General features: G+C 41.8%; 8 protein-coding genes across 13 annotated transcripts; 4 read left to right on the top strand and 4 right to left on the bottom strand.

Moving 5' to 3' along the window:
• Positions 1-9,993: 9,993 nt before the first annotated feature.
• On the bottom strand, positions 9,994-73,606 carry cubn (cubilin (intrinsic factor-cobalamin receptor)). The gene is made up of 67 exons (XM_074621961.1): positions 73,375-73,606; positions 72,717-72,846; positions 69,629-69,721; positions 69,360-69,398; positions 69,166-69,267; positions 68,483-68,586; positions 67,706-67,832; positions 65,852-66,020; positions 65,000-65,131; positions 63,999-64,094; positions 63,128-63,252; positions 62,701-62,893; positions 62,328-62,446; positions 60,517-60,751; positions 59,966-60,147; positions 58,951-59,113; positions 58,121-58,311; positions 56,407-56,563; positions 56,069-56,244; positions 55,095-55,260; positions 54,406-54,631; positions 54,108-54,238; positions 52,600-52,789; positions 51,200-51,360; positions 50,547-50,728; positions 49,419-49,575; positions 47,448-47,635; positions 46,325-46,484; positions 44,782-44,963; positions 43,590-43,758; positions 43,171-43,352; positions 40,377-40,533; positions 40,149-40,265; positions 39,303-39,416; positions 39,052-39,180; positions 38,780-38,912; positions 38,223-38,428; positions 37,827-38,008; positions 36,662-36,854; positions 35,530-35,727; positions 34,354-34,500; positions 33,207-33,397; positions 32,900-33,068; positions 31,905-32,079; positions 31,296-31,474; positions 30,809-31,018; positions 29,506-29,646; positions 29,179-29,363; positions 28,743-28,914; positions 28,199-28,402; positions 27,898-28,047; positions 27,692-27,813; positions 26,596-26,821; positions 24,789-24,976; positions 22,814-22,970; positions 22,392-22,541; positions 22,118-22,303; positions 21,708-21,837; positions 20,753-20,970; positions 18,337-18,536; positions 17,904-18,066; positions 17,220-17,428; positions 16,762-16,906; positions 15,982-16,163; positions 14,316-14,481; positions 11,872-12,107; positions 9,994-10,307 (listed from the first exon to the last, which is right to left on the bottom strand). Exons 1-67 carry the CDS (start codon positions 73,494-73,496, stop codon positions 10,200-10,202), a joined length of 10,887 nt encoding a protein of 3,628 aa, XP_074478062.1. The 5' UTR covers positions 73,497-73,606; the 3' UTR covers positions 9,994-10,199.
• A 6,223-nt stretch (positions 73,607-79,829) lies between these two features.
• Positions 79,830-84,348, top strand: neurod6a (neuronal differentiation 6a). 4 transcript variants are annotated; one of them, XM_074622107.1, is made up of 3 exons: positions 79,831-82,355; positions 82,392-82,456; positions 82,597-84,347. In XM_074622107.1, the coding sequence occupies exon 3, from the start codon at positions 82,603-82,605 to the stop codon at positions 83,554-83,556; it is 954 nt and encodes a 317-aa protein (XP_074478208.1). In that variant the 5' UTR covers positions 79,831-82,355; positions 82,392-82,456; positions 82,597-82,602; the 3' UTR covers positions 83,557-84,347. The 4 variants fall into 4 exon arrangements, with proteins under 4 accessions (XP_074478205.1, XP_074478208.1, XP_074478207.1 ...); XM_074622106.1 differs by having other exon boundaries at positions 82,389-82,456; XM_074622103.1 differs by having other exon boundaries at positions 82,386-82,456.
• A 10,051-nt stretch (positions 84,349-94,399) lies between these two features.
• On the top strand, positions 94,400-128,327 carry itprid1 (ITPR interacting domain containing 1). Its single transcript, XM_074621962.1, has 17 exons — positions 94,400-94,511; positions 94,595-94,708; positions 95,882-96,027; positions 96,906-96,943; positions 99,516-99,569; positions 100,985-101,033; positions 107,200-107,277; positions 107,464-107,666; positions 108,664-109,181; positions 111,183-111,243; positions 112,564-112,676; positions 113,897-116,227; positions 119,466-119,593; positions 120,320-120,431; positions 120,878-121,462; positions 125,685-125,735; positions 126,897-128,327. The coding sequence occupies exons 2-16, from the start codon at positions 94,706-94,708 to the stop codon at positions 125,730-125,732; spliced, it is 4,467 nt and encodes a 1,488-aa protein (XP_074478063.1). The 5' UTR covers positions 94,400-94,511; positions 94,595-94,705; the 3' UTR covers positions 125,733-125,735; positions 126,897-128,327.
• Positions 128,328-128,811: 484 nt separating this feature from the next.
• ppp1r17 (protein phosphatase 1 regulatory subunit 17) lies at positions 128,812-133,679 on the top strand. The gene is made up of 4 exons (XM_074622257.1): positions 128,812-129,324; positions 129,868-129,958; positions 131,078-131,245; positions 133,301-133,679. The coding sequence occupies exons 2-4, from the start codon at positions 129,889-129,891 to the stop codon at positions 133,369-133,371; spliced, it is 309 nt and encodes a 102-aa protein (XP_074478358.1). The 5' UTR covers positions 128,812-129,324; positions 129,868-129,888; the 3' UTR covers positions 133,372-133,679.
• A 7,778-nt stretch (positions 133,680-141,457) lies between these two features.
• Positions 141,458-161,071, bottom strand: LOC141760103 (uncharacterized). Its single transcript, XM_074622753.1, has 5 exons — positions 160,903-161,071; positions 159,370-159,660; positions 143,355-143,684; positions 143,075-143,157; positions 141,458-142,953 (listed from the first exon to the last, which is right to left on the bottom strand). The coding sequence occupies exons 1-5, from the start codon at positions 161,069-161,071 to the stop codon at positions 142,792-142,794; spliced, it is 1,035 nt and encodes a 344-aa protein (XP_074478854.1). The 3' UTR covers positions 141,458-142,791.
• Positions 144,680-156,905, bottom strand: LOC141760062 (scavenger receptor cysteine-rich type 1 protein M130-like). Its single transcript, XM_074622707.1, has 10 exons — positions 156,815-156,905; positions 156,403-156,696; positions 153,944-154,255; positions 153,689-153,850; positions 150,340-150,498; positions 149,057-149,368; positions 148,676-148,963; positions 146,216-146,527; positions 145,838-146,122; positions 144,680-144,801 (listed from the first exon to the last, which is right to left on the bottom strand). Exons 1-10 carry the CDS (start codon positions 156,903-156,905, stop codon positions 144,680-144,682), a joined length of 2,337 nt encoding a protein of 778 aa, XP_074478808.1.
• A 28,182-nt stretch (positions 161,072-189,253) lies between the features above and the next one.
• Positions 189,254-218,340, bottom strand: pde1ca (phosphodiesterase 1C, calmodulin-dependent a). Of its 3 annotated transcripts, XM_074621963.1 has the most exons (17): positions 217,745-218,333; positions 214,543-214,593; positions 212,489-212,648; positions 211,482-211,595; positions 209,792-209,974; positions 206,868-206,934; positions 206,221-206,337; positions 203,787-203,927; positions 202,838-202,938; positions 202,596-202,724; positions 200,982-201,083; positions 199,921-200,041; positions 196,056-196,137; positions 194,246-194,366; positions 193,950-194,113; positions 192,115-192,411; positions 189,254-190,393 (listed from the first exon to the last, which is right to left on the bottom strand). In XM_074621963.1, the coding sequence occupies exons 1-17, from the start codon at positions 217,827-217,829 to the stop codon at positions 190,233-190,235; spliced, it is 2,196 nt and encodes a 731-aa protein (XP_074478064.1). In that variant the 5' UTR covers positions 217,830-218,333; the 3' UTR covers positions 189,254-190,232. The 3 variants fall into 3 exon arrangements, with proteins under 3 accessions (XP_074478064.1, XP_074478066.1, XP_074478065.1); XM_074621965.1 differs by lacking the exon at positions 192,115-192,411 and having other exon boundaries at positions 217,745-218,340; XM_074621964.1 differs by lacking the exon at positions 202,596-202,724.
• A 1,644-nt stretch (positions 218,341-219,984) lies between these two features.
• LOC141760102 (uncharacterized) lies at positions 219,985-227,526 on the top strand. The gene is made up of 5 exons (XM_074622752.1): positions 219,985-220,336; positions 223,024-223,132; positions 226,009-226,128; positions 226,362-226,440; positions 227,435-227,526. Exons 1-5 carry the CDS (start codon positions 220,236-220,238, stop codon positions 227,524-227,526), a joined length of 501 nt encoding a protein of 166 aa, XP_074478853.1. The 5' UTR covers positions 219,985-220,235.
• The last annotated feature ends 21,747 nt before the right edge of the window (positions 227,527-249,273 follow it).

Raw genomic sequence — 249,273 nt, 5'->3', positions numbered from 1 at the left:
GCTGATGATCACGGTTGGTAGAAGGTCGGAGGGGTTAATGATTTCAACTCAGGTGTGGATGTTATTGTAATGGAGTTTGTGGGTAACCCATTTTACTTGATAGTAAAAGATAACCACCAGTCTGGGAGTACAAAATATAAATAATCTTAATTTCATGAAGTACATTCAAATATTAAAAACATGTATAGTGTACTGCTATGGCTGGGTAGTAGGGTACAGGGCAGCCGGGCGCTAACTACACAAGGCAAGTTACACTAAAAACCCAATAACTAGGCTATGAGTTGAAATGCACACAGCAAACAGGGCAGATTATACTGCAAAACACTAGAATGCACACAATACTCTGCAACCGGAAAATCTACCCACTTCCACACACCTTAAGACAGTTCAGGTCGTAGACATGCCACAGTGCCATCCCCATACACCCTTTCTACTCCCCCACAGCTCTGTCCCTTACACACGGGCTAACATTAATGGAACTGTGATGATTGCAATGACCCCTGCCACAAGACTCTACGACAAACGGTTCATGAGTTATGAAAGGGGGCATGGCTAACATCTTAAGGCAGTGCTATGAGTCTATATTGACATGTAAATGTCCTCAGGTCTAGACCCTTATCATGCCTGAGAAATTTGGGGTAGATCGGACTGTGTACAGTGGAGTTACAACAACTTCCTGTTTCATGGCGAATGGTTCAAAATGGCCACCACGCCACGCCACGCCACGCCACGCCACGTTATTTAGTGAAAACTCACCATTTGATTAACTTTTCATCTTTAAGGTCTTAAGATGGTCCTGACCAAATTTCAAGTCGATCTGATTAAATCTGTAGGAGGAGTTCGTTAAAGTACACGGCCTAAAAAACGCTAAAAATGGGCGAAAATTGCATATTAAATTCAAAATGGCTGACTTCCTGTTGAGTTTTGGGCATACCTCCAAGAGGCTTTTTTGTGCATCTCCACATGTTACATCTGTCTGCCAAATTTCATACATGTAGGTGAATTCAGAGCGAGGAGTTCAATTTTTCCAACTTTTTCAAAATAAACGTCCATCTTCATAGGAAACTACTTGGTTAGGTTTAGGAAGATTGTGTGTTTTGTGACCCACCCATCCACCCCGACCTCCTCCCTATACGTGGCGTTTTGTCTCTTTATACTTCCTGGTTCATCATTACGTGGATTAATTGATTTTGTGGGGTATGTACAAATGACAGTGCATTACTTTTCAAAGGTTTAGCTACAAACTATGTATGAGACTAGCCTGTAAACTTAATGTTAACCTTAATATTGATATGGCACAAGCTGATGCACTAAATGGATTATGGGAACACCTTTGCAGAATAACTTCTGACATTTGTGAAACTCACATGACTGATCAGCTGTTTCTGTTGTCTTCTTGGATATATATTTATATTGTCCTCTTCTTCTGGAAAGCAAGAAACACGACCAATATTAGCTGACATGAAAGAACTGTTGACACAAATCCTGAAAACCTTTCTCCATTTTTATCTAGCAGATGTTTAGATGGCCAAGGACTTGTTTTACTTCTTCTACTCTGTTTGCTGGCAGATAACAGCCATGTGTAGCCTATAGCGCCAACTTCTGACAAACTACGCTTTGCGTGGCCGAGTTTATTCACCCCAAACCAGTTGATGGAAATGCGCCTAATTTCTGTTTTTGCGATTTCAAAAGTTTGCTTAAAATTTCCTTGAAAGTTGAATGGAAACACGAGGACTGTTGGTTTTACCTTTAAAGGGCCCATATTGTAAAAAGTGAGATTTTTATGTATTTTATATTATAAAGCACGTTTAAGTGCTGTATAAATATGTAGAAATACACACAGCCCCGTATTCAGAAACTGTGCAATTGAAACAAGCCGTTAGGATTTCTGTCCATTTGTGATGTCACAAATCTACAATATTTAGACCATTTCACAGTTTTAAATGTAAACATACTAAATGTGTCTCAGTTTATTTCCTGTTGCAGTGGATGTGAATGACATCAGCTGACAGGATGTAAACTTGGACCTAAGCTGTTTCCGAGCAATGCAATTCCGTTGCCATTCCGTTGAAATGCGCTAAAACGGAGCGTTTTAAGACAGAGCTTGAATACAGGTATATTCAGACAGACAGGATGAGAAAAATAATGTGTTTTTTGAAAATTAAAGCATGTAAACATGTTCTAGTAGAAACACAAAATACAAGTATGAACCTGAAAATGAGCATGATATGTCCCCTTTAAGGTATCGTCTAATGGCTTGTACATACTGTGTGTATGCTGTTGTGTTTTTAGGATGCTCGATCTTCATATTTGTTGGTAAAAATAGATCAGATAGGTATCGGTACATAACCGGGTTCTGTTTAGACTGTACAAGTACAGTTGGTTTGCAGAACACGACAAATCTCTATCTGAATATGTGTGTATGTGTGTGTGTGTTCAGCTGTCCATACCCTGATGGACATGCACAGACATCAGTGCTGACATACAATTAGTGTCCCACTCCTCCATATTTAGCTTCAGAGAGTGTGAGCAGTGAGAACAGTGTGGATGGGCATATATATCCGTTTGTCAGATAACAACAACACACACAGCTGGAACAACAGACGACACACTCACTGAGAGCTGTCACAGCGTGTCCCACCGCCACGACCAGTCTATCTCATACAACGCCATTGTTAGAAAATGAAACACTGCTCTCCCTAAAAGCTTTAATTAGAGAGGTTGCTGTTGCCATAGCAACATTACCCACTCCAAATATGTAGCCCTACACGGTTGGTAGACGGAGCAGAGAGAAGGCATGCCTACATGTACCAGAGAGATTTCCTCAGACTAGAATGACTGTAGACATGTAACGGTGTTACTATAAGATCACATCCCTGGATTCTAGTTCCTCCATTTGGGTTTTTCTGGCATGACGTTGATTGCATTTCATTCATTTATACAATCAACTAAGGAGGGATCCCACAAATATCTAATTTAATATATAATTTAGCTTTTTTTTTTTATCAGAGAACAGCATTCATTGAGCTGTAGGACACTGGAGACCATTTATTGCATATTGGACAGCGGGTCAGGTAGTCTCAGACTTGATGACTCACAACTTCTTCACAGTGACTTAAGCCCAGAAATAAACTCATCTCCTCAGTGGTTTGAATGGGCCCACTCTGTTGATGCAGCAGTGGTACCAATTATTTTTTCAGATGCTGATATAGCAGAATGTAGGAATATGTGATCTAATGAGGGCCCGAGCACCGACAACGTCGGGCCAGCGAAGGCCCTATTGAAGCTGTGGGAATTCTTCTTTTTCTTTTTCTTAAAATGAATCGCCTTTTTGAGGACCTTAACATGCTGAAATAGTTGTTAAACTTGGCACACTTATCAGATACGGTGAAAAATTTGATATTTTAAGGGTCTCGGTACTTGGGTGTTGCAAAATGGCTCAGCGCCCCCTAGAAAGTTGGAAAAATGTAGCCCCTCGCACCGGTTTCACCTACATGTATGACCTTTGGCAAACAGATGTAACATATGGAGACGCACAAAAAAGCCTCTTGGAGGTATGCCCAAAACTCAACAGGAAGTCAGCCATTTTGAATTTAATGTGCGATTTTCGCCCATTTTTAGCGTTTTATAGGCTGCGTGCTTTAACGAACTCCTCCTACAGATTTAATCAGATCGACTTGAAATTTAGTCAAAAAGCTATCCAAATGGTGAGTTTTCACTGAGCGACCCGACCGTGGTGTGGTGGCCATTTTGAGCCATTCGCCATGAAACAGGAAGTTGTTGTAACTTCAGCATACTTTGTTAAATCTGCTCCAAATTTCTCAGCCATGATGCTGGTCCAGGCCAGAGGTCATTTTCCTGTCAATATAGACTCATAGGTCCGCCCCAAGACGTTAGCCACGCCCTCTTTCATAACTCGTGAACCGTTTGTCGTAGAGTCTTGCGTCATTGCTTTGTGTTATGTTAGGTTAGTTTTTACATCACATTGTTTATGTAAACACATGAAAAATGGAGCGTGAATACAGAGTTTTGGTGGTTTGGAGTTTGAGTGAGAAAACAGTTTTGAAAGATGTGGTCGTTGAATGCTTTTTGTGTGACAGTGACGAAAAATGATCGAGAGTTTAGTCCAAATTGTCTTCTGCTGTGCTAATTGTGTGAAGACTTTTGAAAAAAGTGAACCCAGTATTGAAAAATGTGTCACTAATTGTAAAAAGTCCCTCTAATTCTATACTATTTCTACTACTATTACTGCTCTGCATGGCTAATCTGTGCAAAACGTGCTTAATAACAGTGTGTTCTGTCAGTCTGTTCTATGTACTGAATAGTGGATGTGTTCACTGTGCCGCTGCCTCTTCTGTTGTTCTGCAGGACTGTCTACTACTGTCTTGTGCATGCTGATCATGTTGCTTTGGTTGTAATTATATTGTAAGACAAAGTGTTTCTCTCTTGTTTGCATTTCTTCGTTGGTCTTTGCCCGTAGTAGACTGTAGTTGAAAACATTAACAGAGATGTTGATTATGTGTGTCATCCTTATGAATAAATAAAAAAAATGTAATCGAGTTTCCATCATTTTGTTTGTTTACTTAATTTGCAGACCTTCATAAAATGAAGCTTTTTGATTTTTCGGAAACAGCAATTTCACCATCAGGTCCACTCAGCAGCTTTCAAGCATGTCATGATGAAGACATATGGTCCAGTCTGGGACTGAACGCTTTATTCAGGTGTTGAGATGCTTTAAATGATCTTCTGGTGAACATGATCAACACAATCCGATCTAAAGACACCATCAGAGCTGAGTAACAGTCATGTTCATCATTATCCTCGTTCTCATCCTCAACACACCAGTAGTGCCGTTAGGCTGGCACTCCGTTTCCATAGCAACCGCTGAAGTGAAGTGGAGTGTCTTAGCTGCTCCAGTCTAAAGATAGAGCCCTTATGAACACACCAGTTGGGCATTTTCAACAAAGACAGAGGATGAATGGCAGTAGATGCGGCACACACTGAGATATACAGAGAGGGCGATTATCTCAGGCAGGTTCCACACTCAACAGTCCAAATCATGTTTTACATGATGATCCAGATCTAACTCTAGTAACTACCTCACTCGATGCACAATACATTCATATTGCCAATATCAAAATAAGGATGAGGGATGAAGGGTTGTGGGAAGAGGGTTGAGGGGTGATGGATGAAGGGATGAGGAAAGGAATCAGGGTCGTGGAAGAATGGATTGAGAAGAGCGATGATGAGCCGGTGTCGGCTAAAAGAGGTGGACGGAACCGGGGGGAGTGGAGCTCTGATGTTGGCGAGCTCAGAGCCCCCAGCGGTTCCTGTATTCAAACGAGAGAGAAAGAAGGGTGTGAGAAAAGAATGGAAAAAAGGGGTTTGGGGGGGAGGGATGTGAAAAGTGAGTTAAAGGGGAAGTGAGCGGATCAAGTCCATGGGTCCATGTATACTTCCTGTCAGCTGATGTCATTCACATACACTGCAACTGGAAATAAACTGGGGTTGGGTCCGATATTCCACTAACACATACTATTTAAACAGTATGCGATTTTTTTTTATAAGTCAGAAACCTTAGTATGAAACCAATAGTACGCATATTGCATACTATTTCTGGTGAAATATTACAGTATGCAACGCTGGACACTACGGCAACGTAAATATCCCACAATGCAATGTGGTAGTGACTAGGGATGCACCACTTTTTTTCGGACCGAGTACAAGTACAAGTTCTTACATTTAGGTACTCGCTGATACCGAGTACCGATACGAGTACTTCTCTGTGCCAAAAGACCCTCGTTAACAGCCAGCTGGAGGGTGTGAGTGACACATGGCAGGCTGGGGAGTCCCGCATACGAGGCGGTGCGCCGCGACCGGCTCTAGGTCAGCTTGGAAAGGCTCGGGGCGAGGTGGCTCGCGGCCGCAGCTCTACAGCGATTCCCGCCCGGATCTTGCCGCACCTCGCCGCCAGATCAGGAGGTGGAGGTGCAGCAGAACGGGGCCTAGTAAACGGGGAAGGAGCGTGTGCAGGTGGGGGCTAAAGGGCGGGATAATGGGACAGGGAAGACGCAACGGGTGGCTGGGCATGAAGCCAGGGAAGACTGGACTGGACGAGGAATGATGGACGATGTTGTCCCGCGATGGCTGGGTGGCAGCTTTGGAATGAGGACATTCGGAGACCTCAATCAATCATCGGACCGATCGAGGTCTGAGGGGGTGAGAACCAGCTCGTAGTCTATGGCGAGGTAAGCGATCTGTTAGATAACTTGAGTAACTTAGCGTTTCAGTCTGGACGTATACAAACTATCAGATATGAAAACTGAGCAGATCAGGTGTGTACTTTGTGCAGAAATGGGACATGTTTGAGGCGTGGTCTTTGTTCTAGAACTTAGTTATAAAACTGAATTTATGGTAAATGATGTCCTTAGAGATTGCCGGGGAGACGGACGTGAGGAATACCCTGCTCAGCCTGCTGCCCCCTCGACCCGCCCTGGATAGGAGATTGATAATGGATGGATGGATTTAGAGTCCGCTACAATATATTTTCCACTCTGCAGCTCATCTTACCAGTGATTAATGGTACTTAAACTGAGTTATAGTAGTTTTGTAGGATTCTGATTCTCCATTAGATTTTATTCAGATGTAATGATCACTGTGTGTTCTGTAAGCATTCAGTGAACCCCAGAATACTATAAGAAACAGCAATAAGACGACTTTGAAGAGATGACTTCACTCCCCCTGCCTCATGACCACGCCACATTCTTCACTGTGTCTCTAATGAATGGAAATGTATGGAGCATCTGCGCTGGCGTTGGTGGGCCTAATGTAGGCCGCCTGTCTCTCTGAAGAGGCCTCCATAATCATAACATAACATCCACAGCCTCCCACCTACACACATTCTGTCCTGGGGAGGAATGATGAGCCACAACACAACAAAGCAAATAAGATATTACATGAGAGATACACACAGACAATGGCCGGTATACAGTCGTCCTTTGTCATGAAAATTAAGAAGAAATATTCTTTGAAACAAGGAAAGTCCGTAGTTGAAGTGAAAACACCAGCTCACCATGTCTGTAAGACCTGTTAATGTGAATACCTACCTGTGTGTCAGATGCAAACAATTCTTACAGATAGTCCACCTATATACTTGCTTTTTCTGGGGCTTTTTGACTGTTTGACGTGTTCCTCATCAGCAGATGACATTTGTTCTGTTACCATGAAATTGTAAATGTTTCATTCCATTTTTCTGAGCGCTTCTAGGACTTCTCATCCACGATGAAGAAAACAAAGATAAATTAAAGCTGCGAGCAGTGATGAATGGGCCCTCGCTCCTTCCTGCGCGTCGGGGGTACAGGTGGGACGCCGATCGACGCGGCCAGTCACAATGAAACCGGAACTCTGATGAGCGCAATGACGCCTGCCACAAGACTCTACGACAAACGGTTCACGAGTTATGAAAGGGGGCGTGGCTAATGTGTATGGAGCGGAGATAACAATACCATTGAAACAGGAACTCCCTGCTGAGTGATATGACACCTCCCACAAGACTCTACGACAAACGGTTCATGAGTTATGAAAGGGAGCGTGGCTAACGTCTTGGGGCGGGGCTATGAGTCTATTTTCGCATGTACATGTCCTCAAGACTAGACCCTCATCATGCCTGAGAAATTTGGGGCAGATCGGACTATGTACAGTGGACTTACAACAACTTCCTGTTTTATGGCGAATGGCTCAAAATGGCCGCCACGCCACGGTCAGGCCGTTCAGTGAAAACTCGCCATTTGAATAACTCTTCATCTTTAAGGTCTTAAAATGGTCCTGACCAAATTTCAAGTCTTTCTGATTAAATCTGTAGGAGTTCGTTAAAGTACACGGCCTATAAAACGCTAAAAACGGGCGAAAATCACACATTGAATTAAAAATACTTCCAGTTGAGTTTTGGGCATACCTCCAAGAGGCTTTTCTGTGCATCTCCACATGTTACATCTGTCTGCCAGATTTCATACATGTAGGTGAAAAAGAAGCGAGGGTCTCAATTTTTCCAAATTTCTAGGGGGCGCTATCGAGCCACTTTGCAACAGCCAAGCCCGAGACCCTTAAAATATCAATTTTTTCACCGCGTCTGATACGTGTGCCAAGTTTAACAACTTTTTGAGCATGTTAAGGCCGTCAAAAAGACGATTCATTTGAGAGAAAAAGAATACATTCCTACAGTTTCAATAGGGTCCTCGCTGGCCTGACGTTGTCGGTTTTCGGGCCCTAACAAACCAAAGTCCAACCAAACCAAGTAACCTGGGGAGAAGAGAGACTGAGCAGGTGTCAGCCATCACTCCTAATGAGGCCTAAGAGCCATCTCACTATAGTGTAACGTTTTTGGTAGGTGAAAGTACCCAAAAGTACAAGAAGAATGTGCGTTTAATGTATTTAACCCTCATCCTACCAGGTGAGCTCAATCAAGCTGACGACCCTCCAGTATATATATATATATATATATACATATATATATGTATATATATATATATATATACACATACATATATATATACACTGTATACTGTATATCTGAGATACCATCAAAGCCAACAGAGGGCACTGTTTGTCTTTGAGTGTGTTTTCATGTGTGTGTTTCCAACTGTAGATGATGTGTGTGTGTGTGTGTGTGTGTGTGTGTGTGTGTCCATAACTTATGACAATGCAATATACACCGATCAGCCATAACATTAGGTCAGCACGGGGCACCCTGACCGGTCTGCTGCTAAGCAGCCCCGTACTTAACAAACTGCTCCTCACTGTGTGTTCTGACAGCTTTCTATCAGAACCAGCATTAACTTTTTCAGCAGTTTGAACTCCAGTAGCTCTTCTATTGGATCAGACAACACGGGCCAGCCTTCACTCCCCACGTGCATCAACGAGCCTCAGGTCTGACCCTGTCGCCGGTTCACTGGTTTTCCTTCCTTGGACCACTTTTGGTAGGTCCTGACCATTGCAGACCGGGAACATCCCACAAGAGCTGCAGTTCTGGAGATGCTCTGACCCGGTCGTCTAGACAGCTCTATTTGGCCTTTGTCAAAGACGCTCACATCCTTACGCTCGCCCATTTTTTATGCTTCCAACACAAAGTTCAAAATGTTCACTTGCTGTCTAATATATCCCCCCCCCCCACTGCCAGGTGCCATTGTAACGAGATAATCAATGTTATTCACTTCACCTGTCGGTGGTCTTAAAGGTCCCATATCATGCTCATTTTCAGGTTCATACTTGTATTTTTGGTTTCTACTAGAACATGTTTACATGCTGTAATGTTAAAAAAAAAAACATTATTTTCCTCGTACCGTCTGTCTGAATATGCCTGTATTCACCCTGTCTTAAACGCTCCGTTTTAGTGCATTTCAACGAAATTGGAACGGAATTGTGTTGCTAGGCAACAGTTTGGGTCCATGTTTACTTCCTGTCAGCTGATGACATTACACTGCAACAGGAGATAAACTGGGACACATTTAGAATGTTTATGTTTAAAACCGTGTAATGGTCTAAATATTGTATATTTGTGACATCACAAATGGACAGAAATCCTAACGGCTTGTTTCAAACGCACAATTTCTGAATACGGGCTGTGTGTATTTCTCCGTATATAGAACGTTTTGTTTAACAGTATTAATAAAGCACTTAAACCTGCTTTATAATGTAAAAAACAAGAAAATCTCACTTTTTACAATATGGGACCTTTTAATGTTACGACTGATCGGTGTATAGAAGGTTTCTTCTTGCATTGTGCCACAATGGAACGGATATGTGTTGAATCGCTGTGAGACTTGTAGTCCATTCATTGGTTTGTTTAACATGCAGTAGGACACGTCATGAAGGCTCATTCTGAGGCCTTTATGTTATCTTCTGAAAGTGTGTGGCAGCAGCAGGTCAGTAGCACTCTGGTTTAAAATGAATAGAATAAAATTAAACTGAACATCTGAAATGACAAATCATGTATTTGTTGTCAGCAAATATTTATTATTCACATTATTCACATTATTATTATTACATCGGTTTGTTTACAAAAACGCATAGAAAGGTGTTTACCTTTAAAATGTGATTAGGAAATTAGTCAGCAACTGTGTGTGCGTGTGTGTGTGTGTGTGTGTGTGTGTGTGTGTGTGTGCGTGTGTGTGTGTGTGTGTGTGTGTGTGTGTGTGTGTCTCTCAGCTGCTCCAAGTGAGTCTGAACCCTGAAGGCAGGGTGGCGTACTGGGCTCGGAAAACCACGTAGACTTGATGGGAGGAGGCCGTGAACGGAGCGATGTTGGTTTGCTGAACAAACGACACACAGAGGACAAACTATCATTCACAGTCCTTCATTTACACACATATGTATATACAGTATATCAATTATATATATATAGTATATGGCTGAGAAATACACAGGAGAGCACAGTATCTCACTCATATCTCTAATATGTGGATTGATAATCAACATTTTTATCCAGAAATCTCTCACACTGACTCGTCGTGACTCGCTCCATGTTTTTGTTGAGCTGACATCATCAGGCTATTTAACTGATACCTCCTCACATATAGACGTCTTCATGCAGGATCAGAACACACTTCTCTTCTACCAATATTCCAAGTTCAGCAGCAGAAAACACTTTGTTTTGCATTTCTTTCCCAGACTTGTGCAACTCACGTCAAATCAGCCCTGAAATGGGATGTCGTTTAGCAGCATGTTGATTGGGCTGTGCTGTTACACACTGTATCAGAGTCAGGTTCCACCAGCTTGGCTGTGTGCTCATTAAAGGGAACTGGAGTGATGTTGGGCTCATTTACATCTAGAGTCTTAAAACACCTCATTAAGTTTAAAAAGTGTTTTTATCTGCCGCTGACAGGCTTCGTAAATATCCCTCTAAGTCCTCGGACACACCAGAAACGTTAGGAGAGCTTGGCGGCAGCATAGGATGTTGGCTGCGTGATTCACGCGTCGGGCGTTCACACCAGCTGCGTGTCTGCTGCATGTCTGCTGCGTTTCTGCAGCTGCTGCTGTCAGCCCTTTCTTTCTACATAGAGTTTGCCTTTTAATGGCCATTTCATTTAATTATAAATAACAATTATATTTATTTTAAACAGAGAAAGGTTAAGAAACGTTTGGTAATTTGTAAATAATAGTAATAATCCACAATTAAAACTCTATTCTATATTCATTCATGGAGCTCTCCAAGTACCTGCATGTTCTAGAACACTGTCCGGCACATATTTCAGAATAAACGCCTTGTGTTAACAAATGAAGGAATTCTGCGTACAGAAAAAAACGCTCGAGGGCTTTTATTTTGAAATGAAAGCAGGAAGTGTTGATTTAAATGCCATACTTCACAATTCATGGAGCTCTCTAAGTCACTGCATGTTCCACAGCACTGACTGCTCATATTTCAGAATAAAAGCCTTGTGTTAACAAATGAAGGAATTCTGTCCGCAGAAAAAATGCTTGAGGGCTTTTATTTTGAAACGAAAGTAGGGAGTGTTGATTTAAAAATAAATCTTTACTTTTTTTTCATCTCCGTAACATATTTTACAGATAGACATCGAAACTGTAGTAATCTTGCTGATAGGATGTTAATATACAGTCAATAGATCACTTTCACTGTCTGTTGTTGCTGTGAGACGCGCGTGGCACGTGTCAAAAATAGGCGAGACCTCTATTCTCTAGAAGAAACGCAGCTGAGACACGCGGGCAGTGTGGCTGCTCTAACCTGTTAACACGGACGTCGAAATAAAAGACAACAGGTAACGCAGCCGCCACGCGGTGCTGACGTTCCTGGTGTGTCTGGGCTGTTAGTTTGCATTCCAGGTGAAACAGTGACTGCTTCTATCTCGGATTACGTACCACTCCACAGTAAGGTCCAACAGGTGGTGACGAGGCGTCTGGGCCATTATACAACTTCAAGAAGTTGTTCTGGCAATCTCCAGGGTCGTCAATGCTGATCTGGGCAAAGGTGATGGTCACCACACGACCTCTGGGTGCCGTGATGCCCCATTCACAGTTGGTACCGTTGGGATAGGTGCCTGGGTAGTTGGGACTGGAGAATGAGCCATGGTCTCCATACAGAGTACCACCACAACCTGGTACACAAACATATTAAACAGAGATGCTTCAGCTGAGAGGAAAACCGGGGAAGCAAACAGGAAGACATGTGCTCCCAGGCAGTAGTGTTATTACAAGCAGTGATAAGCATGAAAAAAAACAGCAGCACATAAAGATACACCAGATACAACCTAGAGAATAACAGCCCTGCCATCCAACTTCCGCAGACAGAACCTGGACTCATCACTGAACATGGCGATTCCCCCACATGTTCAGGTTCCATTGTCTGTGTTGTCGACACCAGCGCAAACGGGCTTGACGGTGAAGGGCAGTCATTGCAGGCTTCCTGGTAGCCTTATGAGCTCTGAGATTGGCTGTGTGCATTCTGTTCCTGACCGTCTGATCAGAGATCTGTATGCCATAACGTCCTGCAAACCTTGCCTGCAAATCTCTAGAAAGATAGCCTATGGTGCCTTCAGTGCTGTAAGGGTGATGAACCGGTTTTCTTGGGGTGTCTTCCTGGGACGCCCAATTCGCGGTCCGTCTTTGACATCACCGGTTTCACGGAACTTGGCCTTTAATTTGGAAACGGTACCAGGGCTGACTCCAAATAATGCTGCAACTTGGTTTAGCGGAACACCAGCTTCAACTTTTCCTATCGCACGGGCCTTATCCAGATTAGACAAATGTGGCATGTCGATGCTTGGAGCAGACACCAAATGATCACTTTAGTAGAGCGCAGCACCCAGCAGGCCCCATGTACACAGGTGCTCAAAACAAGAGTCAATACCAACAGGTATTGTTTACCATTGGCAGAGAATTTTGGCAAATTTCCCTTGGGCGCTACCCGCATAATCAGCTGTGCTGCTCATCCCACAAATGCATGATCCTTACAAGTTGGACATCATTGTGAAGGTCAATAAACAGGCTTTCCAACGATGTAAAATATAATGCCAATTAGCATTGTAACAACAGAGAAATAATCCACCAAATACAAATTTCCAAACCTTTTTTTTTCCAAGTTTACATGCATTTGTCTTTTTACCTTTTTAAACATTACCTGTGTCGGCTACAATGAGCTAGAAATGATGAATTTAGCATGTTTTGTAAGTTAACTGAACAGTCAGTTTGTAGCTTCCATTCACAATGACTGGTAGAATGTCTCTGTGTTGCTCATAGTGTTAACGCAGCATTAGACTACAGACTGACAGCGTTTCAAACTGAAAGACATTGGGGGATTGCAAGCAGACAGGGTCTACTGAAAGACTGATCTAGTGTGTTTGGAGCTTCGCTCATACATTTTGGCTTCTGTTGCTTCAATTTTGACAATTCATAAAAATAAAAAAAGTTTAAAAAAAAAGGTCTCTTGCAGGTTATTTTATGGAATTGCATTACTAAATTGCTTAAATGCCCATAAACTTAAAACAGAAACAGAGGTCAGGTATTCAGGGAGATCCACAGAGAGAATCTGTTTTTTTTCTAAACAAAATGGGATTTCTCTGTTTTGTATGTATGAGAGCTTTGGATGTCCAACATGAAATCCATTGTGTTTTTACCATAGACTGTATTGAAGAAGTGGATATAGTCACCGTGACATCACCCATTGGTTTGTGGACTGGTGGACTGGTTTTGGCCGTCGCCATCTTGGAGAGGGTAGAGCCAATCGCAACCGAACGCTGAATAAAACATTTTTAGGCGCAAATGCGCTAAAGACTAAAACACGGACAACTCCCAGACCGGACAACGCCGTGGTAGCGACCTGTCAATCAGAAGGTAGCCACCACGCTCTAAAGCATCCCCTGCTTTATGGTCTATTTGACTCTAAATGGGACCATAGTTTACTAAATGATCATCATTCTGTATTGAAGAAGACTTGAAACTAGCGATTGAGACCATAAACTCATGTTTACAATGTTTACTGAGGTAATAAATCAAGAGAGAAGGAGGCTCATTTTCTCATAGACTTCTATACAATCAGAGGAGTCGCCCCCTGCTGGCTGGTAGAAAGAATGCAAGTTGAAGGCACTTCAGCGTTGGCTTTACTGTTCAGGTTGGCTTTCAGCTTCTCACCAACTGCAGAAATAACACACCGTGGAGGGACCGGACCCATTGAGAAAACAGATTTCAGACGTATTACTTGGTGACAGCAGCTGCTCTGGTGTCCGGTTGTCATGGGAACCTGTAAGCTCTCGATGTTTCATAGAACCTGCTTTGAAATCATGTGTATAAAACAGTTGAGCTCTGACCGTTAGCGGAGGATGTCCACGTGGCCTCGAAGCCAGCACGGACGAATGAGGCGTCACTCTTGAAGCGTAAGTAGAGCAGGTTGGATCGTGGGAAGACGGGGCTGGGCAACGTGCTGCCGCAGAACCGACCAATCAGCTGGGAGTCCGCTGTGCTGCCATTACGGATCTGAGAGACAACAGATAGATCCCTCATGAAGACTTGCTGTATGGTCAAAGGTACACGGACTTAGTAGAAGTAGATAGTACTACTACATAATACTACATAGTACTACATAGTAGTGGATATAGAAACAAGAAATAAGCATACAGGATATGATCACCTGAAACTAAGAATAGTTATGTTTATGTTATCTTGGAATGAGCCGTGAAACCTCTGTTGGTCTGGAGGAGCTGAAACGTCTCCTGAACATTCACTGATATTCTCAGAGCTAAACTAACTCTGTCTTCCGCTCCACTAGCTCACTAGTCCACTCTCTCTCTCTCTCTCTCTCTCTCTCTCTCTCTCTCTCGCTTCACCACTCACTTCCCGCACACACACACTCTGGTTCTGGTATTGTCTAAATCACCTACGCTGCTCTGACAACAGCTCTAGAGAGGGACATTCAGGTTTTCGTGTCAGCCACCATAGTTGTCCTACACCAGGAGTCAGCAACCTTTACTATCAAAAGAGCCATTTTAGGCAAAACAAAAAAAAAAGAAATCTGTCTGGAGCCACAAAACATTTGATCATTGTGATGAAGGTAACACAGTTTATAGTCTAAGTATATAGTATATAAGTGCAAATGTACTACGGAGTATTAGGGCCACATTAAGGGGGGAAAAAATCAAAGATTTACAGAACAAAGTCGTAATATTACGAGAATAAGGTCATAAATTAACGAGAAAAAAGTCGTAAAATTCTGAGAATAAAGTCAGAACTTTATAAGAAAAAAAGAAAATAACACGTAAAAATACTACTTTCTAATATTATGACTTTATTCTCATAATATTATGACTTTATTCTCATAATATTATGACTTTATTCTAATAATATTATGAACTTTGTTCTAATAATATTATGACTTTATTCTAATAATATTATGAACTTTGTTCTAATAATATTATGACTTTATTCTAATAATATTATGAACTTTGTTCTAATAATATTATGACTTTATTCTAATAATATTATGAACTTTATTCTCATAATATTATGACTTTATTCTAATAATATTATGAACTTTGTTCTCATAATATTATGAACTTTGTTCTCATAATATTATGACTTTATTCTCCAAATCTCAGATTTTTTATTTTTCCTCAATGTGGCCCTAATACTCCGTCGTACCGTCATACCATAGACCTTCATCAATGATAAATAAAAATGAAAATATAAACAACAAACAGTTATTCATTTCCATTTTTAAAAATCCACAGGGAGCCACCAGAGAGGAGCTAAAGAGCCGCATATGGCTCCGGAGCCACAGGTTGCTGACCCCTGTCCTACACGCTGAGCACACAGGAGAGGTTTCAACCTGCAACCTCACTGCTAGATGCCACTAAATCCTACACACCGGCCCGTTGAACAACACTTTGATTATTGCATATGCGATCATACATGGGCCATATTTTAAGATGATATGACAAATATATATATTTGAAATAAATATGTGTCTGGTTGTTTTACCTCCAGGTAGTCAAATTGACATTGGCTGTGGCTCTCCACATTGAAGCTGTTAAAGAAGAAGGAGATGTAGTTGTTGGGTGGTGCCTTCAGGATGATGGTGCAGTCCACGTTGTGGGGGTAGAGGTCAGGCCAGCCCGGGCTCTTCAGGTAGCCATATTCCTGTTCGTAGGTTCGGCTACAGCCTGGAAATCACCACCGGCACAGTCAGAGCATTTATCTGGAACCGAGTTCCCTCAGTACACAAACCCCCCCCCTCTATTTCAAAACCAGCTGAGCAGTTTCCATTGGGACCATTACTTCAGGAAAAGGAGTCAATGAAAACTGTACAACAGTGTATTGTGTGGATTATCCAGAGAAACATGGACACTGTTTTTGGAGAGACATGTTGACTTTTATCAAATGAGATGCATTCAGCTCCACCGTACTGGGATGAAGCCAGAAATCTCACAACCTGGAACATTAAATAAAGACTATATGCATGGATCGAACCATCCGAACATGTTTTATTTTCTGTAATTTGGGTGACCTAACCTTTCAAAACAGATAGCACTGATAAGTAGTTGATAAGTGTCGGTCAGTGAAGCGGAGCTGACTGGTGGGAAGGTGTTACTGGTACATATGGGTCAAGGTTTCCAGACATTAATCTACATTCTCTTCTTTGCACACACACACATTTCGAGCCACAGACTGTTAAAGGAAACTAAGTAACAGTGCCTCTACTTGAGCAGGATATCTTGCTTTCGTTTGTCGTCTAGCTTCTAGTTTTCTACCGATACGTACTGGCGATCTGATAGGTGACGCTCAGGCCATTTCCTGCCATGAAGGTGTCAGATCTGAAGTCCATGAGGATTGTTCTGCCGTAGCTGTAGAAGTCTGGTGGATGGTCATCTGATGCACAGAACTTATGTGACTGCCCGTAGTCTCCCTGGAAACACAAGAATCACCTCATTCAGAATAAATGCGACAATACCGTAGCTGTGCAGGAGCTGATACATCCCATAATCCCTCCCCTCTCTCCACTGATCGAGAGTGCCGTCACTCCCAACATGTTCAAAGCAACTCTGGTTTGTTCTGGCTGATTGAAAGCCGTCACCGAGACACTATTAACTCCATCTGCTCAATGGGTCCTGTCCGCACGTCAGTATCCATCAGGAAGTGAACAGGACTTCAACCCTAACCCTTCACCGTACCAGGGGCTGAGCTGATCTCTGAGCCTCCTCACTCATGTTAACACTCACCACAGGCCAGTCCTTCATCTCCAGGTAGTTTCTGGGGCAGCTCTGGCTGGGCTGGAGGACAAAGGTCTGGACCGACACCCGGATGGTTTCCTGGGCTGGAGCATCCAGGATCCAGCGGCAGGACGTGTAAGGAGGATAGGCATTGGGGAAGGAAGGGGATGTCAGGGTCTGGACGGCGGTCGTGGCGTTCACAGTGCCACCGCAGTACACTGAGGGAAGGCAGACACATTGAGAGGGTTGGGAAATGCACGGAATGATTCACCAGTTTCCAGCGACTTAGTGCAGAATGCATGATTTGTATGTGCGACCAACAGCTCTATAGCTCACTCTGTCTGTCAGTCGGTCGGTCCACAAAAACACCCACCCTTTGGTGACCACAGATTTTGCCCTAGGAGGCTGGAATTAGGCGTGGACGTCAAGTGTATGGGTGTGAAGGTGTGTGTTTCTGTTCATTCAGTGGCCTATAACTCCTAAACAGATTCATGTACCATGGCCAAACTCATGAACCATGGACTCCCAATGAGGAAGCTGCAGACGGGTATTCGAACGCAATCATTTCGGGGATTAAGCATTGGTTTTAATGGAGCAAGATGGTGTCGTACAGTTCAAATCTTTTCAGATAAAAATGAACTGTAAAGTCAAGCAGAGTGCAGTGCAGTACAGAGAGAGTAGAAAGGGTCTTACGTGGCACAGCTCTGTAGGTAGCGTTGAAGCCTCGTTTCTCTATTGAGCTATCGGTGACAAGGTGAATAGTCAGGAAGTTTCCGCTCGATACAAAATAAGAAGGGATGAGGTTTCCGCAAAATGTCCCAACCAGAGGGAAGTTAATGTTGTCTCCATCATACACCTGTCAGAGATACACAAACATTAGGACAGGAACAAAACAGAGTCATAGTATTATTACCAACCTGGTGTTGTCCTACAGTAGGACTTTGTGCATCAACAACGTAGTACTCTCACTAGTTCACACCAGCAACATACACATAGAAGCATCATGCACATCAACTGAAGTTATGATCAGAATGGACATCATTTCTTGTGAATTGTTGCAACGTAACAGAACAGAACAATGTCGATGGTCAGTAAGTAATGAAAGAAAAGTTAAGGGCTTCTCTACTTTGACACGGTCGAAGCGGCAAGAAGAGGAGCTCTCGAGGTCAAAGGTGTCGAAGGTCAGGTTGACAGCCCTGTTGACCGGCATCTCAATGGTCCACAGGCAGTCCATCCTGGGCTCATAGCGCCCATCCAGGTTTGTATCCGGAGAACCAAACATGCCCATGGGCATGGACAGGTAGCCACCACATCCCTGAGCGGGACCTGCAGGCGGTTCAGAAACAAACACTTAGCCAACACCTACCAAAAATCTGATTGTCTGACAGGTTCAACGGGTTGATGTGCAAATCCACAGAATCACAAATATTCACAGTAGATGAATTAATGTTTATGGATATATAAATGTTAACATTACTATGGACGCAACACCTTTAATGCCCGATTCAGACTACACGATATCAGCCCGATTATAGTCCGACACGGCTGTCGTAGGGGATCGGGAACTCCCCGGTGACTCCCCGGTGACGTCTGAACTCGCGCATGACTATGGAATACGACGTGCCATGATTGGTCGTGGTCATACGTGTAGTCTTGCCAGTCACCCGATCAAGACACTGCAAGAGTTCATGGCGCTGTGATCGTTAGATCTGACATGGTGACCATCGTCAAAGACAAAAATATTGTGTAGTCTGATCCCAGCATAAGAGACTGGACACGAGCACCTGGGACACAACGTCCCACGGGGTATATTGATCCAGACATGTAATCAGTCCAGATGGACATAAACTAACACAAGCACATGGATGGATCCTATTCATGGACGATGAGCGAGCTGTCACTCACACACTGCTCCCTCACCAACACAGGTCATTCAGGGGTCCAACTGATCGGGGATCAGATAAATGGTGCAGCAGCTCGGTGCGCCTTCTGTATAATCAATTGTATGTGTCGAAATAGCTGGAGTCATTTTGACCTGAGGCTCTAATGAGACAGAGGCCCTGTTCAGACCTGGTATTAACATGCGTCCTCAGTGATCCGATCACAAGTGGACAGCTCTAAGTACAGGTGTGAACACACTCAAGACGCATTGAGGACGCATTGAGATCGGATCTTTCAGACCACATTCAGAGGTGGTCTGGGCCACATATGACCACATTCTTTTAGCAGTGTGTACGTGAATGCGTCCTGGCCACATTAAGGACCGCCTACTCATCTGATGTCCAGCTGGGATCCGCGGGATCACCGCGCCCCTCAGGTGAATAGACGGACAGACATGGGCGCTTGTCAGCACTGAAACGGCCTCTGTGCTCTACTGTATGTAGACTAGACACGTGAAGTGCATTACTGTCGTACTGTCGGTGTTTTTGTTCGGCTGCTTTGTGCGGAGCTGACACTCGACCGTTTATTTTGATGTTAATACAATGTACCAGAATTAACGAATATGTAGGATATTACTACTGACATTCATGTAATATTACGTCACAACGGCTGCTGTATTAGCCATGTGTTTACTACGTGTTTATTTGCATATGGGGTGGGGAAGTGAGATCGGATCACAAGTGGCCACTGAAGACACATGTGGAGACGCATTCTAATGCCAGGTGTGAACAGACGCACTTAAAGCTGTCCACTTGTGATCCGATCACTGAGGACGCATGTTACTACCAGTTGTGGACAGGGCCAGAGTCTCTCTGAGTAAGGGGCATACCCACAGCCTCCTTACTGATTTCGGTACCGTTGGCTGACGGATGCATTTACACCTAGTAAACATCCAGCTGGGATGCATCTCAAACCACCTCTGGAGGTAGTTCATCTTGCATGCTTTTACCCCGTGCTTTATTGAGGACAGATGTTAACCGATGCAGGAAGAGATGACAGTAAGTGTAAATGGTTTAGTTTGGGACGATGCATCACAAAAGTGCGATATCGAATGAAATCATAGGTACCTTATGGTAGGTCCTGTCTGTATATCTGTTTTATGGGGGTGGTGGATATAGTCGGCGTCTTATTTCATGTTTTATTGCGTGCATGAGCTTTCTTTCAAATGGAAATAGCTCCTCAATCATCACAAACTCACATAATACCCCTTTCACACCGAGGATTCATCCAGGGTTGAACCAGCGTTGATTGTGTGTCTGAAAGGGTTAACCCTCGTTTACTGACTCGGCTTCGCGACCCAGGTCAAGAGGTGGGTCGGACCAGGGTCGGATCAGGGTCACACGAGGGTCAGACCAGGGTCAAACAGTCGTGAAAACAACTGTCACAGGTCGCTGTAGCTCAAACAAGCGGTGCGACGTATGGCAGCAGGAATGTTTTCAGACACACCGGAGGTGAACGATGGACGATTAATTAATTATTTAATTTAGCGACCGGGACGGGGAGGGACAACGTAGTGTAGTGAACATAAGAAGGCTACAGAATGAGAGAGACATCCGCTGTTATGTTGCACGGAAACGCACCGTTTCCGCTGACCAACCTACCGAGGATCTCACTATAAACGGCCCTCCAGCCAATCCCATTCACCGAGGCGTCGGTCCTGAACACGATGAACAGCTGGTTGGTGGAGGAGCGCAGATCGGGTGGGAGCACTCTACCACAGAACTTCCCCAGCAAGGGCGCCAAGGTGTCCTGTCCATCATACACTGCCACGTAGTCATAGCGACAGGAAGACGACACCTCCAGGTGGAAGGTGTTGAACCTGCGGAGAGAGCCATTGTCATGTCAGTAGCTATTTTTGGCAATATTTCATTGCACTGAAAGGAATTTTTGTTTGACAAAAAATTTAAAAAAATTCCTCTCTCTGTGAAAAGCTATGTGTGAAATATGTTTGAGAAGGTTCTCAGTCATCCAGGTCATGGTATCCGAGTAAGGGTTAAATCAGCAGCAACTAGACTTGGTTTAGATTCTTGAAGACGTTTCACTTCTCATCCAAGAAGCTCCTTCAGTTCTGGCTGAATGGTAGGGGAACCCAGGAATTGAACCTCCATGGGGTGGTTTGAAAGAGTGAAGAGGCCATCTATGCCAAAGTAGAGGAGCCATCACTCAACAGAGGAGGAGGCCTAAGGCTATGACCAATCTTCCACCTACAACGCTGTCCTGGCATCCCTGCCCAGGAGATCAAACAACCATTCACACTTGACCGCACCGGACAGTCATTCATACCTGGCATCGACTGACCCTAACGACCCATAACTATAGTCGCCACACCTAGGAGCACCAACGTACTGAGTGGTTTCTATTTTGCTGCTAACGACCCCACAGAGGTTAAATTCCTGGGTTCCCCTACCATTCAGACAGAACTGAAGGAGCTTCTCGGATGAGAAGTGAAACATCTTCAAGAATCTAAACCAAATCCAGTTGCTGCTGATTTAACCCTTACTCGGGGTATGTGTGAAATACACTTTCAGTTTCCCGCTGGAGTCCTGCAAGCCTTACTTGAGATCCAACACTGTGTCTGGCCGGGCCATGATGTGGTAGGTACAGTTGATGTTGTGGTGGTAGTTGGTCTCGGAGAGTGCTGGACTGCTCAATGAACCCATAGTACTGTTGAAGAATCCACCACATGCTGTAGACACACACACACACACACACTGACTTTGTTACTGTGACTTGTATTGGACAATTACTGCATAAGCAGTGCAGTGGTTTTCCCCTGACCTTGACCTCACTACATGGCTGGTCCTGTACTGTAGCAGGGTCACACTTGGGGCTCGCTGCAGTTGTTAGATTCTGTGAAGCAGTCCTTCAACTTGGACAACAAACTTTTGACAGTTGTCTTTGTCCAAAGTCTCTGTTGATGGCTTAATTTGCTCATATCGGAATTATTTCTCCCCTTGGTTACTTACGGATGGCTCTGTATTGTGCCATGAAGCCACCGTCGGTGATCACAGAGTCCGAGTAGAAGTGGAGTAACATGGGGCCAAAGCTGGAGAAGGGCCCCGGGATGTTGCTGCCACACAGAGTGGCCACAGCAGAGCCACCGGTAGCCCAGCTGTAGATCTTCAGCCCGTCGTACTGACATGTGGAGTGTGCTGGACAACAGACAGACACATACCCGTCAAATAACATCGAGCACAAGACATTTATTTACAAACATGAGAATGCTATCGCTACACTTGCCTTCTATTTGGAAGGTCTGGAAGGTGAGGATGACCACGGTCTGCTCTCCAGCGTCTATGGTGTAGTTGCAGTTGGAGTAGTTGGGGTAGTCGGCTGGATAATTGGGAGAAACCACGCGGCCGCTGGAAGCTGTGAAGTTTGCGCCGCACCCTGATAAACAGAAGACATCAGAACCGGCCACCTCATACCTCATCTAAGTTAAGACAGATGTCCTCTGAAAGCTGGGATTCAAGCTACTCCTCACTGTGACGACAATACAGATGAATCTGAAACTGGAAAGGACCTTCACTGCTGTAGGTAAAACATCTTCTACACTCTCATCTAAGAGGAGATGACTTGTGAACAAACACAGTTACCTCACATTCAGATTCAGGATGGTCTTTATCAACAGCAGGAAGCAGTCTTGGCTGCCTGGTTCTTACTGGTGCTGAAGGAGGCTGAAAAGCCTCTGCCAGGAGCTTCGGTGGCCTGGAATCGGCTTGTGATGATGTTATATGGAGCGATGATGGGGCCCGGGGCCACTGAGCCACAGCCTGTTGACAGCAGAGCCTCAGGATTTTGGGTCTGACCTGACCACACCTGCAGGAAAAAATGCATAGTGATTCAGAAACATACTGAACACAACTGAAAGATTTATTTGACAACTTTGCGCAAAGTACAATCAGAGGTCTGGATTTTATAGGACTAAAATATCCAATCATAATGTACACATCATGTTATGCTTGAGGAAACTGCCTAGTTTGACTGTGACACCTTTACACTAGGGATGCACCGATACCGATACCAGTATCGGGTATCGGGTCCGATACTGTGCTCGTACTCGTACTCATACTTGCAAAACGGCTCCAATACAACGACACCGATACCACTTTGCGGTGGTCCTCAGCCGGCGAGCACCGGCCCTCACTTTCAATGCGCCACAGGGTTTTGCTTGCACCCTCTGACGTTAGACTGCGTTAGACTCCTTGGTCCGTGTTTCAAGTAGGGTCGGGTGGGTCTTCCAACATCGTCGCAGACCCCTGGCGCCTTTTACGTGGGCCGAGCCCCGATCTTGCGGCAGGACGCAGTTGGGGCGCACTGAGGACAGTTCGCACCGGGAGCAGGGTGCCGTCCCCGGCAGAGAGAGAGGGCGCAGCGAGCCCTTTGTCCACGGTGCGGCGAGGTCCGGACGGGGAGCGCTGTAAAGCTGCATCCGCGAGCCACCTTTGCCCCGAGCCTTTCCAAGCCGGCCTAGAGCTGGTCGCGGCGCACCGCATTGTAGGCGGGACTCCCCAGCCTGCCGTGTGTCGCTCACACCCTCCAGCTGGCTGTTAACGAGGGACTTTTGGGACAGAGAAGTACTCGTAATGGTACTCGGTATCGGCGAGTAGGGATGTCACGATACCAGAAATCTAGTAGTCGATACCAATACCAGTGAATTTAAACGATTCTCGATACCAATTCGATACCACGGTAAAAAAAAAAAAAAAAAAAAAATCCCATGTAATTGAACACGCACTCCTTTATTAAAACATTTGAACATTACAAAAAACTGAGGCATGTAGCCTTTAAGTCAAAAATAAAAAGAAACGTCTATTAACATTGCAAAAGAGAACAGTGGCATGTAGCCTTCAAGTATTTAAAAGAAACAATATTGTCTGGATGTCTGTCTTTGAGGTGCTTTGCTAAATTGGAAGTATTTCCTCCTTTGTAAAGAAAAGTACGACGGCACCGTTACTGCACCGCATACTGGTTTTTGCGAATCTTTTATTACTCCTTGTAAATCTGCCTCGAACGCAAAGTACTTCCATACCCGACTCTTGCTATTTGTTTTCTCAACGAGTTGAGGCGGAGGTAGCGCTGCAGCAGCTGCCATCTTCCACGTCACGTGTTGTTGTTTTTTTCCGTACTGTTACGGCGTTCTTCTTCCTTCATTTCACGGCAGATGAGAACATTTGTAAGCGTATACTGCCCTCATTAGATCCGGAAGAATCGCATCTCCAGTACCTCCGCTCCGGTACCAAATGACCATTACAGGCAGAAGAAAACGAAGTACCGTCACATTTTTAGAATTTTGGTACCGAGTTGGTGCCGAAGTATCGGTTCTCGTGACATCCCTATCGGCGAGTACCCAAATATAAGTACTTGTACTCGGTCTGAAAAAAAGTTGTATCGGTGCATCCCTAGTTTCTACTAACTCCATCTACTGTAGTAATACACTGACTATGGAGAAGTAGCTCATACAAACCCCCTGAGAAACCCCTGAACTATCCCTTTAAGCTAATGTTGGCAGTGTAGCATTACTTTCTCTATAAAGCAGCTGGTGGGAGCATCATAAAGAAACGGCAGTCTGTATTTCTTCTCTTACTAACACATCCTTTTTTGTGACACGTTTCCGCTGAAGTTCAGTGCTGGTACCTTGACGTAGCTGCTCTGGCAGGTCCCACTGCTGACTGGAATCTCGAAATTACTGTTGAAGCTCATCTCCAGGTGGTTCCCTTCATGGGCAATGATCCGCCAGGAACACTCCACATTGGCTGGGAAGTTCTGGGGATAGTTTGGAGACTTGATTGTTCCCGAATCAGCATGGATCACCCCTCCACAGCCTGGCCGGAAAACAATAATTTGACTTTATACAGCGCATGTATTAATGATCGTACAAATAATATGAAGGAAAGATTGAGAACACTGATACAAAGCAGACTGTAAAACCAAAAGTCAACGTTGACTTATCTTTGTTTCCTAAACCTAACAAAGTAGTTCTGTTTTAAACGGTTTCAAACTGTTTAAAACTGCGACCGTAATCCAGGATAAAAACAAGCTTCCCTCGAAACGTAATTGGGAATGCAGTTTAGTTGTATGGGAACATAATTTTGTAGGAGACGGGGTTGTTTTGATGCATATCTGTACTCCTCTTTGTACTTCTATCACCAGGGGCAAACTGAGATTGAAAGCCAGGGACTTTGAAATGGAGAGGCAGTTTTTGGGCAGTAATTTTATCAATATTTGAGTGAATCGTCTGATTCAGATTGTATTGATAATTAGACGACGCCAACGAGTTCACTCAAATATTGGTAACATTACTATATATATAAAACATATGCATATATTTTTTGCTAGAGCGAAACTCCGATGTCCGAGTGAAAGTGAACGCAGCAAGAGACGCTCCCAGCTGCCGCTCGCCACGGCAGCGTTCTGTGCAGCCTCTCCCGGTCCCGGCCTCAACACAACGGCTGCTGATGACTTTTTCCTGCTAAATGTGTGTGTAGGGTTCCAACTCCCATTAGTAGAAATATGGAACGGCTGCAGATGGATAGTGGCCGGTTGGTTTGTTTAGTAGTAATAGTAACTTGTGTTTGTCTGAGGGACAGATTGACCCTGACTAAACTCAAATATTTGCTGAGCCAATCAGATTTCAACAAAAACAATTTGGAGGGGGGCACTCATATCCCCCCCTCAATATTGAAAGTATTAGATTGGTCCAGTCAGCGCTGTCAGACTGGTCTGCTGCGAGGGCCAGGCTGGCCCATGCTGGGGTTGCACATTTAAACTTGATAAAACGCAATAAAGATCTTTATTAAAAACAAAATTAAAAAAAAGAAAGACCGGCCCACTGGTAATATTCCTGAGCTTCCTGATGGCCAGTCCGCCCTGTCTACCACAGCTAATCACAGGCGTAGCATGTTAATGTTGAGAGTGTATCCAGGGCTCAGCAACCTTTACTATCAAAAGAGCCATTTTAGGCAAAAAAAAAAAAAAGAAATCTGTCTGGAGCCGCAAAACATTTGCAGTGAGGTAGGGGCCACATTGAGGGAAAAAATGTACATCTTAATGAAAAAAAATCATAATATTACGAGAATAAAGTCATAACTTCACAAGAAAAAATTCATAATATAACGAGAATAAGTCAGAACTTTACGAGAAAAAAAGAAAATAACACGTAAAATTACTACTAATATACTACTATACATATATATACTAATATTATGACTTTATTCTCGAAATCTCAGATTTATTTTTTTTCCTCGATGTGACCCTAATACTCTGTCATACCGTCGTACCATAGATCTACAACAATGATGAATACAAATTAAAAAGTAAACAGAAAAACAGTTATTGATTTCCACAATGTTTTTAAAAAATCCACAGGGAGCCACTGGAGAGGAGCTAAAGAGCCGCATGTGGCTCCGGAGCCGCAGGTTGCAGACCCCTGGTGTAAACCCACCTGAGGAATCAGCAGACCAGGAGGCCATGAAGCCTCCTCTGGACACACTATGGTCAGCCAGGAACACCACAGCCAGCTTGTTGGATCCTGACTGGATGGTTCCTGGGGAGGTGGTCCCACAGTACTGGCCGATAACGGGGGAGCCGGGGGATCCTCCATTGAAGATGGTGACAGAGTCCCAGCCACATTGAGAGTGGGGCTCCAGGTTGAAGTAGCTGAAGGTTAGCTGCAGTAAGAAACCGAGAAAATGTTCAGTTCCTCGGGTTTAACAAACCTCAGCGATATCTGAACAATAAACAGCAGCACACTGATTCTATTTCACAGGAGTCGTTCAATGCTGACCAGCTCAAGCTAATACTGGGAAGTCAACAGTGGCCGTCTGATACTGGGAAGCTCCCATTAGCCAAAATTAGAGGATTGTGACTACAGGACCATTGACAGTGTCAATCTGCCTCTGCAGTGTAGACCTCCCACAACCACAAACCATTTTAGGCTGGAATAACAGCGTCTGACTGCCAGTGTGCATTACCAAGCCATTACATAATAATAATAATAATAATAATAATATAAAACGCAGGTGTCGCCCCTCTACTGGTCTCCTCCAAACACACGCATGTGTTCGCCTACTGAGGTTAAATGTAGCTGGCCAACCAGGATGCGCCTATCGAAAACGTGTGTCCCCACAGTATATAAGGCGGCATGCAGCGCTGTCCGTATCCTATCCTCACAGTCACATGGTATTGATCTTTGCCCATTATGTTGGCTTTTTAAAAGTTTTCTTTATTTATTTATTTATTTATTTTTTATCTATTTTTTTTTTTTTTTTTTTTTTTATCTATTTATTTATTTTTTATTTTATTTAAATTTTTTTTATCCATATTTCGTTTTATTTTATTTTGTTATGGGGAACTGGGAGAAAAAAATTTGAAAAATAAATAAATAAATAACTTCTCAACTGGCCGGGCATTGGCCATGCTGCCTCAGGCTCACAAATTTACGTTACGCTACGTTACATCTGAATCCTTTTTGTCCTTCAGTGTAAATCCCTTCCATTCTTTGAGTTCAGCCCATTCACCAGGCCGTGGTGCAGACTCACCGTAATAGTGTGGCCCGCTGGGGCCTCTAGTAGCCAAGCACAGCGACTGGGGCTGGGGTAGATGTTGGGGTAGCTAGGACTGGATAACACCCCCCCTTCACCTGTCTGCCAGCCTCCACACTCTGCAAAGAGAGAATGATCCATATAAGGACTTTGATGGTAACATCACAACTGCTGGATTAGACAATGGCATACTTAAGTCTTACCAGAGAACAAGTACTTGGCCTTGAAGCCCAGGTCTCCCTGGGAGGCGTCAGTCCTGAAATGGACATAGAGCTCTGGGGTAAAGACCACAATGGGAAGGTTGGGGGTGGTCTGCCCACAAAACTTGGCCAACAGATCCCCATCTGAGTCACCTGAGGGGAGGGAGTAGAACGTTTAGCAAAAGCAACACATCAAGACAGATATAATCCATACATCTCTTTCTTCTCTCCTCCCACCTCTGGACTCAAGTGATCTCCAGGAGGGTGGCGAGTGATGAACTCAGCTGTCAATGTCTTTTCTCACCTAAGCGGAACTGGAGGTAGTCTGACACACAGGTCTGGTGGTTCTCCATGTGCAGGTCTTCTATCAGCACCACAATAGAGGAGTTGATGTGCCGTGGGTTCTGGATCAGCCACTCACAGTTGAGGTTGTTGCTGTAGTTGGACACCAGGTACCCAGGAGAAGTGAAGTTCCCGCCCGCTTGGTTGTTCAGGACTCCACCGCACTCTGACGTGGGAGCACAAAGAGAGGCACGCACACAACTTGTCTTGAAACATCTGTCCGTATCACACAGACAACAGCAGCACAAACAGCATCCTCCAAAGTAACCACACCTTTTAGTAAAGTTTCAACAAAAACTGAACATTAGAATATTTATGTATTAAACTGCATTAAGTGTACCTCAGAACTCAGAGTCCACTACTCTTTAACTATTACTATTATATACTACACTATACTACTATATTACACATATCCTTAAGCACTGACCACATGGCGAGGTATTTTTTATATTATCATAAATATATCATACTGGAGGTAGTAGTCCAGGTTTGGAGTATTATCTAACCTGCAGGCTCCTCAGAGGAGTAGGAAGCCATGAAGCCACCGTTGGACACTGAGGCGTCGGTGCGGAACACAACGGTCATGGTGTTGCCGGAGGAGCGCACCTGTGTGCCGGCTGGTACCGTACCACAGAATCTCTGCAGGCGAGGGGCATCGGCCGCCAAGCCGTTCAGTACCTAGAGAAGACACAGAGGTTATCACAGAGACACGGAGGTATCGGGTCTTCCTCTGGAGTTCTGCTGTAAATGTCGGTATGACACAAAGAGGGTTTAACAGTGATTGGAACTGACTCATCAGTAATGTAATTAATTTGCTGGGTGACGAGCATGAAAACATTAATTGTGAATTCCCGTGGTGACCGACTACATCGTTGTTTAATATGAGAATGTAAATGAGGACAGTGAAGAAAGATGAGGACATATTGGTAGAAAAGGACTCACGTCAACGTAGTCAAATGTACAGGAAACACCAGAATCCTCCAGCCGCAGGTCATTGATGGTGAGCGTGACCCGGCGGTTTGGTGACACCACAAGCTCCCAGCGACACACCCGGCTGTGTGGGTACAGGTTGGGGTAATTGGGGGAGGAGATGGTTCCTGAGGGAGCGTTCAGCTCTCCTCCACAGACTGCCGTAGGAGGAGAGGAAATGTAAAACAAAAGAGAGACATTCAACATGACAAATGAATAATTTATTTATCTCTGTGAGCGTAAAGTAAAAAATATACTCAACTTTGAGACAGCAAATATTGGGCCGTTAAATGTTTGTACCTTCAACGCTGGCTTCAAACATCAGACTGAAGCCAGCTGCATTTACGCTGGTGTCGCTCACAAACTTCACGTAGGCAAAACTGTCAGATGTGTCCATGGAAGCCGGAAGGCTACTGCCGCAGTGTTTGCCCAGTAGGCGCCCTACACACACACAATACAACAAAGGGCATGTATGTGATAGAGGGTACATGACGTACCTCTGCAGTCCTTTCTCCCTCTATTTCTGTCTGTTTCATTTCATTCTCATGAAGAAATATAAACATATGCTGGGAAATAAATGCACACTCTGATGTGAGTGCTACTTAAAACTCACTGGTAGACGCGTTACGCCCGTTACACACAGGGATCGTCGAGAGTGTGTGGCGGCTGCGTGGCGTGGTGGCTGCGTTATTCACGCGTCGGGTGTTCACACCAGCTGCGTTTCTGCTGCTGCTGCTGTCAGCCCTTTCTTTCTACATAGAGTTTGCCTTTTAATGGCCATTTCATTTCATTATAAATATAATTTATATTTATTTTAGACAGAGAAAGGTTAAGAAACGTGTGGTCATTTTTAAATAATAGTAATAATCAACAGTTAAAACTCCGTACTTTATTCATTCATGGAGCTCTCCAAGTCACTGCATGTTTTACAACACTGTCCGGCACATATTTCAGAATAAAAGCCTCGTGTTAACAAATGAAGGAATTCTTTCCACAGAAAAAAATGCTTGAGGGCTTTTATTTTTAAATTAAAGCAGGAAGTGTCGATTTAAAAATAAGTCTTTACTTTTTTTTCATGTCCGTAACATATTCTACAGATAGACACCGAAACTGTAGTAATCTTGCTGGTATGATGTCAATATACTGTCAATAGATCACCTTCACTGTCTGTTGTTGCTGTGAAATACACGGCATGCGTCAAAAATAGGCGAGCCCTCTATTCTCTAGAAGAGACGCAGCTGAGATGCGCTGACGTGCGTGACTTGCGCGTCTCACGCTGACAGTGTGGCTGCTCTACCTGTTAACACGGACGCCGAAATAAAAAACAACAGGTAACGCAGCCGCCACGCGCTCCTGACGTTCCTGGTGTGTCTGAGACTTTAGGGTGAATGGGGAGTGAACCTCAATGACTCACTTCATTTGGAGTGTTTGGGCTTTCAATGCACCGATTACACTATCTTTAGCATTTTAATGACACACACAGGTGGTGTCTTTGAGAAGCAACTGTAAAAACTCAGTTCCTATCCAATCATGTTGGTTTATTCATGAATTGTGCACTCTGGTGGTGGCTCTGAGGTCATGAAAAGAGTAGCTGTATTCTCACCTGAGGCATTGTACTCTCTGATTTCCACATAGTCAGCAGAGCATCCTGAAGAGGTCTGCAGGCTGAAGTCTCCGTAGCTGAGGGTGAGGTAGTGCCCCGTGGGCCCCTCCAGGTACCACTCACAGCTGGAGCTGTCAGGGTAGTTGGATCCTGGGAAGCCAGGGCTGCGGATGGTACCGCTCTGACCTATGTAGGTACCTCCACATGTTGCTGTGAGGGGTTTGGAGGTAGTGCCATTAGTGTTAGTGTTAGAACAAGTTTTACAAATCCTGATCACCAAAAGTCACTTTCACTGCATCCGGACAGTACAACCTCCAACCTGTAGTCAAACCTCCTACAGTATGTAGGATTAGAGACGTTTCCTCTATTTTTGACACCACTATACCACAAACAGAAACATTCCTGATTTGTGCCTGTTAGGTCTGAGCCAACTACTTCATAATTAGAACTGGATCCATATCCAAATCCAAGCCCTGGACTTGCCTACCTATGGAGTACTTTGCCTTGAAGCCTCTGTGCGTGACGCTGGTGTCGGTACGAAACCTGAGCAGCATGGAGGAACCTGTCGAATGTTGGGTAGGCGGTCGGGTGTTGCCACAGAGGCGGGAAATTAAGCCGGCGTCGGAAGCTGAGCCGTCACGCAGCTCCAGGTAGTCATACGCACAGCTGAGAAATACATGAATGGATACCTGAAAACATGTCTAGTGAAGGTCATCACCACCAAAGCATGCTAGAAGAAAACAAAATATGAACAAATCTTCAAATAAAAATGATCATCATCTTCTCAATAAAAGATGTATGGAGCTAATTTAGTGCCAAAGCTAATGACCCCACGAGCCAGAGAGTTGTCAAGTTGTCACATGAATTAAGTAAAGGTTATTTGTGAGAACATATTTTTGAGCTGATATCAAAATGATGATCATTTTATTTTAGAGGTTGAGGAGTTGATTTCACCGCATCTCAACTCAATGATATGAAACTTTAGAAAAGAAAAGCACAGCAGATGAAAGAGGCAGTTCCGTTTCCAAATACTGAATACACTAAAGAAATGTCAAAATAACCAAACGACATCCTGAAGAGAAAGCAGCAGCTGTACCTGGCTGTGGTCTCGATGTAGAAATCACCCTCAAAGTCTATTTGAACAGCCTCTCCATTGGGCACGGTTATGACCCAGATACAGTCGATGTTCTGGGGGTAGTTCTGAGGATAGTTGGGTGAAGTGATGTAGCCTGGAGGATCGTTATCGTTCAGCTCAATGAAGCCTCCGCACGCTGCAGAAGGAGAGAAAGAATAACACCGTATCGGACCATTATGCAATAGACCAGCGTTAACTCAGTGCATGTCCAGACCCTCCGATCCTTGATAGCAAATACATAAATTCATGAAGCCAATTAAATTAACGAAGTGTGTTAGTTAAACTGAAAGGTTTTTAAAGTAATATCCCTGGTATAGACACAAGCTTATGATGTAAATTGAACCTTGTAACTTTAGACGTAGTTTGACTCACCGGATGTACTGTGGGTATCAGCCTGCCATTGGCCACCTATCTCATGAACCATTCTCCTGCCCTTCCACTATCTATCTATTTTACAAGTAACCGTCGCTGCATCCTGGGTTTAGAGCCACCCAAGAGATTGTGATTGGTTTAAAGAAATACAAACAAGCCAGAGCGTTTTATTCCCCTATAGCAGAACGACAATGTGTGGAATGAAATTAAATTAAATTCAATGAAAGAGGAAAAGTCCATCTTTTGATTGAGCCCCCCCTATGAACTAGCTCTAAGACAGGGATTTTCAAAATCTGACCCTCAAGGAGAGGAGGATCTGGGGATCTAAGGGTTAGGGTTAGGGCTAACCCTAACTCAACGCCAACCGTAACCCTATTTAAGGATGACCCGCTCTACCCCCCTGAGCTACAGCCTCAGTCTCAGTCTATCACACTGTCAATATCTGGGCTTTTCCATTCAACACCCTGAACTGTAACTATCAATTCCAATATTAATACTGTTTGTAATTCCTGATAAAGTCATTCTATGACCCTTCTGTAGGAACAGCGACCGGCGAAGACAGAAGAAAAGAGTGGTGGTTATACCCTGACTGTGGGCTTCAAAGGTCAGCTTGAAGCCACCGCCCTCATTGTTGGCATCAGATGCAAAGTGAATAAAGAGGTGGTTGTCGGTAGTCTGGATGAGGGGTGGAACACTTGTACCACAGAGACGTCCCCCCAGTAGTGGAGATGAACCATCTGGACCGTTCCTGAGCTATGGAGACACAGTGGATCCAATTATGTGTTCATAGTACCGACAACTGGACAACCTGGAACCAACTGAAAATCTACAGGTGGATGTGGTTTTGAACTATTATATAATATGCAGTTTTGCTATCTATATGTTGTTTACCTCCAGGTAGTCTCCTGTGCTGCATCCAGTTCCATAGCCTTGAATCTGGAAGGGGCTCTGGAAGGCGACAGAGACCCTGAAGCCAGGTGTCACCATCACATGCCAGCTACAGTCCAGACCCGGCAGGTAGTTCTGGGGGTAGCGGGGACTGCTCAGCACGCCTCTGTCTGCATGCAGGAGGCCACCACAACCTGAAAAGACAAGTATTACGGTTAGTATTCTTGGAGAGAAGTGGCAGACAACAACTGACCAACAACTTTCTCCAGTTAAATGAGAGTGAAGCTGTAATCACTCCCTATTTACCAGAAGTGGGACCGAGTAATTTTTTTGCAAGTCACAAGTAAGTCTCCAGTCTGCTCTCAAGTCCCAACTTCAAGTTTTCGAGTCCTAAACGAGTCATAATGTGCTCTTCACCAAATGTAATGCCAGTTGTGTCTCAGTCTGTAATTTTCGACCCACATGTTTTTCATACCGTAATTCATTATTTTTGTTGACTACTGCAAAGTTTTTGTACGCGAACCAAATTATCTTTGGTATCATTTTTATTCCAACTGGCTCTCAGTAACGTAACGTAAGTTCTCCACGGTTCTCTTCCTTCAACTCGATTGGATGCTGTCGGATTGATCAAAGTGGATCCGGGGAAATAAATATCGACTTGCTGGGAATGAACAGCTTTAACATTAGTTCAGCCAGGAAATGAAGGGAAATAAATTGATTCGTGGCCACTTTCTAAATAACATACTTCTTAATCTTCTGGTTTTTGGGAGGGTTTCAACTATTTTCAAGTCAAAAGGCTCAAGTCTAAGTGAAGTCGCCAGTCGTTGGTGTTACAGTCTAAGTTGAGTTCCTTTTTTGAAGTTGTCAAGTCTAAAGTCATCAAAGTTGTGACTCGAGTTTGACTCGAGTCTCATTTATACTGTAACTGTTTGCATGTGCACAAACAGGGCTGAAAGATAAGACACTTCTAACGGACAAGTTGAGATTTATAAAAACAGTCTGTCTGGAGTTGTTTGTTCAGAATACTGAGTAACAAATATATCTATCCATCCATCCATCCATCCATCCATCATCTGTAACCGCTTATCCTATGCGGGGTCGCGGGAGTAATAAATATCTGAAGTTTATTCATTTGTTTCTGGTGTATGACCTCTGGAGTAGGAGGCGTTAAAGCCTCGGCCGCTGACGCTGCTGTCTGAGGAGAAGTGGATGAACATGGAGTCTCCCGTTGAGTGGAGAGAAGCTGGAAGGTCCCGACCACACACATTGGCCAGCACGGGGGATAAACTGCTCCCACCTGAGAACACACACACACACACACACACACACACACACACACACACACACACACACACACACACACACACACACAGAAGGGAATCAGACGATGACCAGAGGAGCAAACAGACCTAAAATATACTGGCGACTCTTCATTCATGGTTTATTTAATAGGGACCAATACAATGTACATAGACAACTTAAAAACAGCTATCTGATGCCAGTATCATAGTGCTTATAGCGGATGCTAATTTGTAACACCTGTCCCTAGAAGGGCTTTTTGTGAAAATAAGAGATTAAAACAGGAATGGGTACAGGAAAAATAAATAAATACAGTAAAGCACACATTTAAAAACAATACATGAAAAACTAGACATTAGTACAGGATTGTTGCTGAATTAAACAGGATTTGGTTGCTCTCTTAAAGGTGGTAAAGTTTGCAGCAGATTCTAAGTGATCAGATAGCGAGTTCCAAGACTTCGCTCCTTTCACAGAAAAAGCTGTCTGAGCAAAAGATGTCCTGCAGAATTGAACTTTACAGTTGCCACTTGAAGCTGCTCTGGTGGATCTGCTACAGCTCTGTAGTCTCATGATGTATTTACAGAAAGGCAGAGGAGCAAGTCTGTTCAAACATTTAAACACAAGCTTTACATAATGAAAATCAATAACGTTTGCAAAACTTAACATCTTGTATTCAGGTTTGGTTCATGGTCTGTCATGGTGATGGGTTTTATTATCAAAGGCTTGGGGATGAGATTGTCAGCAACCAAACATTGCCTAGTGTTGTCTGTGTGTGTGCTTACCAAGCCCCCAGGAAGAGCGCCAGGCTTTGAAGCAAGTTTTACATAGTGGCTAAACGGTGGAATAACAAGTTCCGTCTATCATCTTCTCAGGCCTTTAAAAGCTCCTTCAGAGCCACACAAAGAATTAGTTTTCACAGGCTGATTTTGATGTGTAAAATCAGTGGAGCTGCTCTGTTAATACCAGATAAACAGCTACCTACAGTGTCTCATCACTGTCTTTTGTCCTGTGGGGTGTCATGGCTTACCGTCTCTGATGACAAGGCTGTCAAAGTAGCAGTTGGGGTAGTCCTCAATGTCCAGGTACAACAGGTTTAACTCTACGGTTGAGTCTGGAGAACGGATCAACCAGGTACACTCCTGGTTAGGAGCGTAGTTTTCAGGCCAGCCAGGAGAAAAGAGGAAGCCGGGAGTCTCTCCTGTCATTAGCACTCCTCCACATGCACCTGACACACAAACACACACACAGAAAAAACAACACATTCAGATGGTGCACATGCTCCACTGAAAAAGTATGACCATGCAATCATACTTGTAGAACATCCATCCAGATGTTAACAGAAAATAAGTCATAAAGACACAGTTGAGTAACGGACTGTCCCTTTGGTTCAGTGAATTGGTTCTATCTCGCACAGGCTCCGCCTTCGACTGGACTCTATGGGTAATACTCTCCTCCAGGCACGCATCCGCCCACTGAATTTTGCATTAATGTAGCCGGCCAATCATGACATGCCTAACCGAATACGTGCTGACCCCACAGTATATAAGGCAGCGTCCCTCGCTGTTAGCCCTTTCCTCTTCAGCGATTTGCCCGCTGAATGCTCATCTCCACGAATGGAGTCGCCGCATCAAGAACCTCGCCAGTATCCGTAGTGCCCCGGCCTCATCGCTGGAGTGGGTCTTCTCCACGCCTGTTTCCAGTGCCTCTGTGCGGACCACGCAGAACAGGGTGTTCTGCAACCTCCGGCCTGTCTGGCCTGCCGGTCGATTCTCAAGATTCAACGTCAGCAGTGGTGGAATCACTTCTGACGCTGCAACGTGACGCTCCGCTGTGATGATAGGACCCGCAGTCTGATATTATTGTCGTCAAAGTGTTAACGCACGGCCCCCCCTCAGGCGCACCGAACAGCTGTTCTTGTGCTTCGGTGATGGTGTGGCCAGTAAAGCCCTTTCTAAGAAACTTTGTGAGTGCATCTCCCAAGCCTATAGGCAGGCGGGAAGAAATTTGTCCTCGCAGAACACTGGAGTTGCTGGTCTACTGCTTCCTGGATCGGTTACTTTGTTTGTGTTATTGGGGGGGGCGGCTGTGGCTCAGAGGTAGAACATTTAAATGAAATTTCACATAAGAAAAGATACCAGATTGTCTGTATTATCACTGACCTGGTGCGATGGTGGGTGGTGGTCCAGAGTCCTGGACAGCGGTCCATTCCACGAGGAAACCTCGTCCTCCCACCACTGAATCTGACGTGAACTGTAGGGTGACGGTGCTTCCTGAACTTCTCAGGGGAGGGGGCAGGGCCAGACCACAGAATGTCCCAATGGGGTAGTAATGAACACTGGGGCCGTCAAATATCTGAAGGGCAAAATGGACGAGGTGGTATCATATCACTGTGTTCTTTCTCCTCTAATGTAACCTGTCCACTGATGACTGTCACAGTGAATTTGACAACCATCACATTGCTGAGTTTGTAGAAGGACTGTTTGTAACTAACTACCATGAGCGCTCGCGTGTGGCTACGCTGTTCAGACTCAGACTCCAACACAAACTACACGGAAGCACCAAAACCGCAAAGTTGTATCTAGTGAAGCCCGTCTGTTAAACAGTGTTGGCCGCGGTCGGAGGACGCGGGGGAGACCGTAGCAGGCTTCAGTCCTATATAAATACTGTGAAAGTATCAAAACGCCAAGTCCACAGGGAAATACACACAGCCCGTATTCAGAAACTCTGCATTTGAAACAAGCTGTCAGGATTTCTGTTCATGTGTGATGTCACAAATATACAATATTTAGACCCTTTACGCAGTTTTAAACATAAACTTTCTAAATGTGTCCCAGTTTATTCCTGGTTGCAGTGGATGTGAATGACATCAGCTGACAGGAAGTAGAATTCCGTCGAAATGTGCTAAAACGGAGCATTTAAGACAGAGGGTAAATACAGGTGTATTCATGCCGACAGTATGAGGAAAATAATTTTTTTTTTTAACGTTACAGCATGTAAACATGTTCTAGTAGAAACACAAAATACAAGTCTGAACCTGAAAATGAGCACGATATGGGACCTTTAAATGAGTGGAGCTGACTACAGACTGATGTTTCATTATTTAAATGTTGTATATCTCAGCAACTGAAACACCTTTGGTTGGCACCGTGATATGCAATCAATGATCAGATGCACCGGGATCCATTTTAAAGCAACCGATGGATCAACATGACTCAATAGCAACGAAGCAATATGTTAAACAACACAATGCATTTCAACACACACTTAGTTGTAATAGGTCAAATCAAGGATACAAATGTGATTTCACAGCACACACGACCTTACTTTGAGGTGGTCGTAGCCACAGTCAAGCAGGTCCTCTATGTCCATGTCCAAAAAGCGGATCTGGACGTAGCTGTCTCCGTCCACAGTTATGGTCCAGCGGTAGTGGGCGTTGTAGGGGTACGTTCTGGGATACAGTGGGGATGCGATCTGACCAGACTCCCCCACCACATCGTTACCATACACTGAGAAACAGTGAGGAAGTCAGAGTTAGATTTCTCAGTCAGTCTGAACACAACTCAGGTTACATCAGTAAGATATTTCTGGGACTAACGACAAAGAGAGAAAGAAGATGCGCTAGAGCCTTCGTTAGTGGCATGGTACGGTGGTCAGTGCTATTTCATTCTTTCTGATCACCGGCGGTGTGTAATGTTTGGATATCCAAATATTGATACTCACAGTGTGCGAAGGTGGCTCTGAATCCGGCTCCACTGATCTGCGCGTCTGAGACGAACTTAACCCACAGGATGTGACCGGTCACGGAGGTGTAGTTGGAGGGCAGCGAGCTTCCACAGAAGCGACCGACCAGAACTCCGGTGGAGTTCCCCTCTCGGATTTCCAGGTAGTCGTTATTACAGCCATAGTCTCCCTGCAGGTGAAAGACACTGAACCAAACACAAGAAGACTGTTACTGATACTGAATAAGTCTTCTCTGAATACCAAACATCAGCCATAGAAATATTATAGGTCGTATGAAACTATAAACTATGACTTTAACTCTAAAGTGCCCAAACAGGTAACGTTCATGTCATGTTCATAAGTTAGGCTATGGAACAAACAGACTTATTTGAACCCAAACCACAATCTTTTCCTCAGCCTAACCCAGTGGTTTCATGATCACTTGTCACGACCAGAAGTACAGAACTTCGGTCATATTATCTGCTGAAGATGGGATACTGTTGAAACCATGAGTTTAGATTATAACTTCACAATCACTATCGCTCAGATGGACTAACATGAATGAGAGCTGCAGACGGTTCCCTGGTGAGCTTCTGATGGTCCACACACACTCCACATTGGGCGGATAAGCATCCGGATAGTTGGGACTGTTAAACGCACCGCTCTCCATCACCAGGTCTCCTCCACAACCTGAGCAGCAGCAGAAGAGGTGACAAGAATGAGTTTTTTCTGGAGGTCCCGTCAGGATCAGAAATACATGCATGAAACCAGAATGATGTTGAATTAATGTGTTTTAGGTGCAACTGTGAGCAGTACTGGTGTGTCTTACTGGAGGTGGATGCCGTGTAGGTGGCTCTGAACCCTTTTCTGGAGACGGAGCTGTCCGTGACGAAGTTGACCACCAAGGAGTTACTGAAGGATGTCACTGGGTGAGGGATTTCAAAGCCGCAGTAGCGCCCTGACAAAATAGGACATTTTGAATTTAAGGCGACACACATTTTTAACACACCAGATTATTGTTGACACGGTGAAAATAATGTAGCTCAGCACACAGTGCAGGTTTACAACCCCCCTAAATACCTATAGAAGGGGCCTGGTAGTTGTCTCCATCCAGGATCTCCACGGCATCATGGGAGCAGTTGGAGTTAATCATCTCTAACTCAAAGTCAGTGAATGACAGGGTGACATGGTTGACTGGCCACAAAAAAACACAAGTGAGAGGTGAGAACAAGGGTCAGCAACCTTTACTATCAAAAGAGCCATTTGAGGAAAAAAAAGAAAAAGAAAATCTGTCTGGAGCCGGAAATCATGTGATCATTGTGATGAAGGTAACACAGTTTATAGTCTAAGTATATAGTATATAAGTCTAATGCAGTGAGGGCCAAGTGCAAATGTACTACGGAGTATTAGGGCCACATTGAGGAAAAAAAATCAGAGATTTCCAGAATAAAGTCGTGATATTACGAGAAAAAAAGTCGTAAAATTAGGAAAATAAAGTCATAACTTTACGAGAAAAAAAGAAAATAGCATGTAACATTATTACTTTATAATATTATGACTTTATTGTAATAATATTACGGCTTCCTTTTCTCTTAAACTTCTCTTTATTCTTGTAAAATGACTTTATTCTTGAAATCTGAGATTTATTTTTTTTCTTCAATATGGCCCTAATACTAGAACCGTCGTACCATATACCTTAGACATTAGACAACAATTATAAATAAAAATGAAAATGTTAACAAAAAAAACAGTTATTCATTTCCATTTTTAAAAATCCACAGGGAGCCACTGGAGAGGGGCTAAAAAGCCGCATGTGGCTCCGAAGCCGCAGGTTGCAGACTCGTGGGTTAGAAGAACAAAACATTTTGTTTCATGACACCTCGTATACAACAATACCGATTTCTAGTCTTGACTAACACGACTCACATGGTTCCTGTGCTCTGATGATCCAGCTACAGTTCTGATTGGGTGGGTACGCTGCCGGGTACCGTGGCGAGGCAATGGCCCCCCCGTTATCGTCGCTTATGATGGTTGAACCACAAGCTGTTGAAAACAAACAAACACAATGACATGGTCAGGGTATAGGTTGTAGTCTGCATTTGGAATAGCATACATGTTCTGGTGTTAGAAACAGAGAGGTTAAAGGAGGCCCACCCTGAGAGAAGCGAGCGCTGAAGCCGCGGTGGCTGCGACTGGAGTCGGACCTAAAGCGGACGTAGATGGTGTTCTGGGTGGAGGTGACGGAGGGAGGAAGAACGGTGCCGCACACTTGGGCAAGCAGAGCAGAAGACATGGATGGTCCATCATGGATCTACAGAGGGACAGACATATAGGTTCAGTAAAGCTATGGAGCTTTAAATACTAAGCACAGGCACTGCAGCATAAATCAATGGTCAACGGACTACATCTATAAAGCATGTTTCTACCTTAACAGACACACAAACACACACACACACACACACACTGAAGGCAGTGGTAGGCAACTGTTTAAGTTCCTATGATTACAGCTTAGTCATCATGCAGGCGGGGAGTGGGGAGGGGGACAGGACTTTGAGATGGAGAGGCACGCCTGCAGTCATTTTAACACTAATACAGTTTTTGTGGTACGGTAATGGTGTAGGTTGACATGTGGACAGTAGGGATATTTTGGGTGGACAGAATTGTTTTTAAAGGGACTGTTTGTAACTTCTTATACGTATAAATCATTGTGGGTCGGTGTCCCATGCGTGCTAGCGCGTGGCTACACTGTTCAGACAAGACTCCAACACAAACTACACGGAAGCACCAAAACCGCAAAGTTGTATCTAGTGAAGCCCGTCTGTTAAACAGTGTTGGCCGCGGTCGAAGGCACTCTCAAGTGCATGCGTGCTCACTCCACACTGCAGAAGAGTTAGTTTAGCTCTGAGAATATCTAGTGAACGTTTGTGCAGAAATAACTGCTGCAGCTCCTCCAGACCAACAGAGGTTTCCCGTGTCTTGTGAAGTGACGGGGCTCCGCAGCGAGAAACGTTATCGTCTCCGACCAAAACTCCGGTGTCTCCCCTGTTCCCTCCGGCCGCAGTCGGGAGGCTGAGGCAGGAAAAGCCAACACTAGGATCAGCATTGATTCATGAAGAGACCTTCGTCTGGTCAGCTAACATTACTGCCAAGCAGCTGAACTATAGAGTGATATTGTGGTTTTAGCTGACGTGTGTCGCCTCACTGTTTTGAGCGATGCTCGTTCATGTCTATGTAGAGCGAGCACAAGCGCGAGCAACAGGACGCTGACTTTTGTTGACTTAACGGCCACAGGTGTCGCTGTTAACAAGCAATTTCTGATTCTTACAAACAGTCCCTTTAAGAAATCTGTATTATTGCAGCCAATCACAACCCATCAGCTATTAATCAGAAATATTAATATGACCCAGAAGTAGCTAACAACACAACACTACAGCAGATAGGTAAGGTATAAAGTAAACAACAGTAACGTCCCCACTAGCGACCGTACTGCCCCGTACTGTGCACCACTGGAAGTATTGAAATCTTTACTGAAGAGTAAAAGCTCTCATTCAGCAGTAAAATATTCCCTGTCAGTGTTTTACTATTATACGTGGATACCTGGAGATACGTGGTTTTCACTAGACAGGATAACTACAGCTGTCAGATAATTCACTGTTTTTGTGTTCTTGTTTTATTATCTCATTGAATTTCTGTGTTCTTGTTTTATTATCTCATCGCAAGGATAATGATGTTCTCATGTTGTAACGTTGTCCACCAACTAACTAGCTAACTATTTTAAAGTCTTTACATTGGTTACCTGTTCGTTTTCGTATTGATTTTTAAATAATTTTATTAGTTTATAAGGCACTACGTGGCCTTGCACCAGACTACCTTGCAGAAATGCTTTTGGTTTATGAACCTGGAAGGCCCCTCAGATCCTCCGGTTCTTCTCTTTTAGTCGTTCCGCAAAGCAGAACAAAAACATTTGGTGATGCTGCTTTCAGCCTTTATGCTCCCAGCTACTAGAACAACCTTCCAGAGGAACTGAGAGGAGCTGAAAATATTGATATTTTTAAACGTTAACTAAAAAACCCATCTATTTAGTCTGGCTTTTATGTAGTGTTTTATAATTTTATGGTTTTATTGTTTATACTTATTTTATTTATCGTCATCATTATAGTGTTTATTTTACTATATTTTGTTTAATCAACATTTTATTGCTGATCATTATCTCTTTTATTCCATTTGATTATATTAAAATGTCATTATTTTAATACAATCTGCTTATTTTGTGTAGTTTCATAATTTTGATTTATTTATTTGTATTGTTATTTTTATTTCCTTGTATTTGATTTATTACTTATTCAATGAACTTTTATATTGGTTGTTTTGGTGTGCATTAGTCTTAAATCCATTTTTAACATTCTACATTGTTGTCAATCGTCTGTCCAGCACTTTGAATTGCATTTGACTTGTTTGAAAGGTGCTATATGAATAAAGTTTGATTGATTGATTGATTGATAATGTTAGTTAGCCAACCTTAACTTTAGCTGAGAGTTCAAACCACATCTTCCAAACAACGTGTCCCTCTTTAGAACTAAAAATGTAATATCGGTGTTCTCTCGGTATTACTGCAGAATTGCTTCAAAGTCGGCGAGACGAGAACACTTTGAAACGGCTCCCGGTATATATAGTAAGTCTGCCGTAGCTGCAGTCATCGTGCTGCAGCAAGTGCGCATGTGCAAGACTTTCGCAATTTGCGGGTTACCTTCTAGACGGAATAAAGGCTACTGTTAGAGGAGGAATCGTGAAGTCTCATGGTGTTATCCAGGTAATGCAAGCACAGTAAGTCACTTGCTTCACTGGGCAGGCTGTATCAATTCTACTGTATGTTGATGACAGTATTCAACCTCTATCAGTGATTCGAGCTGGAACTAACCCACACGAGTCACTCATATCAGTCACTCACAGCCACGTGGTCCCAGGAGCAGTGGGAGTGATATTCAATGTCCATGTCGGAGAAGTTGAAGAAGACACGGTGGTTTGGGTCCACACTGATGATCCAGGAGCAGTCCACGTTTTCGGGATAGCTGCTGGGATACAAAGGAGAGTGGATCTCCCCTGATGGAGCGGTGACTGGGCCTCCACAGCCTGCAGGAACAAGGACAGTTGATCAGAGAGCTGTTGCTGGAGGGAAACTACAGCTTGTCTCTGGTGTACCATGTTTTCTCAGGCTGGTTTCCATGTGTTTCATGTATGTATCATAAAAAATAAAATGTCAATCTACATTCACAAATCTTTCCCCCATACACACTCTGTAATATTGGGTGCCATGGTACAGTGGCACAGAGGTGGCATATGGGCCTGCACTCGGCGATGTCCACCCACCTCCCTGGACTTCAGCCCAGCTTGCGTTGAAACCTCGACCGCTGACGTAGGCATCCGACTTGAAGCGCACTGTGATCAGGTTGCCAGTGCTGGAGACACGCATGGGGCTGGATGTGGTGCTGCAAAGCTTGGCCAGCTGAGGGGCCAACAGGTCTGGGCCTCCGTACACCTGAGGACAGGTCAAAGGCGAGGGTCAAAAGACCTGTTCACTGTTTCATTAACCTTAAGTAATGAAAATAATATCATGTTTTGTCTAGTCAGCGGAATGCACTAAAAATGAATTCTCTCAATTCAACAAATGGATTAAAAAGGTCAAAAGCACCTTGTCAGGAAACTCCTATTTGAATATCATTCATTCTAGCCCCTTGCTCTACGTTCAACAATAACTAGTTTGTTAGTATTTCCTTTATTATTACTTCTCTGTGCCAAAAGACCCTCGTTAACAGCCAGATGGAGGGTGTGAGCGACACACGACAGGCTGGGGAGTCCCGCATACGAGGTGGTGCGCCACGACCGGCTCTAAGTCGGCTTGGAAAGGATCGGGGACAAGTTTTGTGAGTACGAGCACGAGTACATGAGCACAGTATCGGACCCGATACCGATACTTGTATCGGTAATGGAGCATCCCTAATAAATTGTAAACGGTTTCCTGAAGGGGAGTGATTTCGGTTTCCTTGCTTGAATTGTAGACCACAGCTCTGCGTTCATCACTGTACTTATTCTCTCTATGTGATATAAATAAAGTTGCTTTAATAAAAATACCAAAAAAAAGCATATACTCAGTGGCTGCAATGAGCCCAGTGCATTGTGGGTGTTGAAGGTTTTCTACCTTCTACCGATATGAAAAGGATGTGCTCCTTCGTACTGCAGACAGCCTAGTTTAGTGAAATACTTCTGTCATTGATTTCCTGATTAAAATCAACAAAACACAATTCATTACATTATTTAATTTGCTGTTAGGCTCACTAAAATATGCTCATTATCTTGAACGTATATCGGTTGGACTTTAGCGAATGTCAGAACTCTTTCAGGACCTGAACCAGGAGTTGACTAAATGTTGAAATGATCTTAACTCATCAAATGAAGTTCTACTTGAAGAAGACTCACTGTACTGCATGTTCATACCATCTAGAGTAGTGTCTCTATCAGCTAAGCCCTTGTTCAGTAGCAGGCAGATAGGTCCAGGTCTTACTTCCAGCACATCGTAGCTGCAGTCTGGGTGGAACTCCACGTCGAACTCCTGGATAGTGAGGGTGATGCTGCTGCCAGCTGACGTGGTGATGTACCAGATACACTCCCTGTTTTCTGGATACCTGTTGGGGTAACCTGGGCTGTTGAAGGAGCCACTGGAACCAGAGAGTTCCCCACCGCAACCTGCAGGGACACACAGCGGGTCAGAGGTCAGAGGTCACCTGAATTGACATCTCAGGTCATCTGAACATACAACTGAACAAGGACATGGTGACGTTAGAGTACAGACGACTATTGGATGATTCCATTTGCTCTCTGAGGGCTCTGCTTTGGTGCAAGCACATGGCAAGAAGCGTAGCTCTGAGTCAGCCCAGTGGCATTTTCCTCCTTTTTTTTATGATCACACAGAAAACAACATTTTGATCATGGCATTAACACCAGTGAGACAGAATAAACATTAATGAGAGAGCTAGTAGCCTCCATAGGTGAATCCGAAAAAACATTGTAATTTAAAACAATTGTCTACACCACCTGACCTCTTAGATTAAAGTCCCATATCGTGCAGATTTTCAGGTTTATACTTGTATTTTGTGTTTCTACTAGAACATGTTTACATGCTGTAATGTTAAAAAAAACCTTTATTTTCCTCATACTGTCTGCCTGAAAATACCTGTATTCACCCTCTGTCTGAAACGCTCCGTTTTAGTGCATTTCAACGGAATTGCGTTGCTAGGAAACAGTTTGGGTCCATGTTTACTTCCTGTCAGCTGATGTTATTTACATACACTGCAACAGGAAATAAACTGGGGCACATTTAGAATGTTTATGTTTAAAACCTTGTAATAATCCGTATATGGTATATTTGTGACATCACAAATGGACAGAAATCCTAATAGCTTGTTTCAAACGCACAATTTCTAAATATGGGCTGTGTGTATTTCTCCGTATAACGTGAGGTGGGCCGGCCGAGCCCCCCGGGAAGAGCACCAGGCATGGAAGCCAGTTTTCCTAGTGACTTCTGTGTCCGTCACGTGATGTCATCGGGCCCAAAAATACTTTTTCCCATAGACTTACAGTACATTGGGAAAGGGACGCCTGTAACTCGGCGAGTAATTATTTGTTTTAGGTAAATCAACTCCGAGCCGAGACGGAGGGCTGGGAGGCGGGGTTAAAGGAAACGCTAGTGTGCTTGCTCTATCGCCCCATGGATGTGGACGGTCCAGGGAAATTGTAAACTTGACTAGTCGAGTCATTTTTGGCTTCGTGCTCCACTGAGCAGCTTTGATAGGAATGAACGGGGCCCCGCCTCCGACGCTGCATCCGGTTCTCTTCATACATCCATGGAGGTAGCTGGCAAAGCTAGCTAACGTTGACTCGGTTAAGGCGTTTCAGCGACAGAACGATCCTACCTTTAGCTAATGTAAGTTTGGCTGGAATCAGTTGGCCAGGCTGGTTCATCCAACATACGTTGTCCTGTCATTTCCTATGTTCAGTTTTCAGCTGATGATGGCAGTGAAGCTATATGGTTTCATGTAGACTCTTACCATTCTGATACCACATCATCTGGAAGCCAGACATGGCCGTGGAGTAGTCCGTTCTGAACACCACGGTGAGAGCTGAGCCGGTGGTGGTGCCGGCTGGGGGGGGCGTGTATCCACAGAAGGTACCGATCAGGGGAGCTTGGGTGTTAGGCCCGTTAAAGAGCTATAGGACAGTAAGAGAGTAGATTACAGTCACAACATATGGGGGTGACAACAACAACAACAGGAACACCTGACGGTATAATGCTACAACACCATGAACAAGAGACGTTTCAACTGGAGTTTGAAGAATTGAAGATTTTTAAGTTGACTTGGAAATATTGATTTACAGGTCTTTTCGCTTTGGCTCAGTTCTCCAATGAGATTTATTATTTTCAAAACAATAAGCTCAAATCTCTGCAAAATTGGTTTAGAATTCCTCATTCATTCAAGACAGACAGATAGAAAACTAACAGACTAAATAGAAAATATAAACATAGAATAAAATACTATATAAAATATAAATGTAGAATAACTTACTATATATGAAATATAAACATAGAATAACATACTTTATGAAATATATATATAGAATAGCATACTATATATACAATATAAATATAAAATGACATACTATATATAAAATATAAACATAGAATTACATACTATATATAAAATATGAATATAGAATAACATACTATATATAGAATATAAATATATAATAACTTACTATATATAAAATATAAATATAGAATAACATACTATATAAAATATAAATATAGAATAACATACTATATATAAAATATAAACGTAGAATAACATACTATATAAAATATAAATATAGAATAACATACTATATAAAATATAAATATAGAATAACATACTATATATAAAATATAAACGTAGAATAAAATACTATATATAAAATATAAACGTAGAATAACATACTATATATAAAATATAAACGTAGAATAAAATACTATATATAAAATATAAACGTAGAATAACATACTATATATAAAATATAAACGTAGAATAACATACTATATAAAATATAAATATAGAATATCATACTATTGAATTGAATTGTAATGATAAGGCCCATTTAATCAGCTGATGACAAACAGAACGGGTGATATCTGAGTACCTTCACGTAGTCGAAGCTACAGGTGGAGGTGGCCTCCACCTGGAAGGCGGTGAAGGTGTAGTTGACGGTGTTTCCGCTGCTGGCCAGGATGGTCCAGCTGCACTCAGCGTTGTCTGGGTAGTTGCCGGGGTAGTTCAGTGACTCCACCACTCCTTTGGGTCGGCCTGAGAGCAGCACACCGCTGCAGTCTGAAAACAAACACAACCAGACAATAACACACCGAACGATAACATCAAAAAGGAATTTCATTTGAATCTCTCAGTTGGAGTTCAGTCAATTTTTGCTACAGTCATATATTGTCAATATGAGGAAAATGGGACTGGGGCTTAAAAGCTGAATTTTTGTTTTGTGTGGTTTATTGACAACATTCTAATATCCTGAATTTATTAAATATAACACATCAGACTTTGTCAGAGACAGAATTATACAGTATATCCTGGTTTAACTGCCTGGTGTTCAGTCCACCAACCTTCATCAACAAAGACTTATGAAATATTGAAAAAGAAGAATTAAAATCTACACAATTTAATCATAAAATCAAACAATCTTTTTAGAAGCACATCAGGTGGACACACATCTATTATATCATTTTATAGGTCGTGTCCTTTAACAAACTCCTCCTACAGATTTAATCAGAAATCTGCAGGAGGAGATTGTCCTGAAATTTGGTCCGGACCATCTTAAGACCTTCAGGATGAAATCTTATTCAAATGATGAGTTTTCACTGAACGACCCGACTGTGGCGCGGCGGCCATTTTGAGCCATTCGTCATGAAACAGGAAGTTGTTGTAACTCCACTGTACAAAGTCCGATCTGCCCCAAATTTCTCAGGCATGATAAGGGTCCAGTCCTGAGGACATTTGCGTGTCCATATTGAGTCACACTCATAGCGCCCCCTGCTGGCAACAGGGAATGACATGTTTTCTACTTTAATGTACTCCTCCTAGCAGGTTGACCAGATCCTCCTCAAATGTGGTCAGAAAAGCCTTAAGACCTTGATGATGCATTATTGTGAAGACTGTGAGTTTTCGTTGAACGGCGTTGCCGTGGCATGGCGGCCATTTGGCGTGATTCGCCATGAAACAGGAAGTTGTTGTAAGACTTTGTCAAATCTGATCCAAATTTCTCAGCCATGATGGCGGTCCAGGCCTGAGGATATTTACATGTCAATATAGATACATAGCCCCGCTCCAAGATGTTAGTCACGCCCCCTTTCATAACTCTTGAACCATTAGTCCTAGACTCTTGTAGGAAGAGTTATTACACTCAGCAGATAGTTCCTGTTTCATTGGTATGGTTATCCCCGCCCCCTAAACATTAGCCCCTCCCCCTTTCACAGCGCATGAACCGTTTGTCATAGACTCCTGTGTCGTCATTGGACTCAGCAGGGACATCCTCTTTCATTAGTGACGGTTTTCCCCGCCCCCCCTACGCTTTAGCCCCGCCCCTTTTCAAACCCACCAACGTTTTGTTGCATCAATCTGTCATCATCAATCTTTTCATTCTAAAAAGTCAGGCAGCTTTTTCAAAAGCAACATGGCTCGGATCAAAATGTTGTTTCAAAACAAAACTCCTCATCTCTTCTCTGACATTATTTTGACATCAGATGATTTGCCGCCACTACACTTCATAGTGTTCAAACATAGAGAGACTGAAGTCTCATCTCTCACTGGATTTAAAATCAATGCCTCTGACTGCAGTAAAAGCAGAAAAATAAAATAGTGTCTACTCTACCCACCTCCGTTTGATAAAATGTGATTAAAAAACATTTTATATTTCAAAACACCATGAATCCATTTACTTCAGCAACACAACACTGTGTGTTCCAGAGCTACAACAATTTAACACAATATTGCATTTTGACAGTCTTTGTAATATCCTGCCAGCCTGTGTGTGTGTGCGTGTGTGTGTGTGTGTGTGTGTGTGTGTGTGTGTGTGTGTGCGTGTGTGTGTGTGTGTGTGTTTTCCTACTGGTGGTGTACGATGCCAGGAAGCCTCCGGTGCTGATGCTGGCGTCGGTGCGTAGTTTGATGTAGAGTCGATTGCTGGAAGAGCTGATGGCGCCGGGCGGCTGACTGCCACACAACTGGGCCAGCTGTGGAGCGGTGGTGCTGTTACCATCATACACCTGAACACACACACACACACACACACACACACACACACACACACACACCGCATTAGCAAATAGTGAAGGATAACTAAACACTTGTTTGTTTGGATTTCATAAATTATTAAAATGGTTCAACACATTAAGAACGGACATTTAAAGCGTTGATTCTGGTGACTCAGTAAGTTTATACAGTCATATTTAAAAAGAATGCTTTATATATATGTGTCACCGTCACCGACTGTTTATCAGAGAGACCAAAAGGATTCTGCATTGTGTCACACATACAGATGTGTGCACATTCAGCGTGTGCATTCACAGGATCCTGATAAATGTGGACCCATTCTTATAAAAAATGTTGCTCCAGAGTGCTACAAGTGGTCAAACACCCTGGTTTTACTGCACAGGGTGCCTGTTTAAAGGTGACAGTGTGTAGGATTTGGCAGAATCTAGTGGTGTGGTTGCAGATTGCAACCGACTGATTACCCCTCCGCTCACTCCTCCCTTTCCAAGACTGCGGTAACGTGAGCTGCCGAGTTCCAAACCGTGGTAACGTCGTTAGCCTGACTCAGAGGCCATCCATACCATAATAACACTACTTTAGGAACAACAGAAGTCAGAATAACCCTCTGCGGCTCACGTTACCACAGTTTCACAAGCGTGTCGGGGACTACGGTGGCCTTCAGGTAACTTAGACCGTAGAAATAACGTATGAATTGTAAAAATGGGCAAAGTTCCCGTTACATTTGTGCCAGGGTCTGTATTGATACACTTTCAACTCTTCAGCGATGTGTTCCTACCGTTGTATGTTTGAAGTTTGTTCTACATTCCTGCAGCAGTAGCTGCAGCATTTCAACAGGTATCCCAACGCTCTCTCTCTTTCAATATCAATGTCTTTTGAACCTCAATATTCAATTTGATAAATAAACTAAACTAATCATCTTGAGAGAACTGCATTGAGCACCCACACACTGAGGTACAATACTCACAGCCAGGTAATCATACATGCAGCTGGAGCTGGACTCCAGGTGGAAGATAGAGAAAGAGAGGACGAGCTGGCTGCTCTGGCTGGTCCTGATGTTCCAGTAGCACTCAGCATTAGGATGGTAGGGCAGCGGGTAGTTAGGGGAGGAAAACCCTCCAGACGGAGACGTCAACATCCCACCACAATCTGAGGAAATGGGAATGAAATCAGATGAACAGGTAAATAGTTATACTATGTTCAGATTGATTGGAATCAACTAATGATTTAATGATAAACCTGAGTTCTACTGAATGAAACATGATGCTGAATTTAGCAGAAGAACTCGGTAATATAGGTTATTTTTCTTCTGTAGGTTCAACGGACCACTCCGACACTGTACGGTGAGTGATCGGCACCCGTGCGGTGAACACACATGAATTCTGATATGACCGTTGTCGCAGCGGTCGCATGGCCAGCGAATCGGATCTGTATCGCGTTAAGGACCACATATTGAAGTGGGCCCAGATCTGATTGGAAAAATCTGATTTCTGTATCACATGAGAGCCAAAAAAATCAGATTTGGGCCATAGACAAGTGACGGAGTGTAATCCTTACATCCAAAAATAAAAAGTGGTGTAGAGAGCAAAAAACATACCATTAAAAAGATGAACCACTCACCAGTCTGCGAGCCATCCCAGTGGGCAGTGAATCCACGACGTGTGGCGTAGAAATCCGAGCGGAATCTAATCCAAAGACGGTTGCTATGGGATACCAGGACTGGAGGCCTCTGATTGCCACAGAACTTATTAATCAAGGGGGATGTCTCGTAGCCACCATCCCTGCAAAAGACGATGAAGGAAGTTCAAAATGTAAGTGGCCATATTGAATAAGAAAAGACGGATGTGTCTCCTGTATACAGGCACAACGTGGAAGTGAGTGTTTAAGACACATATACCTGTCACAACACCTGCTTGGTTCATATCATTATTTGCTCATTTCCCTGCCACCAGCGCCCCTCAGCTGTCCTCTTCCAACAAAAACAGCAGCTGGCCTTAGCTAGGGGCATTTGGCACTGGGATGCCAGTGCCCTCCGCTGCCCGCTTACTGCAAGCGCAGCAGCTGGCACTATAGCCAGGTTCTTCTGTCTCCCAGCCTCACTAGCCCTGGTGTGTCTATGTGTATGTGATATGCTGGTCTAAGGAACACACTTTCCTTGCTGTGTAATCATCATACAACATCCTACGTCCTCATCTAGCCTGCAAGGTTTGGGTTTGATTTTGAAGCGACAGCATGCAGGACGCGAGGCGTTTAGATGTTACTATCTAGACCAGGGGTCAGCAACATGCGGCTTAGGAGCCACATGCAGCTCTTCAGCCCCTCTCCAGTGGCTCCCTGTGGATTTTTGAAAATGGAAATGAATAACTGTTTTTTATTTCATTTTTATTTATCATTGTTGTAGGTCTATGGTACGACGGTACGACGGTACGAGTATTAGGGCCACATTGAGGAAAAAAAAATAATCTGAGATTTTGAGAATAAAGTCATAATATTACGAGAATAAAGTTGTAATATTATGAGAATTAACTCAAAATATTATAAAGTAGTAATTTTCTTTCTTTTTTTTCTTGTAAAGTTATGTCTTTATTCTTGTAATATTATGACTTTTTTCTCGTAATATTATGACTTTATTCTCGTAATATTACAACTTTTTTCTCATAAACTTATGACTTTATTCTTGTAATATTATGACTTTATTCTGGAAATCTCAGATGTTTTTTCCCTCAATGTGGCCCTAATACTCCGTAGTACATTTGCACTTTAAACCTCACTGCATTAGACTTATATACTATATACTTAGACTATAAACTGTGTTTCCTTCATCACAATGCTCAAATGTTTTGCGATTCGACAGATTTGTTTTTGTTTTTTTGCCTAAAATGTCTCTTTTGATAGTAAAAGTTGCTGACCCCTGATCTAGACTTTCTGCTTTACAGGTTGTAATTTCAGACTCAGTGATGATAAAAACAGTTCCTCTTCTCCAGAGACAGTCACATTTTACAACTTTAATTCGTCCTTACCTGATCTGGACGAAGTCAGAGCTGCAAGTAGGAGGGGTGCCCTCCAGCTCAAAGTCGGTGAAGTTCAGCATGATCTGCATGTTGACTTGCACGATGATCTTGAAGATGCAGTCTCTGTTGTTGGGGTAGTAGGCAGGGTAGTTGGGTGAACTGAAGGAGCCGGTAGAGGAGGTGAAAGTCTCACCACAGTCTGATGAGAGAGGAAGGTTTAAGGAACGTTTTCATCTTATCCCAATAAAAATCTCTTCATACTCTGTATGCAGTATATATTTTATCGTAACTTCTACAGTTGAGTATGTTGTTAGGGAGGTTCTATCACTCTCTGGTTATCATTTCTATTCTTGGGTGAGATGTTTGTGAATGAAAGTTGCCCACAAACAGAGCACAACAGCTATCCTATATATATATATATATATATATATGACAATTTGGGGGTGTTGACTATGCAAATGATCAGATGATCTCATGAACGCACACCTACTTATGAACAGGTGACATTTATCAGGTTGGAAGGTTGTCACCACTCGATCGATTGTTGTGTGACGTGCAGTTTGAGGGGGGTCACAACCAAACCAAGTGAAAAAATGGTTTTGGTCTCTAGAGCTAATATCTCTATTTATGACATCTGTACCGAGGGGGATTTTTATATAATCCAACCGTGTAAATTATATTAAAGGGACTGTTTGTCAATCAGAAATTGCTTGTTAACAGCGACACCTGTGGCCGTTAAGTCAATTAAAATTAGCGTCCTGTTGCTCGCTCTACATAGACGTGAACGAGCATCGCTCAAAACAGTGAGGCGACACACGTCAGCTAAAACCACAATATCACTCTATATTTCAGCTGCTTGGCAGTAATGTTAGCTGACCAGACGAAGGTCTCTCCAAGAATCACTGCAGATCCTAGTGTTGGCTTTTCCTGCCTGAGCCTCCCGACCGCGGCCGGAGGGAACAGGGGAGACACCGGAGTTTTGGTCGGAGACGATAACATTTCTCTCTGCGGAGCTCCGTCACTTCACAAGACATGGGAAACCTCTGTTGGTCTGGAGGAGCTGCAGCAGTTATTTCTGCACAAACGTCCACTGTACATTCACTAGATATTCTCAGAGCTAAACTAACTCTTCTGCAGTGTGGAGTGTGCGCGCGTGCACGTGAGAGTGGAGCGAAAGAGCGAGAACGAGCGCGGTGTGTGAGTGAAGGCAAGCAGGCAGAGGAGCAGAGTACAGCAGAGACTCCGGTCCTGGAGACTAAAGCTACGGTCTCCCCTGCGTCCTCTCCGACCGCGGCCAACACTGTTTAACAGACGGGCTTCACTAGATACAACTGCGGTTTGATGCTTCCGTGTAGTTTGTGTTGGAGTCTGAACAGCGTAGCCACACACGAGCGCGTATGGGACATCGACCGGCAATGATTTGTACGTGTAAGAAGTTACAGCGCAGTTAATATCTGTCTGAATATCCTAATACCCACATCAGAGTTTTACAGCCCCCCACCCAATCTACTGCGTACCTGTGGTGGCGTTGATTGAGACATAGTTGGCAGAGAATCCCTCGGTGGATAAACTTGAGTCGGTCACAAACAGCAAAGTCAGCTGCCTGTCAGTACTGGTGATGGATGGAGGCAATGAACGCCCACAGTACCTGCACATACAAAGCACCCACATCTATTCACTCACCAACAACAAATACAAAACAACTGTCTGCATGTTTATTTGTATTAGGGATACAAACCCGAACCGTAAAAAACTACTGAGCCGTTCAATGACCGTACAAACCGGACCGTTACACCACCACTGTGTGTCACTTACCTGCCGATCTTGGTTCCGGTCTGCGCGGTGCCGTTGTCGTACACCTCCAGGTAATCATAGTTACAGTTGAGGTGGTACTCCAGGTTGAAGGAGTCAAACGACAGTCGGATGAGGTTGCCGGGGGTAACGCTGATGAACCAGGTACAGTTGGCGCCGTGGGGGTAGTTGTTGGGATGGCCAGGGCTTCTGATGGTACCTGAAGGACTGGTCAGGGTATCACCGCAGCCTAGTTCAGGAAACAAAAGACACGCTGGTCAACTTTAGAGATCGGTAGACTTTAGATGATCGACAACAGCGCCACTGGCACGCAGAGAAATATCAGTAAAGCCCTGGGGAACTTGGGGAGTTATAAGGTACAACTAGCTCCATTTAAAGTACTTCAAGTGTTTATTCAGTGTGCATTACAACATAATCTAAGATCATATATTCGCTCACTAACTATGCAAGATTTCAACCGCAGCTCACACTCTTTCTTTAATTTGTTCATTTTATTGTTGGAATGCTGTGAGAGCTTCTTCTGATCGATGTTCTTGCCGCAGTAAGATGTAAAAATGTTATCATGACCAATAGTCATAATGGACTTTTTGAATTTGACTTCATCTGTGGTGCGATAGAAGAGAGTTGTTTCTAACCTATAGGAGGGCAGTCAGAGTTGAAAATGTTGTGCTAGACATGGATATTTCTCTCACCCTCCAAGGCAGAGCCGTAGGCTGCTTCAAAGCCGTGGTTGCTGATGGACGAGTCGGTCTTGAAGCGGATGTACATCGATCTCTGAGTGGACTGGAGCCTGGGGGGGATGTTGATGCCACAAAATGTCCCCAGCAGAGGAGAGCTAGACGTGGAGCCGTCCCTGACCTGGAGGGACGAAGGAAACGTGCACCGTTAGAACTGATCCAACCAATAACGTCACACACATCGGGGACCGCCGTCCGACGGCTCATTGATCCAAAAATACACACTGGAGTTGTTGAAGTACCCTGACTGCCAGACTCCATTAACATATTCCTCAGTTTAACAGATCTGGGTTCCACGTCATAGAGAAGATGCTCCTAAATTATAATATATGACTTTGTATGACTCCTAAAAAAAGACTTTTTATTTCGGCTGATATTTACCTTTAACAGCTCTTCTGTGAACTAAGTTAAATAAACTAAAGTACGATGTGTAACCTTACTGTTATTTTACCAGTCGCGTCCATGCATTTTTTTTTTACATCATGTTATTTCATTAAATCTGAGTTCTGCTTTGTGACAAATTTATCAGAAGAACTGAGTGAAGAGTGAAAAGTCTGTTTGATGAGTTAATTTACATTTTAGATGGCTGACGAGGGAAATAAAGTCTTCAACTGTTTCTTGTCGGAGGAAAACCTCTGTTGACGGAGCCGAGCTCACCGGTAAACATCTACTCTTTCTAAAAGATACTCTATGATTCCTTACAACTCTTTATATCTACTGTATATGTAACAATATTGTATTTTTTATTGATCACAATTTTGTTATTAGTGTTATCATAACCGACCCCAACAAATAAAAAAAAAAATAATAATAAGAGGAAGAAGAAGAGGAAGAAGAACAATGGTGTAAAAATGTGCAGAAAAGAAGAATTTGTTTTTACATTCAGGTCCAACAGTTTGATTTCATGAATGAGTTTAACATTTGTTTACCTCCACAAAGTCAAAACGGCAGGAGCCTCCCTCCACGTCAAACGACAGGAAGTTGAGGGTGACCACGTAGCCCTCCGGCTGGTTGATGAGCCACTCACACACCTTGTTGTGGGGATAGGCATTGGGGTGGTAAGGAGAGCGTAACTGCCCAGTCCCAGACAAAATACCTCCACAACCTGGGGAGAGAAAGGGTTAATGGTTGAGATGTATTCAAACCCCATGTGAGCCTTCTGATGGAGGTGGGTGTGGCCCACTGGACTTTTCTCATATATCACAGAACAAACAACACGTGAACATGACGTCGTATCACGGATATGAAAATCTCAAAAGAGTCTCACCGACGGTGTAGACCGCCCTGAAACCAGCCCGGCTGACTGAGCTGTCGGACCTGAAGCGAATCCACAGGAAGTTGGAGGAGGAGAGGACGGGCGCCGGCAGGACGCTCCCACAGTACCTCCCTATCAGAGGATCAGTCTCCATCCGACCATCACGAACCTGCAAACAAAGTGAATCTTACTAATAATGCTCAATAGCATAAAGCACTCGAGCTGCACTCTTTGCACTTCCTTTGCACACTTACATGTACATGTATACTGAGAACAAAGCTCCATTTCTCTGCTCTAAGTTTTATTGTGTTGATATGTCGATGATGTTTTATGTGAATCCTGGCTGGCCTATAGAGGTAACCCTTGAATGTCACCAACATGTTAGTTTGTCTCTCCAGATAACCCCAGACAGAGAAAATAAAACTCACTCAGAAAACTGAGTGAGGCGAAGGTCCTGAAAGATACATATACATGATTTCTTTCATGTTCTTAATGTGTTCTTTTATGAATATAAAGAAGTTTTTCCAACCCTGTCTCATACAAGTATGTTCATACAAAGCTAACTTCCACTAGCACAATTTGAAGGAACAATAGTGGCAGCCAAGTTATATTATCTCATCATCTTAACAAGAGAAGTTTAATTTTAAATGGATGTGCAAACTCTTTACTGCCAAAATATTTCATTTGTTTCCCTCCAACATGTGCTTCTGCAACTATACAGTGTGATTCATGTCCTCTCTTCTGAGGGTTAAAGTCAGAGAAAGATGCTGCTCTCCATGGAACATTGCAGAGTCATGGCTGACTTGAAGCATGAGCTGGGATGTGATCCAGATCATGTGTAGATGTTTCAGTACTTAACCAAAGTCAACATCTTCCTAACTCTCTACCATGGGACGAGAACCCAAGTTGGGCTGGAGGAAACGTTGCCAGTGAATGTAATCAATAGGGATGCACCGATACCGATACCAGTATCGGGTATCGGGTCTGATACTGTGCTCATGTACTCGTACTAGCAAAACGTCTCCGATACAATTTTATGGCAGCGTTACGTTAACGCCACCATCTATCGGGTCCTATCGGACGCACTCACGCTGCCCGACCTCGCAGGGCCGGGATCCAACCTCAGCCAGCGTGCGCCGGCCCTCACTTTCATTGTGCCACGGGGATTTGCTTGCACCCTCTAACTCGTGTGTTAGACTCCTTGGTCTGTGTTTCAAGTCGGGTGGGTTGCCGACATCGCCGCAGACCCCTGGCGCCTTTTACGTGGGCTGAGCCCCGCCCTTGGGGCACGACGCGGTTGGGGCGCACTAAGGACAGTCCGCCCCGGTGACACTTTGGCCACGGCCACGGGAAGCACCTTCACCCCGAGCCTTTCCAAGCCGACCTAGAGCCAGTCGCGGCGCACCGCCTCGTATGCGGGACTCCCCAGCCTGCCGTGTGTCGCTCACACCCTCCAACTGGCTGTTAACGAGGGTCTTTTGGCACAGAGAAGTACTCGTATCGGTACTCGGTATCGGCGAGTACCCAAGTACTTGTACTCGGTCTGAAAAAAGTGGTGCATCCCTACTAATCCAGGAAACAATTATATTTTAAAAATGCATTTGACAAAGCAAATTGTGTCTCGATGTGTTTTGTAAGATATGGCGTCACAGTATTAATACGTCACCTACGCACAGTTTGAGAAATGAATCAGGAGATATGTTAGTGAGTCATAAACGGGTCCTACCTCCACGTAGTCAAATGTGCAGCTGCTGTGAGTCTCCAGGCTCATGTGGGTGAAGTTGAGGGCCACCTTCTCTCCTGCTGGCAACCGGATCAGATAGATACACTGGCGGTTGTGGGCGTAGTCGTTGGGCCAGTTGGGGGAGATGATGATGCCCTCGCTGTCAGTGAAGGTACCACCACAGCCGGGGTCACCTGAGACACAACAACGCACCCCGGGGTGAGGCTCATTACATACAGCAGGGTTCAGTGGCACTCAGCCGCTGACGGTGCACACCGGCACCGGGATGTGAGTCGGCCTCGGACCACGAGGACTGTTTAGTCCGTGACAAATAAAGTAATATTGCACATATTGTTAAAAAAGTGGAAATTATGACGAATGAGCAAAAGAATCAAAAATAGTAGGATGGAATGAAGAGGATTCATCCAGTAACAGGTTGAACCCTTTCACACCACTTACAGCAGTTCACAGCTTTTATCGTAACCATGTATGCTGCTACAAAAATATCATTCTCCATTGAGCATTAAAGTCTTGAGCTCCATGTCCAGATAAAGACCCTGAGCTGACAGTAAAACGGTGACACAGAGACGCTCCACTAGAGACGCTCCACTAGAGACGCTCCACTAGAGAGCAGCATGCACCAGACATACAGTCATACGGGATCCATGACAACCCAGAGCTGAGTCAGTATACAGATAACACTACAACACAAGATGTCCTGTCCTGTTGTCCTGCTCCCAAGGTCAAGAATAACCTGCTAATAAATGCCACATGAGACAGTTGTATGTGTACAATGGGTGAATTGATGACATGGTGTATACACAGTTTCTTACTTGGTGATGTCGTGTACGTGATGTGGAAGCCTCGGTCCGTGACGCTAAAGTCAGAGTGGAAGTGGATCCATGCAGCTGGACCGGTGGTCTGTAGTGGGGGAGGTGATCCAGTACTGCAGTACTTCCCCAGAACTGGGTCTTCAGGTAGAAGACCATCCCGGATCTACATTATTTGGCAACACAAGACAATAAATAGAATACCAATTGCAAGAAAGTTGTAAGGCTAAGCTACATTGTAGGCTGGTTGCATAGAGTAGACTCACTGGTGACACACAGTGAACCAACCTGACAAAATATAGCAAACATAAGAAAGAAGTGTGCCCGAGTTACAGCACTAAGTGAGCTTCTCTGGTAGGCAACCAGGTTAACAAAATGGTGGGATGTGGTTAAAAGAGCATTGACCTAGTTCAGGGGTCGGCAACCTTTACTATCAAAAGAGACATTCTAGGCAAAAAACAAAAAACAAATCTGCGCAAAACATTTGAGCATTGTGATGAAGGTAACACCGTTCATAGTCTAAGTATATAGTATATAAGTGCAAATGTACGATGGAGTATCAGGATCACATTGAGGGGAAATATATCAGAGATTTCAAGAATAAAGTCATAACATTACGAGAAATAAAGAAAATATCACGAAAGATTACTACTTTATAATACTGTGACTTTATTCTCGAAATCTCACATTTTTTTTTTTTCCTCAATGTGGCCCTAATACTCCGTCTTACCATAGACCTACAACAATGATAAATAAAAATGAAAATGTAAACAAAAATAATAATTTCCACTAATTATTTTTAAAAATCCACCGGGAGCCACTGGAGAGGAGCTGAAGAGCAGCAGGTTGCTGACCCCTGACCTAGTTGATACAAAAAGCATACCTTTAAATTAAAATGGGTAGCTCTGCTGTAGAAGAAGTGTTTTTCTTGGAGCCACATAGTCTGGCCGTGACCGGACAACTGTGACTGAACGTGATTGATTTATTGACTGATTTGACGTCATCCAGCAGATCTCACCTCTAGGAAGTCAAAGCTGCAGTCAGCGTGCGTCTCCAGACTGAGAGTCCCAAATGCAAAGGTAATGAGCAGGCCGGGCGCCACCGTCACTTCCCAGTAGCAGTCTCGGCTGGGTGGGTACTGTCCAGGGTAACCGGGGGAGTTGATGTTGCCATAGGGGGCAGTTAGTTGGCCTCCACACACTGAGAGGACAAAGACATGAACAGTTAGTTCAACCTTCAAAACCCTCTGTTTCAGCTTCACCACTAAAACTTTGGAGACATAATATGGTCCTACAGATACAGATGTAGACATATTTCACACATTAATAATAATAATAATGATAATAACACTTTTAATTTAACTCATTCTTTACTATTGAGCCCATGATGTTTAAGGTTTGTGTATGTGTGTGTGTGTGGTGGTGGCAAACACCTCCCGCTTCCATTATTTACATGAAAGCAGACACCTGGTAACCTCTCAACCAGTCATTAAGTTAAAACTTACAACCTGCTAACTTACATGTTAAGGATTACTCATTAACCAAACCAGAACAGATGGAACAGCTGTACCTGGGTCCTGAGACTGCCAAACCACCGTGAAGCCATCGGCACTGATCGTGTGGTCGGAGCGAAACCAGAAATAGAGGGCATTGTGGGAGCTGAAGAGCTCCTGTGGGTTATTTTGGCCGCAGTATCGTCCGATCATGTGAGCAGAGGCGCTGTCCCCGTCGTGGATCTGAAGGAAGTCGTAGTTGCAGTTGGTGCTGCTCTCCAGATGAAAGAAAGGAAAGGTGATACGCACAATCTAAAGAAGAGAGAACACATCGTCAAAGTCAATCTGCCTCATCTGAAATATAATCACATCCATGATTGTTAACTGTGCCCATTCTTCTCTGTCTCCTTGTTTGGGTATCAGAGCACATACATCTGCTTTCTGTGGTTCAGCTGGTCTCAAGAAGTTGTTCTGCTCTGATTAAAGAGGACCCATCATGCTTATTTTCAGGTACATAGTGTACTTATATTTGGGGTTTCTACTTGAACAAGTTTACATGCTTTAATGTTCAAGAAACATTAACTCTTCAGAATCCTCTAACTACCTTTGTTTGACAAGTCACTAAGCAAAATGTGTTACTTGAAAAGGCGGGACTTGAAGCGAGGCATTTCAGACAGTTCAGGAGCAGTGTTACTGTTGGGGAGAGTGGACTTTGGGCTTTGTAACTTTGCAAACCTTTTACATGCACAAAAGCTATATAAGACACCACAGGAAAGAGAAAAAGCACAAACTCATGATAGGTCCTCTTTAAATGACTGTACACTACCTGCCCAGCACACAAGGTTTGGTGAACATCCAGCAGCTAAACGACAGTGAGGAGTTGGTAAAGACTAAACCAAAGCCAGGCCACCATCATCAGCTGACCAGAAACAAGAGTCCAGCCGGTTGATAATGGGCTCGTTCGAGATGAGTCAGGCCTGCTCAGAATTGATCACCGTCGATCGCCGCGCAATGCACGCCGGTTAGATTTGTGTCCGACTTGATGCCGACTTGCTCTGACGTCATGCACACGTGGGCAACGATAACCTCACGAGATCGAGGCGGCCGCAGTTTTTGGAGCCAGGCGCCGCAGTTGCTGTCCACCGACTGCAAGCCCAAGGGCATTATAGGAAACGCCTTTCTACTTTTTGTAGAAAGTCACAACTTTCTGTGTAATTGTAATATTTAATACTAGATTGTATTAGTCTCATGTTGTGCAATGAAGGTTTAATCTGTTAACAAACACATCTTGTGTGGTTGATAATAATAATTGTTATAATAATGAAGGTTATCTATATATAACACTTATCAAATGAGTGCTCATTACAAAGTGCTTTACAAGTTGGATATAAAAATAATAAAGGATAGAATCCAATGCCAGATGAATGCACATTTCCACATAGATTTACAAACAAATATAAATATATCCCAATGTGGTCTGAAAACTACAATTGGCCTACAGATCGGATTTAACAGGAAGTAACTATTCTGTGACTTCCTGTAAATTCCGTGAAGGCTGCTGGAAACGGCTGGAAACTGTCCGACTTGACCGCAGCTTTTTGTCACCGCCCCCTGCTGCTGCTGCTGCATGATCTCGTTTACTTTCCAGGAGAGGCGCAGCTCATCTCGAACGAGATGTTGTTTCGTGATTGCTAGATGGGTAACCATTCACTTGTTTAACACAATTGTTGCTAGGCAACCATAGATCAAATGTAGTGCTTCCAGTGCTGTGTCAGCAGGGTTAGGGTTCTGTGTCTTCTGGACCTTATACAGATACTTCTTTTCAAGAATGACATCACAGAAATGAAGTAAACCAATGAGAGCAAGAGGAAGAGAGACTGCAGCTGACCTTGTTAGGGTTGACGCGGATTCGCCAGTTACAGCTGACCAGGTGATCGTACTCATCGTGACCTGGGGTGTTGGGATAACTGAAGGAACCGCCAGGACCCGTCAGGTCACCTCCACACACTGTGAACACATAGATTATATAGATTAGTTAAATAGATTATAGTTTAGTGAGTGATGATCCGATATTGAACAATAACGTCCCCCATCACAGTACCCAATGTCTGTCAACCAGTCCCTTAACTTCTTCCTGTGTCTCCACACATCCATTCTACTCTCTTCATCTTGTCCTTGCAGTTTCTCCACCTCCTTCTGGCCCATCCCTCCCTACATCTTCCCTTCACCTCCCCTCCTCTATTCCCCAGTCCCTCCAGTACCTTGCTGTGGGCTCTGGCAGAGTGGGCCGGTCCACTCGGCGGTGCAAGTACATGTGAATCCGTTGATGCCGTCGGTGCAGGTTCCTCCATTCTGACAGGGGCTGCTTAAGCATTCATTGATGTTCTGGTCACAGTTTGCTCCTTGCCAGCCAGAGTTGCAATTGCAGATGTAGCCAGGATTCGAGGAGGTGGCCTGAGATAGCAGTAGTGCACTCGTCAGACATCATAAATTGGTTGTTACTACTGGATGTGCTTTAATAGTTTTTGGACAACATGGAGCATGAGCTTTGGCACAGAAGAAGAAGACACATCAGGCTTTGGATCCTTTAAAATGAGTGATTGCAGATAAAGTTAGAGAGAACATCTTAGTCATAATAGCCACACAGCATCCCACCATGTCTGACCAGCCATACACACACACACTCACCACACACTGTCCGTTGACACAGGGGTTGTTGGTCGAACAGACGTTGCTCGTCGGGGTGCAACCAGCCGGTCCATATCCATTGCCTGTGTAGCCTGGAGGGCAGGTACATATAGGGAGGCTTGTGCCTGGTGGACGTGGGAGGGAGGGAGTGAGAAGAAAAAGAAGAAGAAGAAGAAGAAGACATAATCATGTCCCACATTAGTTTAGCACCACCTCCACCACCTCTCCAAGCGCCACCTGCACCACCTCTCCCAGCACCACCTCCACCTCCACCTCCACCATCTTTCCCAACACCACCTCCACAACCCCTCTCAGCACCACCTCTGGTTGTGAATGCGAGTCATTGAAACATGCTTTTTAAAATCCTCCATTCTACTGATACGTTAATCGTTGATTAATCGATCGTTGATTAATCGATCGTCGATTAATCGATCGTCGATTAATCGATCGTCGATTAATCGATAGTTGATCAATCGTTCACATCCCTGTGCATATACAATTATTACGTGTGACACACACAAAGCATCTTTTTGATGCAACCATTTTTTTTTTCTTATTTTTACAATGAATATCACAAGGGAAGAATTAAATCAAATTAATATAAAATTGAAAAAATAAATAAATAATAAAAGACCCTGCCTGCTCTCCCAAAAAAGTCATCTTACTCTCCCTTCAGGAAGCCAAGAAACATGTCTCACTTTTTCCGATTCCCCGCTCCCACAACCAATCCCAAATGTCCCTTGACTATTTGTGAAGCACAGTGTTGTGATGCAATTGTGCATGATTATCTTTAATCAGTTTAACCACAGATTATATTCCCTATGCACATGGAGATGACACAAGTAATAAAATCATGCATGTTTGTTTTTACCTGGGCTGGAGGAGCAGGTAGCTAACGGGTGACAGCCTCCATTGTTGTTAGCACAGATGTTGGTCTGACTGCATGTCCTCCCATCTCCCTCATAACCTGCACAAATACAACATTTCTCTTTAAATTCAGGCAGATTGTGGCATTTTTTGTTGTGGTTGTTGATGTCTTTTACTGCTCAGGACCACGGATCTACAAAACAAAACAGCGGTCTCAAATGGCGTCCTCCTGGTTCAAGTCCTGTGTTTGTTGGACCCGTCCACCTCCCCTCCCTCCTTAATCTTTCTCTCTTTTTATCCTACGTCACTCTGAGCGTAGCATATCTACGTGGATGCATTTACATTGCAGTCAGAACAGACTACATGGTGTACAAATGACACGCCAGCAAGAATGGCGTTCTTATTGCACGCTTTTGACTTGTGCATTATCATTATGTCATTCATACTCCTCTTCGTGTGACCGGGCTGATATCTAATACTTCGATATCCAGAGTTTTGAGACCTTATACCAACAAAGTTACACGTATGACCAGGCGACACAAGCGACATGATAAAGGAACTTTAGACCCAGCAATCATTTCCTTTTTCATCCTGACTCCACCGAGATCGCCTTCGGCTGTGTGTTTAAGACTCACTATTGAGCACCTGCGATCAGGTTGGGGTTCAGACAGTACTTGGTTCTGGAGCATCCTTTACTAGAATGCTGTATGCCAACAGCTGGAAACTCTTTTTTTTTGATTGGTGCAGAGTTCGACATGCGGACATGTTGTGTTGCTCCGTGGGTTCATTGTCATTCAGATTCTTGATAAGAAGATACTGTAGGAGATGACTGCTGGGTGTCAGGCTTCTTTATCAAGTCACTGAGGTCATACGTGTGACTTTGTCGGTATAAGGCCTCAACCTCCTGCGCATACGCATCGCAGATGTCAAGATATCACTCTGGTGGTCATGCAGAATTCATAGCACTGTAGTGACATTTGTAACTATGGTTTTCTCCCGTCATACCTGGAGGGCAGGGACCACAGTGGAAGGAGCCCATAGTGTTCAGGCACTGCACCACAGGAGCAGAGGAGCAGCCGCCATTATTGACCGAGCATTCATCCACATCTCGACAGCTGTAGCCGTTGCCTTGCCAACCTGAAACATATTTGAGGTCATTAGATCCACTTATTCAGGCTATACATTTAGCCACATTCACATTCACATGGGTTAGGGTCAGGACAGTCACTACTGGACTGCGGTGGTGAACAGATGGTTTAGCCCTGTGCCACTCATGTGTCCTTGCAAAGAGTTGTTTAAAAGACAAATCTGTGCAGTTAGACTAGAACTGCAGTAAAATGTGTTTTTTACAGTATTTTTATAGTTATTAAAGTCATTGAAAATATTGGGCATAAACATTTACATGCCCACAGTGCCAGTACTGGAAATAATCAGAGAAATGTGATCTATTTAGACGTTTAATTGAACAACATATAACACATATAATCCCTGTTACGTGACAGAAGAGACCATCTTGATGGTGCAGAGATGTGTTGTAGGTTGGTGTAAAGAGAAACACAGGTGTTGTCTGTTGATGTGTCAGGGTTTATTTATACTCTAGGTGGCGTTGTGTATAATCGTGCATATAGAAATCGATTTGTATAAAAACTACTGGAAATCAATCCAACCACAAAGAGTAGGGCTCTTAGTTTGTTTTTTACCGATGCCTGGATATACAGTATATACACACCCAAAGGATGGAGACCCTCACTCCTCATATACTCCAGGATTGAGTTCTTGTTTATGTCTACTAATGAATCACAGCCTGGTTCACTTCAGATATAGAGCCCAGTATGAGTGTGTGTTACTGAGTGTTACCAGCAGGACAGGCTCCACAGTAGAAGGAACCCTGGGTGTTGTAGCAGGGGACAGCAGGGTTGGAGGAGCACGGTTTGTTGGGGAGGTTACACTCATTAACGTCAGCCACGCAGGACGGGTTCCCGGCTGGAGCCTCCCAGCCACTCTCACAAATGCACTGATATTTAGGCTGTTTATTGGGAAAACAAACTCCTGTCATTCAAAATCACATATACAGCAAAACACAATGATGGAAACACAACATGAAATAATACTGAATTGTTAAATAAGAGCAGTTGTTTGTAACTATATGCCATGGGTCAGTGTATCTTTTGGTCATTTGATTTGCCTATCACATAAGGATAATAAAATACAAAAATGAGTGGTTATTTGATTTTGGTTTTGAAATACAAGGCGTTTTTCTTTGTCAGGGTAAGGGATGAACTAAACTTAAAAAAATGGATTGATTTTCATTTTCTATTTCTAAAAACAAAAAATAAAATCACTAGAAGAGAGATACGAAAAAACGCCCTTTTCTTCATATTCTGCGACCGGACGTTGCGTAAGAGCGCGTATGAAGCATACATCCATGGTATGAAGACGGTGCTGTGTATGAGAGAAAAAAAAGTATGTATGGTGCTGCTGTGTAACTGAAGGTGATGGACATGGATCAGTACGTCGTTTTTTTAAACAATAAAAGAGTGTGTCTCAGGGAAGAAGACATGACTGCAGTAAAACTACCTTCTGTAAAGTTGGACAGATATTGACAGATTAGAACTTCCTAGATCAATAACTCATAAACGAAACGTTGTTAAAACACAAACGACGGCTCCAGGATCCGGGATGTTCGAATCTGTCAATATCTTTCCAACTTTACTTTTTTTCTCTCATACGCAGCACCGTCCTCATACCATGGATGTATGCCTCATACGCGCTCTTACGCAACTTCCGGTCGCAGAATACGAAAAAACAGTCGTTTTTAGTGATTTTATATTCTGTTTTTAGACATAAGAAATGAAATCAACCCATTTTCTTTTTAAGTTTAGTTCATCCCTTTTTGACCCTGATAAAGAAAAACACCTTGTATCTCAATTTAAATTTTTGTATTTTAAAAAGGAAAATCAAATAACCACTTATTTTGTTGTATTTGAATATCCTTTTGGAAAAGGAAAATCAAATGACCAAAAGATACACTGACCGCCATGGAAGCCCAACGACATGTCCAAATGTATATGTAGTAAATATATGGAGGACTCTTGATATCTCCCATTAAGCATCACAAATCAGAGAGGTTTTCACTAGCGTCATATCTTTGCTGTTCTATACCGTATAATCTAATAGCCACTTACTGTGTAAGATATTGAAATCAGATAGTTTGGAAGGAGGAAACCTTCAGACTATTGGGCCTCTGTGGACCCAGAGAAGTGTCTCCAGTACACAACATCACTTCTGCTAATAAAGCTGCAAAACTCTTCTGAATATTGACACATTCAATCTGGTAAAAGTTGCTGTTCTGCTGCTACTTCCAGTCAAATATACAGTAGTTACTGTAACAACCGTGTTTCCCTCTTGTGATAAAGATGCCACTATATTGCTGTTACAGTTACAGTCTGGCATTAATGTCTCCCATACACTGTGCCATAGAGGTATAACCAAAAACACAATTGCCATTTTGTTTAACCTTGACAGAAAATACAAATCAAAACTCTCTTTCTCTCTGTTTGTTTCTGGTTTTCTTGTGTGTGTTTCTTTTTGCAGTTGTCCTCTCAAGAGCTAAATTAAATCTAATTCATTGATTTTCACTCTCTGTTCAGTTGATGCTGAACACAGTTTCTCAGTTCTCACAAGGAAGAACTTGTGAAGTGACTGGGTTACCTGTCCAGGTGTGACCCGGTCTGCATCGATACATGTTCCGTGTACACACAGGTCCTGTCCTGCATTCCTGCAGTCATCGAAGCGCACCGTGCACAACGTCCCGGACCATTCTGGAGAACAGCTACAACTGCACAGAATCAAAAGTTTCATCTTTTATCTTGGTTCTATGGAATCATTCCTTTCCCACCTCAATGAGGTGATTTAAATTTAATTTGAGGTCCTTACAACATTAAAAGGTTCTAGAGAGACTTCTGTCTTTCAGAAGACTTCACAGATCTCACTGTCACTGTCTTTCATAGAGTCCAATAAGTCACTGTCGACGCTCTGTGAATACTGTAAGGTGTTCAGTGTGTCCTGAGAAACTAGGACATTACTGATATGTTTGTCAAATTACATTTTTTATTAACGCTGTGAACACCACAAACTAAAGTCTTTACAGACTGACCCTGCACTCAATGGACCGTCTGACTGGGACATCACATTCAGAGACAACTGCTCTGTGAATCTCTCTCCCGCCCTCTGGTGGGCTGATCAGGTAGTTTTTCTACTCTGCACTGCTTTGTGTGGAGGTGAAGCACAACTTCATCCTTCCTTTATTTATGAGTGTGTGTGTGCGCATGCAAGTGTGCTTCATTTGGATAAGGGTCAGGGTTAGGGTTAGGGTTAGGGTCCGGTTTAGGGTTAGGTTTGGGTTAGGGTCAGGGTTAGGGTTAGGGTCAGGTTTAGGGTTACAACAACAGCGTATCAATAGAGTATTATAGGAAGCTTCAGACATACGTGAATGATCCAGGTGCGTTGACACAGGTTGCTCCATTCTGACAACTCTGAGATGTTCCTGAATACACCTGACATTCATTCACATCTGTTCCACAGTTAGGACCCTGATACACACACACACACACAAACACACCAGAAGAAACAGACACATGGTTCAGAATCAGCTGAAGATATCAACTACATACTAGATGAGACCAAACTGTAAAGTGTAAACTAAACCTCCAAACTAACAAAAAACAAACATATGTATATCTGGGTATTTAGAAGTGTTACTAATGGATTCAGGTCCAAATATTCACACTTTGAATACTACAGATTGTGTTATAAATATGCATAGCGACTGCCCTCTACTGGCTGAATTCTGCTATCTGCTGATCTGGAGACAGACAACATACTGTACTGTCACTATACTGTCACTGTCCGGTCACTGTATATATATATATTATGGCATGCCGTTCAGGAAATTATTATATATATATATATAATGTGAAATCCTGAGAATATTGAATGAAATCCTGAATATATGGAATGAAACTCTAAGAATATGGAGTTGTGCGGACTGTACTTGATTTTAAGCAGCACCGGTATCACTAATATTAATTGGTACTGAATAATGTCTACAATTAATACATAGCCAACAGCAATTAACACCCCCATAATGTGAGAAACAGTGTGGAACTCACAGCCCAGTTGTTGGGACACACACAGTGGTACGAGTTGAGTAGGTTCAGACATGTTCCTCCATTCTGACAGGGGTTACTGTTGCAGAACAACGTCTGGACCATCTGGAGGAGGACAGACGAGAGGACAGAAACATGTCATGTACGGTTCGGTCCGGAGTTTGAGCCACTACAACAAACAGCTCTAAATGTCTTACCGATTCAAGTGCAGTCACTTTAGTCTGAAGTGTTGACACCTGGAAAGCAAGGAAAGAAGCATTGGACATATGTTGCATGGCTACAGTACATTCAGATTAAGAATAAGTTATTATTCTACAGAGCTTTTATCATAAACCCGCAGTGGGGTTGATTGCATCAAAATAATTCCATCAAGAAATGGAGGGAAAATTCAAGAGAACTCAATAAGTAAAAAATAAATGACATAAAAATAACTACACAACATGATGAGTAGCTTTTAATGTCCTACCCCGGCATCCAGCTGGTTCAGTTTGTTGGTGATATCGGGGGGAACTGCACCTCCATCCTTGATGGCATTAATTTCTTCTTTGTTGGTTTTGATCTGAAATCAGACAGTCACAGACGTTTACTGTATATAAACTACACAACAGCTGAAGACTAAATGGTTCCTGAAGAAAAGCTCCACCTACATTAAAGAAATGAGCACAGTGTGGTCTGGTTTACCGTTATTATTTCTTCTTCATGAATGTAAGATTATTCTTTCATGTTTCCATATTTTGTATTATTTATGTTCAATTTGGGCAGCCTTTATCATTAATCAATTTGTGACACATCTAATAATCTATTAATTTAACTTTTTTTTTAAGTTTTCAAATTGAAGTTTATGATGTAAAACTCACATAATCAAATCCAGGGGTGTTTTTAGATGGAACAACATGGTGGGGCAACAAGAAGAGTTTTACACTTTGACATAAAGCGCTATTTCACATTTCCCACACAGTTTAACACAGGTGATAATCCCGCTGAGCAGATAACCTGTTGTCCTCAACTTGTACCTGTTTGTTCTGCTGAGCAAGCTCAACTTTACCACGTCATCTTCCTACTTTCATGTTTGGTACTCCTCTCAGAAAGATGCTTGAGATCCTGAGAGCCTGGTCCTTAAATGGAATATAATATAATAATATCTATATAGATTCTCACGTCGGCCACCATAGCTCTCTACACACTTGGCACATGAGAGAGGCTTCAGTCGGTTGCAATCTGCAACCTCACCGATAGATACCGCCACATCCTACACACTGCTCCTTTAAATCTTAAACTTTTATTCAGAAGGCAGACTCTCTAACTTGTGCAGTAGGAGAGAATCCACATCGTTCATGGTGACCACAGTTCCTCTCTTCTGTCAAAGAAATAGGAACTTCTACCAACTCCAAGCACATGCAGATAACAATACTTGCAGTGGGGCAACAGGCATCAGCCCCACTTCACATCGGGCGTGTCTATAGTTGTCTTCCTACACTCGGGTCACCTGACATTGCCAGCGTGGAGCTATCCCCACATAGCGGCCTCTCAAGCCAAGCACATTTATAACAGCATTTTAAAACTGTTCTATCCAACCTCTGACCTTATACCGTATAATAATGATAAATAATACCAGAGATTTGTTTGTCATGCATTAATTTAGAATTATATTAAAGGGGAACTAGGCCCATTTCTAAATTAGACACCTAGAGCATTCAGAGGATGGATGGCTTTCCTGGCTAGAATGAAATCTCCAAATGTCAAAAGTTTTTGATCCCAAATCACAGCGTGACTTTTTTCTATGGTGTTCCTCAAGGTCTTTGTGTCTTAAAGCAGCAGTGGGTAGAAGTTACTTTTTATAAAACGGTCACTATATCCTGACAGTAGTGCATGAGACAGGTAATATGAAAAAGTCGTGTTCCTCTGTGTCCTCCGGTGCTCCCAACGGTATCTGCATGATTTCACAGACCGGAAGAGACGAGTTCAGAGACAATTGCTGTATCTTGTATCTTGATGATGTGCTCGGATCTGCAAAAGCATTTGATGAAGGTGTGGCAGGCCTCCGCAAAGTTCTCATACATTGAGGATTCTTCCTGGATATTAAAGGTCCCATATTGTGCTCATATTCATGTTCAGAATTTTATTTTTTGTTTCTACTAGAACATGTTTGTATGTTAAAAAAAAACTTTATATTACTCATTCTGTCGGCCTGAATATACCTGTATTTACCCTCTGTCTGAAACGCTTCGTTTTAGTGCATTTCGACGAAATTGCAACAGGATTGCGTTGCCAGGCAACAGCTTGGGTCCAGGAGTAAACTGGGACACATTTAGAATGTTTACATTTAAATCTGTCTAAAGGGTCTAAATATTGTATATTTGTGACATCACTTGTTTCAAATGCAGAGTTTCTGAATACGGGCTGTGTATTTCCCTGTGGATTGAGCGTTTCGATACTTTCACAGTATTTATATAGGACTTAAGCCTGCTTTATAATAAAATATAAAAATGATGATGAAAATCTCACTTTTTTATAATATGGGACCTTTAAAACCAATGTAAAAACTGTTTATCCGTCCGGCCCACATCTGTACTGTTCTGGTTCACTCTCATACAGGCGGCTGTACAACCCACCTTACCACAGAATATATCCACAGAAGGTAAACCCTCAGAACAAAATATGCTGCCAGCCCAACATATCTGATTTGTTTTTTAATTCTGTGATGTTTGAAATCTTTAATCAATAAATACCAACCGCTTCAAATATGCTGCTGTTTATTGGTCTCTTGGTTCATTTCAGGTTTGAGCACATACAGTACCCACATCTATGAACATCTTACAATGATTCAGATACAAGAAATGGAAACACAAGACTTCAGACATTTGATGAAAAGATTGTGTGTGTATGCGTGTGCGTGTGTGTGTATGTGTGCGTGCGACTCCCCTTGAACTTTGGTCCTGTCCAAAGCGCTGCGTCTGCTTCCCTACCTGTTAATCTTTCACAGCCTCATATGACGAGCAGCAGGCTTCCCGTTGAGTAAAAGCTGATAAGAAGTTTTAATGAGACAATTACAGAAGGGGGATGTTTCCTGGGTTGTTTGGATAAGCTAATGAGTTTGCTGTAGTGGTGCCAGAACAACCAGATCTCTAGTTTCAACAAATAAAAACCAAACCTCAGAGATTACAATACTGGGCACTAACGTAGCTGAACATGCCAAGATGGCCAGAACCTTTCAGAACTGGAGTTAGCAGCTCTACTGGTTGGATAACACAATGGTTTGTTTAGGAACATGTAACTCTGCGAGGAAGGCCTGTAGCATAGGAAGATTGTGAGGTTATTCTTGGGCTGGTGGGATGGGAACATGTTTGGAAACACCAGACTTGTACAGTATGCTTCCTGGTTGTTGACACCATGAAGTCAAATAGAAGTCATCATAAGAGTTATATCTGTTTGTCGGTGTCAGACATTTACTCACTGAACCCCACGTTTGATCTCATCACGCACCGGACCATTGTAATTCCATCACATGAAGTGTGCACATGTTTTCTTTAGTAATGGAAGAAGTCTGAGCTCACCTGACTCAAGAGTTGTGTGAGGTCTTCATTATTCACTTTAACCCGGCCCGATGCTGACGTCTGGAAGCGGATCTCTTTATTGACACCAGTCGTGAAGACAAGATGTCCATCATCTGACAGCATACGAGCCCTATACGGTGTCAAAGCAGCAGGTTAATCAGGGGTTATGGTCATTGAATAGGTTTAGGGCAGGGGTCAGCGACCTTTACTATCAAAAGAGACATTTTAGGCAAAAAAGAAAAAAAGAAATCTGTCTGGAGCCACAAAACATTTGAGCATTGTGATGAAGGTAACACAGTTTATAGTCTAAGTATTTAGTATAAAAGTCTAATGCAGTGAGGGCCAAAGTGCAAATGTGCTACGGAGTATTAGGGCCAGATTGAGGGAAAAAGATTTCCAGAATAAAATCATAATATTACGAGAAAAAAGTCGCAACATTACGAGAATAGTCTCGAATCTCAGATTTTTTCCCCCCTCAATTTGGCCTCAATATTCCGTTGTACCGTCGTACCATAGACCTACAACAATGATAAATAAAAATTAAAATGTAAACAAAAACAGTAATGTAAGATGAGTAATACTGGCGGAGGCCATCGTTTTAGATTCATCACTATATAAGACATCCCTGTTTGATCTCTATAAAGCTCATCCAACTCACTGGTCGTTGCTGACGCTCCTCTTGTCTCTCTTTTGTGCCGTGTCTCCTGGCTCTCCTTGTAGTCCCACCAGAAGGAACATGAGCATGAAGAATAGCCATGACAGCCGTAGTGTCCCAGCCATAGAAAAAAGAGATGTGTCGCATGGACACTCTAAAACAGCTATACTGGGGTTTTGACGTGCTGCCACACTTTAATGCTCATTGCCAAGACTTTGACCTGACCATAAATTACATCTGAATTTATACCAAAGCTGGTTAACTTTGTTATGTCCATCACATGATGGTAGGAGATGAGTAACCTGCTACGTGTGACTTTGTGTGCGTGTGCTGTGTGCAGATGTCAGAATGGGGCTGTCACTGTGAGGATGGATATAAGATAATATAATAATAATGATGATAGATAATAGAAAGCTAAAATTATACTCATACAATAATTTTACCATATTTATACAGAAGTAAGTTGTATTTTCTCTGGAACACGATTTATAATAAATTATATTTCAAAAGGATTGACATGAGAATTGATTTTGTGAAATTCTCAATAATACTATCCCTAGCATTATTATTGATCATGTATTATTTTACCTCATTATTATTATGTTATTCCTGTATTATGTATTATTAAAACCCCAATGTGTATTCAACATGTTCTTACTTCGGCAACTTCGAGCGGTTGTATCACTAAACACTCACAACTAGCGTGATATATAACCAGCGTCAGGCTGCTCAGTTGTGCTCGTTGAGTTTTGCAGGACTCCTAAAACCCCGAAATGAGTCAGAACTTCTGGACTTCGGGTTCCCTCGTCTCAGTGAGTTCGTTGGGTTTTTAGTTAGATGCCTGAAATAAGGTCTGTGGTTAACACTAGTTGTACGTGTCTTAATAACAAGTGGCTAACTGACACTACTAAACGTCATCACACCGAACACTTGTCCACCTTTAGCTTAGTGGTGGTGATGTGGAGTCATGTGACCGTGGTGTAGTTTGTTGATAGCCTAACGTTAGCTTTTTACTTCTGGTGATTGCATTCAAACTTCATAAATCATGAAGTGGAGGTTAGTGGAGGGAACCAGGGCGATTATCACTTCCTGTTAGTGGAGGGAGCCAGGGAGATGATCACTTCCTGTTAGTGGAGGGAACCAGGGAGATGATCACTTCCTCTCAGTGGAGGAAACCAGGGAGATGATCACTTCCTGTTGGACTACAGAAATGTGTCATCCCTCTCTATTCAGGCTTGACCGCTTGTAGTCCAAAATATTAATCCTGACCAGTTTTACACAACGTACAAAGCTCTTTTCATGCACATACATGTGTTATTATTCATTATAAACCTCACTCATGGAAAAATCTATCAAAATTCTGTCTTCATGTCTTATAACCACCTGCTTAGTATTTCCTTAAATGACATCTTCTAACACGCGCACACACAGTTCTGTGAAATCATGTGAAACAGCCAATAAAGTTAACAACTCCGCTAAGGTGGCATGTTTTTTATGATGGGAATACCATCAGCACTGTTACAATGCCCTCCAGTAGAGGAGTCCTCACCAACCCTCACATTACAGTGGTTATGACTAGCCTGCCTATGATTTTGTAGTACAGGACTCTGATCCCCCAATTCCATCTCAGCAGCACCTTTAATGGCTAGATGTACAGTATAGATACAATGTACAAACACTAGATGACACCAATAAAAAACAAAATTATTGAAATGTACTTCAACACCCAGCATTTGATCTAAAAACCTGTCCCTTGAACCTTGAAAATTGAACATTAAGATAATGAGAAAATTAATGCGTTAATGAGTTAATGAGTTGAATCCATTAAATCCCTGTACAGTGTTTAACAGCTCCATGCCCAGGGCTAAGACCTGCAGTAAAGACCAGACCAGGGGTCAGCAACCTGCGGCTCCGGTGTAACTCTTTAGCCCCTCTCCAGTGGCTCCCTGTGGATTTTTAAAAATGGAAATGAATAACTTTTTTCTGTTTACATTTTCATTTATCATTGTTGTAGGTCTATGGTACGACGGTACGACGGAATATTAGGGCCCGCGGGCGATTGTGGAGCTTTTTAACTGGAAAAAAGGCAAATAAACACAGGTTCCTGTTAATTTATAATGGACATCTGTGTTGTGATATTTAAACAAACTATCCGTCAACAAGGAAATAAAAGCCTCTTGTCTACGAGACCGGAGTGAGCTCCAGCAGCTCATAGCGGTCTCTGAGCGTGACTACCCGGCTTGCTGGCAGCGACCCGGGCAGGCGCTCGCTGGCTGTCACGGTATTCTGTGGAGCTTCTAAACTCCGACAACGGTGGAACAAATGTTCGATTCGCCATCTAACTTCGTAAAACTGCCGATATTAATAATCTACACAGTTGATTTCTCGCCTCAAAAACTTTCAGAAGTGAATTTAGTGTTGAAATGGCTACAAAAAACGTAAAAAAAGAGCAGCTTTTGGCTGCTGTTTTTATACCCGTAGCCTGTGCTGTTCCGGCGCTTTGCATTGTGGGATACAGTAGGCGAGCTAGACTGGTCCGATGCATCCTGGAGAATTTTTCCAAATCAGTACGTCATCCGGGTATTTTTGGCATACTGGAGATTTTGCTTTTGTTCGCATACTGCATACTACATACTACATTTTGGCCAAATCAGTACGTACTACTAGTATAGTATGCGGTTTCGAATACAGCCACAGACCTTGTCATAATGCAGACACTCAACTAGAGAGCACCAAGGAAATAATGAGGTTGTACCAGCTGGTTTCTAGGTTGGCTTAGAAGAAGTAGTGGTCTCCATGTTGGGTTGAGACTCCTTAGCTTGCCTGATATTCTCCTTTGGGTTGTGGCCTAGGTCTGTCCTTCACGACTTCTCTCCTTTCAGAGTCTACAGAGTTCATAGCAGCTCTGAGCCAGGAGCTGTGCATGTACTTGGGCCTGCAGCAATATTGAGGTCTTCAAGGGTGCAAGATTGCTAAACTTCATCACCACGAATGCCCTGCTGCAAGTGTTGTGCCCTGAATAAGGGGAATATTTGTAGTGAAACTCGTGACACGATGCTTACTCTCTGGCAGTCTCATGAGAATCTTTAATTCACTTAAACAATATTTACAGTGAAATAAATTCTTTTAATTTATAATGCTTTGCATTTATGTGCATTTTCATACTAGGTCAAATTAACAATATTATTTTCTTCTTTGCTTAACATTCTTTAGGTAAACAAACAAATTCACATCTGTCACTTTCTATCAAACAGGATAAATTCAATATAACAGGTTAAATATTACTGCAAACAAGTCTATAAATCAATAAACATTAATTATCTCAGCAAAAGGAATTAAACAAAAATATCCTGTAAGACATAAATTACTCTAAATTTCCTCTGTCCTTAGATTCATTGTCTTAAACAATCACTTTATAATTAACACACAAATGCATCAGGTTTAAGTTTAAACACAAATATACACTTCACTGTCTCATACTATGTCTTCACACAGCCTACATACACACGCGATGAGTCGCGCTGCACTGCCATCGTGTGGCGCTATTAAAGCGGCAGATCAAACAGAGCTAACTAGCTTGAACAGTGTTTCACTTCAGGCTCGTAAAATGACAATAAAACTAACAAAACACTGGACATTAGCTCAGCATATTAATAAACCGGAACGCAACAACTTAGCTAACACATCCGAAAGTTTGAGTATGAAATACTTATTTCTTTACCTGAATAGGCATCGTAGTCGCGAGCTTCCCCTTCAGGCCTAGGCAGGTATAATTAATCGATCTCACAACAGACTTAACAGGTAGATCACAGATGAGCTACTGACAGGAAGATCTCCTTACATTTAGAGAGGTTTTAAAGAAAAACTTTTTAAAGTGTTTTTAATCTTTTTAAAAAGACTTTGCTTTTAACACTCAAACCTTTTAAATGTTTTTAACCCTTCATGGATTTCAGTTATTTGTATGACACATTTAACAATTAATTAATCTTTTATGTAAAAAAAAACCAACTGCTTTTATTACTAGAAGTTTATTTATAGCTGATCAGCTTTCTTCAATAATAGTCTACCTATCACACAAGCAGTGTTCAGTGAGGGAGTCATGGTAGTCTGCTCATTTGGATTTTTTCACCTGCTGGCTGTCAGTAAAACCATACAATTAGTCTGTTTTTATTTATCTGGGCAGAAAAAGGATCAACTGTTTGACTGGAGAAGTTTCAATACTTCTTGGTTCTGGGTTATTTTGGACAGTACTTTTAAGGTATCAAGTAAGTAACCAGTCCTAGTAGCAGTTGAACTTTCCTTTTTCTTTTCCTCTTAAAAAAGGAATGAACCAAAGTGTTTTTTAAATAGCATTGCAAGTGACTAATGACCGAAACACACTAAAAGATTTTCTCAGCAAGACAAATGGATTTCCAGCAGAATAATTAACTTAATTAACAAATTTGCATGCACATTCATCAAGCCATTGATGTCGCTCCAGCAGCAGCTTGATGAACTATGCTGTAATAAGGATCTCATTTACATCTTACCATCCATTTGTAGATGAAGATGGGATGAACTTAAAAGAAGAGAGAGAGAAAGAGGAAATGAAAGAGAGAAACTGGTTAGCCAGTTAATGTTCATACTTTGAAAATACAGAAATGTTTAATTAAAGGAGAACGGGGGCGATGGTGGAGGCCCTATCAGTTCTGTCGGAGGGCGTCATCATGGAAACTCAGGCTTCCCTTTTTTTCTGCCCCGCTGATCCTCCAGTCGGGTTCGATTGATTTTAATCTGATCTCATGTGTAATGTACAAATGATGTGAAAGTAAATGCATCTTTTTGTCTCCATTTGTGAAACATTTTAGCGATACAGCTTAAGTATGGGGTGTTAAACATATTGCTTCAGACAGACTAATGGATTTTTTTTTTAAATTAGTGGAAATCAATAACTGTTTTTTTGTTTACATTTTCATTTTTATTCATCATTGTTGTAGGCCTAATGAACGACGGTACGACGGAGTATTAGAGTCACATTGAGGGAAAACAAATAAATCTGCGAATAAGATAAACAGATGATGAACGGAAGTTTGTTTCACTCCACCAGAGATGGCATCATGTTGTTCTCTGTCAAAGTATTTTATGACTCATTCATACTAAAGCCTGGTTTTACAAAACAATGCGCCATCTTGGGAAGAAATATTATGGTATTATCTGAAACATGTCTGAAGGATCTGTGTGAGACAGCATGGTATCTTTACTATTTTTAGAACTGCCAGGACATACAAGTACATAAGTAATTGCAATTTACATAACTAACGCTCCATATCTTTATCTATAATAATCTGTATATTTTGAGTTAATGACCTTAAAGTATACTTACTTACTGAAACAGATCTGAAGACCACCTTCAGCTCCATCTGAAGCTCTCACAGCATCTACATCTGATTAACCCTCCTGTTATCCTCAAACAGGAGAGGATCACCAGAGGATCATAATCATGGTCCTCCTCAACATCACCCTCAGTCTCAGAAACATTCTCTTCTATGTTACCTTCGCTGTCAAAGACCTTTGTTTAGACTAGGGGTCAGCAACCTGCGGCTCCGGAGCCATATGCAGCTCTTTAGATCCTCTCCAGTGGCTCCTTGTGGATTTTTAAAAATGGAAATGAATAACTGTTTTTTGTTTACATTTTCATTTTTATTTATCATTGTTGTAGGTCTACGGTACGACGGTACGACGGTACGACGGAGTATTAGGGCCACATTGAGGAAAAAAAAAAAATCTGAGATTTCAAGAATAAAGTTATAATATTACAAGAATAAAGTCATAGATTTACAAGAAAAATAGTTGTAATATTATGAAAATAATGTCATAAGTTTAAAAGTAAAAAGTCATAATATTATGAGAATAAAGTCATAAGTTTATAAAGTAGTACATTTACGTGTTATTTTATTTTTTCTTGTAAAATAATGACTTTATTCTTATAATATTACGACTTTTTTCTCGTAAAGGTATGACTTTATTCTCATTATATTACAACTTTTTTCTCATAAAGTTATGACTTTATTCTCGTAATATTACACGTTTTTTCTCGTAAAGTTATGACTTTATTTTCGTAATATTATGACTATTTTCTTGTAATATTATGACTTTATTCTGGAAATCTCAGATTTTTCTTCCCTCAGTGTGGCCCTAATACTCCGTAGTGCATTTGCTCTTTGGCCCTCACTGCATTAGACTGATATACTATATATTTAGACTATAAACTGTGTTACCTTCATCACAATGCTCAAATGTTTTGCGGCTCAAGACAGATTTTCTTTTTTTTAATTTTTTGCCTAAAATGTCTCTTTTGATAGTAAAGGTTGCTGACCCCTGGTTTAGAGGTATAAAGAGAGAGCACACAGAGAAGTGGTTTAGAAAGCTGTTGTGCAATATTTGATATTTTGACCCACCTGAAAAAAATTCTGTGCCTGATCGTAACGGACATTTCATTGTTGTTTCTGGAAGACTCTTTCATATACCAGCTTTATTAGTATGTGTATATGCCCCTATATGACTACTCTTCTGTCCTCCATAATCTCCATAATGGTAAAATGATAAAGAAGCGTGTTATTAACATTCTGTAGTGTTTTCTTCAGGCTTGTTTCTTGCATGCTGTTCCACTCAGTCTGCTCTCTCACATTAAGCTCCAGATCATAGATGGAGGTTGACTGCCAACACACCAGTTGGTCTTTGTGTGGGCTGCAGTTAGTCTGTGTGTGTGTGTGTGTGTGTGTGTGCCCATCTGGACATGCATGGTACCAAAACACACTTCCTCCATCCAGTTTATTTCTAACTGCAGATCCACTCTCACTCTCATCAAACTGTCCATATGCTGTATTAGTTTAACATTCAAAAACACAACACACTTTCTGACACAAACATTCTCTTGCAGTATACCGCAGTATACTTTACCTCAAGTTTATCTCATGAAGTATACTTAAGTAAAGTTCAATGTTATTATGTAGTAAGCATACTCATATCAATGTAGTAGTAGTATACTTGTAGGTGTGAGTGTCATTTTTTAGTGGTCTTTATGTGATTATCTGGATTTGCTTTTATGTGATTCGTTATCTAGAGGTTTAGTTTGGGGTTTTCTGTTTCTTGTGTCTCGTGTTATTCATTCATGCTGTTTCCTGTTTTATTTTGTAGGCTCACTCCTCATGTGTCACTTCCTGCCTTTGTGGGTTTTCCTGCCAATTTTGATTGTCGGCCCCGCCCTGATTAGTTTCACCTGTCCCTCTTTAGTCCTGCATCACATCACCTCCTGCTCACCTGTTCTCACTTCCCCAATCAGCCGTGCACTAACCCTAACCCTAGCCCAGCTTCTTTGTGCCTGGCCAGGGTCAGGGTTAGTTCCTCGTACCTAATGCTTCGTGTTCCAGACGGTGTTTCAGACAGAACGCTTGGTATTCCCTGGGTTTTAGATGTTCTTGCTGCCGGCCAACTGCTTCCTGTTACCTACCTGTCTACTGTGTCAAGTCTCTTGCCATGTCAGCAGACAGACAACCATTCACACTCAAATTCACACCTACGGGACATTTAGAGTCATACATGAACATGGGCTTGGGTGGTTCTCACTGCAGGACCTTTCTGATACCAGTATCGGGTATCGGGTACGATACTGTAATCATGTACTCGTACTCGCAAAACGGCTCCGATACAACGGCACCGATACCACTTTACAGCAGCGCGACGTTAACCTCTCGTCACCATCTTTTGGGTCCTCATGCTCCACCTCCCCGACGGTGCGGGCGAGGCGGGACCTCAGCCGGCGCACGCCAGCCCTCACTTTCATTTCGCCACGGGGTTTTGCTTGCACCCTCTGACTCGCGCCTGCGTTAGACTCCTTGGTCCGTGTTTGAAGACGAGTCGGGTGGGTTGCCGACATCGCCACAGACCTATGGCCCCTTTTTACGTGGGCCACGGCACGACGCGGTTGGGGCACACTGAGGACAGTCCGCCCCGGTCGACAGTCGCACTGGAAGCAGGGAGCCCTTTGTCCACGGTGCGGCGAGGTCCGGGCGGGGAGCGCTGTAAAGCTGCGGCCGGGTGCCACCTTCGCCCCGAGCCTTTCCAAGCCGACCTAGAGCCGGTCACGCCGCACCACCCAGGGGACTCCCCAGCCTGCCGTGTGTTGCTCACACCCTCCAGCTGGCTGTTAACGAGGGTCTTTTGGCACAGAGAAGTACTCGTGTCGGTACTCGGTATCGGCGAGTACCCAAATGTAAGTACTTGTGCTTGTACTCGGTCTGAAATAAAGTGGTATCGGTGCATCCCTACATTCCAGACGTTACCTCGTAATTGTTGATCAAAATGTCATTGTCGTGTTGATTGTAGTAGAGTATAAACATAACTTACCTCACACAGTTTTCTGCTATGGTAATCAATAATGATTGTCAGGTTGCTTCTGCTGACATGCATCCAAATGCTCTCTCTGGCTCAGAGGCATCTTTTCATGGATGATTCCTGAAGTTCTGTGCATGTTGAGGCACAGTGAGCTGATTAAATGAGAATCCACCAGTATAATCACTTCACAGGATCATGTGACTGAGCTGCACCGCTCACACTTTCATCTAGGAAACTCAAATCAGTCCCCAGAGAAACAGACTGGCACTGAATCCCAGCACGGCAGCCAGACTGGGAGCACTGGGAACGAGAGAGAGAGGGAGAGAGACACAGAGACACAGAGAGAGAGAGAGAGATAACCTGCCCGGTGACGTCAGCAGCAGATGGCATCAATGTTTTTACTGCTGGAAGAAGAAGAGAGACAGAGGAGAGGAAGGAGGAGGAGGAGGAAGAGAAGGAGGAGGACTGATATCTGCCGCTGAAAGCCTCTCTGAGTGTCTGGAAGCTTCAGGAAGATGCTCTCTGGAATTTAACACCATAACTGGGAGAGAAGCTCGTCCGTCCTCTGACAGAAGGACATCTACGTTAACATGGACCACAGAGGTTGACTGGTCCAACTGAAGAAGAAGAACAAGAAGAAGAAGAAGAAGAAGAAGAAGAAGAAGAAGAAGAAGAAGAAGAAGAAGAAGAAGAAGAGGCTCCTGATAAAGAGGTGGGCTGCGTTGTGTTTATCTGATCTAATATTAAAAATAAAGTCTGATCAGTGTTGTGTTTAGCTGATCTGATATTAATAATAACTAAAGTCTGATCAGTGCTGTGTTTATCTGATCTAATATTCATGTCGTGCTGCAGGAGAACATGCTGACTCTGCCTGTTGATGAGCCGCCCTCCAACTGGACCAGCGGTCCCTCCAGAACCAGCTTGGCCACCAACCAATCGGTCCGATGGGTTAAGCCGGAGCCCGGAGGAACCCTGGAGGACACGATGGAGTCCAGGAGAGAGGACGAAGAGAGGGACGGTGGAGACGAGGAGGAAGAGGAACAAGTGGCTGAAAGTCTGAGAAGAAGGGGTTCTCATAAAAAGAAGCCGAGCCAGGCCCGGCTGGACCGGATTCGACTGCGGCGCATTGAGGCCAACGCTCGGGAGAGGAACCGGATGCACGGTCTGAACAACGCGCTGGACAGCCTGAGGAAAGTGGTCCCCTGCTACTCCAAGACGCAGAAACTGTCCAAAATAGACACCCTCCGCTTGGCCAAGAACTACATCTGGGCCCTCAGTGAGATCCTGAGCACCGGGAAAAGGCCGGACCTGCTCAGCTTCGTCCAGACTCTGTGTAAAGGTCTCACCCAGCCCACCACTAACCTGGTGGCCGGCTGTCTGCAGCTCAACTCCCGCAGCTTCACCTCGGAGCCGGGCGGGGAGGCGTTTCCCCTCTACCCGGCCTATCACCACCACCACCACCACACTCACCCCCACGGTCAGGAGGTAGGGGGCTCCGGCCCGGCTGACGGCTGCAGGCCCCCGAGGCCCTTCGGCTCCTTCCGCGGCCCCTACGAGGCTCTGTACGACAGCCCCTCTCCAGACAGCTCCGGCCCTCTGGACGCAGGGATCCTCAGCCCGCCCATCAACCTCAACGGGATTTTCTCGGTGAAACACGAGGAGCCAGTGGATTACCGGAGCTGTTACTACGGCCTCCGTTACTGCTCCATCAGCCAGGGCTCCTCCGCAGACCTCGGCCCGTATGACGTCCAGCTCCGGGGCCAGTTCTACCAGGTTCAGGAGGAACTAAATAAGCCTTTCCTAAATGAATGAGCCACACATGGAGATGATGATTAAACAGAAGCCCAATCATCCCGCTGATATGGACAACAGTACAGTTAAAGCTGGTATTTTTACTACAACGGACCACAGCGCAATAAGAGAAAAGACGAAGGCCACAGGGAACTATGCATTTCTCATTATTAGACTACTATTATACATGTATTATTACTTAATATTTATTCATTTGTATAACTAATAATCAATGCTTTTTTTTCCTTCTAATTTTGTGCTTTTGTGGAAAGTAGCCTATTGAGTGAAACTTTCATTGAAAATATGTAAATAACTAATTCTATGTTTGTATAGCTGGAACTGTATCTTAAGTGTTTATTGGAATCCTACAGCCACATTGATTTAGATATTGGTGGTAATAATGTTGTCTTAACACTCAGGCCTTACCATGTTCAGGAGATAAATAAGTATTCTCACCGCAACTAATTCAAATTGTACTTTATTCAGACTTAATGTACAAACAGTGTTCGTATTGCTACAGTTGGCCGACAGAAGAATGTGCTGTTGAAATATGCATGTGATATCGATATCATCTGGATTTATTTTCTTCCTCAGTGGTGTAGAGGTGCTGCTGCTGTTGCTCTGTTTTTTACTGAAGACTTTTGCCTTCTTTTGAAAATGCATCACAAATATGACTAACGCTGCTGGGTTTCATTTGGCAAATTGTTATCAGATAAGGAGTGGATGTTTAGGTGAGGTCGGTCTGTTAATTCTGGAGCAGCTTTGATTTATACAACAAATAAAACACAAGTTGAAACAATCAGTGTGAGAGTATACAGTACGTTCCTAAACTGGAATCTCTGCATGTTTTTTTATCCACCTGTCGTTAGAAGACGGTTTCATGACCCAGCGGTGTTTTGGTTGGAGGCGTTGGATAACTATTGAGATGTTTATCATCTGCTAGGCTAACTCAATTCAATGTCATTTCTATATTTTATATGCATCACAAGATTCTACATCTTAGCCATCGGGCTCGTGTGCAATTCTGCAGGTTCACATACAAATAACTGATATCATATCGAGGATCCTCGAACAGGATTTTCTCTGTGAGAACCAACTTCCAACAGTATTATACCGTACAACTTCATCAAAACATCAATATATATATATATATTGCATTGCTTAGTTTCCTAGAAAGTACATAATTGTACCTGAGCTATTACCAACCTAAACAGGTCACAACTACACAGAACTTAATAGAGTTGATGGGTAATAGTGAAGTATTTCAGCTGTAGTTTTTTTGTATTTACTTACTTATTTACTACTGGTAATTGCAGGTATTTACCCAATAATATACTATTATGTACCATGTATTTACCAGGTAAATACTTGGTAATTAGGGGAGTGTAAAAGGAAGGTTACCCATGATTCTTGTCCCTTGTCTGGACATTGTTGTTGCCATCCAGTCCTGTTTCCAGATCTCAGCACTTACTGAAATAATGATGTTATTTTCATTTAAAAGGGTGATCTGAGATATTGTAGCATTATTGCATAGAGCGTATTCATAATAATTCATTAAGATCAAAATATGTCTCTATAATTAATAACTCTAAATGATGAATCATAAACAAATGGATTTGTGTAAAAGGTAAAAAAGAGCGACGACACTCAGCTTCAGGTGTCAAACACAATTAGTTTTACTATACTATCGTGATCTCAGCGTTGCTATGGAGTTCATAGTGAACAGTGATTAAATTTGTTTTATATACACACACACACAAATCAAATAACCAAGTTCTTAATAAATGAAATTTAACTAACTACATGACTAAATTACTAACAGACAATAATTGAATAAATGATGAAACAAAAAGAAAAAGGAGTAGAGTGAATGATAATAAATAATAAAGGATAAAAGAAGGAATACAGTGAGTACAATATGAACATTTATGAACAGAAACAAATTAAAAGTGACCAGGTTAAGTTAGTGATTGATATACTATATATATATATATGTATATATATATATATATTTATATAAATTAAATGTGGTTTTGGTGTTAATGCAGAGTTCATCAGCAGAGAGTTAAAGAAGCACCGGGGGGAGACTGAGAAGCAGTTTCATCTTATAAATTTAGGCGTGGTCTAATTTAGGTTTAGAGCTTATTGATGGATTTCTTAATTATTCTTGCATCTAATATCAATAATCAATTTCTTAAACTGACCTTATTTATTATTTGACTCTTAATTTGTTTATGAGCCTAATCATCAAACTCTTATATTTATATCACCTGCTGATGATGAGTGATGTGCAGGTGGGAGGTTGTCCTGGTTACCAGCAGTAACAGACGACATGAAACTAAGGGAAATGTAAACAGGGCTGAATATCATGAACTCAATTCTACATGTTGTTCTAAGCATGTGTAACAGTAAAAAGAAGTCAATGTATGTATCGTTCATAAACAACGTTAAAAGTGTAATACACATTAAGTAGGTTAAAAACATATATCAATATAAGATTAACTGACACATTAGTGTGCAACTGAATTTTGTTTAAGATCTCTGAGGACGGATAATATAGAAATAATATGTCTGTAGGACCAAGCGATTGATAAAAAGGACAGGCTGTGGGAAAAAAATGAAATTAAAGTTAAACTAAGATGTGAATTTCAAAAGAATGAAAGGGAAGAAGCAGAATGGTTTTATATTCAGGGTTGTGTCTCTGCAGACAATCTAATAGTTAGAATTTTCTTCTTGTCATAAACATGCACATGTCAGCAAACTTCCTGTTATTAGAACATACATTATGTTAGCTCAGGATCACATGACAATTAATTTAAAAAAAGTCTTTGTCGGCATGTGTCCGTCTGCGGAGTGAACAGATAGACACATGCATGTATATAAAACACACTCTCTATTCGCTCCATCTTTCACCATTTTCAAAATGCTGCCACGAGTTCTGGGTTGCAGATGGTGTGGGACACACAGTTTCCTCCATTAAATTGTCCATAATCTACTTTTGGATGAGAAGGGTGCTGTGGAGCCTGGTGGAGGGATTCTAGTTTTAATTAGCGGGTTTAAGAAGCTAAGCCGCTCAGAAGAGAGGCGCTCCAGAGAGGAGAGGCCCTTCCAGAGAGGAGAGGCGCTCCAGAGAGGAGAGGCCCTCCAGAGAGGAGAGGCCCTTCCAGAGAGGAGAGGTGCTCCAGAGAGGAGAGGCCCTCCAGAGAGGAGAGGCCCTCCAGAGAGGAGAGGCCCTTCCAGAGAGGAGAGGTGCTCCAGAGAGGAGAGGCCCTCCAGAGAGGAGAGGCCCTCCAGAGAGGAGAGGCGTTCCAGAGAGGCGCTCCAGAGAGGAGAGGCGCTCCAGAGAGGAGAGGCGCTCCAGAGAGGCGCTCCAGAGAGGAGAGGCGCTCCAGAGAGGCGCTCCAGAGAGGAGAGGCGCTCCAGAGAGGCGCTCCAGAGAGGAGAGGCGTTCCAGAGAGGCGCTCCAGAGAGGAGAGGCGCTCCAGAGAGGCGCTCCAGAGAGGCGCTCCAGAGAGGAGCTCCAGAGAGGAGAGGCGCTCCAGAGAGGAGAGGCGCTCCAGAGAGGCGCTCCAGAGAGGAGAGGCGCTCCAGAGAGGCGCTCCAGAGAGGCGCTCCAGAGAGGAGAGGCCCTCCAGAGAGGCGCTCCAGAGAGGAGCTCCAGAGAGGCGCTCCAGAGAGGAGCCCCAGAGAGGCGCTCCAGAGAGGCGCACCAGAGAGGCGCTCCAGAGAGGCGCTCCTTTGCCCTGACTTGTCTTGACTTTGTCCTCTAGTTTTGACAGCATGATGTGTTTAGGGACCCTCAGTGTTGGCTTAAACACTCAGCCACAGTGGCTGCTGCTTGAACAGAAAGTATATCACAGTCTAAAACACACGTCCCATCCTTCTGTCTGTACATCATGCCATCCCACTGAGCGTCACGATGCTCACGTTGACAAACTTCTAACTTTTCACCTCAACAAAGGACAGCAAAATGTCCTCCCGACATGTCCATCCAGAGGCCGGCACTCCAACAAGTGCACGTTTGCCTCTTGGAATGAAAAGAATTGAGCTCATCTATCTGGAAGCTATGAATAATAAATGTCACTTCATACATATAAAATATGTATGAACGGATCCTGTCTGGACAGATTACATGAAGTTTGTCTGTCCTTGACTCCGGCTAATCAGGGCCACATTAAGAGCTATTTGGAACGGTGTGTCATACAATGAGGCCATTTAGTATATTACCAGCTAACTGCTAATGACCCCATCAAAGTCCCTAAAAATACCATTAGTTTCTTCCCCCATTCTAACCTAAAACGAGGTATGTAAGTTTAAAGTCAAATAATTCTGCTTTTAGATAATGTCTTTTTCTACCAAGTACACCATATCACTAACTATACCACACAGTATCATTAGTTTTATACAAAGGACTGTACATACACTGGTTAGTGCAGGGGTCTCTAAGCAACCTGCGGCTCCGGAGCCACATGCGGCTCTTTAGCTCCTCTCCAGGAGCTCCTGTATATTTAGTAAGTTGGAGATGAGCCGTGAGCCCTCCCTCTCATAGGGTCCACCATCACTGGCACATTCAGTTGCTGACCTGGGGCCGTGACCTTCCTCTTTTCAGATCAGCAGATACACACAGTAAACAGGAAAAAAAGAATTTCTAGCTACATTTAAAAGCTATGAGCTTAAAAAAATACAGTAATAATTTCAGTAATAAATACCTTAATGAGTAACTTTAAACATCTAAACAACAGCCTATAAAGATACTCAACCTCAATGACTGTTTCATAACTGCTATTATGCAAAGCAGCAAACTTATTGAACACTTTCTGCAGCAATGTTTCACATATAAAGCTTCCCAGTGGTTCTAAGGTAAAAAATCCCCCTTTCAATGATAGGCTTTTATTGTGAAACATCTGCCAGGAAGTTGTGTTGATGGTAACTTAAAGGTCCCGACACACCAAGAACTGTCGGTCGTCGGACAGTTTGGGGCTGTCGGTGAGCATCGGTGTAGTGTTTGTGGTGTGTCCCTCGCCGTCGGCACCAGAAGAGAAACAGAGGTGAGGAAAGCAAGCCAACGAGTAAAGTCAAGAGGACACACAGAAGTTTCTTCACATTGTTCATCTTCATTTCATCTGATCGTTCTAACACACAGATGTTTTCACAGCGACATGAACATCTGGAATGAAGCTGAGTGGTGTGAAGATGTTTCATGTCGTATCGTAACAACGGCTTGTATATCCGCTGTCCTTCTACCTGGAACCATTTCAGAGGGTTCTACCTAGAACACCACAAGGAGTTATGCATAGAATGATCTATGAAAGGAGGGTCTACAGAGAACCCTTCTGTAGTGTAATGGTTCCACCCAGAACCCTCTCTGGAGGTTCTATCCAGAAACTTTCCATCTTCTAAGGGTGCAAACAAAAAATCTACCCAGGGGGATCTACCATGAACCCTTTTATATTCCAAGGGTTTCATCTAGAACCCACCCAGGGGGTTCTACCATGAACCCTTTTATATTCCAAGGGTTTCATCTAGAACCCACCCAGGGGGTTCTACCATGAACCCTTTTATATTCCAAGGGTTTCATCTAGAACCCACCCAAGGGGATCTACCATGAACCCTTTTATATTCCAAGAGTTTCATCTAGAACCCACCTAGGAGGCTCTACCATGAACCCTTTTTTTACCACTGTACATTATCCCGCTTATTACACGGCTAATAACTGAAGAAATCAATATTTTGACCCAAAAACGGTCCGCCAGAGTCCGACATCAGAGCTGCACCCATAGCAATGGTCTGTTATACATAGCAACGGTCTGTTATACATAGCAACGGTCTTCTATACATAGCAACGGTCTGCTATACATAGCAACGGTCTGCTATACATAGCAACGGTCTGCTATACATAGCAACGGTCTGCTATACATAGCAACAGTCTGCTATACATAGCAACGGACTGCTATATATAGCAAAGGTCTGCTATACATAGCAACGGTCTGCCATACATAGCAATGGTCTGTTATACATAGCAACGGTCTGTTATACATAGCAACGGTCTGCTATAGATAGCAACGGTCTGCCATTTAGCAAGGGTCCTTTATACATAGCAACGGTCTGTTATACATAGCAACAGTCTGCTATACATAGCAACGGTACGTTATACATAGCAATGGTCTGTTATACCTAGCAACAGTCTGCTATACATAGCAACGGTACGTTATACATAGCAATGGTCTGTTATACCTAGCAACGGTCTTTTATATATAGCAATGGTCTGTTATACATAGCAACGGTCTGCTATAGATAGCAACGGTCTGCCATTTAGCAAGGGTCCTTTATACATAGCAACGGTCTGTTATACATAGCAACAGTCTGCTATACATAGCAACGGTCTGTGTTACGTCCACTAAGTGGAACAATAACTTAACAACAACCAAAGATTAAACAGAGTCAAAGTGAAGTGCAAAAATTAAAGGTTTATTAAAGGAAAACTAAAGGTTAACAAATGTGGTGGAGGTAGGGACAAAATGGTTGTGCCAAAGAATCAAAATCAACAAATCAAAACTAGGCCTAACTAAATCTCTGTATTCTTTAAACACAACAAACAAAAGGCTGACTAAATTATCTACAAACAGCGGTTTACAAAACATACAGGGGTTGGCAACAACCAATAAACCTAGTGTTGCTAGACATGACAAAAACCTACGTGCAAACGATGTACAGGGTACCCCAAACTTACCTATGCCCTCTACCTCCTTACTAGTGATGTTACGTGCTGTGCCGAGGCTTCGGAGCGTGTGTCGAGTAATCCAGGAAGTTTCCTGCGATGCGTGTATCGAGGCTTGTATCGTTTTAGACCAATGACGTCATTGATGACATCCGAAGCCTCGCTGCCCGGCCGTACCGCCCACTGGTTCATGAAGTGTTTCAGATCTTCACTGGTTCAACCAATGCCGCTTTCCAGAAGTGACACAGAACACTAATATTAACCCTCCTGCAATTATTATATTATATTACACTCCACTACAATACAATTATTAATTTAGGATTGGTTTGCACACATAAGATGAATTACTCACAAAACAATTACAGTTTATTATACATGTATCTTATATACTCATAATATACTTACTAAATAGACATTTTATTAAATATGATATATATATATATATATATATATATATATATATATAAATTGATTACATGGTAATAGATTTTTTTTCATTGTTTATAGTCATTCCCAAAAGCCTTTACTGGCGCAAAATACAGTATATCACAGATCTGTGTTCCCAGTAGACCACAACCAGCACTGATCCCAGTAGAGCACTTACACACCAAAAACTGACAAACTGACAATAACCTGATATTTTCAGGTGGATTTTCATTTAATTCTCACTGTGCAATATCATTTTCCACTTGTGCAATTTTGTTAATAGTCTGTTTATTGTCAATACTGTATAGACTCCTATTTTTATACTTCCAATCTTTATACTTGGTTCATATTTTGTTACACTTTGTTTAGCTCTTTTTTACTGTGTTAGCTTATGCATCTTGTTTCTTGCACTATCCCCTTTGCTGCTGTACACTGCAAATGTCCCCACTGCGGGACTAATGAAGGAATATCTTATCTTATCACATGGTTAAGATCATATTTGTCTGTTTTACACTCTTTGACCACCAGGTGGTTTCGTGAGCACATGAAGCCTCGAGCAATGAACCCTTTTCCGAACCAATTTGCTGGAAAGCTTCAAAGCTTCATGAGGCTTCATCTCGCCATCACTACTCCTTACCACAAACCTTATCTTTTAATTTCACACTGGCAACAAGTGCCTTCACAAGTCAACTACTTCATTACAAATGAGTCAAAGAGAGAGAGAGAGCCCAGAGTGTGCCTCTTTTAAATGCAGCCCACGACGGCGATTGGCTGGATGGAATGAGAGTGAGTCACTCAGCAGCTGACAAACTCTGCACAGGTGGACTCCAATCACCTCCATTAACTCTCAATCCTGGAAGCACCTGCAAGACAAGGGGGAGGGGCAGAACAGCACAGGCGAAAGGCTCTGCAGGCCTGTCTGGCCCTGCAGGCATGTAACAGTCTGCTATACATAGCAACGGTCTGCTATACATAGCAACGGTCTGCTATACATAGCAACGGTCCGTTATACATAGCAACGGTCCGTTATACATAGCAACGGTGTGTTATACATAGCAACGGTCCGTTATACATAGCAACGGTGTGTTATACATATCAACAGTCTTTTATACATAGCAACGGTCTGCTATAAATAGCAACGGTCTGTTATACATAGCAACGGTCTGTTATACATAGCAACGGTCTGTGATACATAGCAGCGGTCTGTTATACATAGCAACGGTCTGCTATAAATAGCAACGGTCTGTTATACATAGCAACGGTCTGCTATAAATAGCAACGGTCTGTTATACATAGCAACGGTCTGTGATACATAGCAGCGGTCTGTTATACATAGCAACGGTCTGCTATAAATAGCAACGGTCTGTTATACATAGCAACGGTCTGCTATAAATAGCAACGGTCTGTTATACATAGCAATGGTCTGTTATACATAGCAACGGTCTGTGATACATAGCAGCGGTCTGTTATACATAGCAACGGTCTGCTATAAATAGCAACGGTCTGTGATACATAGCAGCGGTCTGTTATACATAGCAACGGTCTGCTATAAATAACAACGGTCTGTTATACATAGCAACGGTCTGCTATAAATAGAAACGGTCTGTTATACATAGCAACGGTCTGTGATACATAGCAACGGTCTGTTATACATAGCAACGGTCTGTTATACAGAAATAACAAAGCGTAGAACTCTGTGATTGACCAATAAGAATCGAGTATTCATCACAGCCGTGTAATAAATATATTTAATAGCATTACCAATAACACATATGGGAATAGAAGCAATTATGAAATACCAACATCTAAATAATAATAATAATAATAAACAAATTCAACTGTAAAACATTCAGTTGAGTAGGCTAATGATACATGTCTCAGCAAAATGTCAATTTTAAAGTGAAGCTGTTGCACAAACACTTTTTACCCTGTACGCTATAAAGCAGTAGTTCTTCCAGGACTGGAAGTCACAGCATTGTATAGCCTCACAGTGATTGTTTGTTGATTTGCATTAAGAATAAATACAAATACTGTATGTCCGTAACAACACACGGTGTCTACACTTCTCTCTTGGTTGTTCTTTGTTCTGATGGGTTGGCCACTGGCACAGTCCTCCTGATGCACAGATGATCCAAAAGGCCCATCTGGCAGCCTGCTCAGGGTGCTGATTAGTCATGGACTCGGCCCTCTGCACCCTGCACACTCCCCTACTGACTCCCTTGGGTGCCATGCCACCCACATACAAGCTGTGCATATGGCAGCCTCTTCTTTTGGCCCCAGTCTCAAACAATGTGAAGCAGGGATAAACTTCAGGGTCTAAATTCATTCAAAGACAAGATACGACCCCCTGCCACCCAAATAACAATTTCTTTAACAATTTGTTTAATTTGATGGTGAATAAGACAAGAAGAGTTTAAAGGTCCGATATTGTAATAAAAAAATTATGATTTTCATGTCTTTTATATTATAAATCAGGTTTAAGTGCTATAAAAATACTGTTAAACTATCAGAATGCACAATATACAGAGTAACACTCAGAGCCCTGATCAGAAATTGTGCATTTAAAACAAGTTCTATTAGAAACACAAAATACAAGTGTGAACCGGAAAATGAGCACGATACGGGACCTTTAAGAAAGTATGATAGTTGGGTTACTTAAAGCCACTATGTTGGATCTGACATATTCTGTCCCCTCCTAGTGGTGGAAAGAAAAAGGACAGCAGCTACACAATCATACAGTGTAACACACACACACACACACACACACACACACACACACACACACACACACACACACACACACACACACTCTTTACCTCCTCTTGTTAGGACGCCCACAGCTCAATCTCTTAAAACTATCGAAAGAGGACCCATTTGCATATTAAAGGCAGCCTATCAGCTCAGAGACCTGCTGCCTGTTACAGTAATACAAAGTGTTGCTGAGAGTAGACATCACCTAATACTCCTATCCAGTCATCTGCTCCAAACTTTAAAGTTTGACTTTGTCTAAAGGTTTGAGAGATTCAAATCAATCAAGCTTCTGCTGAGTTGTTTCTATCGGAAATGTGTGAATTAGCAGTGACAGTAAGCTTGCATGTGACACGGTTTAACATGAGGAAACCACAACATTTGTATGATGATACAAATATACACACAAACCGATGCTCTCTTTGGGGTTGGATAGAAAGGGTGTCAGGAAAAGACACTGCGTTATGGAAATAATAAACAGTACAGAGCAATATTAACTCTATTTATATCAATATATTATCTATATTTATAACATAAAACATTTGAAATGAAACACCAGAAGCCGTCATGTGACTGTCAAGGACAAGACTTCAGTAGAAAAACAACTCATTCTCTCCTGCTTATAAAGGCCCTCTACCACTGGGCATTGTTGTTGTTGTTGTTGTTGTTGTTTGCACTCAATAGTATGTGTGTTATGAATATTATATTTAAAGGTACTATTCCAGGAACATGAAGACTTTTCCTGAAGAGATGTGTTTGTGTCTGGCCACAGGCCACAGGCTGCAGGCTGCAACTGATAAAAGAGGAGCAGGAAGCGATTGGAAGGCACTAACTAGCGTGCAGGGACCTAATATTTCCTTGTAGGGCTGACAAGTCTAACCCGTCATTTGCATGTCCCTCCTTTGCTCTGGCATGTTTGCTGGGCGGGACGGGAGCTCCATGACAATGGCTGTCTGCATTAGTCTGCTGCATCTCTACACAGCAGCCTCCTCACTGCTGGGATCTACTCAGCTGCTGCTGCTGCTGCTGCTGCTGTTCAGGACTATGTGAAACCAGAACTATCGGGGTCAGTCCAGTCACACAGGTAAGTGCTGTGTGTGTACAGGTGTCTCTGCTTTTCCTGCTGTTTATTTTTTGTCATCTGATGATGTGTTTCCACCACTCCAGTTTCCTTTTCCATGGCGTCTGAAGGAGCTCCGGCCAAGAGGACCAACCTGGTTGCATCCAGGGTCCACTGGAGCCACATGGACCTACCTGAGGAGGAGGACCAGGAGGCTCATGGTATGGAAGCTATGAACATGTATATATATAGTGAAATTAAAGGAAGTTACTTTGTAAATTTATCCCATTTACTGTTAATCACCTAATATAAAGTTAAACTGAAACTAAAAGATAATTTCAATCCGTTTAAAAAAATGTGCTGTTGTGTTTTAAAATTTTCCATCTGTGACATCAACCCAGGACACTTTGAACTTGCTCGAGTTAACATCAGTGAACATCAGGGTCTGCTATTGTTGTTACTCACACACAACGTGGATAAAACTGGGCCGGACCTCCTAACTAAGTCAAGCTTTCGGTTGCCAGGTAGTTGATTCATGTTAGTGTAGGTATGCTTCAGAAACTAGGATATGCTTGAAACAGGTGATTTGGAGAAAATGGGCTAAAACATTAAAGGTCCCATATCGTGCTCATTTTCAGGTTCATACTTGTATTTTGTGTTTCTACTAGAACATGTTTACATGCTGTAATGTTAAAAAAACACATTATTTTCCTCGTACCGTCTGCCTGAATATACCTGTATTCACCCTCCTTTCTGAAACGCTCCGTTTTAGTGCATTTTAATGGAATTGCAACGGAATTGCGTTGCTTGGCAACAGTTTGGGTCCATGTTTACTTCCTGTCAGCTGATGTTATTCACATACACTGCAACAGGAAATAAACTGGGACACATTTAGAATGTTTATGTTTAAAACCATGTAATGGTCTAATTATTGTATATTTGTGACATCACAAATGAACAGAAATCATAACGGCTTGTTTCAAATGCACAATTTCTGAATACCGGCTGTGTGTTTTGCTGCTTTATAATATAAAAGACATGAAAATCTCACTTTTTACAATATGGGACCTTTAATGCTGAACAGTGACTCTGGCTAAGATCAGCACAGTTGATGTTGAAGCTACCTATATTCAGTTTACACACTGCATACACACTTTAATTTGTAGAGTTTACATCAATTGACTGCAGTGACATAATTATTTTAATATCGTCTTTGTTAATGTAGACAAGGTTTTGTCTAGCAAATGACCAAAATGAGGTGTTCTCCAGTAAAAGACCGTCATTTTAAACGGAGGCACCAACATGACAAATCTGTTATAGACGTGTCACATGACACTATTAAATGTATTAGTAACTATTTCTGTACAGAACCTTCAGTTTTTCTCTCCGCACAGCACAAAGAGATGCTCAGCTCACTTCATGTGTTTGCTCTCGGTGGTAAACTCGTCACCGGCCTTATTATCACGTGTTGCATCATGTCAGCCACAGGAAACTGGAGCCGGGACGGTGTCAGGAAATGGCTCACCACCACTGTCACCGCGTGAGTATCAAGATGGGAACATACAGTATAGGCTGCTGGGTCATTGTTAACAAACAAAATATTTCAAATTACAAATTTTGGTATTGACTGTGAAACTACACAACTATCAATTCCACATATGAGAGGTGAGAAAGTTTATCTCCCGGCAGCTGCAGACTTCATTACCCAGATATATCCTGCAGAACCCCTAACACAAGATTCACCCTGCTTCAGAAACATGACACATTTCTGTGTTGTGTTAAAGTATTGAAACTTAATAAGTAATAAGTAATATGTAATCCCTTGTGATTTAATAATTCATAAATGAAAGAGACTTATTCTTATTCTTATTCTTATTATATAGACATAATGAATCAATTATAGATTTAATTTCTTCTTCAGAAATCCGTGTGATTGTAGGCTGTACATGCTGGTTCAGTGTGAGCAGGAACTGCTACTACATCCATGAAATTATATTTTTTTCTAATTTTACATATAGAGGAGACATGGTTTGAGTATAGCTTAATTTACGATATGTATTGTCTGTCCATGTGCATGTAAATGAGCAAAACCAGTTTGGCCTTCAGAGGATCATTCATTCATTCTGCCTTTAAAATCAATCTATAAAGTGACTTACGCACAGTGTGATATCAATGACTGAAGTTAAAAACATATAAATAATGACAAGATGTTGTCCTTATTAATTGTATTAGTGTGTTAAATCTTGACTAAATGGATGATTTTATGATGGATGATCTTGGTATTGGTTGTCTTCCTGTGATACTCCTCCTTCTGTTATGTGCTGTATTTGAAAGATACCGTATAAAGATCTGTGTGTGTGTGTGTGCTTTCTCCTTCTCTGTCCCTCCTTCTAATAAAATGTGACCTGTGCTTTTCAGGGAAGATGCAAAGCGTGAGCCAGTACTGAAAGCTGCAGGTACGACCAATGGAAATCCCTCTCTGTCTCTGTCTGCGGTAGAGGTATAGAGAAGGTGTTTGTCGCCTTTATTCTGTGTCTACGTTATATATTGTCTTCTTCCTTGTGTGACTCAGTGGTACGTGATGGTGAGTACAGCCTTTGTTTGGTTCTGTAGTAGTCTAGTGAGCTTTGTAGTAGAACGAGGTGAGAAGTTCTAGTTGAGTTCTGACTGTGTGAGAGCTCGGCCTGCTAAAACTGTGGAGTGGAAGATGAATGTTACGTCTGCATGTATTATGTCAGAGGTCATTAGTGAGTAAGAGAAGATGCAGTATGTACAGTAGCTGAATGTTGTTATTTCGTCACATCAGTTGTTACACTTCTTATTGGTCGAGGAGTGTTTTACACATTTCCATAATGTTGAATTAGTAATCTTCTTTCTGAATCAATGAGCCTGTAAATGAATGTGGCGGCGGGAAATCAAAGACCACAATTTACACATTGTTGTTGAGCAGTGAGTATTATCTAACCTACAAATCTCCCCCCACCCCTCCGCCTTGAGGCCAGCCCATTCAAACAGCATGCAAATGATGGTTGAGAAAACCATGGGAACGACAAGTTGCTCCTCGTGCCTCCGGCCGCTCCCCCCCCCCCACTCCTTCAGATCAGGGGCCATACTCAAACCTGCGTCTGTGACGCTTGTTTTTCCTTCCAAGGTGCTTGGGAGGTTGCGCTCCTGTTGCTGCAAAGATGATGATGATGATGATGATGATGATGATGATGATGAAGTTGCGGTAATTTAGCAGGAAGCCTCACTGACTAATCTAAACATAATCAAAACAAACATACAGTAAATGCATTTCCAGCACCGTAAATCCCTCAAAGTAGCTCCATGTGTCAGTCTGGTGACCTTTCAACCAGATGTTGTGACGTCCTCGGACAGAAAGGCTGAAGCAGTAAAATAGTCGGTGGGACAGATGATAAAGTTGTGGGACCCAGAGCGTTACCATGCAATGACTATTTTTTTTCCCATTTGAGTCAATTTTTTAAAAATCAATTCTTCCCATTTTGACTCAATCCCTACGACAGTTGGTGTAGCTCTATTGTCGTCCGGGTGGAAACAGTAGTGACTTTACACACTGTTCAGTTCCAGAAACAGACTAAGATAACAAAAAGGAAAAAAAGTGTGAAAGTTTGTCATAAATCGGGAGAAATACGGGAGAATTGTGACCCCGGGAACAAACCGGGAGAGGGCGATGAAAAACGGGAGTCTCCCAGGAAACACGGGAGGGTTGGCAAGTTCGTGTGTGGCTGGTTGCTCCACGCTAAGTTGCTTTCGCTGGAAGTCCAAAAGCGGAATATCCCTCTTGTAAATTTGTAACCACGGCGATAACATGGCTTTCACTGTGTATCCTCGGGAGAATTGGATGCTTTAGAGAGGAAGAAACTCTTAATATCCAACACGGTTAATACCAAGGAAGAGAGTGTCCATGCCACGCCATGTTGGTGAAAGATTATATAGATGATACTCTGACGTCCCGTTCAAGTGAAGGCAGCATATGGAGCGGCGCTACAGAAAGCTGACAGAAACACTGAAGTAAAGATGACACACCATCTCATCTAGTTGTATTGGTGTAAACTGGCAGGTTTTCTAATGTTGCAGACCACATTCTTTTGCAAGTAGTTTCAAGTTTGAACTCGTCTTGTCATGAATCTTTGGTGTAAAGTTCAAACGCCCCCCAAGAACACCTCAACGCCCCCCTCACAAAGATATTGCTTCCAGCACCCCCCGATGTCCTCTGAACGCCCCCGTTGAGAAATGCTGTTCTGGGTAGTTCTGCACTAAAATTAATAACTTCTCCATATATTTACCGTAGACTGATATTTACTGAACGCCACGACAAGGTCATTTAATGAAAAAAAACTTTTCATCCTTAAGGTCTTAAGATGGTCCTGACCAAATTTCAAGTCGATCTGAGTAAATCTGTAGGAGGAGTTTGGGGTACCGGCCTCGCGGGGTCGGGCGCACCACCGGCCCGTCTCGCCCGCACCGTCGGGGAGGTGGAGCGTGAGGACCCGAAAGATGGTGACGAGAGGTTAACGTCGCGCTGCTGTAAAGTGGCATTGGTGCCGTTGTATCGGAGCCGTTTTGCGAGTACAAGTACATGAGCACAGTATCGGACCCGATACCCGATACTGGCATCGGTATTGGTGCATCCCTAATAATAATTCCTACAGTTCCAATAGGGCCTTCGCTGCCCGGCGTTGTCCTAAATATTCTTCATTCTGCACTTATTAATGACCGGGCAGCAGTGCAAGTTATGAAGAGAGTGGTGAGAAGAGGCAGTTATAGCACCATCTCTCTCAATGTAACGATAACAGTGTACTATTATATGTATTGTATATTGTATATATTACCTTGTGTGTTGTTATGTTTGCTATATATTGATGTCATGTAGCAAAAGAAGTATCATGTCCTGAGGAAAAGGGATTATTCTCCTCTTCTCTCCCAACATGCTTTATGAATATGAGCTGATAGCATTGATTTAGTATTTTGTGGTTCTGATGTTGCCGTGTCCCTCGTCCCCTGCAGAGCCTCTGAGGAGGAACCCCAGCGGTGAGGATGACCTGGTCTTGGGTGTGGAAGGTAAACAGCCTCCTCCTCTGGACAGCAGGAATCTTTACAGGCGAACACTCTGTTCAGTTTAGGAGAGCAGGCCAGTGATTTATCTCTCTATCAGTGGGAATCTAACAACAGCAGCAGAGAGAGAATGTGGAGGAATTTATACTGAGAGGAGGGGAGGGAGTACAGAGTGGTGGGGTGGAAATTCAAGTGTTGTGTTGCCTCGGCCGACCCGGGGCCAGTCCTCTACATGTGTCGAGGGTTTAGGGCGGGAGTCTGCAACCTGAAAAAAATTGTGGAAATGAATAATTGTTTTTTGTTTACATTTTCAATTTTATTTATCATTGTTGTAGGTCTATGGTACGACGGTACGATGGAGTATTAGGGCCACATTGAGGAAAAAATAATAAATCCGAAATTTCGAGAATAAAGTCATAGGTTTACGAGAAAAAAAAGTCGTAGTATTATGAGAATAAAGTCATAATATTAGTATATATATATATATATATAGTATTGTATAAGTTATTTTTCGTGTTATTTTATTTTTTCTTGTAAAGTTATAACTTTTTTCTCATAATATTATGACTTTATTCTTGAAATCTCAGATGTTTTTTCCCTCACGGTGGCCCTAATACTCCATCGTACATTTGCTCTCTGGCCCCTCACTGCATTAGACTTATATACTATATACTTAGACTATAAACTGTGTTACCTTCATCACAATGCTCGAATGTTTAGCGGCTCCAGACAGATTGTTTTTTTTTTTTTGCCTAAAATGGCTCTTCTGATAGTAAAGGTTGTTGACCCCTGGTTTAGGGTTTTCCGGTACTGGCTTGTTGAAACCTTCAGGCCACACTACTGTGATATAAGATCAATGTGCTCCATAAAGATGATAAGATATGATATCAATATCTGTGATGTGACATCAGAGCACTGTGGACCAAAACAAAACGGACACCAGCCATTACATGAGGAGTTTATTCTTTTACTTTTGCCCTTTAAAGGACACAGATAAAGGCCTGCAGGTTAACTGGACGTCGGAAATGATGTATGAATTTTAAAAACACAAAGGTATGACACTACAGAAGGAGAAAGACTACTTTGTTCTTGACACCATGCCAGTGTCAAATTGAGTCCCAGTCTGGGAGAGGGGAGGCAGAGTCTACTGCCAAAACCAAAACACCTACTGGAGGAAAAAGAAGAGAGGGAGGGAGAGAGAGAGAGAGCGAAAGAGAGAGAGAGAGAAAGTCTTTCCTAATATAGCTCAAGGAGCCTTGACACCAGGCCTGGACAGGATGTGCTGACTTTCAACCAGCAGAAAGTGGAGGAGACGTTCCCTGTGTTCTGCCTGCTGATTCCCTTCTCTTCTTGTGTCATGTATGGCCCCACGTGGCCTGTTTGCTTCCTCGTCCAGATAACATAACTTCTGTCTCCTGCAGCGTCTTTATATGGTGGCCAGGGAGTGAGGACGGTTCAGGAGTTTCTGCGGTAAGGACACCTCTCTTCTTCTTCTTCTTCTCATCTCCTGTCACACTGTGCAGTGCTGGAATGTAGAGCTGGACAGCTTCCGTCAGATCAAATTAACCTGTTTATAATCTTGAATCCAATTTGAAAACATTTCATTTTTAAGGTTGGAATTAATCAAAGTTTGTGTTGCGGCTCAAACTTCTATTGAAATTCTAGTCGCATTTAAAATGTATTTATGGTTCATTTGTAACTTGAACAGATTTGTTTTGCAAAGATGACGTTGTCTCAGAGGCCTGTGAAACTCATCCCCTCGATCGAACCCGCCGTATAACCGATGTGAAGATTAGAATTAATGAGTATATAAATTAGATCTTGGATCAACAAACTTACAGCATCCCTAATCTCTGCTGAATGCCTTACATTGTTGGAGGAACACAGAGCTGCTGGTTTAACTCAGGTTTCTGTTCCACCAACACAATAACTTAGTAACAGCGCTGTGCTCAGCTGCACCAAGCACATTCCCTGTCAAACCATCACACGTCTTATGTTAACCCTGCGGTGGGACCTCTTCTCTCTCTTACTGCTGCTAGTTTACTACATGTTGTGCACGTTCTCTCACTCGACTACACTGCTGCGATGCTCTCTGAACCCCACGAAAGCTATCTGCAACACTTTTTACGAAGCCCAGATCTATAACATGTTCAGCATACCTTTATAACACAATATAAGGGTTGACACATTGCAAAATCTCATAATCTCATGTTCATTATCCTGTTGGGCTTTAAAGGTTCCCATATCATGCTCATTTTCAGATTCATACTTGTATTTTGGGGTTTCTACTAGAACATGTTTACATATTTTTATGTTTAAAAAAAAACTTTAGTTTCCTCATGCCGTCTGCTTGAATATTCCTGTATTCATCCTCTGTCTGAAACGCTCTGTTTTAGTGCATTTCAATCGAATTGCAATGGAATTGTAACAAAATTGCGTTGCTAGGCAAAAGCTTGGGTCCGTGTTTACTTCCTGTCAGCCGATGTCGTTCACATACACTGCAACCAGGAAATAAACTGGGACACATTTAGAATGTTTAAACTTTGAAATGGTCGAAATATTGTAGATTTGTGACATCACAAATGGACAAAAACTTTAACGGCTTGTTTCAAAAGCTCAGTTTTCCGAATAAGGGCTGTGTATGTTTCTCTGTGGATTGAGTGTTTCGATACTTTCACAGTATGTATATAGAACTTAAACCTGCTTTATAATATGAAAGCCATGAAAATGTCACTTTTTTTACAATATGGGACCTTTTAAGGTGTTCTGAACACGGCAGTGTCGTCTCTAACCGCAGCGGATAGAGAATGTCGAACCATCATACAGCTCACGGCGTTTAGGCGGCTCTAGTGAAGATACTTCATCAAACCTCAAGCACATTGTCCTGTTCCTTATGAGCAAAATGAGCTTGGCCTGGCTGGCTGTGATCCTTCCTTGCATGTTATTATGGTGATCCAAGTGACGCGTCCCAACAGTTCAATATTACTGTTGTAAACAGTTGTCTATTCAAACCAGCCCTATTTAGAGACAATAGGAGACTTTGAGAGGCAGATCAATGGAACACAACACAACAACACAGGAGATATTAAGAGGGTTGATAGAATGAAACACGTTACATTATGCAGATGAACACATATTAAATCACATTCATTTGAAGAGCTGCATAAAGGCATTAGCTCTAATGTGGTTACAGAAGCACCTTTATGTTGAGAAGACCTGATAACCTCATGCAGAATAAGCAGAGTGATTAGAAGAAATGTCTGATATGTGCTTCACAAGTGTCACAAAGGACATGATACTACTGTATCATCTGTCTGATTATATTCTCTGCGAGATGTCCCGGGTTCAATTCCCGGACGAGCCCCCTATTTATGTTACGCTCCACTCCGGGGGTGTGGAAGCGCAACGTAAAATGCAAAGTGAAATGGCGAATGATTTGCAACAATAAATATTTATTGTTGCACACAATAATTAAACAATCTATTTACAAATGCATCAACGAATCAACGGCCCAAATAACACACAAAAACAACTTCTCAAACAGGTTCTAACTAAACCCTGTAACAAAAGAAACAAACAAAAACACATGGGCTAAACCTAACTCCCTAACTTAAAACAGGAGAAAACAAATGAAATCAAATGGCGGTTCACCCCTACATCTTCAGGATTAAAGTCCAATTTATTTATAAAGATACTTAAACTAAAGCTACACATGAAAAAAAGATATGTCTAACATGAGCTAAAGCAAACTGCACCACTCTACACGTGGTCACTACTTTAATACTTACTACAAACAGTTTACAACTACAACGCTACAAATGCTGTTGAAAAGATTGGTTTAGCGAGGAGGATCGAAGCAAACACCCGACAGCTTTCGAGCTTGTATCAGCTGTGTTTTCCCGGAAGTTAAATAGACCAACCCGCCGTCCTCAGCCAATACGCAGCGGAGACGTCATCGAAGGCCAGCCAATGGAAACAGCACCTATTAACACAGATCCTCTGAAGAACATGAGAGCTCTCACACATTTAGCCATACCATTACCAGTAGACAATTTATAGACATACACATAAATACGACCGGCAGCCGTAACAGAAAGAATAAATGTTCTGTAGTTGATGAAACAGTATTAGAAGGCTCCACTGCAGAGTGTCTCTGACTGACGGTTGTTGGTTCAGGCTGTGATAGCAGCTTCTGGACCTCAACAGATAGTTAGAGTCATATTTACCAGGCAAATCAGCCTCACCTCCCCCCCTGTGCACGCCACGGTTTGCATAGAAGGCGAAAGGATCAGAGGAAAGTTATTACAATGCTTGAAAGCTGTACAGAAAATATGAATCAGCTAAGAGCAGAGGGGGCAGAGGGGTATAAGAGATCAAGGACAACAGGTTCCAGGGTTCGGATCAACAAAGACCTGCTGCAAAATGTGAGTACACAGCAGCTGTTATTCACTGTATATCCTTTTGTGTACTGAAGATTCATCTCAATTCAAATCTTAGAGTTTTTTTTAAATTGGACCTATTCAACACACACCGAGGTGTTGAGAAAAAGACAGAAGACAGGAGGCTGCAGTTACTCTGACAACAGTAGGATGTGTTCAGAGTTTCCAAATAAGGTTTCATTAGTTCAAACAGGCTACAACAAGTCATCCATCAGACTATCAAACAGTAACCTTTCTCTGTGGGTTTTACTGTGTGATTGAAATAAGCGGGGCATGGTTAACATACTGTGTAACATCAACTGACATGTAACAGTTACAGTAACAGTGCATGCTCATGGGTGTTTCACGTTATATCTATATCAGGGGTCGGCAACCTTTACTATCAAAAGAGACATTTTAGGCAAAAAAATAAATACAAAAATCTGTCTGGAGCCGCAAAACATTTGAGCATTGTGATGAAAGTAACACAGTTTATAGTCTAAGTATATAGTATATAAGTCTAATGCAGTGAGGGCCAAAGAGCAAATGTACTACAGAGTATTAGGACCACATTGAGGGAAAAAATTCGGAGATTTACAGAATAATGTCACAATATTACGAGAAAAAACGTTGTAATATTACGAGAATAATTACCTGTATATAAAATTAATTGAAAAAAATGATCTTAATCTTACAGTTTCCAGTGTCACTATGAGTGATCACGATGGTTAAATAAAAGTAGCTACTGTATCTTTTTCTCATAGTTAACAATTCCTATGAAAAGACCAGTTAGTCCGTCTCTCAATACTCTCTGACTTCCTGTCTGGAGCTCTCAGACCCAACCCCATTGGTTCCTACTGAAGTCGTCAATCTTTAAAAATGTTTCATTTTTGCAAAGGCTCAATAAATCCCTTAAACAGCTGCTCACTATTGTTTTTATCTAACGTTACGTAAACAGAAGTAAATTGTTTATTTGTTGACTATGTTCAGCGATGGATTCATCCACATTTGGTGCTTTAATTACTTTTTTTCCCATTTTGAGTCAACTTTTTAAAATCAATTCTTCCCATTTAGACTTAATCCCACATAATATGGGGTTCAGTCTAAATAAACCACAGTGTGTGTGTTCATGGTAATGTAGGAACATGTCACCCAGTGCAACAGCTCATTGATAGGGGGTGTCACGACTCGATTTGACCTTCGATTTAAACATTGTTAGATTCATATAAAGATCAACAGATCATCTGCTTTATGCCCTGACAACTGTCATTTACACTTTCAAATTCTTCTTTAAAAAGAGAACTGGACTTCCTTTTTATTTAGAAAGTGTTTTAAAAAATTATATAGTGCTATAAAAAAATAAAAAATAAAAAGCTGCATCTCTTCAATACCAGGATCTGTGTGACTGTGTGATCTGTGACCCCTAGCTTGTTGCTTCCACTATCAGCTGCTCTGATTCAACAATGTTGAGTTGAAAAAAACGTGCATGTAGGCTGAAAGTCCACCGTGGTGTTGTTCTGTCAGGAGACGCAGTGACATAATGTTAAACCACGTAAAAGTAGAAGAGCTATGATGATTAAGGAAAACTAACTAACTAACTAACTAAAGTCTGCTAGCCGCTAGGCTAATTCCTGCAGTGTAAAACACCGTAGGCATACAGGAAGTGCTCCGAGTATCGTAGCGACAGCAGGGACGGACCACATTTCCCATCATGCCTGTCTGGTCCTGAGTGCTGGACTGAGTAGTTTCAGTGCTATTTTATGTTCCTTTTGTTAGTGTTTGTGATGTGATGTGTCTGTTCAGAACATGGTGGCTGATGGTGGTAATAGTGATTGTTGTGTGTAACAATATATAAATTACATATGTAAGGAAAGTTTATCAGCGTTGAGTTTCTCCCGCTGTCATCACTGACGTTATTGCTGCCGTATTTATTCTTAGATGGAGTGTTAATGGAGCAGCATTATATCCTGGCACTGATCGATCCGAACTCCATTCAGAAAACAAGCATTTTAAAAGTTGTTTGCTTGTCGTCTTGCGGACAGACCTGACAAAGCGTGAATTCAGACTTTTTACTAAACAGCATCATTTTGTAGTTATTTCGGCTTCACTTTTGATCCGTTTACAACAACGTCGCTGCCATATTTACGCCTAGATGACGTTATGTTGAGTGATGATGGAGCAGCTACAATGTTAGCATGGCCTGGCACTGATCGATCAGAACTCCATTCAGAAAACAAGCATTTTAAAAGTTGTTTGCTTGTTGTGTTGCGGACAGACTTGTCAAAGCATGAAGTCTGTCTTTTTACAGATCAACATCATAATGTCGTTATTTCGGCATCATTTTGATCCGTTTATTGTATTATTATTATTATTTTTGGGTTCATACCGCGGTAGCGACGTGTGGCTTGCTAGATACAGTCAGTGCAATGGGAGTGTATGTGAATACAGCTCGCCCCCGGATGACGTGATGAACCCAGACACGACGGCGTTTGGTTTTCTGACATATCTGGGACTTCCACAACATGTACAAAGCAGAAACAGTGGTTATTTCTTCCATGGTGATGGAGGAAATGGAGGAGAGCGAGGCGAAAATTTGCTTCACACTTGGTGTGAATGCACGGTAGCACAATACCAAGCACAACATAACGTAACTTAAACGAACATTTAAACAATAGCACATGCACAACAACAGCACTATGTAATGATACATTGAACCGCTGACATGCTCCCCAGAAAACGTGAACACAGAACTGTTTTCCGCCTTTTCATTTTGAAAGAGCAACGGCCGATGAGCAAAATCAAACAGTCGGCCGACCAATCCTGTAACTTCATCACTCAGTCAGTCAGTCACTCAGTGAAAGACTTTTGCATTTGTAGGGCTGACCCTCTGCGGTCCAGCCAAAAGAATTGAGCCTGCTTTTGATTTCTGATTAAGAATTGACAATGTGACACTCCTACTCATTGATGTTTATTTAATGGAGCTCTAATGCACAGAGAAAGAAGAGATATCAGGCTTTGTTACACACTAGTTAGTGGCATCAATCCATTGTTGGTTTGGGTGTTCACATGGGATTTATTGACATTGAAAAATAATAAGATAGAATGTCATAATATACTTGAACTGATTTTTTACAAAAGGCAGATTACAAATTTGAAGAATTTGAAACTCTTGTGTGACCCGAGCCGTGAACCCTCTGTTGTGTATTGTACCTGTTCAGGTGGAGCAGGTCGAGTCCAGCTCTCAGCAGGTGGAACAGCTTCAGCTCAGCAACTTCAGGTCACTCTGGACCACTCAGGTCAGACACACACACGCACGCACGCACGCACGCACGCACGCACGCACGCACGCACACACACACACACACACACACACACACACACACACACACACACTTCAGATGCAACTGTGTATTAGTGTACAGTAGAGACACACAATGAGTTCTGAGCAAGGCTCCATTGGCCCCCCCCTGTTGGACATACAGTGTGATGGACATACTCAACCTGTGGAAGGATGACCCAGAGGAGGTTCTGTTGGACCTGGGCTTTGGCTGTGACGAACCTGACCTCTCTGGACGCATCCCGGCTCGATTCATCAATCATCAGTCTCGGGCGAGAGGAATAAACCTCCAGGTGTTTCTGGAGGCCCAGAAGAACCGGCTGGACCTGGAGAACCCAGATGTCAGCAGTAAGTCTAAGTTCTATCTCACACAAGCTCCGCGCTCTATTGGACTCTGTGGGTAATACTCTCCTCCAATCACGAGCAACGCATCCGCCCGCTGAACTTTGCATAAACGTAGCCGGCCAATCATGACGCTCCCACTCTGCTCCCCACCCAAGCCAGTGAGCCATCTCCGCCGTGGTTTTACGGCCCGGCTCACCCAGCTCAGGCAGCTGTTGTTTCACCCCCCCCCCCCACACACCAGATATCAGACCCATTGAGGTGTATTAGAGCCCTGGTGTAGAGCATGCTTGCTCACAGAAATGGCTTTGACACAGTAAATAGTGTGCGTCTGTTTGTCTCTGTGTGTGTCAACCTGCACTGATTAGCTCATCTCTATCACCTGTGTCTGTGTAGCAGGTTACCAGGGCAACCTTTGATGTTAACCTTTGACGTTAACTGATGAGTGAATCCTCAGTCAGACGGGGCTTTGCCCAGGTGTTTACCAGAGGTGCTCTTGTCAAACAACTGCCTCTCAGACAAAACAACCTAACTCACATCACTTAGATTTGTTCACGTTAGGAGTTCGGCCCCTATGATGGACACATAGTGGGAGATTTGTATGTGTTTAGTGTCGAACGTGATCATGGGAGCAGTTTAAAAAACTGGTACTTTTGCTCTCTTACAGAAAGTTTCTGTCAAAATTAACATGGCTCCCTAATGGGGATTTGCATGGAGTTCCTGTCACTTCCAGGCATTTACAGTCAAATGTGTAAGTCCGACTGATTCCATAGTGACATGTCTGCGGCCAGCACAAGATTTCCAACATTTGTATGAAAAAATGATGTAAGAGGAGCGGTGATATTAGTGTCGGAAGAAAATGGTTGTTTTATAAATGTTGTATAATATCAGTGGATCATGCTGTAGACACTGCTGTCAGCAGATCTGCTTACCGTAGCCCACCTGTTTCATATTTGTTTGAATAACGTTTTCCTTGTCTTCTCTCTTCTCCTGTCTCCTTCAGATCGTTTTAGAGAGCTCGAGGTTCTCCAGCAAGTAACTACAGCCTTCTCATCCTTGGTGGGGTCTTCCCCCTCCTCCTCCTCCTCAGGGAAAGCCCTGCCTCCGGAGGCCCGGGAGAGGAGGAGGCGCGTGGGCATGCTGTTCAGACGAGCATCGAAAAAGTCGCTCAGCCAAATCCACAGTCGTAAAAGCCAGGACCTAACCACGCCTGCTGCCACCGCGTCTCCCTGCGCCGCACCTGAGTCACTGCAACCTCCATTCAGCCATGGAGACAAGAAAGTGCCCTTAAAGAGAGTCAAACCTGGACTTCTTCTGGAGACTGTGTGTCTGAGTCCTCTGGCAGAGGAGCAAGGAGCTGGTCCAGACCTTCAGCCCCAGCCTGACGTGGTTCCTTTGATAGCCCAGGAGGGAGCACTAAGACACAGGCCCCTGACGGAAGGTCACCCCATGGCAGCCAACACGTTTTTACTGAGGAAGAAGAGCCCGGGGCCGACCAGGGAGTCATTTGAAATGGAAGAGGCAAGTTGAAGTACAACAGTTCTCAAAGTTCATCAAAGGCACCACCAACACTATTATAGCAGCGTGGTTCATCTGTAGGACATTAGGCCCATGCACACACGAGGATCACTCTGGTAATAATAAAAGGATAGTTTTGGAACACTAGACTTATTTGTTCCTCCAAGGAGACCGGAGGCTGTGTTCAGACTGCTTAACACAGGGGTCGGCAACCTTTACTATCAAAACAGCCATTTTCGGTAAAAAAAAAATATATATATGTCTAGAGCCGCAAAACATTTGCAGCAAGGTATGGGGCCACATTGAGGAAAACAAATTTGAGATTTCGAGGATAAAGTTACAACTTTACGAGAAAAAGTCATAATATTACGAGAAAAAAGTCGTAATATTACGAGAAACAAGTCATAACTTTACTAGAAAAAAAGTCATAATATTACGAGAATAAAGTCATAACTTTACGAGAAAAAAAGTTGTAATATAACGAGAATAAAGTCATAACTTTACGAGAAAAAAAGTCGTAATATTACGAGAATAAAGTCATAACTTTACGAGAAAAAAAGTCGGAATATTACGAGAATAAAGTCATAACTTTACGAGAAAAAAAGTCATAATATTACGAGAATAAAGTCATAACTTTACGAGAAAAAAAGTTGTAATATTACGAGAATAAAGTCATAACTTTACGAGAAAAAAAGTCGTAATATTACGAGAATAAAGTCATAACTTTACGAGAAAAAAAGAAAATAACACGTAAAATTACTACTACTATACTACTACACATATATATACTTATACAATGACTTTATCCTCATAATACTATGACTTTTTTTCTCTTAAACTTCTGACTTTATTCTCATAATATTATGACTTTATTCTCGAAATCTCAGATTTATTTTTCCTTAATGTGACCCTAATACTACTTTGTACCATAGACCTACAACAACAATGAATACAAATGAAAATGTAAACAAAAAACTGTATTTTTTTAAAAATCCACGGGGAACCACTGGAGAGGAGCTAAAGAGACGCGTGTGGCTACGGAGCCGCAGGTTGCTGACCCCTGGCTTATAAGATTTCAATGGTTACTTAAATGTACAAACCTCATTTCACCAAAAGACTCCAACTGTGCAACATTCCTGTTGTGGTTTTAAAATATTATATTTGTTTTCTATATGATTATACAGAAAAAAAAAATCCTTTATTGCTACGAATTTAATCCTGATTTCAGCTAAATGTTTACAAGAGTTTTTTTTTTGTTTAATTGTTGTTGTTTTTTTCTGATCGACCCCGTTCATATACAACACATGGGCAAATATGTCTCCAGTGGTTTGCATTCATATGTAACTACTTCATATTGACTTACATTTTGCAACATATGCTGGCCAGTATTATTTTATATTTTATTTTTTTAACAATGATACATTTCGATTGAGTCTACATGCAAAAGTTCATATTTACCATTTTTTGCAAAACATTCTCAATCAATGTTTTTCATTTTGTTTTACCTCCAGTGACAATAAAGCCTGATGTACATGTTTATGGTTCTGTTTGAGTTAAGTGTACTCAGTTCTTACTTTCACTTACCTACTTTTGTGTTGACTTCCTATTACTTTTCTCTCTGGAGAAGAACCGAGAAGAACATCACACTAATTCCTGCATTAGAACAAAATGTTGCCAGTGAACCAGTATAGTATATATATATGTATATATATATATGTATATATATATATATACATATATATATATAACGGTACAGGACATTCATAATAGTTATAGGAGACAGGGTTGACATGAGAGGGGCAGAATATGAGAGACATCACTAATGGAAAGCCACAACCCCCAAATGGTGAAAGTCTTTAGTGAAATAACATAAAACTGAACATTATATCTTCACTAGGAGACACTGAGCTTTTGCAGTTGGATTGCATGATAACTCAGAAGCAATATTTCCCCTGCTGTAGTCACATTACTATTAACGTTGTCTTGTTTCATATGTCATTCCAGATCCAAAGTTTTGACGAAAGTAGTGCCACAGGGAACTACACAGGAGGAGCAGAACATTCAGGTGGGTCATTAAGCATATATTAATCTCATAAAGTTTTCATATTTTCTCTCTCTCTCCCGCTCGCTCTCTGTCATCGCTTTAAAGGTTATCTGGCTTTGCAGAGTGTTAGTTTTAGACCTGCAGTCGATGGGCACATGGATATGTAAATCATGTGCATACAAGTTTCATGGGACAATCGAGCATGATGTAAAGTCATTATTGGTCATTTTCATATTGGGGTCATTGACTGCATGTGATGTTTTCTGTCAGGGCAAGATGTTATGGTTTCACCAGTCGTACATTATATCAACCTTTATGATATCGTCACGTTTCAAATGCAAATGTGTGATAGAAGAAGCCCTTATTGGTTTTTCGTCTCTCCCTCCGGAGCAGCGACTACATTACAAAGTAGGACATTATTAATATTAGAACTCATCTTAAAGGGCCGCCAGACCTTTTAGGACAGGGGTCTGCAACCTGCGGCTCCGGAGCCACATGCAGCTCTTTAGCCCCTCTCCAGTGGCTCTCTGTGGATTTTTAAAAATGGAAATGAATAACTGTTTTTTGTTTACATTTTCATGTTTATTTATCATTGTTGTAGGTCTATGGTACGACGGTATGAAGGAGTATTAGGGCCACATTGAGGAAAATAAATAAATGTGAGGGTTAGGGATATTTCAAGAATAAATTCATAACATTACAAGAATAAAGTCATAGGTTTACTAGACAAATAGTCGTAATATTATGAGAATAAAGTCATAAGTTTATAAAGTAGTCATTTTACGTGTTATTTTATTTTTTCTCGTAAAGTTATGACTTTATTCTGGAAATCTCCAATTTCTTTCCCCTCAATGTGTCCCTAATACAACGTAGTACATTTGCACTTTGGCCCTCACTGCATTAGACTTATATACTATATACTTAGACTATAAACTGTGTTACCTTCATCACAATGCTCAAATGTTTTGCGGCTCCAGACAGATTATTTTTTTTCTGCCTAAAATGGCTCTTTTGATAGTAAAGGTTGCTGACCCCTGTTTTAGGAAGTAGTCCTGTTTGCTATCTTACGCAGAGTTAGATGAGTCCTGCAGTTTACCCCCTGTGTCTGTCTTTGAGCTCAGTTAAGCTAAACACATGCTGAATGTACTGTATATACTGTATGTACTGGCCACACAGACATGACACTGACATCCTCTCGTGTGCCTCTTGGAAAGAAGGAAAACAACCACTTTTCCACAAAATCCTGGACTGTTGCTTTAAATCCTTCACAACCTGTGATCCGCTGGATGTTATGCTATGATTATAATGCACGGTCCCTCCTTCCCCTGTGTGTTTACCCAGCGCGGGGTGTGATCCGGACCAACAGCTGCCAGTCAGACAGCAGTGGTTTCCTGGAGGAGCCCTTCATCCCCTCCCTCTCTCAGCAGGCGTCACCAGCACCTGATCTCATCAAGGTCTCTCCTCACTTACTAACAGACACTCACAAACCACTGTACCTCTTTAAATCACACCCGCTGACAAGATCACACAACATGACGTATAATATAGACAGTATTTGGGGTGTCACGATTTTGATTCTAAATCGGAAATCGATCGAAATGAAATGCAGGATGGTTGATTATTTTTTTGTACTTTAAAAATATACTTTTGTTTCTACTATAAACCAGCGCAAACATAACAATTACTAACATCAGCCACCGTGTTCTGAACCGACACGTTACATTACAAACACTAACTATAGTAACATTTGCATTTTGGAACATAAAACAGCACACTGAAATTACTCAGTCCAGGTAGGCATGATGGGAAATGTGGGCCGTCTCCGGCTGCATCTCAAGTCTCTTATTTGTCGTTTCCTCGCTCCTCGCCCCTCGCTCCTCGCTCCATGCTCCTCAGTCCTCGCTCCTCAGTCCTCGCTCCTCACTCCTCGCTCCTCGCTCCTCGCTAGAACCGGAAGATGTTACGGTGCGCCATCTTGAAGACCGCCTCAAAGCGCTTATTTCTGCACGGAGGAGGGAGGAGCGAGGAGCGAGGAGGGATCTCTGAGGAGCCATGAGCGAGGACACGCGAGAGCAGCCTTCACAGAAGTCTTTTACCGACCGACACGCCCCCTTATTGGATATCAGTTACTGATCGGACGCTGCAGCCGATCGGACTGATCTGTTACACGTCAACATCAGTGAGTTTTATACCGGAGTGAAGACAGATCACAGATTAAACGTTTTATAGTTAAGTTGTCTTCTGATACACCGTCTAGTTAAAATCTGTGTTAACTGTCGGTGTGAACAACAGACGGACCGTGTTGATGGTAAAGTGTTCCAGCAGCAGAAGGACCTGCAGTATCTCTGCTTCACACACTGAAGCATCCTGTTACTGAAAGAGCTGTTTAACACTGACAACAGACGGACCTCTAACAACACAGATACTGGTATTGTAATGATTCTGTACTGAGGTGGGGTCACACAGAAACTGGTATTGTAATGATTCTGTACTGAGGTGGGGTCACACAGATACTGGTATTGTAATGATTCTGTACTGGTCACGAATCGTGACCTTTAAACGGAAAGTCAAATTGAACGGTGGATTAGAAGAATCATGACACCCCTATCCAGTGTATATAGGACAGTGAATGTGTCTGGTTGTTTGACTGTCTGTGTTGTGTGTTTGCTTGCAGGCTCTGTCAGGCCTGTCAGGAGGCAGCAGTGAGAGGCCGGACTCCCCCTCTCCTTCTTCCCCTCAGACCCCTCCATCTCTCCTGCTCTCCTCCTCTCTGACCGGCCCTTCACCACAGCCTTCGTTTGTCTTTAGCCCTTCCCCATCTCCTGTCTCGCCGTGTCTCCCAAAATCTGACCAGCGCAATTCAGAGACGGAGACGCCGCCAGATCAGGACGAATCTTCGCCTGCTTCGCTGCCTGCATCGGCGTGTGAAGACCTTCCTCCTCGCTCTTCCTCACTGGAGGACGTGACTCACTCCCGTCATCCAGATCTCCCTTCTCCTGCAACCTTCATCTCTCCGTCCCCGACATCTGCCCCCATGCAACTTGCCTCGGTGATTAGAGGGTCGGAGGAGATTGAAACTGAGGACTGGGATGCTCCACCCGTCCACCTCTCTACTGTACTTCATGATTCTGAAGGCACAGGCCGCTCTAGCTGTTCAAGTGTCCCTCCTCCTGCCTCATCCCCCTCTCCCTCTCCCTCTATGTCTTCTCCAAAGTCTGACTCCCCCTCTGGAAGTCCAGGGAACTCCCTCTCTGCTGCTTGTGGCTTATCATCTTTACCTCCCTCTGCCCCTCCTGATTTTCATTGTCCACGGTTTTTAGCCTCTACGCCACTAAGCGAGTCCCTCTCACAGTCCGGGAGTCCAGAAAACAATCAAAAAGATTCCCTTATCCCAGACTCAGATGGAATAGACCTCTCTGATCCACCTACCGATACACAAAAGGAAGAGGAAGAAACACCCTCCTCTCTCTCCTTTCAGTTGGACGAGGACAATCCTTCGGCTCCATCCTCTACCGTTCTGGACTCCTCTGAGTTGGAAGAGCGCCCTCCTAACCCTCCCGTTCCAGTTTCTCAGCCTGCCTTGTCATCACAGTCACATGATTCAGATGGTCTGATGGATCCAGCTGTCGGGAGAATTTCAGACCAGATTGAGCAATCCATCTCCCAATATGATGATACCGCAGAGCATACTCCAGCCTCTCCTGTCCACGATGTTATTCATGTTAAGACGAATCACCTCTCCTTGGACTTTGAGGATACCCATCAGAGGAATGGAAAGGGGGCGGTAGAGGGTGAGAGACATGCTGACACTGTGCAGACTCAAGAGGCTGCTGTTTACATCTCAGACACAGAGAGTTATGCAGGCCTGTCAGAAGCTTCTAGATTAGTCTCTAAGGAAGTATGTAACCAAACAGAAATAGATCCACAGCTCCCATCCTGCAGTTTGCACGATGAGCTTTCAACTGGAACCCAACCGGAAGAGAGTCAAAGGGAAGTAGTTAATGGCTCAGAAAATGAATCACTCAGAAGTTCTTCAGTTTTACGTGACGATGTGCCAGAGACACACAGTAGAACTGAAGTACAACCAAAAGATCTAATCAAGATTGAGAGCTTGGATCTGGTATTTCAAACCTCAGTGGACGACTCGGAAAGTGACTACGGAGATGTGGACGCCTTTTTTCAGCAGCTTGATACTGAAGGGCGAGCCTATTGGGCAGAACCCATCCAGGTTTCCAATCCAACACCTGGGCTGGAAGAGTCAGCCAGATTTGAGGCCTCAGACGGATCTCCTGATCTCCCAGCTGTTCTAGATTCATCTTCATCCACAGCCAGAGCTATGCCTTTATCTTCCTCAAGGTCAATGGACACTGACCAGATGTCACAAAATGCAATGGCCTCTTCCGATACACCCTCCTCCTTGAGCCTAGCTCCATCCCCACCCCCCAACGCAACCCCAGACCTCAAGTCATTGAGCCGATCTGTTTCTGTCCAGATGTCTTCATCTCCATCTTCTCACATTGTCCACAGGAAGGACGTTCCCTACACGACTGACTCAAAACGCACTTTTCCCCCAAGCGTTCGCCCTTTCGACACCTCCACCCCTTTCCGTGCCGTCCAGTCATGGACAGACCTGCAGCTTCAACGAAACACTCTCACCAAGAAGTTATCACAGGGGGCTCTTCATACCGCCCCGGAGGAAGTCACCATATCCACAAGTGGCACAGAAACGATACAAAGACCTACGCTGAACTTCACTTCGTCTCAATATGACTGGCAGTCACAGGACTGTCTCTCTGGGATGACTAGAAGTAACCGTACTCTGTCGGTCTCCGTGGATAAAGGGCTGTGGCCCGATGAGGACGAAGAGGTGGATTGGAATGGACATGAAGATGAGGAGAAGCTTTGGGAAGGCAATCAGACAGCCACCATAGCATGCTGCTGCTCCTGTGACCACCAGTGGACCTGCTGTACTCAGGACAAGCAACACACTCTGGGAGACGTCCCTGTGAGTAATACCACACTCTCCGTAGTGCGTCTTCATTTCACTTTACACATTCACATCCATAGCTAGATATTTATTGTTTTATACGTTTGCAAGTTGGATGTGGCAACAAATGTTTAGTGGCTGTACTGGATATGGATATATTTTGTTGCTTCTAACTTTATCTCTGGTCACTCATTTTAAATGTCAGTAAAAGAGACAGTCTTCACCTGAACATGCTAATTTGCAGCACGCTGTTTTGTCCTCCATACATTGACTATTTACGATCAGACACACCCACCCAACACGTTCTCATCCTAACTCGTCACATACCGCCGCTTTGTCACACCCCTTAGCGTCACTCCCCTTAGCTTCGAGCCCCTTTAGCCTCACGCCCCTTAGCGTTAAGCCCCTTTACCCTCACGCCCTTTAGGGTCATGCCCCTTAGCGTCACGGCCCTTTAGCATCACTCCGCTTAGCGCCACGCCCCTTTAGCGCCACGCATCACGCCCCTTAGAGTTAAGCCCTTTTAGCGTCACGACCCTTAGCGTCATGGCCCTTTAGCATCACTCCCCTTAGCGTCACGCCCCTTTAGCCTCACGCCCCTTTAGTGCCACACCCCTTTAGCGTCACTCCCCTTTAACGTCACGCCCCTAAGCGTCACGTCCCTTAGACTCATGCCCCTTAAGCGTCACGCCTCTTAAAGTCACGCCCCTTAGCGCAAAGCCCCTTAGAGTCACGCCCCTTTAGTGTCACTCCCCTTAGCGTCACGCCACTTAGCATCACGTCCATTTAGCATCACGCCCCTTAGCGTCACGCCTCTTAAAGTCACGCCCCTTAGCGCTAAGCCCCTTAGAGTCACGCCCCTTAGCGTCACGTCCCTTGAGCGTCACGCCCCTTAGACTCACGACCCTTTAGCGTCACGCCTCTTAAAGTCACGTCCCTTAGCGCCAAGCCCATTAGAGTCACGCCCCTTAGCGTCACACCCCTTTAGTGTCACTCGCCTTAGCGTCAAGCCCCTTTAGCGTCAAGCCCCTTTAGCGTCACGCCCCTTTAGCGCCACGCTAGCATCAAGCCCCTATAGCGTCACGCCCCTTTAGCGTCATGCCCCTTAGCGTCACGCCCTTAAATGTCATGCCCCTTTAGCGTCACACCCCTTAGTATCACGCCCCTCTGGTGCCACGCCCCTTTAGAATCACGCCCCTTAGCGTCACGCCCTTTAGCGCCACGCCCCTTAGCCTGACGCCCCTTTATCGGCACTCCCCTTAGCGTCACGCCCATTTAATGCCATGCCCCTTTAGGCTCACGCCCCTTAGCATCACGCCCCTTAGCGTCACGCCCCTTAGTATCACTCCCCTTAGTGTCACTCCCCTTAGCGTCACGCCCCTTAACGTTACATCCCTTTAGCCTCCAGCCCCTTTAGCCTCACGCTCCTTAGCGTCACTTCCCTTAACGTCACGCCCTTTACCGCCACGCCCCTTTAGCCTCACGCCCCTTAGAGTCACGCCCCTTAGCATCACAGCCCTTTAGCGCCACGACCTTGGAGTCACGCCCCTTAGCATCACGCCCCTTAATCATCATGCCCCTTAGCGCCATGCCCCTTTAGCGTCACGACCCTTAGCGCCATGCCCCTTCAGCGTCACGACCCTTAGCGCCATGCCCCTTTAGCGTCACACCCCTTAGCATCACACCTGAGCGTCACGCCCCATTAGCGCCACGCCACCTTAGCGTCACGCCCCTTTAGCGTCACGCCCCTTAGTGTTATGCGCCTAAGCATCACGCCCCTTAGCGTCACGCCACTTTAGCCTCACGCCCCTTAGCATCACTTTAGGTTTAGGCAACAAAACCACGATAGTTAGGTTTAGGAAAAAAATGACATGGTTGGGCTTAAAACTCCTATGCTTGTACAGTGAAAATGACACTGAATGTTGTGAACACGGGACACGAGTGCGGCGTGTCTCATAAAAGGTGTCTTGTGCGGCAGTATTGAATGCAGACGGCCATGACAAAGCCTCGGTATTTTACGCCCTGGGATTGAGAACGGGCTGGCCCATCTGAACTCTCTTCCTCCCCTGTGCCCACAACAAAGACTGACACACCCTGAAATGCTGTTCGACTTCTTTCTATTCCTGTCTACCAGCTACTGCTACGAATGAACAACAGAATCAGTCAACATCGTTTTGGTCGGTGAAACGGTTTCTTCCGACTACCGATCTTGATTTTTTTTGTACTCACCAGTGTTAGAAACAGGAGTGAGTGGTGCGCTATGACGGGTCCATCTTCCAATGAGTCACCATGTTTGATATAAACAGTGTATTGTCACGTTACCATAATTCTTGAGATGGAGGCCTTTCAAAGCCAGGACCACATTAACATATCAATGTCTCATTAACATGTGGAGCTTGTGGAGCTCTCTGAGATTTGGACAGAGTCTGTTTGTTTCAGGTACAGAATGTGATGCACAGAAGCTGAATAATGCCTCCTCAGGTTTAGTTCTGACCCTGGGGACAGTAAGCACTAGCAGACCGGACCCAGACCATCTGATAGGTCTGAACGGTTAGCAGCAGATCAGAAACCTTTCAGTACTTTATAATCCAGTAGCAGTTTTCAAATAAATTGTTTGACATGCAAAAAGTCAGTGCAAACACCTGAGAACTTGACTGATGTGGTCCACTTTCCTGGTCTTAAGTAAAAGTAGCGTTACCGCTATTTATTACACGGCTGTGTTGAATACTCGATTCTGATTGGTCAATCACGGCGTTCTGCGGTCTGTAATTTCTTTATAACAGACCGTTGCTATGGGCGCAGCTCTGATGTTGGACTCTGGCGAACCGTTTTTGCGTCAAAATATAGATTTCTTAAGTAAGTAGCCGTGTAATAAACGTGATAATGTACAGCTAGCGGGTCGTTGTTGTGAAAGAATCCCGGACAGGGTGATGCTGCACCCCGACGCGAAGCCCTTACGTAAAAATACAACATAAAAGTAAAGGTCCTGCATGGAGTGGCTGTGGTTCAGGAGGTAGAGCGGGTTGTCGACTAACCGGAAAATCGGCATGTCCATCCTCGGCTCTTCCAAGAAATGTCTGTTAAATAAAAGTATAAAAATATGTTGTTTAAATACAGTAAAATTAAGTGAATAAAATATTGTAAAAAAACAGAAAAGAATTTAATGGATGTGAACATACAGAAACTCTGACGGTTACATTTACACAAGTTCCTTTATCTGGTTTAGTGCTTGAAAGGTAACTCTTGCTCTCTACAGTACTCTCTGGATGAGTTGGAGGAGATGATGCTGAGTCTGCAGCAGTTTCGCTCAGTACTCAGTAACATGGAGGAGCAGCTCTCTGAGGACCAGGCTGCAGTTTACAGCGCTCTCTCTGACCAGGACAGGTACACAGTCCAGTTTACATAGCTGTTTGGACCCTGACACGTTCACTCAGTCTCAGCATTAAGGCTACTACATTCTGACTATAGTCTATAATGATATAATGTATTTGGCTCTAAAGATCCTTATGAGAGAGTAACTCATAATTACAAGATATGGTGTCTATTTTCTTTTGTGAATGCAATGTGCTTCCGTTCTAATAATACAGGGTCCACAGTACGACGGTCCGACAGAGTATTAGGGTCACATTGAGGGAAAAAAATTAATCTGACATTTCGCGAATAAAGTCATAATATTACGAGAATAAAAGTCATAATATTATGAGAATAAAGTCAGAAGTTTAAGAGAAAAAAGTCGTAGTATTATGAGAATAAAGTCATAATATTAGTATATATATATATGTATATATGTATAGTAGAAGTAATTTTACGTGTTACTTTCTTTTTTTCTCGTAAAGTAATGACTTTATTCTCTTAATATTATGACTTTTTCTTGTAAAGTTGTAACTTTATTCTCGAAAACTCAATTTTTTCACCCTCAATGAAACCCCATACCTCACTGCAAATGTTTTGCGGCTCCAGACAGATTTTCTTTTTTTTTTGCCTAAAATGGCTCTTTTGATAGTAAAGACCAAATAATCTGTTGTCATCTTAACAGTAAATCATTCTCTTGAAATGTATGTGTAATAAGCAAGTTGTTTTATTTGAAATAATGCTACTGTGTGTGTGTAGGGAGAAGGTCCAGGACATAGAGGAGCTGAGGCGAGCAGTGAAACAGGAGGCGCGAGAGCTGGAGATGCAGCTGAATGAACTGGCCCATCACTATGACGACAGCTTGAAAATGGTAATACACTGAGTCACACTGCACACTGGGAGAGCAGTCCTCATGGAAAAGATGTGGGAAAAAGGAACTAAATGCACTGACGATAACTGATATCCGTTAAAATCTCATTGACTGCCATCGATTATGAAATAAAGTATCATCATTCTGATATTAAAGTAAATGGGCACCAACTGAAAACTGAGGAATCGTATCAAACATCTAATGGTAGTGAAGCTGCCCAGAACAACCACAGTCTGATCTGCTGGAGCGGTTGGGGTTAAGGGCCTTGCTCAAGGGCTCCTCCAGGTCTTAAACCCGTTGCTCTGACCTTCAGGCCACCACTGCCCTGCACTTGTTGGCACTTTGTCTTGACTTGACTGTATATTACCGATAGAAAGGAAAGTGGTAATCTTTTTTTTTTACTATGTACAGTATGTTTTCTGATTATAATCTTTGTTTTTGAGTAGAAGATGCACAGACTGTTGGAGGAGCAGTCACTGCTCTGCTCTCAACTCTTTCTACCTGGAAGGAGCCCCGCCTCCAGCAGGACAGTAGCCACTCAGAGCTGTCTGCAACCCTGGATCCCTCCGGATGACGGCTCCTCCAGAATCCCTCCGGCTGACGGCCCCCCTTGGATCCCTCCGGCTGACGGCTCCTCAAGGATCCCTCCGGCTGACGGTTCCTCCAGGATCCCTCAGGCCGACGGCTCCTCCTGGATCCCTCCGGCTGTCGACTCCCCTAGGATCCCTCCGGCTGACGACTCCTCCAGGATCCCTTCAGCTGACGACTCCTCCTGGATCCCTCCGGCTGGGGACTCCTCCTGGATCCCTCCGGCTGACGGCTCCTCCTGGATCCCTCCGGCCGACGGCTCCTCCTGGATCCCTCCGGCCGACGACTCCTCCAGGATTCCTCCGGCCGACGGCTCCTCCTGGATCCCTCCGGCTGACGGCTCCCTCAGCCAGTCGCCTCCTGGATCAAAGTGCATCTGCGAGGGCCTGGGCTGTTCTCCCACTAAGGCAGACAAGCTGGACATGATGGGCTTCCTCCAGAGAGTAAGAACATAATAACACTTTATTAAATGTACGTAGGGAAACAAGTAGAGAGGGAGCAATCAGCTACTCTTGCCTGCTACATTCAAGACTTACAACTCAGCTTTTCTGAACCAATATATTTGGGCAGATGGCATCTTTCTAAAAAAGTGGAACTCACATTTCTGGAGATATTAACATGTGTGATGTAATCCTGATCACATGAGTTAATGGGAGAGACAACAGGAGATATCAACTGATTAAAATAATAACTGATAAATAAATGTTTCTGTGTCAGGGCTGCTCTATGTTAAATAATGTATGCACAATAATAAATATACACAAAACTGCATTTGCATTTACAATTCACTACAATGTACAGTATAATATGTGTTATTTGCCTCTTTGTAATTAAATAGAACATATTTTAAACTGTCTTGCGGTCGATTTCAGTCCTTTTCAACCTCAATTTTACAAAATCAGTGGAAGTTTTTAGCATTCTACAACCTATGTCTTATTGTCATAGTTTTGTCTTGCCCAGCTTAACATTGTACACATCGCTGTCATTGTGTATTAATGTGTATATTAATATAAAAATGAAATAAATTATCTAGGAAGAGCTAGACAACAGTCAGTTATGCCAAATACAAGCCTTGAACTCTTACTTTAAAAAAGTTCCCATTCTTTATGTATTTAGGTCTAAATGAAGCTCAAGAGTTATGGAGAACTCTGTGTGACTTCTTATTTTATTTGGCTTCATTTGTGCTCGGAAAGCCATGTCCCACTGTAAACTAAAACAACGATGCGATAAGAACATGGTCCACAGTCATACGGGTCAGAAGAACCAAAAGTAGCTCTGCAACGGTTGTGGTGTCACACAGGTGGACCAAAACGCCGGAGCAGAGCAGGGAGCCGGGGTGAGGTGACGAGCTGATTCACTGCAGGTCTACAGGTAGACTGACCCCCGGAGGCCTGTACTAACATACCCAGGGTATCTTCTTCTTATCTGGCTAAACTAACCGTAACAACCGCAAGCCCGCTAAGCGGTCCAACGACGGTGGTTATCAACTCGGTACATCAACGAAGAAGTTCAACACATACTCCAGATTTTGTCTACATTGGTAGATCAGACTCTAATTACTTTGTCTATTCCGTTAAAGGGACTGTTTGTAAGAATCAGAAATTGCTTGTTAACAACAACACCTGTGGCCGTTAAGTCAACGAAAGTCAGCTTCCTGTTGCTCGTGCTCACGCTTGTGCTCGCTCTACATAGACATGAACGAGCATCGCTCAAAACAGTGAGGCGACACACGTCAGCTAAAACCACATTATCACTCTATATTTCATCTGCTTGGCAGTAATGTTAGCTGACCAGACGAATGTCTCTCCATGAATCAATGCTGATCCTAGTGTTGGCTTTTCCTGCCTCAGCCTCCCGACCGCGGCCGGAGGGAACAGGGGAGACGCCGGAATTTTGGTCGGAGACGATAACGTTTCTCTCTGCGGAGCCCCGTCACTTCACAAGACACGGGAAACCTCTGTTGGTCTGGAGGAGCTGCAGCAGTTATTTCTGCACAAACGTCCACTGTACATTCACTAGATATTCTCAGAGCTAAACTAACTCTTCTGCAGTGTGGAGTGTGCGCGCATGCACGTGAGAGTGGAGCGAAAGAGCGAGAACGAGCGCGGTGAGTGAGTGAAGGCAGGCACAGGAGCAGAGGAGCAGAGTACAGCAGAGACTCCGGTCCTGGAGACCAAAGCTACGGTCTCCCCCGCATCCTCCGACCGCGGCCAACACTAGATACAACTTTGTGGCTTTGGTGTTTCCGTGTAGTTTGTGTTGAAGTTTGAGTCTGAACAGCGTAGCCACACACGAGCGTGCAGGGGACACCGACCCGCAATGATTTATACGTGTAAGAAGTTACAAACAGTCCCTTTAAGAGCTGGTTTAAAGGCTAAAGCATTGTCTAGCATATTAGCTCAATATTTTGATTGAACTGTTTCATACTACATAGTACTGAGGAACGCAGTACGTACCGTGTACTGTATACTGCGTTTGTCAGTAGTATGTAGTAGGCGGTTTTCGAGTACAGCCAGATTTTCCCACTCTGCTTCAATGTGTCAGTAAACATTGGACGAGGAAGTAGGCGGTCCACTCTGAAGCCAACCCAGCAGGCGGTGGGTGTTTACCTGGCTGTTACGCCAGGGCCACACAGCGCGCATCATGCTCGCGTGACGGCAACTTCGCGTGTTGTTTTTTATTTCGGCGTCCATGTTAACAGGTTAGAGTGGACACACTGCCCGCATGAGACGCACGTCAGACGCACGTCAGACGTGCGTCTATTTTATAGAATAGAAGGCTCGCCTATTTTTCACGCTTGCCGCATACCTCTCGGCTGCGTCTCCCAGCAGCAACAGACAGTGAAGGTGATCTATTGGCAGTATATGAACATCATACCAGCAAGATTACTACAGTTTCCATGTCTAGACATCTGTAGAATATGTCACTGACCATCAATATTTTACACTTCCTATCTAGATTTCAAAATAAAAGTCCTCTAGCGTTTTTAGTGCACAGAATCATTCATTCATTAACACAATGCTTTTATTCTGAAATACTCTAAATAAAGCAGTTGTCTGCTTGCAGGTTTCCATCAAGTTAATATAGTACAGGCTTTTAATTATGTAAACACTGTAGTAGTCATAGCAGAAACCCTACATATGCTATACATATAATAGACTGGGTTAATAGGTTATAAGAACATCAGGTGATAGTTGGCAGTATTTTTCCGATGCGCTCTCTCTCTCGCTCTCTCTCTCTCTCTCTCTCTCTCGCTCTCTCTCTCTCTCTCTCTCTCTCTCTCTCTCTCTCTCGCTCTCGCTCTCTCTCTCTCTCTCTCTCTCTCTCAACAAACACCACGTTTTTTAAAGATATTTAATAATAATTTTCGTTTTCTAAAGGTTAACACATAACGAAACTGTTTATTTTGCTTTGTTTTATAATAAATAAAAAAAACCACTTTACTTATATTTATCATTCTGAAATACTTCAGGTGTTTTTCTCCATCAAGGCGCAGTTCAGCAACAAGGTGGTGAAAAGCTCCAAGTTGCCTGAGATGTCGGAACATCAGCATTTATAATGTAAATTGCTGTCCCGCCCCAGATGTAAATTAAGTCGTTTTCGATAAAAGCCGCAACCTGGAATGCTGTAGAACAGGAACCCGAAACCCCCTGGAAATGTTGTTTAAAACTGTGCCAGTCAAAGTGAAGAGGGATTGCTGTAGGCTCTCTCTTACTACTAATGTATTTATTTATTTTTTTGTATTAATATATAGCCCACAGAAATCCCTCTTCACTGTCAATGAAGAGGGATTTATATATATATATATATATATATATATATATATATAGCCCATAGAAATCCCTCCTCATTGTCAGTGAAGAGGGATTTATATATATATAAATCCCTCTTCACTGACAGAAAAGAGGGATTTATATGGGCTATATATTAATATTTATGTATGAATTTATTTGCTTGTTTTTAATAATATTTACAAATTACCACACAGTTCTTACCCTTTTTTGTCTTAAATAAATATAAATCACATTTATTATGAAGTTAAATGGCCATTAAAAGGCAAACTCTATGTAGAAAGAAAGGGCTGTCAGCAACAGCAAAAACACAGCTGACAGGTAGCTCCGGGACGCTCCCGAGACGTGGGTAACTCGCGTCTAGTGTGAACACCCTAGGTGGGCATGACGCGGCCACGACGTGACGCTGCCGTCACGCGAGCATGATGCGCGCTGTGTGGCCCGGGCTTTAGCATGTCCACCCACTAAAAAATCTAAATGTTCCACCTGCCTGCCAATATCCAACCTGATCACTGCATGTGACACCGCAATACTCAATTACCCCAACAGCTACTCTACATCCCGATATTTAGCTACTACTGTAGCCTACTTTTGCCTATAACCATAACTGATGTGATACAAATAATACTGAATACTACACCGAGGGTCATACGAGCATTGAAGAAGTAGTAATACTTGTGTAAACACAGAATGTCCCCATTTTTCCATGAGAAAGCAAAAGGAATGTCCATTAAAACATGCAGGTGAAGTACAGAAGCTGTTTCAGTGGTGAGTGCAGTATATGCAGGATATCATGCTACTATCTACAGTATATGACATCAGATGTATTTTTACATCATAGTACTTCCTAAATGTTGTGTGTCCTGTTTTCCAGTTGAAGGAGTCTTTACGTCATTCTGTCAACACAGACTCGTTGGAATAAAAGGTGAGATTTTCATTAATCATGTATTCGTTGTTGAACAGTCTATACTCTTGAGTCAGAGGTCATTTATTCTCTCCACAAAGAAAGAAAGAAAGAAAGAAAAGCTCATTGCACAATAACAAAAAGCACAGCTATGGGTGGCTGTCGCTCAGAGGGTAGAGCAGGTCGTCCACAAATCATGAGGTCGGTGGTTCGATTGGTACATGTGCACAATCCTCCTTTCTACTTCCACAGTTAGCCTCAACTAGATGTAGACCCGTCCTTGTCTATGACTAAGAAGAACTGCAGTTCACCGTTGTGCTGCAGGTTCTCCAACCACACCAGAGCAGCTGCCCTTGTACATGTTGTGTACATTACACACAGCTGTGGCTACTTATTACTTCTGTTATCATGAATGCATGTACCTGTAAGTCTCCACATGGCGGTGATATCTGAAATCATCAATAATTTCAACCCAGTCAACAGAATTTTTTTTTGACATTGGACGTTTCTGCAAACCACAGATGCGTTGAATGTTGAAGTTTCTGAACCAAAACTAAATTATATATATATATATATATATATATATATATATATATATTATGGCATGCCGTTCAGGAAATTATTATATATATAATGTGAAATTTGAGAATATTGAATGAAATCCTGAGAATATTGAATGAAATGTGAGAATATTGAATGAACAGAGAATATTGAATGAATATATATATTTAGTATACAAAGTCTTTCTGTGAAACCAGACAGTCTAATCAGCTGCTGTTAACATTTGTTCTGCAATAACTCCAGTAAAACATGTTTGTTTTCTGGTTAAACCAGCTTCCCCCTCAAAGATCATGACAGAACAGAAGCATCCCTTAGTGTCTTCTAAACCAACAAAGTTCAACAGAGATGTTTGACTTAAAGGATTTGAAGTTACTCATAAATGTTGAAAGCTGCAACCTACAACAACTAAGATTGGATAAAGATTCAAATTTGATGAAATGCTTTGGAACCCCGACCCTAGTTCACACCATCGGACAACTCAAGATGGAAATTGCCAGTGTTACTAATAATGGTTTTATAATTCATACCCTCAATGGATCAGTCATTTTAGGTCATTTGTATTATGCATTATCGTGCTCTTGTTGTGCTTTTTCACAACTTTTATATCATCCTGTGTTTCAGGTGTCGGGGGTGCTGAGTGACCCACGAGAACTAGAAGCTTCCTGAAGTCTTCCATTCACTGAAGAATATGCCTCGTCTTTTCAGATTCACAGTTTTGCGATGAAAGTTTCTCGTGTGACTCTAGAAGCACTAAAAGCTGCATGAGATGCAATGTTCTGAGTCTTTTTTGTAAAAGAAAAATGTATAATCCTATAGGACTTAAGACAGAAACAATGGTAACGACAATATGATAGGCTGTTTTTGAATTATTAAAATGTTTATTTATAAAGTCAAATATCTCAATAATGTAAGAATGAGTTATTTAATGATGTAATTACACCTGAGGTCACACAGGCGTCATCATATGAAGCACATTGTTTATATTCTAAACAATACTACTACAATAACCCTTAGAACAGCGAGACGTGTATGTTGTTTGTATGTTCATATACTCTATGAGTCCAAACACATTGAGGCTGTCGTGCCGCAAAGGAGATTTGGAACAATAAGCTCTAACCAACTACAGCACACACTCGAGAGAAGGATGTACCAATTACCAGAGTACAATCTCTCATCAAGACTTCAAAAGGCTTTGGTTTGATTGGAGCATCACAAGTGTTTTATTTGTTGGAAACAGAGCTTATATAACTCATAGTTTTCAGTCACGTGACGCGCAGAGCCTGGAGGGCAAAAAAACACTGTTCCGACATTCAACTCAATTCAATTAATTTTTATATAGCATCAAATCATAACAGAAGTTATCGCAAGACACTTTTCATATAGAGCAGGTCTAGACTGTGCTCTATAATCTAGAGACCCAACAAGAGATCCCCCATCAGCATGCACTAGATGTGACAGTGGCAAGAAAAAAACTCCCCTTTAACGGGTAGAAACCTCGGGCAGAACCTGGAGAGAGAGAGAGATAGAGAGAGAGAGAGAGAGAGAGAGAGAGAGAGAGAGATATGCACTAATGTACCCACCAACTGCCCTCCAAACTACAGAGAGATTATTGCCCCTTCCCAGGAACAGAGAGAGAGATAAGGGAGAGGGAGGACATAAAGACATATAGATGGAAAGTGAAGGAGAGAGAGGACATATAGACATATAGATCGAGAGGGAGGTAGAGAGAGAGAGAGAGAGAGAGAGAGAGATGAGGGAGAGGGAGGACATATAGACATACAGACGGAGCCCAGACAGCACTGAGCAATACTGAAGAGATTCAGATATTACTACAAATTCATAGAATACTTGTACCCCTACTACACAGTACTGCGATACAGTATATAATATATAATAATACAGATATTATTAGTGTAGCCTGATCTTTATCTGCAACTGTGCAGACATAGCGGGTTTAAACAGAATGAGCAGACAAACAAAAATAAAAAGGTCGAACTATCTGGTACAGCCCTACTGTATAACAATTATGAAATAAATGACCTCTGGGTGAAAGTCATTGCTGTTATTGCTTTCACCCTCATTTCTTGGACATATCCGACTTATGGATGTTTGTCTAATATTGTCTCTCATCTTGGGCTGACAGGCCAGGTGTTCCTTCTCCTCCTCCTCCTCCTCCTCCTCCTCCACCTGTTTCCTTCTTTTTTGTTATTGTTTGTTATTGTTTTTTTTCACATCGACTTTAAAGGGGACATATTACAAGAACATTTTTTAATTATAAAACAGGCTTCAGTCCTATATAAATACTGTGAAAGTATCAAAACGCTCAATCCACAGGGAAATACACACAGCCCGTATTCAGAAATCGCGCGTTTGAAACAAGCCGTTAGGATTTCTGTCCATTTGTGATGTCACAAATATACAATATTTAGACCGTTACATGGTTTTAAACATAAACATTCTAAATGTGTCCCAGTTTATTTCCTGTTGCAGTGTATGTGAATAACATCATTACGGCATTAAACATTACGGCAGGTAAACATGTTCTAGTAGAAACAGTATGAACCTGAAAATGAGTACGATATAGGACCTTTAATATCAAACTGTTGTTTTACATTAGCCACAGTCCGTAGCCTGTATCTGACACAACATTCACCTCGGTGGTTAATGCAGCCCAAGCCTCTTTTTTTATCGTCAGTCCCGTGGAAACAGCTCTGAAAAGTGTCCCCTTTCTGCAGTATAATGATAGTAAACAGTGAACACTCCTCTCCATTTAGAATGATTCTGGTTCACTAAGCAACGCACAGCGGTAAGAACTAAATTGGCCAGTGCACACATATCATGAATCCGACGGTAATGTTGCGTGTGCACAAAGTAAGACCATTTCTATTCACATAATAGTGAATGAAGCCCAATGCCAGGTGCTTTGAGAGGGTCGGTCTGCTCTTCCAGTCTGTGGGGGGGTTGGCAGATAACGGATGCTCCTCCTTCGAGCTTCATAACCCACAGAGACGCCGCTCCAGCCTGTCTGTGAGACACTGCTGACACTGAGGTAAGAACACACTTTGATTCTGTCTTCATCATGGCTTTGTCTTCCTCTTTAGCTCACTCTTTCCAATGTGCTTCTTTTTCTTTTTCTTTGAATCTCTCTTATTTATTTATTTGCAGCTCTTCATCCTTCACCACTTTTAGTTCTTCTGGTTTCCTTGCCAGCTGTCCTCCTTGTCCATTTAGGAAAATCACATCAGACTGCTTCTAACTAACTGGATAAAATGTTAAAAACATGCATGTTATAATTGGTCATGTTAAAAGTTCAAAAAGCAAAGTATGTAACAGGCGAGATGGTGACAAAGATCTGCTGTTTGAATGTGGTGATTTGATCAAAGTTTGTGTCTATAAGTAAAGCAGATGTGTGAGTGAGAGCACAAACACGCACACACACGCACACACACAAACACACACACTAACACACACACGCACACACACACACACACACACACACAGCCCTGAAGTGCTTTATCCTTTGTTAGTGTCATAAGGTCCGCTAATGAATAATGGATTGTGTGTGTGTGTGTGTGTTATGTGATCTGTGTAGACAGCCCAAAGGACCTCAGTGATGACGACCGGCTGCATGAGGTCGACTCTGGAGCCTGAACATCGACTGATGACACAGAAGAGCAAACATTGTAAGTGCAGAGCTCTGCCCTTTTTTTTTAAATGATGATAACAATAAGACAATATTTCAAACACAGCTATTATCGTGCTGCCGATAATGACATTTTGTATTTTTAATGAAAATTAATGAAAATAATTTTTACAGTTCTTTTTTTTTCAATTTTCAATGAAGAAATACAAATAGCTGATTTACACTGACATTCATCTCCCCCAGAGATCAGTTTACTGTAATGATGTGATAAGCAAAAAGAGATTGTACTGTACACCACTCGCCATACTATATGTGTCAATAAGAGCTGCTGTTGCAGATTGTGCTTTTAAAACTTGATTTTGATGAATCATTTTGTAGAATTTATTAGAATTTTCATATTTTTTTTGGCCAATGATGCAAAAAAACATCCTTCCAACAGCAGGTTTAAAGGTCCCATATTGTAAAAAAGTGAGATTTTAATTTTTTTTATATTATAAAGCAGGTTTAAGTGCTGTATAAATACTGTTAAACTATCAAAACGCTCAATATACGGAGAAATACACACAGCCCGTATTCAGAAATCGCGCGTTTGAAACAAGCCGTTAGGATTTCTGTCCATTTGTGATGTCACAAATATACAATATTTAGACCGTTACACGGTTTTAAACGTAAACATTCTAAATGTGTTCCAGTTTATTTCCTGTTGCAGTGTATGTAAATAACATCAGCTGACAGGAAGTAAACATGGACCCAAACTGTTGCCTAGCAGCGCTATACCGTTGCAATTCCATTGAAATGCACTAAAACGGAGCATTTCAGATAGAGGGTGAATACAGGTATATTCAGGCAGACAGTACGAGGAAAATAATGTATATTTTGAACATTACAGCATGTAAACATGTTCTAGTAGAAACACAAAATACAAGTATGAACCTGAAAGTGAGCATGATATGGGACCTATAAGAGGGAATATCTCTTTTGTTTTGATGTGATTTGGATGAACTGACCCTCTCAAAAGCTTCAGATCACATATGTGTTTCAGAAGTGAGAAAAAGAGCAGAAATGCCAGCTGAGAATGAAAACTGACCATTTTGTTAAGGTCCTTTCTTTGTGGTGAAGATGGTTGACGATGTCACGTTTTTTTCCGGATGTGTGACAGATGAGGAGGCGCCGGAGAGCCTGGTGGTGGAGAGGAAGTCAGACATGAAGGATGATGAAGAGGAGGAGGAGGAGGAGGCTCTCTGCGCGGAGAATCAGGAGGCAGACCAGAAGAAGAAACCTCGCAGAAAAGACACACCTGTCCTCAACTCTCCTCCACATATACCAGGTCATCAGCACACACACACACACACACAAGAACTTGTTGTAAGGCCGACAAAGATCAATGCAGTGTGTCCACGTTTATTTTGTGATTATTTTAACAGGAATTTGTGCTGCGTTTTGAAGCTTTGTGTCGACAATATTACACATAGTCATAAAGGTTTGTCATTACCTTCCAAAACAACTCTTATGACCATAAAAAATTATTCATTTTCTGATAACCCACCACAGCAGCTGAGGTTTGGGTTAACATTGTTAAAGTTCCCATATTATAAAAAAATTAGATTTTCTTTTTTTTTTATTATAAAGCAGGCTTAAGTCCAATATGAATACTGTGAAAGTATCGAAACGCTCAATCCACAGGGAAATACACACACAGCCCGTATTCAGAAATACTGCCTTTGAAACAAGCCGTCAGGATTTCTGTCAATTTGTGATGTCACAAATATACAATATTTAGACCCTTTACACAGATTTAAACGTAAACCTTCTAAATGTGTCCCAGCTTATTCCTGGTTGCAGTGTATGTGAATGACATCAGCTGACAGGAAGTAAACATGGACCCAAGCTGTTGCCTAGCAACGCAATTCTGTTGCAATTTCGGCGCAATTCCGTCGAAATGCGCTAAAACGGAGCGTTGAAGACGGAGGGTAAATACAGGCATATTCAGGCCGACAGTATGAGGAAAATAAAGTTTTTTTTTAACATTACAGCATGTAAACATGTTCTAGTACAGGAGGTCTGCAACATGCGGCTCCGGGGCCACATGCGGCTCTTTATCCCCTCTCCAGTTTACATTTTCAATTTTATTTATCATTGTTGTAGGTCTATGGTACGATGGTACGACGGTACGACGAAGTATTAGGGCCACATTTAGGAAAATAAAATAAATCTGAGATTTCGAGAATAAGGTCATAATATTACGAGAATAAAGTCATAGGTTTAAGAGAAAAAAAAGTCATAGTATTATGAGAATAAAGTCATAATATTAGTATATATATATATATATATAAAATAGTATAGTAGAGGCAATTTGACATGTTATTTTCTTTTTTCTTGTAAAGTTATGACTTTATTCTCGTAATATTACGACTTTTTTTCGCGTAAAGTTATGACTTTATTCTCGTAATATTCAGAGTTTTTTTCGCGTAAAGTTATGACTTTATTCTCGTAAAGTTCCGACTTTTTTTCTTGTAAAGTTATGACTTTTTTCTCGTAATATTACGACTTTTTTTCGCGTAAAGTTATGACTTTCTCGTAATATTGCAACTTTTTTTCGCGTAAAGTTATGACTTTATTCTCGTAATATTACAACTTTTTTTCTCGTAAAGTTATGACTTTATTCTCGTAATATTACAACTTTTTTCTCGTAAAGTTATGACTTTTTTTTCGTAAAGTTATGACTTTTTTCTTGAAATCTCTGGGTTTTTATTCCCTCATTGTGGCCCTAATACTCCATTGTGCATTTACACTTTGGCACTCACTGCATTAGACCTACAGTATATACTATATACTTAGACTATAGTCTGTGTTACCTTCATCACAATGCTCAAATGTTTTGCGGCTCCAGACAGATATTTTTTTTTGTTGCCTAAAATGCCTCTTTTGATAGTAAAGGTTGCTGACCCCTGTTCTAGTATAAACACAAAACACAAGTATGATCCTGAAAATGAGAATGATATGGGTCCTTTAACATTACAGATCATTCTTCACCACGGTTAGTGGGTTATACTTTGAGCTATTTTTAGAAAAGACGACTTCAGTATGTACCAGAGGTCAAAGTTGAAGTAGGAAGTGGCTCTGTGAGATGTGATGGATGTTTTCTACAGACCGTCTGAGTAATTATTTTACCCTTCACCTTTATTTTCTCTTTTCATATAACTAACCTGGCGATTTGTGTCCAGCCTGTCTGATTGTCTGTCTGCTGCTGTTACTATTTACTTCGTGAGTTGGTGTTACTACAACTGTTAGAACCAAAAGGCCAGATCTAAGAAAAAGAAAAATCAATTTGTATAAGTGAACTGTCTTCTGGGTTTAAAGCTGTTTTTTTTCTTCTCTTTAGGACTGAGACTGCTGAAAGTGGAGAAGCAGATGGTCCACTTAGAGGATGAGGAGAAAGATGTGAAGGATTAAAGCCTGTATATATCATTGATTTAGTTGTCAATAAATGTTCACAGTCTCATTAAATGTTGTTTGTAGTAAATGGACTGCATTTATTTACCTTTTTCCAGTCTTTACAGCAACTCAAAGTGATTTACAACACAAGGCAGCTGTTAAATTCCCCGATTAGTCCAGGGGCCTATACTAGGAGGTAACCTCAGGGTTAACCCTTCAGGGTTTCCGGTCCTTCGACAGTGGTTCACTTCTTACCGGGGTAGATCGCCTTGGTAATTTAGGCTGGGTTCCAACCAAAAGTTTCTGGGACTTTTTGGCCCCTGGAACAAATTTTAAAGGACCTGTATCATGCTCATTTTCAGGTTCATACTTTTTTATGTGTGTTTCTAATAGAACATGTTTACATGCTGTGATGTTCAAAAAAAACTTTATTTTCCTCATACTGTCTGTCTGAAACACTCTGTTTTAGTGCATTTCAAGGGAATTGCGTTACTAGGCAACAGCTTGGGTCCATGTTTACTTCCTGTCAGCTGATGTTATTCACATACACTGCAACAGGAAATAAACTGGGACACATTTAGAATGTTTACGTTTAAAACCGTGTAATGATCTATATATTGTCTATTTGTGACATCACAAATGGACAAAAATCCAGACGGCTTGTTTCAAACGCACAATTTCTAAATTCGGGCTTTGTGTATTTCTCCGTGTACTGAGTGTTTTGATAGTTTAACAGTATTTATATAGCACTTTAAACCTGCTTTATAATATAAAACACATGAAAATCTCACTTTTTACAATATGGGCCCTTTAAAGAACTAAACGGTTCCTTCAGCCCACTGTTGTTTGTGTTTCCACCACGGTCTAAAGACCTGCGAAGATTTGGCAAATTAGTCCGCTGACGTATATAAAAAAGCGGCGGCTGTTTTAACACGTCTCTTTTGTGCGTGACTATACAACAAGCACGATACCATAAAAAGCGACAAACAGGCATCATTATCTGTGCGACAGTAAACACGGAGGAGATTAACGCTGTGCTGCTGTTGATCGTGATTTACTTCTCTGTAAAATGGGGTCATTGAGTCAACGCTGGAAAAGAGACGAGCAGTAGTAGCAAAGCGGTTTCTAAACGCCAGACTTAAATATCATAAAGAGATTTTACGAATGTTATTGTAAATTAATAAATAAATTTTCGCACCTTTGTGTGTGTTTCAGATATATGAGTACTACAAAATGTTTTGCCATCTGTTTGGGTACACAATAGAGCAACGAAGTGGTGGGAAACCATAGTTCCAACTTTCAGAGAGGACACTTTTATGTACCTCTGCCAATCGATTGCAAACAGAACTGGATATAAGCGACACAAACTACCGCTGTTATGTACCCATTCAAAAAAGAATCGCCATGTCACAGTGAAAACCCACCACCAACTCAGAGTACAGGAGCATCTCTCATTTATTTGGAGTCGGCATTACTATGGTGAATCACTGTGTAAACAATTTCTGCTTCTGTTTTGAGAAGGTACTCATGACAGAAGTTATTCAGGTCCCAAACAGTGAAAAGTTAAAGGTCCCAAATTGTAAAAAGGGAGATTTTCATTTTCAAGCAAGTTTAAGTGATATATAAATACTGTGAAAGTATCAAAACACCCAATTCACAGAGAAATCCACACAGCCTGTATTCAAAAATTGTGCGTTTGAAACAAGCCGTTAGGATTTCTGTCCACTTGTGATGTCACAAATATACAATATTTAGAACATTACACGGTTTTAAATGTAAACATTCTAAATGTGTCCCAGTTTGTTTCCTTTTGCAGTGTATGTAAATAACATCAGCTGAAAGGAGGTAAACATGGCCCCAAATTGTTGCCTAGCAACGCAATTCCGTTGCAATTCCTTTGCAATTCCGTTGAAATGCACTAAAATAGAGCATTTCAGACAGAGGGTAAATACAGGTATATTCAGGCAGACAGTACGAGGAAAATAAAGTTTTTTTTTAACATTACAGCATGTAAACATGTTCTAGTAAAAACACAAAATACAAGTATGAACCTGAAAAAATTAGCACGACATGGGACCTTTAAAGGAAATGGCAACATATTTTGAGCATGTATGTATGTAACACACCCCCATTCTTGTACCAGAGCAATACCACACAGAATATTTCAACCATAAGGGCTGGCATTCGATCACCCTGCAGGCTGTTGTGGATGGAAAAGGTTTCTTTATAGGAATATATAAACGGAGCACCAGGGAGCCTGCATGATGCCAGAGTGCTGCACTTGTCAGGCTTGTGGGGGTCTGGTGGATATGGGTTTGCTACTCCCTGATGAAACAAAGAACATTTGGGGACATGATGTGGGGTACTATATGTCGTTGGTGACGCAGCCTATCTTTTGAAAAGCTGCCTGATGAAATCTCTCACAGACAACAGGCATCAGACACCCCCAGCAACTTGAGTACAACCACTAAACAAGAAGACGGATGCGGTTGTGGTTGAGAACGCTTTTGGCAGACGAAGGGCCTTAACTATTTGCTTAATTATTGTTTTGACTTATCTTCAACCGCTTCACAAGCAACAGTAGGCCTGTCTGGTGCTCACAGAGTAGGGCAATCTAGTAACAGGAGAGACTTCAGAGACCAGGTCCAAGCACACTGGAGCACACAGGTTTAAAGGGGACACATCATGCTCATTTTCAGGTTCATGCTTGTATTTTGGGTTTCTACCAGAACATGTTTACATGCTTTAATGTAAAAAGAACACATTATTTTTCTCTTACTGTCTGACTGAATATACCTGTATTCACCCTCTGTCTGAAACACTCAGTTTTAGCGCATTTCAATGTAATGGCAACGGAATTGCGTTGCTAGGAAACAGCTTGGGTCCATGTTTACTTCCTGTCAGCTGATGTTATTTACATACACTACAACAGGAAATAAACTGGGACACATTTAGTATGTTTACGTTTAAAATTGTGAAATGGTCTAAATATTGTAGATTTGTGACATCACACATGGACAGAAATCCTAACGGCTTGTTTCAAACGCACAATTTCTAAATACGGGCTGTGTGTATTTCTCTGTGGATTGAGTGTTTTGATAGTTTAACAGTATTTATATATCACTTAAACCTGCTTTATAATATAAAAGACATGAAAATCTCACTTTTTACAATATGGGACCTTTAAGGCAGTAAACTTTATTAAAGACTAACATTTCAACGCCAACTGCGTGTAGGCAGGTTAAACTATCATACATCATATAATATTAAAAAAGTACATAATGCGTTCCTGAGTAGTATGCAGAATGCAACGATTAAAGTGATGTATTTTGCAGTGTACTAGACCATGGCTTTAGCCTTTAAACCAGCTCTTAAATACTAGTGTAGTATGAGGTTGTACTACTAGTATAGTATAAGGGTTGTACTACTAGTAGCGTATGAGGTTGTACTACTAGTATAGTATGAGGTTGTACTACTAGTATAGTATGAGGTTGTGCTACTAGTATAGAATAAGGGTTGTACTACTAGTAGCGTATGAGGTTGTACTACTAGTGTAGTATGAGGTTGTACTACTAGTATAGTATGAGGTTGTACTACTAGTATAGAATAAGGGTTGTACTACTAGTAGCGTATGAGGTTGTACTACTAGTGTAGTATGAGGTTGTACTACTAGTGTAGTATGAGGTTGTACTACTTGTATAGTATAAGGGTTGTACTACTAGTAGCGTATGAGGTTGTACTACTAGTAGCGTATGAGGTTGTACTACTAGTATAGTATGAGGTTGTACTACTAGTGTAGTATGAGGTTGTACTACTAGTATAGAATAAGGGTTGTACTACTAGTATAGTATGAGGTTGTACTACTAGTGTAGTATGAGGTTGTACTACTAGTATAGTATGAGGTTGTACTACTAGTGTAGTATGAGGTTGTACTACTTGTATAGTATAAGGGTTGTACTACTAGTAGCGTATGAGGTTGTACTACAAGTAGCGTATGAGGTTGTACTAATAGTAGCGTACGAGGTAGTACTACTAGTATGGTATGAGGTTGTACTACTAGTATAGTATGATGTTGTACTACTAGTATAGTATGAGGTAGTACTACTAGTATAGTACGAGGTAGTACTACTAGTATAGAATGAGGTAGTACTACTAGTATGGTATGAGGTTGTACTACTAGTATAGTATAAGGGTTGTACTACTAGTGTAGTATGATGTTGTACTACTAGTGTAGTACGAGGTTGTACTACTAGTATAGTATGAGTACTACTAGTGTAGTATTAAGTAGTACTACTAGTATAGTACGAGTTGGTACTACTAGTGTAGTATGAGTACTACTAGTGTAGTATGAAGTAGTACTAGTAGTATAGTACGAGGTAGTACTACTAGTGTAGTATGAGTACTACTAGTGTAGTACGAGGTTGTACTACTAGTATAGTATAAGAACTACTAGTGTAGTATTAAGTAGTACTACTAGTATAGTACGAGGTGGTACTACTAGTGTAGTATGAGTACTACTAGTAGGCTATAGTATGAGGGTTAGAATACAGCCTTGGTGTGTGTGTGATCAGTTTGTTCTCTGATTTAAAGATCAATATATATTTATTATGTCTGAATAAAAACACTCCTCTGAGCTGCATTTCTGTGAACTGATATTTCGATAAAAAGCTGCTGACAGATCCCTGATTGTAGGACTGTGGTTTTCTGTTACCTTGACAACCAGGGCAGGCTGAGATGTTCCTCTCAGATTAATGCTGTCAGAGTGTTCTTATCATTTCCAGTTAAATGAGTTAACCTCAGCAGAGAGTCATTCAGAGCAGACTGAACTACAGCTGCAACTAACCGTTATATTAATAGTTGATTAATCTGTCCGTTCTCTTATTCAAGTAGTCAATCAGTGAGGAAGGAAACATGCTGATCATAAATGGTGCTGGATGATATTTCAGTGTTTCAGTGTGTCGTCTCCTTGGTAACTGGTGCTTGTTTTACTGACTTTGTCTCAGTCGGTTCACTGACATCATGTTTCTGTGTTGTTTCACTTGAACGAGTCCTTCAGAAAGCTGCAGGATGTCTTCAGCTCTGCTGCTTTCTTTATTCATTTCAACTCACATTTTGTGGCTCTGTCGGCTCGTGTTTCAGTCTCTGCCTTTTATTTTGAAATTGATCTGAAGCTGTGAATGTTCGTTTCAGTCTCGCCCGCTGTTTAAGTGAGGCTGGTACAACCAACCAATTGGTTCATCTGGCTGTCAATCAACACATCAATATCTCAGATGTTACTGAGGAGAATGTACCACCACACTTGGTTGTAACTCATATCTCACAATTATGACTTAATATCTCATAATAATTACGTAATATCTCATAATTAGTACTAGATATATCATAAGTAGTAAATATCTCATAATTAGTACTTAATACCTCATAATTTGTACTTAATATCTCACAATAATAACTTAATATCTCATAATTAGTACAAGATATCTCATAATTAGTACTTGATATATCATAATTAGTACTTGTTATCTCATAATAAGTTCTTGATATGTCATCATTAGTAGTAAACATGTCATCGTTAGCAGAGCGGACGTCCTAACTAGAGGATGGAGTGTATAATAAAGTGCTGGTAGGTATCCAGTCAGGTGAGGTGTTGCTGCTCTACACTCTCCCCTCTATGCTCCAGCTTGTGATACCACAGCTTTTCTACATCTGAAGATTAGGCCTCACCTGTTTCGGTCGGCAGCTGTCACAATACGGTGAATACGGTGAAAGTCCGTTTGGACGCATCTGTCTGACTTTCCGTGAGGACTGGACTGTGTTGCATCACAGGATGATCACTTATCTAGAGGATCTACATCTCCTGGCTTTTTATGTTATTCATTCATGTTTTCTGTTTTATTTTGATACTACAACTTCACTTCCTGCCTTGTGTTTTCCTGTCTGCCCCGCCCTGATTAGTCTCACCTGTCCCTCGTTAGCCCTGCAGACCTCCTGCTCACCTGCTCCCACTTCCCCGTTAGTCAGTCACTACGTATAGTCACATGGATATCTCCCAGTGTGTCAAACTGAGGAGGAAATAAAAGCTCCTTAAATCAGGTAGCTGCATCATCACACCTCTGTCTTCTAAAAGAGCGACAATCAATAACCATCTGAAGCTTTCCTCATAAATTAACAATGATCACATCTATTCTGGTAATAATGCCAGTAAGTCATAATTCATAGTCATAGTTTGGATATAGTAGATGTAGATTTCTTACAGTAATCTTAATCACTTCATCTCTCTGTGTATTGAAGCTCCCAGCAAACCTGAGTCCTGATCCAACAGCAACAATGGGGACATGAAAACAGAATATTTGGACATAGATCTGCACAGGTGAGTCAAAAACTCTCCTTCTGATGACGCTCAGGTTTGGTTTTGACCACATGGTGTCGTCCAATAATGATCCGCCTGGACCCGACTTCAACAACCCTTAAAGTACTTTACTTAAGTAGTACTAGTACTACATTTCTCTGAGCAATACAATATGTGCGTCCTAAAGTGACGTCATCTCCACGTAGAATAAACCCCACATTTTCATTCATGTTTTAATCTCTGACTCCTGCTTGACTCTTGTGTTTATATTTTTATTCAGATTGTTTGCTTAGTTATGAGGATATTTCGTATTAATATCCAAGTGCACAACTTTTAATTAAAAAATTATGCAAAATTCTTTTGAATAAAGGAAATTCCTCAATTATAAAAAGCAAGTTCCTTAACTACAAAATGAATCAAAGTTCTTAAATACAAAAATAAGCGAAATTCTTCTGAAATATAATTAAAGGTCCCATATTGTGCTATTTTTCAGGTTCAAAATTGTATTTTGTGTTTCTACTAGAACATGTTTACATGCTGTAATGTTAAAAAAAAAATATATTTTCCTCATACTGTCTGCTTGAATATGCCTGTATTTACCCTCTGTCTGAAACGCTCCGTTTTAGTGCATTTTGACGGAGTTGTAACAGAATTGTGTTGCTAGGCAACAGCTTGGGTCCATGTTTACTTCCTGTCAGCTGATGACATTCACACACACTGCAACCAGGAATGAACTGGGACACATTTACAATGTTTACGTTTAAAATTGTGCCAATGGTCTAAATATTGTATATTTGTGACATCACAAATGGGCAGAAATCCTGACAGCTTGTTTCAAATGCAGAGTTTCCGAATACGGGCTGTGTGTATTTCCCTGTGGATTGAGTGTTTCGATACTCTCACAGTATTTATATGGGACTGAAGCCTGCTTTATAATAAAAAATGAAATCAAAACATGAAAATCTCTTTTTTTTATAATATGGGACCTTTAAGTAAAATTCTTATGAAAAAAGAAAATTCCTTAATTACAAAATTAAGTAAAATTCTTTAAAAACAAGTAATTTATGAAAATCATGAAAATTTGCAAAATTGTTTATTACAACATTAAGTGAAATTCTTATGAAATAAGCAAAATCCTTCATTAGAAAAGAAGTAGTAAAAGTAACATCCTCAATATAAATTTGTGAATTGAATTGAATATGAATTAGGTAAATTCCCAAAGTACAAAATTAAGAAAATTCCTTGAATACAAAAGTAAGTAAAATTCATAAAAATTAAACAAATTCTTTAAGTGCAAAATGAAGTAAACTCATTATGTACAAAATTATTTAGAATAAAGAAAATTCCTCAATTATAAAAAAGCTAGTTCCTTAACTACAACATGAATCAATATTCTTAAATAAAAAATAAGCAGGATTCTTCAGTACAAAAATAAGCCAAATTCTACTGAAATAAAATACATTTGTTAAGTACAACATTAAGAAAATTCACGAAGTATAAAATCCTTTGAATACAAAAGTAAGTAAAAATCATACAAATTAAGTAAATTCTTTGAGTGCAAAATTAAGTAAACTCTTTATGTACAAAAAAAGGAAGATTCTAATGAAATAAAATTAAGTAAAATTCTTAAAATTATAAGTAAATTACTTAATTATAAAAATTTGCTAAATCCTTGATTACAACATTAAGTGAAATCCTTATGAAATAAGCAAATCCTTCATATGAAAAAAAAGGAGTAAAAGTAAAATCCTCAATTATAAATTGTCTTTATGTACAAAATTAAGCAAAATACTAAAATTCCTTCATCACACTACAAGCTGTTAGTACTCTTTTATTTTTGCACCCATTTGTATTATTATGGTTATTTGTTTTAGCTTAATGTGGTGTGTGCTTCCAACAATAAATGAGCCATGTGAACCACAAGGGAGCGCTAAAGTGAGGTTATAAAGTTCACGTGTCACTAATAAGATGAAACGGGTGTGAAAACAGTCTCTGGCTTTTAATACTGTACTTTGTTTTCTCGCTACATGACTTTGATTCATTCATTATATATATATTGGTGAATCACAAACATCAACAGATTGTCAACGTGGCAGCAGATGTGCTTCACCAACCCTGGATGTGCTCCAGATCTCCAGATCCAACAGTCGGTGGCTCTGTGACATGTTTTTACTCTTATCTCAGGATTTCATTCTTCAATTGTCTTCAAATTTGATTTGCACATTGGTAACACAGAGTTTAAAGGATATATAGCAATGTTTCAGTTATTTTGATGTAATATATAGCATTGTTCCCGATCGGCCTGGGTCAGACTCCTGCCGGTATTCCTGCTTTCAAGTCTAGTTTTCAATAACACTTTATGTTTGTGAGGTGTTTTTATAGATTTACATCTTCGGTAGGAACCAATGGGCTACATACGTTCTGACAGAAAGTCAGAAAGTATGAAAAGACTAACACATTGTTGGTTTTCATGTTGAGAGTAAGACAAATATAGTATATAAAGTGATATAATGAATCCAGCCTTCTTGTTTAAAGGTCCCTAACTTGCTCATTTTCAGGTTCATACTTGTATTTTGTGTTTCTACTAGAACATGTTTACATGCTGTAATGTTAAAAAAAAACTTTATTTTCCTCATACTGTCTGACTGAATATACCTGTATTCACCCTCTGTCTGAAACGCTCAGTTTTAGTGCATTTCAATTGAATTGCAACAGAATTGCGTTGCTAGGCAACAGTTTCGGTCCATGTTTACTTCCTGTCATCTAATGTCATTCACATGCACTGCAACAGGAAATAAACTTGGACACATTTCGAATGTTTACATTTAAAACCGTCAAATTATCTAAATATTGTATATTTGTGACATCACAAATGGACAGAAATCCTAACGGCTCGTTTCAAACGCACAATTTCTGAATGCGGGCTGTGTGTGTTTCTCCATATATTGAGCGTTTTGATAGTTTAACAGTATTTATATAGCACTTAAACCTGCTTTATAATATAAAAAGACATGAAAATCTCACTTTTTACAATGTGGGACCTTTTAAAGGGAACATTCATCTAAAATGAGCTGCTGCTGGGTTGTGTGTTATAAATCCATCTGGATGTGAGATGAGCTCCTTGGAGGTGCTGCTCTGCTCCCCGAGCTCCTTCCTCCTTCAGTCGGCCCTCCTTCAGCTGCAGGAACACCCAGGTTATAATAATCCGGCTCAGCCTTCTCACGTCTGCCCGGCCTCTGCCCCCTTTTGGCCTGGAGACACATGACAGCACACAGATGTGACTTCCTGCATCACTCCTCTCTCTTCACTTCAATAAACACGGACTGAGTGCTTCATGTCAGTCAGCAGTCTGAACAACAGACGTGTCAGTACCTTATAGTAGAAGTAAAGGCCAATGTTCGCCAACAGCAGAATCAGCGGCAGGACGATCGCTCTGATGATGAAAGGCCTTAGATCTAATCAAAAAACATGGACAGTCATCACATCACATCACATCACATCACATCACATCACATCACATCACATCACATCACATCACATCACATCACATCACATCACATCACATCACATCACATGACATCACGAGTCCAACAGCTCCCGTTAAACACAAACTGTAGTGACCTGAAATCTAAAATCACTTCTTGAATCTTACCTGCGACGGTGAGAGAGATCGGACGGCTCTCAGAGAAGAAGTCGTGAGAAAAAACATAGACGTGATAAACACAGCGGTAGTTTCCTTGGTGGGCGGGCTCTGCGGCAGGAAACAGGAAGTGGGCGGAGTGATTGACAGCTGGCTTGGTGTAGTTGAGTGCTGAGCTGGAGGAGGTGAAGGCAAGCCGGAAGGAGCCTCCTGGGTACTGTGGCTGGACGGAGCAGCTGATGTTGAAGGCGGAGCCCCTGAACACGTGAAACCCCTGCTGCTGGGCCTCGGAGACCCCGTCCACGGAGGAGGACCCAGAGATGTTGGGCTGAAGCAGCAGGTCTGTAAACACAGAGAGATGATTGGCTGAGAGCCGGGGGCACCTTCAGTCAGAAAAACAGTGCGCGCTGGTTAGCTACGGCTTCCGGGTTGAACGGCGTGTTTCCTCGAAATGGTGAACAACAGGCTTTTGAGGTGCGTTTCCGCTCATTTGGTGGGTGTGTCAGAGGTGTAACCCAATCAGCAGAGACGTGCACAAACCCCGTCGTATTATAAAGGCAGTGCATTTGCGTAGCACAGGGGTTCGCAACCTTTACTATCGAAAGAGCGATTTTAGGAAAGAAAAAAAAAAAAAAATCTGTCTGGAGCCACAAAACATTTGCAGTGAGATATGAGGCCACATTGAGGGGGGGGACATTTGAGATTTCGAGAATAAAGTTACAACTTTACGAGAAAAACTCATATTACGAGAAAAAAAGTCAGAATATTACGAGAATAAAGTCAGAACTTTACGAGAAAAAAAGAAAATAACACGTAAAATTACTACTACTACACTACCATACATATGTATACTGATATTATGATTTTATTCTCATAATACAATGACTTTTATTCTCATATCGCTTGCTGTGTATACTTTGCGTAAGTCTTCTCGACACCTGTGTTTTTTTTTAAAATTTATCAACTTTATTGAGGCAGTTGTCAAGTTTAAAACACTTGTGTATACAACTCAATTCTACAATTACAAACACGCCAGTGGGACTAAAGGTTGTAATAAAAGAGATTAAATAATAAATAAAAGTTAGATAAATATCTTGTAAAGCTTACAGTGGTTTATATGTCTTAGTAGCTTTTTGGTTTGTACATTCAGATCAATAGGAAATATATTGTGGATTTGTGAATATAGAATTTAGTTAAAATAACACACAAATTAATGAAATGGAACTGAGAACAGAGACACCTGTGACGTAGCAAAGAGGCGTGGCAATGTGCCACACGTCATATTTAACTGATGTGGCTTTAAAATGACGGCTCCGAGGCTCCAAGGTCTCATTTTGTTAAAAGCCTGTTGCCTCAACTCCTCTCTTCCTCGCGTCGCTTCCTCGGCTCCTCAGCTCGCATCTCTCGTGAGCGGGATTAAGACGCGAGGAGGCGAGGAAAGGAATGGAGGATGTACAAACTGAAATAGGAAATGCCTACAGACAGACAGGTGTGTCCTGTCAGGTGAAGCTCAGCAGTCTGTGGAGAGTTTGAAGCTTTCAGAAACAAGCCCACTTCTACGGCAAGCTGTTTTAACATTTAATAGACAGGAGATTCAGTAGAGATATCTGCAACGTTGTTTTGACTAGTCATAACTGTAATTCTAGATATCTGTAATTACAGGAGGAGGTGAGGAAAGGAATGGAGGGGGGGGGAGTGAAGCTATTCAAACATACTTTGGCGCTGCATTGCAGCCGTGTGGGTTTATACAGTGTGTCTGGAGACAATAAATCTACAACAGGCTGTAAATTTCTACCACAACTCTCTAGTGAACAAAGCTCTCGTTGGCCACAGATTCCTCGATGAGCTCTTTCTATTTCATGTTAATCTTCTGACAATCTGATCCACAGCGGTCCCCGACCACTCGTCTCACAGCCAGCTGCACATAGAGACCGATGTTGTGTGTCCAGCTTGGAGGACTAAATGCTCGTTAAAATGTTATTAAAATAAGCTTGTAGCTCGTTGTCTACCTCAATATGGTTAGAAAGAGCCCTCGTTGGTGTTTTGACTATGTTTGTCTGATGAGTTATTGATCCGGGAAGTTTGAATCTGTGAATCTTCCCAACTTTACCGAACTATCCAAGTTAGAAAAAGCTTCTGCTGACACTGTTCAGATGCTTTGTTGGGCCGATATCCAATGGGAAGCCTTGATGAGCAACGTCATGACAACAACTCTGACTAGTCATGATGAGATTTGAGATATCTGTAACTGTTATTTAGGATAGTCAGGACTGAAATACAGATATCTCTAACTGTCCTTTTGACTAGTCACAATGACCTTATAGATATCTGGAATAAGAACTCTGACTAGTCAAAATGTAGTTGTAGATATCTCTAATGTTAATTCTGGATGACTTTACAGTTCAGTCCAATGGAAACCACCGACTGTTACTGTGACGGAGGAAGGAACATACTGGAAACATTACTGTCATAGATGATGTCACTGATGGGCTTACCTGAGCAGGTGAGATTCAGGATGGAGTCAGAGGTATCTGATAATGCACACTCCCTCAGAGTAGATCCAGACTGAACACAGTAAGACCTGATACTCCACATAGATCTGGATGAGGACTCTATCTGTTCTACAGACACAGCAGAGCCACAATCTAACTCACTGCAGGCAACAGCTGCTTCCTTCAGGGTCCAGTCAGAGTAACGTTCACCCACTTGTCTCCAGTCTCCCTGTTTCACCTCCAGTGTTCCTGCACAGCGACTGTCTCCTCCCACCAACCTGACAGGCTCTGAACAGAAACAAGAGAGTCGTCAGTAAAAGAATAAAGTGAGTTTCATTAGAACAGAAATGAACCAGATCAGAGCTGCAGCTCCTCTTCTACCTGAGCAGGTGAGTCCAACAGCTTTGCCAGGTGAGCAGTTGTTTCTATCTGAGCCTGAGCTTCTACAGTCCAGGAGAGCAGACTCATTTCCTCCACACTGGAACTCTTTGGTCCACATTGGATCCTCCACTTCTCCATAGAGCGCCCCCTGGAGGACTGAAGGAGCCCCACAGCCAAGCTCCCTACAGACCACCTCTGCATCCTGCTGGTCAAAGTCAGCTTCACACACTGAGGACCACCGGCTAGACTGGTTGGACTTCACCTCCAGTCTGCCTGAGCACAGACTAGTCCCATTCACCAGCCTGACAGAGTCTGGAGAGATGACAGAAGATAAAATAGAGAGAGATAAAAGACACCAGACACTCAATAAAAAGATGTCATGAAACAACAATTCAGTGATTCAAACTGGACTCAGAACAGTTCCAACATGAGTTCATCATCAGGACACATCTTTTCACTGCTCGCTGACAGTGGCTAGAAGAGGGTCAATAGTAGAGGCAGGGGGATGGATGGGAAACAAGGAAGAGAATAAACATCTTGGTGCATTCAGCAGCTGATTTACGGAGGCAGCAGCTCCTCAGACTCCATCATGGCTGCTGAGACAGTCTGCTGTCATTCTAGCTGGCACATGTGTGTGTCAAGCTGGGTACATTATTAGATGATGTCATAGATGATGTCACTGATGGGTTTACCTGAGCAGGTGAAATTAAGGATGGAGAAAGAGGTATCTGATTTTGCACACTCCCTCACAGCAAAAAAACAGTTATTTATTTACACTAATTTTTTAAAAATCCACAGGGAGCCACTTGAGAGGAGCTAAAGAGACGCATGTGGCTCCAGAGTCGCAGTTTGCTTACCCCTGGTGTAGCACAACAGAGTCTTCAATGCACCACCGTTTCCGTTTAAACATTTTTTTTATGTTTTGTTGACACTCCGTTCAACTAAATGGACCTGATTTTGTGCCTCCTCGATCCTCGATGCTCCAGCTTGTGATCCAGAAATCGCTCTCGGCGCTCCATCTTGAAGGACATCCCAATCCCTAAAATGCATCAGGAGGAGCAAGGAGGCTTGCTGTGTATACTTTGCGTAAGTCTTCTCGGCACCTTTCTTAAAAAAAAAAAATGTTATCAACTTTATTGAGGCAGTTGTCAAGTTTAAAACACTTGTCTATACAACTCAAGTCTACAATTACAAACACGCCACGGGGACTAAAGGTTGTAATAAAAGAGATTAAATAATAAATAAAAGTTAGATAAATATCTTGTAAAGCTTACAGTGGTTTATATGTTTTAGTAGCTTTTTGGTTTGTACATTCAGATCAATAGGAAATATATTGTCTGACATGGACATGAAGAATTTGGATTTGTGAATATAGAATTTAGTTAAAATAACACACAAATTAATGAAATGGAACTGAGAACAGAGACACCTGTGACGTAGCAAAGAGGCGTGGCAATGTGCCACACATATTTAACTGATGTGGCTTTAAAATGACGGCTCCGAGGCTCCAAGGTCTCATTTTGTTAAAAGCCTGTTGCCTCAACTCCTCTCTTCCTGGCGTCTCTTCCTCGCCTCCTCAGCTCGCATCTCTCGTGGGCGGGACTAAGACGCGAGGCGAGGAAAGGAATGGAAGGGGGGGGGGTGAAGCTATTCAAACATATTTTGGCGCTGCATTGCAGCCGTATGGGTTTATAAAGTGTGTCTGGAGACAATAAAACTACAATAGGCTGTAAATTTCTACCACAACTCTCTAGTGAACAAAGCTCTCGTTGGCCACAGATTCCTCGATGATGAGCTCTTTCTATTTCATGTTAATCTTCTGACTATCTGATCCACAGCGGTCCCTGACCACTCGTCTCACAGCCGGCTGCACATAGAGACCGATGTTGTGTGTCCAGCTTGGAGGACTAAAGGCTCGTTGTGATTAAAATGAGCTTGTAGCTCGTTGTCTACCTCACTACGGTTAGAAAGAGCCCTCGTTGGTGTTTTTACTATGTTTCTCTAATGAGTTACTCATCCGGGAAGTTTGAATCTGTGAATCTTCCCAACTTTACCAAACTATCCAAGTTAGAAAAAGCTTCTGCTGACACTGTTCAGATGCTTTGTTGGGCCGATATCCAATGGGAAGCCTTGATGAGCAACGTCATGACAACAACTCCGACTAGTCATGATGAGGTTTGAGAGATCTGTAACTGTTATTTAGGATAGTCAGGACTGAAATACAGATATCTATAAATGTCCTGTTGACTAGTCACAATGACCTTATAGATATCTGGAATAAGAACTCTGACTAGTCACAATGTAATTACGACTAGTCAAAATGTAGTTGTAGATATCTCTAATGTTAATTCTGGATGACTTTACAGTTCAGTCCAATGGAAACCACCGACTGTTACTGTGACGGAGGAAGGAACATACTGGAAACATTACTGTCATAGATGATGTCACTGATGGGCTTACCTGAGCAGGTGAGATTCAGGATGAAGTCAGAGGTATATGATATTGCACACTCCCTCAGAGCAGATCCAGACTGAACACAGTCAGACCTGATACTCCACACAGATCTGGATGAGGACTCATTTCTCCGTCCTACAGAAACAGCAGAGCCACAGTCTAACTCTCTGCACGCAACAGTTGCTTCCTTCAGGGTCCAGTCAGAGTCACGGTCATTCACTGGTCTCCAGTCTCTCTGTTTCACCTCCAGTGTTCCTGCACAGCGAGTGTTTCCTCCCACCAACCTGACAGGCTCTGAACAGAAACAAGAGAGTCGTCAGTAAAAGAATAAAGTGAGTTTCATTAGAACAGAAATGAACCAGATCAGAGCTGCAGCTCATCTTCTACCTGAGCAGGTGAGTCCAACAGCTTTGCCAGCTGAGCAGCTGTTTCTCTCTGAGCCTGAGCTTCTACAGTCCAGGAGAGCAGACTCTTTTCCTCCACACTGGAACTCTTTGGTCCACATTGGATCCTCCACTTCTCCATAGAGCGCCCCCTGGAGGACTGAAGGAGCCCCACAGCCAAGCTCCCTACAGACCACCTCTGCATCCTGCTGGTCAAAGTCAGCTTCACAGACTGAGGACCACCGGCTAGACTGGTTGGACTTCACCTTCAGTCTGCCTGAGCACAGACTAGTCCCATTCACCAGCCTGACAGAGTCTGGAGAGATGATAGAAGATAGAATAGAGAGAGATCAAAGACACCAGACACTCAATAAAAAGATGTCATGAAACAACAATTCAGTGATTCAAACTGGACTCAGAACAGTTCCAACATGAGTTCATCATTAGAAAGCTGTCAAGCTGAAGAAGGAGTCCTTTCAGGCTGGTGTCTGGTTGGCCGAGGGAACTCCTGAAGCAGCAGACATGTATGTTTCATATCAGTGATGTGACGGTGAGGAAATGTTCCCACCGGTTAATAAACTTATGACAACATTGGTGTGTTACCGATTACACTGGACATTTTAAAAGAACAGATGACGGTCAACATGTGTAGCGCGCTGACTCTGATCTTTACCATCTGGTGGCGGTGTGTCTCCCCTCTCCAGTAGAGCTTTCGCTGAGGGGCTGTAGGGGTTTACCAGGCGCCGCTGCGCCACACACCGGCTGTGACCGCTCCATCCTCCTCGCAGCGATTACCTCATTCACGTTTTGGTCCCCTCATAGCATTTGGGTTTAAATGTGAAATATTGCCAAATAGGCACGTTTGCTTTTCAATTTGACACCAAATCCTCCGTCATCGTCTTGTCTGTCAACTCTCTCTCTCGTCTCGTGTGTGTGAAATCTGATTCCTGCTACTCTGAGCTGACTCCTTACGGAGCAGATGCATTCACTTTCACACTGTAGCGTCCGTTGTCAGACTATCTATTGATAACATGCTGCTGATACGCCAAAATGAACTAAACGGGTTTTATTTCTGTAAAAAAAAGCAAGACGACGTTGGGGAAGGTGGGGACGTCATGTAATGGGTGTGTGCCCGACCACCGTGTAACACCGACTACCTAGCAGATCAAAAGACTCCATCATGGCCTGCAAAGATAGACTGCTGTGATTCTAGCTGGTGCATGTGTGTCAACCTGGGTACATTACTGTCATAGATGATGTCACTGATGATGTCACTGATGGGCTTACCTGAACAGGTGAGATTCAGGATGGAGTCAGAGGTATCTGATGTTGCACACTCCCTCAGAGCAGATCCAGACTGAACACAGTCAGACCCGATACTCCACACAGATCTGACTTCAGACTCCCTTCTATGTTCTAGTAAGTAGTAGAAAAATAATGGTGAACCTGCAAAGAAACAGGAAGATTTTTACTGATTGTGCTAATTTATCAAATTTAGCATTGATTCCTTGCCAGCCAAACCATGTCCCAAAAAATAATAATAATGCTTCTAGCACATTAAAGCTAGCCCTGTTAAACGTCAGGTCTTTGGCAGGAAAAACTTTTTTAATCAATGATTTTATTATTGAGCACAAGCTTGATTTTATGTTTTTAACTGAAACTTGGTTAGGCCAAAATAACAGTGCAGCTGTTCTTATCGAGTCAACTCCTCCAAACTTTAGTTTTATGAGCGAAACCAGAATGCATAAGAAAGGAGGTGGAGTTGCCATATTGTTTAATGATTCTCTCCAATGCAAACAGATATCTTATGGACATTTTGCTTCTTTTGAATATGTCGCTCTTCAGCTGAACTCCTCTTCTCGAGCTTTGTTTCTCAATATCTACAGGCCACCTAAATACTGTGCAAACTTTTTTGATGATTTTACTGAACTGCTGTCTGTAATTTGTGTTGACTTTGACTGTGTAGTCATTGTTGGTGATTTTAACATCCATGTTGACAACCAACAGGACAGAGGGGCCAAAGAACTTTGTCAGGTTCTTGATAACTATGGAATGAGTCAGCATGTGACAGAGCCCACACACAATAGGGGACACACTTTGGACTTAATCATATCAAAGGGCCTGAACATTTCCAAGGTTGTAGTGATGGATGTTGCTCTGTCTGATCATTCATGTGTATTCTTTGAGAGTACTCTTCCTGTGCACAGAAATGATAAGACAGAGGTAATCACAAAAAGATATATCACTGAAAATACCAGTGATCAATTTGTTCAGGCTTTCTCTTCCACACCCACCCTCCCCTGGACCTCTGTCAATGAGCTTGTAGATAATTTCAATTCTAAAATGACAAATGTTATTGATAGCATTGCACCCACCACGGTGAAGATTGTCTCTGGTAAGAAAAAATCTCCATGGAGAAATACCATGTTGGTAAGAAATGAAAAAAGAGTGTCGAAAAGCTGAACGCCAGTAGCGGAAAACAAATCTACAAGTTCATTATGACATCTATAAAGAGAGACTTTGCATTTATAATTCAGAACTGAAAAATGCCAGGCGGTCCTTCTTCTCTGACATCATCACCAAAAACAATAACAATGCACGTGCCCTGTTTGCTACTGTCGACAGGCTAACAAACCCTCCTGTGTCAGTAGCCTCTGAACTTTTATCCTCCAGGGCCTGCAATGAATTTGCTTCCTTTTTTACAGAAAAAATTCACAAAATCAGACAAGCAGTCACTTCCTCCATAGCAGGTACAGGATGTTTGTTTCCCCTGCGTCCACTTAAACCTGGCGCAAATAACATGACACAGTTTTATCCAATAAATCAGACATACCTGGAGGAAATCATACAACATCTAAAATCCTCCTCATGCTGCTTTGACATTCTGCCAACAGCCCTTTTCAAAAAAGTATCAGATTGTATGGTCTCAGAGCTTTTACAGCTTGTTAATGCATCTCTTGTTTCAGGAGTCTTCCCACAGGCCCTGAAAATGGCTGTCATCAAACCACTCCTCAAAAAGAACAATCTGGACTCATCAATAGTAAATAACTACAGACCAATATCAAATCTTACATTCTTGTCTAAAATAATTGAAAAAACAGTTTTTCAAAAATTAAATAGCTTTCTGGCACTAAACAACTCTTTTGATGTCTTCCAGTCAGGTTTTCGACGAAACCACAGCACTGAGACTGCTCTTGATAAGGTCTTCAATGACATCCAATTGAACACAGACAGTTGTAGAACTACGGTTTTAGTTTTACTGGATCTCAGTGCTGCATTCGACACGGTTGACCATAATATATTACTAGACAGACTGGAAAACTGGGTGGGTATTTCTGGCATAGCACTCAGCTGGTTTAAATCCTACCTAAAAGACAGGGACTTCTTTGTGTCTATAGGTAATTGCAAATCTGAGCTGAACAAAATCACATGCGGAGTTCCCCAAGGCTCCATCTTGGGGCCTCTTTTGTTTAACATCTACATGCTCCCACTGGGTCAGATTTTTGAGAACAACAAAATAAATTACCATAACTACGCAGACGACACACAAATTTACATAACTCTATCACCAGGAGACTACAGTCAAATACAAGCACTGAGTGAGTGCATTGAACAAGTCAATAATTGGATGTGCCAGAATTTTCTTCAGCTGAACAAAGACAAAACTGAGGTCGTAGTTTTTGGAGCTAAAAAAGAAAGATTAAAGGTTAATGCTCACCTACAATCTGTGATGTTAAAAAGCTCGGACCAAGCCAGAAACCTTGGTGTAGTGATGGACTCTGACCTGAGCTTCAACAGCCATATTAAGACAATTACAAAGACAGCCTTATATCACCTGGAGAATATAAGAAGAATTAGAGGACTGATGTCTCAGCAGGATTTGGAAAAACTAGTCCATGCATTTATCTTCAGCCGACTTGACTACTGTAACGGCGTCTTCACTGGTCTTCCTAAAAAATCAATCAGACAGCTGCAGCTGATTCAGAACGCTGCTGCTAGAGTCCTCACTAAGACCAAGAAAGTGGATCACATCAGTCCAGTTCTGAAGTCTCTACACTGGCTGTCTGTCTCTCAGAGAATTGATTTCAAAATACTGCTGCTGGTTTACAAAGCACTAAATGGTTTAGGGCCAAAATACATTTCTGATCTTCTGCTGTGTTATGAACCATCCAGACCTCTCATGTCATCTGGATCAGGTCTGCTTAGTGTCCCCAGAGTCAGAACTAAACATGCAGAAGCAGCATTCAGTTTTTATGCACCAAATATCTGGAACAAGCTCCCAGAACCCTGCAGGACCGCTCCAACTCTCACTTCTTTTAAAACAAAGCTTAAAACTTTCCTGTTTGCGGGTGCCTTTAATTAAACCAGATAATGATCTGACACTGCACTATAACTTTTACTCTTTTGAGTTTTATGCAATTTTAGCTTCTATCATAGCTTTTATTTTTAGCTTGTTTTTATTTTCTAATCTTTCATGTTTTAATGTTTTTATGTTTTTATAACTGTTTTAATTATTTCTTAATGTTCTTTTGCATTTTGTCGCAATGTTCTTGCATGTTTCTGTAAAGCACTTTGAATTGCCCTGTTGTTGAAATGTGCTATACAAATAAAGCTGCCTTGCCTTGCCTTGCCTTGCCTTCTACAGAAACAGCAGAGCCACAATCTAACTCTCTGCAGGCAACAGTTGCTTCCTTCAGGGTCCAGTCAGGGAAACGTTCACCCACTGGTCTCCAGTCTCCCTGTTTCACCTCCAGTGTTCCTGCACAGCGACTGTCTCCTCCCACCAACCTGACAGGCTCTGAACAGAAACAAGAGAGTCGTCAGTAAAAGAGTAAAGTGAGTTTCATTAGAACAGAAATGAACCAGATCAGAGCTGCAGCTCCTCTTCTACCTGAGCAGGTGAGACCAACAGCTTTGCCAGGTGAGCAGGTGTTTCTCTCTGAGCCTGAGCTTCTACAGTCCAGGAGAGCAGACTCTTTTCCTCTACACTGGAACTCTTTGGTCCACATTGGATCCTCCACTTCTCCATAGAGCACCCCCTGGAGGACTGAAGGAGCCCCACAGCCAAGCTCCCTACAGACCACCTCTGCATCCTGCTGGTCAAAGTCAGCTTCACACACTGAGGACCACCGGCTAGACTGGTTGGACTTCACCTCCAGTCTGCCTGAGCACAGTCTAGTCCCATTCACCAGCCTGACAGAGTCTGGAGAGATGATAGAAGATAAAATAGAGAGAGATAAAAGACACCAGACACTCAATAAAAAGATGTCATGAAACAACAATTCAGTGATTCAAACTCAGTTCCAACATGAGTTCATCATCAGGACACATCTTTTCACTGCTCACTGACAGTGGCTAGAAGAGGGTCAATAGTAGAGGCAGGGGGATGGATGGGAAACCAGGAAGAGAATAAACATCTTGGTGCATTCAGCAGCTGATTTACGGAGGCAGCAACTCATCAGACTCCATCATGGCTGCTCAGACAGTCTGCTGCCATTCTACCTGGCACATGTGTGTGTCAACCTGGGTACATTATTAGATGATGTCATAGATGATGTCACTGATGGGTTTACCTGAGCAGGTGAGATCAAGGATGGAGAAAGAGGTATCTGATTTTGCACACTCCCTCACAGCAAAAAAACAGTTATTTATTTACACTAATTTTTTAAAAATCCACAGGGAGCCACTGGAGAGGAGCTAAAGAGACGCATGTGTCTCCAGAGCCGCAGTTTGCTTACCCCTGGTGTAGCACAACAGAGTCTTCAATGCACCACCGTTTCCGTTTAAACGTTTTTCTACATTTGTTGACCCTCCGTTCAACTAAATGGACCTGATTTTGTGCCTCCTCGACCCTCAATACTCCGGCTTCTGAACCAGAAATCGATCTCAGCACTCCATCTTGAAGGACATCCCAATTCCTAAAATGCATCAGGAGGAGCAAGGAGGCTTGCTGTGTATACTTTGCGTAAGTCTTCTCGGCACCTGTGTTTGTTTAAAAATTTGTTATCAACTTTATTGAGGCAGTTGTCAAGTTTAAAACACTTGTGTATACAACTCAATTCTACAATTACAAACACGCCACGGGGACTAAAGGTTGTAATAAAAGAGATTAAATAATAAATAAAAGTTAGATAACTATCTTGTAAAGCTTACAGTGGTTTATATGTTTTAGTAGCTTTTTGGTTTGTACATTCAGATCAATAGGAAATATATTGTCTGACATGGACATGAAGAATTTGGATTTGTGAATATAGAATTTAGTTAAAATAACACACAAATTAATGAAATGGAACTGAGAACAGAGACACCTGTGACGTAGCAAAGAGGCGTGGCAATGTGCCACACGTCATATTTAACTGACGTGGCTTTAAAATGACGGCTCCGAGGCTCCAAGGTCTCATTTTGTTAAAAGCCTGTTGCCTCAACTCCTCTCTTCCTCGCGTCTCTTCCTCACCTCCTCAGCTCGCATCTCCCGTGGGCGGGACTAAGACCCGAGGAGAGGAGGCGAGGAAAGGAATGGAAGGGGGGGGGGTGAAGCTATTCAAACATATTTTGGCGCTGCATTGCAGCCGTATGGGTTTATAAAGTGTGTCTGGAGACAATAAAACTATAATAGGCTGTACATTTCTACCACAACTCTCTAGTGAACAAAGCTCTCGTTGGCCACAGATTCCTCGATGATGAGCTCTTTCTATTTCATGTTAATCTTCTGACTATCTGATCCACAGCGGTCCCCAACCACTCGTCTCACAGCCGGCTGCACATAGAGACCGATGTTGTGTGTCCAGTTAGGACGACTAAAGGCTCGTTGTGATTAAAACGAGCTTGTAGCTCGTTGTCTACCTCACTACGGTTAGAAAGAGCCCTCGTTGGTGTTTTTACTATGTTTCTCTAATGAGTTACTCATCCGGGAAGTTTGAATCTGTGAATCTTCCCAACTTTACCAAACTATCCAAGTTAGAAAAAGCTTCTGCTGACACTGTTCAGATGCTTTGTTGGGCCGATATCCAATGGGAAGCCTTGATGAGCAACGTCATGACAACAACTCTGACTAGTCATGATGAGGTTTGAGAGATCTGTAACTGTTATTTAGGATAGTCAGGACTGAACTACAGATATCTATAAATGTCCTTTTGACTAGTCACAATGACCTTATAGATATCTGGAATAAGAACTCTGACTAGTCACAATGTAATTACGACTAGTCAAAATGTAGTTGTAGATATCTCTAATGTTAATTCTGGATGACTTTACAGTTCAGTCCAATGGAAACCACCGACTGTTACTGTGACGGAGGAAGGAACATACTGGAAACATTACTGTCATAGATGATGTCACTGATGGGCTTACCTGAGCAGGTGAGATTCAGGATGGAGTCAGAGGTATATGATGTTGCACACTCCCTCAGAGTAGATCCAGACTGAACACAGCCAGAACTGATCCTCCACACAGATCTGGATGAGGACTCCTCTCTCAGTTCTACAGAAACAGCAGAGCCACAATCTAACTCTCTGCAGGCAACAGCTGCTTCCTTCAGGGTCCAGTCAGAGTAAGGTTCACCCACTGGTCTGCAGTCTCCCTGATGATTCACCTCCAGTGTTCCTGCACAGCGAGTGTTTCCTCCCACCAACCTGACATCAGGCTCTGAAAAGAAACGAGAGTCATCAGTAAAAGAATAAAGTGAGTTTCATTAGAACAGAAATGAACCAGATCAGAGCTGCAGCTCCTCTTCTACCTGAGCAGGTGAGTCCAACAGCTTTGCCAGTTGAGCAGTTGTTTCTATCTGAGCCTGAGCTTCTACAGTCCAGGAGAGCAGACTCTTTTCCTCTACACTGGAACTCTTTGGTCCACATTGGATCCTCCACTTCTCCATAGAGCGCCCCCTGGAGGACTGAAGGAGCCCCACAGCCAAGCTCCCTACAGACCACCTCTGCATCCTGCTGGTCAAAGTCAGCTTCACACACTGAGGACCACCGGCTAGACTGGTTGGACTTCACCTCCAGTCTGCCTGAGCACAGACTAGTCCCATTCACCAGCCTGACAGAGTCTGGAGAGATGACAGAAGATAAAATAGAGAGAGATAAAAGACTCCAGACACTCAATAAAAAGATGTCATGAAACAACAATTCAGTGATTCAAACTGGACTCAGAACAGTTCCAACATGAGTTCATCATCAGGACACATCTTTTCACTGCTCACTGACAGTGGCTAGAAGAGGGTCAATGGTAGAGGCAGGGGGATGGATGGGAAACCAGGAAGAGAATAAACATCTTGGTGCATTCAGCAGCTGATTTACGGAGGCAGCAACTCATCAGACTCCATCATGGCTGCTCAGACAGTCTGTTGTCATTCTAGCTGGCACATGTGTGTGTCAACCTGGGTACATTATTAGATGATGTCATAGATGATGTCACTGATGGGTTTACCTGAGCAGGTGAGATCCAGAATGGAGGAAGAGGTATCTGATTTTGCACACTCCCTCACAGCAAAAAAACAGTTATTTATTTCCACAACATTTTTTAAAAATCCACAGGGAGCCACTGGAGAGGAGCTAAAGAGACGCATGTGTCTCCAGAGCCGCAGGTTGCTGACCCCTGGTGTAGCACAACAGAGTCTTCAATGCACCACCGTTTCCGTTTAAACGTTTTTCTACATTTGTTGACCCTCCGTTCAACTAAATGGACCTGATTTTGTGCCTCCTTGATCCTCGATGCTCTAGCTTGTGATCCAGAAATCGCTCTCAGCGCTCCATCTTGAAGGACATCCCAATTCCTAAAATGCATCAGGAGGAGCAAGGAGGCTTGCTGTGTATACTTTGCGTAAGTCTTCTCGACACCTGTGTTTGTTTAAAAATTTGTTATCAACTTTATTGAGGCAGTTGTCAAGTTTAAAACACTTGTGTATACAACTCAAGTCCACAATTACAAACACGCCACGGGGACTAAAGGTTGTAATAAAAGAGATTAAATAATAAATAAAAGTTAGATAAATATCTTGTAAAGCTTACAGTGGTTTATATGTTTTAGTAGCTTTTTGGTTTGTACATTCAGATCAATAGGAAATATATTGTCTGACATGGTCATGAAGAATTTTGATTTGTGAATATAGAATTTAGTTAAAATAACACACAAATTAATGAAATGGAACTGAGAACAGAGACACCTGTGACGTAGCAAAGAGGCGTGGCAATGTGCCACACGTCATATTTAACTGATGTGGCTTTAAAATGACGGCTCCGAGGCTCCAAGGTCTCATTTTGTGAAAAGCCTGTTGCCTCAACTCCTCTCTTCCTCGCGTCTCTTTCTCGCCTCCTCAGCTCGCATCTCTCGTGGGCGGGACTAAGACCAGAGGAGAGGAGGCGAGGAAAGGAATGGAGGATGTACGAACTGTGAAATAGGAAATGCCTACAGACAGACAGGTGTGTCCTGTCAGGTGAAGCTCAGCAGTCTGTGGAGAGTTTGAAGCTTTCAGAAACAAGCCCACTTCTACGGCAAGCTGTTTTAACATTTAATAGCTAGACAGGAGATTCAGTAGAGATATCTGCAACTCTGTTTTGACTAGTCATAACTGTAATTCTAATTAATAGGCTAAGAATTTCTACCACAACTCTCTAGTGAACAAAGCTCTCGTTGGTCAGATTTCTCGATGATGAGCTCTTTCTATTTCATGTTAATCTTCTAACTATCTGATCCACAGCGGTCCCCGACCACTCGTCTCACAGCCAGCTGCACATAGTGACCGATGTCGTGAGTCCAGCTCAGAGGGCCTCACTACGGTTAGAAAGAGCCCTCGTCGGTGTTTTGACTATGTTTGTCTGATGAGTTATTGATCCGGGAAGTTTGAATCTGTGAATCTTCCCAACTTTACCAAACTATCCAAGTTAGAAAAATCTTCTGCTGACACTGTTCAGATGCTTTGTCGGGCCGATATCCAATGGGAAGCCTTGATGAGCAACGTCATGACAACAACTCTGACTAGTCATGATGAGGTTTGAGAGATCTGTAACTGTTATTTAGGATAGTCAGGACTGAACTACAGATATCTCTAAATGTCCTTTTGACTAGTCACAATGACCTTATAGATATCTGGAATAAGAACTCTGACTAGTCACAATGACGTTATAGATATCTGGAATAAGAACTCGGACTAGTCTCAATGTAATTACGACTAGTCAAAATGTAGTTGTAGATATCGCTAATGTTAATTCTGGATGACTTTACAGTTCAGTCCAATGGAAACCACCGACTGTTACTGTGACGGAGGAAGGAACATACTGGAAACATTACTGTCATAGATGATGTCACAGATGGGCTTACCTGAGCAGGTGAGATCCAGGATGGAGTCAGAGTAATCTGATGTTGCACACTCCCTCAGAGCAGATCCAGACTGAACACAGTAAAACCTGATCCTCCACACAGATCTGGATGAGGACTCCTTTCTCCGTCCTACAGACACAGCAGAGCCACAATCTAACTCTCTGCAGGCAGCAGCTGCTTCCTTCAGGGTCCAGTCAAAGTAACGTTCATTCACTGGTCTCCAGTCTCCCTGATGTTTCAGCTCCAGTGTTCCTGCACAGCGACTGTCTCCTCCCACCAACCTGACAGACTCTGAACAGAAACAAGAGAGTCGTCAGTAAAAGAACTGAATTTAAGAAAAGATTAAACTGAGACTTGACTTTATTTCTCTATTTCTCTTTTTTTTATTTACCTGTTGAGTGGTGATTTTCTTCAGCCTGGAGTCCTGTAGAAATACACAAATATTTATTGTTTAAGTAACTTTTTGGAGATGTGACGGAGCCGCTGGCTTAGTTTTAGTTTAGTTTTAATATCTATTAATGCGATAAAGTAAACATTTAGATTTCCCAATATGTGGTCAGTTTATCCAAATAATGCCTGTTTGGAAATTTGCTGCCATGTTTTCAGAGATGCTAGAGCGGATGGTGGGGTGCCTTGAGACCAGCCAGTCAGTCATATGATACGTCTTGCTTGAGTATATTTCAGTGTTTACAGTCTTCAAACTTAATCTTTCATTTAGTCAGCAGTATGCAGTAAAATATGGGTGTGAATCTTCCATTATTTCAAGATTCAATTTTGATTCTAGGGGTCACGATTAGATTCAAAATAGATCCTCGATTCAGTACATAGCGCTACTAATTTCAGGATCTACTCCAGTCCGCTGTGCACTAATAAAGGTGGTAGGGTAAATTATATCATGAAAAAAGAATACAGTGTGTATAAGATTATGGAGTTTTTATAATTAAAAAAGTTATATCAAAAAATGTAAACACAAACATTTATTCATGCTAAACTTGCAAATAAACATATTTTACTAAAAAGGGTTTATTATTTCTCAATTCTCAGTGACTTCAAGAATAACAAGTTCAAGCTATACAAAAATTAAAAATGCTGCCTGTTATATAAATAATTAGTTATTTATGGCTAGCTGCCTTTTTATTTCTCAGAAACTTGACCATTTCAAACTAAACTGTGCACAAATAACACTGCAAAACTGTGATTTTGTGTGATTTTTAACTAATCACACAATAATGCTTGTCATAACTTTGACTTGGTGTATATTGCCCATCAGTAGCAATATCTTGGTTCTTTTGTAAAAAAAAATATTAAAAATCGGCCCAATGGCATCACGTGACGGACACGGAAGTTGTAGTACCGCCGTTTGGCCACTATGAATCAACGACAGTGCGTTTTTTTGTAATTTTTGTATGCTATTTCATTATTAAATTAACTTTGATTCACCATCAATTTTTGTAAAACTACCAATATTCGGGCCTTTCTAGTTCACTGCGCTGGTTAGCATTATAACTAGGGTAATGTTAGCGTTCAGCAGACGCCTGGAACGCCTGGAAGGGTATAGCAAAACAGAAGCAGAGTAGGGGTGGGCATCATACTGGGTCGGCGCGCCCAGCAAGTCACGATAGTCTCTCCCATAGAAATATATACATAGATGCTGCATTGGAAGCTTCAGCCCGTTGCGGCAATACGTCAATGTGGGCGCCATATTGGACCTGGAAAGACTGGCCTGTAACCCTATATAAGTGAACGGGGGAGCTGCTGTTTTTCTGGATAAAAAGCACTATAACGGCTACATTTCTCAACCGTTTTCAACGAGTCGTTATATATTAAAGGGATTATGATCTACGAGTAGTTGAAAAATAAAGTTTATTCTCCAGTTACTTAGACTCTGGATAGTTAATCTATAATTAATAATCTATAATACAGAGGTCCCTGTATAATATAATATAATATAACATAATGTACAATGAAATGTCTTCCTCCCTTTTAGCGATCATGCTTTCAATCTATAGGCTACGACTAACACTGCTACTGATATTACTATTAAATACTTACTAATAAGATCAATCAGAATAACAGGTGATTAGTAGTGTATAAATAAACAATGGTAACAATAAATATTAGTATAATATTAGTTATGATCTGAATTTAATTAAATAATGGTGATAATACAGCAATTATAAAAAACTAAATAATCTAATAGCGTAAATGTTAACGAAGACATGCCATTAGTTTTATTGTTTACAATATTACACACATTATTTTTAATACGTATCGTACATTTCATGTTTTAAACACGATATGTTAGATATGAACATCAATAAGCTAACATTAGCTGATATCAATTAGTTAAAAATAAGGAACATTAGCTAACATTAGCTTATATTGATTAGTTAACAATAAGGAACATTAGCTAACATTAGCTTATATCGATTAGTCAATAAGGAACGTTAGCTAGCTCTTATCTGATGTTACAGACACAAACGTTTTGTAAAGATGTAAGGTTATATATATAAAGTTAAAAATGCTTAAAGCAAAATGTGATTTGATAGTACTAGTTTTTAATAATGACCTAATAATTGATTGAATCTACCAGATCGAAGGACAGACCGCTAATCCATGAACCGGAAGCAGTGACGTTAACGTATTTAACAGTTTTTCACCCAAATCTTTCAGAAAATATTGTTATGTTAACTTAACGTTACTCCTCGTAGATCATAATTGTTTGAATATAATAACGACTCGTTGAAATCGGTTTAGAAATGTAGACGTTATAGTGCTTTATATCCAGAAAAACAGCAGCTCCCTTGTTCACTTGTAGGGTTACAGGCCAGTCTGGCCAGGTCCAATATGGCGCCCACGTTGAAGTACGATCCAGGGGTCAATGTGGTGTCTATGTATATATGTCTATGTATATATGTCTATGTACATTTGTCTATGTACATATGTCTTTGTATATATGTCTATGTATACATGTCTATGTACATATGTCTATGTATATATGTCTGTGTATACATGTCTATGTATACATGTCTATGTATACATGTATGTATACATGTCTATGTATATATGTCTATGTATACATGTCTATGTATACGTGTCTATGTGTCTATGTATATATGTCTATGTATATACTGTATGTCTATGTAAACATGTCTATGTATACATGTCTATGTACATATGTCTATATATATACTGTATGTCTATGTATATATGTCTATGTATATATGTTTATGTAGACGTGTCTATGTATACGTGTCTATGTATATATACTGTATATGTCTATGGTCTCTCCCGTTTTTGACCTCAGTGATGAATAAGTTGGGTTTCCTGTGGCTGCTTCACAATAAAAGTCCCACTGTGTTTGTCCAGTTGAGGTGTTTTAATGTGAAGCAGCAGCAGCAGCAGGATATGTTGTGTTAGAATTAGCAGTAACTTAAAGGTCTCATATTGTAAAAAGTGAGATTTTCATGTCTATTATATTATAAAGCAGGTTTAAGTGCTATATAAAGTGCTATATAAATACTGTTAAACTATCAAAGCGCTCAATATTCAGAGAACTAGACACAGCCCGTATTCAGAAATTGTGCGTTTGAAACAAGCCGTTTGGATTTCTGTCCTTTTGTGATGTCACAAATATACAATATATAGATCATTACACGGTTTTAAACGTAAACATTATAAATGTGTCCCATTTTATTTCCTGTTGCAGTGTATGTGAATGACATCAGCTGACAGAAAGTAAGCATGGACCCTAGCAACGCAATTCCGTTGAAATGCACTAAAACAGAGCGTTTCAGACAGAGGGTGAATACAGGTATATTCAGGCAGACAGTAGGAGGAGAATAACGTTTTTTTTGAAAATTAAAGCATGTTAACATGTTCTAGTAGAAACACAAAATATAAGTATGAACCTGAAAATGAGCATGATATGGGACCTTTAATGCAGCTCAGATACGGCTGTAGGAGAGTGAACAGGAAACAGTGAGGCTGATATCAATCATAGCAGCTTACAGACATCGTCACTGGTTACATGCTGCATCGTTTCCTCTCAATGTGTCATGAGTCTGAATCTCATGAAAACTACTGTCCAGAGAGATCATTACTGAGTATACATTCGGGTACATTGATTGCAGAAATAATAACTGACTAAAAATAGAATCAAAAACTTAGTTTGATTTGGTGAAAATATGAAAGATTATACGAGGGCTGTCAAAGTTAATGCGTCTAGGCCAAGGGTCAGCAACCTTTACTATCAAAAGAGCCATTTTAGGCAACAAAAAAAAATCTGTCTGGAGCCGCAAAACATTTGAGCATTGTGATGAAGGTAACACAGTTTATAGTCTAACTATATAGTATATAAGTCTAATGCAGTGAGGGCCCAAGTGCAAATGTACTACGGAGTATTAGGGCCACATTGAGTAAAAAAAATTGTAGATTTCCAAAATAAAGTCATAATATTACGAGAATAAGTCATAACTTTAAAAGAAAAAAATTAAATTTTACGAGAAAAAGTCATAACATTACGGGGAAAAAAACTTAATATTACGAGAATAAAGTAAAGTCAAAACTTTACAAGAAAAAAAGAAAATAACACTTAAAATGTCTACGTTATTATATTCTGACTTTATTCTCATGATATTGTGACACTATTCTCAAAATCTCAGATTTATTTTTTTTCCTCAATGTGTGCCCTAATACTCCGTCGTACCGTCGTACCATAGACCTTCAACAATGATGAATAAAAATGAAAATGTAAAAAAATGAGAATAAAGTCATAACTTTACAAGAAAAAAACGTAATATAACGAGAATAAAGTCATAATATTACGATAATAAATTCATATCTTTAAGAGAAAAAAAAGTTGAAATATTACGAGAATAAAGTCATAACTTTACGAAAATAAAAGTCAGAATATTACGAGAGTAAAGTCATAACTTTACAAGAAATAAAGAAAATAACACTTAAAATTACTACTTTATAATATTATGACTTCATTCTCATAATATTACGTCTTTTTTCTCGTAAACCTATGACTTTGTTCTCATAATATTATGACTTTATTTTCATAATATTATGACTTTATTCTCATAATATTATGACTTTATTCTCATAATATTACGTCTTTTTTCTCGTAAACCTATGACTTTATTTTCATAATATTATGACTTCATTCTCATAATATTATGACTTTATTCTCGAAATCTCAGATTAATTTTTTTCCCTCAATGTGTGCCCTAATACTCCGTCGTACCGTCGTACCGTCGTACCATAGACCTACAACAATGATGAATATATATGAAAATGTAAACAAAAACAGTTATTCATTTCCATTTTAAAAAATCCACAGGGAGCCACTGGAGAGGAGCTAAAGAGCCGCATGTGGCTCCAGAGCCGCAGGTTGCTGACCCCTGGTCTAGGCAAATATGTTTTAATGCCATTCTGTGGGTACCCACGAGTCTCCCCTTTACAGACATGCCCACTTTATAATAATCACATGCAGTTTGGGGCAAGTCATACTCAAGTCAGCACACTGACACACTGACAGCTGTTGTTGTCTGTTGGGCTGCAGTTTGCCATGTTATGATTTGAGCATATTTTTTATTGGAAAAAGCAGTACCTGTGAGGGTTTCTGGACAATATCTGTCATGTTTTGTGTTGTTAATTGATTTACAATGATAAATATATACATACATTTGCATAAAGCAAGCATATTTGTCCACTCCAATGTTGATAAGAGTATTAAATACTTGACAAATCTTCCTGTAAGGTACATTTTGAACGGATAAAAAAATGTGCCATTAATTTGCGATTAATCGTGATTAATCATGGATAATCATGCGGTTGCATGTTGGTGTGTGTGATCAGTTTGTTTGTAAAGATCAATATAAAGGTGTGAATAATAACACATCATGGTTAAAGCAGAGGTCTACCTGAGCTCCACAGCAGCAGCAGCAACAGGTGATCCATGACGTCCAGGTAGACCGTCTGTCTGCAGCTGCAGCTTCACTTATCACTTGGTTCTCTTTAGTTTTACACATGATATTTATACCCCTCTGAGCTGCATTTCTGTGAACTGATTTTTCGATAAAAAGCTGCTGACAGATCACTGATTGTAGGACTGTGGTTTTTATTACCTTGACAACCAGGGCAGGCTGAGATGTTCCTCTCAGATTAATGCTGTCAGAGTGTTCTTATCATTTCCAGATGAATGTGTTAACCTCAGCAGAGAGTCATTCAGAGCAGACTGAACTACAGCTGCAGCTAACCGTTATATTAATAGTTGATTAATCTGTCCGTTCTCTTATTCAAGTAATCAATCAGTGAGGAAGGAAACATGCTGATCATAAATGGTGCTGGATGATATTTCAGTGTTTCAGTGTGTCGTCTCCTTGGTAACTGCTGCTTGTTTAACTGACATCATGTTTCTGTGTTGTTTCACTTGAACGAGTCCTTCAGAAAGCTGCAGGATGTCTTCAGCTCTGCTGCTTTCTTTATTCATATTAACTCACAAGCTACTGCCAAGCAGCTGAAATATAGAGTGATATTGTGGTTTTAGCTGACGTGTGTCGCCTCACTGTTTTGAGCGATGCTCGTTCATGTCTATGTAGAGCGAGCACAAGCGCGAGCAACAAGACGCTGTCTTTCGTTGACTTAACGGCCACAGGTGTCGCTGTTAACAAGCAATTTCTGATTCTTACAAACAGTCCCTTTAAGGTCCTTTCTTTTTGGTGAAGATGGTTGACGATGTCACGGTTTGTCTGGATGTGTGACAGACGAGGAGGCGCTGGAGAGCCTGGTGGTGGAGAGGAAATTAGAGATGATGAAAAGGAGGAGGAGGAGGAAAAGGAGGAGTAGGGGTGGCTCTCTGCGCAGATAATCAGGAGGCAGACCAGAAGAGAAAACCTCGCAGAAAAGACACACCTGTCCTCAACTCTCCTCCACATATACCAGGTCATCAGCACACACACACACACACACACACACACACACACACACACACACACACACACACACACACACACACACACACACACACACACACAATAACTTGTTGTAAGGCCGACAAAGATCAATGCAGTGTTTCCACGTTTATTTTGTGATTATTTTAACAGGAATCTGTGCTGCGTTTTGAAGCTCTGTGTCGACGATATTACACATAGTCATAAAGGTTTGTCATTACCTTCCAAAACAACTCTTACGAGCATAAAAAATTATTAATTTTCTGATAACCCACCACAGCAGCTGAGGTTTGGGTTAACATTGTTAAAGTTCCCATATTATAAAAAAATTAGATTTTCTTTTTTTTTTATTATAAAGCAGGCTTAAGTCCCATATAAATACTGTGAAAGTATCGAAATGCTCAATCCACAGGGAAATACACGTATTCAGAAATTGTGCGCTTGAAACAAGCCGTTAGGATTTCTGTCCATTTGTGATGTCACAAATATACAATATTTAGACCATTACACGGTTTTATATGTAAACATTCTAAATGTGTCCCAGTTTGTTTCCTGTTGCAGTGTATGTACTGTAAATAATATCAGCTGACAGGAAGTAAACATGGACCCAAACTGTTGCCTAGCATCGCAATTCTGTTGCAATTCCGTGGAAATGCACTAAAACAGAGCGTTTCAGACAGAGGGTAAATACAGGTTTATTCAGGCAGACAGTACGAGGAAAATAAAGTTTTTTTTTTAACATTACAGCATGTAAACATGTTCTAGTAAAAAAACACAAAATACAAGTATGAACCTGAAAATGAGCACGACATGGGACCTTTAAAGGAAATGGCAACATATTTTGAGCATGTATGTATGTAACACACCCCCATTCTTGTACGAGAGCAATACCACACAGAATATTTCAACCATAAGGGCTGGCATTCGATCACCCTGCAGGCTGTTGTGGATGGAAAAGGTTTCTTTATAGGAATGTATAAACGGAGCACCAGGGAGCCTGCATGATGCCAGAGTGCTGCACTTGTCAGGCTTGTGGGGGTCTGGTGGTTGTTGGTTTGCTACTCCGTGATGAAACAAAGAACATTTGGGGACATGATGTGGGGTACTATATGTCGTTGGTGACGCAGCCTATCTTTTGAAAAGCTGCCTGATGAAATCTCTCACAGACAACGGACGTCTGACACCCCCAGCAACTTGAGTACAACCACTAAACAAGCAGACGGATGCGGTTGTGGTTGAGAACGCTTTTGGCAGACGAAGGGCCTTAACTATTTGCTTAACTATTGTTTTGACTTATTAAGTACATCACCTGCAATTCAGCATAAGGACCTTTTGCTTATTATAACCAATAAACTCTAACCCATTTACAATACTGTGCTTACTGGGGGATAATGGTGAAAGTGACCACCACTACTTCCTCAGAGCGTTGTATTGAGTCAATAACATTTTTCAAAGATTATATTTACACTGAGTGAAGAAAGGAGGTTAAACGCGCTTCAACCGCTTCACAAGCAACAGTAGGCCTGTCTGGTGCTCACAGAGTAGGGCAATCTAGTAACAGGAGAGACTTCAGAGACCAGGTCCAAGCACACTGGAGCACACGGGTTTAAAGGGGACATATTATGCTCATTTTCAGGTTCATGCTTGTATTTTGGGTTTCTACCAGAACATCTTTACATGCTTTAATGTAAAAAAAACACATTATTTTTCTCTTACTGTCTGTCTGAATATTACCCGTATTCACCCTCTGTCTGAAACACTCAGTTTTAGCGCATTTCAACAGAATGGAAACAGAATTGCGTTGCCAGGTTGCTGCTTGTTTAACTGACTTTGTCTCACTCGTTTCACTGACATCATGTTTCTGTGTTGTTTCACTTGAACGAGTCCTTCAGAAAGCTGCAGGATGTCTTCAGCTCTGCTGCTTTCTTTATTCATATCAACTCACATTTCGTGGCTCTTGTGTCGGCTCGTGTTTCAGTCTTTTATTTTGAAATTGATCTGAAGCTGTGAATGTTTGTTTCAGTCCCGCCCACTGTTTAAGTGAGGCTGGTACAACCAACCGATTGGTTCATCTGGCTGTCAATCAACACATCAATATCTCGGATGGTTCTGTGCAGAATGAACCACCACACTTGGTTGTAACTCATATCTCACAATTATGACTTAATATCTCAAAAAAAGACTTAATATCTCATAATTAGTACTTGATATCTCATAATGATGACATAATATCTCATAATTTGTACTTAATATCTCACAATAATAACTTAATTTCTCATAATTAGTACTTAATAACTCATAATTATGACTTAATATCTCATAATTAGTACGAAATATCTCACAATAATGACTTAATATCTCATAATTTTGACTTAATATCTCATAATTAGTACTTTATACCTCACAATAATAACTTAAAGTCTCATAATAATAACTGAATATCTCATAATTAGTAGTTAATATCACACAATAATGACTTAAAATCTCACAATAAGAATTTAAAATCTCATAATTAGTACTTAATATTTTATATGTATGACTTAATATATCATAATTAGTAGTTAATATCTCATAATTAGTAATTGATATCTCATACTTAGTACTTAATATCTCATAATTATGACTTAATATCTCATAATTAGTAGTTAATATCTCACAATAATCACTTAATATCTCATCATTAGTTCTTTATATCTTATAATAAGAACTTGATATCTCATAATTAGTTCTTGATATCTCATCATTAGTACTAGATATCTCATAATAAGTATTTGATATGTCATCATTAGTAGTAAACATGTCATCGTTAGCAGAGCAGACGTCCTAACTAGAGGATGGAGTGTATAATAAAGTGCTGATAGGTATCCAGTCAGGTGAGGTCTTGCTGCTCTACACTCTCCCCTCTATGCTCCAGCTTGTGATACCACAGCTTTTCTACATCTGAATATTTGGTCTCACGTGTTTCGGTCGGCAGCTGTCACAATACGGTGAATACGGTGAAAGTCCGTTTGGACGCATCTCAGATGTCTGACTTTGTCTGTCACAGTCTGGCTCTCTGCCCTCTGACTTTCCGTGAGGACTGGACTGTATTGCATCACAGGATGATCACTTATCTAGAGGATCTACATCTCCTGGCTTTTTATGTTATTCATTCATGTTTCCTGTTTTATTTTGATACTACAACTTCACTTCCTGCCTTGTGTTTTCCTGTCTGCCCCGCCCTGATTAGTCTCACCTGTCCCTCGTTAGCCCTGCAGACCTCCTGCTCACCTGCTCCCACTTCCCCGTTAGTCAGTCACTAGTATAGTCACATGGATATCTCCCAGTGTTTCAAACTGAGGAGGAAATAAAAGCTCCTTAAATCAGGTAGCTGCATCATCACACCTCTGTCTTCTCAAAGAGCGACAATCAATAACCATCTGAAGCTTTCCTCATGAATTAATAATGATTACATCTATTCTGGTAATAATGCCAGTAAGTCATAATTCATAGTCATAGTTTGGACATAGTAGATGTAGATTTCTTACAGTAATCTTAATCACTTCATCTCTCTGTGTATTGAAGCTCCCAGCAAACCTGAGTCCTGATCCAACAGCAACAATGGGGACATGAAAACAGAATATTTGGACATAGATCTGCACAGGTGAGTCAAAAACTCTCCTTCTGATGACGCTCAGGTTTGGTTTTGACCACATGGTGTCGTCCAATAATGATCCGCCTGGACCCGACTTCAACAACCCTTAAAGTACTTTACTTAAGTAGTACTAGTACTACATTTCTCTGTGCAATATGTGCGTCCTAAAGTGACGTCATCTCCACGTAGAATAAACCCCACATTTTCATTCATGTTTTGATCTCTGACTTCTGCTTGACTCCTGTGTTTATATTTTTATTCAGATTGTTTGCTTAGTTATGAGGATATTTCGCATTAATATCCAAGTGCACAACTTTTAATTAAAAAATTACGCAAAATTCTTTTGAGTAAAGGAAATTCCTCAATTATAAAAAGCTAGTTCCTTAACTACAAAATGAATCAAAGTTCATAAATACAAAAATAAGCGAAATTCTTCTGAAATATAATTAAAGGTCCCATATTGTGCTATTTTTCAGGTTCAAAATTGTATTTTGTGTTTCTACTAGAACATGTTTACATGCTGTAATGTTAAAAAAACACTTTATTTTCCTCATACTGTCTGCTTGAATATGCCTGTATTTACCCTCTGTCTGAAACGCTCCGTTTTAGTGCATTTTGACGGAGTTGTAACAGAATTGCGTTGCTAGGCAACAGCTTGGGTCCATGTTTACTTCCTGTCAGCTGATGACATTCACACACACTGCAACCAGGAATGAACTGGGACACATTTACAATGTTTACGTTTAAAATTGTGCCAATGGTCTAAATATTGTATATTTGTGACATCACAAATGGGCAGAAATCCTGACAGCTTGTTTCAAATGCAGAGTTTCCGAATACGGGCTGAGTGTATTTCCCTGTGGATTGAGTGTTTCGATACACTCACAGTATTTATATGGGACTGAAGCCTGCTTTATAATAAAAAATGAAATCAAAACATGAAAATCTCTTTTTTTTATAATATGGGACCTTTAAGTAAAATTCTTATGAAAAAAGAAAATTCCTTAATTACAAAATTAAGTAAAATTCTTTAAAAACAAGTAATTTATGAAAAAAATTAAAATTTGCAAAATTGTTTATTACAACATTAAGTGAAATTCTTATGAAATAAGCAAAATCCTTCATTAGAAAAGAAGTAGTAAAAGTAACATCCTCAATATAAATTTGTGAATTGAATTGAATATGAATTAGGTAAATTCCCAAAGTACAAAATTAAGAAAATTCCTTGAATACAAAAGTAAGTAAAATTCATAAAAATTAAACAAATTCTTTAAGTGCAAAATGAAGTAAACTCATTATGTACAAAATTAAGCAAAATTATTTAGAATAAAGAAAATTCCTCAATTATAAAAAAGCTAGTTCCTTAACTACAACATGAATCAATATTCTTAAATAAAAAATAAGCAGGATTCTTCAGTACAAAAATAAGCCAAATTCTACTGAAATAAAATACATTTGTTAAGTACAACATTAAGAAAATTCACGAAGTATAAAATCCTTTGAATACAAAAGTAAGTAAAAATCATACAAATTAAGTAAATTCTTTGAGTGCAAAATTAAGTAAACTCTTTATGTACAAAAAAAGGAAGATTCTAATGAAATAAAATTAAGTAAAATTCTTAAAATTATAAGTAAATTACTTAATTATAAAAATTTGCTAAATCCTTGATTACAACATTAAGTGAAATCCTTATGAAATAAGCAAATCCTTCATATGAAAAAAAAGGAGTAAAAGTAAAATCCTCAATTATAAATTGTCTTTATGTACAAAATTAAGCAAAATACTAAAATTCCTTCATCACACTACAAGCTGTTAGTACTCTTTTATTTTTGCACCCATTTGTATTATTATGGTTATTTGTTTTAGCTTAATGTGGTGTGTGCTTCCAACAATAAATGAGCCATGTGAACCACAAGGGAGCGCTAAAGTGAGGTTATAAAGTTAACGTGTCACTAACAAGATGAAACTGATGTGAAAACAGTCTCTGGCTTTTAATACTGTACTTTGTTTGCTAGCTACATGACTTTGATTCATTCATTATATATATATTGGTGAATCACAAACATCAACAGATTGTCAACGTGGCAGCAGATGTGCTTCACCAACCCTGGATGTGCTCCAGATCTCCAGATCCAACAGTCGGTGGCTCTGTGACATGTTTTTACTCTTATCTCAGGATTTCATTCTTCAATTGTCTTCAAATTTGATTTGCACATTGGTAACACAGAGTTTAAAGGATATATAGCAATGTTTCACAGTTATTTTGATGTAATATATAGCATTGTTACCGATCGGCCTGGGTCAGACTCCTGCCGGTATTCCTGCTTTCAAGTCTAGTTTTCAATAGCACTTTATGTTTGTGAGGTGTTTTTATAGATTTACATCTTCGGTAGGAACCAATGGGCTACATACGTTCTGACAGAAAGTCAGAAAGTATGAAAAGACTAACACATTGTTGGTTTTCATGTTGAGAGTAAGACAAATATAGTATATAAAGTGATATAATGAATCCAGCCTTCTTGTTTAAAGGTCCCTAACTTGCTCATTTTCAGGTTCATACTTGTATTTTGTGTTTCTACTAGAACATGTTTACATGCTGTAATGTTAAAAAAAAACTTTATTTTCCTCATACTGTCTGACTGAATATACCTGTATTCACCCTCTGTCTGAAACGCTCAGTTTTAGTGCATTTCAATGGAATTGCAACGGAATTGCGTTGCTAGGCAACAGTTTCGGTCCATGTTTACTTCCTGTCATCTAATGTCATTCACATGCACTGCAACAGGAAATAAACTTGGACACATTTCGAATGTTTACGTTTAAAACTGTCAAATTATCTAAATATTGTATATTTGTGACATCACAAATGGACAGAAATTCTAATGGCTCGTTTCAAACGCACAATTTCTGAATACGGGCTGTGTGTGTTTCTCCATATATTGAGCGTTTTGATAGTTTAACAGTATTTATATAGCACTTAAACCTGCTTTATAATATAAAAGACATAAAAATCTCACTTTTTACAATGTGGGACCTTTTAAAGGGAACATTCATCTAAAATGAGCTGCTGCTGGGTTGTGTGTTATAAATCCATCTGGATGTGAGATGAGCTCCTTGGAGGTTCTGCTCTGCTCCCCGAGCTCCTTCCTCCTTCAGTCGGCCCTCCTTCAGCTGCAGGAAAACCCAGGTTATAATAATCCGGCTCAGCCTTCTCACGTCTGCCCGGCCTCTGCCCCCTTTTGGCCTGGAGACACATGACAGCACACAGATGTGACTTCCTGCATCACTCCTCTCTCTTCACTTCAATAAACACGGACTGAGTGCTTCATGTCAGTCAGCAGTCTGAACAACAGACGTGTCAGTACCTTATAGTAGAAGTAAAGGCCAATGTTCGCCAACAGCAGAATCAGCGGCAGGACGATCGCTCTGATGATGAAAGGCCTTAGATCTAATCAAAAAACATGGACAGTCATCACATCACATGACATCACATCACATCACATCACATGACATCACGAGTCCAACAGCTCCCGTTAAACACAAACTGAAGTGACCTGAAATCTAAAATCACTTCTTGAATCTTACCTGCGACGGTGAGAGAGATCGGACGGCTCTCAGAGAAGAAGTCGTGAGAAAAAACATAGACGTGATAAACACAGCGGTAGTTTCCTTGGTGGGCGGGCTCTGCGGCAGGAAACAGGAAGTGGGCGGAGTGATTGACAGCTGGCTTGGTGTAGTTGAGTGCTGAGCTGGAGGAGGTGAAGGCAAGCCGGAAGGAGCCTCCTGGGTACTGTGGCTGGACGGAGCAGCTGATGTTGAAGGCGGAGCCCCTGAACACGTGAAACCCCTGCTGCTGGGCCTCGGAGACCCCGTCCACGGAGGAGGACCCAGAGATGTTGGGCTGAAGCAGCAGGTCTGTAAACACAGAGAGATGATTGGCTGAGAGCCGGGGGCACCTTCAGTCAGAAAAACAGTGCGCGCTGGTTAGCTACGGCTTCCGGGTTGAACGGCGTGTTTCCTCGAAATGGTGCACAACAGGCTTTTGAGGTGCGTTTCCGCTCATTTGGTGGGTGTGTCAGAGGTGTAACCCAATCAGCAGAGACGTGCACAAACCCCGTCGTATTATAAAGGCAGTGCATTTGCGTAGCACAGGGGTTCGCAACCTTTACTATCAAAAGAGCGATTTTAGGAAAGAAAAAAAAAATAAATCTGTCTGGAGCCACAAAACATTTGCAGTGAAGTATGAGGCCACATTGAGGGGGGGGGACATTTGAGATTTCGAGAATAAAGTTACAACTTTACGAGAAAAACTCATATTACGAGAAAAAAAGTCAGAATATTACGAGAATAAAGTCAGAACTTTACGAGAAAAAAAGAAAATAACACGTAAAATTACTACTATACTACCATACATATGTATACTGATATTATGATTTTATTCTCATAATACAATGACTTTTATTCTCATATCGCTTGCTGTGTATACTTTGCGTAAGTCTTCTCGACACCTGTGTTTTTTTTTTAAATTTATCAACTTTATTGAGGCAGTTATCAAGTTTAAAACACTTGTGTATACAACTCAAGTCTACAATTACAAACACGCCACGGGGACTAAAGGTTGTAATTAAAGAGATTAAATAATAAATAAAAGTTAGATAAATATCTTGTAAAGCTTACAGTGGTTTATATGTTTTAGTAGCTTTTTGGTTTGTACATTCAGATATAGAGGAAATATATTGTCTGACATGGACATGAAGTATTTTGATTTGTGAATATAGAATTTAGTTAAAATAACACACAAATTGATGAAATGGAACTGAGAACTGAGACACCTGTGACGTAGCAAAGAGGCGTGGCAATGTGCCACACGTCATATTTAACTGATGTGGCTTTAAAATGACGGCTCCGAGGCTCCAAGGTCTCATTTTGTTAAAAGCCTGTTGCCTCAACTCCTCTCTTCCTCGCGTCTCTTCCTCACCTCCTCAGCTCGCATCTCTCGTGGGCGGGACTAAGACCCGAGGAGAGGAGGCGAGGAAAGGAATGGAGGATGTACGAACTGTGAAATAGGAAAGGCCTACAGACAGACAGGTGTGTCCTGTCAGGTGAAGCTCAGCAGTCTGTGGAGAGTTTGAAGCTTTCAGAAACAAGCCCACTTCTACGACAAGCTGTTTTAAAGGTCTCATATTATGCTTATTTCCAGGTTCATAGATGTATTTTAATGTTGTACTAGAACATGTTTACATGCTGTAATGTCAAAAAAAAACTTTATTCTTCTCATAGTGTTCTCCTCACATGAAGCCTATTCAGCCTCTGTCTGAGAGACCCTGATTTAGCGCCTGTCTCCTCCCACTCTGCTCTGATTGGTCAGCGTTTCCTGCTGTCCTGTTAATCAAATGCCCTCAACACAGCGTCACTTTCTCCCCCTCCCCCGGAGCTCTCCCTGTAGCAACCTCGGCTGCAACTAGCTGAGGCAAGGCAAGGCAGCTTTATTTGTATAGCACATTTCAACAACAGGGCAATTCAAAGTGCTTTACAGAAACATTCAAGAAATAATTAAAACAGTTATAAAAACATAAAAACATTAAAACATTAAAGATTAGAAAATAAAAACAAGCTAAAAATAAAAGCTAGGATAGAAGCTAAAATTGCATAAAACTCAAAAGAGTAAAAGTTATAGTGCAGTGTCAGAATAAAAGGCACCCGCAAACAGGAAAGTTTTAAGCTTTGTTTTAAAAGAAGTGAGAGTTGGAGCGGTCCTGCAGGTTTCTGGGAGCTTGTTCCAGATATTTGGTGCATAAAAACTGAACGCTGCTTCTGCATGTTTAGTTCTGACTCTGGGGACACTAAGCAGACCTGATCCAGATGACCTGAGAGGTCTGGATGGTTCATAACACAGCAGAAGATCAGAAATGTATTTTGGCCCTAAACCATTTAGTGCTTTGTAAACCAGCAGCAGTACCTTGAAATCAATTCTCTGAGAGACAGGCAGCCAGTGTAGAGACTTCAGAACTGGACTGATGTGATCCACTTTCTTGGTCTTAGTGAGGACTCTAGCAGCAGCGTTCTGAATCAGCTGCAGCTGTCTGATCGATTTTTTAGGAAGACCGGTAAAGACGCCGTTACAGTAGTCAAGTCGGCTGAAGATAAATGCATGGACTAGTTTTTCCAAATCCTGCTGAGACATCAGTCCTCTAATTCTTCTTATATTCTTCAGGTGATAGAAGGCTGTCTTTGTAATTGCTGAGCACAGAGAGAAGCAGGCAGCAGGAGTTTATAAACTACTTAAAAGTTTATAAACACACAAACTTCACCCAGCGCACGTTACCGGAGGAATCTGATCAGAAATCGGCAAGAAATGAACAACATCTGCGATCAAGACTCCAGGTTCTCCTGATGGTTTTTCTCCGGTAAATAATGCTATTTATATCTGTTAGTTAGCTCAGTGTTTACCTCATGCATCAACTCTGTAAACTGTAAACATACACTCTGTTTTACGTTTGTCTTTACAGATCCATCTGTGAGAAATGACCGACAGAATCATCCCAGAGGAGAGCAGACAGCTGAGAGCAGATGGGAGCTACAGAGCTAACCCGTTAGCATGTAGCTACATGTTAGCGGGTTAGCTACATGCTACCGCTATGAGACGGTGTGTAAACAGGGTGGAAAATAGAAGATGTGAAACAGTAGTCAGTTCATTATTTCTGGTAAAAGACACCTGATAAACGTATGGAAGTAATCAGAGTAATGGTATATTATTTACTGTAGAAGATGTCTCTGTGTTACCATGACTACAGGCTGGTTAACGTTACACTCGACGGAGCTTAGTTTACCGGAGCTTACCGGAGTTTACCGGAGCTGAAAGAATTTATCGTGTACCATATCAACATAACTGCTGGTTATAAAGCTATTCAAACATGCTTTGGCCGTATTCGGGCATATGGGTTTATAAAGTGTGTCTGGAGACAATAAATCTACAATAGGCTGTAAATTTCTACCACAACTCTCTAGTGAACAAAGCTCTCGTTGGCCACAGATTCCTCGATGATGAGCTCTTTCTATTTCATGTTAATCTTCTGACTATCTGATCCACAGCGGTCCCCGACCACTCGTCTCACAGCCGGCTGCACATAGAGACCTATGTTGTGTGTCCAGTTAGGACGACTAAAGGCTCGTTGTGATTAAATGAGCTTGTAGCTCGTCAACTACCTCACTACGGTTAGAAAGAGCCCTCGTTGGTGTTTTTACTACGTTTCTCTAATGAGTTACTCATCCGGGAAGTTTGAATCTGTGAATCTTCCCAACTTCACCGAACTATACAAGTTAGAAAAAGCTTCTGCTGACACTGTTCAGATGTTTTGTTGGGCCGATATCCAATGGGAAGCCTTGATGAGCAACGTCATGACAACAACTCTGACTAGTCATGATGAGGTTTGAGATATCTGTAACTGTTATTTAGGATAGTCAGGACTGAACTACAGATATCTATAACTGTCCTTTTGACTAGTCTCAATGACGTTATAGATGTCTGGAATAAGAACTCTGACTAGTCACAATGTAATTACGACTAGTCAAAATGTAGTTGTAGATATCTCTAATGTTAATTCTGGATGACTTTACAGTTCAGTCCAATGGAAACCACCGACTGTTACTGTGACGGAGGAAGGAACATACTGGAAACATTACTGTCATAGATGATGTCACTGATGGGCTTACCTGAGCAGGTGAGATTCAGGATGGAGGAAGGGGTATCTGATGTTGCACACTCCCTCAGAGCAGATCCAGACTGAACACAGTCAGACCAGATACTCCACATAGATCTGTATGAGGACACCTTTCTTAGTTCTACAGAAACAGCAGAGCCACAATCTAACTCTCTGCAGGCAGCAGCTGCTTCCTTCAGGGTCCAGTCAAAGTAACGTTCACCCACTGGTCTCCAGTCTCCCTGATGTTTCACCTCCAGTGTTCCTGCACAGCGACTGTCTCCTCCCACCAACCTGACAGGCTCTGAACCGAAACAAGAGAGTCGTCAGTAAAAGAATAAAGTGAGTTTCATTAGAACAAAAATGAACCAGATCAGAGCTGCAGCTCCTCTTCTACCTGAGCAGGTGAGTCCAACAGCTTTGCCAGGTGAGCAGTTGTTTCTCTCTGAGCCTGAGCTTCTACAGTCCAGGAGAGCAGACTCTTTTCCTCTACACTGGAACTCTTTGGTCCACATTGGATCCTCCACTTCTCCATAGATCACCCCCTGGAGGACTGAAGGAGCCCCACAGCCAAGCTCCCTACAGACCACCTCTGCATCCTGCTGGTCAAAGTCAGCTTCACACACTGAGGACCACCGGCTAGACTGGTTGGACTTCACCTCCAGTCTGCCTGAGCACAGACTAGTCCCATTCACCAGCCTGACAGAGTCTGGAGAGATGATAGAAGATAAAATAGAGAGAGATAAAAGACACCAGACACTCAATAAAAAGATGTCATGAAACAACAATTCAGTGATTCAAACTGGACTCAGAACAGTTCCAACATGAGTTCATCATTAGAAAGCTGTGAAGCTGAAGAAGGAGTCCTTTCAGGCTGGTTGCTGGTTGGCCGAGGGGACTCCTGAAGCAGCAGACATGTATGTTTCATATCAGTGATGTGACGGTGAGGAAATGTTCCCACCGGTTAATAAACTTATGACAACATTGGTGTGTTACCGATTACACTGGACATTTTAAAAGAACAGATGACGGTCAACATGTGTAGCGCGCTGACTCTGATCTTTACCGTCTGGTGGCGGTGTGTCCCGCCTCTCCAGTAGAGCGTTTGCTGAGGGGCTGTAGGGGTTTACCAGGCGCCGCTGCGCCACACACCGGCTGTGACCGCTCCGTCCTCCTCGCAGCGATTACCTCATTCACGTTTTGGTCCCCTCACAGCATTTGGGTTTAAATGTGAAATATTGCCAAATAGGCGCGTTTGCTTTTCAATTTGACACCAAATCCTCCGCCATCGTCTTGTCTGTCAACTCTCTCTCTCGTCTCGTGTGTGTGAAATCTGACTCCTGCTACTCTGAGCTGACTCCTTACGGAGCAGATGAATTCACTTTCACATTGTAGCGTCCGTTGTCAGACTATCTATTGATAACATGCTGCTGATACGCCAAAATGAACTAAACAGGTTTTATTTCTGTAAAAAAAAGCAAGACGACGTTGGGGAAGGTGGGGACGTCAAGTAATCGGTGTGTGCCCGACCACCGTGTAACACCGACTACCTAGCAGATCAAAAGACTCCATCATGGCCTGCAAAGACAGACTGCTGTGATTCTAGCTGGTGCATGTGTGTCAACCTGGGTACATTACTGTCATAGATGATGTCACAGATGATGTCACTGATGGGCTTACCTAGGCAGGTGAGATCCAGGATGGATTTAGAGAAACGTGGTGTTACACACTCCCTCAGAGCAGATCTGGATGAGGACTCCTTTCTCCGTTCTACAGAAACAGCAGAGCCACAGTCCAACTCTCTGCAAACTGCTTCCTTCAGGGTCCAATAGCCAACCACTGGTCTCCAGTCTCCCTTATGTTTCAGCTCCAGTGTTCCTGCACAGCGACTGCTTCCTCCCACCAACCTGACAGACTCTGAACAGAAACAAGAGAGTCATCAGGAAAAGAACTGAATTTAAGAAAAGATTAAACTGATACTTGACTTTATTTCTTTATTTCTCTTTTATTTATTTACCTGTTGAGTTGTGATTTTCTTCAGCCTGGAGTCCTGTAGAAATACACAAATATTTATTGTTTAAGTAACTTTTTGGAAATGTGATGAAGCCCCTGGCGGGGTGCCTTGAGACCGTCCTGGCCGTCAGTCATGTGAGATAAAAGCTGTTAATATGTCACTTTATTTAGTTTTAATATCTATTAATGCGAGAAAGTAAACATTTAGATTCCCAATATGTGGTCAGTTGATCCAAATAATGCCTGTTTGGAAATTTGCTGCCATGTTTTCTGAGATGCGAGAGCAGATGGTGGGGTGCCTTGAGACCAGCCAGTCAGTCATATGATACGTCTTGCTTGAGTATACTTCAGTGTTTACAGTCTGCAAACTTAATCTTTCATTTAGTCAGCAGTCTGCAGTAAAATATGGGTGTGAATCTTCCAGTATTTCAAGATTCAATTTTGATTCTTGGGGTCACGATTAGATTCAAAATCGATCCTCGATTCAGTACATAGCGGGACTAATTTCAGGATCTACTCCAGTCCGCTGTGCACTAATAAAGGTGATGGGATAAATTATATCATGAAAAAAGAATACAGTGTGTATAAGATTATGGAGTTTTTATAATTAAAAAAGTAAAAAAAAAAAATGTAAACACAGACATTTAGTCATGCTAAACTTGCAAATAAACACATTTTACTAAAAAGGGTTTATTATTTCTCAATTCTCAGTGACTTCAAGAATAACAAGTTCAAGCTATACAAAAATTAAGAATGCTGCCTGTTATATAAATAATTAGTTATTTATGGCTAGCTGCCTTTTATTTTTCAGAAACTTGACCATTTCAAAGATAAATTGTGCACAAATAACACTGCAAAACTGTGATTTTGTGTGATTTTTAACTAATCACACAATAATGCTTGTCATAACTTTGACTTGGTGTATATTGCCCATCAGTAGCAATATCTAGCTTCTTTTGTAAAAAAAACTATTAAAAATCGGCCCAATGGCCTCACGTGAGGGACACGGAAGTTGTAGTACCGTCGTTTGGCCACTACGAATCAATGACGGTGCGTTTTTTTTAATTTTTGTATGGTATTTCATTATTAAATTAACTTTGATTCACCATCAATTTTCGTAAAACGACCAATATTCGGGCCTTTCTAGATCATTGCGCTGGTTAGCATTATAGCTAGGCTAATGTTCGCGTTTAGCAGACGCCTGGAACGCCTGGAAGGGTATAACCAACAGAGGCAGAGTAGGGGTGGGCATCATACTGGGTCTGCGCGCCCAGCGAGTCACGATAGTCTCTCCCATAGAAATATATACATTGATGCTGCATTGGAAGCTTCAGCCCGTTGCGGCAATACGTCAATGTGGGCGCCATATTGGACCTGGAAAGACTGGCCTGTAACCCTATACAAGTGAACGGGGGAGCTGCTGTTTTTCTGGATAAAAAACATTTTCAACGAGTCGTTATTATATTAAAGGGATTATGATCTACGAGTAGTTGAAAAATAAAGTTTATTCTCCAGTTACTTAGACTCTGGATAGTTAATCTATAATTAATAATCTATAATACAGAGGTCCCTGTATAATATAATATAATATAATATAATATAATGTACAATGAAATGTCTTCCTCCCTTTTAGCGATCATGCTTTCAATCTATAGGCTACGACTAACACTGCTGCTGATATTACTATTAAATACTTACTAATAAGATCATTCAGAATAACAGGTAAATAGTAGTGTATAAATAAACAATGGTAACAATAAATATTAGTATAATAATATTAGTTATGATCTGAATTTAATGAAATAATGGTGATAATACAGCAATTATAAAAAACAAAATAATCTAATAGCGTAAATGTTAACCAAGACATGCCATCAGTTTTATTGTTTACAATATTACACACATTATTTTTAATACATATCGTACATTTCATGTTTTAAACACGATATGTTAGATATGAACATCAATAAGCTAACATTAGCTGATATCAATTAGTTAAAAATAAGGAACGTTGGCTAACATTAGCTTATATTGATTAGTTAACAATAAGGAACATTAGCTAACATTAGCTTATATCGATTAGTCAATAAGGAACGTTAGCTAGCTCTTATCTGATGTTACAGACACAAATGTTTTGTAAAGATGTAAGGTTATATATATAAAGTTAAAAATGCTTAAAGCAAAATGTGATTTGATAGTACTAGTTTTTAATAATGACCTAATAATTGATTGAATCTACCAGATCGAAGGACAGACCGCTAATCCATGAACCTGAAGCAGTGACGTTAACGTATTTAACAGTTTTTCACCAAAATCTTTCAGAAAATATTGTTATGTTAACTTAACGTTACTCCTCGTAGATCATAATTGTTTGAATATAATAACGACTCGTTGAAATCGGTTTAGAAATGTAGACGTTATAGTGCTTTATATCCAGAAAAACAGCAGCTCCCCCGTTCACTTGTATAGGGTTACAGGCCAGTCTTGTCAGGTCCAATATGGCGCCCACGTTGAAGTACGATCCAGGAGTCAATGTGGTGTCTATGTATATATGTCTATGTATATATGTCTATATACATATGTCTTTGTATATATGTCTATGTATACATGTCTATGTACATATGTCTATGTATATATGTCTGTGTATACATGTCTATGTATACATGTATGTATACATGTCTATGTATATATGTCTATGTATACGTGTCTATGTGTCTATGTATATATGTCTATGTATATACTGTATGTCTATGTAAACATGTCTATGTATACATGTCTATGTACATATGTCTATATATATACTGTATGTCTATGTTTATATGTCTATGTATATATGTCTATGTAGACGTGTCTATGTATACGTGTCTATGTATATATACTGTGTATGTCTATGGTCTCTCCCGTTTTTGACCTCAGTGATGAATAAGTTGGGTTTCCTGTGGCTGCTTCACAATAAAAGTCCCACTGTGTTTGTCCAGTTGAGGTGTTTTAATGTGAAGCAGCAGCAGCAGCAGGAAATGTTGTGTTAGCATGAGCAGTAACTTAAAGGTCTCATATTGTAAAAAGTGAGATTTTCATGTCTTTTATATTATAAAGCAGGTTTAAGTGCTATATAAAGTGCTATATAAATACTGTTAAACTATCAAAGCGCTCAATATTCGGAGAACTAGACACAGCCCGTATTCAGAAATTGTGCGTTTGAAACAAGCCGTTTGGATTTCTGTCCTTTTGTAATGCCACAAATATACAATATATAGATCATTACACGGTTTTAAACGTAAACATTATAAATGTGTCCCATTTTATTTCCTGTTGCAGTGTATGTGAATGACATCAGCTGACAGAAAGTAAGCATGGACCCTAGCAACGCAATTCTGTTGCAATTCCGTTGAAATGCACTAAAACAGAGCGTTTCAGACAGAGGGTGAATACAGGTATATTCAGGCAGACAGTAGGAGGAGAATAAAGTTTTTTTTGAAAATTAAAGCATGTTAACATGTTCTAGTAGAAACACAAAATACAAGTATGAACCTGAAAATGAGCATGATATGGGACCTTTAATGCAGCTCAGATACGGCTGTAGGAGAGTGAACAGGAAACAGCGAGACTGATATCAATCAGAGCAGCTTACAGACATCGTCACTGGTTACATGCTGCATCGTTTCCTCTCAATGTGTCATGAGTCTGAATCTCATGAAAACTACTGTCCAGAGAGATCATTACTGAGTATACATTCGGGTACATTGATTGCAGAAATAATAACTGACTAAAAATAGAATCAAAAACTTGGTTTGATTTGGTGAAAATATGAAAGATTATACGAGGGCTGTCAAAGTTAATGCGTCTAGGCCACGGGTCAGCAACCTTTACTATCAAAAGAGCCATTTTAGGCAACAAAAAAAAATCTGTCTGGAGCCGCAAAACATTTGAGCATTGTGATGAAGGTAACACAGCTTATAGTCTAAGTATATAGTATATAAGTCTAATGCAGTGAGGGCCAAAGTGCAAATGTACTACGGAGTATTAGGGCCACATTGAGAAAAAAAATTGTAGATTTCCAAAATAAAGTCATAATATTACGAGAATAAGTCATAACTTTAAAAGAAAAAATTTTAATTTTACGAGAAAAAGTCATAACATTACGGGAAAAAAAACGTAATATTACGAGAATAAAGTAAAGTCAAAACTTTACAAGAAAAAAAGAAAATAACACTTAAAATGTCTACGTTATTATATTCTGACTTTATTCTCATAATATTGTGACACTATTCTCAAAATCTCAGATTTATTTTTTTTCCTCAATGTGTGCCCTAATACTCCGTCGTACCGTCGTACCATAGACCTTCAACAATGATGAATAAAAATGAAAATGTAAAAAAACGAGAATAAAGTCATAACTTAACGAGAAAAAGGTCGTAATATTATGAGAATAAAGTCATAACTTTACAAGAAAAAAACGTAATATAACGAGAATAAAGTCATAATATTACGATAATAAATTCATATCTTTACGAGAAAAAAAAGTTGAAATATTACGAGAATAAAGTCATAACTTTACCAGAAAAAAGTCGTATTATTACGAGAATAAAGTCCTAACTTTACGAGAAAAAAAAGTCGGAATATTACGAGAATAAAGTCATAACTTTACAAGAAATAAAGAAAATAACACTTAAAATTACTACTTTATAATATTATGACTTTGTTCTCATAATATTATGACTTTATTTTCATAATATTATGACTTTATTCTCGAAATCTCAGATTAATTTTTTTCCCTCAATGTGTGCCCTAATACTCCGTCGTACCGTCGTACCATAGACCTACAACAATGATGAATATATATGAAAATGTAAACAAAAACAGTTATTCATTTCCATTTTTAAAAATCCACAGGGAGCCACTGGAGAGGGGCTAAAGAGCCGCATGTGGCTCCGGAGCCACAGGTTGCAGACCCCTGGTCTAGGCAAATATGTTTTAATGCCATTCTGTGGGTACCCACGAGTCTCCCCTTTACAGACATGCCCACTTTATAATAATCACATGCAGTTTGGGGCAAGTCATAGTCAAGTCAGCACACTGACACACTGACAGCTGTTGTTGTCTGTTGGGCTGCAGTTTGCCATGTTATGATTTGAGCATATTGTTTTATGCTAAAAGCAGTACCTGTGAGGGTTTCTGGACAATATCTGTCATTGTCTGGTGTTGTTAATTGATTTACAATGATAAATATATACATACATTTGCATAAAGCAAGCATATTTGTCCACTCCCATGTTGATAAGAGTATTAAATACTTGTCTAATCTCCTTTTAAGGTACATTTTGAACGGATAAAAAAATGTGCCATTAATTTGTGATTAATCGTGGTTAATCATGGATAATCATGCGGTTGCATGTTGGTGTGTGTGATCAGTTTGTTCTCTGATTTAAAGATCAATATAAAGGTGTGAATAATAACACATCATGGTTAAAGCAGAGTCCTACCTGAGCTCCACAGCAGCAGCAGCAACAGCACCAACAGGTGATCCATGACGTCCAGGTAGACTGTCTGTGTACTCTGTGTGTGCTGTCCTCACCTGAAGAGTTGCAGCTTCACTCATCATTTACTTATCTTTAGTTTCACACATGATATTTATACCCCTCTGAGCTGCATTTCTGTGAACTGATATTTCGATAAAAAGCTGCTGACAGATCACTGATTGTAGGACTGTGGTTTTCTGTTACCTTGACAACCAGGGCAGGCTGAGATGTTCCTCTCAGATTAATGCTGTCAGAGTGTTCTTATCATTTCCAGTTAAATGTGTTAACCTCAGCAGAGAGTCATTCAGAGCAGACTGAACTACAGCTGCAGCTAACCGTTATATTAATAGTTGATTAATCTGTCCGTTCTCTTATTCAAGTGATCAATCAGTGAGGAAGGAAACATGCTGATCATAAATGGTGCTGGATGATATTTCAGTGTTTCAGTGTGTCGTCTCCTTGGTAACTGCTGATTGTTTAACTGACTGTGTCTCACTCGGTTCACTGACATCATGTTTCTGTTAGTGATGTGTCGGTCGCTCAAAGAGTCGGCTCTTTTAAGTGAACGATGGGAGCCGCTCCCGTCTAAGGCCGTTTAAAAAAAAAAAAAAAAATGTAAATTAATTCATGGCATAGGTATAGATAGGATGATCTTCTCCGTGCCACGTGCACTCCATGCACTGACTGTGACTGAATAGGCTCATTCGAGATGAGCCAGGCCTGCGCAGAATCGATCACCGTCGATCGCCGCGCAATGCAGATCGGTTAGACTTGATGCCGACTTGCTCTGACGTCGTGCACACGTGGGCAACGATAACCTCACGAGATCGAGGCGGCCGCAGTTTTTAGAGCCAGGCGCCGTAGTTGCTCTCCACTGACTACAAGCCCCAATGCATGATGGGAAACGCCTGGCTCGCGCCTGATCAAAGACCTGATTGGCTCTTAGGTTTGACAGCAAACACGTGTTGTAGAAAGTCGCAACATTCTGTGTAATTGTAATATTTAACGCTAGATTGTATTAGTCTCATGTTGTGTAATGAAGGTTTCACCTGTTAACAAACACATCTTGTGTGGTTGATAATAATAATTGTTATAATAATGATGGCTATCTATATATAACACTTATCAAAATGAGTGCTCATTACAAAGTGCTTTACAGGGTGGATATAAAAAATAATAAAGGATAGAATCCAATGCCAGACACACACACTTTTCCACATAGATTTACAAACAAATATAAATAATTCCCAACATGGTCTGAAAACTACAAGTAGCCTACAGATCGGATCTAACAGGAAGTAACCCTTTCTGTGACTTCATGTAAATTCTGACTTGACCGCAGCTTTTTGTCTCTAACTCCTGCTGCTGCCGCCTGATCTCGTCTACTTTACAGGCGAGGAGCAGTTCATCTCGAACGAGCCTAAAGTTGTGTTAATGACGTTTGTGCAACCAATCAGGTGATGACAGACAAGGATCATACCATCAAGCAGGGAGGGGAGGGGGTGCACTGCGTGCTGACGGTCTTGAGGTAGAGGGCAGGAGGAAGAAGATGAGAGAACGAGAGAGGAGTACGGTGCGCAAATAGCAGACAAGATGAGTGACAGTCGGAAACGAAGCAGCATGTAAAATTATGGTATTCTGGAAATTATAAGGTTTAGTATAATTATATGGAATAATTTAAGTGATATATTTGCACACATATTAATAATAGGTCAAAACAGCACTAAATTTGGCTGAATTATAAAAGGCAGAAGTGGTAAAAAGAAGAGCCGTTTGGGAGCCGAAAGAGCCGGCTCTTCTTGGTGAGCTGAGCCAAATGATCTGGTTCACTAAAAAGAGCCGGAGTTCCCATCACTAGTTTCTGTGTTGTTTCACTTGAACGAGTCCTTCAGAAAGCTGCAGGATGTCTTCAGCTCTGCTGCTTTCTTTAATCATATCAACTCACATTTCGTGGCTCTGTCGGCTCGTGTTTCAGTCTCTGCCTTTTATTTTGAAATTGATCTGAAGCTGTGAATGTTTGTTTCAGTCCCGCCCGCTGTTTAAGTGAGGCTGGTACAACCAACCGATTGGTTCATCTGCCTGTCAATCAACAGATCAATATCTCGGATGTTTCTGAGCAGAATAAACCACCACACATGGTTGTAACTCATATCTCATAATAAAGACTTAATATCTCATCGTTATGACTTAATATATCCAATCCAATCCAAATTTATTTATAAAGCACATTTAAAAACAACAAAAGTTGACCAAAGTGCTGTACAATTATACATAAAAACATAGAAACAACACAATAAAACACTAAGACCAACTTAAAACCAACAGGACATTAAAATAACAAGAGCGTTAAGACCAATAGGAAAGGAAAAAGAAAAAACTCTCATGCCGAGCCAAAAGCCAATGAATAAAAGTGCTTTTTGAGGTTTGATTTAAAAACAGGCAGTGTGGGGGACAGCCGAACATACGGAGGCAGATCGTTCCATAGCTTCGGAGCTGCAACTGCAAAGGCTTGGTCACCCCTGAGCTTCAACCTAGACCTCGGGACAGTCAAAAGCAACTAGTCAGTTGATCTGAGGGTCCTCGATAAAAGATGTGGTTTTAAAAGATCAGAGAGATAATTCGGAGCTTGCCCATTCAATTATTTATATGTAAATAATAAAATCTTAAATTCAATCCTAAAACGCACAGGGAGCCAGTGAAGTGAAGCCAGAATCGGGGTGATGTGCTCATGTTTACGTGTACCAGTTAAAAGACGAGCTGCCGCGTTCTGAATAAGCTGCAGGCGAGACAAAGAGGCTTGGCTAACACCAACGGAAAGTGAATTACAATAGTCAAGACGTTTGGTGATAAAAGCATGCATAACCTTTTTAAAATCATTAAAAGATTCAAAGGACTTAACCCTGGATAAAAGCCGCAGTTGGAAAAAACTTGATTTCACAACTGCGTTTATTTGCTTGTCCATTATGACTCCTAGATTCTTTACCGCAGGAAGGTAAAAAGGTTCCAGAAGGGAAAGATCCATGTTAGGATCTTTTCTGCCTCCATTGTGTCAAAAAATAATAACTTCCGTTTTTTCGTCATTGAGCTTGAGAAAATTCAAAGCCATCCAGTCTTTGATGTCTTTGAGACAGGCTAGCAATGTGCCCGAAGAGTTCGAGTTATTATTTTTCAAGGGCAGGTAGAGCTGTGTGTTGTCAGCATATAAGTGGAAAGATATTCCATACTTTCTAATAATGGACCCCAGGGGAAGCATGTACAAGGAAAATAAAATCGGACCAAGTATGGAGCCTTGGGGGACTCCACACGGGAGAGGTAGGACTTGAACCATTTAAGAGCGGTACCTTTAAAACCAACACAGTGCTTTAGACGAGAAATTAAAATGTTGTGGTCCACTGTGTCGAAAGCAGCTGTGAGATCTAAAAGCATAAGAATGGCTGAATCGCCAGCCTGATGACTTAATATCTCATATTTAGTACTTAATATATCATAATAATAACTTAATATCTTATGATGATGACTTAATTACTCATAATTAGATCTTCATAACATAATTAGTACTTGATTTTAAACTTAAACTAAAAGTTAAAGTTAAATATCTCATAATGATGAATTAATATTCTTTGCTAGATGGTCAATATGGCATTTAAAAGGAGTACATGACTGGGTCATCTGCAGAAAGATGGTACTTACAGAATCGAGCATTCAGCCTGTTCTGAACAGACATGTTCTGAACCGGCACTGCATTAGTTTAAGAAATAGGCAAAAAAAAAACAACACACAATGAGAATGAGTTAAACTGCATTAAAGAACACATAAATGTTTCCAGCTGGACGAGAGAGAAGGAGGACAAACAGTGGAAGCCTAAAGATACAATACATTATAAAGTATAACCCTAAAACATGTTATCAATGGCCAGTTAAAGGGACTGTTTGTAACTTCTTACACGTATAAATCAATCCGGGTCGGTGTCCCATGCGCGCTCGCGTGTGACTACGCTGTTCAGACTCAGACTCCAAAACAAACTACACGGAAGCACCAAAACCGCAAAGTGATCTATCTAGTGAAGCCTGTCTGTTAAACAGTGTTGGCCGCGGTCGGAGGACGCGGGGGAGACCGTAGCTTTGGTCTCCAGGATCGGAGTCTCTGCTGTACTCTGTTCCTCTGCCTGCCTTTACTCACACACCACGCTCGTTCTCACTCTTTCTCTACACTCTCACGCGCATGCGTGCACACTCCACACTGCAGAAGAGTTAGCTTAGCTCTGAGAATATCTAGTGAATGTACAGTGGACGTTTGTGCAGAAATAACTGCTGCAGCTCCTCCAGACCAACAGAGGTTTACCGTGTCTTGTGAAGTGACGGGGCTCCGCAGAGAGAAACGTTATCGTCTCCGACCAAAACTCCGGTGTCTCCCCTGTTCCCTCCGGCCGCGGTCGGGAGGCTGAGGCAGGAAAAGCCAACACTAGGATCAGCAGTGATTCATGGAGAGACCTTCGTCTGGTCAGCTAACATTACTGCCAAGCAGCTGAAATATAGAGTGATATTGTGCTTTTAGGTAACGAGTGTCGCCTCACTGTTTTGAGCGATGCTCGTTCATGTCTATGTAGAGTGAGCACAAGCGCGAGCAACAGGACGCTGACTTTTGTTGACTTAACGGCCACAGGTGTCGTTGTTAACAAGCAATTTCTGATTCTTACAAACAGTCCCTTTAAATAATCAAGCAAAAAAATAGAATTAAGAAATTATTCATTATATTGACATTATTATTCATAAAAATGTATTTTGGAAAAAGTCATAGTTTGAGAAGTGATTTAAAAGAAGGAGGAGTTGTCTTTAATAATGCAGCAACAATTCCCTACACTAAGACTATACTATACTACTATACTATAATACTATAGTATACTACTAAGACTGTAACGAAGCAGAAGGTCAGCTGGAGTACAAGACTGCAACATGCAGATAGAAACAAAGACCAATTATTATGTGATGGTATCTTATGATTTGACATCACGCTGATGTCACACTCTATACTGTGAGGTCACTTTCGGCGACGCAGGGAGATGCGCTGCAGTCTCCTGGCTTTCCCCCTTGCATCGATGGGCCGCATCTCAGTGACCTTTGACCGGAGCAGCCGGTAGGAGCTGGCAGAGTAGCTGGGTCTCTTGAAGTAGTGGATTAGAGGGCAGTCAGGCTGAGAGCCTGCAGAGAACAGCAAAATTAGCAAAGTTAGCAAGGAATCACATTCTGGTGTCTGAGCTGAGCTGGGTGGAATATCAGATCTTATTTCTAACTGTTACAACTTCTTGCAACATGCAGCTCTCTAAAAATCTAGAAAATGTTAAAAAAGTCAGCATTATACTTGAGGTACATGCTATGCATCTTGGGTGGATCTTTCTTTTAAAGCCCTGTAAATGCAACCAAACAACGTTTCCTCGTCCAAGCATGTCTCTAGAAGACCACCATTGTCCCTCTCCCCAAAAAGACCAAAGCCATCTGCTTAAACCAACTATTGCCCAGTAGCACTCATCAAGAGCATCCATCATGAAGAACGGCAAGATTACTACTATTCTATCTGTAGAATATGTTACGGAGTTGAAAAAAAAGTAAAGACTTACTTTTAAATCAACACTTCCTGCTTTCATTTCAAAATAAAAGACCTCAAGCGTTTTTTCTGTGGACAGAATTCTTTCATTGTTAACACAAGACTTTTATTCTGAAATATGTGCCGGACAGTGTTGTAGAACATGCAGTGACTTGGAGAGCTCCATGAATGAATATAGTACGGAGTTTTAATTGTGGATTATCACTATTATTTACAAATTACCACATGTTTCTTAACCTTTCTCTGTCAAAAATAAATATAATGATATTTATAATGAAATAAAATGGCCCTGAAAAGGCAAACTCTATTTAGAAAGAAAGGGCTGACAGCAGCAGCAGAAACGCAGCTGGCGTGAATCACGCAGCCACCAAGCCACGCAGCAGCCACGCGCTCCTGACGTTCCCTGTGTGTCCCGGGCATAAACCTCCACTCTGCACTCTCACACCTGGACCAGAGGAACACATGTGTGAGAGAATTCTGTTCATAGACCATAGTTCAGTATTCAACACCATGATGCCCTTCAAGCTCGTCATCAAGCTCAGAGAACCTGGGACTGAACACCGCCCTCTGTGATTGGATCCTTAGCTTCCTGACGGGCAGACCCCAGGCTGTGTGGAGAGGCACCACCACGTCCTCCACCCTGACTCTCAACACCGGAGCCCCTCAGGACTGCCTGCTCAGCCCTCTCCTGTAATTCCTGTTCACACACGACTGCGTGGCGGCCCACAGCTCCAACACCATCATTAAGTTTGAGGATGACACGTCCGTCATCGGCCCGATCACAGACGGCCTACAGGGAGGAGGTCAGAGCTCTGGCATGTTGGTGTCAGGACAACAACCTCCTTCTCAACATCAGTAAAACAAAGGAGCCTATTGTGGACTACAGGAAGAGACGGGGAGAGGGACACGCCCCCGTCTCCATCAGTAGAGAGTCGGCCGCTTCAGGTTCCTCTGGGTTCACATCAGTGAGGACCTGACCTGGACTCACTAGTTTATGTCTTAGATTCTAATTTTTTTACTTTCTTTTTCGACACATTTAATGAGTATTGTTGGAGGGAGCCTGAGATTGTCACTGCCAACAACTGCTTCTCTCTAATTATTGTTCATATGACAATAAATAACTTGAAACTGTAAATATTCCCTTCAGTGAAAGTAACTACTAACTATATCTGTCAAATATATTTAGTGAATTAAAAACTACAGTATCTGCCTCGTTGTGGATTGTACGTAGCGGAGTGGAAGTATAGTCATAAAATTAAGTACCTTAAAATTGTACCTAAGCACAGTACTTGAGTAAATGTACTTTTGCACTGTGTACCGTTGTGACACTGCCTCTGTTGCCTCTCTGATTGGCCGTCAGCCTTCTTCTTGTCTGTGTGATGTGGGCCTGATCCCAGCAAGGATCCCGGAACTCCAGCTCGATCATCGTCTCCTTCCTCCTCTTTGGGCTTTCGTTCCTCCTGCTGCCTCCTGTCCTCCGCCACCTTCTGTGTCTCCACATCTGTTTTCGTCTCTTCCTGTCCATCGTCGGGTCTCCTCGACTGTTTCTCCTCTTCTGTGTCCTTCTCTCCCTGGCTGCCCTCCTCTGCCACCTTCTTCTGCTTGTCGTCCAGGTCTACCAGCACACACACACACACACACACACACACACACACACACACACACACACACACACGCACACACACACACACTGATAAAAAAGTCCATAGGTGCTGATTACCCAAAGGGAAATCCCAGTAAAGTTGTGTTTATTTCTTAGCCTAAAGCTATGATTTCATTGAATAGTTGTGTTGTGAGAGACAGTTTCTAGTCTGGTATGGTACACTTGGATGGACAAACAGACTGGACCTGTAGTGTCCACTGTGGTGCATGTGTGGTGAACATGCCTATACCTGCCTAAAGCCTTGGGGAAAGAAGCAGAACTACCAACATCTGCTGCAGAGAGCAGGACGTCTACTCCAAGCTAGTTCTCACATCTGGATTTGAAAATGTGGATCTTTTAGGCAAAGATCGGAAAGACTGACTTAATACCTCTTTCACACCAATGACCAGGGTCGGACCAGGGTTATCTGACTCATGTTCCATATGAAGAGATGCTTCATATTGTAAACCTATTAAAGTTTTTCTGCTGGACATGTGACAACTGTTGGATAATGTAAGAGCTTGTCCAAATGTAATAAAATGAGCTTATATTTCATCCATCCATCCATTTTCTGTAACCTCTCATCCTATTCTGGAGCCGATCCCAGCTGACCTTGGGTAAAGACAGGTCACCAGACTATCACAGGGCTGACACATAGAGACAGACAACCATTCACACCTACGGGACATTTCGAGTCAACAGTTAACCTAACCTTCATGTCTTTGGACTGTGGGAGGAAACCTGAGCACCCGGAGTAAACCCACGCTAACACGGGGAGAACATGCTAACTCCACACAGAAGGGCCCCAAGCCGTGTTGAACTCTCTTACTGTGAAGCGGCAGTGCTAACGACTGGACCAGCGTGCAGCCAGTTTATATTTCCTTTAGTTTGCTAATAGCTTGATAATGTAATGAACTGGGACTGGGTTTGTTACTTTATAACAGACGGAACAGGTGACAGATGGATCTTAATGCAGGTTTATTTGGAAAATTAATAAAGTTAGAAAAGGAAACGTTTCAAATAGAACATGTGCAAACACGCTTTAAACAGATGTGCTCACAGCTGGCGGTACCGTGAGGTGAGGTGGCTTAGCTTAAACGGTGTGTTTCCGTGTAGCGTAACAGCGGATGTCTCTCTCATTCAGCAGCCTTCTTATGTGCACTACACTCCGTTGTCCCTCAACGTCCCGGTCGCTAAATTAATGTCTTCCTCACCTTTCTCGTCCGTCGTTCACCTCCGGTGTGTCTCAAATCATTCCTGCTGCCGTATGTCGCACCGCTTGTTTGAGCTACGGCAACCTGTGACAGTTGCATCACGACTGTGCCTCCCCAAATAGATTTGCCCCCCTCCCTGGTTGTTAGCAACCCTGGTCTGACCCACCTCTCGACCTTGGTCATGAACCCGAGTCAGTCAACGCGGGTTAACCCTTTCATCAACCCTGGTTGAGTCCTCGGTGGGAAAGGGGGTATTATGTGAGATTGAGATATTATTATTAAGAGGTCAGAGGCTACCTTTGGTCGCCTGGGTCTTCCATGTCTCCCTGTTGTGATGGATCTCCTGGTTCCATGTGACCTTGAAGCTCTTGAAGTCCACTGTGGTCAGAGAGCAGCTGCCCTCTGAGCCTGTACTCTTCACACTGGACTGCTTTCCATCACTGCCATTGATGCTGTTGACACTGTGGACAGTACAAACACATACACACAAACATTCAGTCATATATATACACAGTATATATATATATATATATATATATATATATATATATAATAGTGTCATGTGCAGAACATGAGGGTCTTTTGTGTGTCACCTAGAGCGTCTGAAGCCATCCAACCCAGAACGAGAGGCCTCCTCAATAAGCGGTGTCACAATCTTCTCGGTCATTTCTGTCAACACGGTGAATGTTGGCTCCACGATGAAGTCGATGAATCCTGAAGGAAACAGTAGCCATGCCAATTAACATTCCCTTTGTACCTTCTGCTTATTCTTGTTATTAACAGGAAATCGTTAGCTATCCCGCATCCCTAAAAAGGTCTCAAACTGGGGGGGCTGATTTCCAAAGTTTCAATATGCATCTCTTGGCTATTATCATGCCGTACACCAGGGCTGTGCTGATGACACTGTTGGCAGATGACACACAGAGACCAGTTCATCTTGTTTGCAGGCTGTGAATTAGAAGATGTCAAAGGGTGTTGGACACCCTGTGTCTTTTAGAAGAAACCTTTTGTCAATTTTGTCTCGCGAGTGCCCGATTGTGCATGTGCAAATCTCAAAAGAGATGAAACGGAGGTGAGATGGCTCACTCCTTAGATACAAAAAACGCAATGTGTTTAATTCCTTTACCACTTGCCCAATTGCACAAGTCACTTGCTAGACTTACTAGCCCGATGTGGCATTTTACCTGCCCCAGGCAATCGGGCAATCCTTAAGCCCCAGTTACACCAGGAACGTCAAGAGCGCGTGGCGGCTGCGTGGCGTGGTGGCTGAGTGATTCACGTGTCGGGCGTTCACACTAGCTGCATTTCAGCTGCGTGTCAGCTGCGTTTCTGCTGCTGTCAGCCCTTCATTATAAATATAATTTATAATGGGCTCCTCCCAAGGAAGCAACGAGGCACACCGGGTTTCAATTGGCTCATCAACCTCTCCATAAAAAGCCTGGTCTCCCTCCACTACTCTGCCAGATAATTCTGTGTCGTTGGGTTATCCTGTGTGCCTCGCTGCGTTGTCAGTAACAGTGCCTCCAGTGACTGAGTTTTCCATGTGCTCAGTCCTCGTGTCGTCTCTGAGAATCCGCTTTCCCCTCGTCGGTGATTCCTCTACAGGCCAGCCAGCTTCCTGCCTCCACTGCCTGCTTTTTGGTTGTAAAATAAACTCTTTTCATTTTTACTTACCTGTGTCAGTCTCTGCTTTGGGGTCCAGACAAAATCCCAGGTTCAATGGGATAAGAAAGTTTGACCAACCACTGGTGGCCATTTTGGAAAATTCATTCATTCATTCCTATTCATGCTGCTTAGAGTTCTCACAGTCTAGGCCTCTTCTGCCAACAGCGCGGTCCAGTGCTCAAAAAGGGGCTGGTACTCACCGGTACACAGTACCGCCACTTCTACATTACTCTTTGACGCAATCTATCGATACAATGTTCACGTCCTTTTTTGTAAAATAATTAGTGAACTGAACACAACAGTGCAGAAGACCCAGACCTACTCAAAGGTGAGCTCTAATCCCTGGATTGACCTCGAGGCCCTGAAGAGGTTCTAAGCTCAGCTCAGTTGACAGACCTGGGACAAATATTCAGTTTCACCTCTATGTTTGTCCACCGTAAAAACATGATAACTTCATCAGAGCACGAATGAATGAATATACGCCATGTTTAAGTTCCATGATTGTTATGGTCACATCGCTGAATCAGTCCTCAAGAGACACATTAAAACAATGGATCCCATAACACAGACCTGTGATCTGTGCTGGAAACCTGGACTGTACCATAGCTAAACATTACCAGGATAATGTGTTGAACTGGACTGGACTGTTCATACGTTTACAAGATAAACAACAAACACCATGACCCCTGAGGACAAATATAAATCAACTGGATTTGCGGTGTCTGGTGTATACCTTACCAATCTGGGACTGGGCCACCATGGTGGATTTGCGGTCACAGAGGGGGGAGAAAGGTAGACCCAGCTCTGCTTCTTTATCACCCTGAAAAGAAATTCAGCATCACAAGGTGCTGTCAGCACAGCTCACTTTTTCATATCAATATTATTATTTATGTCAGTTGTGGGGGTGGTGACCTGAGGTTGATGTCTGACATCTTCGTAAATCTTAATCTACTACCTACTTGGACAGAAATGGTATGTAAAATGAAAACACGTGAGACTGTCCTCTTGCATAATTTACTTAGTAATATTAACGTTGGACCAGTGCTGTGGTATACGATACAAAACTAACTCCTGCAATGTTAGCATAATTAATCGGACCAGCCGTTAGCATCTTTTAGTACATAAGCTAATTGACTGCAATGAGGGAATCTTGGCTGCCTATTGAGCAGTGAGCCTCGGTCCAGATGTACATTTATCTAAACGGTTTGACCTTTGATTCACATCTTCAATGTACATCTTGTTGATGTATTCTGACTCTAAACAGCCGATTAGACTGCTGTCAGGCTATTAAATAGGCGTTATCAGTCGCTATAAGCCCCATAGATGTGGGTCAATAGGGGCCTACTACGCCCACTAGTAGGTTTTATCATCTCTTCACATGGTAGATCACCAAAAGAAGTAGTTAATTTAACCCAAAACACAATGTTTTCCCTAAACTTAACTGTTTTTTGTTGCCTAAACCTAAACAAGTTGTAGTTTTGGTGCATAAACCTAAAGAAGTCTTTTTGTTTGTGTTCAAAGTGTGAGGTTTCATTCAGTTTTACAACATGTTAGAACGTGTTGCTTTTAAGTTTCACTTTCACTTTTACAACGTAGTAGGCGTAGTAGGCCCCTACTGACCCACATCTTTGGTGCTTATAGCAACTGATAACGCCTATTTAATTGCCTGATAACAGTCGAATCGGGTGCTCTAAATGTGTTTTGTTGATACAGATGGCCATCACCTGCGTACACATTGTCTACATGTGAGAGATTAAAGCTGGGGTAGGCAACTTTGGAGAAACCAGCAAGAGTGTACTTGATTTTTAATGTATCCAACAGAAAATAAATCCCTGGTGACTATTTTGGTATTTCATAGTATTAACTGTTTGATATCATTTATAAGGGACCCCCTTTTTTTTTTCTTGGTATAATTCAATTTAATTCAGCTAACAGATCAAATCACAATTGCATCCTTGTTTCTTTATCTGCAGACAATATTTATTCCAAATATACTGTTGTAATATGTTTTTATAGGCTGCAATGTTATGTAATAATTTAGTACTTTATTGATGTTTGTGAACGTGCTGCGTGGCTTCTGCCAGCAGGTGGTGCCTTTCAGTGAGTGAGTCCAGTAAGCAGTTGAAGAAGAACAATTTCTATTTGGTGTTTATTCATTGCAGTTTGTCGTAGCAGTGTGGCGAGCTATAGAGAAAGAACATTATGCTCCTTTGTTTTTGTAGTGAAGTGGAGAAATAAAATCACCCTGCATCCGTCTGAGTCATAAAATGCCTATTGCTTATTTTATACCTTTCTAATTATCATGCATTTTATGCCTATGCTTTCTTTGACTTGTAAGGACACCTTAGTGTGTTATTGGGATTGTATTGTAATATGAGTAGCTTGTATCGACGTTTGAGATGTATAGCAATAATAGGAGGGGCCGTTGTAGTCGTAATTCGTTCTGGCGCTCTCACACACATACGTTCTTCTTTTCACATATTTTCACTCGCACATTCATTTATTTTCATTCTTACACCCACACATTTTATTCTCATATTTATACATTTCAAATCATGCATTCATACATTTTATGCTCATTTTTATATATATTCACTCGCTCCTTCATACATTTTATGTGAGCACTGCATAGTCCGCTGATTATAAGTGACTTTGGGCTTGTTTTCCTGAAAAGTCGCTTACAAATGTTTGTGGTTGCATTTTTTTTTTAGGCTTGTTTCTAAAGTGTAGTTGCTTATTTGGGCTCCTGTCTCTCTCCCGCTCTAGTTTATCCTGTTGTTGGATCCGTACACAACCCCGTTATAACACACCCTTTATAACACTGTGACAGAGACTGCTGTTAATCTGTTAGAGCAGCTCCACTGACTACTTCACTGAACATAATGTGTAATCTCAGTTTAAATAGTAAAAATGGGTATGAAGCTCAGACACGTATCATCAATGGATAATGATCTCTGTCACTCACGATGTGATTGGTCTCACTGATGGAACAACATAATAATAATAGGCCCGTTCGAGATGAACTGCGACTCGCCTGGAAAGTAGACGAGATCCGACGGCAGCAGCAGGGGGCGGTGACAAAAAGCTGCGGTCAAGTCGGACAAGTTCCAGCCGATTCGAGCAGCCTTCACAGAATTTACAGGAAGTCACAGAAAAAGTTACTTCCTGTTAGATCCGATCTGTAGGCCAATTGTAGTTTTCAGACCACGTTGGGATTTATTTATATTTGTTTGTAAATCTATGTGGAAATGTGCGTTTATCTGGCATTGGATTCTATCTTTTATTATTTTTATGTCCGTCTTGTAAAGCACTTTGTAATGAGCACTCATTTGATAAGTGTTATATATAGATAACCTTCATTATTATAACAATTATTATTATCAACCACACAAGATGTGTTTGTTAACAGATGAAACCTTCATTGCACAACATGAGACTAATATCCTACAATCTAGTGTTAAATACACAGAAAGTTGAGACTTTCTACAACACGTGGTGTTTGCTGTCAAAACTAAGAGCCAATCAGCTCTTTGATCAGGCGCAAGCCAGGCGTTTGCCATAATGCCCTGGGTCTTGCAGTAGGTAGAGAGCAGCTCCGGCCCCTCCACCCTCCCACTCCGTGGTGGAGTGAACTCTGTTTGTAGTCACACTCACAGCTCAATGAAGCTCCCTTCTGTAAAGTGGAGGGGATTAATACAGCAGCTACTTCGGGACGAACTTCTTTCTCTCCGGTAAGGAAATAAATATCAGAATCAGAAATACTTTATTGATCTCTGGGGGGTGGGGTGGAATTGAGTTACGTTTTGCTCCCATTCTAGAATATAAATATAAATATATAAAAATAGAGAAATCATAAGAAAATATAAATAAGAAATATATACAATGCAAATAATAATGCTGAAAAATAAGATCTATGCAAATAATATAAATGCATGAATTTATAAGAATGCAAGTTTACATGTTCTGTATAAATAAATGCAGTGTTAATGCCGGAGTAAACGAGATTATTGCACAGCTGAATTACTGCACCAAATTATTGCACTGTTAAATCAGTATTGCACAGTTAAAGATATAATAAATGATGGGGTTATAACTCCTGATAGGGGTAAAAATAATACATATATGTTGTGTTTTATATATACACATGTTTATACTGTATACATACTGTATACATACAATATACAACAATTTACAATCTAATGAACATCTCTACTGTTGTCTAGTCTAGACAAGGGTATATTTGATCCTAAATACAATCTATTTACTTTATGTTGTTGAACTCTGTATGACAATAAAGGAGAATAAATTAAACGCCTCTTAGTTTGAGTAGTTTACAGTAAATATTTGTACAGGTAGTTGCACGGAACTGACATTGGATCGTGTTCCATGACGAACACTAAACAGCGTTGCACGTCGTCAGTGAGGGCAGCTGGTTAGTCGGCATCGATGCAGACTCGCTGTTGCAGGGTTTCATAACCCACTTCCACTCCCCGTGAATTGGTTTGGAATGCAACTTAATATGGCGGACCCTCCACGCGAACGCGCAAACGGAGTGGAAGTGGGAAGGGAGAGGCTGGAGGGGGTGGTTTGGAACTGGGCCTACCTGTCTGAAGAACTCCTCCAGCAGGGATGTAGTCCAGCGTTGGTGGAGGTCCCAGCGTTTGGCAGGGTGGCTGATGTCGGCAGTGTGCAGCAGCAGGGATAAGGCCTTTGCTTTGTCAATCCTGCAAATACAGTCCAGTCAGGCACTGCCGGGCTGCTGTCAATGACACAACATGCTGCTGCCCAGCTGTGTAAGAAAAGCACTCGCTTGTGTAGCTCATGTATATCATTTTGCTTGATGAAGTTGATGTTCTTGAATGATTCTTACAATTTGTGTTGTTGTACCCGCATGGTTGATTGCAATTATTATAAGTGGCTTTGGTACTTTGGTGGGCGGGTAGGTCGGTAGACAGGCAGGTAGCCCAATCATGAGTTAATGTCCTGTGACAGCCACATACATTGTTTTATATTGGTTTCGTCAGTGCATTTGATTTATTGATTGCCGTTGGTATGTAAAGAGAATGTCAACAATAAAACAAAAATGTTTCTAAAATGCATTACCCACCATAGCTTTAAATTAAAGGTGACATTTGAAGTTAAAGCGCAGATATGTCTGTGTTGGTCATATATTATATTCAAACATATAATCAAGGCGATATTTAGAGGGCCAAAGAATAATTTCTTTCAGGCAAGGACAATTTTCACTCGACAAAAAGAAAAAGTCACTGCAATTTAAGTCAGGTTGTATTCAGCTAAAACAACCCCTCTAAATTTTTACTGTAGTAATATCTGAAATAATTATAAAAGGGGGGCGGGGTTCTGTGGTTATTTTATAACAGTCTGATGCTGGTTGCACAAAATGTAACCAGCATATCTGCCGTGCTTAACATCACTCCAGTTAGAGACTGCAGCGGGGATGCTGTGCTGGTTCTCTGTATATACACTTATCTCGAGCGCTCAAATTAACTAAAACGTGAGAATGTTTTAATTAAATTGAGGCCACAAATTTTATCTCGTGCACACAAATTATTAAATTGTGGCCTCAACATAGATTATTTTTTTCTCTCAATGGCCACTCCTGGGCTCCATAGGTTTATGCTTTGGTGAATTGCCACTACTCACGCCTCAGGCTGCTGTAGGAGGCTCTTCATGGCTTTGATCTGCTGGAAGTGGCAAGACATGTCTGTGGCCAAAACCATCTCCACCACCAGTGTCCGCAGTTCTCTGAAAGTGAAATATCTCAACAGCTATTGGATGTATTACCATAAACAGTCATGTTCCCTTCAGAATGAATTAAAATGAAGCTCAGCAAAAGTTCAATCAGGAATTGGACTTTCTTCACACCGACTCTATTTATTCTCTCTGTCTCCGCTTTCCCCGCTTCCAACTCAGTCAGCTGACTGAGGCCGTTCACTCGTTCAGTTCTAACTTACACAGGCTTCGCCCTCTGATATTTTGGACCGCAACATCAGCCAAATTACTAATCTGACTCAAGGTGTTGCAACGGCCACGGGCCGTGTGTTGTCTCTAGCCACAGTAGGCTAGAGTAGTTTGCAACGGTGACGGCGTTGACCGGCATGCAGGCGCTGGGGTTTGTGGCAGCTGCCCATCCAGTGTGGTACCGCTGGGGCTCCTAGCCTCCAGCAGAGTTGGTTTGACAATTTTCACTTGGATACCAGGAAGCACAAGCAACACTTGGTTACCATTCCCCCCTCAGTACAGGATGACCTGCGATACTGGGGACCCACAACACCTGTTGCAGGGAACACCGCTGGGACGAGTGACCTCCTACGCTACGGTGTTCATGGATGGGTGGGAAGGGACCTGCTGGGGGAGAGCGTGATGAGTGGCCCCTGATGCAGGGCCACACATCAACCTCTTTAAGCTACAGGCAGTGTTCTTGGTCCTCCAACACTTTAGGCCCCTGATACGCGGGGAGGCACGTGTTGGTGAGAACCGAAAACCGCACCAAGGTGGTGTACATCAATAGGTGGGGTGGAGTTCAGTCCGCTGCCTTACCAGAGGCGGGGCCCTCTACCAAGAGGCCGTTTGCAGAAGAGGGTATAGGATAGCAGACAGCGCTGTGTGCTGCCTTACATACTGTGGGGTCCGCATGTATTCGGGTAGGCACATCCTGATTGGCCGGCTGCGGTTATTCAAATTTTCAGTGATGCTGCCAGCTGTCATTTGATCGATGAATGAGATCAATGCAACCCTCCTCCACCCCATTCACCACGTAGATGGACTGGTAAATCAAGAGCTTCGCCTTCCAGGTCAGCTCCCTCTTCACCACAACGGTCCGGTACAGCGCCTGCACAACTGCAGATACCGCACCAAACCACCCGTCCATCTCCCGCTCCATTGTTCCCAACACTCATGAATAAGACCCCAAGATACTTGAACTCCCTCGCTTGGGGCAAAGACTCACTCCCAACCGGCACAATCCACCGGTTTCCGGCAGAGCACCATGGCCTCAGACTTGGAGGTACTGACTCTCATCCCGACCGCTTTACACTCAGAGGACTGAGGCCAACCTAAAGTCCTTCTCCATGGTCTATCCGAACTCCTCCCACAGCCGGGTTTTTGCTTTGACGACCGCCACAGCTGCAGCACTTCTGGCCAACCGTTACCTGTCTGGTGTTTCACCACTGGTGTCCATTGTATTTTGAACGTAAATTATCAAATTGAAACACCCGTGAAAACAATGACATGTCAATCTCAGCTGTCTCCTCTCACCTCCAGTCATCTTTGGAAAGATTAGAAAGGATGTTCATGTCATCATCACCCTGTAGAAGGCGATAAGCAGCGCTGACGTGGTAGTTCTCCAGAACAGCTCGGTCATTGTACAACATGGCTGTGTCTGACCTGCAAATCCCACACAGCTACATTAATCATAAGGCAGAATGAATTATGGCTCATACGACCCCTGATAGTCCTCAGCAACTGTAGTGATTTAAATGATGCTGCATGGACATTACCTGGTCTGAATATGGAAGTTATTCGTGGTTCCTGTATGTTCATAGTCATGGATGGCAGCTGCAAAAATTATGGCAAAGATCTCCAACTCAGTTAGCCAGTGCTGATGGAGAGAGAGAGAGAGAGAGAGGGGTGGGGGGAGAGAGAGAGAGAGAGAAATGTGTATTTTTTCTACTTTTTTCAACTAACCCTATAATGTAAATGTATCCGCGTCATTATTAGACAGCCAGAGAGCAACTGATGTATGACGGGACAGAGGGCAGGTTGGACAGGTCAAACAAACACAGATTTTCACCTAGGAGACCGCTGTTCATGTCCTGTCTCAAGCGTTTTTTTCTATGGACAGAATTCCTTCATTTGTTAACACGAGGCTTTTATTCTGAAATATGAGCAGTCAGTGCTGTGGAACATGCAGTGACTTGGAGAGCTCCATGAATTGATAAAGTATGGGGTTTACATCAACACTTACTGCTTTCATTTCAAAATAAAAGCCCTCAAGCGTTTTTTCTGTGGACAGAATTCCTTCATTTGTTAACACAAGGCTTTTATTCTGAAATATGTGCCGGACAGTGTTCTAGAACGTGCAGTGACTTGGAGAGCTCAATGAATGAATATAGTACAGAGTTTTAATTGTGGATTATTACTGTTATTTACAAATTACCACACGTTTCTTAACCTTTCTCAGTCTAAAATAAATATAAATGATATTTATAATGAAATGAAATGGCTATTAAAAGACAAACTCTATTTAGAAAGAAAGGGCTGACAGCAGCAGCTGAAGCAGCAGAAACACAGCAGACACGTAGCTGAAATGCAGGTGGTGTGAACGGCCAACGCGTGTATCACGCAGCCACCAGGCCACGCAGCAGCCACGCGCTCCTGATGTTCCAGGTGTGTCCGGGCTGTTAGAAAGGTGCATTACATTTTGCATTAACTCAACATATGACTTACCACCATGCCAGTTTTGAGGAGCAGGTAATGGATGGTCTGTGTGACATCAGCAGCATGCATCAGGTTGTGGTAAGGATTCTTGTGTTTGCTGTAGCCCACCTCCAACGAGTCCATGAATGATATGAGAGCAGAAATAGGGACCTGCAATAGAGGAAACACAACAATGAAGCATAATGACAAATACTGCAGTGTTAATGTAAGTTAACCACAGTTACATCACTTGAAGGATAATTCCAGATTAGTCCAAATTTTGTAGGCCAAAACTATGAATTAATTCCCAAACATCCCATTCAGACTTTTCTTCACAAGCTCACAAAAAGTGCAATACAACAACAGGTCTTGCCCTGAATATTATTTCAATAAATATTTGACCTTGTCTGAGTCCATGAAGTGAGACTTGTTAAAGAGTTCTCAACCAATTTTTTTACATTGCATTCCTATAACCAGGGGTGCACATAACAGGTATGCAGGTACGCATGCGGGATAAAAATCAGAAATGTGTACCGTCAATTGTTTTAGAACACTCATTTGGGTTCAAGACAGCAACTGCAAATCGTTTCTTGTCAACACACTTTTCTTGAACCGATGACGCAGCCTACTGTGAGAGATAAAAAAAACAACAGACATTAAACGAAGCGTCTATTTCGACGTCCAGCCACCTACAAACAAACGTCAAACCGAACCTGAGCAGAAGAAAAGACATTTTTTTCTGAAAAGTGGCTCCAAGATCTGTGTTGAAGCCAATGATGAGCACACCGAAATGACAGGCAGACACAACAGGTGTGTTTCATACAGGCTCAAAGAATTTCAACTATCTATTATTTGATGAACACGAAAAGAGTGGGGGACCACACAAATGTGGCACGAGCTTTTGCTTACAAACAAGCTAGTCAAGCTGAAAAACCCAGTCAGCCACTGGCTATGGCTGATGGCAAAACAAGTTGAATGAAGAACAACAGAAAGCTCAGTGTAATAAACTCGGAAAACAAAGTTTGGAAATTTGTGATTGGTCGATTATTTCACTCTTTTTACATAGAATATAAATTTTACAATTTTACAATTTAAGGATCATGCATTTGTGGGATGAGCAGCACAGCTGATTTTGTGGGTAGCGCTCAAGAAAAATTTGCCAAAATGCTTGAGGTTTTTGCAATGCTCCAAAAGTTGTTAAACTTGGCACACTTATCAGACGCGGTGAAAAATGTGATATTTTAAGGGTCTCAGGCTTGGGTGTTGCAAAAAAGTTCCGCTAGCGCCCTCTAGAAAGTTGGAAAAATTGAGCCCCTTGCTCTGGTTTCACCTACATACTGAAATTTGGCAGACATATGTAACATGCGGAGACGCACAAAAAAGGCTCTTGGAGGTATGCCCAAAACTCAACAGGAAGTCAGCAATTTTTAATTTAATGTGCGATTTTCACTCGTTTTTTGCGTTTTATAGGCCGTGCACTTTAACAAACTCCTCCTACAGATTTAATCAGAACGACTTGAAATTTGGTCAGGACCATCTTAAGACCTAAGATAAAAATTCATTCAAATGGTGAGTTTTCACTGAACGACCTGACCGTGGTGTGGCGGCCATTTTGAGCCATTCGCCATGAACAGAAAGTTGTTGTAACTCCACTGTACATAGTCCGATCTGCCCCAAATTTCTCAGGCATGATGGAAAAGTGCAAAAATAGACTCATAGCCCCGCCCCAAGACGTTAGCCACGCCCCCTTTCATAACTCATGAACCGTTTGTCGTAGAGTCTTGTGACAGGCGTCATTGCACTCATCAGAGTTCCGGTTTCATTGTGCCTGGTCGCATCGATCGGTGTCCCGCCAGTACCCCCTACGCGCAGGAAGGTGTGAGGGCCCATTCATCGCTGCTTTCAGCTTTAATTAAAATTTTTGATCCTTGAACTTGGCCTCAGGAAATGCAAGACCTCCATCATTTTGGTAACACAAGGATGTGCACCGTTCTAAAGAAATATGAGGTCCCCCTTGCAACTTGACAGACTCACTGTGACAGAATGGATGTGCACCCCTGCTTATAACATGGTTGGACTCACAACGGACTGTTTAAAAAAAGGATCAAATTGATGCAGCAGAACCGGAGATGTCGTCTTTTATAGTCCACTTTTTGACCTTCTTTGTCAAAACCTACATTACCCACAATGCAATATTTGGTTACAGATTGGGTGTGTTTTGCTAGTAGCGGCTAATGTAGCCTTGAGCCACTGGCTCATACTTTTTTTCTAGACAAACTTGGAGATACCTCCACAGAATGAAGACCTTGCAGTTCAGCCTCATGTTTGGTACATTTATATTGTTAAAGGTCAAACCATTCCGCAACATCTAGTCTCTTTTCTCCTTTGACTCCATTGAGGAGGAGTTTCAATTTCCCTTTATCAATAAAAGTTATTAAAGGCAAACGGAAGTTTGTTGGCATACCTTGAAACGATTGATCAAGTCATATCTGGTGAGAAGATCATAGAAGACAAATTTCAGAGCGTGGTCTCCGCTAGCATCATTCAGAGCGAACACGTCAAAGGACCACGTGTCCACAAGCTGGAACAGATAAATACAAACAGGTTTCATCAATATCCCTGTTCAGCTCTTAATTGCTTTATTTTAATCCTTGTTTTGTTTTTTTAAAGGTGTCATAGATAAGAAGATGTAATAAAACATAGAAATACCCTTGTCATTTTACTCAAAATTTTTTCATTTGCATGTATAATTATAAAAGAACTGGAAACATGATAGCAGTGTGTGGGTATTTTTCTAGTTCTTCAGTGCAGATTATTGTTATCCTACACCTGCAAAAAGCTATAGATGTGTGTGCAATTGTTGCTGCTTCATAAATAATAATTAAAAAATATATATATATAAATACTGTGTACGATTTGTGCCGGCAGTGTGGATTTGGTACCGGTTCTGGAGGAGCAGTGATCTGGTTTCTCTTTCCCTGCAATTGTTAAATAAAGGGATTCTGAAAACCTCTCCTCTCCTCTCCTCTCCTCTCCTCTCCTCTCCTCTCCTCTCCTCTCCTCCTCTTCTTTTCACTATACACAAACAAACATGCATACACACATTAATACCTTGAGTGTAGTGATGACATTTGGGGGATAATTAAGACCAGCCATGTTGGAGGTCCGTCTGTACATCCTGTCAGAGACACATAGCACAACACAACGTCAGAACAAGAGCTTCTTTCTGTTCTGTTTTCTTTAAACAAAATATTTCTTGGAATTGTGTCATATCATATTTCTAAAATAATAAAAGAGAAAACTCTCAAAAAAGTTTCACGAATCAAGTTTGATCCACTATATCTCCTGTCTTCCGTTTCTACATTAATAACAGCTTATAAAGTTGGCAGTGAGTCTAGGTCAGGGGTCAGCAACTTTTACTATCAAAAGAGCCATTTTAGGCAAAAAAAAAAGAAAAAATCTGTCTTGAGCCTCAAAACATTTGAGCATTGTGATGAAGGTAACACAGTTTATAGTCTAAGTATATAGTATATAAGTCTAATGCAGTGAGGGCCAAAGTGCAAATGTACTTCGGCGTATTAGAGCCACATTGAGGGAAAACAATCTGAGATTTCCAAAATAAAGTCATAATATTACGAGAATAAAGTCATAACTTTACGAGAAAAAAAGAAAATAACACTTAAAATTACTACTTTATAATATTATGACTTTGTTCTCATAGTACTAAGACTTTTTTTTCTCTTAAAGTTCTTACTTTATTCTCGAAATCTCAGATTTATTTTTTTTCCCTCAATGTGGTCCTAATACTCCGTCGTACCAAAGATCTACAGTAATGATAAATAAAAATGAAAATGTAAACAAAAAACAGTTATTAATTTCCATTTTTAGACCGTAGCTTTGGTCTCCAGGGTCGGAGTCTCTGCTGTACTCTGCTCCTCTGCTCCTCTGCCCAACTGCTTTCACTCACACACCGCGCTCTTTCGCGCTCTTTCGCTCCACCTCTCATGTGCATGCGTGCACACTACACACTGCAGAAGAGTTAGTTTAGCTCTGAGAATATCTAGTTTGTACAGAAATAACTGCTGCAGCTCCTCCAGACCAACAGAGGTTTCCCGTGTCTTGAGAAACGTCTCCGACCAAAACTCCGGTGTCTCCCCTGTTCCCTCCGGCCGCAGTCGGGAGGCTGAGGCAGGAAAAGCCAACACTAGGATCAGCATTGATTCATGGAGAGACCTTCGTCTGGTCAGCTAACATTATTGCCAAGCAGCTGAAATATAGATTGATATTGTGGTTTTAGCTGACGAGTGTCGCCTCACTGTTTTGAGCGATGCTCGTTCATGTCTATATAGAGCGAGCACAAGCGCGAGCAACAGGACGCTGACTTTCGTTGACTTTCGTTGACTTAACGGCCACTGGTGTCGCTGTTAACAAGCAATTTCTGATTCTTACAAACAGTCCCTTTAAAGGTCACCTATTATGCAAAATGCACTTTTCCATGTCTTTTAAACATCAATATCTGTCCCCAGTGTGTCTACAGGCCACCATAGTATCATAAAAGACCATCCTCTCTCTTTTTCTCCTCCTCCGTTTGTCCGGAAATGGGTGCAGAAAAAAAATTCGCTTTTTTCCTTGTATTCTGACGTCATTAGAGAATGCAAGTCACGTGAGGGTTTCCTGGTCGAACCAGAGAGAACCTTCAGTAGCTGACCCCGGCCCACAGCGCGTCACTGTCTCTCCTCCTCAACCGAACTTGAGCAAAGTAGCTCCTACAGTTAGTCTGCAAGAACCAGCAGAACAGGCTTCATGTACTCCCATCATCTAAATATAACATGTTCTTTCACAAAGGCTTTATGTAATTACACTGTTTAAACAGATGATATTTATATATTATATATATTTGATGTCATGCATGTAGCAGATTACAGGTAGTAAATAGTGACTTGTAAGCAACACAACACATTTCTGTTTCACAGTCAAACTTTATTTGAGTTGACAGATGACAATATTAATTATTCACAGCATTTGTAATCATCTCACCTGTTAGTTAGTTATGTTAACATGGTACAGGAGAAAGTCTTCAGCTCTGGTAAACTATGGTAAGCTAAGCTCCGGTGGTCTGTAGTCATGGTAACACAGAGACAGCTACTACTGTAAATAATATACCATTACTCTGATCTTCCATACATTTATCTTTTAGCAGAAATAATGAACTGACTACTGTTTCACATCTTCTATTTTCCACCCTGATGGTCGCTGTGTTTACACACCGTGTCATAGCGGTAGCATGTAGCTAACCCGTTAGCATGTAGCTACATGCTAACGGGTTAGCTACATGCTAACGGGTTAGCTCTGTATCTCCCATCTGCCCACAGCTGTCTGCTCTCAGCTGTCTGCTCTCCTCTGGGATGATTCTGTCGGTCATTTCTCACAGATGGATCTGTAAAGTCAAACGTAAAACAGAGTGTATGTTTACGGTTTACAGAGTTGATGCATGAGGTAAACACTGAGCTAACTAACAGAGATATAAATAGTATTATTTACCTGAGAGAAACCGTCAGGAAAACCTGGAATCTGGACCGCAGATGTTCATCATGTGTCGCCGATTTCTGATCAGATTCCTCCGGTAACGTGCGCTGGGTGAAGTTTCTGGTTTATAAACTTTAAAGTGGTTTATAAGCTCTATTCTAGCTCCTCTCTCTCCCTGCTCTCAGGCCGCGAGGGGGGCGGGGAGGGTGACGCTGTGTTGTTGAGGACGTTTGATTGACAGAAAACGCTGACCAATCAGAGCAGAGTGGGAGGAGACAGAGGCTACAGACACAGAAATCAGCACTTTTGGAAATGGGCTGAAACAGAGGTTATAGAGACATGCTGGAATGCATGATCTGATTGTTTTTTTGAAAAAAAAACTTCAGAGACATGGTTTGGAGGTGTCTGAGACCTATAATAACTAGTTTAAATGGAGTATAATATGTGACCTTTAAATCATTATTAAGGGCCAAGAATCCCATAGGACTGTTACATCAAGTCAACCAAACCTTTCCACAAAAATGCCAGCCTGCACTGCATGGACGATGCTACGGAAGCGTGGCTTATCTTCGTTACGGCGCAGCATCAGACCTCTCTGCCGGGTAAAAGTGGAAGCCAGCCAGTCCCGAACCTCGGACGGAACCGAGTCTGACTGGATGTCACTCAGCTCATCCTCTGGATCCACCAGCCGCCTGCAGGGAGAGGCACAGTCACAAAAGACCCCAAAACTCATACAATGTACAAATTTGTGTCGTGTAGTGTGAACAGTGCAATGATCTGACCACTTTGAAAGTCGTGTACAGTGTGACCTTGACTTAAGCAGAATCTCTCTCTCTCTCTCTCTCTCTCTCTCTCTCTTGTGGTGCCTGCTCTGTGCGCTCACTGTTTAGTTCTATTATATACACATACAGTCTTTGTGTCTATGTTTGGTTTCTCGCTCACAGCTGCCTGTGCAACTCAAAGTTGTTGAATTGGTGCTCGAGGACTTACAGTATGTTGTGCGAGTGCACAGTTAATATCTGCGCGGGAGAAATAATTGAATCTGCTTGTGAGCATGTTTTATCACGCTCGCGACATATGACATCAATCTGATGCTATATTTCTCGTCCCTCCCTCCTTTTCTTGTGTATTGACGCTGCTTTCAATTTACCTCAGAGACCAGAAGTCAGAGCTGGGAATGATGTCACACCCGAGTTGACCGCAATCCAGTACAAGTCAGAAAACTTAATGGGGTTAGCTTTGGCCAGAATAGTACTTGAAGTACTGGGCTTTTACTTTAGTAAAACTTGGAATGCAGGACTTTTACTTGTAATGAAGAATTTTTACATAAATGGGGGCTCGTCCGGGATATTAACTATTCTTGTGAATCACTTGTTAAATTGTTAGTGATTGTTTGTTTGCACCTGATGTGGAATGTCATTTAATTTGGAACGGTTTCTCAAAAATCCCACGTGACTTAGTGGCTGTGTGTAGGAAGGACGATCTGTTAGCGATTGCTAGCCACTTTGGTTTCTTGGCATGCAAACAGCTAGTTAAGAAAGATCTTGAGGCTTTGGTTGTGAATAAACTGGTGGAGTTGGGGGTGATTGTTTTGTTGGTGCCTACAGAGTCTAGTGTTCAGGATGATGGCGGTCTGGGTAGTTCTCAACCTGAGGCCCCAACTCCCAGTGCCGCGGCTGAGCTAGGGCCGAAAGTAGCCCCGGCTATTGTCTTCGAGGCGGAGGGCTGTGAGACTCAGAAACATGCATAGGAAAGTCAGGCAGAGCTTGACTTCCACCTGCAAGTCAAGAAGCTTGAAATAGAGGCCGACAAAGCCGTGAGGCTACGTCAGCTCGAGCTTGACTTGCAGAAGGAGACTCTCACTGCAGAGGTAGCTTCTGCGTCAGCTGACACACCCTCAATGTTCGCTAGTTCCTCATACAGAGCCTTTGATATCAGTAAACATATCGCTTTGGTTCCAAATTTCCGGGAAACTGAAGTGGATTCCTACTTCAGCGGAATAGATTTACTGAAGTAAAGAATCAGAATACTTGTTCCACCACTGCTCAAAGGTCGATGTGATGACCAGTCATGACAGGTCTGAGCAGCATTCAAGAGCAGAATTTTAAAATCTCTTAACTTAAAACAAACGTTTTGTATGACACAGTACACGTTTAAGTGTGATTTGATAGAAGCAGAAGGGAGCTTAAATTTCCTTGCCTGGTTTCTTCAACGTATACATATTCAAGGACTGAGGCGGCGTATTCCAGGTTTTTCTTCAGGTCCACCACAGATGCCTCCCCCCTCTCCAGCTGCTTCACAAGACATCGCAACCTGCAACACACTCATACATCAGCATCACCACTTCATTTAAACAGCCACATGCTTGATGTCAGGAAGAGAAGGAAATGCACCAGACTGGCCCTTACATTGACCTTTAACCTTTCATCCACCATGTTAACATCTTGAGTGTCTCATTTTTAGAAAACCCGTTCACCGTGTGTTTTACCATTACATATCCTGCTGAATACCCTCTTGTGTCCTTATCTCCAGAATGAGCCAGGGAAAATCACAGCATGAATAAATAAAAGCTAAAACACATAAATAAATACATACATTTAAAATAAATACAAAAATAAATGAATACATTTAAAAATTCCTAAAAATAAATACATGAATAAAAATAAATGCATGAATTAATAAAAGTGGAAATTAAACAGAAAAGGAATTAAATGAAGGAATTAATACAAAGGTAAAAAAAAAAAAAAAAGCAAATTAACAGAAATAAATATCAATTCATGTCACATTTTATCAATTAATTAATGACTGCATTTATTTTTTTATTTTATTTTTGCTACACTTAATGCTACATTTTTGCTACATTTATATATATATATATATATATATTTATTTATCTATTGAGTAATTCATTTATTTATTCATCTATTTTTAATTTTGGCAGGTTCGGTCCTCCACATATAACGTGCTTAACTACGATGGTGAAAATGGCAAACATTGGTCCTGCTAAACATCCTCATGTTAGCATTGCCACATTCTGTGATTAGCATTCAGCTCAAAGCACTACTGTGAGCTTTACACCCAGGAGGCTGCAACACATTTCCCTTCATCACAATGTCATATGGCATGTGATGATGATTCATTTAGAGCAGATATAAAGCATGATACGGTTTGTGTCTGTATATGTGTTGTTTGTGTGTGAGTGTGACCTGATAGCAGTCTTCTCCATGGCGTCGGGAGCATCAGCGATCGGCAGCTCATCGGCCAGGATCTCCTCGACACTGCGCGGGTCACTCTCGGTTCCTTTGTGTTCAATGATGCCAACAGCGGCTGTGACGGCGGTGCAGAGTGCATTCTGGGACCGTGAGCCTGAAATAAATTTCATATAAACAGACATCCTGTGAATGCTTTTCCATGTATCTTCAACCCATAGATGTAGATATTGGAGGGGAGCACAGGGGACACACCCCCATCAGTATTTAGAACACGTGCATTTGCCCCGCCAACCCCCACCACTAAAAATAATGAAAGTAGCAGAGGGGTTTAATTTTGAAGAACTGCTGGAGGGATGACTGGGGGAGGACTGGAAGACTTGGGGAGGACTGGGGGAGGACTGGGGAAAGTCTGGGCAAGGACTGGGGGAGGACTGGAGGACTGGGGGACAACTGGGGGAGGACTGGGGGAGAACTGGGGCACGATTGGGGGACGACTGGAGGACTTGGGGAGGACTGGGGGACGACTGGGGATCAACCCAATGTCATCTCAGATGACCATGACCTCTTAACAGCGCATTATGTCATTTTAACACATTTAATGCCACCACCACAGAAATAATCTAACATTTTAGGCAGTACGTAATTTGTTATTTTTAACAAATGGGACAAATGGATCCTTTTGTTCACCCACTATTACAGGCTGGGTGAAAAGAACTACGTTTGTTACATAGTTTCTTAGCCTACGTAATTTAAAATGACTCAATGTGGACTTGATTCACATCGGACATGAGTGCTGTGTTTGCCCCTACCCCCCCAACCACCTTGACCTCCTCTCTACCTGGACTTTGAAAACAACATATTTCTATTGAACCTGGGAATTTGTGTCCACCACAAAAAAAGATCCTAACTGACTTTCTATTGGCGTTGTTTCCGTGGTGCCGCCACATCATTTTAATTCATTATGTGCCACCACCACGTAATGAGGTCGTGGTCATTTCACGTATTTCTGTGAGATCAGCCTGGATAAACTAATAGGTGGAATTCTACGCTATCAGCTATGACGGAGTAATATAGATAAAAGTAAATAATAATCATAGAGATTTTGAGAATTAAGTCACAATAGAATAGGTTGCTTCGAGTCATATGTGCATGATTTAGCATTTTTCTGACAGTCCATAGGCTAACTTACTATAGCCTCCAGTTATTTAGACTTGTAAATAGTTTGGACTGCAGTGTGGCGTCTTTCCTCTGACCGGTAGCTCTGTGTGGCTGTCTCTGCATCCCCCTCGCTTGGAGACAGCTTTGCTCTGTTTGGGACTTTGGGAAATGTTAAGAAACGTGTGGTAATTTGTAAATAATAGTAATAATCCACCATTAAAACTCCGCACTATATTCATTCATGGAGCTCTCCAAGTCACTGCATGTTCTAGAACACTGTCCGGCACATATTTCAGAATAAAAGCCTTGTGTTAACAAATGAAGGAATTCTGTCCATAGAAAAAACGCTTGAGGGCTTTTATTTCGAAATGAAAGCAGGAAGTGTTGATTTAAAAATAAGTCTTTACTTTTTTTCATCTCCGTAACATATTCTACAGATAGACATCGAAACTGTAGTAATCTTGCTGGTATGATGACAATATACAGTCAATAGATTACCTTCACTGTTTGTTGCTGCTGTGAGATCAAAATAGGCGAGACCTCTATTCTCTAGAAGAGACGCAGCTGAGATGTGCGTGAGACGTGCGTGCAGTGTGGCTGCTTTAACCTGTTAACACGGACGCCGAAATAAAAAACGACAGGTAACGCAGCCGCCACGCGCTCCTGACGTTCCTGGTGTGTCCCAGGCTTTAGGACTGATCAGAAGGGTTTACAGTTAATTGTGGTTTTCCTCTTCCCGGTAAATATGTTGAAACGAAAAACCTATGCCCTTGCTTCAACCGCACCATCACATCACATCACATCACATCACATCACATCACATCTAGCTCTATTACACACCTCGTGACAATAACTTGAAATAAAAAAAGTGTGAACTTTGGCGAACTCACGTGCTAGGCGGGCCAGCGGACGGCGATTGCTTTCCCCCCCCTCATTGGCAACTGTAAAGAGAAGAATTTGAATTTCTTACATTTCACATTCTCATTGGTATTATACTGTAAGTCAACTGTTTAAAGGCCTCCTACTATAGTAGTAGTAAGGACTGACTGTAAACCCTATGACATCACCAGTCTGAGACTGACTCCTTCGGCTTCGAGAGAGAGAGGTGCTCATGTTCACACATGTTGAATGAACTGTCCCAGGCCATGGAGGTAACAGATTGGAGTTCTTTATTAAGGTGGTGTTCCCCTTTAACCCTGAAACCACGTAACACATGGATGGATCTGTAGCAGGTTGAAATGCTTACTAATAATGAGGTGTCGTATTCTCTTCTGTAGCTTCATTTTAGATAACATTTTGAACGGTTTATTTTTATGACCCCTGTAGCATTGATGCCTCAAGTGACTTGACAGGCTCACTTGGCTGGAATTACGGCATTGAGAACCGGGACCTGCTCTATATAACTCTATATCTTGGAAAGGATCATACTTGCAATCCAGCCACCAAGGGTCGGCCTTACACAGGATAAGTGTTCATGTCCATTTGTGTTCATGTTATTCAAGTTTGAGTACAAGAACCTATCACTGGATGGTACGTAAATACCACCACCACCACCAAGACCCCTAACAATACACCCCTCCCCAGGTTTTAAAAAAGTTAAATATAATGGATGGATGGATGGATGGATGGATGTTTGTTAGTCCCCTTGGATCAGTATTGGACTCGGTTTGTGAGTTGTATGTAAAAAGACCTCATAAACCCAGTTGTCCCCATACACCAGGATCTGGTTCAATCAAGCATGTGAAATTTCACATATTTAATATGTATTTTCTGAAAGTTAAATTATATTTTTGAAGTGAGATTTGTCTTCTGTAGAGCAGATGAAAATGATTGTGTGAAAGTGTTTGGGGGGATGGGGAGTGTGGCTGGAATCAGGAAAACGAGGAGGAAATAAAGAACAGCCACTTCATTAGTGATAATGACTCCCTGAGCTCAGCACCCTAACAACGGACAACACACGCCTTTATTTGCACCAGTGGAAATGATGTCACAGTCATTTCCCATCTCTTTCGGTTCCCATAGAGACAGCAGTCAGTAAACACTGGCACACACTGTACAATGACATGGCCTCCTGTTCTACTAATGTGAACATGTATCTGTGTCTGTAACATGTATCTTATGTCACCTCCCAATCTAATCAAATTGCAGTAAAATATTCAGATGATATTTTTTTACTAACGTGTAACTCTAACATTAGCCACTACAAAGCTGAGGTGGGTAGGTTTGTGGGCTATTGTAATGTCCAGTATTTGTCACTCAATGTCCATTAAACTGTTGGATCCCAGGGCAACTGGAGATCATACATCTGTTGCCATATATAGTCATGTAAAACATGCAAAGACATGCACATCAAGTGTCTGATAGGATGGTGTGTTGGATCAAAGATATATAGCAGAATGAAACAGATAGATCTGCACACCAAATAGCTCCCTGTTAGAAAGATTTTTTATTGTGCTGTAATGTTTTCGAGCACTAGGCTCCTCCTCAGACTTCTGGTGATTTTAGAGAGTCACCATCTTAAATACCCATACTGCATAGAAAACACACATGCGCAATACAACACCTGTTTCACATAATCTATCACATATTAAAGGGACTGTTTGTAAGAATCAGAAATTGCTTGTTAACAGCAACACCTGTGGCCATTAAGTCAACGAAAGTCAGCGTCCTGTTGCTCGCGCTTGTGCTCGCTCTACATAGACATGAACGAGCATCGCTCAAAACAGTGAGGCGATGCACTACTAACTAGCCGTCATAAATATACTACCTATTAGAGGCACCTCTGTGGTCATGCAATCCATAATGTTGCTCACAGGGACATACGGCTTTCTCCAGTGAGCTCAAAAAGCAAATGGGATGTGTACGATATTGATTACCTCACCACAGCTCTTTTCTGATTGGGTCAAACTGACAGTGTTACAACATTCCCCCTACTCTCCAGAATGTGGATTACTTCCCATATTACAGCAGCGTCCTGTCCACCAGGGTTAGACATTGACTCCGAGATACAACAGAGAATAAAATGTGCTAGTGGGGCTTTCACAAGGCTGAGGCATGGAAGTTTTTGAGGATCCGGACATCCTGACTAAAACCAAGCTGCTTGTCTATCAAGCAGTAGTTTTGTCCTCACTCTTCTATGGTGCTGAACTACCTACGGCAGACATATCGAAGCCCTGGAACAATATAACCAGCGATGCCTATACCGAAGAGCCTCGAGACCAACTGAGAAGACGGTTCGACCAAACATCAGTATTCTGGAGGAAGCCTACCGAGTATCTCCACAACTATCACTCAACACCAGCTGCGATGGACAGGACGTATGATCCGTATGCCAAACTCCCGTCTCCCAAAACAGGCAACGTAGGAAGGGGAAGCACACCCGCGTGGTACAACGATAACTTCTGAGGAAACGCCGCTTTAACCTCAACAGAGATGGCCTGTAGTATTCAAGCTTTCCATCAGACGTTGAATCTGGCTGCAGAGATTTCAGAAACGAGAGCATTAGTGAGGTCCAACGCTGATGTTGGTGATCAGGTCTGACTCACAGTCGCTGTTCAAGTTCATCCAAAAGGTGTTGGATGTGGTTGAGGTCAGGGCTTTGCAAAGGCCAAGATCTTCCTCACCAAACTGGGTTAACCATTTCTTTATGGAGCAGCTTTGAGCACAGGGCATTTATCATGTTGAAACAGGAAAGGGACAAAAACTGACTGTTGACAAGTTAGAACACTATTTCCTAAAACATCACTGTATGCTATAAAGTTAAGATTTCCCTTCATCAGAACTAAGGGGCCCAAACCAGGAAAAACAGACTAAACAACGTATTACAGAACACAAACATTTACTTCATCCAACATTCACATGACATCAACTTTATAGAGGTCATGTTATGGATTTAGATAAGGACATGTTGGAGAAATAATAGTTGGAGAACTAACATGTTGGAGAAATAATAGTGATAGTGCTGTAGCTCAGCAGAGAAACAGTAAAGAAAATGTAACAGGAGAGTGAGCACCGACAAATGTAATAAACCACCTTAAGTAGAGAACACCATCTGTTCAGCAACAGCACCAACACTCACACACGTCCTCTTACCAATGGTGAAGCTGAAGCCATCGATGCTGAAAGTGGCGCTCCGACACTTTTTAAATCCCTGTTTTTTAGATGGTGGTTGTGTCATGGTGAATCTTGATGTGCTCTCTCTGCTCTCTGTCTGTCAGCGGATGAGGTTGGGTGAGCTGAGCACTGTTTCCCAGGAGAGGACGACTTGTATAGTCCCTCTGGAGGCTGGAGATGTTCTGCAGCTTTCAGCAGTTGTGTTCAGGGTGTAATGCTGGCCTCCTCCTCCTCCTCCTCCTCCTCCTCCTCCTCCTCCCTGCTCTTCATCCCTCAAGGCCACTGTGTTCTAGCAGGAGCACTCACAACAGTAGCTCTCTCACTCTGTCTCTGGTGTTTCTCTCTTATACCTCCATCATTCACAGCTGACTCAGCAGCAGACGTGTCTCTCTTACTCCCCTGTGGTCTGCTATTTGGCCATCCTCACTTCTATGCTGAAGTCTCCTCCTCCTTCACAACCTCTCCACCTCCCCTCGTCTCTCCTCACAACTCTCTGTATTTCCACCCATCTGTCTCCTTTCATTTTCATGTTTCTCTTAAAGCTTCAGCAGGCAGCATAATTGTAATTCAAGTGTTCTGAGAGAGACTTCTGCACCTCCTCATGGCTCTGTTTTCAGGCTTTAGAAAATCTAGCCCGTGATGGGAGACTTTGACCAATCACAGGTCATTTCAGAGAGAGAGAGAGCGTTCCTATTTACTGTGCTCCGGCTGGTGGACGGTGCTCGGTATTTGCTCAACAGATCTCAATACGAAACAGTACACCACAAGATGATTCTGAGAACGTCTGAGGAGAGAACTGTTTGATCGGAGTTTGCGAGTGATTGACAGCTGCTCAGAGACAGCAGACTCCAGATCAACTCTGATTGGTTGTTTTCCTCCGGTCTGTGAAATCTTGCAGATGCCATTAGGAGCATCGGAGGACACCGGAGGAACATGATTTTTTTTTCAGATTACCTGTCTCATGCACTACTGTCAGGACATAGTGACAGTTTTATAAAAATAACTTTTTTTCAATCATTATTGCTCCATTTCTACCCACGGCAGCTTTAAGGCAGCTCTGGTGAATACACATGAGCACACAATGTCAAAATATAATTGTGTATCCGTGTGTATCACAACACCAAAACGCTGGTTGCTAATTTACCGAAAATATTTCTCAGACAAATGCACCAAATACATACGCATGCATAGCCTCTACATACTCTATATGTACAGTATATATGCTGTCTAAAAAGTAAAAAGTAAATTAGTAACTACTGATAAGAATAAGAGTGTGCGTGGGAAGTTTTTGCCATGGTAATATTTGTTTTAAAGGTCCCATATCGTGCTCATTTTCAGTTTCATACTTGTATTTTGTGTTTCCACTAGAACATGTTTACATACTGTAATGTTAAAAAAAAACACATTATTTTCCTCATACTGTCTGCATTTCAATGAAATTGCAACGGAATTGCGTTGCTAGGCAACAGTTTTGGTCCATGTTTACTTCCTGTCTGTTGATGTCATTAAATAAACTGGGACACATTTAGAATGTTTACATTTAAAACCGTGTAATGGTCTAAATATTGTATATTTGTGACATCACAAATGGACAGAAATCCTAACGGCTTGTTTCAAACGCCCAATTTCTGAATACGGGCTGTGTGTATTTCTCTGTATATTGAGCCTTTTGATAGTTTAACAGTATTTATATAGCACTTAAACCTGCTTTATAATGTAAAAGACCTGAAAACCTCACTTTTTACAATATTGGACCTTTAAAAAAACAAAAACAGTGTGGAAGAATGAAGAAGACACCAGACAGATGAGACACCATACAGATACTGTAGATATGAAATGTACATATTATGTCTGTGCTCAGCCATGAGTGAAAGATGGCCGTCTGTCCGGAAGCTGACAGGGTGGAAGAGTTTAACTGTGATCACTCTGCTTCATTACTGCTTCTTCCAGTTACTGAGCTCTGAATGCGAGACGGGCTGTGAAATATCATGTTTTGTCGAGACACGACTGTCAAAGAGTGTTGATCAACCAAGCAGAAATGAAGCAGTGTGCTCTCTTGGGAGCATAGTGGGTGGAACAGGCTTTCTTTATACTTTCTCCGATCAAGCAGGAGGTTTTTGTATCAAAGAAGTTGGCACACTGTACATCCCATTTAGAGTTGAAAATAACCTAAAAAGCTCCCTTGGGCGGGAACTGGACCCACCTGGACACGCTGCCAGTGTAGATAGTAGTAGACTAGTAGTCGTGGAGGGACAGACAGAGGCAGACAGTGAGTCTCCTCTCCAAACCAAATATCTTGGCAGCCTCTCTTTATTGTTTCCTCCTCTGAACTTAATTGAATTTAGGCTGTTTCCCTTTCAGAAAAAGCACATGACCGTCCTGTGATTTTATGTCCGTCAGTCAGCTGAGCTGTTTTCAGTCAGAGTTTTAAATCCAAAAGCTGAACTTTGCTGAGGCAGTTTGGAGCAGAATGCATCCAGTCCGTTGGTTCCTCGCGGTGCTCCTCCTGGTAGCTGGTACCTCTGAAGTTCGTTGTGCCGGACCTCTCCATGCCCAGTGCAAAGTAGAATGGTATGTTTTTTTTTCTATTCTACAACACTTTGATAGAACATGTTTGGATTTCATAAGGACAACTATATTGCATAATTCTGCACAAATCTTTAAATATCTCTAATATATAATGACAAACAGATGGTTATTTATTAAACATACTAAAGTAGCTAGAATGAATTGAACTCACTGTATTTAGAATGACTTCTTACTCCCCTGTATTGGTGTGCATTGAATAGATACTTTCTCTACAAGGTTGTATAGTTTATATTTAGCTCTCTTGCAGTGTACTACTCAATACAATGCTAGTCCTGTAGTACATCCTGCCTGCATATGTGATGAGTGTGTATCACAGGTTCAGCTTCTATAGTGATGGTGTGGGTGAGGGGGTGTATGTCATCATTGTTCCGCTTTTCTGCAACTTGCCACCATCAACTTGTATTGAATTGAATAGGACTTCATTGCATGGCTGCTTTTGTAATTGTGATTACGATTGTGGACGGTGTGGACAAAATAAGAGAAAGGCAAGAAGAAGAAGAAGAAGAGTACAGCCCAGCAGGAGGCTGCAGGCCGTCATCACACTCCACATACCAAAGTGACTATTGCTAGATGCAGCTATTGTCCATTGGGTGGCACTACAGGGAAGGCAATGGTCTCATTTCTAGGCAGTGTTTATGCCAACAAATCTAATGGCAATCTGTCCATCACATTTTGAAATTTGCTGCGTGGCTTGCAAAATGCACTTGAGGCCATGTGTCGACCATGAGTATGGCCAGAAAATCTCATCTCATGAGCGATAAACACCAGTAACTTGTAAGTAATTACACTGTAATACATTTCAAGTCGGTTAAACTTAGAAACGAAATGTTGAACTGCTGCCTTAAAACCGTGAGTAAACTCAACTTTAAGATAAGCTTTGTTTCAACTCAAAAAGTTAAGTTATACAATTTGTTTAACTAATGATCATTTGTTGTTTAAACTTGACACTCTGAGTTAAAACAACTAACTATGTTATATTATCCATTCAAGGAACCTTGCTATATCTAGTCATACAAACGTACAATTCCACACTATTTTAACTCACAATTTCAAGTCAAGATAACTTCAACTACATTCATACCACTTGCTATTTCAAGTTAAGTGGACTAATGTTTTTAAATTGTTTCTACTTAAATTTATTCCTTAACTTAACCAATAATGGTAAGTTTCCCAGTTGCCTTAAACTTCGCACTGAATCAACTTACAACTCACCTTTTCAAAAATATTATATTTATTTGAACCAGAACATATACGGATTTCTCCAGTGCATTACGGAACTGGGAGAGTGAAAGATGTATAGAAAGAGTAAGAGAAGGTAGATGGAGACAGAGAAACAAATAGAGAGATGGAATGTGTGAGAGGGAGAGTGAGATCGGGATAGAAAGAGTAAGAGAGAGGAGATGGAGAAAGAAAGAAAAAAGGCAAATAGATATAAAATCATAAAATTAACTCTATTACACAAAAGGTAGTGCAACAATATCAAATCACCAAATAATCTGTGAAATCTGTACCTTTCTGGTCTATAACATCTCTAAAACACAATTCAAAAGAAAAACTTTAGTAACTATAGTTACTAGAGCAGCGACACAAATGATTAAAGGAAATTCTCATGTCTACCACCTATGACGTTACACTGTAATCACGTTCTCAACAAAAACACTATGTTCTCAGTTTCAGTAATTGCTATTGTATTAGACATTCATTTGTAATATTTCCAGTCAAAACAACCGTGTATGCATTTTGGGAATATGTTGGGGATAGAACATGTAATCATGTGATCATCTTATTATAGCGGTGATTAATTTAACTGGCCGGTCAAATCACAGAGCAGGCCACTGAGATGTCCTTCAGCTGAGCTTCAGGCATGAATGTAGACTGGACTGAGACAGTATTCCTCATAATGAAGAGCATTGGCCTCACCTGTTCAAAGGTCCCATATCATGCTCATTTTCAGGTTTATACTTGTATTTTGTGTTTCTACTAGAACATGTTTACATGCTGCAATGTTAAAAAAAAACTTTATTTTCCTCATACTGTCGGCCTGAATATACCTGCATTTAAACTCTGAAACGCTCCGTTTTAGCGCGTTTCAACGGAAATGCAATGGAATTGCGTTGTTAGGCAACAGTTTGGATCCATGTTTACATCCTGTCAGCTGATATTATTCACATACACTACAACAGGAAATAAACTGGGACACATTTAGAATATTTACATTTAAAACCGTGTAATGATCTAAATATTGTATATTTGTGACATCACAAATGGACAGAAATGCTGTCAGCTTGTTTCAAACGCACAATTTCTGAATACGGGCTGTGTGTATTTCTCCGTATAGTGAGCGTTTTGACAGTATTTATGTAGCACTTAAACCTGCTTTATAATGTAAAAGACATGAGAATCTCACTTTTTACAATACGGAACCTTTAAGAGAAATAAGAGAAAAACAGACCAACAGGAAATTACATAATTCTGCAGCCTTTCTTGAATTTGATCTTTATTTTCTTTCTTTCAATAACATAAAATACAGTAATATTAACTCAGCCTTTTCAAAGGCTTCATGATGAAGACACTCACAGCTAATGTCCACTAGATGGCACTATTGTGTTTACTTCAGTTCAGTTCAGAACACACATTCAGTGACTGAGCTTGTTCTTCCTCTCATGCAGGTACTTTGGGATACCGTGCCAGAAGGTTTATCAATCTCTGGTCTCACAGATTAACAAGTGGAGAACCATGACTGGCTGCACCATGGGAGGACAGAGGTGCCTGTACAAGGTGTGTGTGTGTGTGTGTGTGTGTGTGTGTGTGTGTACAGACTTTAAACAAGCTGACTAACTGAAGTTTGACCTCAGCAGGAGTGTTCAGGTTTTATGGTTCTATGGATGAAACATCAGTCAGTATGAGTCGGTCCACAGCTTTGGTCCAGACTGAGACAACTCAAAAAGTAATGGATGGATTTCCATTGACATTCATGTTCCCCCAGAGAGTCAATCCTATACTGACTTTTCCTGTGATGCCACCAGCAGGTTGACATTTGTGGTTCATACTGAAATATCTTCACAACTATTGGATGAATATTGAAATATCTCCACAACTGGATTGCTGTAGAATGTGCTACAGACCTAAATGGTGACTGGTGAATGGCTGCATATATATAGTGCTTTTATCCAAAGTGCTTTATACAATTTGCCTCATTCATCCATTCACACACACACAGATGGTAGCGAGATAGTTGCTGGTCTGACCATCAGGAGCAGTTCAGGGTTCAGTGTCTTCTATAAATATGTATAACCTTTATTTAACTAGGACAGAGGTCAGCAACCTTTATTCTCAAAAGAGCCATTTTTGGCACAAAAAAAATCTGTCTGGAGCCTCAAAACATTTGAGCATTGTGATGAAGGTAACACAGTTTATAGTCTAAGTATATAGTATATAAGTCTAATGCAGTGAGGGCCCAAGTGCAAATGTACTACGGAGTATTAGGGCCACATTGAGGGAAAAAACATCTGAGATTTACAGAATAAAGTCATAACATTACGAGAAAAAAAGTCGTAATATTATGAGAATAAAGTCATAACTTTACGAGAAAAAAAGTCATATTACGAGAATAAAGTCATAACTTTACGAGAAAAAAAGAATATTCATAATATTATGACTTTATTCTCGAAATCTCAGATATATTTTTTTCCCCCAGTGTGGCCCTAATACTCCTTCGTACCGTTGTACCATAGACTTACAACAATGATAAATAAAAATGAAAATGTAAACAAAAAACAGTTATTCATTTCCATTTTTATAAATCCACAGGGAGCCACTGGAGAGGGGCTAAAGAGCCGCATGTGGCTCCGGAGCCGCAGGTTGCAGACCCCTGAATTACAAAGTCACATTGAGATTAAAACCTCTTTTACAAGTGAGACCTTTAGCCGAGACCGGGTCAAATGATTTTTATTTTATTTTTATTTGATAGAGACGATGAAATTGAACATAGTTCTAATACAGGGCATGAAGCTGATGTGCTGCACAGATTACAGTTTAGAGCTATTACTAATCCTCAACTCTTGTCCCTATAGCAGCATCCAACACATAACTATAGACAACAACACTGAATCATGACAGTAACAATAGGTACGACAAAATACATGACATCATTATACAGTGCATTAACAGGGCAGCATGTTGGTCATGTCTTTATTTAATTGAAGCAACTAGCAACTAGCAACTAGCAGTGACCACCTCCTTTATTCTATGTAAAGAGATCAGGGTTTCCAGTCTGAGCTGGGCCTGCAGATGGTTCCAGGACCAGGACACTTTGACGTATGGACAGCAGGGTCTGGGCATTGAACCGCCAACAATGTGATGTCCCCACACTCTTATGGTTACCAGAGGATCATCTTATATATTATCTCATATAATAACTCTGATCTGATCTTTGATAACGTCTGTGATAAGAGGTGGTCTGGACAGGTTTGAACGCAAATGCAATTTCATGCCAAAATGAGCACCAAAACTGCACCACGCCACCTAATCAACACCAAAACGACGCGTTTGTTTGGTGCACGGTGCACCTGAAGAAAATAGCATAAGACTCTTAGTCTTGTTGTCTTCTTCATGTTCATGCTTAAAACTATACCGAGAATGACACTGTAGACTGTGACGTGGTCTTGGCTTAACTACAGTAACAATACCAGAAGATATTGTTTTCATGTGTGTGCACCAAAACCATGGCTGGCAGCAGCTCTGACCACATTGTTTAAAAAGGTGATACTTTGATCAACTTAAAATTCTTTTCTTTACATTAAGTTTTTCTTAATTATTTTTATTTTATTTTTAGAATCAGATTTTTTTATAGTTATTTACTCTTTCTTTCCCTTTTTCTTTCCACTCTTGTTCTTTTACTTTGGTCTGCAATTATATAATTATTATGTACTAAGATGGTTTAAAGGTCCCATATTGTAAAAAGTGACATTTTCATGGATTTTATATTATAAAGCAGGTTTAAGTGCTTTATAAATACTGTGAAAGTATCGAAACGCCTAATCCACAGAGAAATACACACAGCCCGTATTCAGAAACTGAGCTTTTGAAACAAGCCGTCAAAATTTCTGTCATTTTGTGATGTCACAAATCTACAATATTTAGACCATTTCACAGTTTTAAATGTAAACATTCTAAATGTGTCCCAGTTTATTTTCTGTTGCAGTGTATGTGAATGATATCAGCTGACAGGAAGTAAACATGGACCCAAGCTGTTGCTTAGCAACGCAATTCCGTCGCAATTCCATTGAAATGCACTAAAACGGAGCGTTTCAGACAGAGGGTAAATACAGGTATATTCAGGCAGACAGTATGAGGAAAATAATGGGGTTTTTTTAACAATAAAGCATGTAAACATGTTCTAGTAGAAACCGAAAATACAAGTATGAACCTGAAAATCAGCACAATATGGGACCTTTAAATGTAAATAAATAATATTTGTGTTGTCAATAGCTGATAGCAGGAAGGAGTCACGTATGGTGATGGGATAAAGGGTCCTGCTTGGTTGAGGGGTTTAACCAAAACCAATGAAAAGTGAATATAATCTCTCTGTGCCTTGTGACTTTGAGTTTGATCAATAAAAAAATAAATAATTATTATGTTTGTCCTCTCTGCAGCTGCAGTCTGCCACTGTCCACTTTATAGCAGCCAAACACACCACTCCCTTTAAGAGGACTGTGGATGAAATCAACTTCCGGCTGGTCTCCTATCACTTCTTCACTTGCTGTCACGTCTCGGTAGGTTTTCACTCTCCTCTAATTCATTATCTGACAGTTTCTGGAAAACCAAACTAGCTAATTGTTCCATCGTCATCCAACCACTGACACCTGTCACCATCTGTTTCCTCTCTGTCTCAACCTAAAGGTTTTTTTTTTCCTTTCATGGTATCTGGCCTTATTTCTGTTTCTGTCTATTACTGTCTGCAGCCTTGTCTTTTATTTAACACATAGAGTTGTAACACTGTCTGTAGGCCATGTCCGTCTCCGAGACCTGGTATACCATTAAAGACCACGGCACCAACTACTGCAACCTCTACAACCTCATAGAAGGTAAGATCAGAAGCAACTGACAGCCTTTTACTTCGTCCTCCCAACACTCACCATCCGTCCAGCATATCTGAAGAGATACTGACCAGATTGCCATGCAGGATGGACGTTTCTGTAACACCTCATCAACAAATCTGAATTGAATGCCGTCAGATTAACATAACAGCTGCAGCAGAAAAAAATGTTTAATCTGCATAGAAAGATGAAATGTGCATCTTGCTCTCCTGATTAAGATCACTGTAATACATTTCTCACGGAAGCATCAGTACTATGCTCAAAGGAAATAAAAATCTGATTAATAAGCCCTGTGAATGAACTTGTTTCACGTTGTTCATGTCAGATTACTCTATAAAAATAATTCCCCCCTGCGGTGCAACCGCGACCAACAAGAGGGAAAGACAAAAATAATAAACCTTGTATAATTGTCAGACTAGCTGCCGTCCTTATATTTTCAACTCTTCTCTGTTCCCACTGCAGGACAATGTCAAGCAAAATGCTTTAGATGAATGCAAAACAAATGGGCAAATACGAATGACACAATCCCAAATTAACGTTGTCATTCTCTGTTTTTGCACTGTTGGACATTAAAACGTAGACATTTATCTAATAAATGAGAAAATGTATGAGGACCATAGACTGTATAAAATATGGACGTAGTCTCGGTGTCGTCACCCACAGGCTTCTGAAGAGCTGTTGTGAAGCTCAAAATGGGCAAAGAGGTGGATCTTAATTGGTCATTTTAACATGGAGGTCTATGGGGGTTGAGTCCCTTTTGGAGCCTCAAGTGGCCATTAGAGGAACTGCAGTTTTTGACAGCGGAGGCTGCCGCTTGACCTGGACACGTCCCTCACACTCACAGTGGTCATTAATTAAGGTTTCAAGGACAAGATAAGCCCATTTAAACATATAGTATGAAGCACATTCTGTACAGTCGTGCCAGTCTTCATCTGTGAGCGGATGCTCATCATACCTGTTTCTTCTGTCATCTGTTGAACAGGAAGTGGTCTCACTGAAGCCAGAGGATATAAAGAGGTCACCAGTGACTTCCTGTGTACCCAACGCTCCTCTGCTAACTGCACCGTCTACTGACTCAACATTTAGGATGACCACCACATTATATCAAAAGCAATAACTTAATATTTTCAACTTTTGATTTTTATTCAGTTTTTTAATGGCTACAAAAAAAATAATAACATTACCTGCTCGCTGCTGTTGTATTTTGGAGTTTATTGTCATTTTTTTCTTCTTATGCAATAAATACCTAATAAAAACACTGACATTATTCAGTTTAGTCTGAACTGTCATAATCTGCCCTTCTCCATGTGTTTCATTCATTTCATTGATGGTAAGTACTTCCTGTTTTATATTGTTACTCTCAATTCAGAACACTTCACTTCCTGCGTTTGTGTGTTTTCCCGCCAGTTTTGATTGTCTGCCCCGCCCTGATTAGTTTAACCTGTCCCTCATCAGCCCTGCAGTCACCAGAACTCCTGCTCACCTGAACCCACTTCCCCTATCAGTGCTTGTTTGTCAGCAGTGTTAAGTGGTGTTCTGTTGCTTGTTTCCTACAACATGCCTGTCTGTAACCTGCTGTAACCTGCCTGTAACCTGCTGTAACCTGCCTGCAACCTGCTGTAACCTGCTCTAACCTGCCTGTAACCTGCTATAACCTGCTATAACCTGCCTGCAACCTGCTATAACCTGCCTGTAACCTGCTGTTACCTGTCTGTAACCTGCTGTAACCTGCTGTAACCTGTCTGTAACCTGCTGTAACCTGCTGCAACCTGTCTGTAACCTGCTGTAACCTGTCTGTAACCTGCTGTAACCTGCTGTAACCTGCTGTAACCTGCCTGTAACCTGCCTGTAACCTGCTGTTACCTGTCTGTAACCTGCTGTAACCTGTTGTAACCTGTCTGTAACCTGCTGTAACCTGCTGTAACCTGTCTGTAACCTGCTGTAACCTGCTGTAACCTGCCTGTAACCTGCTGTAACCCGTCTCTAACCTGCCTGTAACCTGCTGTAACCCGTCTGTAACCTGCCTGTAACCTGCTGTTACCTGTCTGTAACCTGCTGTAACCTGTTGTAACCTGTCTGTAACCTGCTGTAACCTGCTGTAACTTGTCTGTAACCTGCTGTAACCTGCTGTAACCTGCCTGTAACCTGCTGTAACCCGTCTCTAACCTGCCTGTAACCTGCTGTAACCCGTCTGTAACCTGCCTGTAACCTGCTGTTACCTGTCTGTAACCTGCTGTAACCTGTTGTAACCTGTCTGTAACCTGCTGTAACCTGCTGTAACCTGCCTGTAACCTGCTGTAACCCGTCTCTAACCTGCCTGTAACCTGCTGTAACCTGCTGTAACCCGTCTGTAACCTGCTGTAACCTGCTGTAACCCGTCTGTAACCTGCCTATAACCTGCTGTAACCTGCTGTAACCCGTCTGTAACCTGCCTGTAACCTGCCTGTAACCTGCTGTAACCTGCCTGTAACCTGCCTGTAACCTGCTGTAACCTGCCTATAACCTGCTGTAACCTGCCTGTAACCTGCTGTAACCTGCCTGTAACCTGCCTGTAACCTGCCTGTAACCTGCCTGTAACCTGCTGTAACCTGCCTGGCACTCGTATGGGCCCGTAGAACAACCTCTGCTTTATGAAATTGACTCAGATATAAAGTATAAACTGCCTACACTTGGTAGTGTTTAAAAGACATATGCTCATCAAATGTTTTCTGGTACCCTTATGAACTTTATGACCAGTCCGAAACTTGTTGAATTTTTCTCTATTGCTCATAATTTCCCCAACTAAATTTGGATTGGATTTTATATTGACTGATTTTACTTCACTGTATATCCTAGACTGATATCATAGACTCAGGTAAATATTACTCCTCTGTATCTTTACATAGACAACAGTTATTAAGAACAGGGCTCTGCTTACAACTTCCTGGTCCATGACCACCAACTCACCGTGTATTATGTTCAAGGCTGTGCTGTGGATCCGTCTGTCTCCTAACAGACAAATTAAGACTGACTCATCATTTTTGGTTTGAAATCACCAGGTGAAAGTTTGATGATGTCCTCTGTCTTACTTGTTTGTTCTTGGCCCTTGGTAAAAAACAAGAGCGAAAAAGAAAGCAGCGCGCACACCAAGAGAGAGCCACTTGGTGTGAATATAGCCTTGGATACCGCTCAGAGGTGAGTCGCAGTCTGACGAGGGGCATCATTCTTTCTGACACCTAAACCAGTTTTCGCTCTTAAAAATGATGGCGGAGTGAGGAGGGTGGAGGGAGCCACCGAGAGAAAATACACCCTTAGCTGCGTGTGGATTGCAGGGCAGCTTTTATTAAGGGAGCAATATGCTCAGCTGGGCTTTGCCATCCATCACTAAGACCTGCCCCCCCCACCCTTTTCCCGCCTCACACTGGCTGGAGCACATGGACTTTGGTGTCTCTTTTTTCTCAGGGCTGAGCAACTGACTGGCAGGCACCTGTAACATCCTAGACAACCCGCACTGTATCATAACACAATAATGGCTGCAAGGCCATAATTATATGTTGCACAATCTACAATGGAAATACATATTTTATCTTGCATTTCAATACATTTAAATCAATTTAGCCAGGAACAAATTATAATAATAGCTGCTGCCCAGCTGTGGGTCGGGGCTGGGCATTAAGAAGAGGAGGAAGGTGAAAACAAGAGGACGAAGAGAAATACAGGAGGGTCCATCAGCAGAACTGTCCAGACCATAATTATCATTAAGCCCTGCTGGCATGTTAACTTAGCGTTTCACCTTTTGTTGTGACAAGGAAAGAAATTGAAAATATTGTGCTACTTGATGACTTAAATAAAAAAAAATGGATTAAAGTATTTCTGCAAATGCAGTGGTTAAGTTCAAGTTTAAAATAGTTGTATTAAGAGTTCTATTATTCTATAAATGTTACTTTAACAGCTGTAAGAAATATCTATATACGCCCACTGTGGTTTGGGATTAATTTTCATGAACAAACAAAAACATCCTCCCCTTTGATTTTTTTCCCACAAATCGCTCCCTTTTATATTTTATATAGCCATTTATATGATACACTAGCTTGCATATGGAGTGTTCCATTCATGTAAATAGCTGTACAACAAACATCATACCCTTTCATCAGAATCAGTAATAATGTCTGAGATAAATTCTCTGAATTCTTCTAAAAATTGTGAATAGGAGCCAGGCGGTCTGTATAGTACAAGGGTCTGCAACCTGCGGCTCCGGGCCACATGCGGCTCTTTAGCCCCTCTCCAGTGGCTCCCTGTGGATTTTTAAATATGCAAATGAATAACTGTTTTTTTGTTTACATTTTCATTTTTATTTATCATTGTTGTAGGTCTATGGTACGATTGTACGACAGAGTATTAGGGCCACATTGAGGAAAAAAAATAATCTGAGATTTAGAGAATAAAGTCATAATATTATAAAGTAGTAATTTTACGTGTTATTTCCTTTTTTTCTCATAAAGTTATCACTTTATTCTCGTAACATTACGACATTTTCCTCGTAAACCAATGACTTTATTCTCGTTATATTATTACTTTATTCTCGTAATATTACGACTTGTATTCTCGTAAAGTTATGATTTTATTCTCGTAGTATTACGACTTTATTCTCGTAATATTACGACTTTATTCTGGAAATCTCAGATTTGTTTTCCCTCAATGTGGTCCTAATACTCCGTAGTACATTTGCACTTTGGCCCTCACTGCATTAGACTTATATATACTCAGACTATAAATTGTGTTACCTTCATCACAATGCTCAAATGTTTTGCAGCTCAAGACAGATTTTTAATTTTTTTTGCCTAAAATCGCTCTTTTGATAGTAAAGGTTGCTGACCCCTGGTATAGTACCACAAGATAGAGCCTGCTGCACTGGACATTCATGGTTAAAGGAGATGATTTTAATACAAGAGCCTAAAAAAGATTTAAATTTAGTATCATGTTTGGATGTTAAATTGAAAAGAGATTTGACTTCATTTAATGGTAAGAAAACATTTGGTTTCCGCTCGGGTCACCCCACTGCTGAACCGCCCCCCCCCCAGCCCAACCCAAATCAGTCTGGCTTTAAGCGGGCCAGTCTACCGAGACTGCACTACTGTCGGTAACAGAATCTCTGCGTTTCGCGAGAGCTGCTGGTCAGTCCTCAGCCTTATTGCTGCTAGATCTGTCAGCTGCCTTTGACACAGTGAACCACAAAATCCTCCTCTCCACAATCTCTAAGCTTGGTATCTCAGGATCTGCCCTCTACTGGTTCATGTCCTACCTCTCAGGGAGATCTTTTAGAGTATGGAAGGGAGAAGTGTCCAAACCGCACTGTTTATCCACAGGGATTCCTCAAGGGGTCAGCACTCCGTCCCCTTCTCTTCTCAATATACACCACTTCACTTGGCGCAACCATTCGCTCCCATGGTTTCTCATACCACTGCTATGTGGATGATACCCAACTCTTCATAACATTCTCGCCAGATGACACTACAGTCTCGGCACGGATCTCGTCATGCCTTGCCAATATCTCTAAATGAATGAAAGAACGCCACCTTCAGCTCAACCTATCTAAGACTGAGCTCCTTGTCGTCCCAGCCAGTCCCTCTATACAACCACAGATCAACATCCAGTTTAGACTAACCAAACTCAAACCCACAAAGTCTGCCTGGAATCTGGGTGTCATGATTGACGAACAGCTAACCTTTAAGATTCACTCTATCGCTCAGCCGTGTTGATTTGCCCTGTACAACATCATGAAGAACAGACCCTACCTGTCAGAGCATGCAACTCAACTCCCGGTACAGGCTCTTGTAATATCACACAATGACTACTGCAACTCCCTACTGGCAGGCCTCCCTGCATGCACATTCAAACCTCTGTAGATGATCCAGAACGCAGCAGTGCGCCTGGTCTTCAAACAACCCTACACAGCACACGTCACTCTGCTGTTTATTTCCCTCCACTGGCTCCCAGTAGACGCTCGCATCAAATTTAAAACTCTGTTGCTCGCTTACAAAACGGCAACAAAAAGAGCTACCGCCTACCTGAACTCCCTCATCCAGGTCTACACTCCCTCCCTCCTATCTGACCTCCCTCATCCATGTCTACACTCCCTCCCTCCTACCTGAACTCCCTCATCCAGGTCTACACTCCCTCCCGCCTACCTGAACTCCCTCATCCAGGTCTACACTCCCTCCCGCCTACCTGAACTCGCTCATCCAGGTCTACACTCCCTCCCTCCTACCTGACCTCCCTCATCCATGTCTACACTCCCTCCCTCCTACCTGAACTCCCTCATCCAGGTCTACACTCCCTCCCGCCTACCTGAACTCCCTCATCCAGGTCTACACTCCCTGCCTCCTACCTGAACTCCCTCATCCAGGTCTACACTCCCTCCCTCCTACCTGACCTCCCTCATCCATGTCTACACTCCCTCCCTCCTACCTGAACTCCCTCATCCAGGTCTACACTCCCTCCCGCCTACCTGAACTCGCTCATCCAGGTCTACACTCCCTGCCTCCTACCTGAACTCCCTCATCCAGGTCTACACTCCCTCCCTCCTACCTGAACTCCCTCATCCAGGTCTACACTCCCTGCCTCCTACCTGAACTCCCTCATCCAGGTCTACACTCCCTCCCACCTGAACTCCCTCATCCAGGTCTGCACTCCCTCTCTCCTACCTAAACTCCCTCATCCAGGTCTACACTCCCTCCTTCCTACCTGAACTCCCTCATCCAGGTCTACACTCCCTCCCACTACGCTCGGCCAATGAAAGACGCCTGGTACTCCCATCCCAACAGAGGCCCTAAGACGCTAGTTAGACTCTTCTCCTCTGTAGTCCCCTGGTGGTGGAATGAGCTACCGAACTCTACTCGATCTGCAGAGTCCCTTTCCACCTTTAAGAAAAAGCTAAAGACCTAGCTCTTTCATGAACACCTCCGCACCTAATGGCACATGATGATGATGATATTGAGGATATTGATGATGAGGATATTGAGGATGTTGCTGATGTTGATAATGTTAATGATGTTGATGACCAAAAAAAAGAAAGGGAAAAAATATCTGCTTCTATCCACCCTGTACGTTGCCTCTGTGCACTGCCTGTCGGCACATGTGTCCGATTGGACTTGAAGCTGTTGTTACTTACGTTGTTCCCTCCTATCTAGATCCTTGCTTGTGTGTACGAACTCTCAGATGTGCGTCGCTTCGGACTAAAGCGTCTGCTAAATGAAATTGTAGAATACTAGCAAGGGCAATATGTCTATAATTATCCATGCTATTTAACTTACCAGCCTTGTCCTTAATAACAGGCACTAACAATACCGAGGCGATAGAATCTGGAAGAACACCATGGACTATGAGACCAATAAAGCACATAGCAAGCAGACGACAAAGCTTTGGACTGGCATTTTGTAGGTGTTCTGCAGTGATATTATCGATACCTCAAGCCTTGTTATCATCGCATCATAATGGCATCATAGACATCATCTGACCTGACCGCCATGTTTTCAGAGAGATCAACATTTTCAACTACAACTTCATTACTTTTAACACAGTTGAATAAATTACAATAATGCTCACGCCACACCTCAGCTATTTTGTCTAAACCCCATGCAGCCTCAATGTTGGATGGTAAGGAGGTTTTACAGTTATCCATAACTCTCACCACTTCCCAGAAATCATAATGGTTATTATTCTGCAGCTTCCTAGCAAGTGAATCAGCTCTCGTTCTATTCTCACATCTTTTAATAAAACGAAGAGCATATTTCCCATCCTGTGAATGCGAGAGAAAAGGATGCGCTTAGTTGCTTCTGGTGCCATTTTCAAATGCTCAGTCATAAAATGCAGCACAGCGGATTCAGAGTCTGTGTTAGTTTCCCCTCGGAATTCCAGAGAAGACGATATTGTCCCTCATGAAACGGCACTGGAGGTCAAGAGAGATTTCTCTCAGCTGCTTGTTCGCCTTTTCAATAGCAGCCTCCTTATTCTCCACAGTTTGCATTGAAGATTTTAACACCACATTCTCAAATGTCAAATCATCAATTTGCATCTGACTGTATATTCTAGACTCGCTCTGAGCCTTCCCAAGTCATAAAATGCCGCACAGCGGAGAGATTCTTTCTTCCAGATCAGTATGTCATGAGGTGAGTTACAGAGGATGACCCAAACGCAGAGTACAAGCAGGACAGGAAGATCTTTTAAACAAAAGCGAGCTTTAATTAAGCTGATAAAATCCAGAAAACCCCAAAAACAAGGAGGGGAACAACGTACAAAGAAAACATACCAAAAAACCAAACAGAGAAACAAAACAAAACTACTAACCAGAGAATACAAGAACACGGGCAGGAGGAACACTAAGACCAGAGCTGGAGGAAACAATGAACACGGAGGACAAGGTAGACGGGACTGGGGAGACAAGACGAACCGACCAGGACAGAGGGGAACACACAGGCTTAAATACAGGACATGATACACACAGGTGAAACAAATCAGGGCGGGGCAGACAATCAACAAAAGGCGGGAAAACAAACAAAGGAGGGAAGTAAAACCAGACAAGACACAGGAGGAGTGAACTACCAAAATAAAACAGGAAACACCGGAAATAAATACAAATAAACCAAATCCAAAATCACAAAAGTAAATAATAAGAGCTGGCACAGCCAGAACATGACACAGTAATCCTTTCTCCCAACCAGAGGCAGCTGTCATAGCCAGGCAAAGAAGGTAAGCACTGACATGCTGTAAGGAAAGAGAATGGCTACGGCAGTACAATGTAAGAGGCTCAGATAGTTGTCGTGATGCTATCGTGACACAGACAGAGAGAATTAAGTATGTCTTGAGACTTACTCGCAAGGGCTCCACAACGGAAGCCCACAGCGATGAAATAACTTTACAGCAATCACAGCTGGGCCTCCATAGACAGGTAGAGGTAGGGCTCTATCTATCTTGACGTGGAGAGGAGGTCGTGTTGCTTTGGCTCTATCGATCTGGCGTGGAGAGGAGGTCGTGTTGCTCTGGTTCTACCTATATGGTGTGGAGAGGAGGTCCTGTTGCTTGTGTTGCTAAGGCTCTATCTGGTTGGCGTGGAGAGGAGGTCGTGTTGCCATGGCTCTACCGGTTTGGCGTCGAGAGGAGGTTGTGTTGCTCTGGCTCTATCTGTTTGGCGACGCCTGGAAGCTGCTTGACATCCTCCTGGATCCACCTTCTCACTTATATTCACATTATACATATTAACTTTTGTCATATGGATTGTCTATGTTGTATTTTCATTATGTTGTTACTCTGTAGACACGACATCTATCGCACGTCTGTCCATCCTGGAAGGGGGATCCCTCCTCTGTTGCTCTTCCTGAGGTTTCTTCCATTTTTTCTCTGTTAAGTTTTGCCTTATCTGATGTGAGGGTTGCACTGTCAAGGACAGAGGGTGTCGTATCCTGTACAGATTGTAAAGCCCCCCGAGTAAAATTTGTGATTTGTGATTTTGGGCTATACAAATAAAATTGACTTGACTTGACTTTACTTGACTAGACTTCTGTGTTCCAGATAGGCCGCTAACTTCTTATCCAAACCTCTGACGACTACAAGCTTTTACCCGGTTAAAATATTGAGGCAAAACAACAAGAAACCAAAACATGTATCACAAACTTATGGCTTAAAATCGGTAAAACATTTGTATGTCTTTTGGGTGTGGTTTTTATACAAGACAATTTTAGGGTGCAACCACACCCTGACACATACTTTATATTTCTTTCATGTCAATTGTATTTTTGTGTATTTTTATGTGTGTAAAACAAATAAACCAAGCTGAACATGCTGTACCATTTTGGTACAGGATTTGTTTGGTCAGTTCACTGCTCACTGAAGCAGGGAACTGTCTGAGACACACCCAGAGTGTGACTTTCACCAGCTTTGTCCCTCTGTTGGCGCAACCATCTATGAAATCACATTCAAGTCTTCTGCATATTGCTAAAGACGGTCTTGTGATCGGGTTCGACTAATTGTCCTATAATGTGCTGTTACTCTCTAGTACTTTAAAAAAGTTCCAATGATAAAACAGAGATTTGTGTCTCATAACTAACTCTGCTCATCAGACTTACATTGGGAGAGGGCAGTAGTAGGTCTGACTTCAAAATAGCTTCGGCTTTCAGAGATCATTTTTAATTGACAGTTTTCTGTCTGGCTGACACGTTTTATCTGCCCCTTCCGTGTCCGCATGTGAATGCATTTCACTCCACCCCAATCCGTCCAATTTGAGGGCTACTTTGCATGCGACGGGCATTACTGCGCATGTCAATATTGTTTATTCAAGAGTAAAATGCATGCTGTTTTATTATGTCAGTCTTATCGCTGCATGTGTTTTTGTTGTTGTTGTTTTTCTTCACACAACCGAAAATACCCCCCCATCCACACAAACACTGTCTCCACCTCTCCCCTTTTTACTAGTTCTTTCCATCTCCCTGCCTCACTCTCCACTTTCCTCTCCGTCTCTCTTTAGTTCAAAGGCTGCCAAATCCTTCCCAAACCAATTAAAGTGTATGTAAGGTCCTCAGGGGGGCCCTGCGGTGACAGTACAGGGTACAGAGTGGCAAGGGGGTCTGAAGAGGCAATCACAGTCTGCAGTATTCAACAATATCAGAGAGGAACAACAACAGCAGGCCATAAATCAGCCCCGGAACAGAGAATAGACATTGACTTGTTTGATATGGGAAGACAAGAATAGTGGCTGGTTGAAGGAGCAGGACACACACATACTAAATCCCCCAAAACAGAGGAGGCCCCAACAAATGTACACAAGTATACGTGTTGACAAAAATCACTGCGATAAGATGGCTATCACACACCCATTTTACAAATGTGTATCTTTAAGCAACCATTGTTGTAGACATTATAAGCACAGCGATGTGCTGAAGAAAAAACAAGTTTAAGACAGCTATTTTTCAGGCATGATTTTTTTTTTTTACATCTATCTTTCTAAAGCTTTTATAGCTTTTCGTTTGTCCTGACTGTCATTTTCTTTTAATTATATCCTCACCTCAATGTTCCACATTGTAACGAAGGATTCTCCTGGATGATATTAAAGGTTTATGTCTTTCCTGCCAGTTTAGGATAGCGGACGGCTCTAAATACGATATCCCTCCTCTGCTTCTAGATGCGTAGCCGTCCCATCACTCAGAGGAATCCGTGGTTGCTCATCTCGGCCAGACTGTCCTGGCTCCGCAGCGGTGGACTGAACTCCCCACTGAAGTCGGGACTGCAGAGTCAATGCCCGTCTCCTGCTGCAGGCTGAAAAACACCTTTTCACATTATATTTTGTCATGTATATAAAGCAACCTGTTACTTTAGTCATTCCACATTTCACTAAGAAAGATCACGGCAGTTTAGTTTTGCCGGTTTAGAATCGTTTATTACATATTGAAGATGGAATGATGATGTAGGAGGAATGGGTTAGGAAGGAGGGTTAGGAATGAAGGGATGAGGGGATGAGGGTTGAGGGTTGAAGGGGATGAGGGAATGGGGGTCTAGGGATGAAGAAGTGAGGGTCGAGGGATGACGGGATGAGGGGATGAGGGGATGAGGGGCGAAGGGATGAGGGGATAGGATGAAAGGTCGTGGGTGGGGGGATGAGGGGAAGAGGGGTTGTAGAAGGAAGGACGGAGGAAAGCAATGATGGACCGGTGTCGGCTGGAGGGAAGTCGAGACTTTGAGTGTGGAAGCCGTCCCTTCATGAGCTCTGATTTTTATAGAGCCCCCAAGAGTAACCTTCTGTGCGTGTGAGCATTTTGATGTCGTTGGAATTGTTGTGGATGTATGAGAGGTAGGCTGGAGAGGACCAGCGGCTAAGAGATTCAGTGATGTGGTCGCAGATTTCCTGACTAGAAGTGGAGTAGGCGGATGCGGGGCGGAATGCCCCGAGTATAGTTCAGGGATATTCCAGACCTAGATAAGATTTAGATGGCGACAGTCTTTGTGGGCCGCTCATGCCCCCAGAGAATGGCTGCCATGATGACTGGGTACTGTTTTGCAGATGGTGGAGGAAGGAGTGAGAGATAAGAGCTCGGTCAGCCACGAGGCTGAGGACCACCTGCCTCCGTAGTAACTGCCGAAGCTGACGGAAGGGGCTGTATCTGTGAACGGTTGGATGTTTTCTGGCTTGGTCGTCGTAGAAGAAGGACATGCCGTTCTAGTAGGAGAGGAACTGGTGCCATACGGAGTCATGGTGTGGGTGGAGCATCTGGAACCCCGAGGGTCAAGACTTGGAGTCCGGGTACGCCTCGGAGAGACTTAATTGGACTAGGCGAGTGTGGGCTCAGAACGTAGGTTGAGTCAATGGAGTCAATTGCCACAGCATTACATTTGGCACCATTTTCCATTGACACCCTACATTACCACCTGTGAGGTAGTTCAGATAACACAAGAAGAGCAACTGCTGAATTAGAACAGTTCTTTCAAAGGTGTGGACTTACAGTGTGTTAAGTCAGTATAAATAAAACAAAATTGTGAATTTCTGTTCATTATTCAGGAGTCCTCTATCGGCTGTTAAGCAGCGGAGCTGGATCCAGCAGGCTCCCTGCAGCACTGCTCTGATCCATCACTCAACCCTCAACAAGCTCATTAATCCTGACAGAACATGAGCTCAGCCGAGGAAGGGCAGTGAGAGAGGGATGAAGTTCCACTATGACCCGGTGACTGCCTCTGTGTTCACAGTAGATGGCGGATGCGTGTATTCCTGAATGACAGTCGTGCCGTACAGGACACTGAGACGACTGAATGCCCTGATATCAGTTTCTTCCATTTGGGAAACATCTGATTGTGTATGCATGTGCACACATTTCCACTAGTACATAAATACTGTGGTAGTTTGATGAAGGGCTGTCTCCGCCAGGAGATTATGCATTCAGTTGTGTGTGTGTGTGTGTGTGTGTGTGTGTGTGTGTGTGTGTGTGTGTGTGTGTGCATATGTCTGTCTGTCCACAGCTAATCTCTCGTACTGCTCGACCCATCAGCCTAATATTCTCTGTGGTCATTTATGACTGTATGCTCAAAGAACCTCTCATGGTTGGTTGCAGGGATTCACACTTTTTTAACATATATATATACAGTATATATACTGTATATATAATATCATATATTTTACTGACAGCATACTTTATTGACAGATTAATACCATCATTGACTTCTCACTGCCAGCCTGTAGGGACTGCTGATGATCAACAACTCCGTCAGTTTGGACTCTTGTTTCTGCTACAGATTATGAAATGTTCTTCTCTTGATATGCACGTCTAGGTAAGACAATTATTATAATTATGAGTATGTACTGTATGTATGTATGTATAATGTGAACGATCATATAAAATGGTTTATGTCCTGTGTTGTATTATTAGTCATCAACATTTTTTCTGAATGAACCATGAGAATGATCTTTTCTTCACCATAACCAAGTGGTTGTAGCTAAATTTAATCCTGCTTACAGTTTACATTCAGTGTGTGATCATTCTAATAGGTTAAAGAAAAACTTGAAGTTCACCCTTAAAAATGAGGGAAATGAGCGGTTTGTGTGAGTGAGCAATGACAAAGGTTTTCTCATGTGAGTAAGGAGCAGCTAAGTAATCATAGTTCTAGCTACGCTTCCCTTCTGCACCTGCAGTAGCTGCAGCTCTTTTAGGCTGTTTGGACTTCCTTCTTCATCTTGACAACCTCCGTCATCACAGGGAGGTGTATGAGTTCTCGATTTGGTTCTTGGATTGCTGCCATGACAAGCACCAACAACCTTCAAGTCACAGCTCCGTGCAGCTGCCTATACGATGGAGATGTAGCGCAGGGTCCGTTCTTCGTGTCTTCAACCCACTTTTCAGGGATGAAGATTACCAGGAGTTAATCTTAACAGGATCCTCCATATTTGTACCAAAGCTTCGCTCAAAAATGGTGGTCCGCCAGGGATATTCAACAGTCTTACCTGCTCTCTGATCCAACTTTATGGTTATAGGATGTTAGTTCAAACTCTTCACCCGAGCGCTCCAAAATTGGAAATCTCGTAAAATCTCTCACGATCAAACGTGACTTTAGTGTAAACAAACATGGCAGACAATGGGCAGGAAGAATTGGTGATGTTGTTTTTTTGCACTACTTTGGACTGACAAAGAAAAAGAAAAAAGAAAAAAATATGGATGGAGTCATGGAGACACGTTACATAAACACTCGAGTTGTTGCCACAAATCAACAAGTTGGTCCTCCATATATGAGCTCCATCTTACTACCACTTTATGCTTCACGTGTAACATTAGCTCGTGCATTAGCTGCAACCGCCATGACGGCGGTGGTTGTCCTTCCTTTCTTCAGTCAGCTTGGTTCTCTATTGGCTATTGTTCTTTCCCACGTGACTGTTTCATCGGCTGTCCTTGGGGGTTCCCCACACACAACAGGATATCCCATCGTAAATATTGAACATGTTGAATATTTGCATGTATTTCAAATCGTTGCGGCGAGGATGGACTTCCGAGCCTATAGGGGGGTGTACAAAAAACACTCTTAACATACCTCACACCACAGGAACATCTGGCAACATACTCTTTAGAACCATTAGATAATTGGGGCTTTGCTGACGTTTGTCAGGAGGGGAGAATCAGGCCCAAAATCAGCTTGATTCCTTTGTAGTGTGGACCCGGCATTAGTTGCCACTTGCTAGTGTCCTGCCAGCTGTACCTGCCTGTCTTTTTGGGAACCTGTAAAGCCTGATCCACACTAGGAACGTCAGGAGCGTGGGCAGCTGCGTTACCTGTTGTTTTTTATTTCAGCATCCTTGTTAACAGGTTAGAGCAGCGACACTGCCCGTGTGAGACGTGAGTCTCAGCTGCGTCTCTTATAGAGAATAGAGGTCTCGTCTATTTTTGACGCGTGCCGCGCGCGTCTCACAGCAGCAACAGACAGTGAAAGTGATCTATTGACTGTATATTAACATCATATCAGCTACATTACTACAGTTTCAATGTCTATCTGTAGAATATGTTACGAAGATAATAAAAAAGTACTTATTTTTAAATCAACACTTCCTGCTTTCTTTTCAAAATAAAAGCCCTCAAGCTTTTTTTCTGTGGACAGAATTCCTTCATTTGTTAACACAAGGCTTTTATTCTGAAATATGTGCCAGACAGTGTTCTAGAACATGCAGTGACTTGGAGAGCTCCATGTATGAATATAGTAAGAGTTTTAATTGTCGATTATTACTATTATTTACAAATTACCACATGTTTCTTAACCTTTCTCTGTCTAAAATAAATATAAATAATATTTATAATGAAATGAAATGGCCATTAAAAGGCAAACTCTATGTAGAAAGAAAGGGCTGGCAGCAGCAGAAACACAACTGGTGTGAACACCCAACGCGTGAATCAAGCAGCCACCACGCCACACAGCCGCCATGCACTCCTGACGTTCCCTGTGTGTTTCAGGCGTGAGACTTTCTATTTGATTAAAATATCTTCATTGAATCTGCCCGTCTCAGACTCTGCATTTGGGTCTCTCCCTGCTTATGGTGCTTCCTTCAGCCATAGCAGTGGTACGTTAAAATATGATAGCTTTGTGCATGTTTTAAACAATGTCAACTGCTCCACAAATTTAAAAGGTTTCTGAGAATGATCCACTGACACATTTTCCACTTTCTCACATTTTGATTTGTTTTTTTAGCTTTGGAAAGTGATTGAAGAAGTGATTGTCTAAAATCCAATTCAATCACACAAAACAATCTTCCACTTTGCCATTACTTTATGGCTCATTTCATGTTAACCAAATGATAGCAGAGTGGCCAAATGAATCACAGGCAGAGCACCTGCTCAAGATGATGACATTTGTCCTCATTAGGATGCTCAGTACCTCCTCATCCTCACCCACTCAACATATCCAATCATTCTTTCATTTGGGCCAGTAAGTGATACCACCTCCCTCCAGTTCTATTCAAGCTTTAATGAAATACCTGTGTTTTACTCAGTCGCTCTCTCTTACAGATGATTTCATTTAGTATGGTCAGTAATAGCCAGGGAAGTCATAATTACATTCAAATATTAATCTCTGTTGTTGGGACAAAGCAATGAATCAAAATCCTTGTCTTGGTTCCTCTTTCCAAAGTCCTATTTGATTGCCTCCTCATACCACCCCCCCAACCCCACCCCACAGCAGATTACAATGACAAATTATTGTAATTCCCCTCCACATGAAAGAGGGCTGGAATTGAGGCGGGGCTTTGAACAACAATGTTTGTGTGAGTGTGTGTGTGTGTGTGTGTGTGTGTGTGTGTGTGTGTGTGCTGCATGCTCAATTCAGTTTCAAGGTAACATGTTTTCTTACAGTTGCAGATTCAAACAGTTTTAAACACATGGTTAACGTTGTAAATTTAAACAAAACAAAACAAAAAACTCAATGAAACTACTTCATTAGGTTTAGTAAAAAAAACACCAAGGTTAAAATAAGTGACCGTTGACTTTTAATTTCACACAGCTGAACACAAACAGCTGAAAGTGTTTGACTCCACCTGCAGGTGGATCACAGACTTCCTGTCTGACAGTAAACACGTGAAACTGGTGAAACGACGTCTATGACTACCAGACCATCAGGACCGGTTCCCCCTCAAGGCTGCAACCTTTCTCCTCTGCTCTTCTCCCTGTACACCAACAGCTGCACCTTCAGTTCACCAGTCTGTCAAAGTCCACCCTCATCTCTGGTGGGTGGTTGACCATCTGGTGGAACTCAACGCTCTAACAGCCCTGACACACCAGGAACGTCAGGAACGTCAAGAGCGCACGGAGGCTGCGTGATTCACGCGTCAGGCGTTAACTCCAGCTGCGTTTCAGCTGTGTGTCTGCTGCTGCTGCTGTCAGACCGTTCTTTCTACATAGAGTTTGCCTTTTAATGGCCATTTCATTTCATTATAAATATCATTTATATTTATTTTAAACAGAGAAAGGTTAAGAAACGTGTGGTAATTTGTAAATAATAGTAATAATCCACAATTAAAACTCCGTACTATATTCATTCATGGAGCTCTCCAAGTCACTGCATGTTCTAGAACACTGTCCGGCACATATTTCAGAATAAAAGCCTTGTGTTAACAAATTAATTTTCTGTCCACAGAAAAAACGCTTGAGGGCTTTTATTTTTAAATGAAAGCAGGAAGTGTTGATTTAAAAATAAGTCTTTAGTCAATAGATCACCTTCACTGTCCGTGACATATTCTACAGATGTCTAGACATCGATACTGTAGTAATGTAGCTGATATGATGTTAATATACAGTCAATAGATCTCTTTCACTGTCTGTTTCAAAAATAGGCGAGACCTCTATTCTCTAGAAGAGACGCAGCTGAGACGCACGTGTGACGTATGTGTGACGCACATGAGACGCGCGTCTCACGCAGGCAGTGTGGCTGCTCTAACCTGTTAACACGGACGCCGAAATAAAAAAACAACAGGTAACGCAGCCGCCACGCGCTGCTGACGTTCCTGGTGTGTCCAGGCTGTAAAAGAGTGGAGATGGTTGTGAATTTAGGAAGAACGCAGCCCCCCCTGCCCCTATCACCCTGTGTGACAGGGATTTCTGGGCACCATAAACACCAAGGACCTGACGTGGGAGCTGAATATCAGCTCCATCACCAAGAAAGCACAGCAAAGGATGCACTTCCTGTGGCAGCCGAAGAAGTCCAACCTGGTGCACCTCTACACCGGCATGAAACATATATATTGTACATGTTTTTTATAATATATATTTTTATTTATTTGAGCTTCTTGACTGTTGCAGTACTTGTTTTTATCATTTATTTTCTCTGTTTATGAGTGAGTGTTTATGCACCAAACAATAAGGGAAATTCATTTCTGATTCTGATTTCTGATTCAGTTATTTGTGAATGGTTTGTGATCCCACATTTGTTTGTGTTTTTATTAAAAAGGACAAACTTGATCAAGTTATGGCCCACTTCCACATTTTTTTTTCTGGATTTTTTAACTACATCTCTCTCGTCTTCATTAGCAAATGGAGTTGGCTCATTTGTTATTCGGAGAATGAGGATTAATAATAAGACGAACAATGAAAGGTCAACATCCACTCTGCTTTCAGCTCTGATCTGTTCTTTACCAGCTTCTGAGAACTCTTTGCAGACTTGACTTTGACTTTGACTTTCCTCACTGGATGCTAACTTAGTGTGCCCTTAGTAACAACTTACCTCAGTCAAAGGGGCTTATTGGCATGGGTAACATACATTTATATTACTAAGCAACTGTGAATTAAAAACAAAAAATATGGTCCTCTCTCTAGGTTCATTGGGGAGAGGAGGTTGTGTTGCTTGGGCTCTATCTATCTTGACGTGAAGAGGAGGTTGTGTTGCTCGGGCTCTATCTATCTTGACGTGGAGAGGAGGTTGTGTTGCTCTGGTTCTACTTACTGTATATGGCGTGGAGAGGAGGTTGTGTTGCTAAGGCTCTACCGGTTTGGCGTCGAGAGGAGGTCGTGTTGCCCTGGCTTTATCTGTTTGGCGACGCCTGCAAGCTGCTTGACATCCTCCTGAATCCACCTTCTCACTTATATTCACATTATACATATTCTTTTTTGTCATATGGATTGTCTATGTTGTATTTTCATTATGTTGTTACTCTGTACCCACGACAGCTATTGCACGTCTATACATCTTGGAAGGTGGATCCCTCCTCTGTTGCTCTTCCTGAGGTTTCTTCCATTTTTTCTCTGTTAAGTTTGTCCTTATTCAATGTGAGGGTTGCACTGTCAAAGACAGAGGGTGTCGTATCCTGTACAGATTGTAAAGCCCCCTGATGCAAATTTGTGATTTTGGGCTATACAAATAAAATTGACTTGACTTGACTTGACTTGACTTGACTTGACTTGGTGCTGGGTAGTTGGCATACAGTGGGTTTATCAGAGCTTGTTCACTGTGAATATCTGCCTGCTGCTGTTGGACAACCACACACTAATAATCAAAACAAAGAGCTACGAAGTGATGAGTCATTATCTTATATGAATATTGATTAGACGTTATTACCAGGATCTGTGCTGTATTTAAACGTTGTGACTACACAAAACTAATCCATGACTAAGCGGGCATTCAGAATCCCTGATTCTCCATCAGGAAATACATAGCTTATGGTCATGGACAAATTGTTGTGATTTACATTTTTTACTTTGACCTCTAGTCACCCACACTGGGCTATGGCTTACCCATTAATCACACATAAATGGTTGTCACAGCTGGATTCTGTGCTCATCCAACATGGCCGGCCCCTGACAACGGGTTGACAGCTGGAAAACAGGGGGAGCGGGGAGACGGAGCAGACAGAAAGGGGCTGGGCACCCCAGTGGGTTATATGGGCCTAAATGGATCTTTAACACTCCCTCATTTGATCATATTGGTCAAGTCCTATGTTCACTGGATATTGACATTCATCACGTTGATGTTTGCTATGTATTATCATCACATCATAGTATTGGATTTGTTACTGACTTTTTACAAATGTATATTCCCATTTAAATTGCAATTTCAGATTATTCTGTGTTTATATTTTTTGTAAAAACAAATAATAAATCATACAAATTTAAAATTCAGTTGCATTAATATTTTCCAAACTACTGTCTGGGCCAGCAAAGATTGTCTCTGATTGAGTGAGTCATCCGTTATTTCGTAAACGTAATGCAGGGAGGAGTTTCAGCTGATCTGAGGCCTGCATGCTGATTTGAATGCTTTTGGATTAATGTGGGTATTAAAAAAATGTCACTGGATAATCCAGGGTTACGTATTATCTGTTAGACTGGGTAATTCGCTTAAATCAGCTTTAGGAAGCAGTCTTAGAAAGATCCAGATCAGTTTGCTCCACTCGCGGTTACTCAGGTGTCAAGTCTGTTGGGTGAAATTAAAAAATTGAGATTAACACCATTAAGCCCCAGACACACCAGGAACATCAAGAACGCGTGGCGGCTGCGTGGTGGTGTGGCTGCGTGATTCACGCGTCGGGCGTTTGCACCAGCTGCATTTAAACTGCATTTAAGCTGCGTGTCTGCTGCATTTCTGCTGCTGCTGCTGCTGCTGTCAGCCCTTTCTTTCTACATAGAGTTTGCCTTTTAATGGCCATTTCATTTAATACATAGTATATAATAATAATATTAATAATCGACAAGTAAAACTCCGTCCTATATTCATTCATGGAGCTCTCCAAGTCACTGCATGTTCTAGAACACTGTCCGGCACATATTTCAGAATAAAAGCCTTGTGTTAACAAATGAAGGAATTCTGTCCACAGAAAAAATGCTTGAGGACTTCTATTTTGAAATGAAAGCAGGAAGTGTTGATTTAAAAATAAGTCTTTACTTTTTTTTCATCTTTGTAACATATTCTACAGATAGACATCAAAACTGTAGTAATCTTGCTGGTATGATGTCAATATACTGTCAATAGATCACTTTCACTCTCTGTTGTTGCTGTGAAACACGCGCAGCACGCGTCAAAAAGGTTAGGTTTAACCTAAATAACCTTTGCTTTTCCCTGTAGATGGCAAATCATTGCAATGGGTACATATTGTATATTGACACAAGGAACACATAAATATTGCTTATTTAGACTGCCAACATCTAATATAGTCTGTTTGTTGACCAGATATGTGACATAAAAAATGCATAGCCACTACCGGGGAGGGGAACACCACTGTGTGTTCTCCCAGTGGCCTCAATGGTCTTCATCCATACTTGCTGAGGTTTTTTTTTTCCAACAATGGATGACAATCTGAAGTATTATATATTTCCAATACATCAGAATTTTGGAGAGCACCATTTGGCACACTCAAGGAATGTTGTTTTCCTCCATATAACAAAAAAAGGGCATCAATTCAAATGAATTTTTTTCCCGAATTACCGTTACCATCTACTGGCATAAAACATGTACAACAGTCTTAAACAGGTCAGGTATAAGATGACCAGTAGCTTGCTTGGAATTTATCAAATCAAGACAAAGTACAATTAGCCAGGCTAGTTTTATTTAGACCATACATGGGGTACAGAAATGATACCTTGAGGATATGTGTGTGTGAGACAGAATAATCTTAAAAGGGACTGTTTGTAAGAATCGGAAATTGCTTGTTAACAGCATAACCTGTGGCCGTTAAGTCAAAGAAAGTCAGCTTCCTCTACATAGACATGAACGAGCATCGCTCAAAACAGTGAGGCGACACACGTCAGCTAAAATCACAATATCACTCTATAGTTCACCTGCTTGGTAGTAATGTTAGCTGATCAGACGAAGTTCTCTCCATGAATCAGGACTGATCCTAGTGTTGGCTTTTCCTGCCTCAGCCTCCCGACCGCGGCCGGAAGGAACAGGGGAGTTTTGGTCGGAGACAATAACGTTTCTCGCTGCGGAGCCCCGTCACTTCACAAGACACGGGAAACCTCTGTTGGTCTGGAGGAGCTGCAGCATTTATTTCTGCACAAACGTCCACTGTACATTCACTAGATATTCTCAGAGCTAAACTAACTCTTCTGCAGTGTGGAGTGTGCATGCATGCACGTGAGAGTGGAGCGAGAACAAGCACGGTGTGTGAGTGAAGGCAGGCAGGCAGAGGAGCAGAGTACAGCAGAGACTCCGGCCCTGGAGACCAAAGCGTCCTCCGACCGCGGCACACACTGTTTAACAGACGGGCTTCACTAGATAGAACTTTGCGGTTTTGGTGCTTCCATGCAGTTTGTGTTGGAGTCTGAGTCTGAACAGCGTAGCAACACGCGAGCGCGCATGGGACACCGACCCACAATGATTTATACGTGTAAAAAGTTACAAAAAGTCCCTTTAACTTACATTCATATTATCGGTATTATACTGTATGTATATAGATACCAGTAGTGGCTGCGTAGGATGGTTTTCCAACTCGTATGATCTAAACAAGTCCAAAAGTCTAAATTAAGTTTATATTGTAAATCATAGATGTTGTAAGGAAAACGTCGCCGCATGTTTCCAATGCAGACAGTACAGCTTTCAAAATAGAAGACCAGCTCTTCCTACAACACCCAGGTATGCTGGCCAACAAGGCATCATGGATTTACAGCATCCTGCAAACAGCAGCGATCAAGATAAGAAGATCCCTTTTCTCCCACATCGCCACTAAACCAGATCACTGACCCAAAACCAGCTTTGATCCTTCCAGATCTCCTCAGACACTTCCACAAACATCCCTCCACCACTGGCCATCACCAATCACCTCTTAGAGCCAGTCACCCAAAGAGACTAGCTGACACCAACTTTAATCACACTGTGGACTCTGATCTTCACTAAAATGTAGTTTGGATTTTGTCTAAAAACAGTTAGTAGAGCGTATTAGTATGTGTGTGTGTGTGTGTGTGTGTGTGTGTGTGTGTGTGTGTGCGTGTATATAACCTAGTTACACTAGTTCTGCTTAAGCACTTGTTAACTTTTGTGACCCACAAGGAGGACTATTTCCTTAATATTTTGCATGCTCCAATCTGAGTTATGTCAAATAATTATATGTTTAAGTTGTGTGCAATAATAATTCATAATTCCCCCTTCAAATCATAAAACTATTTTAGTGCATACATTTCTACATGTAATCATTTCCAAAATGTTTTTAATCTAACAAAATTCTGCTTCAATCCATATTTGTTGCCGTTTAGCATTTCAAAAACAACATTTTCACTGCAGAAAACCTGGCTTTTAAGGGGAACGGGAGATGACGCTGATTGGTTTAATTCATGTTTCTCCGAAAACACACCTGTGAGTAATTAAGAGAAAAATACAACCCTTAACTTTGCGCCCAGATTACTAGCAACA

This window comes from Sebastes fasciatus, chromosome 21 (assembly GCF_043250625.1).
Source record: "Sebastes fasciatus isolate fSebFas1 chromosome 21, fSebFas1.pri, whole genome shotgun sequence".
NCBI classification, from domain to species: Eukaryota; Metazoa; Chordata; class Actinopteri; order Perciformes; family Sebastidae; genus Sebastes; species Sebastes fasciatus.
The sequence above is the reverse complement of the archived record's forward strand: the minus strand, read 5'-3'. Positions and strand labels throughout refer to the sequence as shown.

Bases quoted from the DNA above. Each gene is read 5' to 3' on its own strand.
- ppp1r17 (XM_074622257.1), top strand. From the start codon at position 129,889: ATGACGACCGGCTGCATGAGGTCGACTCTGGAGCCTGAACATCGACTG. The intron at 129,959-131,077 runs GTAAGTGCAGAG...GATGTGTGACAG, and splicing joins GACACAGAAGAGCAAACATT to ATGAGGAGGCGCCGGAGAGC. The intron at 131,246-133,300 runs GTCATCAGCACA...TCTTCTCTTTAG, and splicing joins CTCTCCTCCACATATACCAG to GACTGAGACTGCTGAAAGTG.
- LOC141760103 (XM_074622753.1), bottom strand. From the start codon at position 161,071: ATGGCGCCCACATTGACGTATTGCCGCAACGGGCTGAAGCTTCCAATG. The intron at 143,158-143,354 runs GTAAGATTCAAG...TTTTTTGATTAG, and splicing joins GATCTCTCTCACCGTCGCAG to ATCTAAGGCCTTTCATCATC. The intron at 142,954-143,074 runs GTACTGACACGT...ATGTGTCTCCAG, and splicing joins GCCTTTACTTCTACTATAAG to GCCAAAAGGGGGCAGAGGCC.
- neurod6a (XM_074622104.1), top strand. From the start codon at position 82,603: ATGCTGACTCTGCCTGTTGATGAGCCGCCCTCCAACTGGACCAGCGGT.
- cubn (XM_074621961.1), bottom strand. From the start codon at position 73,496: ATGGCTGGGACACTACGGCTGTCATGGCTATTCTTCATGCTCATGTTC. The intron at 50,729-51,199 runs GTGAGTGGTTCA...CCATTTCCTCAG, and splicing joins CTGGGATGGCTCGCAGACTG to ATTGTGGTGGGATGTTGACG. The intron at 31,019-31,295 runs GTAGGCAAGTCC...AACCCCTCACAG, and splicing joins CAAGGCAAAGTACTCCATAG to CAACATGTGGAGGTACCTAC.
- LOC141760102 (XM_074622752.1), top strand. From the start codon at position 220,236: ATGCATCCAGTCCGTTGGTTCCTCGCGGTGCTCCTCCTGGTAGCTGGT. The intron at 220,337-223,023 runs GTATGTTTTTTT...CCTCTCATGCAG, and splicing joins GCCCAGTGCAAAGTAGAATG to GTACTTTGGGATACCGTGCC. The intron at 226,129-226,361 runs GTAGGTTTTCAC...CACTGTCTGTAG, and splicing joins TCACTTGCTGTCACGTCTCG to GCCATGTCCGTCTCCGAGAC.
- LOC141760062 (XM_074622707.1), bottom strand. From the start codon at position 156,905: ATGTGGACCAAAGAGTTCCAGTGTAGAGGAAAAGAGTCTGCTCTCCTG. The intron at 153,851-153,943 runs GTAGAAGAGGAG...GTTTCTGTTCAG, and splicing joins TGTTGGTCTCACCTGCTCAG to AGCCTGTCAGGTTGGTGGGA. The intron at 144,802-145,837 runs GTAAGCCCATCA...TTCCTATTTCAG, and splicing joins CCTGAATCTCACCTGCTCAG to TTTGTACATCCTCCATTCCT.
- itprid1 (XM_074621962.1), top strand. The intron at 111,244-112,563 runs GTGGGTCATTAA...GTGTTTACCCAG, and splicing joins AGGAGGAGCAGAACATTCAG to CGCGGGGTGTGATCCGGACC. The intron at 116,228-119,465 runs GTGAGTAATACC...TGCTCTCTACAG, and splicing joins ACACTCTGGGAGACGTCCCT to TACTCTCTGGATGAGTTGGA.
- pde1ca (XM_074621963.1), bottom strand. From the start codon at position 217,829: ATGACACAACCACCATCTAAAAAACAGGGATTTAAAAAGTGTCGGAGC. The intron at 214,594-217,744 runs GTAAGAGGACGT...TTCTCTTTACAG, and splicing joins TGGCTTCAGCTTCACCATTG to TTGCCAATGAGGGGGGGGAA. The intron at 201,084-202,595 runs GTGAGAGGAGAC...TTTCACTTTCAG, and splicing joins CTTTCCAAAGATGACTGGAG to AGAACTGCGGACACTGGTGG.